Source organism: Perca fluviatilis, chromosome 11 (assembly GCF_010015445.1).
Source record: "Perca fluviatilis chromosome 11, GENO_Pfluv_1.0, whole genome shotgun sequence".
NCBI lineage: Eukaryota > Metazoa > Chordata > Actinopteri > Perciformes > Percidae > Perca > Perca fluviatilis.
In genome coordinates, this window is record NC_053122.1 from 13332526 (window position 1) to 13567786 (window position 235261).

The window sequence follows — 235261 nt, forward strand, 5'->3', positions numbered from 1 at the left end:
TACATTGGTGACGCTCATTAGATATTCTATTAAGATAATAAGATTTAAATTAGGTAAATGATTAAACAAGTTGAACCAACTAATATAATTATACTTTCATTTACAAAGTAAACCCCCCTTACCGCCCCAATACTTTTTATATGGCCCTTAAATCAGTCAGTTAATGTTCTCCAGTCACTGCTGTGTAATCTCTTACTTACCTAGCTCCCAGCTGAGGTATCTTCCAGTATTTGTGCCTCTTAGATCAAACTTTTCCAGTAACTCTCAAGCTCTCAGGACAGAGAAAAGTTCTCAAATTGGAGGGATGCTGTTCCTGAAGTGATAGTCCAATCATCTCCAACAGCAATTTATCTCTCTGTCACTGATGTCAAAGTGAAAAAGCTCCAACTCTGTGCTCCAGTCCGCTCCTCTGGTAGTTCACTCTTCTCCAGTACTGGCTGCTGAGTCTCAGTGTACACAGTGTCAAGAGTCTGCTGAGTTGATCCCTTTCCTCCAACCCCTCCTCTTCTTATGGAGAGGAGTGGGTGGAGGAAGACAAAGGAAGGCAGGCAGGATGTTCATAAGTTATTGTGTTCATCAAAGTGCCCTCGTTTTAATGCAAGAAACAGGGTTAAATCATAAATCAGTTAATGAGGATTTATAGTGTGTGGTTGGTACTCAGTGTTGAGTATTTAGTGCCTTACAATATTTTTATGGTACATTTTTGGCATTAACTATTAATATTCTGACAGGGATTGATCATTGCTATTTCAGTTGTCATATTAAAGTGTTTCAGTTTTGCACTGCCATTGTTCTTTTTCGTAAGACCAAAAAAACAGTATTTGATATTTATTTATTTGCCATTTCATTTAATCTACATCCACAACAATCCTATCACTTGGGTTTTATCAGGCTGTCAATGTGCAGTCACATTGTAAATAACTGCACCATGTTCGCCAAGCTGTTTCTCATAGTAATGAGAAATTACATCAAGAAAGATGCAGAGGTGGCCGGGTTAGATCAGGACTGACATTGCCATCTCTAGACCTGCTAGCATGGCTAAAACCATACAAAGATATCTCCATGTGCCAGTGTTTATTGAATTTTTTTTTTTTACCACACAATATTAGATTTTTCTAAAGCAAGAAAACTTCAAACGTTTAGTACTCAGGGAGTTCCTTTATATTACATTTTTCGACATCAACAAAAAATGACTTTGGTTTAATTAACAAATGAGATGATCAAGCTTCTATTTCAAACCAGTGGTATTGATAGTACTTTTCCCATGAAAACCATTGATTCCTTATCAGAGGGGGTGTTTCTCCTCCCCGATCCCTCTCTTCACCCTGGTGTCACTCCATGTGCGTTTGTTTTTCTCTCTTTGACTTTTTTGACAAGGATAAACAAGTTGGAAGTGATTTTTTTTTGTCACCCATCGTAAAGCAATTTTCTGGCCAATAACACACTGTGAAATGCACTTAAAGTGCTCATATTATGCTTTTTGGCTTTTTCCCTTTCCTTTATTGTGTTATATATCTTTTTGTGCATGTTATAGGTTTACAAAGTGAAAAAGCCCAAAGTCCACCCCAAAGGGACTTACCTTAGAGTATTGATGTCTCTATGTTTATAGCTTTTGTTTTTAGGTTGTTGTGTGGTGATTGTTGGAGCTTGTATTGCAAGACAAATTTCCGTGTATACGGACAATAAAGTGCTATCTATCTATCTATCTATCTATCTAGAGAAAACACTGTTCACAAACTGCTCCAAACAGCTCTATTGTAGTCCAGCCTTTACTTCCGTGACGAATGTGCGTCACTTCGTAACACACGTTATAATGCTCGCCTAGCTGCTAGTGTGGCACACCCTCATACTCTGCAACTGACTAGCTACTAGCTAGTCAGTTGCAGAGTAGCTAGCTAGTAGCTAGCTGTGCTGACCTAGCTACTGTGCATGTGCGACTCACAACAAAGATGGAACAGAAGTGAGATGCCTCACTCTGTAGCTAAAACAGAGAGCTCAACACACAGGGTGAAAAGAGGAGCTGCAGCAATGTGCAGTACAACAAAATATGTAGTTTTTTGAAAATTAAACCACATAAACCTTTTCTGGTACAACCTCTAAAAACATTTATGAAACTGAAAATGAGCATAATATGAGCACTTTAACATTACAGTAATGCTAACAGTCTTTGGTTAGTCTCCTGTTTTCTTTATATTTAGACTGATATTATAAAATTAATGTGGTAATCATTTTTATTGTACATTAATGACCTGAGGTGTGTCTCTTGTACTGTCTAGACCAGAGGTTCTCTGGTTTTTCAGCCAAGGACGCTCGCAAGATAGAGAATATGATTTAGTATTATGAAGGACAAAAAAATTATTAGAATAACATATTTGTAAATTATAGATTTAATAAATTTGATACATTAAAAATAAATATAAATTTAAAAAAAAAAAAAAATATATATAATTCGTTGAACTACGAAGGCTTTCTGTATGATATCGTACGAAAAGTTATGCACAATTCTTCGTGCCTTATCCTAGGAATGTCCAGCAATGTGAGCAATCAGTGGGCCTGCGCAAGCCCCTGCAACGAAGAACCTGTTTTTGCAACAAAACGTTATGTTTAGTAAAAGATTGTGGTTTGGGTTAAAATAAGTAGTTTGTTATGTAAGTTAAGTACATAAGTAAGTAGGAATAAGTATGAACAGTGAATGAGAACAGCCTGCATAATTTAAATTAAAAACTTTGAGAATCTCTGGTCTAGACCACACCTGTATTGGCCCTGTGTTGATCCTCCCCATGAGGCTCAGATTTTCTGAGAAGAGTCTTACTCACAGGCCAGACGGCCATCAGTACCAGATGTGTTTCTCTGATGATAGATTACCATCTCAGCGGAGCCTTAAGAACTTCTATTAGATAGACTGTGTTATTCTACGTTTTGACTACTGCATGTGCACCTCAGCAACAGATTTCAAACAAAGAGATGCTTATCCTTGTAGTGTTCCACTTACTAGTCTGCTTTACTTTTTTCCACTCTTTAGCTGAAGTGGTCAATTTAGGCACTGTATGAAAATTATTAGGGGGTTAGAGGGGTCAGAAATAAGGAAGGGTATTGTAATATTGATTATATCAACTCACCAAAGTTCAGGGAAAGATGACTCATCTTAAAGTTTTATTTGCAAATCTTTACTTCATTCATACAGCTGAATTGTAAACCATAAAGATGTGTGGATGTGGATAATGACATTTTGTTAACCAATTTTCAGTAGATGACCTTTCTAGAAGCTGTCTTCACAATTCATAATGTAAAGTTACTCAGCATATACTGTACAGTATAAGCCTGTATAGATTGTATAATGCAGCCTTGCATGTGATGTGTACCAGTGGCAGAATGTAACTAAGTACATATACTAAAGTGCGTATATGATACCATTTTACCTTGTTCTTGTACTCTATTTTAATTCAGAGGGAAATGTTATACTTTGCTTTACTAGTTACTTTACAAATTAAGATTTTGCATACACACAACATATAATAATGTTATAAAATACTATGCATGTATTGAGTATAGTTACAGATTAAATTACCCAACTGTATATAAATTAGTCAAATTTAGCACCGCCTAGACCAACTGCAACATTAAAATACTACAGTACTTCCACATTAATGCATCAGTAAATTTTTACATAATATAGAATTTAACACTCACCGGGGCTGGGCTGTATGTCGTATACATTGCCTATAAACTGTGTGTGTGTGTGTGTGTGTGTGTGTGTGTGTGTGTGTGTGTAAAATTGTTGTTATCAGAAGGGCCTTCATCAGACACTGTTCATCACAATGACTGCTTGGCAAACTCCATACACTGATGAAGACCTGAGATGTGACTGAAAGCTCCAAAAAAGGTTAACTGAGTGGAACGTCTGCTAAATAAAAATTCTTTTGTCAAACTACTACTTCCAAGGTCAATATTGAACATTTGTTTAGGGATTAGGTTGGATGCCATAATATGAAACTTTTCCAGAGAGCTGAACTGAGTTCATCAAGGCTCTTCCTCCTCTAAAGAATTGAGTTCGGTAAAAGACAAATGATGATGACTGAGTTGTTTGCCTTATCACTTTGTCACTTGAGCATTGTTTGTGCCATGTAAGTATTATGTAAGTTACAGTTAAAAGTGCATCTTTCTAAAACAAATTGTAAAGTACTTTTAGCTGAGTGCAAATCCTTTTAACTCTATCAGGTATTAATTATATTATACGTTTATTTATCCCTCCAGTTTTTAAGATTTGTAGAATATCTGGATCCCACAGCTAATCACAAACTTTACCTCATATGTCCTTTTGCCCTTTAACAACATTATCACTTTTTGTTTGTTGCTTATTTTCCTGTTTGCCACTGCTTTCAGCTATGTTTGAAAATGTGAAAAAAAATTCTACATGCCACGTGATGGCAAAGCTATCCCAATATCAGGGCAAGGATGTGAGGAGCAGTAGGCGAACCTTGTGAGTAGAGAGACACTCCTCTGGCTCAGGTTCAAGTCCCAGTGGCAACAATCATCGAACACTGAAACCCTACATGACTCCGTAACTTTGGTCTGTAGACGGAAGTGTTCTCGCTTGGGGATCATTGACATTTGATTCAAAAGGAGAAAACAAATTTTCACATAAAAGGAATATTGACTTTGAGTGAGAGGGGTTTAATAAAGTTTGGGCAAACTTAACAGTAAAATGGGACCCAACGGGACAAAAAAAAAAATGATGTTGATCACAACTTTTAATATATTTTGCTAATAATAATGTATCCCATATATAAAGACAGCACAAAACAATCTTCTCGAGCCTTTTTAAATATTTGGTATCTTTTGGCATCAAGAAGTTAGTTTACGTCCTCAGGAGCAGTGTTGGGCGGTATGCATTACTTTGTAATGTGTTACAGTAATTTGATTTTTTTTCTTTAGTAATGAATAATGTAAGGGGATTACAATTTGAAATTCAGTAATTACATTACAGTTACTAATCCCAGTGATGCTCTGTCACTTCGACAATTTGTGGGTTAACTTGTTTTCTGTCTTACTGTTAGTTTATGGAGGGTAGATATCAGTTTGGTCCCAGTGCGTTCAGTGGCCAGAAGACAGACTTATTTGGTAGATATCTGCTAGCTTGGTACACTACGGGGACTGGAAGTGTGGAAAACCACTAAAAGAACAGAAATGCACTTCCTGGTAACACCAAAGTTGCCTTACTTACGTGTTTTCTCTTAGCTGGCTTGCTAACATTACGCACGGATAACGCAACATTTTGGAATCACCTGGTTCACTTCACAATTGAAGGGTGAGGGATGGGACTTCATGCAGTCACTGGGTTGGTCTGACAGTGACTGATGTCCCAATGAACAGATTTACAATTAAAAGCAAAGCAGTTTTTCTTTTCAACATTGTCTATGTTTTTCATGCGCCCCCCAGCCGCCCCCACCCCAGCAGAAAATCATCTTCCGATATACCAGATCCAACAAGGACAAAGGGCTAACTTGTTTTGAACAAGCAGTGATTCATTGCCCTCAGTATCAACAAGAGGGAACCTTACCTAACACACAATACGCCCTCTGAGCTTACTCTGTTAGAAGCAGGACATACTCATTTTACAGCTGAATTATACCTGCCGGTGTGTATGCATAAATCTTGTGTGTGTAAATCCTGTGTGTCCTTGTCCCCAAGAGGCAGAACAGGCTGGCCTTTGCCTTGTGATCTGGTTGGTGGGTTAATAGGGTAATTAGCTCTAGCTGCTGTTTTATTAGACCTATAAAAGAAGAATTTCCTAGTTGAGTCCTATCTTAACTCTATCAGTCCTTTGTGCCATGTGCTTGGCTCTCGTCTCATCACCCCAGGTTTAGATCCCTTGGACTGGTTGCCAATTTATTTTAGAATCCATTTTAAGATCTTACTATTGATTTACAAGGCTCTACATGGCCAGGCGCCATAGTACATCAGTCAACTCTTAACCCCTAACTGTCCAAAAAGACCTCTCAGATCTGCAGGGTTAGGCCCGCTAGCTGTTCCGGAGTCCAGGTTAAGGTCAAAGGGTGATCAAGTGTTTCCTGAACTGGCACCTCAGTCTTCCAGTTAGTATTCAATCAGCTGGCACTGTTTCTACTTTTAAATCCTGTCTTAAGACACAATTTTACACACTTGCCTTTTCGCCTGACAACTAGTCAATTTCTTTACATTACTGATTTTAAGCTAATTTTAATAGTCTGACTGGTTCTACCTTTGGAGGATTTATTTGTAAATTATTATTAACAAGGTGTTTTGACTGTGTGCTTTTATTTTTCTGTTCTTGAGGTTTTTTACTCTCTGTATTTGGGACAGTTTTTTATGTTGTCTATGGAAAGCACTTTGTGCTCTCAGCTTGAAAAATGCTATACAAAAAAATAAATTCTTATTATCAATTTGTAAATCAGGAGGTCCTGGAACAGAGAAAGGGGGCTGTTCCGGCAGGTCAGGGGAAGAGAAAACGTCACGGAACGCATCTAAAATCCACAGTGCCTGGAGCAAATTGGACAGGATAGGTGCTAGTCGTTAAAAACTAAACTAAATTGCAAACAAAACTGCATTATTCATTTACATTTCATAAATCAGAGTTTGCAGCCCTCTCTCTCTCTCTCTCTCTCTCTCTCTCTCTCTCTCTCTCTCTCGTCGTTGAGGGGGGGTTGGAGAGTCGCGAACACCAACCTGATTATTCTGGGGAGTCATACGGTAACTCGAAAAGGTTGAGAACCAACGCTCTAAATGACTAAAAGGCAAGCAGACATATTGTAATTACAAGGCTCTTCCACAATGAGAGGTGCTGTGGTAGTTGTCATTACAGAATAGCCTTGTTAGCCCCCAACCATTTCCAGAGTTTGACTTTCTCCTCTGTTGAGAGACGAAAAAAAGACGTTGTGCCCCTCACATCAACATAAGCCACCGATGAAATGACTAAACTGCAGCCCTGGGGCTACCCCTGCTCTCAGGCGGCAACACTGCATGTGCTTGTGTGCGTGTGTGTGTGTGTGTGTGTGTGCGTATGTCATTGTGCATGTTTATTCCCCCTTAGGCCATCTTCTTTTCTCTCTTTCCCTCTGTGTGGTTGTCCTACTGTGATAATAGCCCATTAACACTGAGCCCTTCTTGACATCAACACAATACACAATTATGTGTGTCTTCTATCTCATGTGCATGAGTAACAGAACACACAAAACCTGCTGATGTTCCAGAAACACCACACAGAGAGAATAAAAGACAAAGAGAAGTTTATCTGAAGAGAATGCTTGGACACGTGTATTTTTTAGGGCACCAAGCTTGAAATATTCCACATATTGCACATAAGGATGCAGTTGGTTGGCATCCGCGGCTGCTGTGAGTACACTTTGATAGAAAGCTATGATATGATGTTATCAGCTTTTACATGATGTGTGTTTTGCATGCATGTATACTGTATGTGCTTTGAGTAATACGTGTTAAATGTCCATGTCTAAACACAATCTGTCTGCAGTGATTCAAACTGTCTGCAGGGCTTTTTTTCCACAGTGCTTCTCCTTCTTCCCCTGTTAGATCACTCCTCCACACATTATCTCATGGACTTCATGCATTTCTTCAACCATCCTTTGAACTGTCTCACCATAAAGATATCACACCGCCGGCCTCCCTTCTTCGTTCATTATTTCTTTTTCACTCCCTCCCTTCTGAAAGGAAAGATTCATCTTTCCTGTCTCTGTTGCTCTCCTTCCTCCTCCCCCAATAGCTGCTGTGTTCATTTGACATGTGGACACACACACACACACACACACACACACACACACACACACACACACACACACACACACACACACACACACACACACACATTTAAATCCTTTTATTTGGATCTGAAAGGCATCGCAAGAAAAAAACAAGATCCAAATACTCTGGGAAGAGTCCTTGCTAGTCTTTTTGCCTCCTTTTTTTGCAGCCCCCCTAGCTGCATCCCCCTGACCACATTCTTATGGACATGGCCTAAACTTCCAAATACCAGAGTTATTAGTTTACAGTTGTATCCAAGTTGGTGAATGATATCTACCAGTGATTGATATTTCAATAGTTTGGAATAGTAGCAAGTGTCCATATACAGATCAAAACAGCAGCCTACCTCAATACAGATTTCATTGCCTTATTTACAATTACAATGTCAGGAGTGTTTGGAATGTTTCTGAAGTAGTCACTGTCAGATGTGTTATTATGGAACCAGTTGAATTTTACAGTGCTGTGCTTGTAAATCCTGTTATCATGTCCATAGTTTATCTTTCGCAAGTCCTTTGCAACCAGATCAACCAGACGGTCATGTCTGGCCACATAGTCAGTCCTTTATAATTGTAGCATCCGTTTAGTATGTGTGCAACTGTTTCATTTTCCTGTTGAGCTGGGTGTAATATGCAGTAGGGTTCGTACTTTGATGGGTACCATGTTGCCAGATTGTACCTGATTGGGAGACACTGTAATCTTGCTTTAATCATGAATATTAGGATGTCATCTGAGATTGAGGGGTTTGTCAGGACAGAATGAGATACAGAGTGGTCGGCAAATTGGAGTAATGCGAGTTTTCCTTGCAGTCTGAGGCCCATCCAGTGCTGTCTGTTTTGGGTCTAACGCACGCACGCACGCACTCACTCACTCACACAAATAACCAGCAGCAGCAGCAGCAGCAGCAGCAGCAGCAGCATCGTGTGAATCTTTCACCTTGGACATGTTTGGGATCACCACCGAAGCCGTGCTTATCTTTGCAAAAGACATAATGTAGTCTCACCCGGTGGGAGAAAACAGTGGAACAGCAATTTTGCTTCAGTGTCAATGTCTTTTGGACTTGAGACTGTGAGAGTTTATAAAGGATTCACTATGGGGGAATGTGACTTTTCCTAATTCAATTTCTCCCTCTACTGTATCTCCTTCTGTCTCTTGTCCTTTAGTAAAACCCTCACAGTAATTAAACCAGTTCAAAAAGAATTATTACTCTATTCATCCCCCAAGCAGTGAAACTTAACGCATAATAGTCTTCACATGGTGTAGAGCAGCTTACTGCATGTAATATGCCACAAAGGTGGCTCTCTTTCTCTCTGGTCTGTCACACTCTCTTTCTGTTTGTCACACATTGAGCACAGGCAGTCATCAGGCTATCACCTTCCGCAGAAAAAAACAGTTGGTGGTTTTTCACACAAACAGCACAGCTTTGTCTCTATCTCATGACAGACCCATTCTTCTTCTCTTTCAAATACTGTATATATGATGTTTTGAAAATGGTAAAAACAAACAAACACATTGTTAATCCAGTATTTGCTTTTATTCTCGAATTAAACCCACCTGAAGCAAAAACTGAGCACATTAATTTAATAAAGGATATGCTAGAAATGGATAACCAAAGTGTGTTATCTAACTAAAATGGAAGCAGTGCGTCTGTCTGTCTGTCTGTCTGTCTGTCTGTCTGTCTGTCTGTCTGTCAGACAACTGTTTTCTCGACAACCGTACATCTGATCGACTTTACGCTTGGCTTGTGTATTGCTGAAGACCCAAGGAAGTGCAGTGTCCAGTGCGTGCTCTTGAGATCTATGGGACATATTTATTAGTGGTGCTTTACAGTATGTAGGCCTACACACTGTGTAGTGTACTGAGAGGGGACATCTATTAACTGTTACACAGCCAAACGGCATGCTGGGTACAGCTCGCTCTCCAGAGCTCGCTAGATAGAACGATAAAATCCGAGCGATGGTTGCTGTTTAGGACGCTGGTTACCAGCGGCACAGGCACTGCCAGATGGTGGTCCTTTCAGGGGCCATGGTAGTTGAGTTTAGCCAAAAGGTTGAGCGTCATGCGGCGATGACAGTTAAGTTTAGGCACCAAAATGGCTAGTTCAGTTTGGGGAAAAGATCGTGGTTTGGATTAAAACACCCCCGAGGAGCAAACAAGCGTTTCCTGGGTGAAAGTATTTTGTTTTCATCACAAAATGAACTCCGCTCTCCGGCTTGAAAGCGCTTTATTTTATATTGACACCATGTTGTGCTATTTCATTCTGAGATTATTTTCCATTGAATATTGAAGTCAATAAATAAGTGTTTTGGCATGGCTGGCCGAGTGGCCCTATATCAATGGTATTTGGAAGGGTGATTTACGTCATTCTTGCGTGTTTTGTTTTGTTGTGCATGATCAAAAAACATTCCCCCCTCTGCTTTTTTCACAAATCGCACCCTGTGTATATATATATATATATATATATATATATATATATATATATATATACTGTCCTTGCACTGTTCTGGTTTGAACTTCAAGCCTGGGTGAAGAACAGAGATATTGAGAATAAGTTAAATCCACAGATGGTTATCACGTGGTAATTAAGAAATACAAACCAAATGTAAGTGCGCTTTCTGCATTCCTTTTGGTAGAGTTTATTATATTGAATGCAAAAAGTGTCAGTACTATCCTTCTGATACTGATTTGCTTGTGCAAAAGCATCTGCATCTCTTAAAAATCCTTCTTTGATCAGTGTGGTTTTCTTTTTCTGCATCTCCTCCTTGGGGATTGTTTTAATTGAAAGTGTAGAAATTAGTACAGTGTGTGTCCCTGATATTATCTCGTATGTTCAATGTCAACAACAACATTACAATTGGAAAAATTTGGGAATGTGGTGGGTATACTGAACAGGCTGAATATCCATGGAGATGACTACAAATGTAATATGAGAAGGCAATAAACAGAGTTTGTTTTGCCATCATGGCCAGAGTCTGCACATGTCAATCCAAGACAAACAGGTTCATTGAGCATCAAACTCACCAACCATTAAGTCCAAAAAAGGAGAAATCCTTATGCTAATTTCAATGAATACGATGAAAAGATAAATTGATCCCTGATGTGATAAACAATTCCCTAAGAGTAGGGAGTACATAGTTGCCATGAAGTTTTGGACATGCAATGTCCCCCTCAGGATGAATTGTAATAACTTTGGTGATACATTCAAATTTCATAGTGTCATTATTAGGTCGTAATGTCTGTTTGTTCAACGCTTAAACCAAATATCTGTAAAACTAATGAAATCTTAGCTCAACTTTGTATTTGGTGCTAATTAGCCAATGTTAGCATGCTAACAGGCAAGATGGTGAACATGGTCAACATTATACCTGCCAAACTTCAGCATTGGTCTTTGTGAGCATGTTAGCATGCCAATGTTAGCATTTAGCTAAAAGCACAGCTGTGCCTAACACCTGCTAGCATGGCTCTAGACTAGAGGATGGATACCCAAACCGAGCCCGTCGGAACCCGGCGGTACCCGACGGGCCGGTCCGGGTTTGGACAGATATTTAGAAATAATATTTGGGTTCGGGTCAGGCTCGGTCACATCAGCGCGATAAGGCATTGAACATTTTAAATTAAACAGCTTATTAACGTGCGCTTGTTGCCCCGTGTGCGGTGATGCGCTCATCTGTTGACATTTCCGAATGCCTTCCTACAGTTGCTTAATAAAAGTGGGCTTTCCACACAAACAAACGTACATGTGTCATTAGTATGAGAAAAAAAATGAGATTTTAACTGTGTCGGGCTCGGACATAAATATCTTAATGCCTTTCGGGCTTGGGTCGGGTTCGGTTACTGCTCTGTCGGACGCGGGCTGGGCTCGGACAGAAAAATGCAGCCCGATCCGCACTCTACTCTAGACTAGCACATCTAAATCATTTACTTTAATTTAATTATTCCATTCCCATAACGCTGCTTATGCTTAGCTGGCCCATTCTTTATCTGCTAATTTCTGACTATCTGTGCTTTTCTTAAATAAGAGACATGACTCTTAAGTCATTCTGATCGTGAATAATTATGTTGTACAGAATGCATCAACTTATCAAACAGAGACCACAGTGTGTGTGTCTCAACCATGAAAGAGTAACCTCTTTAAAAAATACACTGGCCCCTCTGTATGAGCAAATGTCAAAAAAGCTCAATAAGGACATAATTGTGTGACTTGTGTTGTAATGCATTGGTATGAGTTTCTGTGTGTCTGAATTGAGGATTTTAGAGCTGCACAGTTCTGAGGGTGGCGGCTTGTGGTCTTTTATGTTGCCAATTTTTATAGATCATCATTTTTGAAAGGCAAAAAAATATAACTTATTAATGCTCCCTATTGATCAGCGAAAATCTTTTCTTCTGTTGTCACATTATTAGTAGTTTTTTAGTTCACATGACTGCTGGTATTTACTCAGAAATGTTTACATAACACACAGTCTGAATGGAATAAGTTGGTTATCTATGGTGTGATCAGAAGACAGTTTGTTTATGATCACATTTCGGCATGTGAGCTTCCTGCCACACAGCCAATGATTGTGTCAGACTGCACCTGTGAAGTGGGGTGTGTCTTTTAAGAGAAAGAGAGATAGGAAGAGAGTTGTGATAGGCTTCTCACCTCTGACAGTCTGCAGCAACAGTAGTGCGATTGTTCCCTCAGCAGATTACTGCGTGATATGAAGCCTCATGCTTTCACAAGACATGTGACTCTTCTTTGGTTGAGATAGGAGAAGAGTTAAACTGTGTCTATCTCTCTTTCTCCTTCAGAGAGAGTGTGTGTGTGTGTGTGTGGTGTGTGTGTGTGTGTGTGTATTATTGATCTGTGAAACTCAACAGTGTCTGGCCTATTTGGCTAATTTGCCACGGTGAACTCATGGTCGAACCTATGAAGCCACTCAGTGTGAAAATGTCTTATTGACTGCAAGGAAATTGTTAAAGTGGCACAAATATACTCCTAATTTTAAATCTTTTTTGCGAATATATGCTTTCAACTCCCACATTATTTAAGGTCATATGACATGCTGCTTTTTGGATGCTTTTATATAGGCCTTAGTGGTCCCCCTAATACTATATCTGAAGTCTCTGTCAAAACACTGGACTTTCACGCAGGAGACCCGGGTTCGTGTCCCGCTTATAATGCTTGCTAGAGTCGCTTTTTAGAGTCGCCTTTTTCTTTCCTCCCGCGTGTCACGGAACCGTACGCCCACCCACGACCCTTTCCTAAACCCAACCGTCCCGTTCCTCCCAAAGGGACGGCAATAGTGCCGACCAAGCACGTTCACTTGTAGCGCTAAAGGAGACTTTTAGCGTCAATAAGAACGAGAAAGGCTCCTGACCAAACGTCCTTATTTTACGAGTTGGGTGTGAGAACCTGTTGGCCATTTCTGTGTCTGTAGCTTTAAATGCTATTGAGGAGGAGAGAGGGGGGGGAGCAAGGTGGAGGGTGGGGGTGTGGCCTTGACCAACTGCCACTTTGCTCGTTTGAAAGCCATGATGTCTCTCTTTCTCATGGGTGGGCCAAATTCTCTGAGCGGGCAAATCAGAGAAAGGGGAGGTAACCTTGCTCCTTATGACCTCATAGGAGCAAGATTCCAGATCGGCCCATCTGAGCTTTCATTTCTCAAAGGCAGAGCAGGATACCCAGGGCTCGGTTTACACCTATCCCCATTTCTAGCCACTGGGGGACCATAGGCAGGCTGAGGGAACTCATATTAATTAAAAAACCTCATAAAGTGAAATTTTCATGCCATGGGACCTTTAAGAGTGTTCAAGTGTTCGTTTCAATAGAATACATTTTGTAATGGTATCAGTTTTTGATCAATATATATTAAATAAATTATTTCAGTTGTGTGAAATTTCCACAGCAGCAACGTATCCACGTTTTTTACATTACCAGGGTAACGCACGGAGGATCTACGCTGGTGATGTTGCAAGTTGTTCCGAATGGAGGAATTTTGTCGAGGGAAGTTCCCTTAACTGACTTCTCAGTTGGAGTAGGGAGTGTCGGTACACGATCCGTGCTGCCTGCACGATCCGTTCTGCGCATGTGCAAGACGTTAAGCGCATGCGCAGATGAATGAATAGTGGACACTGCACGATTTGTTCCACGTTTCCGGTCATAATTGTAACGGTCTGCCGCTAGCCTCCACTGGGAAGCTAACGTTAGTTTATAGAGCTAACAGCTAATTCGGCTAACCGCTAGTGCAATGTCGTAAATCCTCGTAAAACAAGATTTTCATCTGCGCATGCGCTTAACGTCTTGCACATGCGCAGAGCGGATCGTGCAGGCAGCACGGATCGTGTACTGACAGGGAGTACTGTTTACACTGTGAAACAGAATGCAGCTTGTATAGATAGATTTGTCTCACCCTGATGATCGGTTCGGTGGGTAAATAGGACATACATAGAAATCAAATCCTATTGACACCCCTTTGCTATGAAAATCTCATATTTTGAAACTGCCACTGAAAACGGGCGAATCTCAACAAAGCTGGAAGTTGACGTCAACCTCCCAAGAACTGTACCTTTGTCAGCCCATGGGTGTATTAAGAGAACGGTCACGCCCCAACATTTGCATAGGCTACACAACTGACCTGAGATCAGGTAGTCTTCTGAATCTAGGTCACGTAGATCTTTGCTTTTCCATTACAAAATTCACTTCTGAAACCTTTTTATGCAAGAAATCAACAATGTAAAGCTAAAATATGGGCCGTTTTACGAAAATGGATGGCTAATTGCAAATTTTGTCCGACTGTGTGTCGGAGTTCAGCGGCCAGTGCTGCCTGGGTTGCTGCCTCGCCGCTTGGCCTGCTTTCCTTCACAGACCCCGGCCTGCTGTGAGCTTGATTGAGCTCCGTTACGGCTGGCAGCCCACAGCACTCCATACCCGCGCAAAGTCACAGTTTTTTGGGTTAATGGACTTCCAAACGCCGCTGCTCTGATAGAGCTCCAGGGCCTGCAACTCCTCTCTTCCTGTTAAATGTCAGGTGTACAGTATGTGAGTGAGAGCGCGGTCAGCGAGCTACTTACGCTAGCAATCTCTTACCACAGTTCCATTTAATGTGTGTAATTATAATGTGTTGAGTTATTTAAACATGATGATTGGGGAAATAAACGCTTGTCTGTGAGTCTCATTGATAGAGCCTGCGGCTGGATGTAGCTCTATCAATGAGAGCTAGCTAGCCTCCTCTTAGAATTCTTCTGAAATTCACAAAAATCCATTAACTTGAAATTGGACACCGTTAGCTTTATAACACCTTTAGGTAGATGTTGTATAAGTGGCGTGACGAAATTCAAACTGTAAATATACTCGAAATTATGCCGAAAATGAAGCTAACTATCCGTGATTTGTAGCTACACATAGCTAGGATTGAAGGGACAGCCGCAGCTAACGAAACCCCTAATCTTTTTTTTTAACTGTAAAAAAACTACTCTAGTTATACTGGCAGCTGGAAGCCAGCCAAGAGTAACTGGAACTGTGGTAAGAGATTGCTGGTGTAACAAGCTCGCTGACCGCGCTCTCACTCTCACACACGGGCCATTTAGCTAGCAGGAAGAGGGGAGTTGCAAGCCCTGGAGCTCTGTCAGGGCAGCGGCGTTTGGTAGTCCATTAGCCCAAAAAACGGTGACTTTGCGCGGGTATGGAGTGCTGTGGGCTTCCAGCCGTGATGGAGCTCTATCTGCCTCACAGCAGGCCGGGGTCTGTGAAGGAAGGCAGGCCGGGCGGCGAGGCAGCAACACAGGCAGCACCGGCCGCTAAACTCCGACACACAGTCTTACCAAATTTTCAATTAACCATCAATTTTCGTAAAACGGCCCATATTTGAGCTTTATATAGTTGATTTCTCGCTTTAAAAAGTCTCAGAAGGGAATTTAATAACGAAATAGCCCGACAAACAATGTATAACTTTGCAGTGTCTGAAATATGAGGCCTGCTGTCGAGTCTCCCATGTGTTTCTATGTAGTTTACTCAAACCAATCAGCGCGCAGCTCATTCTAAATATTCATGAGAATACCATATTTGGAAGAAAAGCTCTTGTTCCAAATAGAGCCATATTCACAGGGTAGTTAAGGGCCTAATAAAATAGCATTCTGGCAATTTTCAGCCCAACCAATGTTACATACCCTATTAGGAGACCTTAAGGAACAGTGTAAAATACCCTATATAATCATTCTATCACCCCTTTAACAGCCTCATGGCTAAGTAAACTGACCTTCATGAGTAAAATTAGTGGACATCCCCTTTCACTCTTTACCTTATTTTCTCTATACATTATCAACTTAATAACGCATAATAACGTATTGTTAGTTTCGAGCCTAATGCGTCATCATAAAAGCCAAACTCACCATCTTATTGTAGAAACATATTTGCATTCACTGTTAGGATCTGCTTGAGAGTCAGATTCTGGTTTTAGTTTGAGTGACTAATATATTGCATATTGCTAATATTGCACTAGCTAATATTTGCTGGCATCACAAAAAAACCTCTGTTCTCAAGTAAAGAAATGTCAGGTCCAATAACCCTTTGTCTTGCAGCCCATTTGTGTCGAGTCCTTGGCACAGTGGTTGACAACCACTGTCTTAAAGACTTCATATGGATGCTAATTTGAGCGCAGCAGAGAATTAGGACTCATGTGTTGCATCCCCTCCTCTCTCCTACCGATCCCTTCTCTTCTCGTCATCTTATATTCTTTTTCTTCAGGCACTCTTTCTCCCAGTTCCAATAAGGCAAGGCAAGTCAGCTTTATTTGTATAGCACATTTCAGCAACAGGGCAACTCAAAGTGCTTTACATAAAACATTAAAGAGCAGTTAAAAAAAAAACAGATAAAATACAAGAATAAAATGTACTTAAAGTGATGGTTCGGAGTAATTTCACCCTAGGGTCCTTTGCACCATGACCTCGAGCCAAACACTCACCCAGAAGCTTTTTTCAGCTGGGTCGAACATTGGGAGAGTTAGCGTAGAGTAGCGTTATCAGCTGAATAGCTTAGCGCAGGGGCTAATGGATCCGAAGTGTCTCTTAATATTACCCCACTAATAATGCCCAAAATGATACCAAACGTCTACAGTAGTACAAATAGGTTATGCACTCATAAAACGATGGATTGTAAAGTTTGTAAGTACACCAGAAGTTTATGAACACTTGCCTGCTGCCTGCTGGCTTCTGCTCTCTGCTGCTGCTGCTGTTACTACCGGGCAGTAAGAGTGCTTAGGGCCGTCTACAAATTACAACACCGAAAAGAGATGCAACAAAAATATTTATTAATTTAATGATTAAATAAGGTAATGTCTCCAAACTTACCTCAATTATAACTTGTGTCCTGCTAGTTATTCTACAGTACTTACTTTAAAAAATAAGTTAAATTAAAAAATATTTTTGTTGCATCTCTTTTCGGTGTTGTAATTTGTAGACGTCCCTAAGCACTCGTCTTAGAGCAGCAACAACAAAGCTTCTGGGGGGGTGTTTGGCTAGAGGTCATGGTGCAAAGGACCCTAGGGTGAAATTACTCCGAACCATCACTTTAAGAACAAGTTAACCAAGTCCAACTTGGGTCTCCCAGAGGTAACTACATAAGCCACCCTCTCTGGCTCATAACATTTTCTTTTCATTTTGATCACAACTGAAATAATTTACTTTGATCTAATTCAGTTGATTTTTATCCCCACCTCAGTCTTTCACCTCTCTCTCTCTTTTTTTTTTTTTTTTTTTTTTTTATAAAAGGTGAGAGCGAGAGATAAACAGAAGCAAAGAACAGCAGCTTTAGACTGTAGTGTGTATGTGGAAGGGCTCCGGTGTCAGTGAGCAATCCCACTAACGCCACCAACACACATTATAGGCCCCTGTGTGTGTGTGTGTGTGTGTGTGTGTGTGTGTGTGTGTGTGTGTGTGTGTGTTTGTGTGTTTGTATGGATTGTGCATGCTGTGCCTGAGGGCAGGGAATTTTAAATCAGGCGTCCAAGGAAACTGATACCACTGACTATTTGCATATTTATTCCTTATCAGAAGCTGGGATATTAATGAGGGTAGCTGTGACTGAGCGGGTTATGCAGAGAGAGACTGGTGGTTGGGGACAGGCAGATGGTGTGTTTACTCTTCTGTTTTCATGTTAAGCTGGAAGACAGCACATGAGCTCTGCCTAGTGTTTATCCTCTAGAATTACATAAGACTGAACACGTCTAACAAGGACATGGTGGTAGCAGTATTCCCTGCTCATCTGCAGTTATTTTTTTGGATGCAGAGGATAACCCAAGAACAAGAAGGGAAAACCTGCTCTACAACAATTTTTTCGAAAGAGCTATGAAAATAATGATGTGTTACAGAGATAAAAACTCCATAAAATACAGTGAAATTACTATAAAGTCACTGCCTTACCACCAGAGACATACCATGAATCCCTGTAGGTGTATAAGGATATTTTGGGAAAAACACCTATTCACTTTCTTGCAGAGTTAAATGAGAAGATTGGCACCACTCTCATGTCTGATAGTAGAAGTGTATTTTAGTTAAAGCAACATAATGTAACTATTTTACCTTAAAGGTCCAATATCGTAAAAAGTGAGATTTCCATGTCTTTTTTAAAAATTATAAAGCAGTTAGATACTGGGAGCACCGGTGTCATGCTGCCGCTACGGACATAATAGCAGAGGAAAAGAGACCAAAGAGGACGTTGACGGAAGAAACTAAGAAAAAAGTGGTCTGGAGAGAGTGACAAAGCAACAATAAATCTCTCACTGGCTTTTAGTCGTTAGCGGGAGCTTAACAAAATAAAAGGCTGCATGACAGATGGCGGGCTGGCCATCTTGCTGTTGGACTAGTAAGTAATATCAGCTAACTTGTGTTGTTGCACTTGCTTGATGTTTGGCTGTGTTAGCAAAGTTGTCAAGTATAGACCGAATCACCCTGACGTCGTGAACAAAAATCACTTCCAGGTTGACAAATGGCCGTGAATTTGAATTGTGAGATATTTGAAATTGGCACACTTGTTTATTTTCTGTTATTTTCAGCTGTAACTGTAACATTAAAGATATATTGTTAAACACGGGGGTCTGACCTGACATTTCTGCTGTGCTTATTTTCTTTACTGTGTTGCTTTGCTAGCGTCTTTGGTAAACCCAACAGGTAAATTAGCTAGGTCTCTTACCTAATGTTAGTGAAAGTGTAGAAATATGAAAGCATCAAACATGCATTTTAAGAGTTTGCTCAGCGCCGTTAGTTGTATGTACGGGATGCAGGAGTTTTCTACCCAGAAGTTATTGAAAACAAACCCAACAGTGTTGAACCATTTCTTAAAAAGAACCAAAAAGGTCACTTAAACCATACGGATGTCGCAATAACATCAAAGTGTCTTCATAAGTGATACAACGTAACTTTTGCTTAACTCTTGGAGTCACAGAGTCAAACAAGCCAACAGATTGAATAAATCTCACGTCCCTTTATCTCCTTTAACATTCACTCTGTTGGCCTGTTCCCGTCTTAATGGAACAATGCAGCAGCATTACCAGCGGCTCATCCTTGTGATCCTGTCTCCCTAGGGTCCTGGTCCCCTTCCAGTGGTGTAGTGTAAAATGTAGGTCGGCTGAGCTGTGATTTAGCGGGCCTGTTGTTTGTTTGGATCAGGAGTTTTAGTCGAGAAGAATCGTCGACTCAGGCATCTGTGCATGTTTATGGGTGTAACAGACGAGAACTGGAGGCACCTTTCTCAAATCTGTCTCTTATTAATGATGATAGACAGCCAGCTGACAAAATTCAGTGTAAAGATGCTACAGTGTAGTAGTGGAGACTCATTAGGCGCACTTCCATCTAACAGTTTTTATGCACATTTTTAGTTTGTAAACATCGGAAATTCGAAAACATAGCTGAAATATATATATATATATATATATATATATATATATATATATATATATATATATATATATATATATATATATATATATATATATAAAAACGTTTTTAGGCTTGTTCGAGTCGGAAAAGCTGGTGTATATCGTGTGTATCGTTCATCAACTTCACAAGGTCATAAAAAAAAGTCTGTTTCAATTGAGAGACCCCTATGAAGACCCTTAGCGACAGAAAATGGACGTTTCAGTCAACTTGTTTGCTCTATTCTTCTGCATGGTAGCATCAATGAACTCTAATGTTCACATAACAGTGGTGAATGAAAATGCTAATTAATTAGCATTTTCTTTTGCTGGTTTTCTAGAAAGCTTAAAGCAATTACTATAGAATTACATGTGATGTTTTCCAGGGAAAGATTTTTGCAGGATCTATTGCCACCCCTTGTTTGAAATCGTGACTTTGTCAGCTTGTTGTTCACAGACCAGACATAGCTGTAGCCTACAATTGATCACAATGTTCACTACAGCTTCCTAAGCAAGGTATTTTGATGTTATGCCAAATCTGTGTAAACAATGCATTTTCAGGAAGGGAAACCCATTCATTTTATTCAGGCTAAGCACCCAGACATTTTCTGAGCATCTTTCAAATGCTGAGAAAAAAAACTATTCTGTGTAATTTCAGCCCATATCTCAACTGCAATATTGAGCAAAAAGAAATAGCAATAGAGCTGTGATTTGTTTTTCTTTGTCAGCACTGTGCAGTCCAGAAGCAGCATGCTCCTTGTTACAGATGGATCAACGGACTACGATAGATTTGTCTCCTTGTCTACATTTCCATCCGCTCGCACATTTATCCATTCATTTATTTATCCATGTGTCGCAGCGAGTAGCGTTCTCATCTGAGAAATGTCTGAAAGGACAAAAAAAAAAAAAAAGAGGAAAAAAAGGGCAGGGTGTTTGGAGCAGAGCAGAGCCTTATTCCTCTGACACAAAAGCTCACTCTCTGATCCATGGAACACAACAGAGCCAGCCCCCTGCACCCTTGGGCCAGGCAGCAAATAATACCCATAATGCAGCATGTCTGTGACTGCCGGAATCCCCCGTGGCCATGCTTGTCCAGCTTGTAGAGGACTATGCCAAAGCCGTGATGCCAGGCAGCAGCCTATAATGCCAATTTATAGATGCCAAATCCTGGCACACACCGCACATTATTCTAATTCTCTCATTCAACTAGCCTTTTGGACAGTGAGGGGTGTTTTTGTGTCTTGATTCAACATAAATGTCAGCCGGTCTTGTGAAGCAAAGTGCCCTTAAGGTCCATAGTGTATGTACTGTACACAAGTGTTAAAACCTGCATATAGACCCTCGTCTCCTCCATCAGGCTCTGTGCATTGTTCAAAATTTAGTTATTTAACACAGCCATGCCTGTCACACCAACAATAACGTGGCAGTGCAACTCATGGTGGCTTAGATAAGGCAGATCCAACAATAACAGTTCTTACACAAGTAATAAGTCCCATGGTGATGCTCCCTAAATAAAAGAACAAGGCAGGCAGGCAGGCAGGCAGGCAGGCAGGCAGGCAGGCAGGCAGGCAGGCAGGGCAGGCAGGCAGGCACACAGACACACACACACACACACACACACACACACACACACACACACACACACACACACACACACACACACACACACACACACACACACACACACACACACTGCAATCCCCTGAGCTCACGTCTCATCAAAACAGCTCTGATGAAGGAAAACTGGGAATTTACCCACAGAAATAAGAACAATTACATCTTTGATTCCTCTGAATAATTCATAAGTCATTGTTTGTGGGATGTTGCGTGTACATGTGTGTTTGAAAGAAACTGGGCAATCCCTCAGAAACAACACAACTGCGCTAGATTTGTAGCCTCACAGTTGAGGGTTGGGAATTTAAGAAGACCCATAAACAGCTATTAGTTTCAACTGGGTCGGGTTGTGGTGGGCCAGTGTAAAGCTCCACAGTGCCACACTGTGGTGAAGAAAAGAAAAAAAGCATAACAACTGTTTTTTTTTCTTCTTTTATTTCAAATATACAGGCTGACAGCAGCCTTGTACACCAACATCAAAAGTACACTTTGGCAGCAATGGCACCTCACACACGACAGCCTATCCATTCTTTACAAAAAAGCTCACAGATAGGCGTGCAAATACATCATATGAAAATAGTTAACTGTGGAACATGTGCAGTTGTTTCAGTGCCTTCAAGCAATAAACATCGTCAAATGATGCACTTTGGATACCCTAATCTTTCTCAATGGTCTAACCTAAAGCGGTGAGGGAAATCGTATGCAGGCTTCAGCAACATATGATAACACGAACGTATGGAGTTGTCTGCAGTTGCTGGCATAAGGGACCACTAGGCTCGCCACATATTCTCATGTGTAGGCAGACTGTTTATATGACAATTATGTATTACAGTACACTGTGATGTATCTCACACACACACACACACACACACACACACACACACACACACACACACACACACACACACACACACACACACACACACACATTTTATGTCCTAACAGTCTGCTGCCGATTGTGTGTATGTATGCATGTGTGTCTGTAAAAAGGACGCTGACGCACCCAACTTCCCACTGTAAGCCAAATCTACCTTTGGGTATAAATAAAGTTACCTTGACTGCCAGCTGTTGTCCCACATTCTTGGACCTACTGCAGACTACCTGTATCACAAACTAAGGCACTCAATTTGGGGACCACTTTTAAGTGTAGAAGATTGAAACCCCTTGTGATATTAGAGCCATTTTAAGCAGTTTCTGGCTGAAAGAAAAAAAAAAAAAAAGGGTCATAAACAAGAGTCTTGGACGGTTATTCTTTCCAATTTACAGACCCATAAATTAGGTGACATGAACCTAAGGGGTCATTATCAGATTTAAATGACCAGTTAAGCTTCACATAGCGTGTGGATGAGCTAAAATAAGTGTCTTCCATACTTGCCACAGGCTTTAGGAGACATGTAGCCCAAACAGGAATTAGGCAAATTCTCACGCCACCCCTCATACAAGGGTCTACATCAACCCCCTTTCCCACGTTCAGTGGCTCCATCGCCATCCAGCCAGTCGCGATTTTGGTCCTCTTAGCTCGTCTCGGAGCGTGAGCACATACTCGTCTCTTCTTCCCCAGCTTGTTCTCCGAGTCACACATTGATCTTCTTCAGCTGTTCATATGTGAGGAAGAACTGGATACAGAGTAAAGGAACATATAGGCAAGAAAAGTGGATTTTTTTTTCTTCTGTTGAGCATGGGTGGCTCACAGGAATTGTGGCTCTTTCTGTACTGCAGCTCAAAGCCTTGTTACCATTTCCTGTTACCCCAGACTACTCAGCTGTAACAAGTCAATAATCTCATTACATTTTTCAGGCATGGTTGGACACACGATGACGACCTGACAGCACTTCTCTTCCCCCTGTAACCGTTTGGTCTGGAAAGACTTTCACAGAGTTCACTCTCCACTCCTTCCTTTTTTTCTCCTCACCTTTCCCTCTTTCCCTCCCAGGTCCTCTCTAACCAGGGGCAGTGGGGTACAGAGGCAGTATTTTCACAAAGTTACATAAGAGTGTTCGCTAGCATTAAGCTAATCTTTTCTAACTGAATGCATAACAGAATTTTCCAAGTTGTTCCCCTTGCTAATTTCTCCAGCTCAATTAATATTGCATCACAGAGGATATATGTAAACAGAGTGGTGCACTAAAAAGATGGTTAAAGGATACAATGATGTTCCATGGTCCCAGGCGGAGCCAGTTGGGAAAGAAACCCTTGTACAGGGCCATGAAGCCCTCTGAGCGCCACGTCTGAAAAATAAAACAAACATGTTAAAAACCCATTTTGTCTTATTGTCCTCTGATGATCGTTCTAAAGTCCTCTCTGTCCATTTTTCTTTTTTAAGTGGGTTTAGGAAATCAGTGACATTAAGGTCTGATCGTGATATTTAACATTACTACATTATATTAAATATTCATTCTGGAGGCCAAATTCAAAACGTACACTCAGAAGTACTTCTTCAAAGCAATTTGACACTGTTGGCTGCTTTTAATGGCAACATTCACAGATGAAAGTCGTGAAGACCAATACAAAAAGGAATAATCAAACTTGAAGCAGCAGAAGGTGAAATATCCTGATTTTTAGTTTTTTCAAAACACTGGATCCTACATCTCCCAGAATGCAACCAATAGTCTATTTTGTTAGTCCCCACCCTGCCTAGCGCACATCTTTTCGGGAGTTATTCTTTCAGACTTTAAAGGCTCCCTCCAAGACATTATACAACGAGCTGAACAATACTGCCCATGACGAGTAAACAGATCTTCATTTGTGAAATCTGTGGAGTGCTCCTTCTGAACAGAAACAATGGTAAGGTGACTGACCTGCAGTATACAGTCCAGGGTTCCCTGGTACAGAGCTACTCCTCTCTGGTTCATCATGCGTGTCCGGACTACGTCCACCGGGTTGGAGGCCAAAGCTCCCGCCAGACCACACGCAAAGCTGGACCTGGGGGACGGCAAGACACAGGTTCAAATGACAAATCTGTAGATTCCTTAATTTTGTCCCTTAATTAAATCTTTTGTGCTAAACAGGTCATTGCTGGTGTATGTGTGTGTGTGTTGCTGCCACAAATGTAACAGATGTTATTTCCTGCTAGGCTGAGGATTTAACCTGGTGCACACTGAGTGTGTAGTAGTGTCTATGGGTTGAATGACTATTTTGTTGCATCAATTGACAGAAATGCAAAAAACAAACAAGCACAGAACATGTATGGTTGCTTATTGCAAGTGCAAAGCCTTGTAATATCTCTGCTCAGTAGGCAATCTAATTACAATGGTCAACACATACATACTGAACAGGGCTGTGAATCATTTCTTATGCCAGGCACACTACACAAGAATCAAGCCGATTTGGGCCCGCTCCCTACTCCTGACAATGGTAAGCAAAGCCCTGATTTTTTGTTTTTTTTGATGGTTCTAAAGATTTTCTTGCCAGATCTTAAAAATGTTTTTTTACATCCCACCAATCTGCTCGAAAGTCTATACTGGCCACACAGATTTCAAATCACAAATATTAAACAAACAATCAATATCCCGACAAAGCCAGGTCGCCCTGGTGAGTTTGAGCTAACCTATGCTAAAGTGTTTGCTAGCTCCATTGGCTAACCCCCAACACTTTTAACCAGCAGGTAGCAAGCAGGACACGGTAACTCGGCTTGGGTCTTGAGGCGTTGTAGCAGTTTTTCTCACCGACAAATTAACTACACGCTCTGCACTGCTACGTTCACAGCTGTAACACACACACACACACACACACACACACACACACACACACACACACACACACACACACACACACACACACACACACACACACACACACACACACACACACACACACACACACACACACACACACACACACACACACACACACACACACACACACACACACACACACACACACACACACACACACACACACACACACACACACACACACACACACACACAAAAAAAAAAAAAAAAAAAAAAAAAAAAAAAAAAAAAAAAAAAAAAAAAAAAAAAAAAAAAAAATGCTAGTAGCTGGTTCCTGATTCCCCTCATACAAGCAGAAATGAAAATATGCTAAAACTGTATAAAGTCCAGCAACCGGTTTAGCTAACGACTCTGCTTCTGTCTGGAGGGGCCTCAGACAGATCACCAACTAGAGGCCTAAAGCTCCCCCCACTCCATCAATAACCTGCGCCTGGTAAACAACCTGAACGAGTTCTACTGTTGTTTTGAAAGACAGTGGGACAGTCCTCCACCAGCCACCCCTCAGCATGGGGCTGGGGCCTTTTCATTACAGTCTACCTCAGAGCCCCCCCTACCCCCCACAACAACGACCCTCTCCATCCACAAAAGGAGATGTTAACAGGCTGATTAAAAGTCAGAACCCCCGCAGCTGTCTCTGATGTTCACGGACATCTTTTCACACCTTACTGACCAACTCCTGGAGCCCCTGCAGTTCGCCTACTGAGCCAACAGGTATGTAGACGACGCAATCAACATCATTTCCAGAAAAACGTAGCACCCCCCTGCCCCAATCCCCCAGGCTGACTTCCCAGCCAACACTGGAGTCCTTTGCTTCCTGAGCTCCATCTCCCAGAACCTCAAGGCGGGTGCAATCAAGCATCTACTGTGAACTAGAGGTGTGAATCTTCACTGATCTCCCGATTCAATTACGATTATCATGTCAGCGATTCAATTCGATATCGATGCATCACGATGAATCAGATACATTTTTCTATTAAAGCCATGTAGGATATTTAATTCATAGCTTTTCAAGCTTCAAAAACAAAACATTCTGCAGTGCTCTAATGCTAAATAAATTGGAGCACTGAGCACATGGCACTTCCTGAATGTGCAAAACCTAACCGAATATGTAAACAGAAATGTTGGTAGGCCTACATTAAATTGTAATAATAGATTATGAGCCTGCCAATTATCGATGCAGCATCGCCCATGTCCACGATTCGACGCATCGATTATTTGATTAATTTCAACACCTCTACTGTGTACCCGGCATAAAATACTGAAACATTTAATATTTCCTCCCAGTGATAACATCACATAGGAGACATGAGAAGGATCTGCAAACTTACACGAAATGTGCGTACACGTTGTCCCCCATGTGACCCGACAGGATCAGATGCTTCTTGGTGATGTCGTAGACCGGTAGCTCGACCCCGACCACGATGGCCGCCCGCTGAGCCGTAAGAGAAACACCCTGAAGCCGAAAGAAAGGAAGTGTTACAAGATTGAAGATTTGAGTATTTAAGAGCAGAGTCTACCTGTAACACATGGAAACTGAAGCCCTGTTCAGACCTAGCATTAACATGCCTGGGCAGCTCTTAATACAGTTGTGAATGCACCCAAGTTGCATTGAGATCCAATCACTCAGACCACTTTTGAATATGTAGGATATGACTACAGACATTCCTGTATTCCTACGTCTGCTGTATAAGCCATATGTTAACTACACGTTTATTTTTAGCAGCAGGAAAGTGAGATTTGATCACAAGCTCTGAACAGGGCCTGAGGTCATTTAGCAATGCAAATGAAGCATTTTTTTTCCTGTACCTTCCACAGCCCTCTTGTTCCCTCCTGCTGGTAGATGTTAATGAAGTTACCCATCATACTGCCCTGGATCACATTTCCCTGAGCCTGCATGCGGATCTGGAAGAACAAACAGAGGTAATGTCTATAAACTTGAGACAATTAAAGTACACAAAACCAGTGTGGAATGCTGTGGGTTCACCAAGCCAATTACGGGGGTGTATTAATCTGGCCAGTACCAGAATGCAAAGGCAAAAAAGTTAGAGGGGATGTTTGGCAAGAACATTCCAAGAAATCTCCAGCCCCTGCTTAACTTGTTTTCATTTATATTGGCTGCTGTGTGCAGATCAGCTTTGGTTTGTCTGGCTCCATGAAGACTTGGCACACGCAACTAGAACACATCGTGATTAAAACGCAATGTTCCAAACCTCTAACAACTGCCATTTGTCTGTTAACCCCTAACAAACCATGTGGACGGGAAGCCTTACGCCTAACATGGCATGGTGAGGAGAAGCCATGCTAAAAATTAGGAGTACAGATAAGCACGTGCAGACACAAATTATATTCATGCATCCATATCGTTTACAGAACACTATTTAAGCCTCAGACACTTTGGTCTATAAATAATCCACAGGTGGGGGCTTGATAGCACTAAGATGCCCTCATACTTCCGTTTAAGGTGTATACATGCAGGAATACCCTGGTTACTGAAGGAGTTCTCCTGGTCTGTTAACCTAGTTATGAGAACTCCAATTTTAACCGGGGTAATGTGTTTGCATGACGTTTGAGAAAGTGGGGTATTGCCTTAACCCGAATATAATCGTTTTTTTAAACTGCATGTAAACGCACTGACTGACACATCTAGAAAGGGCATATTAATCTCTCAGTTCTTTGGGGAAAAAAAGGCTAAAGTACAGTCCTACCTAAGGCTGCATAAGTATTTACACTTGTAAATCATGTCTCAATGACGCACTGGAGTCATCCTTAACATAACCCTTCCCCTACTATATAAAAATAGTGGAAAGCAACACCGTTTCTTCCGGTGTTCAGTCTACACTATGCCATGTTCAGGTCATAAATAGGAGTTCACCTCATCAGCCCTCTGTAGCCTTGTGATGATTACATGTGGGATATGTAGGATTCTGTATTGACCTCATCGTTGGAAGCCCTTAAGTTTGAAAAGCCAATTCATTTTAAATTTAAAAACAGAAAATAAACATATGAATACTTTCAAGTTGGAGAAACATAGTGCTCATCTAACACAGCGGTCTTGTTTTGTGTTTTTATATGAAAACAACTCAAGTAATTCTTCAGTTGAAGAATTACTACATGCCTTATTGCTGCAGTTCTGAAAAACAAACCGGCTCTACTGCTTTGGGAAAAAAACTGACAAAAACAAGTACAAACTTGCACACATTAACACAATATTAATGTGTGCAAATAGCTACCTTCAGCACATCAGTGGGGTTAGCGATGGAGGAAGAGATGACTCCAGATAGAACACCACATATCATATTAGTCAGCAAGGTCTCATCTGAAAGAGGAGAAGAGTGGGAGGCAGACTGTAACTGTGAACAAGCAGCATTCGACACCATGCATTAGGTGGTCAGTTTGTCTTTACAGTGTTTTACAGAAGCACAAACAGTTACGCTTAGCTCCGAGTATGAAAAATGAGGAGACATATTTAAATAGGTCACACCCTGTGACCTTCAAGAGGAACGTGCATGTGTCGATGGGGGCAGGTAACCCCCTGCCAAAATGTGTGCGGAAGTGTGTATGCGTGTCAGAAAGGGAGAGAAACTGGGACTCACCCTCTGGTCTTTCAACCAGCAGTCGCTTAAAGCTCTGGTATGTGCCAATTTTTATGGTCCCATAGGAGGCCTGGCGCAGCATAGCAGGAGCTATTCTGTAACGGTAAAGTTTATTGTAATTACCCGGTACCACAATACATCTTTATACACAACTGTGGATCGTAACGCAGCAAAGGCAAACAAGAAAAAAAGTCTCAGCACATAAGAACAACAATAAAACACGTAGACAGGCAAAACTAAGCCAGCTTGGGTAGATGGGGGTGCAAAAGGGTCGAGGAAAAGGTAGGTGGCAGGACAATGGCTGTCACAAAAGTAGGAAGTGCACATAGGAGGAAGTGTAGGAAATACTACGTACAGTAGAAGTATAAGCAAATGAGAGGTCCAGTACTTATATAAAGACAAATACGTAGGGACTAGAAAACATAAATCCAGCATACTGACCCTGAATACAGTGCCCGGAGCCCCTCCTCTCTTCCTATCCTCACTAAAGCATGGAGCATGCCTCTGTACCGAATCTCTCGGTATTTAATGTCGCCTACTTGGCCTTGAACTTGAAGACGAGTCTTGGCTAGGTCGATTGGGAAGGTCCCTGCAACAAAAAACATGGGATACAACCTTATGAGACTGTAAATCACAACAGAGGTTTAAATAATGAATAGTAATCTACGCAGCTCGGCCTCCCCGCGGCTCCACTCATCACTCACCGCATTCCGCCGTCACGGAAGCTAGCCCGCCGAAAACAAAGGGCTTCCAGTTGACGTTCGACATTTTCTCCAACAGTGTAACGGTTCACAGTGAAAAATCAACCGGTAAACCGGCGAGCAGGAGGACTACTATCTGAGGAATGTCTGCAGCAGCTGCGCTTCAATCCCCGCCGGCGTTTGAGAAGTTCAGCCCCGTTTAACCTCTCCTACTACAAAGCTCCGCCCACTGCCCCTCTATTGGACGCAGTCTTCACTGTCCCCGCCCATTGCATGTTGCTAAGCAACCTCACCAGACAGTAGAAAGGAGCCACGAGATCATAAAATAGGAGACACGGTTGATTCCTTTCCTTTTGATTTATTTTGGTTACACACACACACACACACACACACACACACACACACACACACACACACACACACACACACACACACACACACACACAGAATTGTTTATTTTTTAAATTTGTTGACTTCTGCTGTCAGCTTGTGTCGGAATGTTTATGATCTCTTGATGACTGTGCTTTATGAACCTGTGATGTCACCATGGTCTGTTAATGTCTTTGTTGGCCTATCTATGGTCTTTACAGTTCATAGATATACAGTTCCAGTGTGCCACAGTTGGTTACCCTCTTAGCACAGATACCAGCCCAAACAAGACAATTTCGAGGCAACAGTGTTTATTTTTTGACTGCTCAAGTTCTGTTCTTGTAGGCTACACTTTTCAACATAACTTTATAACTTCCAACTGTGTGCCTATTTATAGCTACGCTGCCCCAATGGAGACGGAGTAGGCTACAAACTTATATATGTCAATGGCTACAAACCAGCAGTGGAGAACTTGCGAAAACAGCTACGAGAAAGAGGCAATCTCATTACTAGAGAAAAAGATGATCATACACAAATGGAAAAATCAATCAAGCGAAAAAAATTTGAGATTTCTGCATTACGGAATGCGGAGAAAGACAAACAAAATGTAATTGAAAAAATAAATCTGGAGATATCTAGGTTAATGAAGGACAATACACAATTAACACAGGATGGAGCTAAAGAAAAGTACAAAAACGCTGTTCTACTTGATAAATTAAATTAAACCATTTGAAAGATAGCGAGATGACGATGGAGCATCTTCTTGAAAATGCAATAAAGCGGCCACTACAGAAAGTAAAGTCGTGGTTGATTCAAAAAGTCCTGCGAAAAAAAAAAATTCGTAAATGCAAAGGAACCTCCTTCCCCTCCCCCAGGTGGCCTCTAAGATGACAATATCGTGTCACCTGTGCATTCCTGTGCAGATGACATGGTATCATCATCCACACATCTACATCAATACTTGGACGGTGTAATTCACGAGAGGCCGTATATATGCTGTGATTGTTCGCCAGCCTGGATAACCACATTGAATTTTGTGTGTGATGATAAGCCAGAGCACATGAACATATTATAATTTACAATTGTAATAATTTAACTGATTAATTAACAATAAATTAAAAATTAATGAATAAATGTGGTGACATGATTAGTTATTGTTCTTTTTTTGCTTGTTTATGTCCATTATTTCTTTCGGTAATGTACCGCACAGCCTTTCCCCATCTTGCATGTAATTCTGTCTCCTCCAGGTGTTTTTAACAAGCCACTCCTTGAAGCAGACTGAAAACAAAGAATTGTAGAGATAAACAAGTGTCAAATATGGTATAAAATATATCTGTCCACATGAGTTCTCTATTTAGGGAAGTTTGAAGAAACATTTAAAGCAACACACAGCCTTGTAATAGGCTGTAATATTATGCACTTGACACTGAAAACAGGAAGCTGTTCCTATTTAAATCTGCAAACATTTTGATGCTAAGGTTCTATTTTCTTTTACCAATGACTGCTGGTTTCTTTTCTTCTTTGTCTCTTTCTGCCCTTTCAGTTGACAGACTGGTCAGTGTTTAGTTATCCATGTACAAAATTAATTAACATCTAATTTAGACTTTTCTACAAGCTAACAGCATCAAAGAGTGTACATTTTAACTTACGCAGTTTGTTAAATATGGGTCCAAGTTTCTGCAGAATTTTTAACACTCAATATCAAATGACCAAAACATTCCTTGGAGTTCCACAAGGAGTATATGGCTACTGCTGTCAAAAATGCCATACCTTTCAATGTGTGGAATTTGTGGTCAAAGGCTGTCTGTTGGTTTTGGAGGCTCCTTCCCCCCAGTATTTTGGTGCCCCAAAAAGCCACCGCCAACTCTTTTACAAATAAAGAGTCCCTGGAATTCCTCTCGATCCTTGCTCAGGCCTCTCTCCATAGTCGGATTTCTCCAAATTGTATCTGCCAAAAATAAAAAAATAAAATAATCAAAGTATATCATACAGCATACAAAAGTCGGAAACACTTTACAGTTTTTTACGATTGCTATGTCAATTTTTTCAATACTTTTAACAACTTTCCTAAACTCTTAACACAGTTAGCACAACATCAGTATGTGTAGGCTATACAATTAACACCTTTATTGTTGCTTTGACACAAAATGCATTCAGTTCACAAATAACAGTACACAAATTTAAAATAAAATAATTTATTTTACACACAAGCTCAACCAAGACAAAAACAATGGATTTTACTGCCAAATTTACAAATGCTTTCACACTGTATGTCAGAACAAATAACAGCATGTTCTAAACATGGCCTAATGTATAGGCTAAAGTCAAAGTGAACAGCTGTTCATATTGTAAATTGTAACACAAATGTATCCCCTGCCTTTTATACATTATTAAGAAACAGCTGATTTAAGTTATGCAATAGATCAATCCCAACTGATTCCCATCTAGGAAACACACTCAGGTGTTACGTAAGGTCTTACGTAAGGTCCATCTCACTGCCAGACTCTGCAACTATAGCATCATGTATAGATACTCAACAGCTGCTTAACCTAAATTCACCCACTTTGATCAGGGTCTCTAAGAATTCTAAGAATTACACTGTATATAAGCCAATTTAGAAGTAAAACAGTTATTCTCTTAAAGTCTAGAACAAGAAACATCTATAAAGTGGCTTATTCCTATTCATAGCATACTATACAGTTAACCTTTAAGAGCAGTTCTCAAGTGATCACTTGATTAATGACAACTATGGTCAGATCAGGTGTAGGCCAGGTTGTATCTTACAAATAGTTAGGTGTCCACATAGACAATCTTCTCTGCTGGAAAACACACATTGACCATCTGTGTAATAGACTGCAGCAGAGATTATACTTTTTAAGGCGACTTAAAAGTATAGAGACTGTATGGAGTAAGTAGCCAGATCATGCTCATGTTCTACCGGGCGATTCTGGAGAGCATTATTAGATATGGAATCACAGCATGGTTTGGCAACTTAACAGTGCAGCTAAAAAGCAGGCTGGCCAGCACACACAAGGCAGCTATGAGGATAATAAGGAGGATAGTACAAGCCCATTCAGAGCCTGTATGAGCAAGCAGTCAGAAAACAAGCTGAAAGAATCACCGCAGACTCATTACACCCTCTCTTCCCTGAATATGAACTTCTGCCATCACGAAGATTTCGTGTGCCAAGATGTAAAACAAACAGACTAAAGTTATTGTTTATTCCAACTTCCGTCAAGCTGCTGAATTCCAATAGTAAATCTTAGCCCAGCAGAGCAGGGGTGCAGTAAATACACCAGCCCTTTTTACACTTTGCACTTTAATTATTAGAGTTAATTCTCAGGATGTTGTGTTGTCTGTGCTGTCATGTGTGTCCTTTGTGTCCTTGTGTCTTAGGACGCTCTGCTGATCTCACTTTTATGTTGATTTTATCTTACTGTATTTGTATTTTATTTTTAATTTGAGAATGTTTTTATGTTACATATTGTTTGTGTAGTGAAGCAACGGATGTGGCACTGTGTCCAAGACAAATTTCCCCTCGGGGATAATAAAGTGTATTCTATTCTATTCTATTCTAGGCCAGATCCAAGGATTTAACTTAAATTCATGACAGCTTTGTCCTTGTAAATTGCAGTGTTGATGAATTCTAGTTTGTTACACAGCTGCCTAGATATTTCCTTTTTTGTTGCACTTACTTTGTATGGTCTTTTTTATCCGGCCGACGCGCCTGCCGGATATTACATCATTTTGACGTCACGATGTCGCGCGCCACCTTGGATGCGTCTAGTGTAAAAACCCCTTAACTGTACCTGCTCGCTCAGCCCGGGTCTTGGCGTGGCCATAATAGGGAGCGCCCCCCCACCCCCGCTCCCTCTTCTACAGTATGTCAACATTCTATGATGGTATCTTATGAGATAGGGCACCTACTCGAGCCTGTTAGTCCTCTACAATGTTATATAACATTGAGGAAATGCAGAAATGATTTAGAAACGCACAAAGCAGCTACATATAGAAAATACCACCATTTTTTACCATTGCTATGGCGCCCCCATGGTGCTGCGCCCCTATGCGCCGCATATAGGCCTAGCGCATACCCACATTTTGTGCCACTGACTATATGGGGCAAAGTGAGCCAGATGATGTGGGGTAAATTGAACCAGAGCTACAGCCTTCAACAAAACTACAGCCGGGGGGGTTCTTTGACAATCTGACCAAAAGTGATGGACAGGTGACAGAATTAATATATTCCATAATATTAATAAAATGTAATGGCAACTATAGCAAGATACAAGAGTAAAGTACATTTACTGTAGCCTACAATAAATTGGCATGTGTTTACTTATCAGCCATAGTTACCAGGATATGTATTCAGGGCTGTTAAGTATGGTTTTAGCATTGCTTGAAAAGCTTAACGATTCAGATTTTTTTCATCATGGTCTTTGTTTTATAGGCTTAGACTTAGACTTCTCTTTATTGATCCTTTTGGGATGACTCCCGCAAGGAAATTAGATTTCCAGCAGCAGATTTTAGCATCTTACAAAACACTCTTTAAATAGAAAAAAGATAGAAAAAAATACAGTATAAGAATAACAATAAACTTTTAGCTAAATATTTTTACAAAAAATAAACAAACAGTTTTATTGTGTTATTATACAGTTAATAAATAAATGACATTTAGCATAAATTAGCAGTTAAGAGCAGTCCAGGTATGTATGTGAGTAGATTATTAATAATTTATTGCACAGTGTTCGGTTCTGTCCTCTTTACCCTATTTCCTCCTCCCCCTGAGTGAGGAGTTGTAGAGTATGATGGCATGAGGGACAAAGGAGTTCTTGAGTCTGTTGGTCCCACACTTGGGAAGGAGCAGCCTTCCACTGAACAGGCTCCTCTGGTTGATGATGACGGTGTGCAGGGCGTGGCTGGCATTGTCAGTATTGTCCAGCAGTTTGTCCAGTGTGCTCCTCTCTGCCACCGTCACCAGTGAGTCCAGCTTCATGCCGACCACAGAGCCGGCCCGCCTGATCAGTTACGCAGTCTGGAGGTGTCCTTTTTGGATATGCTGCCCCCCCCCAGCACACCACAGTGTAGAAGAGGACATAAAACATCAACAGCAGTTTGCTGCAGATGTTGAAAGACCGCAGTCTCCTCAGGAAGTACAACCTGCTTTGTGTTTTTCTGTACAGGTGGGTGGTGTGTGTTGTCCAGTCCAGTTTATTATCCATCCACAGCCTGAGGTATTTGTAGGATTGCACAGCCTCCACCTCAGCTCCCTCTAGCTGGATTGGTCGCAGTCTTGGTCTCGACCTCCCAAAGTCAATGACCAGCTCCTTCGTCTTAGAGGTGTTGAGCTGTAGGCAGTTAGTGTGACACCAGAGAGCAAAATCCCCCACCAGACTCTGATACTCCTCCTCTCTGTCACCCGTGATACACCCAACGATGGCTGTGTCATCGGCGTACTTCTGTATGTGACACAGCTCCAAGTTGTAACAGAAGTCTGAGGTGTACATGGTGAAGAGAAGAGGAGCCAGCACTGTGCCCTGGGGGGCTCCATTGCTGCTGACCACAGTGTCAGACGTGGTGTCCTTCAGCCTGACGTACTGTGGCCTGTCAGTGAGGTAATCCTTGATCCAGTTTACCAGATAGGGGTCCACTCCCATCCTGTTCAGTTTGTCCTGAAGTATAGGGGGCCGGATGGTATTGAAGGCACTGGAGAAGTCCAAGAAAAGGATCCTCACTGTGCTGCTTCCCTTATCCAGATGGGAGTGGACTCGGTGTAACATGTAGAGGATGGCATCCTCCACACCAACATTTGGCTGGTACGCAAACTGCAACCGGTCCTGGGCGTGTTGTACCTGAGGTCTGAGGAGGCTGAAGAAGAGTCGCTCCAAGGTCCTCATCAGGTGTGAAGTGAGCGCCACCGGTCGGAAGTCGTTCAACTCGCTGGGCCTGTTCTTCTTGGGAGGAGGGGGGGATTGTGGTGTCAGCAGGGAGGTGTGTAGAGGGAAGAAGGAGAGATGGCTGCGGTGAGGGTGGGGGTTGGGGGGACAAGGACGAGGGCTGGTTAAACCTGTTGAAGAAGTCATTCAGTTCATTCGCCCTCTCCATTGTCCCCCCCTGTAGCTCTGGTCTTTGTGTTGTGACCTGTGGTGGTCCTCACAGCTTCCCAGACCTCCCCAGTGGGGGGAGGGGAGTCGCTCTGTATGCATCCCTATAGGTTTAAATTCACTGAATGATGTGCTGAAGAAGCTTCCTAAACCTCAAAAGGTTGGAGGAACTGCAAGGAGGGAGCAACAACTCGTATTTCCCGGCAACCTTGATGGATGGAAGTTCAAAACTGTGAAACTGTTTAACAAAATTGGAAATTAGAACTGAACACACTGGAGGGACATTCTTTCTGCCTGTCTGTGTGTGTGTGTGTGTGTGTGTGTGTGTGTGTGTGTGTGTGTGTGTGTGTGTGTGTGTGTGTGTGTGTGTGTGTGTGTGTGTGTGTGTGTGTGTTTGTGTGTGTGTGATTGGACATGACTTGATTAACAGCATAAGAAATACAGCATATAACTTGATCTTGTTTCTATTTTTTATTTTTTTACCATTTTTATAATTTAATTTCCTTGTTTTCTCACAAAAAAACATGAAAAAATGTGATCTCACAGGGGTAAATGGCAAATATGAACCATAAATTATGTATATATCATTGATCATTGAGCTAAAGTAAACATCTGTTAAATTGTTATGGCTGTATTGATTTAAAAGCCTAATAATGTGGTGGTCCACCAGACCCAGGCACATTGGCTGTGTAACAAAAATATGAACACCACACAAGGGTTAAAGAGCATTAAAATGATAAAAACACATGGACTTTGTGACACCTTGAAACATAAATTGACACCTGAAAGAAACATTGATCAACACCAGCCAATCACCACCTTGGAAGACGGTTACTGTACCAGTATATACTGTATTTCAAAGGTCCATATTTACAAGAACAACACTTCCACTAACTATGTCCTAGGAAGGTCTGGCAATGCAAGACTAATACCTGCTCCGTCCACGTCACCACCAACAAATACTTGTGTCATGTTAAGACAACAAAGCATCATCTTGGAAATTTTAGTGAACAACACTAAATGAATCTCATTGTACCCCAAACCTGACAAAGAGCACCTCCGTGAAATTAAATTCTCAAACATCCAATCCTTTTGGTGTTTACATTCTTGAACCCTTGGTCACAAACTAATTACCAATCACAAAGTAAATACCAAGAAAACAGACGAATAAAGCACATAGGAGACACATACAACAAATCAAAGTGTGTAACACCAAAATGCAATACTAAAACACATGCCATAAAAAGTAAGAACACTCACAAATATGAGTCAAATATGTGATGAAGTCACCATTAAGACACCAATGAACGGTGGCAGTTCCAGAGCTACCACAGAACTAATAAGCATGTTTGAACATGAGGTGAGGTATGAACCTGTAATCAGATCTAAACACGTTTTTAAAAAACCTTGAAATTCTGAAATGTACAGGTCAACAGGGTATTGATTTTACATCAGATGAGACATCTAGTTCTACTGTGTTCTACTGTAGTTTTATCTTTCTGCCACTAGAGGTCGGAACAACATCATTTTAATATTTCTGCAATGCCAAGGCCTATTTCACAGATAACTGGCAGCACTAACTCACAGCTCAGTAAATTCTGATGGTGACATAAGCACTTATATATCAAATGTAGGCCAATCAATCCCTAGTAAATGAGTGGACACTATCTGTACAGCTAATTAGGAAACACAGATATATTTGAATGGCAATATGCATGTACAACTGATAGACAACATATAGGATTCAATTTTGTATGGATGACATGCTTGTCTGAGTGCAAGTGTGCTCTGCTTATCAAAACAGATTTCCACAGGAAGAATATTTTGCCTGTGTAAATACCTCAGCTTCATCTTATCTGTTTTCGATCGCATTTGTCCTTCTAGTCTCAGCTTCTGGGAAGCATTGGGTCTATTCTCCTGACTGTAAGACATTCATCTAGAGCATATTTATTATAATTATATGGTAGTTGTATTGTTTGATTAATGGGTTGGCTATGGGTCACGGACCACAGTATGGCCATCAGTACGTTATTAACGACCAAGGAGAGAGAGGAGTGTGTGTATAATTGTGCACATTTCTGTGTGAGTGAGTGGGTGTGTGTGGCATGTGCACAGACGAATAATACGCACAGCATCGACAAACGGAAATAGATGAATGGAAAAATATTGCAGTTTTATCTGAAACCAATAAGCAGAGGGAAGTGTGGTGCACCTAAAAATGGCCACATTTAATGTGGTGATTTGTCAAAAGGAGCCTCAGAACAGACCTGGGATAGAAGAGGAGGGGATATAACTGTGTTTGGTGGTGTTCAAAATAAGGAAGGAGAATACAGTTGTGTTATTTAGGAGAATGAAGTGAGACCACATACAGCCATGTGTTTGACCTGTACACACAGTCACTCTAGAGATGCATAGGCCAAGAAACACGTTCTTCAAACAAAATGTGTATGACTGCAGCCAAAATCAGCTCTTCACGGCATTACACACACACACACACACACACACACACACACACACACACACACACACCCATCAGCAGATCTCTCTGCAGAAAAACGTGTGTGTGTGTGTGTGTGTGTGTGTGTGTGTGCGTGTGCGCCCACGTGTGTGTATTACTGTAAGATGTGACAGTAAGTTAAAGTGACTTGTGGTCAAAAGACAACCCAGTACAATGTGTGACAGAGGATGTTCATGGATTAGAACGTGTGCTGTTAGATAACTCTGTGCTTAGTGTACAAAACACCCCTATAGCCAATACATGCCTACATGCAAAATTGGACCTGTATGAACTACGATAAATGAGTAGTTTGACAATATGGTAAAAAGGCTTATTCCCCTACTTGGCAAAAGATAGAAGAGAAGATTGATACCCCTCTCTCAAACGACAGTGGTATCAACCTTCTCATCTTACTTTCGTTATGAAGATTTATAAGCATATTTCCCCAAATTTCAAACTATTCCTTTACGCTCGTGACACGGGACTACATTGACAGCGTGATGCTGATGGAAGTCAAGGGGGGTGTTAAGGCACAAGCTGCCTTTTCATGCTGAAGGGTTTAAACACCCACACATGTCCTAGATAGAGGAATCCCCAATCCTTTTCCTCTTTTTCCTCCAGGAAATACATACACTTAGCTCCATCTTAGGGAGAATGACTCAAAGATGGTTGGAAATTCTATGCACCCACTAATTGTTGATATATTGTAAGGAGATTACATGACTAAACCGGTGTGCTTTCATATGCTTTACACCACTTTCCACACTGGTTACAGTTTTATCTCAGTTTATGTAGATGCATTTTTAATTTTGTGTAGAATTGAGTATGCCTTTTTTTTTTAAATACAGCATTAAATTGGTACCATCAACATTATAGTAACTGTTTCCTCAATTAAAATAATTATTTGAAGAGGATAATCAGTGCAAAGTGAGAGTAGGCTGCCTCACACACGCATGCACGCGCGCGCACACACACACACAACACACACACACACACACACACACACACACACACACACACTGATTGTCTTTTCTTTGTGGTGAAGTATTTTTACCCCATCCTCAGGGCAGCACTGAACTTAATGGGAAGCGAAGGCTTGTCCACTATGGTTAGTGTGTGTGTTTGTGTGTGTGTGTGTGTGTGTGTGTGTGTGTGTGTGTGTGTGTGCGTGAGTGTGTGTGAGTGTGTGTGTCTCTGTCCTAGTTGTTTACCATGCCCTGTCTCACTCTGCTCCTCACACCCTCCAGCTCTGACAGCGTGGAGTCCTCGCTACGACGATGAATGCGACATGCTGCTTTCTGATTGGCCAGAGGTGAGCTGTGACCTGCAAGCTCCTCCAATCTGCATCCAGACTGGATGTGAGAGAGGTGCGCGTCAGTTCTGCAAAACCCATAGTGACGCAAAAACAACAGTGTTTTTCCAGACCTATATTTACAGTCGTATTTATATGCATGAATCCATGCTTTGAATTTTTATTCTGACACCATATAAGGAATTCTTATAAGACGTCATCACAAATCCCCACGATTCAGTAAGACTTCTGTTAATCTTCCTCCTGCGAGTAGACTTGTATAATATATAACCCTTATTCATCATAACACCTGAGCATCGGCAGACGTTTGTGGGTGTGATTACCTTGGTTTGAGCTTCCTGGTTGTCCACTAGGCATCCAGCCTCTGCGGGGTTACTGCCCCGTCAGCAGGATTCTCTTATCAAGGCCTCCAAAGAGCTGAAGGTTGCTCCCTGATAGAACATTTTCTAGTGCTCAAATTGTTAAAAAGCTAGAAGGAAAGCTTAACTTTGCCAAGGCCCTTGATGTTGACCTTAACCCTCAGCTAATAACTAGTAAGAACAGCTGACACCTGACTGCACCTTGATCTGCCCTCAACATTGCCAAGAAGAAAGAGGGGCTTGAGACAGTGAGGTCAGCAGAATGATTCTGTAGACTGAATTTGAAGCGTGGAAAGAGATTAAAAACACTGCTGAGATGCACATGAGCAAGGCACTTGGAAAACCTTGGAAAGTTCAGAAATGTGAATAACAACATTTTCTGGATAAAAGAAACACACAGACGATTTATCCTTGTAATGTTATTACTGAGAAACAATCACTATAAGGTTCGTGCACACCAGAAAATCTTGACCCTGAAAAAACTCTGACTGACATAACTCTGATATCCAACAATTTAATTCAGTTGAATTTTAGATAGAGATCTGAGGAATGAAAAAGTGTGTAAATAGGCACGATTGACTAAAAGTGTGCAGAATAATCAGTGGGAAACAAGCAGAACAAGCTTCAACCTGACGAGAAGGACTAGCCCTAACATGCTGGACAGAGCATCAATTACAATTGTTAAATTTAAAGGGGACATATCATGAAAAACTCCCTTTTCCAGTGCTTGTGTACATACATTTGGGTATCTGGAGTGCCTACCAACCCACACACTTTGGAATAGGACAACCCAGTCAGTTTTTTTGTGGGCTGCCTAGATCAGAAAACTATTCAGATTTGGCTTCCCATTCCTATGCAGCTCATATAGAGTATAGCAGTATAGAATATACCACCCCCCATCTGAGAATCTCCACCCACGGCGTGAGAACTACCTTTGCAATGGTGCACCATATTTTTCTTGCAAGCAAATCAGAGCATGCTGGGCTCTTCGAGAGGCGGGGAGGCTTAGAGACACAGGCGCTAAAATGAAGTGTTTCAGACAGAGGGTAAACACACAGGTATATTCAGACAGACAGTATGAGAAAAATAATGTATTTTTTTAACATTAAATCAAATGTAAACATGTTCCAGCAAAAAACCCAAATACAAGTATGAATCCAAAAATGAGCATGATATGTCTCCTTTAAACCCCCTCCACTTTTTTTTTATTTTTTTAATTTTTTATTACTCACTTCACTATAATGTTTGACCTTCACTGTGCAGAATGAATTCTGGATGTAAAGATTTGTCCAAAAAGAGTCATACAGAAATCTATGGGCAATGTTATTTGGTTTCCACTTCAACACAACACAAGTTACTGTACACTTTTCTAGATTTGACTCCCACTGAGGCCTTTCACTTTTATGCTTTTTAAATTCACATTTTTATAGATCTTTTTATGTCCTATCATTTCCCTATCTCTATAAAAAGATTTTTTTGAAACATCTTAAGATTATAATTGACCTCAAAGAAAACATTTCATTTTCTAGAAGCTCCATGAACACAAAAGCCCAGAGGCACTTTCTATGGATTGACTCGGCTGTGCAAACACACAATAAACTCTCAATAAACCTCAAAAGAACAACAAAACCATAAGTAATAAAACTTATTTCTATATATTGATCTAGATAATTAATTACCTAATCAATAGTTTTTGTTGGCCCGAGATTAAACTATAAAACTATCTAACTTAAAAATGTGGGCATCTTTGCAGAAACAGTAAAATGCTATGATGGCAGGGTGAAGAAGAGAGAATCTGTGGCTTTAATACAGTTAACACAGAGACACACTTTAGCCTTTCTTAGTGTGTTCACCGAAAAGTCAAAGCCACTTGGGCTGCAATGTCTGCAGCGAGCAAGAATAACATTTGGCTCTATTTTGTCTAAACTAAAGATGATTCTCTCTTGACAGACTGTAAATAGAAAAGTGCCTTATTGATGCAATCAGCATGTTTTCAATTAAGTTGTGTGATAATTTATCATTAATGAATGTGTTAAGGTGTGTATGAATTGTCAGACATCGAAGTTTGCCATATATGGAAGACAGTTTAGAGTCCTCTCGAGTTCAGAAGGCCCATAATTCCTAGCGACACCCTTGGGTATATTTATAATAATCTCCAACACTCCTTTACCCCGTTTAGGTCTGTATTTAGCGCCATTAACCCAATGTGTGTCTCCTTTTCTCCCACACTTCCTTACTCTGCTCCCTAATAGCCTGGATTAGCCACTGCTTTAATAGACTCATCCATCTCCTCTGTTTATTCACTCGTTTTCCCACTCACATACGCACTTTCTCTCATTCTCTTTTTCCCTCCATCTCTCTCTCTCGGCTCATGGGCAATTACACAAACAAAATGCAGTTTGTTTTCCTCTCAGTCCGACTGGAAGGCAAATGAATGGATTTAGAAGGCAATTACATTTTTAGTTTAAGGTCAGTTGTTGTATTATATTATCGTTGAAAAAAGGTGAAGTCACAGTGTCACTCCTTCCATTTGCACAGTACATTAGCTATGTAGATTTATGTAAATTCCTGCCACAGAGTGTTGCTTCTGATTGGCTAGAGCTTTAAGCCCCCGCAAAGCAGCCTCAGAGCTTTCCAAATCACAAAAAAAATCCAACATTTGCATAGCTTGACAGGAAGCGAAAGGGGAGGCAGAGAGGAACGGCTTTTTGTCAGCTGACGTCGCCGGGTTGGCGGTCGTCAGACATACGTAAGAAACCCACGTATGATTCAGACAAAATCATGTAAGGGCAGCACGAACTTTGAGTCCCTTCCATGGCTTCTGAAGGGCAAGTCAAGGACATCCCCGGAGCTTCCTGAATTCTTTCTGAAATAATGTCTGAAATGTTAAATTCTAGATGTAAAGCCTTTAAAAAAAGTAACCCAAATACCTATTGGCAATGTTATTTTGGTTCTCACTTGATGACCAGTAGGATGCAGCAATGTGTGTGTGTGTGTGTGTGTGTGTGTGTGTGTGTGTGTGTGTGTGTGTGTGTGTGTGTGTGTGTGTGTGTGTGTGTGTGTGTGTCTGTGTGTCTATATATGCTGTTTATTGATTAGCTGCCATATCCCTAAACCAGCCTGTAAAGTAGAGGCACCCTTAAGTGGACATACACACACACACACACACACACAGGTTTTAAACTAAACAACATGTTTAAACTAGTGTTACTGTAATCGATGACAGGGACGCTTCAACTTTCCACCGTCACCCATCCACCAGCCCCCTCTTCCTCCCATGCGTGCCGACCTCCCACTCCACATCTTCCTCCTTTGTGTTTTCCGATTCCCTGAGGGGAGGAAGATTCCTCTTATCAGTCACAACCAGATGCAGCACTGTGTGTGTGTGTGTGTGTGTGTGTGTGTGTGTGTGTGTGTGTGTGTGTGTGTGTGTGTGTGTGTGTGTGTGTGTGTGTGTGTGTGTGTGTGTGTGTGTGTGTGTGTGTGTGTGTGTGTAAGAAAGAGGATAATCCCCTGCCTGGCTTTCATTGGCTCAGCACTAACCCGTTTTTTGGAGTAGCTGATGACTTGGGGTTTATTTTTGAAAGAGCTGTATTTCATTTAGCATTTTAAAGGTTGTGTCTTTTAAATGACACAACAGTAATTACAACGTGAAACATCTTAGAGTGGCATTTCCGAAAATTCATTATAAACCGTTGGTCAGCCAGTTTGTATTTGCATCCACTGACTTGATTAGAGGGTGTGTGTGTGTGTGTGTGTGTGTGTGTGTGTGTGTGTGTGTGTGTGTTTGTGTGTATGTTTCTACAGAGCAAAATCACGTCAGCCTTCACTTCATAATGGGATGATTTCACATGACCAATCTCCACTGTCGTTAACATCCATTGGCTGCAAATGCAGAGCTGCTTTTTGATTCCTTCCTCCATTCAGTGCCTCAGCCATGATCACATGATGCCTGTGTATGTGTGTGTGTGTGTGTGTGTGTGTGTGTGTGTGTGTGTGTGTGTGTGTGTGTGTGTGTGTGTGTGTGTGTGCAGCCCTGTTGCCAAAATTGAGAAAAACTCTCCCGGCTGTAGTTGCCATAGAAACCAGCGATTCGCCACATCTGGCAAATTATAGGGTTGTGTTGAAGGGTGAGAGTGTGTGTGTGTGTATACGTGAGAGTGTAAAGTGTTTGTGTGTGTGTGTGTGTGTGTGTGTGTGTGTGTGTGTTGTGTGTGTGTGTGTGTGTGTGTGTGTGTGTGTGTGATTGTAGGCTAGTGCGAACTTCTCCTGCATACCAAAGCTGATGTTAGGTGAAAATGAAAAGAAGAAATGGATGATTGATTACGATTTTTGCAGCCAATCAATGTCAGACAGACAGCACTCGCACACATACACCAGACAAAGAGACACACACAACCTGGATCATTAAAACCAGTTATCAGACTCTGAGTTGTGTTGAGACAATGTCCTCCCGGAGGGCAGCTCTCTGTACTGGTGTTTTATGACTTTGTTGGGGACGAATGAATGGAGACAGAAGAGAGGGAGATGTTGCCTCCAGTACCCTCGCAATATTGTCTCCATCGCTGATGAAGGGTGTACAGGTATGAAGTGAGAGAGAGAGAGAGCAGTGAGGTTCAGATAATACAATCCCCGTGTGGAGATGTTGGGGGTCACAGGGAATCTCCTCCTCACTCTTATATAAACCCTGTTAAAGAAGGTCAAGAGGAAAAATTGTTCTCTTCCAGTCTTTTAAGCAGCATGCAGCACTGAGTGATGGACTTAATCATAATTATAATACACCAGGGTACATGTACCAATACACACACACAGACACACACCCACACCCACACCCACACACACACACACACACACACACACACACACACGCACGCACGCACGCACGCACACTCACACACACACACACAGCACCAGCAGCCCATAAGGCACACCTGCCATAGAGATTATTATAAATATCCTCCATAACAAGAAGGAGTCTTGCATCCAAATTGTCACTTTAAGGCCCTACAGCGCTACAGTCCACCCTCACAGGTGTTTTCACTTACCGCCTAATTAGGCCTCTCCTCAGGACTGTGTGGGCGTACAGACACCTTCCTCACTCTCCTCTTCCACATGTCAGTTTACACCTTTATTTAGCACTACATTTCTAATGGCTACCTGTTTTATTTCTTTATCTCCCTAGTTGTTTTCTTATTTCATTGTGGTATAATATTTACTCTAGTCACCCATCTCTACTCATCATCATACCATCATATGCCTGCTTTTAGTAAATTGTAGCACTGAAGTGTTTTAAACTGGATTTTCCCGAGCACTTTGTAACTTTGTATCCTTAAAGGTGCTATTTAAATAAAGATTATTGTTATTATTATTATTATTATTTATGGTCACACAATTCTCTGTGTGAGTGTGTGGGGCGTTTAAATATCTGTAAGAAACCAAATCTAGCATCCATTCTGCACTCATTATGCAGACTGACACCTTTCAAGTATTTTATATTAATGTTTTAGCTGGTTATGGTATGTTATTTAATTAATTAATTTATATAAAGTGGGGTTGTTTAATCCATCACAATTAATTGCATTTATAAGATTAGTATATATCTGTGTAAAATGTAGACTAAAGTCAGACACATGTAGTGAAGTAAAAAGTACAATATTTTGCACTGAAAGCAGCATAATGAAATTATTCTATTTTTTTACCTAAAGTATCTTTTGCTGTGTCTGCTTTTCTGTTCACTTGTAGTGTCTGCCCTAATTGAACTATGTTTTAAAACAAACTTGAGATCACAGTTTTCTAAGTGGAAAGATTGCATCTTAAACTCTACAAAGTGGAAAACAATTGATGGCAATTTCCGTGGTATACCTGCAAACCTAAGATAATACGTATGCATGACATGAACATCACAACAAGCACTTTTCTTTACAAGGGATAAACAGGAGATCAGCCCTGCCTAGTGGATAAATCACAAGGGTAAATGGTCTGTTTAAGGTTTAACCACTCCCCATTAGAGAGTCATGTATGGCTGTCAGCGTGGTGGTTATTGGGAACATTAAGCTATTTATAAAAAAATAAAACACACTGCTGTTACAGTGTGAGTCTGTTTACCCTCCTCTGCACATGGCAGCATCTTGACTCCTGACCAATGGAAATATAATTTCTACCTTTGCACTGAAAAGACTTTGACATCTTTACGTTTTTACTTATATTCAATTAACTGAGTGAAAAGACTGAAAAGAGGAGGAAGAAAAGGGAAAATGGGGGAGAGAAATGAGAAGTAAAGGAAGATGTGAGATGGACAGCAGATAGAGGGAAGATGGAGAAAAACAGAGGAAGAAGAAGGTGAATGATGGATGGATGTGTGTCTGTGTGTCCGTGTGAGCAGGGAGAGAGGTATACAGAGAGAGAGAGAGGTGTGTGTGAGGGCGCCATTAAATCCTTGTACTATAAATCTCTGACAGTGCGTGTGTGTGTGGAGATAACAGAAGGATGTCTCTCTCCATTCTGGCTCTGTCAGAATGATGTATGCATCCCTTTCTTCCTCGCTGTGAAATATTACAGGGGGCCCTGTGTGTGTGATCTCAGCCAGCATGTGGCCAACATGTTTGGTAATTCCTCACCTCTTATCAGCGCTCACATGAGGTATTGTAGATGGGAGACTTGTGGTCGCATGGGAAAAGAGGCAAAATGACCCAGAAACACACTCACACACATACACATACACATACAGACGGCCAGAAAACAAACAAAAACGAAAGAAAGTCAGGGACAAGGGAGAAACAGGCAACAGATGACAGTGACAGCTTTCTTGATCAATGGCTACGAGCTTGACAGGTGTGATTGATCACATAATGGCGAGCACATTTCAGCGCTCTGCTCTTCATTTAGCTGACAGCATTTTCTTTATGGCACCTTGTGTTATGGTATCATAATCATGCCAGTAACGCTGGAGCGCCCGAGGAATAAATCTTTATAATCCCCCCCCCCCTCCCAAAAAGAGGTGCGGCTGAGCTGGATGCCGCTGCTTGGGCCTCTCTGTTGCCTTCAAGCTGTTTCAGCTGCATCATGGACAGAGAGAAAGACATGGAGGAGGAGGGAGAGAGAAAGGATGAAAAATGTCTTCCTCTTCAGGTGTCATCTTGCCATCTCACCTATAAGCAGGTGAGTGATGGTTTCAAATCTTAACAGACTCAAAGTGAATGCTAATGTTCCTCCGTATCTGCTGAATATGTAAATAGGCAAGTGTTTGCTAACACGATTAACAACCTTATGAGGTAATCATTTGTCAATGTTTTCAGCCTGTTCTTTTGCCCCCACGTGACATAACATATCACATCTCTACACTGGGTGTGGTGTCTCCCTGGCAACGTAAGCAAACAAGATTCTTATACAGTATTAAAGGTGCTCTAAGCGATGTTGGGTGACGGCACTTCTTGTTGACGTTCAAAGTATTTTCAAACAAAACGAGGCTAGCTCGTCCCTCCCTCCTCCTCATCCCGTCCCCTCTCCCTCCCTTCCGTGCTTTGGCGCAATAACCCCCCAACCCCCACCCCCAAATCCTTCTTGTCGGTTATTGGCTGGAACACTGGAAGACTGTTTGTTATGTTTGGTGGTGCAGGTTGGCCAGTTTGTTACAATTTTTTACAATGTGTTCAGGGGACAGGCACCTTGCAGATAGTGAGGAGATGTTTGTGGTATGTGACAAAAAACTTTTGTAGCCTAAAAAACGTGTGACATTGCTTAGAGCAGTGGTTCCCAACCTGGGGTCCGGGCACCCCTCAGGGGGGCGGCAAAGTCTTTATCTGGTTTGAGGTTGAGGTAAAAAAAAATATTTGCACATGTTAAACAAATTATGATAATACACTAGAATATATAATGTATACAAAAGTCAGTATAAAAACTATATATTTTTGTTCTTGCTTAAAATTGTAGGCAGGCTACTTAGTAGGCCAAACCTCCGGGACCTCTTAACCTGGGACCCTTGCTGTCATCAGGTCAGCTGCTAGCTGCTATCATCCTCGTCTTTCCTGCCGCCATGGCATCACTATTTTATGAATGAAACATGGCGGAGAAACGTAAAAGTGCTGATAACTGCCCTGAATCAAAAAAGAAAGTAAGGCTCTATCTCGAGAGTTACCTCAACTTTGGATTCGGGGGGGGGGCTCAGCTTTTCTTAGATACGAGTAGGGGGGGCGCCAAGGAAAAAAGGTTGGGAACCACTGGCTTAGAGCACCTTTAAAGGGTAAAGAAACCCCTCTGAAAATCTTATTTTTCACTGACCTCTAGTGGTTTAACTTCTCACCTTACTGCAGCAAGTGTACTCGCGGGTGTTGGGTGCACTGTTAGGCATGGTTACAGGTGCAACGGTGCAAAATGAAGCTCAAGGTGAATCTTGGCAGTTCCTGACGCCGCCTAAATCATAATGACTAAGATAATCCAAAAATGGGCAAAGAGGTGGAGCATGGATGGAGCTGAGGTGGGCCGAATGAAGCCTACAGTCTATGCTTGCCTCCTGTGACGGCAACCACCTGTCACTCAAAGCAGAACGCCCTAAATTATGCAGAACTTTAATCCTTATTATAATTTAAGAGGGTGAGTTATAAAAGAATTGATCCCTCATATAGTTGTCATTAAGGGAGAACTTAGCTATAGAGACTAAACCTGTTTTTTGTACCAGACTGTAAACATGATTAATTCTGCTGTAAAGGGCATTTTAACAAGAGGTCTACAGGGATTGACCCTTTGGAGTCAACATCAAGTGGTCACTCGATGAACTGCAGTTTTTGGCATTTCCGTGTTGGCTTCATTATTCAGCCCCGGTGGTTGATGCTTGGAAATAACCAGTTTTCTTTATATATATATATATATATATAAATATATATATATATATATATATATATATATATATATATATATATATATATATATAATATATAAAAATGTATCCATTAAACTGTGTTTTGTTTTTACAATAGCCTCTGCTAATTAAGCTAATGTTACCTCCATTAGTTGATTGAAAGTTTGTCTACTGCTGACTTTTTAAAGTTGTAAAGTAGAAACTAGGGAACAATTTTCATGCTAATGCCTTGAGGTCAAGGATGTGTAGGACTTCATCACTTTTAGTAAGAAGTTGATTCAGAAAAAAGGGTTTTTAAGGCCTTAAGGGTGTGTGGGAGAGAGAGAGACACACATAGAGGTACAGTGGAGGAGAACACATTTTCACTTTTTTTTTCTCAGAAATCTCTTTAAATGTATAAATCAGCCTTGTGGATCTCTGTTAGATCTGGTTTATGAAGCATACACCCTCTGGCTCTCTCGCACTTTCAGATAGTGCGAATATGTGTGTGTCTTTTTATAGTTAATAGCTTTTTACTATGATCATTTTTAATGCTGCTATACTGTGTAACTCTACAGTACAGAGCATCTTGGCCTCGACATCCGATTGCCTCTTGTTGCAGGAGTTTTCTGCTTTTTGCACAATCATCATTACATATTATTAGATTTTTTCCCCATCATCTGGTCACAAGACATAATTTTTTGGAGCCTGTGTAGGCTCTTTCATAGAAATATCTTCTTCTATGGATGGACAGCCAGCAGAAGCGACAGAGGCAGAAAATGAAGCGTGGAAAAAGGCCAGATACTGTGAAAAGTGGGAGGCAGATGGATGGAGCGGAAGGAAAGGGTGGAAAGCAAAACCCCCTGAAATGGGTGATGAGTGAGGGAGAGACAGAGATGAAGTGAGGTAAGAAAATGAAGAAATACAGACTTGATGAGTGAGGAAATGATGAACGGGCTGGAAGTGAGACAGATGGGTCAGCTCCATCAGTGAGCTGTGTGGCAGAGAAATGGAAAGACTATGATGATGACACACACACACACACACACAATGTGCCCAAAGGACGGAGTCATTAGATTTCACATGAAAAACAAAGCATGGGTAATAATATAAATATTAGCAGTAAAACCCCTTGGCTCATGTTACGAGGACACAAACAAGTGAGTGATTTAATAAAGCAAATACAATAAAGTGATGTGTCACTTTAGCATGTGTTTCTTCTAGTATGTGTGCACCATAGCAATGTAAAATGAATGAAGGGAAGAGGACATGATGTAAGACATTTGATTCGGCACAAAAACATTTTGAAAACAAAAAAAGCAATGGTACAGTACAAGACTCCATAAACGATCATAGACTTCAATGGTAGCAGCTCACCAGCCGTTATGATGAGATACGTACTGTTAATTAGTGAGATTTAGAGGTTCATTTGGACAGAGCTACGCTAGCTGTTTCCCCCTGCTTTCAGTCTTTATGCTACACTAAGCTAACCGTCTCTTGGGTTACCATTTACCGTACAGACATAATATCAATCTTCTCATCTAACTCTCTGGAAGAAAGCAAATACGTGAATTTCCCAAAATGTTGAACTATTGTTTTTGTGTTTTACTGTTGTAATACTTTCTAATAATAATAATAATAATAATAATAATAATAATAATAATAATAATAATAATAATCTCTAGCACCCATGGTGCTGAGGCGTGAGGTGGGGATGGTCAGAAGACCAGCTGAGGGAACGGGAGGGGTTTTATTCCTGGAGGAGGTCAGAGAGATAGGTGGGGGCTAGATGTGGCTATACAGGAAGTTGGGTTCATTTATGTCACATAAGAGGTAGTTAGTAATGTTATATTACTTACCTGTAAAGCATTTTATTCTTGGAACTATTTGTTGTTGTTTCTTTATTTGTTTCTTCTTTTTCTTCTTTCAGTTTGTCTGGTTTTATACATTGTGAGATGTTGTCATGTTAAATAAATGGCAATTTCGGTGTGTGTGTGTGTGTGTGTGTGTGTGTGTTTTGGTTTTTACACAAGGATGAATGAACCAGCCTCTGTTTTGATGAAGCTAATAAGAATCCTAGTAAATTAAATGAAAAATAAGGGAATGTCACTGAGAAAGACATATGACAGGCCTTATCTGTAAATGTCACTGAATTCACGCAATAGTCACACAGTTTTGTATTTCAAACACAGATTTTAAACAGTGGCGTTCCGAGCCTCTTGTAACCTAGATCTGTGTTATTTTGATCTGTGACGTGCAGTTACATCACACACTTTAATTAGCCTTACTTGGCCTTCGTACTGGGAAAGTTGAATTTTATCCAACAAATAAATCAATACTTGTAACACCTCACTTGTCCTGTTATGTAGTCTTTGTGACATCGGCACCTGGCATTTGGTAACCCTCTCTTTCTGTTATACAAGGTACACACACACACACACACGCACACACACGCGCGCACAACCATAATGGAGCAATTATCCTCTCCAGCTCCGATCTGCTCCTCTGATTGTAATTTGCATTTATTATTAGCTTTCAGCCTGCCAGAGGCTGTGAGGCGTGAGGATGGATCGTCATAGACCATATCACACTGATAGTCCTGCACAGATGCCTTACAAACACGTGTGCCCGAGGACACAGTAACATGAGCATCAATGTGCCACGCGCAAAGTTATGGTGAATGGGATCCACACACCCACATACATGCACCACAGATGAAGTCATTATGACAGCATGATGTTGCTTCGTTTTGATAATGCTGATCCCTGTTAATGATGGCAACAGTATGTTCAGTGGCGTTCCATCAAAGAAATACATGCTTCACATTCCACATTGTGGTGTCCTACAGGACTGTCGTGAGTCTTCCTGTCCCTTTTCCTCCTCTGTGTTCTCTTTTGCTGTCAAAACGACTACATTACATACAACCCGTCCACCAACTAATAGATGTGCATGCTGCTGCCAGTCTACGTCTGGTGCTCACAAACACGCACACAAACACACATGCACGAACACACACACACACACACACACAGGCTCACACATGCACACAAAGAGAATGTGCAGAGGATTACTGAAGTGTGAAATGATTCTGTTATCATGTCGTCTGTGTGGAATATATTTTCCCATCAACCGTCTATGGCAGGTGTGCCTTATGGGCTGCTGGTGCTGTGTGTGTGTGTGTGTGTGTGTGTATGTGTCTGTCTGTCTGTGTGCATTTTGTGGCTCTCTCCTTCTGTCTATTGTTGGGGAGAAGGACTTTGGGTGGGGTGGGGGGTCTCCATAAAAACAAGGTGACAGTGTCAGAACAGCTTTTGCAGCTCACGTTCCACCTTGGTGTTTGGCATTTGACATTTGCTAAATTGCTGTAAAATCTGATCTTACATGACTGGTTAAGTCAGGAAACAAGGTTCAGATGAAGGCATAAGTTAGCTCATCTACTCATTACATCAATTTTTGCATATTCAAAAACTCTAGACAGGCTCTTAAAAGCCTTGGGAAAAAAGCTTCTTACTGGGGTCCTACATGAAGACAGGAACAGTTTGGGTTATTTTACACAGACTTTTGGGGGGCTTATTTTGGAAAATGTGATGTTGCATACAGTATTTCCATGCACCAATCAGAGTTTAGCTAAATGTTTATCAATATATGATCATAGTTGTTAGTTGTTTTCTCATGTTGCCAGCTTTGTTGATCAAATCTGATTGAACCACACTGACACAGTCCTGATAAAGGACAATTTATGGGTATTTGACTGTGAAATTCTTAATAAATTTGCAACTTCCCCCCTAAAACTTTAACTCAACTAGTATGCAACTAATTGGTGTATTGTTGTAATACCACAATAACAAAAAATACATCTGTCCCCCTTTTTCCTCTTCCATAGCTTTCAGTTTGGAAAAATCATCTTGTTCCATATTGTCTGAGCTTTTTCCAACTTATCATTGAAGCTCAATGACATGTACATTGATTGAAATATTCAAATCCAAGTCTCCATATTTTCATGGCTGCAGCATTTGCATTCTAGACTTCTTGTGCATCAGATTTTATTAACACATTTCCTCCAACATAATTGGTGTCTTTAGAAACTGGGGTCTCCACTAGCATTTAAAATGATGTGGATTTAAATAAAAAATGTGTTGCTGCACAGCACGAGTTGTGGCTCAGTAAGACTTACAGGGTAAAAATGAACCATACCTCAGTCTGCGTTGAATGGAAACGATATCCTGCACAATATGTACTGTAGGTTCTTACCACATTTTGCAAGTATTAAAGCTCAAACTCTGTGTGCTTATTCCTGCTTACATGAAAGATGTCCTGCATATTTGTCTATATTTTATACCTCTTTATATTTTGCACCTGTGATGCTGCAAGAAAATTAATGGGCATTTAATTTGGCCGGGGAAAGCACAACAACTTTACATTAGCAACATTTATTGAATGCAACATGTTGACAACAAATTGCCCAACTTCAGGGGTCAATCCATGACATTCTTTGAGAAACTGACTTTAGTTGTGGCTAGTGGATGTGTTCTTGTCCATTTCTTCTTCAAGGCAACTCTGTACAGTATAAGACTGATTGCCTCCTCACCACTTTTTACACTCATGAAAACACACACAGTCTACACAGAAGCATGCACATGTACACACTCAATAAAACACACATGCACACGGTTCAGTGGCATGTCGCTGTGCATGAGAGGGATCCCTAGGGAGAGCTCAGTCCGAGCAACTTCACTGCACCGCTTAATTGGTGTGTGTGTGTGTGTGTGTGTGTGTGTGTGTGTGTGTGTGTGTGTGTGTGTGTGTGTGTGTGTGTGTGTGTGTGTGTGTGTGCAGGCATGCACATTTAACTCACTTGCATTTAACAGCACAAACTAATGTAGATTATTAGATTAGATAACATTATTATTATTATTATTATTATTAATAATATTATTATTATTATATGCTAAAAAGGTATAGGTGTGATACAGAAATAAATAGACCAAAATCTCCATAAGAGATTATGATTGATAGTGTTTTGTGCTCACTGCAACAGAGTTGCGCGCAGTCAGTCATAGAGGTGTTGGTTAAATTCCTGAACAAAGGAAACTCTAACGCACAGATGGTTTAGCTTAAGCTAAAGATAAGATAGTTAAGATATAAGATAGTTAAGGTCACAGTGGCCTCGAAAAAAAGTATATTGTGAAACAACAACAACAAGTAGAATCAGGAACAGAATGTACCGCTCGTGTGAGAAGAAGAAGCCACACAGCACAGTGGCCTCCACCCTGGTGTGGGTTGTGAGAAGATAACTGTCCCTGTCCTGGAGAAGAAGACAACGCTCCAGAGCGAGGAGGGGTATAAGAGTTTAGGGAAAGGATAGAACGGGGCTCACTTGGCAGAAGAGATGGGTGGACCGGCTCTGACTATTTGTCTGTTGCTAGGGAAACTTAGTCTCTGCTTTGTGATCCCACAGATCTGTGTCTGTAACTCTGATGCTTGACTAACTAAAACTTAATAGTAGAAATAGTAATATCGTCTCATTGATTATTGTGTAGGATCGGTGTAAAACCAATTTAAGAATACGCGGGAAGAACAATTGGAGTCAGGTTTTGGTAACCTTTTTAGGTACACACAGAGGATTTCCCTAACACTAACCTTACCTTTCTCTAAACAGTGCTTCAAATTCTGGCAGAAAACGAACAAACCTGTCAGTCATGTGCAGAGCTGTATAGTAACGAAGTAGAACTACTTCACTACTCTACTTAAGTACTAAAAGGCTGTATCTGTACTCTACTGGAGTATTATTTTTTTTCCTACTTCCACTTTTACTTGAGTACATATTTTCGATGAATGAAATACTTTTACTCCGATACATTTTTTTATGTGCTGCATAGTTACTCATTACTGTTGTGAATTCCTCACGCTACGGAGATAGGTTACAGATGTGTGTAGTTACAGCTACGTTAGCTAGTTACGTACGCTAATTACGAGATTGCATCGTGTTTCTTTTCATTACGGATGCCCGTTCAGAAGTCAGAGATAATGTAAGTTTGTACTCTTTCTATTTAACTGTTGTTGCAGCAGATTACGCTATTCCTGAGTTGTTTCAGTCTGCAATGAGTACTGAATGTTAACTGTTTGACCCTGTGATGTGGAGCTGCTAGTTTATCTGTATTTGCTAGCTTGCTAACTTTCCTGTTCATCACACGTTACTAGCTAATGTGTGATACGTTTTTTTGGGCTTTAATCTTTAAGGCCGTTATATACTAGACGCATCCAAGGTGGCGCGCGACATTGTGACGTCAAATTTACGTAATATCCTGCCGGCGCGTCCGATTTTTTTTTTTTTCAGCGGCACACGACAAAGCGGAAACGGAGGCCTGAATGAGTTTGCCGACAACCGGATGCCAGGACTCTCAGAGTGACTGCAAGTCTCTCATGTAAACTTACTGGGTTAAGATGAGCTCTTTTATGGTGAATGAAAGGCTTGATCCGACGAAGCAGCTCATTGAATCAAATCGAAGCATTGACGGCAATGCTGCTGCCAGTTCTGCCGTTGTTTACCTTTTTCTTCTTCTTCTAGTCTGTAGAAAGAGCAACGTCGGTAGCATTTGCTCATTAGCGCCACCGCTGTTCAGGAGAAGACTGAAACTAGTGTTGCGACCACCAGCGCAGGTATAAATAGTCATGGCGATCTCATGACGTCACATTTGTATGCGCCAGCTGCGCTGCGTCCAGTATAAAACACGCTTTACTGTGCTGGAGAGGCTGTTCATTTTACTTGCACAGTGTGATAATTTTATTAAACATTTTATTTCAGTATGTGTTAATATTTGTTATTTTTAATATAATATAATATATTTAATATTTGTTGATTCCTTTGGCTACAACCTTAGGCTAAACATTTGAAATAATATAAACAATATGATATTCAAACTTTTGACTGCTGTCTTTAATAACTAAATAACACAATACTTGTAATTTTACTTTCAGTACTTGAGTAGTAGATTTTAAAATAAACTACTTGCAATACTTAAGATCAAAAAATGTTTAATACTTTAGTTCTTCTAATTAAGTGTGGTGCTTAAAGACCACTTCAACTTCTACTCAAGTCACTTTTTTGATAGAGCACTTGTACTTTTACTCAAGTATGGGTCTACTCTCTAGTACTTTATACAGTACATGTCTGGTCATGTGCTAATTTGTGCTCTGTGGGAACTCTGAGTCTTCAGCCTGTCAGTCTAACAGTTTATATCTTCCTAAAAGTACAAGACAACCATGAAACAATACTGCCAAGTGCAGAGGGGACCTGACCCTATTAACCACACACACAATATCTCCATCCTCACATTCTCACACACACACACACACACACACACACACACACACACACACACACACACACACACACACACACACACACACACACACACACACACACACACACACACACACACACACACACACTCACATTCAAGACTGAGGGCAGCGCCTTTGATGTATGCACAGCTAATGTAGCAGTAACAGCTACTTATTGGATGAAATATGGCTGACATGGAGGGTGGACGGAAACAATAGGCTTATGTGTAAGAGGGGCATGGGAGAGAAGCCTTCAAAATATCATATTTCTGAGCTTAAATGTGACTTTTTGTGCATTCAATGCATTTTGGTGGCTTTTTCATTTCACAGATTTCACAGAGCAGCCAAAGCAACTTGCAGTTCTGTTGCAAACTGATGGAATTATAAAAAATATGTAGGCCTACAGTATGACAAAACTTTTTATAACACCTGTAGATTAATTCGAAGAACAACCCATACGATGAACAGAAACGCATGAGTCATATTTAAAATGAAAAGAAAACTACGTACAGTACTACATCACTGCTTCTCCATACTCCAAAATTCATGACACAAATTAATCAAATTCCAATCAATCGCAAAATGTCCGGCAGTACTTGAAGGCAGCATTGACTCGGAGTAGCTCGGTTACTATGTTTACTTCACTGTTGCGATGCAACGACAGTCTGTCCCACTGATAGAAAAGTAGCTAGTTAGCTTACCTTAAAACGAGAAAACCTAGGCATTACAGGAGAGTTTTAGAATAATTAGCTAGTACTTTAGCTAAGTTGCAGTCGCTTTATCTTCCTCAATGAGCAGGTGAGCAACTGGCGGCTTAACGTTACCAACATTAACTAGCAAGACTAATGTTAGTTCACAAAAACATAGTTAACGTTAATGAATGATTATAATGTATTATGCAACGTTAACTAGCTAACGTTATCTGCTAATTTAAGCTAGCACTTAACGACGTAGCTAGTAATTTATTTCAGTACTTCGAATGTTGCTTCAGCAGCTGTCATTATACAAAAAAGTATACCTAGCTAAACGCCTGAAAAATAACCAAAGCATAACGTTACTGTACAATATAAGGTCATTATATACGCTAGAGTGCCACATATAAAGCTTAAAGCTATGTAGAAACGTTAGGATTTTATAATCCATGCTATTTAATTCACAAACAATAACATGATTTCACTGCTGCAATTTGATGTCCAGTTTAGAGTGTTTGGGGAAATCCTCCACCAGTTCACAGAAACAGGTGAGCACTAAATGATAAAGTCAACTGTGTTCTGTTTTATTACAACACTGTAGGTTTCTATCTATCATATGCTTTTTTTATGGATTACATTGCTGATGTTGATTTTCATGCTTGTGCATTGCTACTCTGCATGCCCCAATAAACATTGTATGCATATTACAATCATTTTGACCTCTCTACTTGGATGTAGTTGACAGCAGAAGTCCCCTCTGCAAATGCTGAGACACACAAACCCAGTGGTAAGAAGTAATTCTCATTTCATATCAATGTACAAACATCACTTTCAGACTTATTTCCTTTTGTAAAGACTAAAATGAGACATAAGATTTCACGTGAGTTCCACTTGCGCTTATGCTGCTCATCAGCTTTTTATGGCAAGCTTATATTCTTATTATGTTCTAGACCAAGTTTGGGAAAAGACAGTCATCAGGGACATTAAACCTCGGTAAGAAAAGTCCCATCTTAGCAAGTATACATTTCTGTCATAACACACCATGGTCATCCAGTATTTTAATTTTTTTATTTACTTTCTGCATCCAGCAGGAGTCTTCCTGCCCGGACACCGCCTCGTTCTGTGAAGGTGGGTATTCTGAGATAGACTACACAAAGACTGGATTGACGGAAACGTGTTTTGCTTCACTACTGTAATTACATTTTTTTTTTTCTTTCTTAAGGTTTTTTGCCAGGAGACTCAAAAGTTTGGGTTTCCAAGTGGGGATTTGCTGGATGCAGACGGTATGTGGTGTTGGACTTTCTGAGATTGAGGGAAAATTCATCTCATCAGTACTTTTTCACATAATGTTTAACAATTATGCAAGGAGAAGTCTGTTCCTGAACATGCAGGGATAACAATTGCTCAATCGAAAAGACCAGACTGCAATGCAACTCCCAGATATGTTAACTAGAGCTTCATAATGAATGAAAAATGTGATTTGCTCTTTTTCATTGCAATTGCTGTTGATCACTCGGCACGAGCATATGGATAAATGTGTACGTGCATGCTTGTTAATTTTGTCAAAAGTCATTCTGGGAAATGTAGTAAGTCACAAATAAAGCCACTAACTGTGACAGAATAAGAAGAGACCGGCCGCGTACACCAAAAGTAAACTTTGCTGTCTGTGTCATTTTTCCTCATCATGTCTCCAGACCGTTACAATAAGTTTAATGTTTTGTTGACAACATAATATCAATGGATAGTTTCAGCTTGTTATGTTCACACGATTCACATTAAATACTACTATCTGTGCCCAAAACAATATTTAAAATCCATGCAGGGGTTTACTGTCTAATTTGAATGTATTGGATGTCTATGGTTCTCCTGTAGAGTGCTCACCAAAGGAATCCATCAGCATAACACCAAGGTCTGTACTCTGAATTCACATAATAAGTGATCAGACTAATGAAATGTCACCAACACACAGTTTTAAATCCTAAATGCGATTTTTAGGGTTGATAAACGCACACAGTTGACTGCAGTGCCTGATGAAGAGCTGAAAATGAAAGACCTGAGGAAGCCCCCAGACTCAATACTTATTGGTACGTTTATTGTAGAACAAAATGCAAAATAAGAAATGTAGCACGAAAGAAACTAATGATAGTGTTAATGGTTGTCAGGAGGAACAACACATTCTCCTCCACCAGCTGAGCCTCTCCCCACACATGGGCCAAATGGAGAGGAAGAACAGACAGAAGAAGAGGATGCTGGGGATGAGGAACGAAAGGCACCAGTGGAGCTGATAATGGAGGTGAAGTGACTGATCACCATCAATGATTCTACGCTTCATGCTCTGCTGAGAGGATGGGCTAAACTGGAGTAACTTTTTGTTTTATTTCAGATGCCCAAAATCATTTGAATCCTTGGTTTTAGTCAAAGATATATTTTTACTAAACTTGGATATACTTAGTTGAGAGAAAATGAAATTGAAACCCAGTTTAAAATGTGTGGTTTCAGTTCCTCAGAGCTGTGATGGACAGAGACTTCCAGCTGGCCAGCAAACTGTGTCAGATGAGTATGTATCCTGCATCCATCAAGTCTATGTCTGTCAGTCAATAAATCTGCCACCGGTGAAGCCAGCTAATGATGCCTCTTCTCTCCTCGGTCCAGTTCTCATCTATGAACCAGACAATCCTGAGGCCTCTGAGTTTCTCCCGCTGATCCAGAAGAAGCTGTTGGAGGGTGAGAGTTCCTCCATCTATACAAACACTTATGCTCCATATTCCAGAACACACCATGAGTTTGTGTCATGCCTTTTTCATTAGAGCAAGAGGCAGAGCAGAACACTGAGGAGGAGGAAGAAGAAGAAGAAGAAGAAGTAGATGGGGATAATGATGACTCCGATAACTCCGGGAGTGATGAGGAGTCATCTCAGAGCTCAAACTGTTCCTCTTCAGCTTGCTCCTCCTCGTCACCATCAGATGATGATTATGATGATGAAGAAAAGCAAGTAGACAGACACAAGCCGTGTCCTACTTCTCACATTTCTTGCTAAATCTATTGTACCAATACAACAGAAGCAATGTTAGACACTGTCACCAGATATCTCTGCTAATAGCGTCTTGGAACAGTCTATGTGCATTTTGTAGATGTTGTGACAATGATGCATTTTTTTCAAATTACACATGCAAATTAAATATGTATTGTGGACAAAGCTGATGCCCCTGTTTGCTGAAAAAGTAAACTTATAAACATGCCATTAATAACAGCTGTGTTCGATTGCAGTTTTCTAATTCAAAGCCCTCATCATTTATAACTACACCGGTGCTTTACCTGCTATAACCTATAAGTCAGAATGTCTGCTGCGAGACAGGTCATCTTCACTAAAACTGAAACGATTAGTTGATTAATAGATTAGTCGATCAACAGAAGAGAGAGCGAATCAATCTGTAACTAGTTTGATAAATGATTATTTGCTTAGGTCATTTTTCAAGCAAAGATGCCAAACATTGGTTAAAGCTTCTCTAATGTGAGGACTTGCTGCCTTTCTCTGTTTTTGTTGCATAAACAAAAGCATTTTCCACTGTTTTCTGACATTTCATGGATCAAACAATCGAGACAATATCCGTCAGATTAATTAATAATGAAAATAATCACTTGCAGCCCCTAATCTTGATTACAGTATCATACTGATGATAATGGAAAAGGCTTCCCTTTTCTTGGGCACCCATGTGAAATATTTGCAGTACATTTCTTTAGTAAACAAATAACAAACAAAAAGCACTTTGTAGAGATAAAGATTGTTTTACTAAAGTGTTAGTTAGTATATATAGTACGTACTGTATGTATAGGTCCTAAAAGCTCAACTTAACAAGGCGCCATTTTTTTTCCTGCTTAAAAACAGACCAAGCACCGGCCATAATTGCATGTGTCGCTCAGAGCCACGTCGTTTCGTGCTCATTGGTTCTAGGTCTATTTAACTGCGTCCAGAGTCATTTTGGTCTGTGCTGTTGAAAATTGCAAAAATTAACTGAAAGATAAATTTGCATTTGCGAATTAGTCTGGCTATACCAGGATAGGCCAGACACTTAACACCCCTGAAATCATGAAAATAATTTTGAAGATGCTGAATGAAAAGAAAATAATGTTTGTATCCCCCAAAGCTGGTTTCATCAAACCAGCAAAAATCTGTGCGTGTTCACGTGGGCAAGCGCTTCATACCCATACTGTTGTGATCAGAGCTGTAAATAAACACAATTATATTTATATTTATACTTAATTTATACTTTTTTTTATTGATCCCCAGTGGGGAAATTACAAAGTACAATTCATTTATTTGAATAAATCTTCATTTTTGAATATAGGCAGTTTCTATGGATGATGATGCTGACCATCAAGCATGTTTTTTCTGTGCTACTCTGCTCTGTGTGCACACTGAATCGTTACTTTAAAGGTTACACAGCGTCTCTCACACACTCAGCTATCAGCCAGTTATTATCACATGGCAGAGCTTATCTTTATGAGTCGTCTCTACGCGTGACTTGTGAAAAAGAGAAAGTATGAGTGCCATCTGATAAAGGCTGTGTGTAATTTGCAGTGACTGAATGAACATAATGGCTGCTCTCTGTCCATTCGGTGGACCAGGACACAGGTATGAGGATGACAATAAGTCAACGCCCTCCAGGCTGGATTCACTTTGATGTCTCAGTGTTATTGTCCATGTCAAGGTTATAAAAAGGGTGCAGGTCAAAAATGGTGATGGGTGCAGTGTAGTCATCTCATGAAGGTGAATATCTCAGCCAGCACTTTGTATGGATGGATGGATCATGGACTGTGCGTGCTGCTCTCTCCATCACTTGGTGCTTTTGTAAGAAGCCCCCACAGGTTCATTGAAACATTATGAATGTATATCTGTTGTTACTAAAAACCCATAAACCAACTTTGTCATCACAAGGTCAATTGCTATGTAACCCACTCAGAATACATTTCACATTCACGTCTCCATCCTGTGAAACACACACACACACACACACTGAGGGGTGGGTATACGTCACTGGTGCTTTTCCTTTTGCTTTTTAGGCTTCTTAAAGTGGATTGTGGCTGTCAGTAGCACTCAGGGAAGCTTCTTTAGTCGTCAGAGGGAGGCAAGGCTGTGACTCATGCTTGCGTGAAGAGACCAATGAGCAGCCAGAGCCTGAGATATAAATAACGAATAAAAAATATTCTTGAGGGAGAAAGGGTCACTTGCGCGCCGCTGGATGGGATTTTATTAGTGCGCTCTGTTGGTATTCCGCCATCACTGGACTGTTCCTTGTCGTGTCTTTGGGTTGCAATTGTAACATCTAGTTATAGTTTCTCTGGACTGGACAACCTGTGCGCCCGTGAGTCGGTAAGATGCCTCCTCCGTTCATTTCAGCGGCGCTCTTGATATATTGATATATAGGCTTCATATTTTTTCGTGGACACAGGTGATTGTAACGTCGGAGTTTGTTTTTTTTGGGGGGGGGAGGATAGACTAACAATTCTTTTTTATATTTCATTATATTATGTGTCGTTTGAAAGAAATGAGTCCCAGATGAGTGACAGGAGGAATTCCTTAGCTGTCCAGTCTGTCTGATGACATTGAGTTATGATGAGATGGGATGTGCTTGTTCGAAGCCCAACTTAATTGAAATGTCGATTGCTCAGTCAATATGTAACTGACGTAGGCTATTTATAGTTGCAGCTTATCAGTATTTGCTTAATAAATCAGTCTGTTTAAAAACAGGTGTGACTTTACCAATATTTCCTGTCATGTATTAATTTATATTTTTTTGAATAGCACATGTCCTCCAACTAAGGCAGGCTGAATGAATGTGTTTTTAATCTTGTTTTCATTCGTTAGAAATATCTCTCTAATATATAGCTATGAGTGCAGTGGATGATCACAAACATACAGCTCATACATTTTAATGGTCTCGTGTCGCTCTGCCAAAGACTGATATCTAAGGGAAATTATATTGTTGCTCCAACGAGCCATTAGAACGTATAATAACTATATTTCTTATATGTGGCGCTCCCTGATAACTGAATGTTATCTTTAACATGTATCCTGATGTGCGCATTGCTTGTGCGTCGTGCGCAATTCTCTCCAAATTGCGCGGCTTGGTTCATAGCGCAATATCCTTCGGGAATAACTCGTTCCTTGCGACGCACCGTGGATAACATGATTGCCTGATCAAATCCTGGTCTGCCAATTAAATGGATTGTAGTTATTCAAAATATATATTTCAAATGTGAGTTGTGTAAGATGACCTGGTCACTCCTAACCCTGGACCGTTTTGTTTGCAGTTGAATTATTTCCCAGCTGGAGATCAGATTACAGAGGACTGATGGCCACGTCTGAACCGAGAGCCACTGGCGGGGACCAGGACCCCAACTCCGACAATTTAAGACCTCCGTCCACAAGTACGTCCTCCTCACACTCCTCTCCCTGTTAATAATATCGTAATCCAGTATCGATCCCCGAGGGTAAATTCTCGTTAAGGCTGTCCCTCTCCGGAGCGTTCAGACTGTGCTTACAGAAACAGCCCACTGGAGCTGACCGGGACTCGGTGCCTTGCTCAAAGACACTTATGCATCCAGTGCGATCTATTGCCAACACGAAGGCTTAACCCTCTCTCTCTCTCTCTCTGCCTCTGTCTGCCTCCCCGTCCCTCTCTCCCCTCCTCCTCTGTCTGATAAAAGCGAGTCTCGCCCGGGCCATTTGCTGTGTGGTCTCCGTCGTTAATCATTCCGGTTAAAAACAGAGCCATCACAGCTGCCTGTCGCTGTCTGGCGGATCAGCGGTGCGCACCGAGCAGTGGACCTGGCGCAAAAATAATGCACCGTTAAAGCATTGGTATTTTTAATGATCCAATATTTTTGAATAAAAATGCATGTTCATATCGAATATATTCCTGGTTTGAATATTTTCCCTATATTTTCTTACATTAACGCCTTCGTTGTCTGGGGTTTAATCGTGCGTTTTGAAAACGTTTTCGACAAATTTTCCACACAAAAAAATTACATTGTTTTATTACTTAGGCCTATTATTTATTTTTGACGTTATTCATTGTATCTCGTTTATGTAGGCCCTCGGGGCTATAAGCTGCATTAGTTGCGCATGGAGATATAGGCTATTTTGCGTTTTTTTATTTTTTATTATTAATAGCTGAACACATTTATGTAGGCCTACACATTAACCTATGGGTTAATTAGGCTAATTGTTTTAAGCCTTTGTCGCATGCCCAAATCGACTCTATAATAGTGCACTTGAGCAGCCATCTGCAGTGCAACGCGGGGAAAGGATGGCCGCTTTTTGTCTTTGGCCAAAATGTAAAAGGAAATAGGCTGCAGTTCCTGAGGGCCGGTGTACAATTCAATTTCATATTTTCTCTTTTTTTTTTCTCTCTTTATCGAATGCAATATTTTTGTTGAATCTTTTATTTGTGGCCTTTGGGTGTCAATAAACATGTCTACAAAAATGTAAGACTTATTTTAAATGTGAATTTGTCCCGAGAAAAGCTCTTTAAAAAAGATGTTTGTTTTGTGAAGAAAGGTTTGTTTTGTCTGACTTGCTCGCACACTGCTGCTGGATGTTGCCATTATCTCTCTTCCACGCTCCATCTCACGCCTGGCGGCATGTAGTGTCTGTGCGTGCGCGTGTGCGCGCGCGCGCGTGTCTGCTGTGTGTATGCCTTGGCCTCAGCACCTCGAGCGGCTCTCTAGTTTCTCTCAGAATGAAATTGCTTCAGTGAATTTAAATACTTGTTTTTTGTTATGAAAGTTTTCCATCAGGTGTATTCGCCGCCTCGCTGTATAGCTCTGCTGCCGCGCGCTCTGCATTTTATTCCCTCTGGCTTCTGCTCCATCTCTGCTCACGCATGTCCACGCTCGGGTTTAAGTGTGTAGCTGTGAGTGTGTATGCATGAGACGCACTATAGCCTACTATAAGTTTCTGCATCAAGCCGGCTATAGACTTTCCGGCCACAGACATAACCAGCTCGCTCCAGTCACATACTGTGTTTCACTCAATTAATCCCTGCCCTCCTCCGTGAGCTCATTTCACGGGCGTTAATTCCAGTCCGCCCCTTGGCTGGGTGTGTGAGCCGGCGTGGATGTGCCGTGCGGGCCACTGGCGGTGCCTATTGATTGAACCTAAATCGGAAATGTTATAAGACTCATCCCCCGATGATCAGTGGGTGCTGTGGTAAATAACAAGGTGGATAAATCATCGGCCCAACAAAGACCACTTTGAGCCAAATGACTACGAAACAAATAGTTTGAGGCTTTAAAACCCCGCATGAAAATACCAAAACACCCGGAGTGTTCAGAGTCACACACCCGGCCAAGAGCCGTGCGCATCACGCAGCTTCCACTGTGCTCACTGTGCTCCACCAGCTTTATATCCATAATCCGCCCATCCACGTTGTCTCCGCGGCCTGCACACCAGAAACTCAAACGTTCATTCTGTTTTAGCCTACGAATATGCGTGGATGCACGGATGTACACGGAAACTGGGGATGAAGATTTGTGGTAAGTTTTTTGGGCACATAAACCGTTCCACGTTAACTCCTTTCATATGTTATTCACATTTTTGACATCTTAGAAAAATGCAATTTTGGAAGGACCAGATTTCTTTGGCATATGAATGTATGATAATATGTCTCCATAATATTCCATTAGAATGCATAAGTGTCAGCATAGGGTGGCTGTTATTCTTAAAAGAAATTCCGTTTGCAGGCCTAAAATAGGCCATGATAAAGGCTGTTAGAGCAGGGCCATCCACGACTGTCACCGTGTGTTTCCATCTTCTAAAGGTCAGTGGACATTAGCCTGTAGGTCTTATGATGAGAGCCCCAGATCACCCACCCACCGCCCCTGACCCCCGCAATGTCTTTTCCATTTCACCAACAAGACAAAAAATCCCCGAGACAGGCCTGGAAATATAGCATGTTATAAAGCCCAGAAAGACCCTCAGAATAACCTGTAAATAAAGAAGTAATTTCATTTTCCGTTCATATCTTTCCTTGCAACAAATAATAGTTTTCTTTAAAAGCCTACTGACAATCACACTGATGGCCTATACAGTGGAGAACGTGACGTCAAGGGACTGTCTGTTTATTTCTCCATCATTTGAAGGAATTTGTTTCTAAAAAAAAAATATATGGATATGTTTTTCTTGCAGCTTTACAAAGAGGGAATGAATATCATGTAGATATGGAACAGGAAACAGGATATAATTGGCCTTTGTGTTATGGCAGAAATCAATTAAAACCAAAGGATCGAATAAGCTACGTATGGGATCGCCAACGTTTGGTATTTCTGAGAATGAGAAAACGACCAATATATTTTGATTGGTCTAAATTACATTTTAATGGACTGAAATGGAAATTGAATGGGGATATTTCTATGTGGAGGCTTAAGCAGTTAGACCGTCTCAAATATTGATTTCGGAAATGTCATATAGGATTTAATGAGCAAGGTGTTATTGAGTTGGCATTGAAAAATATTAATTTTATAGGCTTACAGATAACAACGGTGTGTGACTTCCATGTGTTTTGTGCACAATTAGTCCCACCCGTGACCACATTATCCTGCCGATATAAAGGCCCAAATGCAGAAAAAGGATCAATCATAGAGGTCAAAACATGCTTAGGGGTCTGTGCATCCTTCATTAACCCCTCATTATGGGATGTGCGTTTATTGGCTGTATGGGTCCTCACCGCGGGCTGTCCCGTCCTGGCCTGCCCTCGAGCCGATCAGTCTGTGGACTGGGTGTTTCCTCACCGAGGTATGGTTGTGATGTCACAGGGTGGGGCGGGCACCCCACACACACACACACACAGACACGGGTGGTTCCTCTTCCTGTGTGTGTCCATATATGGCCTATATAGGTTTGGCCTCCACCAGAAAATCCTCAAATTTCTCAGGGCATTTAGGAGCTGACTTTAGACAACACAGATTTTTTTTTTCAAAAGCTGCCTTACCACGTATATATTTATAGACTAAATAACGCGGAATATTTGGACATTCATTATTCGTCTTTCTTGCATTTAAAAAATAATCATTTCTTTGTGTGGGATGGAGGTGTTTGGTGATAACTCCTGTCCTCCGCCGTGTAACACCCTAGGGTTCCTGCAGAAGAACAACAGCCTGGACGAGAAGGGGAGGCTCGCGGGCCAGAAGAACTTGCTCTCGTGCGATAACAGTGACAGGGACGCGCGCTTCCGCCTCTCCGAGACCGACTTCTCCAATCTGTTCGCCAGAGGTGAGAACTACATAAGCGCTATTTCGGCTTGACGTATCTAAACAAATAAGCTATTACTCAATTTTGTGTGCTTCATTGGCGCTGTACGCTATGGTCACATGTCATAGGCCCATTACTTCAAACTAAAGTGACTGTTGGCGACTTTGTCGAGGCGGCCTACAACCAGACAAGCACATCTTTGCATCTTTGTTGTTAAAATTAGTTGTTCTCTTTTTGCTACAATATTGTCTTCTTTTACCCAGTGAAAGTCAACTTTCTAGAGGACGACGACTGAAGTTAGAGGCATATTAATAATTAAATAATTAAAATATCTAGAAAAAGAACCAGAGGCTGGTGGTTGGCTTTAATGTCAAGTTACTCAAAATTATAACAGTAACACATAGGCTAAACCACTTTTTGAGAAAAATATATCCTAATGTTATTTTTGTAAAGTGTTGTCACCACAGCAAGTATAGTCTACCTGTTGAGATCTGGAATCAATGCACTTCTCATCTTAAATCCCACTAGAGAAAATGTACGACCATACATGGAGTAGTTACTAATGATATTAGCCTGTTAACCTATAGCCTATTATAAATAGCCTATTACATTATTCGACACAGATCACTAACAGAGAAATTGTAAGAAATACACAATCAAATTTGGACTTAAAATAATAACTATGTGCCCAAAGCTTTCTAAAGGCTACTCAATTAAATGTCTGTGGTAAACATGCTCAGTCTAAAAGGGACAAAAGTATAAAGCTACCAGGCTAAATTCCCATCACCTTTCTCCTCACCTCTTAGACTTGCTGCCAGCCAAAAATGGAGAAGAGCCTACTATTCAGTTTTTGTTGGAGATTGTGGACATCCTCACCAACTATGTCAAGAAGACTTTCGACCGCTCCACTAAGGTGCTGGACTTCCACCACCCCCACCAGCTCCTGGAGGGTATGGAGGGCTTCAACCTGGAGCTGTCTGACCAGCCCGAATCCCTGGAGCAGATCCTGGTGGACTGCAGGGACACGCTCAAATATGGCGTCCGGACAGGTAGGCTAGGACACCTTCAAGGTTGAGCTATAGAGCTGTATCTGAGGGGAAAAGGGGGGGGGGGGTTGAATTATTCATATGCTGGTATAGGTTATTTAGCAAAAGGACACTGAATGTGTGAATATAAAAAGCAATTAACTTCTACTCTGTCAATTCAAAAATGGTGTTTTCATCTGCAGAGCAACGTATAGTCATATACGTCATTATACAAAGCAAAATATAATACTAGAATTTTACAGTAATTTTATGATATATTTAAAAAAAAAACACTTGTCCATTTTATAACTTGGTGAATCAACACAAACCATTAGAGAAGAAGCTGTTTGCCAGATAGTGTATGGCCTATTACAGTGACTGCGTTATTTATTGTCCCCCTGGTAATTCACTTGACATCCTCCTTTTCTTTCCCCTCGACTTATTAAAGCAAGTGTCGCCTGAGGGGATCCTAACACGGGCTGTTTCAAGCTGTTAAAAAACGACAAGGCTCAAACTGTCCCTTGGGTTTTATATATCGAGCAGGGTCTACTGTGCCTACAACTCAACACCACGTTTCAATTGCAGACATGGTGGGGGTTTTTGTGCTCAATTTTGTGAAGTCGGACTGGAGGAGCTGTCCGTGGTGCTGAAATATAAAGCAGCTCTTTCCTCTCGCTGTTAAGCAGCACTGCCATTGATTTGGGATTTATTTTCCCTATTTAGGATTTTTATTAATAAGTAAGTTAATGTGACTCACATATTGATAAGGCTATATGAGCCATACAGCGCCACCACCACCACAAGGTGCTTATATCCATGACTGCATTTAGGCTCCAGGCCTATTGACGGGGACTGTGTGCGCAAGCACCTTATAGTCTAAATGGCTGTCATATAGCCTTGTTAACAATGTAATTATATACACTGAACAGTGCTATGTCAGATCCCTTAGGTTTCATGGCTTACCAGGGGAATACAAAATGATAACTGACCAACGACTGTGAACATTGAAATTAAGAATTGTTTCATGTGTCTTTCATTTTTATTTATTTATTTTCACAATCAGATGTAGGCGGTCAGCTTTAGCCTGCAGGATATTGAAGTCATATGTCTTCATAAAGCTAATGTACTCAGGACAAGGAAGATTAGCGGCTGTCTTATTGCTTTCTCTTTATATAAAGCATGATTCCCTCATAAAGGCAGTGAAGCGCAGTTAATAGGCAAGTCATTAAAACAGTTATATTAAGATAGTTATATTTTTATGTTTAGGTCACCCACGATTCTTCAACCAGCTGTCCTCTGGTCTGGACATCATCGGTCTGGCCGGAGAGTGGCTCACCTCCACCGCCAACACCAACATGTAAGTCATACAGTATGCTGCTCTCTTTGCTTGCATGCTTGTGCATGACCAAGTTATTATCTAATCAGGGAACTACCTCAATATACTGTATCATAACAGGACAACCGAGTTTTCCAGTTTGTAGGCCACTGGAAATAGCCCCCAGTCATTATCATATAGCCATGGTGGAAGTGCTTATTTTGTCCCCCTCAGCTCACTCTACAATTGGTCAGAACATCCTCTGAGGGCAGTTATATAAAGTGTTTGGTTTGTCCTGTTGAGACTGTGTATTGACAGACGGTAGGCTGCCACTGTGTTGTATTGTATATCGGAGGCAGCCCAGCCCCAGGGGTGGTTAGATTGCATATTGATCTCAGGTCACAGTTACATGGTGGCCCAGTCTGATAGAGGGCATGAACCACATCAACATCACACACTCTCGACACATACACACACGCACAAACTCTCACACACACACGTGCTGTAAATAAGCTATAACTCTGTGTTATGATCACTGGCATAGAACATCACATGAATACTACTGTACAATATCAGATTATTGAATACAGACACATGCACACACAGAGCTACACACATAGACAAGCACATTTTGGCAATTCATTTTCAGTGGAGGGATTGATTTATTCATGAGAGTAGATATGAATTCCTCCAAAATAAGAAATCACAGCCCTATACACTTCTATTCTACGAAATATATTTTGTTTCCTATTCACGGCCATATTTACAGTATTAAGACTGACGTTAAGAGCTAACCAGAGAAGAAAATGTACAGCACTCTTATGTATGGCTGAAACTAACGATTATTTTCCTTATCATTTAATCTTTAAAAAAAATTAAATATTTAAAAAAAATTGTGAAAACTGACCATCATTCTTGACTGAAAAGCCTATGATGACATCATAAAATGTCTTGTTTTGTCTGACCAGCTGTCCAAAACCGACAAATCCTCAACTTACTTTTACATAAAACAAAGGAAAGCAGCAAATCCTCAGAAGCTGCAACTAAAAATCTAACAAGGAATCCATCGATCAACTAATTGTTTCATGTCTACTCTTCTCTATGAGAGAGACAAATCAGGGTTTGGCATGAAAACAACAACAGTAAGCATGACAATTAAAGCAAGACAACTGCCTAAAAATTCTAAAAGCATTTAAAAACAGTTTTTCAAAGCAGAACCAGTCACTTAAATATCTATGTACAACAAATCTGCAAGAGATTTCCTTGGTGTAGTTTCATCGTACACACACTGACATATCGCTGCAGAGACAGCAGCACCTGCACTGTGCATTAAAACCACACGAGATAAATAGTGGGCAGAGGACAATATAGTACACCACTCATACACACAAACTGAGCATTCAGTATCCTCTAACTATTGTGGCCTCTATCCTTCCTCCTAGAATGGCTGCTAAAGAAACGATCAATCTAAGGATAATAAACCAACCGCTAAAGGAAAATTGAGACACTTAATTTATCCCATTTCTCAAAACATTAGCTTAGGAAACCACCCACTCTTAGGAAAAACTTTCCCATCTCATCTCCTGCTTGGAAGAATGCCCCAAGAGACAGGGCCAATGAATTCACACTCTGGCGCACACTTTCATAATGACACACACAAACACACACACACCAGCTATGGCTGTCCCAGATACAGCAGCTAGGGTTTCCAGTCCATTGACTGCAGGCTCATTGTGAGCTGGTCTTAGCAGATAGGCCAGCTGGGCCCCACACTGACACACAATGTCCTCCGGCTGCACAGAAAACCCTGTCACACTGGGGAAACTGGCTGCTGCAGCTCCCTGTGGAGTGCTCATTCCGGCTCTATTGTCCCTGTGGGTACAGACTGACTCAGTTCTCCTTTGAGGGTCTGAGAGGAGAGTGTGGTTGGGGGTCAGAGGGTTAGTCACATAGAGACACACACACACACACACACACACACATTCAAACACAGACTCATACACATTGAGTGCCCTTGATGACGATAATAAGGGCATTTAGGGGCTGTCCCTGGAGACAGGCAGGTGACTCAGGGGTAATTTTCACCCTGAAAAGACCAATGATTGGCTCTGATTGTGATAATGATCACCATTATTGTCATTACAGCGTGAAATGACTCACAGAGAGAAGGAGAATTTTAAAAAGGTGCACTGGTTTTGTCCCTTTTCTGCTGTGAATACATTGTAAGAAGAAATGAAAGTGGTACATCCAGGATATTAGGTGTTTTGTGTTCCTTATATGAACCCATCATTTCAATATATCAAAGAACACCATATTTTCTTAAAAGTAGGCCAGTGACAGGCTGCAAAATGTGACATTTTGTCTTTGTGATTTTATCCATTGCTGTCGCTGTTCATAGTCGAAGCCCAGCAGTCACGATCTGATCTGGTGTATTGACCAGAAGCTAATGTTCCAATCAACTCCATCCCGTGGGTGAGCCCTCACCAGGGATAATTAACAAGAAACATGTCTTTTTCTTCTCTATTTCTTTATTATTTTACAGTAATTCGATTTCCAACTATCTTCGATCATAGCATTTACTCTCTTTTCTTTTCTCCCTTATTCTCTGCCACTTCTTTCCGCCTTGTTTGTTCTGTACACTTTCCTTTCCATGCCTCCATATCATCCCCTCCTCTTCCTTTGTTGTCCTCACAGTTTGCATCAGTGCATTGTTTCACCTACAGCTCCCTCTGCTCACAGCCTTCATCTCTCCTCTCTAACCATGCTACGAAATTGCTTCAGTCCTCGTTTAGATATATACGTGTGAACAAAACAGAGAGGAATCGAAGACTAGAGAAGATTATTATTAGATTGATTATTGTTGTTTTAGATAGTAATGGTGGTGGTGTCTGATGGGGGTGTAGGAGTGTTGTGTAACTGGCCTTATTAAAAGCAGGGTAGACAGGGATCAGTCCTAAGGGTGCGTGTGGGAGGCGGTGAGATGGCCTGTCAGTTAGCAACGAGAGCAAAAGCTCAGGCCTCACTGTAAGAGTTGACACACATTTAAGGTACTTTAGCTTCTTCAGGAGTGTTGCTCTTTTGTTGTCCATGGAGCTATGAGTCATTTTATCTTTTGTTAGCTGACAGAGAGGTCCGAAACACGTCTGCCATTTTTTAAAAGCTGCCTTTCCGTCTCTCACCTCTCTAACAATTGTGAATATTATTATTATTTTTTTTTATCTTTTCTTTTTCTTTATTTTAATGAAAGAATGAAATTAACAATTATAGTGTCTTCCTCAATTTCTGAATTTTAGGGTCAACAGAGGCTGTTATCTGTTTAAAACACTCTCCCTGCCAGTCTTTCTTTCTTTCTTCCTCTCTCTCTCTCTCTCTCACACACACACACACACACACACACACACACACATTCACGTCCTCTCAGCCATCAAATCAGCCCCATTCAGAGTCGCCGCTGAGATTGGCAGGATTGACAGATAGCCATCAGAGCTTTGTGGGCTTTAATTAAACTACTGAGTGATTTCAGAAAGCCTTTGAATTTGAATGTTTGCTGCCTGACTCCTATCAGACACTTTTTAATTAGCCCAGTCAGCACAAGCTCCAGTTTGTGCTCTGTGGATGGAATTATGTTAGGCTAATGAAAAACCAATGAGTTTGAGTGTGTGTGTGTGTGTGTGTGTTGGCGTGTCTGTATTTAGGCTTTCTTATCTGCAAGTGTGTGCATGCATAAGACTCTTCTTTGATTCTATATTTATAAATCTTGTGATGTGATTGACAGGTTCACCTATGAGATCGCTCCAGTGTTTGTGTTGATGGAACAGCTGACTCTGAAGAAAATGAGAGAGATGATTGGTTGGGCCGGTGGAGAGGGAGATGGACTCTTTTCACCAGGTTGGTCTATATATAACATATTGAGTGTGTGTTATTGTGTGTTGAATCAGTATAATGAGTATAGTTACCATGCTGCTGTTCAAGGTGCTGATGTGTCCATCTCTCTTCAACAGGGGGCGCTATCTCCAACATGTACAGTGTGATGATGGCACGTTACAAGTATTTCCCCGAGGTCAAGACCAAGGGCATGTCTGCGGCTCCTCGCCTTGTCCTCTTCACATCCGAACACGTACGTGACACACACACACACACACACACACACACACACACACACACACACACACACACACACACACACACACACCATTTTAGGTATTCCAATAAAGCAGGCGCTATGCTTCACTGGCTGTAGATTGAGGCCATTGAAGAAGTCTGGTAATAATCAGTATGTCTATTTGAATCAAGGCAATGGCTAGTTTTATGGATTCTTTTTGCTTTTATTGCATTTACGTTTGTCTATAAAGAATTGCTGACAACATGACAGAAAGCAAACCAAACCTTCCAACAATTACCTCACAAAATCTCCACTTCATTGTTTCACACTATTATTTAAATGAAAGATGAATTGTATACTTAATGTGTGTCTCTACAGAGCCACTACTCCATAAAGAAGGCTGGAGCTGCTCTGGGTTTTGGCACTGATAATGTGATCCTGTTGAGCACAGATGAGAGGTGGGAAACTCGTCTTAGAAATTAAAAGCCACAATTAATGCAATACATGTGTAAAATACTGTATTGTGAACAATGTGATGACAAGAGGAGACTACTCCATGGTTCTTGTATAACTTATTGTATGTAATGATAATATGATGCTCAACACTTTTTCAGGGGGAGAGTCATTCCTGCAGATCTGGAGGCCAAGATCATTGATGCTAAACAGAAGGTCAGTGTCACTGTTGCTTTTTCTTTGTTTCTCTCTTTAATTGTTCCTGCTCTTTAACCAACATTTTTGTGTGTTGATTCTGCAGGGATATGTGCCATTGTTTGTGAATGCCACAGCTGGTTCGACAGTGTACGGTGCATTTGACCCCATCAATGAGATCGCTGACATCTGTGAGAAGTACAACTTGTGGCTCCATGTTGATGTGAGTAGTTGACACTGGAACAGTTGCTGTAGTATTTTGATAGCAGTAGTTGTAATATACTGTATGTCCTTGCCCGCATACCCTCCTGTAAAAGTGCTCTTCTTTCCTCAGGGTGCGTGGGGTGGTGGACTACTGATGTCCAGGAAGCATCGCCATAAGCTTGCCGGAGTTGAGAGGTAAGTACGTGGGAACAGATGGGTTGCTCAGTATTGTTATTTAAAGAACATTTCCAGTGAAACTACCTCAGTACATTAAGACATATATTAAACTTTGCAGGGCCAACTCTGTCACGTGGAACCCTCACAAGATGATGGGCGTGCCTCTCCAGTGCTCTGCAATCCTGGTCAGAGAGAAGGTACAGCAAACACACACACACACACACACACATATACACACACACACACACACACACACACACACACACATACATAGTGCTCACATGCCATGGGCATAAGAGGATAAAAGGTTAATAGTGTATGTACTGTACTTTATGTGTGTCTGTAGGGAATTCTGGCAGGCTGTAACTCCATGTGTGCTGGCTACCTGTTCCAACCAGACAAACAGTACGACGTCAACTACGACACAGGGGACAAAGCAATCCAGTGTGGCCGACACGTCGACATCTTTAAGTTCTGGCTCATGTGGAAGGCCAAGGTGCTTAAGAATGTCTTTAAGCCAAATTGTCATGGTCTTATCATAGCAGATGCTGAAGTTTTATAATCCATGTTTTCTGTTATAATTAGTGCCTGACAGACATTTTTTTTTAACCCTGCAGGGCACCATAGGGTTTGAGCAGCACATTGACAAGTGTTTGGAATTGTCTCAGTACCTGTACAACAAGATCAAGAACAGGGAGGGATATCAGATGGTGTTTGATGGAGTGGTAAGCTTCCCTAAGGTTTTATTCTATCAAGGTTATTTATCACTTAGGAAAATTCAATATTGTATCCTTTTAGGATAATAAGCTATACTGACATGAGACCATAAACAACAAAAAAACTCAAAATCATATATTGATTTTACAAAACGTTAATTAACATGTTAAAACTTTGTTTATAACTCTTCTCTGTCACATTATTTAGCTTGCTCTTTTTCCTCTACCTCCATCTTTCTTCATTTTCTTTTTGTTCGTGTGTGTGTGTGTGTGTGTGTGTGAGAGAGAGTGCGAGTATATTAACTGTGTTTATTTCTGTCTGCAGCCCCAGCACACCAATGTTTGCTTCTGGTACATCCCACCCAGCCTGAGAAGCATGCCTGATGGCGAGGAGCGGCGAGAAAAACTCCACAGGGTAAGACCCTCGTCAATGTATTTACTTTTAATTTCATCAACCTGTGCATTACTGGTGGTCTGCGCCCATGGACTACAGATGGAAATTAGCTACTGCTACATCTGGTTCAATAAATGTATTGTACACAAAAAAAATTTAAAAAGTAAAAACATTCATTTCAAATACTTTCATCTATCAGCTTACATGTTTAGCCTACCTTTTTATTCATACAACCAATGAATGATGCCTTCATGAACGCTATTTATTGCAGACTCCCATTAGGAATGCAATTTGTCTCTAAGTTTTCTCTTTTCCTAACAGGTAGCGCCAAAGATCAAGGCCATGATGATGGAGTCAGGGACCACCATGGTGGGCTACCAGCCTCAGGGCAAAAATGTCAACTTCTTCCGCATGGTCGTCTCCAACCTCGCGGTCACCCAGTCTGACATCGACTTCCTCATCGATGAGATTGAGAGGCTCGGTCAAGATCTGTAGTCCTTCTCAGCCGTCGCTGCTCTAGTGGCCAGAGGGCGATCATGCAGTCGTCTATCTGTTGTATTTCCAAGGCAAATGCCAATGGGGGGAAACATTTACAGTGCTGCGGACAGAATAATGATAGGACATGTTTTAGGTTCTTTCTATCCAGTCTGTCTTTGTCTGAAGCATTCTGACTGTTTCTCCAACCGAAGGGAAGCTAGAAATGAGAGAGACTTTGAGTGTGTTACTTGCTCGCCCACATGGTTCCTCCTCTATAAATATATAAGTATCTGAAGGCTCCACGTCCAACCAACATGCTCTAATGTATGTGTGCGCTGTGGATTCTTGTAATGTGTGCGTGTATGTGATCCAGTTTCTCGTTTAATGTAGTTTGTGTTTTAACGTCTGTGTGTGTGTGTGTGTGTGTGTGTGTGTGTGTCTATGTGTGTGCCTGAGTGTGTGTGCGTGTGGTCAAACACTTAAAGGGAGAAAAGCACAGATGCAAATTAACAAACTGTCATAAAATTATTCTGCTGTATCATACATTTGCTACGCAAAATTGAATCATTGGTGCTTTCCGCTGTACATATTATTCTCAGTGCACTGACTTATTTGTCCTAAACCAGTGTCCGTGCAGTGTGTGTGTGTGTGTGTGTGTGTGTGTGGTGTGTGTGTGCGTGTGCAGGTGTGTATCCTGTCATGTATTTTAAGCTAGCACTGTGTTATAAATAAGCTTTTCATAACCTTATGTGCACACCCTACCAAGCGTGTTAAACTGAGGCATTTTGATCACCTCCAGCAACTGATCTACAGTCTGCAATATTTTCCCTCATAGAACTTTAAGATTAAGATTTAAAATGTCCACAGCTGTCCCAAGTCTGTGACAACTTGTAAAACGCTGGCTCGTTGTTTTCATGCAATCATGTGATAATCATGTGTTTATAACATTGTTAAAATATTAAATATTAAGATTATATAAGAACTCATATTTATTGCATTTCCACTGTTTGCAGATTCAGGTATTTCATTGTAAATGTATCTTTATTTGTATTACATTGTAATACATTTCTAAATGTAATCACAGAGACTAGAGTAAAGTTTATTTATAGTGCTTTTGTCAGCCAAAGAAAGCGAATCGGGAACAGAGCAATCCATTGTCCTTCATATAGAACTTGTTATAGATTATAGGTGTTTGTAAAATGTTACCTATTGACCCTTGACTGCGATGCAATTTCTATGGTGTGTTTCTTTCTGTGATTGTGAGTCTTTTGGACCGAATGTTTTGAGATGACTGACTGGCCTTCTGATGAGATTAAGAATGAAGTTTATATAATCCTCGTCTTTTATTTTAGAGAATAGCACAAGGATGTGAGAATGTACTCTTTTGAGACTGGGAAGAAAGTATTGTTGTATCTGTCTGAATCCTAATGCATTTACTGTAATATAGTATATATTAATTGTAATACATATTACCTGTATTCTCAGTGTTATGGGAACTCAATGTGTGTCTTTGCACAATGTTAACCTTTCTTTCTTCCATTGTAAATGGATGTGTACTATGGCAGTATTATATAAGACTTAAGTTAACAAAGTATTTATGGCATCTAGGGACCATATGTAAATGGCACAAGTGCATAAATAATTTTTAAGGTAATCTGTGTGCTGTATGTGACCAATCTTTTAGTTTTTTGTTGTTGTTGACAAAGCCAGCTGTAAGGGAACGTTTCCCAGGAGGCACTTTAACAGAACCATACCATCTTGAAAAAAATTAATAAAGTCTACTAAAGGAAAACATGAGTCTGACTTATTGAAACACACACACACACAAATCTCTGTCTTTTAGATAAATGTTTTTTTCTCTGCGGCTCCACAAACAGCACTCTACAAAAATGTCATATCACACACACACACACACACACACACACACACACACACACACACACACACATACACACCACATTATTGCCTCTCTGCCTAATCATCCTCGAGGAGGCTTTGTTTGGCCCCCAGCTGAGTATTGGATTGGCTGTTCTTCAGCGTAAAACCCTCCTCTCCTATCAGCTTTTTCTCTCATTTATTCTTTCCTTTCTTCCCCATCTCTTTCCTCTCTTCTCCTCTACATATTTACTTTTTTTCCCCTCGCATTTGCTACTCCCTTAATTCTCTCTTTTTTCTTAATTGCCCCCATACCTCCTCTCCTCTTGCCTTTATTCACCTACGAGTAAGATGTGATTAAACCTTACTAGGCCAAAATGTCATAGATAAACAAAGGCACTTGTTACCTTTACATGGAGGGCATACAAATATCAAAGAGGAGGGTGGTTGTGGAGTGAGGCTTGAGATCTACAGTGAGATCAGCAATGAGTATGTGACGTATTGCCACCGCCCTCTGGTGGTGGTGGTCTGTCTGCACAATCAAATGTGCAAAATGAGGGGTTTTAAAACTTTCAAATAAAACCATATTAATAATATAAAAAATCAGCTGTATTTTTCAAAAGCTTTGCCCTCTGCCCCATGTAGGCCAGGAAATGAAAAGTATATATTATTCACTGCTATTCAATACAATGATAATGTAGCTGCAGGAATATCTTTTATGTATGCACTGTACATATAGGGTATGCAGGTGTGTGTGTGTGTGTGTGTGTGTGTGTGTGTGTGTGTGTGTGTGTGTGTGTGTGTGTGTGTGTGTGTGTGTGTGTGTGAGAGAGTAAATTGACTTCAACAATCTAGTACATCATGAATTATAACAAGAGTAAGCTTGGTTTTTCAACTATCCAGTTAGCAGGTTTATGTGTGTGAGTGTAAGAAAAATGTAGGCCTATGTGCATATACACATGCTATAAATGGAGTCCTACTGCTTTTGCAACTGAAGGGGTTTTAAGTGAAAGAAAGGGCACAGGTTTTGTCACTAAGGCCAGTTTGTCAAACGCGGTTCCCAGGCCCCTCGGGCTTGGACCCCTAATGCCCAAAATGTTACAGTGAACAGTTTGCATGTTTGTTCTAATGTGGCATAACATTAGTTTATATTTCAACTTATCAATTGCATAAATGATAGCACTTGGTTTAAGTGGGGTGAATGGTTATAGGAGAACTGGAGTGTGTTCAAAAATAATTCTGTCAAGATTTCTACATTATATGTTAAATATTCAAAACATGTCCGAAATAAATAGTAAATAGCTACCTCTGTGTTCGTTTCAAAGCTTTGTGTCGACTCTACACTTAATATAAATGAGCTCTTTGAATGAATTGCAAATTTCAAAAAGGCGTTATTTCCTGCCACGTAACGGCGCATGCGCATCGCTCAGCTAACCCTTTGGCTACGTGTACCCGGTGTGTGGAAGTGTTCAGGTATCGCATCTCTGCTGGGTAACAAGCTGCCATTAACATCTAAAACGCCTTAAAAGAGCGGAATCATGGGAGGTGCGCAGAGTATGGAGATACCGGGAGGAGGCTCTGAGGGCTACCACGTCCTCCGGGTGAGTTTTTAGCTGCTACAGCTTGCTGTTAGTTGTTAGCTTAGCATCGGGTCAGAGGCGGAGGATTCCCTGCTCTGTGTTGACGAGAGGCCGGGGATGACTGCTGGGGGGGCCTCCGTCTGAAAAAAACATGTAAAAAAAAATGTTGTGTGCGTTTGAGTTGTGTCAGAGTCACAGATCGTGTCTCGTTGTGCTTTCTGTTTATGCCTGCCTCTTAACTAGTTAAATATGCTACCTAGATGCTAACCACCACTGTCTGAGCTAGCCGAAGCTACAAAGCTGCACTGAATGACAGCTGCCAAGCTGGTTTTTGTCAATGCATCCGTTATCGAACACGCCCCTGTGCCTAGTGCTTCTTCTCCCTTGTTTTGCAAAATTGTGACTAAGACGGCTCTAGTAGCAAGCTAACACTGGCGAGTTAATGTCATCCTATTCCAAGCATCCCAACTTGATTTATCAGTAACGTTAGTAACGTTAGCTAGATGCTCAACTGGACAACAGCACAGTTGAAGACCACAGGGTCACCGGTCCCATCCTGCCGGGACAAAACCTCTAATTCTAACCGATTTGGCTGCATGTCCGGTAATGGACATGGAGGTTACTACAATGGTAAGTTAGTTGTATGAATCTTAAATCAAACCATGTTTGTTTTCCCTAAAGTTGCTTACTTGGAAGCCACTGAAGACCCAGCTCCCTTGTATGTTGGTTAGCTCAGGTACAACCTGTTTCTGCTGTATGGAGTATCTCGGATATTTTTATTTACAAGAAATTGATTTAAATGCAGAAAGTGACAGCGTGCAGTCCAGCAGCAGCAGCAGCAGCAGCTCAGGTTTTCTCTCGTTTCTGTGCAGGTTCAAGAGAACTCGCCAGGACACCGCGCAGGACTGGAGCCTTTCTTTGACTTTATTGTCTCCATCAACAACACCAGACTGGTAAGGAAAGCCAGCAGCTGTATCTGGTAGGATCAAATCCAAGTCCCAAGGGACTGCGTGTTTCATGGTTGCCCCTCTGCTCCTCATCCTCTACTTTTCTACAGAACAAGGACAATGACACATTGAAGGACTTGCTGAAAGCCAGTGTGGAGAAACCGGTTAAGATGCTAGTTTACTCCTCGAAGACCCTGGAGCTGAGGGAGTCTACGGTCACCCCTAGCAACCTGTGGGGGGGCCAGGGCTTGCTTGGCGTCTCCATTCGTTTCTGCAGCTTTGAGGGAGCCAATGAGAATGTTTGGCACGTGCTGGTAAGTAACCCCAAAGTATAGTCAGTATTTTATTCTTTTAAGTGGTGCGATGGTCGTTTACTTATTCTCCCCCCTCTATTTTTTTTAAACAGGAAGTGGAGCCTAATTCCCCAGCAGCCCTCGCTGGCTTGCGGCCGCACACTGACTACATCATTGGAGCCGACACTGTTATGAATGAGGTAGTTTATCAGCACTTTGGGTCCTTGCAACCGTCACTCCTGCACATTCTCCACCTGATAATGGTAACGATGGTGATTGTGTGTCTCCTAATTTTATCCACCTTGTCCGCCTCTCTGTGACTTCATGCAGTCAGAGGACCTGTTCTCTCTGATAGAGAGCCATGAGGGGAAAGGCCTGAAGCTCTATGTGTACAACACAGACACCGATAACTGCAGGGAAGTGATCATCACACCCAACAGTGCCTGGGGAGGAGAGGGCAGGTAAATCAGACTTTTTGTTTCAAGTTATCAGTAGTATGCGACGTATCCATCTAGCTACCATTCAAATCAAGATATGCAGCAATCCACCAGCAAAGACAGTGAAGAAGAAGACTGCAAGTAAAGATGGATGTAAACAATGATGCTTTTAAAAAATCAGCTTTACAGATGTTTTATGAGGAAAGAAATGCGTTCAACACATTTGTTAGAGCTTAATGTGTTTTTATTTTTATTTTTTTTTTGTAAACTGAATGTAAACATACATTTTGTTTTGTTAACAAGACAACTCCACAGGGCACCTTTTTAAAAGGTGATGTCAATCTTGTGTTCCAAATGTGTTTTCACTGCCCCCAAGCGGTCATAAAGGTTATTATTGCAGGTTTAACAGTGATTTTTGTAAGTCAACTTAGAACAACCTGCAGTTATGTCCATTTTGTCTATGCTCGTTGCCATTTTTGTGTCCATTGTCTGTCACTATTCTTCATGCATGTAGTTATTTAAGTTATTTTTTTGCATCTGGCACAAGAACATGACATCCCCATTTCAATCCCGCCCACGGAGTTCTGATTTCCCAACACACCAGGGGGAAATGGCCGTCAATATGTACACTACCAGGTGTATTTAAATCGCTGAAAAACTCCGACATATGGGCAGTGATTCAGTGCTCTGAAACCAGGCTAATCTCAAATGTTTGAATGAAAATCTTTAGGTTTGTCAGAGTGATTTGTGAACTTTTTTTCCTCTCCCTTTTCCAGCCTTGGATGTGGGATTGGCTATGGATACCTCCACAGGATTCCCACTAGGCCTTTTGAGGAGGGGAAGAAGATCAGCTTCCCTGGACACTCTCCCAGTGAGCCCGTCAGTCCGCTGAAGGATGGCTTCACTGAGGTCAGGACACACACACACAAACACACACTTAAATGCTTTTATTTGGATCTGAAAGGCATCGCAAGAAAAAAACAAGATCCAAATACTCTGGGAAGAGTCATTGACAAGGTGACAGGTCTACATGGCTCACATACTTTTACAGGTCTTTCCATTTATAATACTCAACACGGTTAAGGATAAACAAAACATCTCCGTCTCCATATTTGCCTAATCATCCCCAAGTGGCTTTGTTTGGCCCCCCAGCTGAGTGTTGGAGTGTTCAAACTCTCTAAATGCAAGGGCAGAGAGCAATGCTGCTCGTTACAGTCAATTGCACGTTTGGATGAATGTGACCTTATCTGTTTGACAGCCGTATCTTTTTCTCCCTCTTTCTTTTTAACACCTTCAGGTCCAGCTTTCAGCAGTGTCCCCCACTGCACCTGCTGTCCCCACTGGCCTGGAAGAAACACTGTCAGGCTTGTCGATCAGCACAGCTCCGCCCTCCATGCCCAGGGAGCTGCAGACAGGTATTTCTGTTCTTACTCCCTTTCTTTCACACACATTCATTTACTCCAACAACAACACATACATTATGTTTATTATATGACAGGGCTATATATAAAAAAATAAATAAAAAAAAACTGTGTCACAGTCATTGTATCTTTACTCCCTAGGTTTTTAATGTGTTACTTGTGTCTTCCTCCCCTTCCAGGTTTGCCCACAGTTCCTCTGCTCTCCTCCTCCACCAGCCTCAGCCCCGCCCTCAGCCCACTCACTCCACTGAATCCTGCCACCACAGGCTTCAACCCCGCCACCACGCTACCAGGTGGGTGATTTCGCAAACGTATTCATTCAAAACACACGTCATCAGTCTGCTGAGTCAGTGAGCTTTTCAACGCCAAACCTTTGGAAGATCCAGTGGGTGGCAGAGGCTTTACAGCTCTTTCTCTACAGTTTTATATGGGTGTGTACACACCCTAACCCCTATTTTCCAAAACAAAACCGTGGCGCAGCACAGACGCGCCCAGTGGAAAATCGGGGTTACACAGAAAAAAAAGAGACTGGTCTGCCTGAACTGCATCAGCCAATATCAAGTCTTATTGTGTATACACTTTGTTGTTAAAAGGACAAGCCCCAACTTATCAGTTAACCGTATTTATTGTTCAATTTAAGCAGCTTCGACTCCCTGAACATAGCCAGGGTGTGAGTTCCTATCAAACTACTATCATAACAACACCAACACCTTTCCATGTGTTTATTCTGGTTATTGTTTTATGTTGCCATAAACTGCCAGCTGTCTGAATTCCCACCTCTTCTTCATTGGATCTCGTTCACATAAAATGTCCCAAGTCACGTGTCACTCCTTAAAGGCTCACACCAACCCGACCGTCGGCAGAAAAGGCAGTCGGACTGATCAGTCGGCTCCCCGAGGTCCAAAAAGTACCTCGGAACACACCGAAGTGACGTCGACCTGAGACTTAGTACGTCTCCATAACAGCAGGCGGCGCTAATCTGTACGGTCGCCCTGAAAAATGAAAACCAGCAGCTGATTGGACGAACGCGTCACGTGGGTCTGGCTTCTCCCAAATTTCAAAGCCAGACCATAATGGTGGCTCTTTCGGAATACGATGTCATATTTTTGAGATTTTACTATTTTGATAATCGGTTTGAGTCCATGGCTGTGTCTCATTCGGCACACTTCCGTCAGTACACTGCTAATGTGCACTGACCACTTACTGCTGTAGTGCCCACTTTCGATGGTTAGCATTGTCTCAAAAGTAACACTTATGTTAAAACACTTACCGGAAACGACGAGCGCTTGGCTCGGCTCGCCGCCTCTCAAAATCTGACAAATGTATTAAACTGACCTTTGTCGATCCAAAAATCAGACCGATTCAGCAACTGTATGGCACGTTTCGGTGAACTATTTTCGTAAAATACGCGATCGTATTCTGAATGAGCCGCCATTATGCTCTGTTGTGAAATCCAGACCCACGTGACGCGTTCGTCCAATCAGCTGCCGGTCGACGTCCCTGGTCCCTCCCCTTTCCGCTTTGTAGTCAAGATGGCGCCCGTTTAGTGCGCGTGGTGTCCATCGTTCCACACTGAACTTTTTGACCGTTTTTTAGGGGGTCATCCTGGGAACTTTCAGTGCACTGACTTTTTGCGTTCTCTACACTACATACTTCAAACTAAGTGTTTGCAGTGTGGAAGTAGGCGGTTTGAGACACAGCCCATTTGTATGGGAGGAAAAAGTACAAATGTTCTGACTCCAGCTTCTTTAATGTGAATATTTTCTAGTTCCTTCACTCCAGTAAACTCAATATGTTTGAGTTGAGACATTTGAGTCATCTTTGCTTTGAAAAACAATGGACATGTTTTCATTTTCTGACTTTTCTTGGTCTATTAACCAAGAAAATAAGCAACCGATAATGGACAATGAAAATAATCGTTTGCATTTGCATCCTTCCTTTTTACAAATGAGTGAATAATAATAGCGCACCCTCCTATGGCATTGTGTGTGTGGTTGTAGGTCTGATGTCCCTCCCAGGTGGCTTACCTCCGCTCCCCAACTTGCCTAACCTCAACCTGCCACTCCCAGACCTCAGTGCCGTGTCACTAGCAGGCACCTTACCAGTAGGAACTACAGGTAAATAAAGCACAGAAAACAAACAAACAAACATTTTCACTGGCATTTGTGAAGTTTTTGGAATTTGACTCTATTGTCCTGGAACTGTATACAGTGTCTGTCTCTGAAGTAGCTGTATCAGACAAACTGGGTAACATGGTACATCCACCTCCAGTATAAAGTTTCAGGGTTTCCGCTGGGTCTTTTAAAAAGTCTAAAATTTCAAAATCTAAATTTTAGGCCTTGAAAAGTCTTAAATTCGCTGAAGTATGGTATTCTAGGTCTTAAATAATTTTAAACAGGTCTTCATTTTCCTACGTCCATGCAACGCTACCTCATTATGCTCATTTTTTAAATTCTGTGGAGTTGTAGTTTCTTTTGCTAATCCAAATATAATTTTGCTGTATTATGAGACCAACATGCAACTTACATTGCAGCCAATCAGCTTTCGTGTTATTGGCGCGAGTCTCTTTCGTATTGTAGCACAGACATAAAACGCATTTTATTCTTCAGCTATGGGGAAGTCCAAATTTAGCGTTACATGGCTTGGAAAAACTGAATTTAGGGCTTAGTTAATGTTGTGGTAGATGTCTTAAATTTAATTCATCATAATAATAAAAGTCTTATATTTGACTCTGTGAAACCTGCAGAAACCCTGAGTTTGTACTTATTATTATAAATATATGTTCTGGGATTCAGAGCATATATGTTTACACAAACTATGAGTATATGGTCTCATACTTTATTCACAATCCTTATACTCTGAATATAGTAATACGTCTGCATTCAGATTCTATGCTATATGACTGAATAAATTGTGTTCGATTCCAGGTCAGTTGGAGATTATAGTTCTGTTGCCATACATGGCCAGGACATCAGGTCACATCTTACAAATATACTTCTAAGTATATGCTTATGAATTCTGTGAGGAGGTACAGGGTCCTTTTGTGTAAGCACGATCGTTACAAACATTAGTTTGTCCCTGTGTCAGTTAAACTGATTAATGGGCCTTCTCCGACCGGCTGTTTGCTTGTAATTTATGTACTTAGTTTGTTTGTTTTTGAGATGTATGCCTTTTTGTATTTTAATTTTAATTTATTCTTTACAGAGTGGATAGCTTTGTGACTAATTTGCTTGTTTGTTTTTATCTCAGGCTGATGTTTGCATTTGTGTTCTTATTTTACGTGTTTTATTGTGATGATTTAGACGGGGTAAACCCAGCCCCATCTGCCGGCGATTTTATTTCGCCCTGCAGCTCGGGCTGGAAACCTGTACGTTTATCTATCCTGCTTCCGTTACAATTTTGCGGGGACCAATCACAAACTTATCCACCTGGTGCGCTATTGGCGGTTTTAACACGATGACGATAGAGAAGCGACCAAGCAGCTTCTTGTTTACGTTCAACATAGCGGCGACCGAAGCGCATCAAGGCAGCAACCCGTCGGTGCCGCTGTCGCTGCTACGTCACCCGGATCGTTGGTGTGATTGGTTGAAGGACTGTCCAATTGCGTTACAGAGTCATTTGAACTACGCCCGTTGATCACGCCTCTTGTGCGGCAGAAAATACAGAGCAGACTCCCCAGACTAATGTTCAATCTTAAAAGATTGAGCTTGGTCTGGTGATAGCCAGACTAATGAGGATTGGTTTTGATGCAGCAATTCTCTTAAAGGAATACTTCACCCTCGAAATGATCATTTGTACATCAACTCAGCCTGTGTTACCTTGGGGTTTTAAAGAAATTTTTTTGTTTTTCTCGTATATATCCACGGTGAACGAAGAATCCCCCAAAAAATCGTTTTTCACCGTGGAGGCATGCGAGGAAAAACACATTTTTCTTTGATGTGGATTTTTTTTTTTTTTTTACCTACCTAGTCAAGGAAACACGGGTTGAGTAATTGATATCCATACAGTATGATCTCTTTGAGGGTGAAGTATTCCTTTGATCCAAGACAATGTTTTTTCTATGAGACCACAAAGTAACCTTTCTCTCAGTGAGAAAGCAAATAAGCGTATATCCCAAAATCGCTGTAAGTACAAGTGTGCAGTGAGGTTAATTTTAAATATAAATTCTAGCAAAAAAAAAAAAATACCCGGCATCAACACATCTCTCTTGTTTTTCGTTCCTTTTTCTTCAGTGCCCCCTCTGGCCGCTCTCCCACACCTCAACCTCCCAGGTCTGGCCCCCTTACCCCCACTACCCACTCTGCCCATGCTTCCGTCCCAGCTGCCTCCTCTCCTCCCTCAGGGAATGGTCCCCCTGCTGCCCACCTCCACCCCCGCTCCCACAGCCTCGGTCACGGTCACAGCAGCGCCTGAGGCCGAGCCCGCCGCCAACCCCACAGTCGCCACGGAAGCGGCCTCCAGTAACGCCACGGAATCCCCGGCCCCCACGGAAACAACACTAACGTCATAACATGGGAAAGAAGATCCCGCTTGCCATTAAACCAAAACACACATCTGGTTTCTCTTCCACCCCCCCCCCTTCCGTCTGTCTTTCTTTCTGTGTTTTTCTATTTATTTGGCCAAGAGGGACTGGCAGACCGCTGCACCGGTTCAGACACCGAGGTCGGCATGCTCCAGGTATGGGTGAGGGAGCTTGTGAGGAGCGATGGAGAATGAATAGATATGAAGAATGGAGGATATTTGGAGGTCTTTATTACCAGATTGTCATAGAGCTTGTCAAAGCCACTGTATGAGGAGGACGAGGTGTACTGTTCGGTTTGTAATTTGCTTCGCTCTTCTGCTGTTACAACAAGGCAAAGAACTAGCTTAGGACTTTTCCCTTTCTGATCTGGCGAGCCTCTCTGTTTTACACTTGTGTTTTTATACACACACACACACACACACACACACACACACACACACACACACACACACACACACAGTGTATGTTAATGGGGCTGAATGATAAATCAAATTTAGTGAATTCCTTATGTTATAAATGACTACGAATAGAACAACTAATGACACCTAACTGGAAGCTGAGCTCACAGTCCAGTCCAGAGGTCATTAAACTGGTCGTACTGGAATAAACCAGGACAAAGATATCAGAAGTGGGCCTACAGGAGAAAAACATCCTTCACTGCTGCTTAAAACATAGGTTAAAGATAAAGGTAAATATGAATTTATGTTATAGATTGGTCTCATCGTTCAGCCCGTATATGTAACCCTTTATCATGAGTTAATGTAACCCCTGACCAATAGATTAATTTGATTGACATGTATACATTTTTGTTGAAATTGCTGTAGGAGTGTCTCCACCCAATGAATGAATCTGCATTGTTTTGCACCACCCTTGTGTTTTGAAATGATTACTCTGTCCCTTTTTGTACGTCTCCATTTATATCCAGAACAGTATCCGTCTCTACTACACAGGGATGGTAAGAGCCTGAAGGCCATGCCAGAGAGGTTTGCAGTTACAAGAAATACGGAGAAGGGTGTATGTGCTTGCTGCTGGGTGATCAGTAGGTAGGGTGAAACATGGGTGCAGGGATATTAATTACACAGCGCGTCTCCTGGCATGGCCAAAGCAAATTGGTAGGCAGTGATGCAGTACAACCACAAGGTGTCACTGTAACTGACACTGTAAACAGAACTTGATGAAAACATCGACACTGTGCACAGTGTGAGCAATAAAGCCAAATTAATTTTACACAATGCCTCTGTGTCTTTAAACCGTGTTTGTTGCTAGTCTTTTCCAGTCTCAGTCCCCAAAAACAAAACGCGTGTAACATGATGTCGAGGAAGTTGGAAATAGTAAAGTAAAGTGAATGAATAAATCTGATAAAATACAGGAAAAAGAAAAGTTAGGAAATGCCTGTATAATTTGTAATGGTTAATGATGTTTCAAGTATGAGATTAACCGTGGCCTGGGAGCAAATAATAGCTGTAATAATTTGAATTATATAAGCAGTTAATTGTGAGATTCAATCACTACTGAATATTGAAATTTAAATGCCACTGAATTTATTACAAACACCATCTATCTGAACCGGGATCCCTGGTATCCTTGATGCTCACGATTGAATATATCATGAATCTTTGACAGTTCAAGGTATAATGTTTCACCAAATCCAGCACTGTAATACCTCGCAGTACTGTGACAAACTGTGTCTGGGAATTTGTGTATATTCTCACACATACTGTAGATAATCACCTTCCTGTGCTCCATCTTATATTAAACACTTCCACGATGCATAATCCGCCACAGAAAATATGGGTCACACTGCAGGAATTAAGACTTGTAAGGCAATTTTTATTGCATATGAGTGACATGGCCTAGCGTCGCAACCCCATCGCTAATGTAATCTGACACGCAGCTCGCCAACGTCTTTACTTGCATCTGTCTACACACGGCTCTCATTAATCACGTGGTATTTGCAGTTGATGCTAGCACCCATTTTCTACTGTTCTTTTGTCAAGTAGAAGCAAATACAAAATTTAGACAGAAGGGGAGAAGTTTGTTTTATGCCTTACTGCACTCAAGTAGGTACAATTACAATTTATCAAACTGGACACTTTACCTGTTCCATTGCACTTCATCACTTGCTCTCATATGGGAGCAGTAAACCGTGAGCAGGTACTTCCTGCATGTTACTGAAAGTACATCACTGTTTGGGTTTTTTGTTCACCTAACGGCTTGCACATAAAAAAAAATTATAAGACTTAATGCAGGCAAGAGTGCAGCGAGAAGATAAGACACCACAACTTGCTGTGAACTGCCCCCACTTGTCTTTTTATCTGACGTCTAGTCGCGGGCGAGTTCAGGTTAGCTTGTATGTGAGAGGGTTTTTATAATGCCACAACAACGTACAGGTTGGTGTTTTATTTACAGGACAACAACATTTGGATATATCCATTTGCTTTCTAGCTGCAGTGAATCATGCTGCAACACAGCCAAACTGGAGCGTGCCCAGTTTTACTGGCATGAACAGGTGTGGTCAACTCTCACTACACAGCATACTGGGACTTCGCTCAATATAATGTCTGTTGAACTTGTACATGAAAGTAAACAAAAACCCCATGTGAACAACATTTGTGTGTGTGTGTGTGTGTGTGTGTGTGTGGTTCCTCTCAACACAGTTCAAGTATGCACATATGCGAGGTGAAAACCATTCGCACGTTACAAACTAAAAGCAACATTTATAGCAGCAAACTGAGAACAGCTTTCAGGAGGAAACACAAAGAAACGGAGCAAAGTGAGACACTGGGAAGCAAGGATAAGCCTCATTATTATGTATTTGCTAGTGAATAATGTCTCCTGCACATGAAATGTACACTAAATTCTGTGTCCCAACAGCTGATCAAGTCCCTCAGTTCAATCCAACTCTCTTCTGGCAGGTTGAGCACATCAATGACAACATGTTACTGTAATACTCTGCCGTTTGAAACATTTCGACTCTCATCTGAACAACGAAAATGGATTTAAGACTGATTCACAGATCCACTTCCTGCAAACCCAGTAGTAGATCTGAATTGCTTTGCAACTGAAGGAGAATGTGAACTGAGGATTGGGCTAGTGATAAGTTCAGAACAAGCCCACGCTGTAGTACTTCATGCCAAATTTATAAAACCAGATTAGCATTATCTGGACCGGAAGTGCAAATCAACCCCAGAAATTTAATCTGGAACTATTTTTTTTTGTTTTAGTCGCTTCCCATCAAAGTTACATCACATTTAAGTGAACCCCCATCATGTGCAGAGGGACTTCAAGGGTAAATTCAATGACACCATCGCTCTGTACCTCATAACAACGGATTGCAGAGTATACATGAGCAGGTGGCCCATATTTAATACACAGACACTCATACCGTCTCTGCAAAACACACACCTGTTCACCCCTGTCTTCTGATCTCCAGCTGGTCAACGCCACCCTCACATCAGCAACAAGAGAACATCTAGAACGGTGGCTTCATGCTGAAGAAATTCTAAGCCATCTTGTGAAGTGTATTATGATGGGCTAAACGAGGTGGACAGGGCATCTAGGCGCTCCTACAGCTGTTGAAATGTCACCTAAGGGGTTTATTTAATTAAGTCCACAAAGAAATCTTCTAGATTCAACGTTTTCTTTTCTGGCTCCAAACAATGCCGAGTCTGTCTTTCTATTCTTGCCCCTCTCTCTTTCCTTTCCATTTTCCAGTTATGTTCTTTCCCCCCATCTCACGCTGTTGAGTTCAGGGGCACAACTCTGTACAACATATGCAAAGGGGAGTATCCCACTTGTACTTCTTAACTCTTTTCCATCTCATGCTCTACATTTAATTCCACTCTGTTGCTTATTCGACCATTTGGGAACAGCTCAGGTAAAAAAAAAAAAAGATCCACTAGATCCATTATCCTCAGATTCCAACAATCCTGCCTTGAGACTGGCCAGAGGGTCCTGTCAGTTACGTTGAGAGAGCCAGTCAGTAGGTAGAGAGAGATGAGGCGGAGGGCTGCAGGGAGCCGGAGGAGTTTGAACGTCTCATGTGAGGGAGGAGGTAGGAGTCCGAGCACAGTTGGTGAACATCGAACCGGTCCTCCTTGCGGTAGGCCAGACAGCGCCGGATAAACGCCTGCAGAGCAAAACATATTATAAAATGAGCTGCAGGCTGGGTGTGTTGTGTGTGTGTGTGTGTGTGTGTGTGTGTGTGTGTGTGTGTGTGTGGACTCATATTTACTTAGAGATACTGTACCTTATGTTGAATTAGTGGCAAACACTGTGCTTTAAACTGTTCTTTTTATAGCGACACATTAGGGATGATTCAGATGTTCCAGCATGTGCCAACGTGTCATTGGATAGCCCAAATAGTTTGAAAGCTCTGGAGGACATTAATACTTAAATTAAAGTAAAATTGCAACACACCAATGTCTTAATTCAGTTATGCTTACACCTACGAGGGTCTGGTGGAACCACAGACTGGATATAAAGATGGACGACACATCTCCACTTCCTCCCACTGAACAAAAGTGAAGCCAAAATATCCCGGATACGGGCGTTGCCAGCTTGTAATTTTGGAGCCAGAGACTGCGCAGTAGTCATCGGGTGGTGGAGCCGCGGTATCAGAGTCCCGCCCATTCACCCGCCCGACCAAATGCGAGTCGATCACAGCTGTCAATCATGACGTTTCACCCCATTTTTGATATTTCAGGTATTTAAATTAACTGGACCCAAAAACAGACATTCCCATGTGACAAGTTAAGCTATAAATGTGTCTTTATAGTTGAAAATTAGAGAAACTGACCATATCAGGATATATAGAAAGTTAAGAAAGATGTTATCCATAGTGTCCACTCCTTAATCCTTTTATGCCAATAGTTGGTTTAAGGTAATGAGAAAATGATATTTACATGGTAACTTGTAAGTCAAAATATCAACTTGATTGGATTAATTCTGGAATATTGCATTCAATATAAACTTAGCCATCGTGCAGTCTGAGAAAACTAGCAATGACAGCAGTCACTTGAGTGGAAATAACTGGAGGTGCCAAGCATTTCTAAGCAGAATGTGTACAGTTAAACCAGCATACTGGTCCTTGTCTCAATACACATACATTACACACTGATGTGTGTTACCTTGGCCTCTGTGCTAGCCTGTGGTTTGGCAGGGAACTGGACCTCTGTGGCTTTGAGGATGGTGTTTTCCTGGAGAATATCCTGTTGTGACTGGTTGTGACCAAACGGCTGGGGGAAAAAAACACATAAAATCACCAACAATCCAATGTCTTTTACGTCGCTTCAACTACTGCGACTGGAACCTGAACAACTAATTCACTAAGAAGAAAATGTACAAAATCTTCTTTTTTTCCTGCCACAACTCAAAGCACTGCCTCTGAGACCGGACCTGAGTGGCCCAACATAGTCATTGTATCCATGTTGAACAAGCTACTGAAGGTGTATAAGGTCTGGTATGAGTTCATTAGCCTTCTCCAAAGTGTAGCAGGTGAGGTTTAGTGTTGTACCTTGCGTCCGTAGAGGCACTGGAAGAAGATCACTCCCACAGACCAGACGTCAACCTTGTTGGAGATTTTAGGTGGCTCCTTCCCCACTACAAAACACTCTGGAGGAAGGTACCTGAAACACACAGAATGCAATCAGTGTCATACAATGTCATATAGAGTTCATACACATTTTTGCAAATCAGACTCCTAGACTTTCCTATGATTATTTCATACCATACAAGTCATGGTAGGCATTTAAACCATATGCAATATGTCTGCCGTTAGGGGTCTCTCTCGATTGAAACACAGACTTTTTGATGTTGACGGTTATAGGACGCCATTGACAGGCGACAAAACGACACACTTCTGGCCATAGATTAAAATTACAGATTGCTCTGGTTTGAAGATTGTTGGAAACATTTGGGATAATGTAAGTACACAACTACAAAAAATGTATAACAGGTATAATCGTTTTTAGACATTTTAATGGAGATATATTACATGCGATATATATTTCAGGTAATTCCTTGAATATTACTTGCACAATCCACTGCCCATAGTAATGATCAAACAGTACGAGATTCTGCGATTTGCAATATGCTACAAGAAAATGGTCAAGAATACAATAATGTGCGTTGAACCTTAAAGACTGACCATAAAAAGGGCTTTAACTAGGGTTGGGTACCAAAACCCGGTGCTAATACGGCACCGGTGCCTAAACGACCGGTATCTAACGGACCGAATTGCAACGCAGATTTCAGCGCCTCATTTCAGTACCAATTAAATGCCTTTTGCACTGCTCTCTGATGCTCTGAAATAGACATTAGAGGCAACAGGAGTATTGCTGCACGTGGTGCTAACACTAACACTAATACACTTGGCAGCAGGTAACGTTAGCCTACCGTTAGCTAGCAGCTGGATTAAACACGGTTAAAATGCTGACAGCTAAACGGTGTAAAGGGTGTCTGTATTTCACTGTAGAGGATTCAACAGCGGGACGTTAAGCAGTCTGGAGCTGCTGTTGTCGGAAAAACAACAGACAGTGCGTTCACTTGAAACTAGTAAACCCCGTGGTGCATTCCAAGTTATTATAAAATACCATATTCCCCTATTTTTTTAAGTATCGGTTCAGGTACCGGCACCGTTTTAAAAGTATCGTTTTAGCACCGGTATCGGAAAAAAGAAAAACGATACCCAAGCCTAGCTTTAACCCACATTACGGTGTCCTTCTGCGAGGGGTATTGGTGTGTGCGTGCGTCTTACCAGTAGGTGCCTGCTCCCTGTGATGTGAGGTCCATCCCGTCCACACCATAGTTATCATCATCCATAATCTTTGACAGGCCAAAGTCTGTGATTTTGATTTCTCCGCACGCAGTACCATCGACCAATAAGATGTTACCTGCGCACCACACAAGACGGTGAGACTCAGTACAGTGTGTGTGTGTGTGTGTGTGTGTGTGTGTGAGTGAGAGAGAGAGAGAGAGAGAGAGAGAGAGAGAGAGAGAGACAGAGTGATTGACGCAAGATCAGGTTTAAATTCAGGGAAGGATTAGTTTGAACTACAGCAGCATCACCAACTGTACTGCATTGTAAACAAAGCAGTATTACGGTTTTCATCAGATTCCAGTTGTATACATTTAATGCCATGTAGGTTTTATCCAAAAACCTTTGAAGCGCGTAACCCACCCGGTTTGAGGTCGTAGTGGATGATGGGGGGTTTGATTTCATTGAGGTAGCGCAGGGCGCTGACAATCTGCATGACAATGGAGCGTGCCTCCTTCTCCGACATCAGCTTGTTTTGCTTCAGGTAGAAGTCCAGGTCGTTGCCTTCGCAGAACTCCAGAACTGTACAGAACCTGGGAGAGCAGAGGACGAGACGGACACACGGTTACATACAGGAGGAAAACATCTAAATTCAACAACTGAATGTGAACAAATCAAGGTCAATGTATTGATCCCAAAGCAGAGATCAACTGCTTATCCAGTTTCTTTTAAGAGCTGGAAGGACTAAAGGCTAAGAGGAGACATTTGCCTTCCCCCTCCTCCACATAGGAGGTCAGGGGTCAGAGTCAGGACTTTCTGCTACCGAGTGAGCCAGACTTAAGTTTCCAGTCATGAGTGTGAGCTACTCAGTTCCCCAAGGAAAGCTTTACCAACATGGTACAATATGAGTTGGCCCTACGCTCAACCTTTGTACTCAACATAGAGATGGGTTCATCTGCTATCTGGACAAATATCGGACGGGTGACTGAAGTTCACATGCTTAGTTAAAGGGAAACGTCCGTTTTTTTCAACCTGTTTTGTGTCTAAGTGACTGATAGGAACAACAATCTTTGACATTGGTCCAGTATTAAGCAAGATCGCTGCAGTCGGCAGCGGTGAAACAAGCTAACGTTTCTGGTTAAACAGAGAGGTCTTAAAAAGGTCTATCTCTGAAGGGATCCTTTTTACAATGTTGTCACACACTTAGAATATTAATCTGAGCCTGTCAGTGGCAAAACGAGCACTTTTGTGAAGGTAAATGCAAGCTGGACAATTGCCCTATTAACTTACATTGCAATCTTGCTTATTACTGGACCAATGTCAAAGATTGTTGTTCCCATCAGTCACTTAGACACAAAAACATAGGAAAATAGGGTCCAGGCTGAAAAAAAAAGTAGTTACCCTTTAACAAAGAAACCTTAAAAAAGAACTCCCATTGTACGGGCATGTTGATGCTGAATCATGCATTTTTCTGTGAACTGCTTTTACTATTTCCCAATCTGATAACACCTGTATGATGTATGCTGTTACTTGTAGCAACCACTGACGTAGAGCCTTCAGGCAGAATTCAAACATTATTGGAATATTTACTGGGTAGGGCCTTTTCTCAAGGTTTGAATCTTACTGATTCAAAACCGCTGTAAAAATGTTTTTTAATCTCGTGCTGGGGGATCAACAACCTCAGGATATGTCAACCCAGCTGGGCTGCAGCTGGCAGAGGTCAAAGGTGACTCACGTGTCAGTATCCAGGGAGAAATAGTCATAAAGTTTGACTATTCTGGGATGGTCCAGCTGCTTGTGTATCCGGTACTCCCTGCATGCATGCCTGGAAGGAAATAAATGTCAATGTAGTGGGCTTGTAGTTTGGGAAACATTTTGTCTTTGTGTATCTTAAGTTGGGTTTGTGTATGAGACCTACTTGTGGTAGTTCTCCTTTTTCTCCTCTCTCCAGTTCTTGTTGAGTTGGTGGATTTTAACAGCTGCGTATCGCTGCTCAAACAGGTCAAAAGCCTGAATGGGACAAGAAAATGCACACGTATGTCTCCAATATTTTGCAGAATAGGGAAAAAAAAAAAATAATGATATTCCAACTACACAGACATTACCTTATAGACTTCACTGAAGCCGCCCCTGCCCAGCAAGTGCAGCAGCAGGTACCTCTCATTCAGGGTAGGATGGTCTTTAAAACTGTGTGAGGAGGCACAATATGGTTTGTTTTATGGTGGTTGCTTGTATCCGACTCTTGTCACCTTTTAAACAAGCACTTTGCAAAGATGATTTTTATTGCACTTCCATATTCTTACATCTAGGTCTTTCAACTATAGAAGACTATTCTGTTACTTAAATGTTTTGTATTGACAAAGTAAACTAAATGTCTTGAGAATGGAAAAAGATTATAATTTACATCTATTAGGCGGGTTTTTAGTCCCAGTCTTAACCATTATGCTATTTGGCATGTTATGGTACTGTAATTAGAACGGACTTACGCCGAGCTGTCCTCGTTGTTTATCCTCTTCAGCTCTCTGATATGGAGGTTCCTCACCCGCTCCAACCGCTCCAGCTCCGCCTGGATCTCAGCTTCCTCCTGCATAAATACATCATATGAGAATCTGTTCCTGTGTAAGGATTCATGCACCTAATACACATGTATACAATCAAACAATTTAGGACTCCAGCGGCCATTTAAAACTGAATGCATAACCATCTATGCATTGTTTTGATTAGAGTTTCAGTGTTGTAATGCACATTTTGGCCATTTCACTAGATAACAATGCTTTATGGTCACACTGCTACTGACCTTCTTCAGATGTCCAAGGCGAAGCTTGAAGATCTCTTCCTGCTCGTGGTACTCAGCGAGGGTCAGTCTGCCAAAATACGGACAACTCAAAATCTCCGGGCGAAAAAGAAATCTCAAAAAACCCACTTGATTGGGGACATTCATTTTGGGCTACAGGAGTGATGATTAGTCATCTTGCAAGGATTGATTTAAGCCTCCGATTGAAGAGGAATTGGGAAGAAAAGTGTATCTAAAATATTGCTCCTAACTGTACGTACACACCGCCGCCGACTTGAGCTGCAAAGAAGCTCTGGCCGCCCTGTCAAGGACGCTTGTCAAGAAGTACGGGGAAGCTGTTTGACGCTTTGGCCGCTTTGACGTGGCAGCATTCTTCGATCATGTTCAACACATGATTGAAGACAAAGCACAAGCAGCCACTGCACGGCCAATACACTGACACTAGAAACCTTTTATAAATTACATATATAAGGACAGAATTTGTATTGTTTGTTGGTCGCAGCGGTGTCTGTTAGCAGTTAGCTCGCTCATTAGCCGCTGAACCGCAGCAGAATGCAGGCAGAGCAAGCAGCCGCCAGCTGTTGATCCGTGCAGGACTTCACCGTGAGCGGACTGTTTACAGACCATGTGACGGCAGGTAACGATAACTGGTCCCTATACGCAAACAACGTCTTATCATAAATGATAGGGGAACCCAGCAACGGCGATTATGAGCTTTTCCTCCATTTTCACGGAACTAATGTTTTGGTAGGAACAAAAGTTTACATCGTATGTTTCTCTGGGATCAGCCAGCGCGAAGGACGTCTATATTCCGATTGGTTGCTGGTGTTTGCCGCTGCTTGCCGCTGAACCGCGTCATAGCTCGTTACCATAAAGTTGACCAAAGTTCAACTTTCTGATTGACGCTCTGGACGCTCAAAACGCGACACCAACAGATTTGACGCTCCTTGCAGCTGAGAGAAGCCAGCTTCCATTGAAAATGAATGACTTCCGGTATCTTTAGAAGCTCAAGTCGGCGGCGGTGTGTACGTACAGTAAGAGTTCTACAGTCAAAAATATAGAAATGGGAAAATCATCCCTCTCATTCTTTATGGTCCAGCATCCTTCAGTTTTACATTGACAGTATGTAGCCATTTCAGTGTACTTACAGTTGGGGCAAGGAGGGCTTGAGGAAGGGGTCAGAGTCGTTGCCGTTGACCACCTTAGTTTTGCGCTGCTTGGGTTCAGAGGTGGAGGCCACCGAGAGGGAGGGAGATGCAGGGTTTGGAGGCTTCCTCTTGGCCAGCAGCTTCCTCTGTCGCTCTATCTCCTCCCTCTGCTGGTTGATGCCCTCCTGTTGCCTGCACAGAGAAGAGGACACGGAGGCGTTGGGAATGGGTCTTACGGGTAGTGCTGTAGCAGACAATAAACAGCCTTTCATATGTTTTATACTTGGCTGTGAAGTGACGCATGCACAGAATATCTACTCAAAAGCCACTTTATTTCTGAACCTGCAACACAGTGTAGAGCGCAACGCTCAATGCAAAATCTAAAAAGTAATATGCTGAAATTCATGTCATTGGATGGAACACTATGCATGAGTTTGCCTTCTCTCACTTGATCAGGTTCTGGAATGCGTATCCGTCCGTCCACTGCTCCGTGTAGGACGCTCCGTGTCTGACAGTGGTGAAGTGACCGAGACGGAGACGGTCCTGCATGCTCTTCTCACGACACGACTGCTTCTCCTGGGTGCTCTGCTCACAAAAAAAGGCAGACATTGGAAAAAAAAAATGTGAAAAGTGACAAGCCCTCACCTATAACCTCTCTCAACACAGACTGAATGTGTGCTACATTTTTTTAAGTTAAATACATATTAAAGCCCCATTCAGGAATATTTCAATAGCACTGGATCACTTGACTGTACTTGATCACTCTTGGTGCATCTCTACGCTCCAGCCCAAAATGGTGGAGACCTAGGGAAAACTGGCAAATATCTACCAACGCGCAGACCGAATTTTCCCCTAAGGAGTTGTCCAAAGCAGAGCTAAAACACCAGAGAATATATTGCTCCGTATCTGTTGCGTAATGTGTAAAGTACGCACGTTTCTAATCTTTTATGTCGCCAACACATTAGATGTACAAACACGACGATAGGGCGGGGCGATATGACAATATACAGTATATTGTCAAAACAATATAAAAATGTCTATGAGATACATTTTTCTACATTGTTTTTTATAACGACGGCGAAAATCAGCGGCCAAACTGCGTTATGTCATTTGGACGATGCTTTACATTCGGATGCTTGCACGTGGGACCAAAGCTGGAGCGAACCATAGAGGTGCCGTGTTACTATCATGGAGTATGGAGAATACAAAAAGAGGCTTTACCATATGGTCATTTCATATAGACTATTTACATATTGAATTACCAGAAAACAATGCCGCTGTTTTTTTCTTTAACCAAATGTACAGTGAACACACAAAAGGGTGCATGCATGCAAAGACAGATACCTTCTCTACAAGCAGTTTCTTGCTCATAGTGATGCACTTATTGAGCCTCTCCTTGTATTTCTCCAGCAGTTTTTGCTGTTCATCTATCTGTCTCCGCAGGTCACAGTTAGCCTGTAAAGGAAAGACAGCAGGGATTGTATTACGTTTGGTTGTGTAGGTATAAACATAATACAAACCTGACCTGATAACCAGTTGTACATTAGACAGTTGTCCTCTTATGCACTCTCCATCAAAACTCAGTTTATGGATGCTGGACTCACCCTGAGCAGGTCATCTATTCGCCCTTCTTTTTTTTCCAGGTCCAGACTCTTATTGCTCTCCAGAGCAGCAAGTTTCAGGCCTGTTAACTCCGTCTAAAAGATTCAGACAGAGAGGTACCAGTCAGAGGTATATCAATAAATGTACAATGAAGTCTGTCATGTGAGTGTTTCATGTACAGTATGCATCACATTACCTGGACACACTTGCTGGAGGAAGCTTTAGGATTGTGCTCCCCAAAACACAGACTTGTAGGAGAGGAGCTATTCTGCCGGACCTACAGGCCAAGTGGTATTTTTTACATCTTGTAATAACACACAGAGACTCACATCCTAATAGCCCATCAATAATACTTGTGTAAAGCATTCTACGGTTTGTGAAATACTCACGATTGAGCCTGGGGCAGAGTGCGAGTTCTGTGGAGAGCGACGAGTCGATGGGAGGCCTCTGACTGGACTGGAACCATTTCCACCCTGGAACTTTGCAGAGAACATGGGCAAACTTAAAAATCGGGTTCCAAAATAATAACGATCATACCATTTTGGGATTGACGGGAGTTGCTGTAATACTCACGTCAAAGTAGTCGCTGATCTTGGGCCCACGTGTGGAAGTCTTACCTGCATAGAAAATTTGAACAAAGATTGAATGCAGAAATGCATAGATGCCTACATCACACTGATTTCTTGCAGGTGTCAGTCATACCTTGACTACTCTCTGAATAGGTTTCAGCTTTCCTTTTCCTCCCTCTGGACGATTCAGAGTGCTTCTTCTCCGGGGTCTGTGAATCCATACGAAATAAGAGAGAAAAAAGAGGCATAAATCCCTTGTGTTTTACCTAAAAAAGCTGGTTTGAGTGGTGGTGTTCAGCAGGAAGAAAGAGTACATACTGAGTAGGCAGGGGAGCTCCCTCTTTTCAAATCAGAGTTCTTGGGAAAAAAAAGAGAAGGAGAGGTGGAGGTAGTGGGAGAGAGAAAGACAAGTAGGCAGTAGGCTTGCCGCGGTAGTAGATGTTTCCAGTGGTACACGGTGGTCGAGCATACACCAATTACATTATTCGCCCACCACCCCCACCGTTGTTTTGTTTTTATAGAACTAAAACCCATGTAGCTGATTTTCGCGTCAGCGCCCACGTTCATCAAAAAAAAAAATAATAATAATAATTGTAAATCCTAAGCTTGTTGTCAATATTACTGCTCCGTATAGTGGCAGCAGCAGAGTCGCAGCACAGAGTATGTCATGCAGAGAGTAAGGCCGGTTACACACTGGATGCGTCGCATGAGCGTGTCAGCTGCGTGGCGTGTCCGTTTATATTTCGGGCTCCCATGGTAACAGGTTACAGCTTACACACTGGCTGCGTGACGCGCAGAAAACGCGTGCCTACTAGAAATAGAACAAACGCCTATTTTTCACGCGACACGCAAGCGTGTTGGAAGCGTTTCCAGGCAAAATAGAATAGGAAAAGATGTTTATATGTCATTTAGACACAAATACATATTAATAAATGACATTTTGATGTTTGAAAGTCTCTAGGTTTTGATATAAATGTAATTTAAACAAAAAAAATCGATTTTCTAATATTGCACCTGTCAATACAGAACTAAATATTCTGTAGCCTATTTTGCCGTCAATACTGCCGACGTTGTCTTTGCTGTAATCAAATCAGTATATATTTATGTTTAACATGGTATTTCATTTTAACATTGGGAAACATACATGTGTCCAGACAAGGCTAGCAGCAGCACCGCGTCAGACACGTTTCTGGTGTGTATAAAGACATAGAAAATTCCACGCAGCCGCCACGCAGCTGACACGCAACAGAAACGCCAACCTCATGCCACGCAGGCAGTGTGTAACCGGCTTAAGGAGAGTTTACCAACAAGACAATGAAGGAGGATTTTTTTTTTTTGTCAAAACCAAAACCACCTATTCGGCAATATTTTGGATTTAAATCCATTGCTAATGGGGAGCCTGATAACGTTAACGAGGCAATCTGTAAACTGTAAACTCCGGCGGCCACCTCGCAGACAGAATGCGGCACAGAACAACGGCTTCGCAGCGGAAGAGAGTTTATTCACCGATGGGAAAATGACCTCACCATGGCATCCCTATTGGGTAGACCAAGGATGTACTGAGAACATGCAACTTTGTCTAACCAGGCTTTATTTTTGATATCTGTGTAATAAAGTAAGTAATATTTCATTTCAATTGAATTTGTTCGGTCTTCTCAAAATAAATTAACAGTCACCCATGCCCATTGCAAAAATGACTATGTCTGTGTGTGTCTTACCTCGGACTCCTTGTCGCTAGATGAGCCCAGACTGCCATAGCTGTGGTTAGAGGACTCATTGGCCAGACCCTGCACAGAGTGAGAATTCAAACAAATAAGTGAACACATACAATATGAAAATAGTCTCCACAGGTGTGTGGTGCTATCAAAGTTTTGCAACCAGATGAAAAGTAAACAACAGTGAACGAAGCCTGGGTGCAGTCTGACACGTCTGATAGGAATCCAGATCTTCAGTTGTTAGGTGTGTCACTTGGCTCTTTTCCACCACATGCCCGTTTCCAGGAACACTGCATCCTTTTTAAGGAAAATAGGAACTTTCACCTGCTTTTCCACCATGAGAACCTGGGTGTGGTTTTTATTTCCTGCCTCCAAAAATTCCCCACTGCTGAAGCAGTACTTTCTGAGGGCCTAGGAACTATCATGGTGGAGTTAGTCACTAAAGTTAGTCACTGACAAACACGAGCCTCAAGACTGCTACAACTTGTGTACGGTATTCTTTCTACTGTAGTAGTAGTCTCAAAAAAAGTGTTGTCTTGTGAGCAAACATTGTGACCGACTGTGTTTGTGTGTGGTGTGCAACGTATCTCAAAAACAAGGCTTCAGTTTTTCTGTATTGCGGTTACCTTAGCACCTCCACTGGTGCTCCCAGTGCTGCCTCCTGTGTTGCCAGTGACAGCTCCTGTGAACCTGGCCTCCAGCAGCTCCTGTCTCCTGGGGTCCAGGCTGTGCAGCTCCTCCATGGGGCCTGGCACAAGGGGATCAACACAGTAAGGTTAGACGCTTTCATTATTGTCATTACAAGCAAAACGGCAGTGACATGTACAAGGAATCAGAGCTATTAAGCCCTGAACATTTTCTCTGTGACCAAATTACGAAAAAGGAATAAAAATGGCCAAAGAGAAGGAACAGAGGACAGTATCTGGGGGAGGATTAGTGAAAATTAGAGTGATTACAGGATAAAAATAGAAACATTAATTTGATTCAGTCAGCTGGGCAGTAGAGGTAGCTCTTTAAAAGATGCACTTTCATGCTACAATGGAAGATACTGCAGATGAGTGACACTGCATTTCTAACTTAAGCAGGAAGGTCATTCTCCCACTGGGAAGTCAGGAGGGAGAAGAGTCGAGGCCGACCTGAGCGAGTCTCCCAGTTTGTCAGCACAAAAATCTTCAACCGGTCGAGCCCTTCTATTTTCTCTCAAGTTAGACCGTCACAACGGCCTCATTGCACAGTGCTAAACTAGTCTGTGATATTTAGGGATCCCAATTCCTCAGAAGCCTTGCAGATAGAGCACAACACCAGCTTTCCAGTTTTCTTTCAAAGTCACGTCTTTCTACAAAGCTGCACAGGCAATGAAGAATACATTTGGGCCTTTTAGCTGTAATGTAGCTAATTCAAAAGCTACACGTGTGCAACAATGTTACTAATGCTGTTGAGACAAGACACAGCTTTTGTTTAACAGGCCAAACTGCCTTTTGCCTAGTGTTACATTTACATTTCCTCACGATATAACCAGATTTGCAGATGTCAGAGTGGTAGACCAAGCCATAAATCTGAACCACAATATTCATATTCATGAAATGATTCTCACAAAAGCAGTTGCCTAAACATATATGCTGCCTGACTAGGCCTTGTTCTATGACAACTGGTTTCCAGGGAGAGACACACTGGTCCTCCGCTCCTCGCTGACTACTGCTGAAAGTGTTTGTTTCCTTATTGGACATTTCCTGGCTGTCATCTTTACATAGCTTCTGGCACAGGAGCAAGCCCTAAAAGGCATAATAGCCATTATGAAGCCCCTGAGCAGTTAAACAGAAAGCAGAGCACACAACAAGGCCTGTGTGAGGTTATCTAAGGACAGGGGAGAGCTTAATTAATCCATATAGCTAGAGCTTCATATTACAGCATTATTTTGTATGTTAGTAAATAGTAAGTTGAAACAGTATTTCACGTTAGACGTCTATAGTTGAAAATGAATTATTAAACGATTACCTCTGTACAGTAATTATAACGCATTTATGGTCGTTCTTACTAACTTATTCACATCATCGCTGTCTAAATAGTTTAAGAACAGATCATGTCCTGTAATTATTACACTTAGCTGGAAGAGTATAACTAATTGCTCCCACTTGTGATCACTGTTTTGTTACATCACAACCATGCAATATCGAGTGAATAAAGTCGTAAACACATGTCGAAAAACAGATGCATCCAAACTGGCCAAAAGGGTAAAATCCAGGGCCTGCTCTCAAGTTTATAGCAGTGGGAGCATGCATTGCAATGCATTAATTGGATGCATGCATAGCTACGTTGTTTAATATCCTACTAGATGCTGTTGATAGGGGGGCATTTGCAAACTGCTACAAAAACACTGCTACCGCATCAACAGCTACGAGTAACAAGAAATCATGTAAGCTTACATACAAAACAAGCTAGCGCTTCCTTTGTGCAAACATGATAGCTTGCTGCTACTTAGACTGGCCATCAACTGATCTGACAGCTGACGTTTGGCTTCCAATTCACGGCATCAGTGAACTTGACATCCATTTTTACTTCAACAAACGTTAGCTCGACACGGCCAAAATAATCCACTTCTCCTGGAAAGGACACACTTTAAGGAGAATACGAGTCAGTCGTACACTTGGCGAGCTAATATACCTTCCTTGCTCTTTGCGGTCGCCGTTATATGTTGTTGAGAAATCGTTGGGGACGAGGAGAGCTGCGACCAAGATGGCGTCGCCTCCAAACTTCCACCACCACTTCCACTGTTACTTTGGACACTCATGAAGCCACTTTACCGCCGAGTGGAGCCAGCGTACACACTGCCGTTCGTGGAAATCCCAAACTTGCGTCCATCGATGACACCTGCTGTAGCCAAACAGGCCAGGAAACGTTGAGTCCTATCGTTTTTGTGTTGCTAGACGTCTCGCATTTTGTGACCCGTGCGGGTCCTGCGGAGGAGCGGCTTCTTTAGAGACTCGCTGAAACGGATCCAATGTAACCTTTGCATGATGACCGCCCCGCGCGCCTGTCAGCATCCAGTTCGCGAACGGAGCTTTGATTCTAGTAGGCGAGGCTATCGCGAGGCTGGCGCGCACCTAGCAGCGCGATGGGGGATGGCATGACACAGAAACAGACACTGATCTGGGATCATTTGAGCCTCCTTCAAACTAGCCATAGGTTGACTCTTAGGCACATCTCAGCGTCGACCTGAGAACAGCCTCTTGTTTTGGTGAAAACAACAAACACCCCGAAAAAAATGGCCGAAAGTTCTTGTCTGCTTGAGGAGAACGACAGAAAACAGGAAAACATGCGCGCGCTAACGCGCGCGCGCACACACACACACACACACACACACACACACACACACACACACACACACACACACACACACACACTGTATGTATATCTATATATAGATATAGATATATATCTATATATAGAGATAGAAAATATATATAGATTATAATATATAATGTAAATGTATATGTAATGCATAGATACACGTGTGTATGAGTGAGTAGATGTGCAAGTTTGGGGGGGGGGGAGGTGGGGTGCAGGTGGGAGGATAGTGATGTGGTCTGGGCTATAAGGTCTTTTGTTCCAAATTTGGTGCAGTGCATCAAAATGCCTTTGCCTTCTTGTAGGGTAGCATACAAAAAGCGTGCACACACACAGACTCTTTAACTCTTTGGCCTACATCTTATTACACTCCTGTCTAATTTATTTTGAAAACAATAAATTTCTTTAGCATGAAAATAAATTTACTGTAACCCAGACTGTGAGATGAGAGTTGGCAAATGTGTGTCTTCCCTGATGCAAACAAAATTACACAACATTTTTTTAATCTATAATAGCCTATTTGAAAAGTAAATTCTAAGGTAATTTCATTGGTTCAGATGAGGTATTTAAATGATAGTAAATGCACTGCAAGTACCTGCTCCACTTACAGTCACATTGCATCATGAAATAGACTGAGGCACAAACCATAATACTGCACTTCATATGCACCTGCCCATGGTAACCTGAATTTTTGGTCACATGGTTGCCATGGTAACAGAGCAATAGTCTTGACAGGCAATGAGGAGGGTTGTATAAGCAGTCTACTACATTACACTACTACGTGATACACAACACACACACACACACACATATACACACATATACAGAGTAATGTCATTTCAGGAATGAAATTGGAGTTATGTTATGAGGAAAAGGGGGACGGGTGACTGATATTCAAGCAGTAGTCAGGACATTCCTGGAGTTTCAAATTTCTAATGGAAAACTGTGAGTGTTGGCTGACATTTTGAAAACTGCCTCCAGCTTGTTTATAAGACATACAACTGGCCTACAACAATGATAGCCCTTCAAATAATACTAAAAGTTTGAAAATACAAAGTAAAGTGAAAAAGAAGTAGTTGTACATTTACACAAGGTATGGTATTTCATAACTGTCTAAACACAGCTTTTTGTAATAATAAGCATTAAATCAGCATTCAGTTAAGAATACTCTAACTCTTCACAAATGAAATACTAAAACAAAAACTGAAACCATGTTTTCTGTATTTCACAGGTGTCAGAAAATAATCTTGCCATTTTTGCACATGGTGCACTAAAGTCAGCAGTTCTGACATTTTTAAACATTTATGCATGCTGTATACATTTTTTATAATAGCTATGTTTTCCTCTTATTGTGATGGGTGGTATGAATTATTGAGGTAATTACAATTTGGTGAATTTAGATCATAATCAAACAATTGAAAAGTATGATAAAGCATTAAGACCTTTTTTTTACCGACCTCAGCTAACACAGTTCAGATGATATCAACAAGTTCTCTTTAGTGATGTGTATAACGGCTCTCTCTTGAGGTCTTCTTCAAAAGGGCAAAAAAGGATATCTGATAAATTTTAACTCTCACAATGTGCCTCAGGAAACATTACCTACTGTATATGTTTCATACAAAAAATGCTCAATATTATTCAGTATTTGTACTACTTTGATACCCCCTGTAAACTTCCATAATAGGCCTTCTTCACAGCAAGTAATTTGACCCGTCATAGCAATCAAAGTCCAGTTGGAACAAATCACATTAATTACTTCTTCATTTCATTTAGTTGTCCAAGTAAGCCCTGCAAGTATGCCCAGAACCAGAGCCTTTGAACCTGGAAGGGGCACATCAAAATTGAATGCAGCCATAATTGTTGTCAATTACACCTTGTGTAACATGGTAAAGGTCAGCTGTGCTCCATTTTCCTGAACAAAATAGCTGGAGAGGAAAACACTCCATTAAAATAGGCACAACATTTAGTTTGGCACAAACCATATTGCTGGGACGGTAAGAAACTCTCCATTCAATGGCACAGTACACACACATATCCCATTCCAGTTACCTAACATTCATGGCCCAACAGCACAGATTAGAGAAACAACCTGTGTTAAAGAACAAGCCAATTGGTTAATCACATTGTTAACAATGTTAACTGTCATCACAATGTGTGCTCATTGTATTTTAGTAAATAATATATTGTGCAGACACCAAATACACAGCACAGACCCCATTATTTTTGTTTAACAAATGTATGAAAATATGTACATTATTTTAAAATGTTCTTTTGAGGACCATAAGATAAACACAATAGACATTAATAGCCATTTTCACACTGCATTCTCTTAGTCCAGGGTTAACCTAAGCTGAGCTATACGATTCGCTCTGTGCACAGAGCCCATTCACACTGCACTTCTACCAGCCCTCGGTCAAGTGTCAGTTGGACACGTAACTAATGTTAAAATTCTAGAACGATGTTGCTGCTTGCTGCAATGTACGTTCTGTTAGCCCCCGTTTCACACTGGCAACTTTTAATCCCCAGGCTTCTTCAATCAGTTTGAGTGTTTTTTTCAACACAAATTACATATAATTATCTAATATATTTTAGGTTACATGTGTACAGTGTGCAGAAAACTGTATGTCCATAAAATAACAAAGTGTAATGGTCTGTTAACAAGAATTTCATGTCTCTTAATAAAATCATAAATGAGGGGCATCATTGTAACGAAAAAAAGAGGAACACATGGGACTAAAGGATGAAAAAAATGAAAGAGTGATGAAACTTTAAATGTGTAATACAAACCAGTATTTGTGAAAATAGAGATCATTCTGGACAATAAAAGATATGAAAACATCAAATTTACTTAATCTACTGCAGCTAAACAAAGTAGGAACAAGAACATGTATTTGCTCCTCTGTAACTGCAATAGTTATTGATAAATCACTGTTAAATATCTTAAGATAAATGACTCAATGATGGAAATTTATAACACGTTAGGAATTGCAGTCAAGACAAAAGAAAATGACAATATGACATACATGACTTACATTTTAATATCTCTATCTTGTTTAGTAGAAGCAATATCTATTGGGCACAAATGTGCCATTTAAAGTACACAAATACATATATTGATCAAGAGTGCATATAAATCACAGCGGCTCAGTCTATTCTTTTGCCCTTAAAGCTTCAGGAAAACATGGTATTCCTTGTTCGAAAGGCCTCTGTCTGCCTCTCGTACATAGTGACATAGGATCTAAGAAGGTCCTCCATTGTGTTGGCCTGAAAAGGTAAGAAATGGAAGTCTTTGTCAGAAAGTGTTTGATTTTCAAAATCACTTCTCATGGACAGACTAAATTATAGAATAACGTGTCCTGGCATGTTCTGCAAGAAAACTTGGACATTATGAAATTTAATTTAAAAAAAACAGCCGCTCACCTGAGGGGTTTCACAGACAAAGATGTTGCCCCTCACCAGGGTGCCAATGGTCATCTCAAAGTAGCCGCCTTCGCTTTGGTACTCTGTGATGCGGCTGAACGGGTGCATAACCAGCAGCTCCTTAAAGGATTACAGTAAGATTAAGATACATTAAGATGTGATGGGTTGTTACCAACAAAGACAAACCCACCTAGGTTAGCACAAAAATATCACAAACTGCGAAATACAGTGAAATAAAATACTATCACACAAAATGACAAGCTGGAACATCTATTTAAACTATTAAGGAAGAGGAAACATATCAATAAACAACATTTAAGATTTACCTTTGTATTTGGGTCTGATAAGCTGACACCTTGCTTGCTGATGGCGATCAAAACTGTATTTGGGTAGCTAGATTCACACGTTTGCTGCAAAGTCAAATGCAAATTAAATCATAATGTGACAAAACAGTTTCCTCAAATTGTAGTCTGCCAACTTTGCTGTCACTTAATTCTGGCAACTCACTTTAACTTCAAAGAAGGCACAGCCAAAGGTTGGCCAGACCGAAATGCCTTTCAAGAAGGCAACTTTGGCCTCTTGCAAAGTCATGCCACTCTGCTTGTTGTAGGCAGAGATGATGTGCTGCAAGTAGAACAAAAAGCAAAGAGAGAACTACTCAGTGGACATCCCTCACCCTGGACGCACTCATATACTGTAAGCTAGCTCTCTCCTGGTAAGATCCTTTTTTTTTTAGATGAGGAATTAAAATGTCATACATGTCTGCCCTGCCTCTGTCCATTCCTTCCTTTACCTTCTTCCATTCTTCAGGGGACATGATTTTTAACTGGTCAGCAGGAACCAAATCCTTCAACATTCTGGGGATCATGACAAACTGCGACCTGTCTGAATCTACTTTGGCTCTGAAGAGTAGCCCACCCAGGTTAATCATCTCCTCTTTGGTGCAATTGTGGTATCCACGCAGGTACCTAGGCAGCTCCTATATGGAGGCAAAAAAAAGGGCATGTGTCATGACAATTCTGCGTGTTGAGAAAGAGTAAAAGCCAGCAGAATGAAGAGTGTGTTTCAATTGAATACCTGTGGGAAATGGAAAGTGAGGTCTGCAACCAGGTCTTTCCCCGGGCTCACGTTGAACCAGAGCTTCCTCTTAAAGATCACCAGGTAGGGCACGTTGGCCTGGTTGCCTGGGAAACAAAAGCCCAATTATAAATATGGAGCATCACTGACTATCAAACCTGAAGTCATCAGTATGCGGCATTACCTTCCTTCGCTTTTTTTCCTTTCTTAGGAATCTCTGAAGTCTGCCTTAAACTGTCAAAAAAATACTTCTGCTCCTGCAAGCTTGTGACCTATAATTAAATCAGAATAACATCAGTATGTTGAACAGGGTAAAAGTACGACCTTGGTTAATCCAGTCAAAATTTGTAAAATAAATAAAAATAATTATGACCTCATTGTCTCAATGTTTTTACATCAAAATTAGTTGTATTATCAATGTAAACCAAACCACACACATAAGCCCCCTAAGATATATAGGAATCAATATATCTAATTAAATCTTCATCTTTTCTGTCCCATTACAATGTAATAAATGGCTATGGAATATTACCAAACCCCACCTTGTTTGCAGTTTTTAGGTATAGGCCATATCCGTCAGCTGAGCTCAGTTTGAGCTTAGAGGCAATACTGTAGCACAGGTCTTTGATTGTGGTCGTCGATTTCACCTCCAATATCTGCACAAAAGCCATAACAGTAAGTATAGAAACTTTCACTGATATCTGAATTAATTTGGAAGTTGTTTTAGAACCTCAGGTTAAAACTATATGTAGGGTAAAAGTTCTTTGCTTGTGTGTTTCCTTATGAAGGATGGATACTAATAATACTAGAATAACCAAGAACTGACAGAAATAGAGGTGAGTTCCAACTCCCTTTCATTAGTGAACAGAAAGAAGCAATGACAGTTAATATCAATGGGCCTCATTCACCAATATCTTCCTAAGATTTCTCTTAAATATGTTCTTAAGAAAGTTTCTAAGAGAAGTCTACGTCGGATTCATGACGTGTTCTTAAACAGCAGAATTGTTCGCACCTGTGTTCTTAGGATTGATGATGAATCCCACGTCTTCGTAACTGAAAGCGCGTGTCAGTTGTTCCTAATTGGCATAAGATAACGCCCCGCAAATTCCCATATAAGGACATGACACTTCCTGTGCACCTCCTGGGAGACTGCGCGTAGCCTATTAGAGATTGTCGGAGCGGCGGTGGAGGATGTACTGAATCTCAGTACAAAAGTACAAATAACCAGAGACATATTTACTTTAGTAAAAGTAGAAGATGTCCACTACCACAAACAAGGCCTGGCTTTTAAAAAGAAGTTCCTATCCTAACCAGCATAAAACGGAAATGTGTTGTTAGAATCGGAATGCGGTTGGTTTTATTCATGGATGTATTTTAAGACGGTTTTATTTTCTTTAACCATGCAAGTAAGCAAATAAAGTCTGTGAAGCAGTGCAAATGGGGAGATGTGAAGAGGTCCAGCCAAATAAATAAGATATGAACGCGTCTTACGCAGCCTGGCGGAGTAAACGACGCTGTGGAGAGAAATAGATGGCAACTATGATTTAAAAACGGGAATAATAAAAAAAAAAAAACATTTTCATTTTCACTTTTACCGGAGGCTGTATTACCGAGGGTCAGCGGCGCTGTGCCCGGGCTCTGGAGCACCGGAGCCGGCTTGGATCAGCGGTGCCCCATGTATACAGTATCTACGGCAACCAAACTTTACTGGTGAGACAAACGTGTGACGGTCAGGAAGACTTTTGGCAGGGGGGAAACTGATCAGAAAATGTAACGGAACATTGTAGAAATGTAGTGGAGTAGAAAGTATAGATAATTGCTGCAAAATGTAACAAAGTAAAAGTCAAAAGTAGGCTATGCACTATTGAATCTACTTAAGTAAAGTACAGATACGTGAAAAATGTACTTAAGTACAGTTACGAAGAATGTGTACTTGGTTACATTCTACCACTGCATTTTGGCCCTATACATAGGCGCGGGAAGTAGGGGTGCTGGGGGTGCGGCAGCACCCCTTGTTGGTGGCAGCACCCCTTGTTGTCAAACTGCGATCAAGCCCGTATTACACAATGGGCATTAATCATTATGGTGATAATTATCCAATCAGAATAAAGTAAAAGTTGTTTAATGTAATGATTGGGAGAAGGCCGCATGCACTGTGTAGATTGGCTAAAGATAAAGGTGGGTGGGCATAGAGCAGGCTGTTTACATCGCACTGATCCAAGATCAGCTTTCTAAGAACGAGTTGAGATTGAAAGAGTGGAATTAATTTGTAACTGATCCCCGGTCAGATTGGGTTGTATCAGCGAGTGAAAGTGTGGAAAAGGGAGAGAAAGATGCGGCTGCTATAAAAAATGTCCCGCGAATAAATAGCTTTTTAAAAAGAGCTGGGAATGACGAAGAGGAGGATGTCGAGGAGCTAGCTAATGTTAGCTTGGAAGAATCGCTGCCTTCTACCAGCTACACTCAGCCACAGCTAACGGTGGCTAACGTTAACTTTAGCGAAGTTGTTGTGGAAAAAGACAGAGATGAGGCCGGTCATCAGCATTACAGAACAAGGTAATGGCACCTCAGGTACCATCATCTCTGAAGAGCCTGAACTACGGGGACCGATTACAGAGACCGTCCGGGAGGAAGTTATACCCAGAGGGATATTAGCCTTTCAGAATCGGCGGCTAAATATCCAGCATCTCGGAGGGGGGACGAGGCTGGCGGCAGAAAGACCCGCTCTCTCACTAACGAGGCACAGACCCGACACCTTCACCACGGTGAAACGGTACCACGGGAGTGGATTCTATATTCACTGTCCACCGGAGACATTTGTTGCGTTGCCTGTAAAGTTCTACCAACACACAGCAGCGCATCTGTAGTAGGGTTTAGCGAGCTGGACTTAGAGGATTTGATCTGCGACTTTGCAAAGAAAAAGACAAGAAATTAGAACTTCTAAAGGTAAGAGCTATTATGCTATCTGTAAATTGAGTAGGTTAATATAATCTGTTGTGACCGTGTGACCAGATAATGTACATATTTTGTTTAGTTTATTGAAATGCCATGCATATCAGACGTATTGCATAATAATTTTGTGATGCTGCTATAGGCCTGTGTGAGACTAAGTTGTCAAGTGCAGTAGCCTATATGTTGGCTTTTGCAGTTTGTGAAGTTGCAGCTGACAAAGTGACTGTTATTTAACAACCTGCACTCAGCTGTGTTGTGTGATGGCATTGTTGTATCTTCAGTCAATCACGTTTCAGAATTACTATTGTGCTTTCTGCTTGGGTGATTTTTAGTGAGTACTATATTGCCATAGTCTTGAGCCATACAACGCTTTGGTATGATTTAATTAATTGTAACACTGTCTTGTGATGTGTGAGTCAGATGGCAGTACTTGGTTTATTGAACTGGAAAGGCATACTTGACGCCTGCTCAGCTGGACTAGTCATTCATCTTTTTATTATTTTTTATTCGATAGTGACAGTGGATAGACAGGAACGGGGGAGAGAGAAGGAATGACACGCAGCAAAGGGCCGCGAGTCGGATTTAAACCTGGCCGCTGCAAAGGAATCTTTTGACCAGTAGTGATTGGCATGTGATTTAGTGCCTATATAGTTCGCTGTGCAGTACATAGCAGTATGTAGCCTACTTCATGGGGTGGGGGAGGCAGAGGGAGAGTTGTTCTGCGCACCCCACCCGCCCCCGCACCCCTGCTGGAAATTACTTCCCGCGCCTCTGGCCCTATAAATAGCGATCAATCACCAAATAACGCAGGATTTAATCAGTTTAATTGCTGATGTAAATTGCAGTGTTAGTGTTTTTTTTGCATAATAGGATTTCGTTTTCAACAAATGATCAGAAATACATTACAGTACAATACTATCATTGTAAACGACTGTAGAATTAAATAAAATGCAGTAACCAATCATTTGGAGCAAATTGTCATCACTCAAATGTGCGTAAGAGTGCTTTTCAGTGTTCGTAGATTTTGTTCTTAGCTAAGAACAAATCCAAGTTAAGAAAACATTAATGAATGCCAGAATCTTCGTAAAAAGTTCGTAAGAAGGGTTTAAGAACACATTTCTTCGTAAGAACGGTTGGTGAATGAGGCCCAATGTCCTGATCAATTGATAAAGTGCACACTAATGGACAGCTCATCTCAGTGTTTGGAGTGTTGTGTCTTACATCACTTGTGTCATTTGGGAAGTGGACTTTATGGAAGATCTGGGTGCTGTTCTGTTGGATGGCGTCCACTTCTGCCGAATGAGAGGGAAGCGTCCTGGGCTCCTTACTGCAGGTACAAAGCACTCAGATAAATGTATTGAACACACACACAAACATATTTAAAATGAACCATGCAACAATAACATAGCTGAGTCATAGTTTCCATTTTGTTGGTGAATGTGCTTGTGATTTGCTTATGTGGACTGATGATTCATATTACTTATTATGACGAATGAACTGAGTAAATAAATGGTGAAGACAACACATTTCTATCTGCACACTCCCTTCTCAGTAAATCTATTTGACCCCTTAACAACCACTATTACTACTACTTCTATGGAAGAAAACAATTGCCATAATGATTAAAATCATAACAGTACTGGTGCAAAATTGCTCTAATTACTGCGCTTTGCGAGAATATTTCAACTTAAAGGGGCACTCCACCAATTGTACACATAAAGTGTAGTTTACTCGTCATAAGAAGTACAACTCAACTTGTGAAAACAGCTGTATAATATCTTGTGGTTTTAAAAGATAACCCTGAAAGACACAGCCAAGTTGTATTATGGTAATTGTAGGATCCAGCACTTTTGCAGCTTGACGCACACTAGGGAGTAAAAGTAAGAATATCTCGGCATCTGCTTAATCAATTTCTACTATTCTTTTTTAACCTGTCACTCCTTTACCTCTTTAAAATAATATAAACTCAACAATGACTAAAATATAAATTTGATAACAATTAACTGTTGGTTTAAAAGCATAATTATTACCTAATTAGGACAACCAGTTTTTCAAAACAGTCATGATTTAGAGAATTCTGCATTCTTGACCTAACTACCAGTAACCAACCCTTTGTACAGGACGTTGTTCTCATCTCGTTACATGTGATTTATTATTTCTCATTTCTGTTTCAAACTCCAGTCTGACCTGCGCATCGCATGCAGCCTCTGCAGGCAGTCAGGAGCCAGCTGGTCTCTGCGCCGTGACTCCAAGAAGCTCTGAGTGTGTCTCATTAAATCCGGACTGGGCGGGAACAAGCCTGTACACAGCCACATGAGCTGCCACCCACGCTCCACACTCAACCTGAGAGTAAGGGAGAGCAAGAGCAAGAAAAGGGCAAAAAATCATAGAGGATTGGATGTGTTGGCTCTCGATTATGTGGGAATGCTTTAACATTATACAGAAGTAAACACCGAAGGAGCACCTGTTGTTGTTGTTGGTCATCTGTCTCATAATTTGGCAGTAGATCTCGTCCTGCAGAGCTTCATGCTGGGTGGCCGGACCGAAGATCTGGTCAGTCAGCTCTAAAGGACTGCGAGCGTGTTTGATGGGGTAGTCGCCCATGTACTTCAGGATAGGTAGCAGCCAAGGTTAAGGATTTACATGGACACAAATTAAACTAGACTAGGGTCTGTATCACATACAAAAAATATTATTATCTGATGTTTTTTTTATTTAAAGCCCAATTTCTCCACATTCAACTGGTAAAACTCCCTACAGAAAGCAACAGAATACAATTTGTAAAATCCCCTCAACCAGGTTTAAAATCTCGAGGTTTTAACGCAGTAAAGTATTTCAACATTCTCTAATGTTACAGCTGTTCCTGAAACAGGGATGTGAGTGGAACGGAGTCCAAACCTTCCCTCATCAGCAACAGGGCAGCATTAGTTTCAAGGATATCAGTGAAAGCGTTGCAGGCCAGGTTGCTGAGGTCAGAGTTGCGGACCAGGCTCCTCATCAGTGGCTGTTTGAGAGGTTCTCTTGAACTAGCCCACAGCTTCTCCCTGCTGACCCCTTTGGACGCACCATGTCGACCGACAGGGCCTGCAGGCCTGCGACAGGGAGGAAACAGTGTGTGCACATCACTGCAATAGTCCTGTTTGCTGAGTTTTTTTGGTCTTTGCAATACTTAAAAAAAGTTGTTATGATGTCTGACTTATTGTTAGATGAATATTTGAAAAGTGCCACATTATAAAGGGACTTATATGATATCAATACCTGAAGTTCTCAAGTGCAAACTCTTTTAAAGAGACAGGAGCCACTGTTTCGTAAATAGGTAGGGTGTTTTGTGCTACTGAAAGTTTCCTTTGGCCTGGGCTGATCAGTTCCTGATGGATCAGAAGCAGTTCATTAGTTACACCACAAGGAGGCGCTCATATGACCCATCATACTCATGGAAGCATTGCTGCATACATACACCTGAAAGCTCACTATGCAAGATTTTCATGTCTGTACATACAGTGCATGTAGACTTGAATAAAGTAAATTACTGCTTATGCACACAGTGTCTATTGTTGTAAATTTGCACATTTGCCTCTTTAGCTTTTGACACATTGTTATATTATGTAAATAGGCTACTAACAACAATTGTATTTATAGATTCAAAGGTTTCTACAGAGGGAATTTTGAATATATCATTTTATCACTCCATAAATAAAAAAAAATACTGTCAACAGCAAACAAAACAAACAAATCTATTTTAAATGTTTAAGGTTTAACATGTAAAAATCCGGCTATGGACAACCATAAGAATATAGATAGGAATGAAACTGGAAAGGTGTATGTAAGTGCTGCTAAAGTGGAGATTTCTGGCTCAGAGTATGAGAAAAACTCATTTTGAGAAAACGGCCTTTGAAGATATGCATTTTAAAATTCCATACAATTTATTGGAAACCACTATTTATAGACACAGTATCTAATTAAATCCCTTGGCAAATAGGCAAAGTGTAGCAAAATAAACACCTAGCGGTACATGTGTATTTTGGTTGTTTTCTTACCACTAGTCTGAAAGAAGACATGTTATGGAAGCAAAATAGCCACAAATCTCAAAATTGACCACTGCATGAATAAACCGTGTTTTTGCCTACCGTGTCTGGCCTTAAAATTATTTATATTTACTTATATTCTAATGTCCTTTTTGTATAGAGTTTATGTTTAATCATGCTGAAATATATTCATGCTGCAATAAAAAATAACTAAAAAGTATGACATGTAAAGGTAACTTTACCAGCAAATCGCTAGTGGGCTTCTCTAGAGTCGGCAGAAACTGCACTGTATCCTTGTAGACCACACCGGTGGCGCTGGTCCGATTGTTGGTTGCTTTGATCAAGTTCTTATCAGAAGAACTTTCTTCATCTTTCTCTACCAACAGCAGGTCCCCTCGTTTACAAACCAGGAATGTGGGGTCATCTGTAGAAGAGAGGCATACGTCTTTTGTGCATGTGTGGGATTAAATAGTCTTTGCAATTGTGTTTGAGCACTACTATAATACCGTACACGCTGGAGACTCTTACCTGGTTTACTGGCATCATGCCGAGCCACTGCATACACTGAGCGCTGTCTCAGCCCTTTCAGGTTTTTCTCTATAACTGCAACCATGTCCACAGCTTCCCCAGACTTCAGCACAAACTCTCCTTTGACTGTGGCCAAACTTACTGACTGAGCACTGACATGGCTGTCACTAGACAGGTTATAAAGATCAGTTTTATTTGTTTGATGCTTTTTGAAACTCAGTTAAAATGTTTTGCAATGGAGTAAATTAAAACAAATGATCATATTGGAAGAAATACAATTTTTTTATCCTTACCTGATCATGTGTATGTCCTTTACCTCTAGGTAGGAAAGCTCAAGGAGTCTCTTGTCTCTTCCATCCATGAAGAAGATGCTATTCCAGTTTACAGCCACAACAAACCTGCTTTTAGGCAAAGGAGGTCCTGTGGGCAGATATGTTAAAGCAAATGTTCCAGAAGCAGGAATGTAAGTCATCTGCCATTTGTCAAATTGCAACTGGTAATTAAAGTTCAGTGGAGATGCTCAGCAATATGGGGGAATATTATGAATGAGTAATTTACAGGAATATAGCAAAGTGTGTGACATCATTCATATTTCTCACATTAATTACATTAAATGGTGACTGTCATCTGCAATAAGCCCATTTGCAGTAGGAATATGTTCTTCCCCCCTTATGCTGATTTTTTTAATAAACCATAAATCCAAAGGCACAAAGACATATGGAATTATATCATGACCTCCCTGGGTGTTGTTATATTGCATGTTAAATAATATGTGCAATATAAGCTGTATGTTGACTGACCTGACATCATTGTAGCTTCATAAAACTTAGAGAAGTGCAGAGGCCATATGTGTTGGGCGCTGTTGACCAGTTCTCCTTTTACACTGTCTGTTTTCTGCCTTCCGTTGACATAGGGACCCTGTAGGATCAGGATGTAAGAATTATCCTGAGGTGACTCACCTTTATTGTGCCCATATGATAAGGAAATAAAACTCAAAATGAATAAAACTGGGGGAATCATCTAGAACACTGCACATAGCATACACAAATTTGTTTCAGGCTCCACTACAGAATCTTCTTTTGTCCTTTTGTTTGACTGCACTTTACCTGTAAGTGTGCTTCGCTTATGAGTTGGATCCACTTTGTCATAGATTTGTTCTCAATAAGTGTGGTTTCGATGCACTCCTCAACCACCTTTTGGACGTTGTCTTTGTTGTATGCAGAGCCAAACTGGATGTAATAGTGCTTTGCTGCCAGCTGGACGTAATCATCCTCCTGAGAAATGCAATAAATTTTTATTGGATACAGTTTACACAAGTGGTTATTTTTATGTTGTTGCTTATTTTGTATTGCACATTGATATCATTTAACATGCTGCAGCAATAGGAAAGGTGTTGACTAAAATATCAATATCTACTATAAGAAAGTTGTAAAGGATCTCAACTCTGGTCTCTTTAAGATTCTAAGTACCATTGGTATTTATTGTTGCTGTATGTTGACATTGGCAACAGGGGGAATGTAACAAATTATAAAAGTTATAACAAGTAACAACCCTAACCCAGAACAAGACTCAGATCCTTTTCACTTCTTTTTGAGCAAAGCAAAAGGACAACCTTTTCTATACTTTCTTTTATTTTATTTTATTAAACCTAAAAAAAATTCTTTTTACCATTGGTGGCAGCGGAAATATCCCGCAAACACACCACTCACATATCATCACCATGTTAGCAAATGTTAGCCCGTTGCTTATGTACACATTTAGCAGATAGGTCTAGTATTCACTTTTCCTTCTAGCTCTAGTTCTAGTTTTGGTCCCCACCAACTCCTGAGGGAAATATTTGGTTATTTAGCTGGTAAATGCTCTACTATGTTCACCAGCTAGTTGCTAACTCTGTCTGCCGTTTGGTGCTGGGAAGGTAGCGTACAGAGGACCCCCTGTTACTGCTGAAAACAAAGCTGTGAGAGTGAACCAAAACAGTATGGTTGCAGGATGTAAAACCAAAATAATGATCTGAAAGATGCTAAAACAACAATTGAATATAGCAGCTTTAAATTTCAGCCGCTATTCAGATTAGCAGACAGTTTTGCTGGCCTTAACCAACCTGGTCAACAAGAGCCAAGAACATATCTAGAGGGATGCCAACCTCAATACCGTTATTTGCTTCTAGTGTGACATCACATCAAGGGGTAGTTGTAATAAGCCTGTTAAAGTACTGCGACTTCACCATATAAAAAGAGGTTGGAGTGAGGGGGACTAAGGAGAACAACTTTTGTCCTTTTCAATATAAAATTAACATCTATGACAAAAAAATCCACCCGCGACTTGTCTTAGTTTCACATTAGGAATGAATTAATAATGATTATGTAAAAGTAAACAAAGTCCTCTCACTCGTGAGCCTCACCTTGTCACTGATGTACTCTCCAGACTTGATTCCCTTGATGACCTGTCTGTAGATTAGATCTGTGCTGATTGGGTCAACTGAGCAGTCATGCCAGGGTGTGAACAGTTCCTTTCGGATGGAGAGCTGCCAGGGGGCGTCCTTCTCATCTTTGCTCTGCCTCCTCATTTCCTGCTCGCACTGAGACACTGCGTCAAACACATGCTTCCCACAGCTGCCCAGAGACCACATCTGGAGACAAAAGACCAACAAGGATTGAGTGAGTATGGTTCCTATACAATCTTTGTACTGGAATTTATCACTGATTAAACATTCAGAAACTGGATTGACAGTATATGGTCGGTAAGGTCTGAATGAACATGACAAGACAAGAGACAAGGAAGTAAAGCACACCTTTTCATAAAGACTGATGTACAGGGAGAATCCATATATGTCTCGAAGATCAATCTTGTCAGCCACAGCTTGACAGACTTCAGCAGAGGTGGAAGCCGAGTCCAGCTGTACACTGATATTGCGGCCGTCCAGTAGATTCACAGACACATCTATGGGCTCCTTAGATTTGGCAGCCTGTCAGTAGTTAAATGAGGTTGGATTGAAATTAAAAAAAATAATCCAATAATTTGGAAATTCAGAAAGAAAGGTAACCACAACAACACAACAAAAACGTGATTCAGTGTTTCTACCTGTTGCTCGAGCCAACAGGGCAACTCTTTTCTTTCTCCGTTGGCTATTATACGACGCAGGCGCCCAGTACAGTATTCTCCATAACCACTTGGCTCCCTGTGGACAAAATTCTCCAAATACTGTCGAACAGAGTAGATTAGAACAGGGTGAATGAAAATTAGCAAAGTAAACTATCTGAGCAGACCCAGCAAATTTGACTGTTGCATTAAACATACAGAAATTTCGGGCTGCAGAGGATGATAAGGATATACAGTGAATAAAGCTGTCCACTTTTTCGGTGCACCATCAAGAGTATCACTTTATCTTAATATAATTTACTTAAGAAACAGTTTACACCTCTGTATATATATATATATATATATATATATAGTTCTCATTATGCATATATTCATTACTACATTCCTTTTTAGATTCAGTCTTAATCATTTGCAATCCTGACTACCTAAAATGACTATATCATTAGATTTTTTCATTTTAGTCTTAGATTCAGATTTTGCTTAACTCCATACTGCCTGAGGCCTAAAATTGTCATTGCCAACCACTACTTCTGTTATTGTGGTGTACATTGACCAATAAATAACCTTGAACCATTATTGCAATACTCAACTTTAACTTTTACAGCGTTTTTATTCAATCATTTGAGGATGGTAGTGATTTAACTCTTTATCTACATTTTACGATGTCTATCCAGTGCTTTTGATCTTATCTTATCTTACTACTCTGATTGTGTCAACACAGTGTGCAGGCGTGAACTTCTAGGACAGTGGTTCCCAACCTTTTTTCCTTGCCGCCCCCCCTACTCATGTCTAAGAAAAGCTGAGCCCCCCCCCCGAAACCAAAGTTGAGGTAACTCTCGAGATAGAGCCTTACTTTCTTTTTTCATACAGGGCAGTTATCAGCACTTTTACATTTCTCCGCCATGTTTCATTCATAAAATAGTGATGCCATGGCGGCAGGAAAGACGAGGATGATAGCAGCTACCAGCTGACCTGATGACAGCAAGGGTCCCAGGTTAAGAGGTCCCGGAGGTTTGGCCTACTAAGTAGCCTGCCTACAATTTTAAGCGAGAACAAAAATATATAGTTTTCATACAGATTTTTGTATACATTATATATTCTAGTGTATTATCATAATTTGTTTAACATGTGCAAATATTTTTATTTTTACCTCAACCTCAAACCAGATAAAGACTTGTGCCCCCCTGTGATCTTTGCCGCCCCCCTGAGGGGTGCCCGGACCCCAGGTTGGGAACCACTGTTCTAGGAGATGTAACTGTGTGTATTATCCGACTAGAGAATGGATACCCTTTAAAAGAGTTTTATTTATATATATATATTCTTCTTTAAAATGATACATGCAATAAACTGGAAAAGGTAAACAGAAAAAAGTATTTTGATTACAAGCTGCTGCATTACAGAATGACTTGCTGCAGACTGACCTTCATGAAGAGGTCTGTTGGGGGAAAGATCCCGAGACAGATGGAAAGAAGGGTCCAGCCTTGCATACGGCTCCTCTTGTTCCTATTGTTCACCAGCTGCTTACAGATCTGGCAGTAAATCTCATCCCTGCACAGGCAGAGAAACATGAAAAAAAAAGTGATAAACAAGGCAGATAAGAATCAAACAATTAGTGCAACAAGATTCAAGAGAACCTGTAGGAGTTCACAAGGTGGTTAAAATGTAAGTAAAGAAAAGAAACAGACTGGAATAACATAATTCTGATGTTATAAGGCTGCTCATTGTATCTCCATTGTATATTATATCTATGTATCTATATTTCTTTTTAATGTGAAAAGTTATACCATCTTTACCTTATGTCTCGTCTCGATAGAGCGTATCCGATGATAATGTGTAGTTTTTCCACGGATGTAAGTGGCCGATCCAGTGTCGGACCCTCTCCAACCAAAATGTCCTCGTCCTCTGTAATGTTGTCTGGCTGTTAACGATGACGACAAAAAGAACAATTTAGCACTCAGCGAACATAATGAGCCAACGCAGAAATAATAATTGAGTTGAGTGAGTGATGAATATCATAGCAAGATTAGTGCTGACCTCCTCAATAATTACAGAAGCTTTTCTGTTTCCAACTCCGATCTTTTTCTTGTGCTTCCTCAGTATTTTCTATTCAAAAAGCACATCATAATTAGAGGTTAAACTGATGACTGATGTTTGACGTTGAAGTTGATTTTATATACAGCAGCAGAAATATGTTACCTGATCCAGTCCCACCAGGCTGCTCAGCCTCCTGCCCTGCCTTTGAGGCAGATTACGCGAGATGGTGCTGGATGCTTGAGACATCGCGTCCATAGATTTTGGTTCCGGCAGGTCCTCCATGAAACGCAGTATAATCCACCATACAGTCAGACATGCCTGGAGGACAAATGAGAGGAGAAATTGGGATTGAGCTTTGGCAAAAGATGAATACATTTGCAGTTCGCAGTAAGAGAGCTGCCTCTCTTTCCTCTCTGTCCACTCACCAGTATGTCGCCCTCGTCATCGTGGGGCAAAAGAGGCTGCCTGATTCTCTGGTTGATGTGCGTGTGGCTGTGGTTGCTCTGGAAGTTAAGGATGCTGAATTTGTAGAACGAAAACTCATCACTGCCGTCATCAAACTCGTCGTCTTCGTCCTCTTCCAGCGATGGGGTGGGGGTTGTTGAAATTGAGGCTGCAGCGATGATTTCCAGCTCTGAGATCTCATCAGAGATTTCCTTCACCGGCTCTGGCACGTTCCTCCTCTGCTTAACAGTCAAAATACAAACAATATCAAACAGTCAGTAATCAATTAATTAATTGATGAATTGTGATAAAATGCATAAGGTATTAATGTATTAATGTCCCATTACTAGATTACACAACTGAAATATCTGCTAACCTGATAATTATCGGATTCAGGTGCTTTCAGTTCTACCACTTCCACAGGAGGCGTGAGATCATACGTGCTCTCCTCTGAATCGTGTTCAACGATTGGCTCAGGCTCCTCATTAGCTGGTTGTGACAAGGCGATAACCTTCAGACGCTGCTCAAGCTCCAAAGCTATCTTCTCTTGTTTTGCTTTCTCCAGGTGTAAAAGGGAGGCCTGTGAAGGGGGGGGGGGGGTGGGGGGGAGAGATGATACAGTAAGATGGGGTGAAAAGGTGTCCGAATACAACACGCCTATTTCTTGACATTCATTATGTTATTTCTAGTTACAAGGCTTTCAGCTCTTACATCACCCCTCATCTTTTGAGCTCTTCTTCTGGCCAGGAGTCCTCTGCTGTAAGCCTGCAGCAGTATGACTGCCTCTCTCTTCTGCTTCCAGCCCTTCCTGGCCTGGTAGCCACGAACCTACAGTTTATCAGAAGTTATTTATTATCATATTAAATAACTATTTCAAATACGTATTAATGCTCTAAGGTTCATTCATGTTTTTGTGTTGCAAATGGACCTCACAAGGAATAATTTTAGCTGCTATATTAAGAACAGGACTGAAATTAAAAAAATACATTTAACAACAAAATAGTAGTAAAATCAATTTGCAACAAAATGCATTAAATCTAAAATGCATGGAATGCATTTTATTAAATTCCAAATAATTGTATTTAAATATTTAACCTTAAATATATAAATATATTGGGCGCCCGGATAGCTCGGTTTGGTAGAGCGGGCGCACATATATAGAGGTTTACTCCTCAACGTAGCGGGCCCGGGTTCGACTCCGACCTGCGGCCCTTTGCTGCATGTCATTATCCCCTCTCTCTCCCCTTTCATTTATTCAGCTGTCCTGTCAATAAAAGCCTAAAAATGCCCCAAAAAATTATCTTAAAAAAAAATAAAAAATAAAAAAAATATATATATATATATATATATATATATACACACACACACACACACACAGTACATGCCTGGCTTTGTATGGTGAGGGCTGCTGCTCGCTGTCTTAGGTACTGTAACCGTAGCTTCCGACTGCGGATCTTTGATGCCAGCCGCTCAAAGCCGTGCCGGAGCTGTGTGGAGCAAGAGTGGAAACAAAGGACAAGGTCACTGGACTTGAGATAAGTTGTAAGTAATGACGTTGGCTGCAAGCTCTGAGTTCTATTAAAGCGTTTTAAGCATCAGACCTTTCTTCGCAGTTGCTCCTGTCTGTAAGCTCTCCAGTGCTTCTGCAACACCACAGCTGCCCTCCGCTTCTTCAGGAAAGACTTTCTGCAAAAAGAGGAAAAGTAAATAATAAAACAAAGAAACACACTCCTCATCCCCCACTGTCACACAAATCTCTTTATGTCTTTTTCTATAACACCCTATTTGATCTAGTAGCACATAGAACAATAACAAAACACTGTAACAATCTATAGCTACAGTATAGTAATACACCTGTTGAGATAAACAAAGGTAATGTATTAAACATGTGATTCATTCAATTTTCTAAATTCATAATCTCTATGTCATTTCCCCTTTTACTTTTCTTAGAAGCTGCACCTGTCTTTGTGTCCCAGCATGACCCTCTGGATCACCAGAGCTATCCTGCTGAGTTTTTGTTCCCTTAGTCGTTCCAGTACGGCGTCATGGGCATCCTGAAGTAAAGTAAAAAAAAGACACATTTCTACTTTCTGATTTGTCCAGAAAATCCTTGCAATCAGATGCCATAACGTTTATGGCATCCAGATCTTATGAAAAAGCAACTAAATCGGATCAAAGGCAGCATGCAGTAATGACAGAACAGTGTACAAATCACCTAGGAGAGATATAGACAGATGCTACTTTGCAATACTGATACTACTTTACCAGTTAATATTGTTATTGTTTATCTGCACGATGTTCTGCTGTGTCGAAACAATTAAGAAAAGCTGTGGTACTACATGGTTTGAATTAGAAGTTTTCTTCACCCTCAGGAAGATCTACGTCTGCTTTTTGCCATTGGTAAAATAACGGCTGTAGACGATGCGCTGCGAACGGCCAGCAACAATAAAGATGCTGAAGAGACACTAATGACAGCCCAAATTCCTTCGGGGGGAAAAATGATAAAGTAAACCTTCTTTGTGGCCATCATAATGACATGTACAGTGTTGTACTGAGTGACATTTAGCAATGATAACACATATGACTGTGATTTTACGTATAATTGTCAACAGAACCACATCAGGACTAACAGTTTTGGGGTCACAGACGGTCGTCGTCAGGAGCACCCTGTAGCGCTTCAGGAATTCCGCAAAGGTGTGGCGAATTGGGTATCCCAGCTTCCGGATGCGGATGGTGTCCATCATGCCGGAGTATCTCAGCTGACGCATACACAGCTCTCTGTCAAAAGTCTAGAGGAGAGCACATTAAAGTGGTTGTGAATATTCTATTTATGTGGGCCCGAGTAGCATTTTTTGGCTTTTTCCTTTACAGCAACAGCTAAATTAAAGTCAATCAAGTCCACTGTTTTGTTAGCACAAATATGATTATTGTTATATTATTTTCAGGCAAGAGAAAATTACATAGATATACATAGGTCCTACACACAATGCCAATTCTAACATGCTGATGTTTAGCAGGTGTAATGTTTACCATGTTCACATCTTAGTTTAGCGTGATAGCATGACAACATTTGGTAATTAGCACTAAATAAAAAGTACAGCGGAGGCTGGAAATGTCATTAGTTTAGCAGGTATTTGGTAATAAAAGCAAACAACTGAACAAATAGAAAAACAACCCCAACACTTTAAATTATCTGTACATATTTTCCAGGAAATTTGCTCAATTGCTTTATGGCACAAAACAGGAAGAGGTCGTTGTTTATCCAGTGCAAGGGCAGATGGTAGCGGGGCTGAAAGGCAGATTGGAAAATTCATTATATCCTCTTCAGTTAAGCCAAAGCAAAAAATAAATAAAAAATGATGACGGGGGAGGTAGACACACACAGCAACAGCTTCATTATTTTAGCAAACAACAGGATTCAGGGGAAATGTCGCAATTTTGGTAAGCACTAACACCACTGCCGTTTTTCTCAACCCTCATCTCATTTGTTTATCTAACAGAATTGCTCAATGGAACGGTTATGTTTAAAAAGGCAACCATTGATTGTGTGTTACTGTGGCCATCTTTACTGCAGTAGCTGCTCTGGTGTCATTCACCTTAGACTGCTTTTCATTGTTGGGTTTGAAGCAGCGGATGAAGAAAGGCTGGCAGGCAGACAGAGCCTTCATGAGGGAGTCCAGAGACTGACGGAACTGACCGCTCAGCGTCGCCACTTGTTTACGTTTGTCACTCTGGGCCTGTACGGATGAAAGAGAGGACATTAATATGATGATTTAGTCAGTGATACAGTGGCAACTATCACTATCAGTGCATGCCCACTGTATCCCAGTGTACACCACAAATAAATGTCCATCAAAACAAGGGAATTATATATGTAGCAGTATATATGTACCCGTAGAGAGCTCTTAGGTGTAATGATGACCTTCTTGTTGTTAGTGATCTTCAATCCATTGGTTGAAAGCTCACTCTCAAATATCTGATGAAGCAGCTTATTGGTGGTCATTTCAACCATCTTGATTATGTCAAAACTGACAGCATCTCTGTTCTTTTCCAGGAACCCTTAATGGAAAAAAAGAGCATTACTGAGCACCTCACAGCAGGCCCTTAGTCTTTAATTGGACTTTTTGTGCAGTTTGCTTCCGTACCTTTGGAGTCGTAGTTAACCACGCCTGCAAAGTGGCGAATCCCAAAGTCTGTGTCATGTTCACTTTTGGAGGCAATGTAAGTCTTGTTCCCACGGTGTTGTACATTCATCTTGATCAGCATAGTGTAGTCTGAGCCCTGTGACACACCGAACAATACTTTGAATTAAAAACTAGCACAAATATTTTGCTGAACTGGCAGATTTTTACAGTAAAAGCTTGAATAACGTTTGGTGTGGGAATCGATTAAAAAGCAACACGGCGTAGCACCAGCACCTTTGGAAAATGGGTTTCTTCATCGATCAGAGCCAGCAGGTTACAGGGTTTCACAGCCAGAATGTCCAGGACGTTCTGATTGTCACTAAATTTGATGTTATTCCACACAATGTCCTCTTTCAGGTACTCCTTCTGCTCCAGCTTGAAGATGTGGCCCACAAAGAACTGCTGCAGCTTCTCATTGGCAAAATTAATGCACAGCTGCTCGAAGCTGTGAAAAGACAGAATGATATTAAGTTGTGAGTAACCGTAGAGTTGTGCTAGACTCAGCCTGAAAGGTGTGTGTAAAGAAATGTCCCGACCTGTTTGTTTTGAAGTTCTCAAAGCCAAAGATATCGAGCAGGCCGATGGACAGGAAGGATTTGGGGTTTTTGGTCAACTTCTTATAGATGACACTGTTGATTTTCTCAACGATCCATATGAACAGCTTATTGTAGATCGCCTGAGAGATCGGCCACAAATTACAAATTACAAATTAGTTAAATTTGATCTTCTGAGCATGAATAAGCTGTCCAACTAAACTGAGGAATATTAAGCACTGAAGTGTATTTGTGACTGGATGGTTGTTTGTTAAAATCCCTAGATCCCCCCTCTCCCAACAACTGTTGTATCTGAAAGCTCTGCTTGCACCCTCCTCTTTTAAAATGTATGAACGTTGCTGAAAAAAAAGTAAAGTGCTTAAGTCTCTCTGCAATCAAAGGTTACAATCATGCTGCATAGTTAGGATATTTCCTTATAGAATCCAGTAAGTAACATTTATAGAGGAATTTTCCATATTCCATAATCCAATAAGGAAGTAGGAGACATACTGATTTACCGTCACTGGGTCACAGCTTAGTTACCTTGACAAAGGCGTCTCTACAGTCAGACGCCTGTTCAGAGCTGAGGGGTTTGGTCACTCTCTCTCTGTTGGTCATAAAGGAACGATGGGTCAAACTCGTCGCCAGGGAAGACTTTTTTACCTGAAGAAAACAGACAAGAACATCACTATTTAATGCTGAAGAATGATGACCCATTAATGGTGGTTCATGTGTTGTGTCAAAGGTCACTAAAAATGACTGTAGACATGAAAGAGTTCACCTCCAGTATTGATGCTGCTATGCTGAAGTGTTCTGACTTGCTGATGTCACTGGTTTCCAAGTTATTTTGTGTGTTGGCTGGTGGAAACACAAAATGAAATGTAACAACAACAACAACAACACCAAAAATTGTAGGTCATTGTCTCGCAAAGGCAGACAAAGTCACATCTAGTGGTGGAATGTAACTTAAAGGGAAAGTTTGGATATTTTGAAGTGGGGTTGTATGAGGTACTTACTCCTGCCTGCTTCTCTAAACTGAAGGCGTGCCATCCGCCAATTTACTGCTGTGGACAGGAAAGCAGCTAAACGTATTTTACCCACCAAAAAAAAAGGCCCACCTAAAAGTTTGTTTGTGTTATTGTATGACTTTGGTGAATCCAAACTAACCCTTTAACCAAAATTTAGGCGACGTTTTTTGTCAAAGGAGGCTGGTGGCGTTGAAGAGAGCATAAATGGATATAACAGCTTTAGTTCGTAGTTCGTACTTTAGTTAGTAGAGGTGGTTTGGGCATTTAGCAAGGAGATGCCCCCCTATAAGGAGGTGTTCCAGGCACATCCAGCTGCAAGGAGGCCTTGGGGAAGACCTGGGACTAGGTGGAGAGATTATATCTCCACCCTGGCCTAGGAATACCTCGGGATCCCCCAGTCAGAGCTGGCTAATGTGGCTCGGGAAAGGGAAGTTTGGGCCCTCTGCTGGAGCTTTAGTTCCCTGACGGAAAGGGTGTCTGACGGCAAGGCAAAGTCATGAAAATATTTTAAATATAGTACACACTTAAACTGATAGAGTTTTTTTTTCTTTTAGGTGTCTAAAATATGTTTTGTTGTGTGGCACCTTCCACAGCAGAACATTGCTTAGCTTCCTTGTTGATACTCCTGCCTGCTTCTCCAAACTGACGGCGTGCGGACCGCCATCTACTGTAGTCATACACTGATAACGGATAAGTACCTCACACAACCCCACTTCAAAATATCCAAACTATCAATTTAAGTACAATTTATTAATTTTGGGGCATTTTTTTTGACAGATGACTGTGTGGAGGCAGACTGGAAATGGGTGGAGAGTGATAGTATGACATGCAACAAAGGTCCCGATACCGGAATCTAACTTGAGTACTTTCATTATATGCTACTTGAAACGTCTACTCCATCACATATCAGAGGGAGGTATCATACATTTTACTCCACTACATTTATTTAACAGTTGTTACTTTCCAGATGAACTTATTATATACAAAACCTGTGATGGGCTGTAAAAAATACAATGCATTGCTTTTTAATCTACCCAAAACTATAAATTAAAATTAGCTTCGCCTCAACCAGATAAAGAAAACAATGTTAACACATTAATGCAACACTAATACTGATTCAAAAACATAAGATGTAGATGATAATATAACACTGACAGTGGCCATTTTTTCACATGACAAATATTGTACTTTTGATACTTAAAAGTACATTTTATTGCAGGACTTTTAATGGAGTGTTTTCACATTGTGGTGCTGCTTCTTTGCTATTTGCATTGTGTACTAGCTCTTTACTGTGCGTTTATTTGCTTTCATTATTGAATCATAATGTATCATACATTAAAGTTAGGATTAGAGCAGAGTTATGTTGAATGTACTCTCCCTCTGTTTTATCGACATAGTTCCACCAAATTATAATATTATAATAATAAATAAAAGATCAAAACTAAACTACAATTATCTAAAATGTGAAACTATTCAGATTAAACTGCATACACTCACCTTGGAAGCAGACGTTTCCCAGGTGTAATATGGCTGCCAGCAGCTTGAGGATTTCCTGACACTGGCTTTCTGAGAAGGTCAGGATTTTCATCGCAGAACGAATACGCTTAAAGTCTTTAGCGTCATCTCTGCCTTCACAGATGGTGTGGCCGCCCTGCAGCACATTAGAGAGGAGGTTTGGATTATTCACTGTATGCACACAATGTGTCATTTGTTTTGGTTAAGGTGGAAAAATGAGCTGCAGGTAGCTATTGTAATACCTTAGAAAGGAATGCGTACTCCACAGCATCTCCAAGGCTCAAGGTTTTCTTCTCCTCTGCTGTGACTCCTGCCAGCATGCAGTAAAATACGTGGTAATTCCTCTCCTCTAGGGCCTGAGGTTGTGGAGCAAAAATGAACTATTATTGTTACAGAAGGATAAACTAAATGGGTTTTAAACGTTTCTGTCAAGTAGGTGTAAATAAACACAGAGAAATGAGATGGTAACGTTTGACATGGCTTCATGTAGTTTTACTATTTAGTACAGTGAGCGACAGAGATGACGGGCAACATGGAATGATCTATTCTCTACAGGTCACTGAGAGTTGGTTGCCCAAGACAACAGCATGTTTATGTAAACAGCCCTGCTTTTATCGGTCTATAAATCTGCCATCCGGGAAAAACTAGGTGACAAAGTTAACTCGCCTGACGGCAGACACGAGACTTCTCCAGAAGATACTGCTCCACGCGAGCACCTTCAATTGCTCCGTCCTTATTGAAGAAGATCTCCAAATATTTCCCAAAGCGACTGGAGTTGTCGTTGCGGACTGTTTTTGCATTTCCAAACGCTGTATGGGACAGAACACGGATGCTTGAGCTCTGATTCTTATATTTTTATGTCTCAACAGGCAGCTGTTGCTTGTCTGTTGAGTAGTGAATGTCAGTATAAGTGAAGTCCAGATGTGCTGATGTGGTACCTTCTAGTATTGGGTTAGACTCCAGGATCTGCTGTTCAATCTTCTGTTTAGAGAGCTCACCACTGACTGCTGCCAAGTACTGCAGGATCAGCTTAGTGCTCTCTGTCTTTCCTGCTCCTGATTCCCCGCTGAGGAAAAGACAAAGGAAAAGTAAAAAGTAATACCTCGCAACACGTATGCTATTCTCGACTGCCTATCGGCAACAGTTAACAGGTGATTGATTCATTCTTACCTGATGATGCAGCACTGGTTCCTGAGATGGCGCATCATGTTACAGTAGCAGGATTCAGCGATGGCGAAGATGTGCGGAGGGAGTTCCCCCAGCTTTCGACCATGGTACAACGCCACCTGAAGGACAACAGGATACACACATGAAACACGACTCTGTATACTTTGATAAAGAGATTCAAAGTTAAATGATAAAAGGAAAATAATCTGCAAATATAGTACGAATGTTAATACCAGCCTCACCTGGTCAACTGAATATAAAGGGAAATCCTGGTATGGGTTCACTGCCACCAGCACAGAGCCTGTGTAGGTCTGCAATCAGAAGAAATGGCTGTGTAAGACATTTAGGGTATAGGACAGTTCATTTTGTTTTCATTTACCAAGATTATGAGACACCAGCCTCTGAGGTTTTTGCAGCCACCCCAATACAATGGAGGTAAATGGAATTTTGTTTGAGATGCTAAAAAGTGTTGAAAAATGTCATATTTGACAGATTCATCAGCAATATGTCTTCCCAGAAAATGTCCCAGGATGATCCACAAGTGAGTACAGGATCTCTTGGGTGCACAAAGTGAACAAGTTCCAGAGTAAGGATTGTGCATTATTCAGAGGAAGTCCTCTTTTGTTTTTAGAATGACATATTACCATCTAGTTTTATAATTTTTATAGTCACTTTTTATATAAGCATATTTTGACCACAGATAAAATCCCATTCAATGATTGTACAGCTGGAGAAATCTCCTTGTGATAAATCCTTAGGGAAAGTGACCTAATCTGCATGGCTAAAGCTAGGCTACCACCAAGGGTAAGTTGGGAAAACAATAGTTTTTTGCAATTTCTGAGAACCATCCCTTTAATAAACAAATGTAGAACGTACTTCAATCTAGTGATTATTTCTACACTTTTCAGTAATCAAGCACTTTTGTCAAGACACATTTTAGGTGAAACTGCACTTTCAAAACGTCAAATTCATTCACCCCTCTAGCAGCTTGTACACTTTGAAAGGTAGACTACAGTTTGTATGTTACACATGGGCCTTACGTAGATGATGCCTTGTTTGTGTCGGAGCAGCAGGTTCCTGAGGAGGCCGGCCTCGGTCATGTCACCCAGTTTGATCATGTCATCCACACCCTCCACTGACGTAGGGTGCATGATCCTGAGAGAGGCTTCCTGTTCCTGGGACAGGCTCTGCTTCTGGAGAGCGGTCAAAGTAAGAAATGAAAGGTGGATCCCAGGCCGAAATTATTTTCATGATGTGAACAACACACTTCAACAACTTCATTCTGCTGATTATCTAAACCAGCAAAGGGTGAGTGTGTACCTTTCCATCATCGTCCACCAGTAACCGCTGACCAGATGGTGTTACGTTGACCCTCGCTCCGATGGGAACCCCGATGTCTGAGTCCATCCATACCCACTCCCCCTTAAAATACAGAGCACAATAAAAATATTAATAAATCTACTAACATATTTTTGTGTTTGAATGCCCTTGAGAACACTGACTTTACGATGGGACTATCTTTATCAGTTTACAGTATTTCTTTGAATGAATGACGGGGAATTGTGACACCACAACCAGGAACAACTGATATAGTGCTTTCTGGTAAGCAGTATTCATATCATTAAAATCCATACTCATAACTTACCTTTCTCAGCATCACCGATTCACAGCGTTCCTACTCACTACAAAAAGAAATCCATATGATGAGTTGCAGTTTCAAAGAAAAGGCAAAAGTGATTCCATCAAATTCTGTTCAGCTACACTTTAGACCTGTCAGCATTATAAACAAGTTAAACTGAAGGTTGGGTTGAACAGTATTTATTTCAAAGCCCACTGTTGTGCTCGATGTCACTTGGTTAAGGTGTACACAGATAACAGAAACCCAAAGCATGTAAAGTAACATACACAAAACAATTAAAAGGCCTACCTAACAGCCGTTTTAATCACTGATCTTCATTAATGTCCACTCTTTTAGCCTGCTGTAGAACTGCTGTTTGTCTCGACACCCTCTTGAATCTGTCTCAATATGAAGGAGGAAACGCAGATCTCCTTCGACTGACAGATTGACTTTATGGCACTTTGACTTTGAACAGGGCTGTGACCGAAAGGAAGAGGAAGAGAAACTCATCACTCACGCAGAGGCTCATATCTGTCCTGTCATCATCTGGCCGCAATGATCTCATTTATTAATTGATTTTCCGCTGGGGAAATTTGCAATACAATCGCCTGAAGCAGTTTGATCCGAACAATCAATGGCAGTCATGTTCTAATACAATTCTGATGCTATTTTAAAACAACAAAAGCACATTCATATATTGCTTTTAAACACTTATATAAATGGCCTTGATGTATATTGAACACAGTCATACAGTGAGTGTTGCAATGAATTTATGCGCAGCCTTTGGACCATGGGCTGTGCAAGTCAGTGGAGACACTGCTGGGCATCTCATGGACTGTCCCTGCAATAAAGATGTAAGTTTGAGATTACATTAACTATCTTTAGAATTGTAGGATGGCAAGCTTTATTTATCTCTGTGGTGGTCAACTGTCATGTTTTGCATGGTTGTGGATAAGTCACTGGAAATAATTAATTGTAAGGAACATCGAGAAACTGCCTATTTCACTGCCAGTTATCTTTTGTGTGAGGTTAGAAGTTGGACTTCAACACTTAAGGGAAACCCTCCCTCTAATAGACAAATGTGAGCTAACTACACTACTATACAATGAAGTCAGAGGTTGTGTTTAAAGCTATGGTTTAAAGTCCAAACAGTATATTTGGCTGGGATGGGAGTCACTGTGGGTTATTCACTGGCGTCAGTGTGATCAGCTCTGATAAGGAATGCTCTACATGGTATGGTAGTCAGAGAGAAAAATAAACCTTGTTTATGAGGTTTATTTTTCTCTGTGAGTACCACTCCCACTGACCACTGCAATTGCACGAGCTACTGTTCCAAAGGTGAGGCAGTTCAACTATGCTCGTGGTGAGTCAAAATGATCTTGTTACATGACTTTTTATGATACAGAGATTAGTTTCCTGTGTTAACTCGTTAGTCTGATATATGACTACTTTTTTTAATGATGGCATTGGAACCACATTTATGGGGTCTTAAGACGATAACAGCAGGCAGTTTATTTTAAAGTGATGCTAAGCATTTAAAAGAAACTAAAATAAAACGTTCTTTCTACAACTAAAAATGTGTTCCAAATAAAAAAGAACCTTTGCTTTAGCTTTAATCAATGCACCCAAAGTTTTTTTGTTTCAGCCTTAAAGGTGCTCTAAGCGATGTTGGGTGACGTTACTTCTTGTTGACTTTCAAAGTATTTTCAAACAAAACGAGGTTAGCTCCCCCCTCCCTCCTCCTCATCCCGTCCCCTCTCCCTCCCTTCCGTGCTTCCGCGCACTAATCCCCCAACCCCCACCCCCAAATCCTTCTTGTTGGTTATTGGCTGGAACGCTGGAACACTGTTTGTTATGTTTGGTGGTGCAAGTTGGCCAGTTTGTTTTTGTTGGCGTTTGTGGAGCCTGGGCTGTCTACAGAGACCGCGGTTTTTTTACAATGTGTTCAGGGGACAGGCAGCTCGCGGATAGCGAGGAGATGTTTGCTGTAGGCCTATGTGACAAAAAATGGTGTAGCCTAAAAAAACGCGTGACATCGCTTAGAGCACCTTTAAGTGGCCTGGTATAACTAGTGGCTCAGGGTGGCTAACGTTAGCAAACTTTAAGCATTTACTGTTATACGTTACACGTTAATTTGACTGTTATCATATTGAGTGACTGCTATTCAACAAAAGTTACAAAGGGTTGAAGTATGGAATTGTCCATGTCTGAAAAATAATCCTCAAGCCAAACCGAACATATCAAAACTATTTAAAACTAAAATAACAGTTTTTGGCCATTTGAGGCCAGCAAACAAGCTGTGAATGCAAAACTGACACATTAATGATGAGTTGATAATTTACACATCCAGGAGCACCATTAGCAGTAATATCAAGGTGTTTTTGAGTCTACCTGAAAAATGCAAGTCAAATATTCACTCTCATTTTATCTCCATCCTGCTGGAAAACCCTGGCTCTTCGGCAGCTAGCTAAATGCTCCATTTGTTGTTCACTAGCTAGTCACTAACTTTGTTTGCAGTTTGATCCTTGACATGTAGCGTACAGTGGGTTTATCAGAGCTTTTTCGTTGTAAACAGCAACAAAAACTAATCTACGAGTGTGCTAATCTCACATTGCCAGAGTGCGGTGATAGTGTACAAAAACAGTTGAGATGCGGGCCATATTACCAAAACAATGACTAAATTAAAGCTGCGAGCAGCGATGGACGGGCCCTCGCGCCTTTCCGCGCGTCGGGGTTACTGGCAGACGCCGCTCCTTGTGACCGTTCATTCGCTCGGCACTCAGACACCACAAATCGTCACCAATGAAAAGGGAACTCCTTGCCGAGTTCAATGATACCATGATACCTCACACAAGACTCTAAGTCATACGGTTCATCAGCTGTGAAAGGGGGCGTGGCTAAAGCATAGGGGGCGGGCCAAACCATTATCAATAAATAAGGAAGTCTGCTGAGTTCAATGATATCTCACACAAGGGTCTACATCAAACGGGTCATTAGTTATAAAAGGGGGCGTGGCTAAACCATAGGGGGCGGACCAAACCAATACCAATTAAAAAGGAACTCTCTGCTGAGTTCATTGATACCTCACACAAAGGTCAACCTTAAATGGTTCAAAGGTTATGAAAGGGGGCGTGGCTTAAGCGTAGGGGGCGGGTCAAACCATCACCGATGAAGAAGGAAGTCTGTGCTAAGTTCAATGACACCTCACACAAGGGTATATCTTAAACGGTTCAAATGTTATGAAAGGGGGCGTGGCCTGAGTAAGTGGGCGTGGTCATATTATAGAGGGCGGCTCAGTATCACATGTAGACCACACATTCTGAGTTTCATGCAAATCGGATGATGTTTTTCATATAAGGCGCATTTCATGTTGCCAGCAGGGGGCGCTATGACCAAAATGCAATTTTGGCCTGTAGGTGTCCTCAGGCCTGGACCCCCCTACGCACAAAATGGCCGCCCCGCCACGGCCACGCCCACGCCCTATGACGAAAAGTTTTTCTTTTGACAACTTTTCATCTTTAACATCTTAAGATGGCACAGACCGAGTTTGAAGTTGATCGGATGAAATCTCTAGGAGTTCGTTAAAGTACGACATGTGGAAATGGCTAAAATCGCACTAATTTCGAACTTTCAATTAAAAATGGCGGACTTCCTGTTTGGTTTAGGGTATGGCTCTAATGAAGTTTTTTGTACATCTTGACATGTTACATATGTGTACCAAGTTTCGTGAGTCTACGTTAAACGCACTGCAGGGGCTCAATTTTTTTAACTTTCTAGGGGGCGCTAGAGAGCCATTTCTGTGTAGCTATTCGCGAAACCCTTAAAATACATACATTTTCACCAGACTTGATGCGACTGCCAAATTTGTTGAGTTTTTGAATATGTTAAGCCCCTCAAAAAGGCAATTCATTTGATGGGAAAAAGAAAGAAAGAAAGAAACAATACTGTAATTCCTTCAGTTTCAATAGGGCCTACGCCGCTGTCGGCGCTCGGGCCCTAAAGATACTAGAAAGCTAGAGTTTAGGGATTGTTCTCAGGGTGTTCCTCACTACAAATGAAGACCTGAAATTGCATGACAGTGCAGTACACTCTTCCTCACCATCTTCTATATACTGGAGCTGTGGGTTTAGGGTGGATTCATTAAAACACTCCCTGGTAATAAAGAACACAGAGATTATCTTTATTTATTTGCATTATAAACTTAACAGACAAGGGCAGTGCCCGATTGTAGCAATAGGGGTAATTATGTCACTGGCAGCACAGATCACTACTTTGTGTTTGAGTAGAATTTGTTTCCTTTTCATCTTCAGTGACCACTAGTTAGGTTTAAAGTAGGATTCAGGAAAATAAAAAAAAAACAGTTTCAGTCATACATGTATGTATTTATTTCCCTAGAGACAAGGATAAACATCTATTACTCTTTATGGTGCTTAAGCAGAGTACAAAAGAATACTGACCAGAATCAAAGTTACATGTCACAATATAACTTTGCTGCATTCTGAGGTTGTCAAATGTGACGTGAGAAATTCTTCCTCTTTTAAATCCTGATCACAGAAACACATCCTACTAAGTGAGTACAGTTGTTTTGCACTAGTACTTACAGAAACTTGCTGGTTTAAAATACATTTAAAGCCCATGTTTCAAACATCTCAGTCCATGTAAAACAAAATAACTTAAAATCATTAGCTAATGGTCTTCCAAAAATCTGACAAGCCTAAAAGCAATCCGTCAAACAAAAGAGATTTATAAATAAAACAAAACACTGTGCAGACGTAGCAGCTCATTTGTATGACACTTCATGGCACTGAGAACTAAAGAGAGGCACATTGACTCAATTGAAGCAAAAGGGAGGCCCACAAACACTTAAAATGTGCAGCTTCACTAACATTTTATTTAATCTTTGCTTGATTAAATTAAGGCTGATATTCAGTCGATATTAAAGAGGTCCTTTTAAATGTGTCACAAATCAAGTCTGAGCACAAAAAGACCCTACAACAGTTGGAAGCACTTAAAGCACAATAGCTAACATAAAATCCATTAAGAACTCAAGGCCACCAATAACTTCAGCAGCAATTCTCATTCAAGTCATTCCAATGTTTTGTATTAAAAACAATGATTTGAGAAATAATTACACTTGGGCCTGTCTTGCACACAAAATACAGAAAATGTGCCTCAGTTTAGACTAAAACAATATGTTAGATCCTGAGACCCTGCTTTTAAGAATATAAATCAAATTAAAGGTTCTACGAGCTTTACTTCATGACTGTGACATAAAGGACCTGAGGAGGCCCTTCAGCCCTTTCATTCACACCCCAGAAAAATCTGGAAAATCTTCCAAATATAAAACACTATAAATACATTCGGCAATGTAAAAAGTCCAGGATGGCATGTGGTTGTGGATTTTCTTTTGTTTAGCTTTTGTTTCTATGCAGACGTGAATATAACCGTTCATTCAATCTGCTGTAGTCAAAGGTTTTACTTTGCTGAATTTTACAGTTTGGTCCAAATAGCTTCACTCTAGCCACAACAAGTTAAATTACAGCAACCATAGCCAGTCAAAGACAACCAAATAAGTAAAATTCAGTAGTGTATTGAATTCTATTGCTTTAAAAACTCAAAAATAAAGTCTCTCTCCTCAATCTTGAATCAGGCATTAATATTAAACTGAAAATCAGCTTTCAAACATTAGACTGTGTACAACAGTTATGTAACATGAAAACGGTCCTCATAAAGGTCAATTAATCAACAGCAAAATAAAACTAATTGCTGCCTTGGTTCTTTCACGGTCAGACCTGATTCACAGTTCAATTTGAAATCCATCCACTGAATTACATACAATAATGTGCCCATTAGTGAGATCATTAAGGCTTAAAATACAAAATGTTTCAAGTTTTTAACCACTCACTATGAATCATATGTCCAACGTCACACGGTCAACCATTTTCCAAAGCATACCATGTATGTATTTATGGGTTGGGTTTTTTTGTCAAAAAAAGATTTTATACTTTCAAGATGGTCATCTCTCTTCCAGAGAGGTTATGTTTTTGGTTTAGTTTCTGTTAGTACTTTCAGGGAAAAACTACTGGCCCGTGTAGCATGAGTCAAGGAAGAACCCTTTACATTTTGGAGCTAGACTAGTATTATTAGTATAGCAAATTTGGAGGGGAATGATAAAAAATTGACCCAGCTATCCCAAAATCTCCAACCCTGGATCCGCCCTTGCGTCTCGCTATCCTCTGTCGTTTGGCCCAACCAGAGATGCCCACAAAGATCTATTTGTTGTTTAATTATTTTTCTCTGCTTCTTTCTTTCTTCCTTCGACTAATATTGCCTCCCTCCCCACTATTTCTGAGGGCGACCACTAACTCACTCGTTAAAGCGTGGACTCCGTGTAGTCTTTGGCCGCGGCAGGGGTTCGAATCCAACCCAGTCATTCTCCAGCTGCTCTATAATAAAAAGGTAATTAAAGACCTAAAAAATTATCCTAAAACCGTGAACTTGCCTTTTGTGCCTTCTACCTGGGATGGGTCCTTGTTGCATGTCTATAGATGTGGACTTCCCTTGCATGTATTACGTAAATTAAAAGGAAACCAAAGAAAAGCTGGAAGCAAAGTTCCTTTCCCAACACATAATATACCTTGGAAAAGGGCAGCCGTCATGTACGTGCATGTGGGTTAATTGCAGTAAGTGGGCGAACATATAAAACACACTGGGATGGGCCTTTTGGTTAAGACTGAAACTTGTAGTGGGAATTTCCATTGAAATCTGACTCTGACCTGATCAGTGATTTTCCTGCTTACCACAGAAATTCTGCTTCTAAACTACTACTACTACCACCAAACAACAAAAGCATATGTGCAATTCAGTTTTAAGTGTTTATGATTCGTTCTCCTCAGGCCTCTTGAGCACCGCGCTGTATTTCATGGGTGCACCGTCCGCTTTCAGCAGCACCTCCACTAACGTGAAGATTGAAATAACCTGTAAGTGAAAACAAGAAATGATTATTGCAATTTACACGGTCAACTTGCTTGGTCAAAGACACCTTCTAACCATCCTAACCCCAACCCCCCAACTGTTCAGGAAACAAGTTAGTAGTCTTGTTTTCTCCTGTTTAAAGAAAAACTTAAAAATCTAAAAGTCCTTAATATCTGAGATGATGTACTACAATTATAAGTAGTTTGTGTGTCTCATAACTATCTTATTAGGGTCGTTTTGAAGTTCCTACAAAAATACACTCACACAGTAATGGTTTTAAAATCCACGAAACTCCATAAAACCTGAAATTAAATTCTCCCTCTCTGTTCATATTGAATAATTCTCTAATTCCTGACAATTATAGCATGACAAAATTTTCTCGGTTTACAATTTGTATGTTTCCAGGCGGCAACCGAGAGTGGAAACAAATTAAACTGTTTACGATGAAACGGTCCATTATTTTCCATGGATTTCAAACTTGACAGGTGTCTTGCTATAGGCACGAGTAAGTGCAGTACCAAGTTTGACGTTTGGATAACGCAAAAGATATGGTCGGTAAAAGAAGCCCACATTGGCTTTTGCTGCTCTAGCCGCTGGCCCCTCCCCCTCTCACACTGAGTGATCAGGACCAGAGACAAATAAAGAGCAGCAGAGCTTTGGCAGCTAAAATGTGACATACACCTCAGACCCACAAACATGTGCAAAGTAGCACTACATAAACGATCAAACAACATGAGACAATGTCTCTATCTCTCTCTCTGGTTGATGAACACAGATATGTGTTGATTAGCTCTCATAACGGGCAAGGTGGGTAACGCATTGCCATGAGTCCATGAGGCTAATGTCTGATTACTCCACAGCGTCATTGTGATATTTCTGTCAGGTAAATATAGTAGTACAATGTCTTCCTCTGATGTAGAAGTAACCTACACTGTAAGTCAGTAGTAGGCTATACAGGGGAGATGCATATGAAGTGGTTTGGGGTCCTTCTGTAAGTCATTTTGGGGTACAATTTGGTTTTGAAGAATTCTACAAGCAGCAATACCACAGGCCAAGCAATCGGCCCGTTCCAATCAGGCACATTTTCAACGGGCACTGCACTAGTTATAACTAATTCTATTTTTTCTATTTCTTATTCTTCATGTATTTTTTTTCCTCCTATGTCTACTTAATGTGTATTTGTATTCGGATGTGTGTAAAAAAAAAAAAAAAAAAAAAAAAATAAAAATCTTTTGAGCTGCTATAGCACATGAATTTCCCCAGTGTGGGATTAATGAAGTCAATCTTATCTTATCTAATCTAATGTTGGAATCTTGGACGGTTTGGTTTTGAACTGTCACACCATCACTCTCTGGACAGTCTCCTTTCTCTCTCCTGGAAGAGCTTTTTTTTTGGGTGCTGTGACAAGGCTGAACTGAAAGCCATCTACACAGTCAAAAGAATATCTCTAAAAATGGCAATTATGTCAACAATAAGACAACGAGACTAAAGAGGTATAAAGAATATAAAAAGGCAATATCTACAAACACTACCATTAGTAAAAATGTATGCACTGAAGTATAAAGAAAGCTGAAGCCGAAACGGCAGCTAAATGTTTGTATTAAGACTGAAACCTTTCCCTGTAAACGGAGTGTATCGGAGCTGACCTTGCAGTAGATGCGTTTCTGTACTCCGTATCGGAGAACCAGCACGTCAAAGGACTGATCCAGCACCCCCATCACCATGGCCTCAGAGTCCAGCGGGCCACAGTCCTGAGGAGCACAGGCCCAAAACAATACTTAATAATTTACAGTGGTACACATAAGTTTATGAACCCATGCTAAAGTTGACAAAAAAAGAAAAAGAAAAGAGGAATAAAAAAAGAATATATATGCCTGCCTCTATGGGCATTTAACATAGGGGTGTGTATAGTTATGACCCCTGTATTTTAAGGAAAAACATTTATTAATGTACGATACATTATTCATTCACAAAGAAAATTGGTGTCCTTAAAGGTTGGATTTTTCCTCATTTTTTTGAATTAAGGCATTAAGATCAATTTCCAGAAGATGATTTTTTGTATTCCTCTTTTTTAGTCAACTTTAGCATGGGTTCATAAACCTATGAGCACCACTGTATGTTCGGGTAGGGCTGGGTGATATGGAGAAAATCAAATATCTTGATATCTTTTACCAAATACCTCGATATCGATACTGCGACGATACTGTAGTGTTGACTATTGGGGCTTTTACAAAATATTTACACAATGAGATTTTTCATAACTAATCATCAATTATGGATATATAATAACTAAGTGGGTAAAGGCAAATAATATACCAGCTAGAACAGTCTGGTAAGTTCAAAAAAATAACATTTTTACTGTTAACTGTAATTTAATCTAAAACCAGGAAAAAAAAAACACCACATATGCCATATAACGATATTACAATAGCAAAAATCTAAGATGATATCTAGTCTTATAGTACGATATCGATAGAATATTGATATAATGCCCAGCCCTATGTTCGGGTTGATCAATTATTTAAAGTAAAACCTAACCGGTTTTGTTTTTTTGCCACTGCAGCAATGAGGACAAACATGTACAGCTTGAACAGAAAAAAAGTATGTTGTCCCACTTGACAGCATGTTGCAGTTTGGATACCCACCTTTACAAACACTCCAAAGAAGAGCTCAGAGCTGAGCTCCTGGACTCTCTTGGATAGAGTCTTCTTGTCATTACAGTGTGATGCCTGTTTTTGGACTTCTTCTGTAGACAGCCCCAAATTAGGCCCACAATCTGCATGCAAACATTCAGTGGAAAGACACAGACATAATGAGTATGAGAAAAAGAAAAGAAAAATAACACATATTAAACTGACATACACACACACAAGTAGGAGCAGACAGAAGCAGGACGGGCAGAAACAATGGCCAAAGGCAACAGCGCAAACAATGGGAGATCTGAGACTGCTTTGTTCTTTTCTGCATTTATCTTTCTACTTTATTAGACGGCACTGAAACAAACAGGACATTGTGTTATTTGTTGAAACGTGTGAGTTTGTTTTTGTGTGTCCGAAAGAGACTTTTGTAGAGAAGGTACGCACTCAGTGAGGAAGCCAGCAGCCTGTGGACAATGATGTCAGCGTAGCGTCGGATGGGAGATGTGAAGTGAGTGTAGAGAGGAACATTGAGGGCGTAGTGCTTAAATAACTGCTCCTCCTTGAGTACACCTGTACAGAAGTACAACGCCATCTGGAAATACCAATAACCAACATTAAATTACTGAAATACACACACATGCTAATGAAGACCTGGCAATACTGGCACCTCCCAGCTACCAGTCCTCACTCCTTAATTGGTCCGCAAGGGACTTGAACTGGCGACCCTCCGGTTCCCAAGCCAAGTTCTTATGGACCGAGCTACCGCCATCCCATATGTTAAGATGACATGTTTTTCTTTCATGAAAATTCAAACAACTATTACATGACAGCGGGCGTCTTTTAGCTTTACAAAAGCAAATATATACCACACAAGTTTGATAAATGGATGAAAGCTCAAATAGACAAAAAACAAATGGAGCAGTGGTCTAACCTGCATGGGTCTGGAGCACATGTGGGTGAGGACTTCTTTTCTGGCAGTGGTATACTCATCATCACCAAGAGTAGTATTGAGACTCTTCTGTATGTTGGAAAAGCAGAAAGTTTGAATCATTAATACAGTTCTTCTAAATCAAATATTTTGTCAATCACTTATTGAGCGTCAGATCCCCTGTGATATAGGGAAATACTAACATACAACACACACAAAAAAAAAAATCATGAAATGGACAAGAAATGTAATATTTGTAATGCAGGACAAAACATTTTTTCCTAGTAGTTTCTGAGATATTAGAAACTGGGCTACATCTGCTGCGAGTATATCATATCATATCATATCACTGCGAGTACTGACATGCAACGCTCCTGCAGAGGAGAGATCTATGTCGATTCCCAACTGGTCACAGAGCTCCTGCAGCTCATCCACCATTTTGGCCTTCGGTGGAGGGTGGCGTCTGAGCAGGGCCAGCTCAGGGAATCTGGAGTGGATGTGGTGGGCTGTGGCAATGTTAGCCAGCAACATGAACTCCTCCACCAACCTAGAGAACAGAGTTATGGATGATGGTTAAATGGCCAAAGCGGTGGAAAAAAGAAAAGGCAAACAAGGACTATTATTATTATTATTATTTACTATGACTATTATTTAAGCACTCCTGACTGATTCAGAGACACATTTCAACAAAGGTTATACATTTGTCTCATCAAAAAAAATTTTACTCACTTATTACTGTCTCTGTACTGGTAAACGTAGCAGCCTTGAGGCATCATGGTCTCTTTGTCCAGGGTAAAAGACAGTTTTAACTAAAAAAAAACAAGAAAACACACTTAGTCATTATATCCACATTATTCATGATTATTTATCAAAAATCTCATTGTGCAAATATTTTGTGAAAGCACCAATAGTCAAAATTACAATATCGTTGCAGTATCAATAGAGGTATTTGGTCAAAAATATCGTGATATTTGATTTTCTCCATATCGCCCAGCCCTAGTTACATAGTGTTAGCCAGCTCAAATAACCTTGATAAATATCTTCCAGCAAACTCTCAAACTATCTTTGATGAACTCTTATTTTGAAATACACAGCTATACAGTCTCTACCATGCCCTACTTCTTAACTACTGTATGAAAGGAAACCCTACCATAGAGGTCAGAGTCACACACAAGGCAATGAGTACTAACCTGGTCGAGTCGGAGGGCTCCGCCGGAGAAGCGCTGAGCCCGGAGGTTCTTGGCAACGGAGTGCAGGTTGAGCACAGCCTGATGGATCTCATCGATGGGGTGCTCAGGGTCCGCAGGTGGCAGCTCCTCAGCAGAGAACATCTTTTCAGGGGCCTCGATCATGCTCTGAGCATGGTCGTAACTCAGCTTCACGCAGGAGCGGATGACTGTGCGGCCAAACCACTCACTCAGGATCTGGGCAGGTGAAGTGGAACCAATGACATGAATCACAAAACAGGAAAAAACAAAACACACACCCCAAGCAAATGGCAGCACAATTTCAGCTTAATCAATCAGCCATCAGACGCTACCTGATGAACTTTAACCTTCTATTGTTTGAGTGCAACTCTAACCGGTCCATGAATTTGATATGGTCATACCTTCCCCTCCGGTGTGATTTTCCAAATGACAGAGAAAGTGAGTCTGTCGGTGAGAGGATTCAGACTGCACAGCTCCTCACACAGCAGCCTGGGCAACATGGGGATCACCTGTACAATGACAAAAGACATGCACACAGCGAGTTCTGAATAAGTTATTCACAAGTTAAGCTAATTATAAAAATAAAATAAAACGGGTCAAGCAACACTCACCTTTTGAACCATATACACACTAGTTGCTCTCTGGCTGGCAATGGCATCCAGAGCATTGTCCTCCCCCACAAAATAACTCACATCAGCAATGTGGACTCCCACCTCAAAGTTACCTGTGTTGAAAAGACAGTCTATGACACAACTTCCCATCCCACTGGAAAAATATTATCTAGATCAGACTTCACGTTCATCATTATCATCACTTTGCTCCTCAGTTAAGTTAGATTACCATCAGGGAGTTGTTTACAGGACAGAGCGTCGTCCAGGTCTCTGGCGGTAGAGGGGTCAATGGTGAAGATACACTCCTTCCTACATAAAAAACAATGCTTTGTGAATTATATAAATACATATCCTAAATTAAGAGGAGGAGCTGCAAAGATGAATCAATGAATCGATTAGTTGTCAACTATTATATTAATGGCCAACTATTTTGATAAATCGATTTATCAGTTAGAGTAATTTTTTTAATGAAAAACTAAAAAGAAATCTGATTCCAGCTTCTTAAATGAGAATATTTTTTTGTTTCGTTTCTTCACCTCTTTATGAGAGTAAACGGAACATAACTGAGTTGTGGCCAAAACGGCAGTAAGTGGTTTGTGCACATTAGAAGTGTATTGACGAACCGCGCTACGCACACACGTTCCGAACCGAGACAAGCGAACCGTACGGTTCGGTTCGGATGTTTTTTCATGAACCGTACCACCCCTAGGAGCAACTAAACGATTAATTGAGAAAATAATCAACAGATTAATCGACAATGAAAATAATGGTTAGTTGCAGCCCTAATTGGATGGCAAAGCTTGGAATTCTCAGTAGCCCAATTATAAGCAATCATGTGTTAGCAGTCTGGGTCTATACAGCTCACATCTTTCCTTTTGTGCCAAGCTGGATCTGGCTCAGGTAGCATGTTCCCACTCAGAGAACATATTCATAAAAAAAGGATAAGAATGTAGAGCTACATAAGCATGTATGGGCTTCACAGTCCTACCTCAGGTCTCTCCTTTTTCTCATCTCCTCAGGTGGGATGGTCCAGGGCAAGTTCTTGGGAAGGCAGTCTAATACCTCATCGGAGAACTCTGAAAAATCAACATCGTACTCTACCAGGATGCCCTCCGTCTCTGGCTCAATTTCTCCAGCCTGACCCAGTGTCTTAGCAAGTTGACTGGAGGAAACATTAGGAGAGAGTCCGGTTGGTTGTTATACTGTAAAAGTGGTTTCCTGCATCAAACTTTGAACAGAACACTCACCCTTCTGCAAAGTTGCTGTCGGCTGCCCAGCTGGTGATCCGACATATGAACAAGGTGTTGCTGTAGTCCCCCGGGCGGGAACTAAAGTCTTCGGGACAGTCAGCAAGGAACACGTTAATTCGTGGCACCCGGTGGTCCACGGGGGAGAACATGGCAAAAGGTTTATCTGGTAGGAATTTCAGGAAGCCCGTCACAGCTCTCGAGTGTTTCTTTTCAACAATGTACACCACCTGCCAGACAAATGGTAAGTGTCTATTTAATATCCTGAGCCAAATGACAAATTGCTGCTAAGGAACAAGTGAAAGACCAAGCAGAACTTTTCTGATCTTAGGTTATCGTTAGTGCAAACAAAATTTCTTTTAGTTTCTTTTCATAGTAAAAGCTTTTCAGTGACAAGAAATGTGTAGCCTTTATTGTGAAGTAGCCAAATGAATTGTGAAGTTGTTGTGGCAACTTAGCATTACTCGTGGTGCCGTTATAGCCCTGCCATTATTTCATGTTAAGCACTACTACTACTACTACTACTACTACTACTACTATCATCATTGTGGTTAGTTTTATCTGGAAAATGCTTGGTAAAAAAGGAATCTAAGAAATACAGCACAGCTGATAGGTGGGACGCTCACTTTAGCAGTCTTTTGGAGTATTTCCCCATTGGGCCGTGGTGTTGAGGGGTCTTCCAGAGGTTCCACTATTTACATCAGATGAAAAGGAAAAATTGATATGCATAAGCAGAACTATTGCTTTTATTTGTTGTTTTTTTTGGTTCTGTGCATTGATACTCTTCTTAGACCAGTAAAGAAAATATTCAAAACACAGATACCACAAGTTCCTATATTGATTGTGATAGGCAACAGCTGCTATAATCACAACTCCTTTACAGTACCTGTGTCAGTGAGGGTGGTATTCTGCACTTTGCGGATGAGTTCATCCTGGTCGCTACACTGGTCTTCCACAGTAACATCAGGCCTGGGGGTGCGTGCTGTCTTTTTCTGCACAATGTTTTCTTTCAGGCTCTCTGACTCACTGGTGCCATCACAGTCAGTATCTGACTTCACAACCTAAACAGATAGCATTTATCGTCAGGCTAAAATGGAGTCTATTATATATATTTTATTAATAATAACAACAACAACAACACTTGAAAAGCTGATGCCAAAAGTTAAAGACATGGGGCTTATAAACAAAAACTATACTGTACACAGCTAGGTATGTATAGTTTACCTTCCACTGCTCCCGAGGGAGAATTTGCACCACCACTATGTCTCCATTCAATGCTCTGTTACGAGCCACAATCCCATCCAGAAATATATCCCGTGTGTCATCCTGCGAAAATCAAAAAGGGATAGCTATTTTTTTAGAACCCATTAAACAAGTTGTTGAAGCAGCAAAGCATTACATTTGACACATTCTGTCAAATCCATTCTGTGTTGAACGTACAGGAGATGGGACGAAAGCTTCGTGGTATTTCTTTGGGTTGATTCTTATCTGTCCCTGCAGAGAAAGTATGTTGAATTAGTAAATAATTCCACCAGTTTATTGTGTTACCCATACTCAATATATATTTGGATACAGTTTCAGGAACAGTAACCCTGGGTTTTTACCTGAATGAGTTCTCCTCTTTTAAGGCCATGGGAAACCTCCTCAAATGCCATGTAGGATTCAAACACTTGTTTCTTTGATCCTCTGCCTCCTTTGTTCTTACTCTTGTCAGCAGGAGAATTGGCACTTGAAGCTAAAAAAAAATTAAAAAAAAGATTTAACTCATTAATTGAATCCATCACATGTATACAACTAATTCATTATACCAATTAAAATGTGTGTACCTGCTGAGAATAAAGATCTCAAAAACTAACCTACAATTTACCTCGGGATTGCTGCAGTGTTTTGTCTTTACCATAAGGGGACGTCTGAGTGTCAAACCCAGACTTTGATGTCCCTTCTCTGCTTTTCTCCTCTTCCGGGTGCTTTGGCAGGTTTTTTTTCTTTGACTTTTTCATCTTCTCCTGCTCCTGTCCACTTGTACTGGCTTTCTTTGGGGACTGGGGCTGTCCAACAAATTTGTCAATCTCTTTTGAGTCGACCTCTCTGTTAGAGTCCTTGCTTTTCTTCTGCTGCTTCTGGTGTTTCTTCGAGTCATTGGGTTTTAAAGTGCTGAGCTCCTCACCAGACTCAACGTCTCCATCGTGGCTGGTGGCAGTGTCCCTTCTCTGTCCCCATCGCTGTCTGTCAGACACACCCTGCTTCCTTTCACAGTCCTGCTGAGCACTGCGGGTGCTTAGTTTCTCCATGTATAAAGACAGGGAGCTCTCCTCTCCTTTACTTTTCATGGAAGAGGGTGAGAAGTCACTTGAATCAGAGAAATCATTCGGCACTTGGTCCCTTTTTCGCTGTGGTATGTTCTGCCTGTCACTCTGGGCTTTGAGCAGTGTGCTTGGCCCATTTCCTTCCCTTTGAAATGCTGTGTCCTTTGCATATTGATCTAGATACAGACTGAACTTGCTGCTGCAGTGCTGGCTGAGAAGTCTGGCATATGCGTCTTTCTGAGGAGGAGTGCTCGACTGATTCTGGCTGCGCTTTGGCTCTCGATTCCGGTTCTTCGATTGCCGAGGAGAATCCATATGGCAATACTTACAGAAACGATCTCTGAAAAGGCAAAAAGCACACTGTGAGTGCTGCCATTCAAGCTGTAGTCAGTACACATAACTTTCAGACAAGGTAGCTTTATTAGGCAACAATGTTTACAATTCAGTGCACTCAAAATGTTACAATAGGAGATCGTTATCTAAAATTAATTTGAAGTAATCCATTCCTCTTACGTCATATACATTAGTTAGCTAGCTAGTCATAATTACAAACGTAAACATGACTGGAAGTTAACCAAGTAGCTAAACACTACATCGGGATGATGATTATACGAGACAACAAACTCTGTATCATCCCATTGTCTTCGGTATTAACGTCTTTAAGAGCTCAGAATGACTTCTGAACATATGTAGCTATCCTATAGCTACCAGCTAACTAACGTTAGCTAGCGCTTATTAGCAATGCCTGACTAGCATCAGCTATGCTAACTGCAACGGCAGGTGTTGGTTTAACGTTAACTAGCTAGCTAACTAACGGTACTTGTAGCTATGTCAGACAGACCACGACCCTGACCACGATAAACGACTCGAAAATGGACGGAACGATTGTCACACTTAAAATCTTAAACATTACCTTATTCACTGCGTGTAAAGGTATGTAACTTAGCTGTTATTCAGAGCAAAGTGCTAGCTGATGCATTCACTTCCTCCGTCGTCGTGAATTGAATGGTTACAGTCACGCTACCTTTGAGTGCTATCGGAAATATCAGAATTAGCCGAACGTACGAAAACGCCACAATAGGGGAAAGTCAAGATACAATACAAATATGGCCTTTTTTGACCTGTCCTCTTATATATTAGTCAGGGCAATCCTGTTACTACATAGATTTTGGACATTTGACTTATCAAGCCCTAAATTAATGAATTAATCAGGTGGTACATTTTGGAAAAAGTCTATTGACACTTTGGTGAGTGACTCTGTGTGCTCATATATTTTTTTGTGAAACAAACATTACACCCAAATGAATCAGTACCCGAGGTAATTGCCATGAGTGTTGTCATTCATTCCAGCATTCACTGAGCAGCTCCATGACCACACATAAGAGAGACACAAGCAACCTATAGAGGGCAGCAAATACTAAATATTTAATTGATTCTGACTATACAGCGACTTATTGCTGTGTGTGTCAGTTGGGCGAACAACTCAACCTGTCTGATGACAACGATAGGGAGAAAGTACACTTAACATTCAGTCAGACAGAAATGTCTGTGTCTGAGTGTGTGAAGACATATGTTGTTCTACAGGATGAATATAGTTCTTAGCTATCACCTACAGTATATTTGCTATGCTCGCTCCTGACAACCTGATTTCACACCTGTCTGTTCATGCTTGCATAGTACAAGACAACTCATAAAGCCTCCTTCGAGCACACACACAGACTCACACAGACTCACACAGACACACACACACACACACACACACCGCTTCCTCAATATAATTCCCAGGGCATTACATGGGGGTGATTTTTGGCTAGGTGTATGTGTGCAGTCAGATGGTGCCTTCATACATCTGATCTGAGGATATACTGTAGATGAGGGTGTCATGTCTCACCCAGAAACTTGCAAGACACTGATGCATACAGGTCACATGTCTTGTCTTCAGTAGTTGTGATTAAGTTATGTAGGCCTACAGTAAGAACTTTGCATGATTGAGGAGAAATCAGCTTGGGTGAAAGCACCTAAAACGGAACCCACACATACCCACCTCCCCAATCTCCCCCAACAAACTTATCCCGTACAAAAACATAACTCCTTCCTCAGTACATCCTCCCGGACCAACCAACCAGATGACATCTCTTTCCTGTCGTTTCCAGTACATCCTCCCGGATCAACCAACCAGATGACATGTCTTTCCTGTCGTTTCCAGTACATCCTCCAGGACCAACCAACCAGACTACATCTCTTCTCAATCTCACCCACCATCCAAATCTATTGCTATGTTCTTAACATTCATTATAAGCAAGCATTCATTAAATCTTTAAATTACATATTGTTGTGACGTGGTCCTTGCTAGTGAATTGTGATGTAATTAAGTCTCAGTTGCTGCTGCACTATTAGACGTAGACTGTATTTGTGCATATTTGATTTAAACAGTAGCCTAGCTGGGTGTTATCAATTTAACAGTTGTTGGAAACAGTATCGAACTAATGCTGAACTAAACTAATGTGACCAAGGGATATCATACTGGTACTGGATCAATATACTTGTACTGAGGCCAGGAAAGGTACAGAGGGACCCCTGACTTAGAGGCAGGAGAAGGGACATAATCACCAATGACAACACTGGACCTGTTTCTTTGATAAATTTGAGGATATAGGTGCTACTTACTCTCTTCCCTGTCCAACAGTAAGAGACAGCACCAACTACTATGCAGGCTGAACTGGCCGCTTTTCATATTTGCAGGTGTGTTCTGACTCCAAATTCAACAGCACAAATCAATATTTCTTCTATATGTTCCCAGATGGTATGACTGATTTGTCCTTTCTCTTCAGAGACACAGTGTCTTAGTGATTATACTGTAGCTGTACAGTAAATAGGACCAGTGTTGGGTCCTTTCTATACTTTAGTTTCCCTCCCAGCAGTTAAAGAACATAATGACATGGTTTCACTAAAGTTGTCCATTGGAGTACATTTCAGTACTATAGACTTGCAAACTATCTAGCGTTTACACAGGCTCTTGCCAATTGTGTGCTGGGATAGGCTTCAATTTATGTTACCATCACTGTAACAAGGGGAACACGTGTCTATAGATAAAGAACAACAGGCCAACATTTGATAAGATTTTGTAACAATACACACCCAGACCATTCAACTTTTTTTTTTCACCAGCATTAGTTGATTGAACTGTCCTTCCTTTGGCAGACTGTACCTAGGGAAATGGACATAGTAACAGTTTTCAGCAGCCTTTTTCATCTTCATCAGGCAACTGTGGGTGATCTGGCAGTCAGAGCATTGGCATTTAACAGAATCCTTATTTTGAACCTTTTACTATTTCCCTAATTTGATGGCCTGATTCTGTTTCATATCTCCACAAAACTAGTTGATTTCACTCAGAATTCTGATGAGTGACAGAGTTTCAGCTACTGAGCTTGAGCTACTGAACATTAAATATAATATGGAGCTTAAAAAAGTGATGTCTTTGTTATTTTCATAATTTCTCCTTCATTATTCTTCATCATCACTCTCTGTAACTTTCCTGATACCCTGTTTGCTAGTCTAAGGTGCACTGTAAAACCAACAGTCTTGCTATAATTCCAGAAGCTTCACAACTACCAAAGTATAAAAATATTTCCCACGTTAAAGTTGTTGACAGCTTATTAGCTTAGCACAGATAAAGAGCTGTGAGTAAGACTGGAGCTTTTAACATCAGAAGATGACTCTATAGAATTTGTTAAGCCTCTGATAGAAATACACAACCATAAACCTTTTAAGGAATGGTTATTTAATGTCCTTTAGAGTTTCATTACAACCCACTATTAAAAGCGTGACATTGTAAACTTTTCTATTAGGCCCTGACAGCAACTTGACCTGTTTAAGTTCAAATACAGCTCCCAGCAGTAGCAAAGCAGACAAAAAAAGCATCAGAGTAAATGCACTTCTGCTCATGAGCCTGTTTTCCTTCTCTTGCTCTTTTCTGAAGAAATCTAAAGGAACCTCTGGGAGAACACTGAGCGTGGGTGAACGAACGCCTGGTACATCAGCCTCTCTACCACTGTTGCGGTTGTACGGACTCAAATTGTAAAGCATGCAGATGAAGCAGCAAATGCCTATCAAATATTCATCAGACCAGGGGAGGCAGTGCAGCATGTAAAAGAAGATGAAATAGAGGGGGCAGGAACAGTTGCTTCGTACAGTCTCCCTGCCTCTGATGCTCTCTCACTGCTTGGCACTGTCACCTTTATTTTGATGTGGCCCAGAGGCTGCTTAGTCATTTAAGCCAATGCACAACATGAATGAAAGAGTGATTTATGGGATTAGCAAGTATTTTTGTGTCAGTATGATCTGCTCTATCACCATTTACCCATCTGCCAATGCATATCTGTCCTTATCATGTCCAAATATAAGACTGATTTTGGCACAGATTGATCAGTATGTGAGTGTGAATGTGTGTGAGAGGGGTATGTGCTGCAGGGCCAGATAGGTTACACCTCCTCATCACTGGCTGCAGCGGGAAGCATGGGGAGATCTCTACAGTCATCACCTTCCACTGCCATGGCAACGGCCTGCGAGTCACCTCGGGCGGGCTGCAGACTGCAACGCCCATTTACAGTCCTGATGGACCACTGCCCCTGGGAATCTCAGAGCAGACCGAGACAGATACTATAGTAATAAGCCCATTGAGGCCGTGGTTTACAATGATTTCAGAACAGCCAAGTGACGACGCGGAGCATGAACACAAACACTCCCTCACACAACAACAACAGCAATGCTTTCATGTTTTTTTTATTAAGATCTACAACAGATGGACTCATGAAATATCTTAACACAGACAGGCTGCACAGATTGGGATGTCCAACCTTGCTTATCTGTGTAAATGAGTAAGAGAAGTAGGCTCTGACTTCCCTTGTTCACATGCACCTGAATTTATATTTGTTTGTCTCATGTCTGTTTAACTGTGTCTATGTATATAACATATACACTGTAAGGCCAAAAGTAAGTGGACACCTCCGTCCCCATACTTTTGTGTAGGCCCATATAGGTCCAAGAGATGCTTAATGCTACAAAATGATGTTTTAGTTTTGGGAAGGCCTGAACTGTAGCGCTTGTGATCCCTGCAGTGTTTGAAGTCAAAGTTTTATACAAATAATGTTGGTTTGTCGTATACAGTTTTATGAACTGTGCATTATAAATCTTCACTGTGAGCATTTATACATTATTCTCCTGTGATATGCTACAAATATGTCTTGATATTGTCTAAAAGTCTTGTCATGTAGTCTACATGAGCCAAACAACAAAAACAACAACAAGTTTCTGATCATGGACGCCTTTTAAGAACTCCTCCACTTCCTGCCACTGTCATTTCCGCACTAAGCTGAAATTGACTATACTTTGGTTTCTGACAGTCTAAACATCGCTGCATTTACAGTATCACCCATTGCTGTGTTTACACAAGCTTCTCCATCAGATCACCAGTAATGAAGGACAAGGCAATACAATGTATCCTCTGTATTGCTGACTGAATGAGCAGTATTCTCATTAGCAGATGCAGCAACGTAGGCTTCAGTGTAGGTCAACTATGCCAACTATGGAAGGTGTGAGAGACACAAAGAGGATGTTTTCTACTTTATCTTCCATTAGTATTTTGAACATCTTGAAGTTTCAAAACACAAATGTGGCTGACTCCGAATTTGAATCATAGACCCTCGATTACTCCCCCAAAGAACCCTTAACTGGGGATACATAGCAGAATTCCAGTATTAACGATCATGACGACAGAAGTATAGATATATTAAAACCATTGCTTTATTTTGGTGGACAACGTGACGTCGAAGTAAATTATTTTAGTTTTAGGACTTAGTTGGTAACTTTGGGCTTATTTCTGGAAATGTGAGGAAAAACTGTGAGACCCATGAAATATTTATCAGTCATATACTGTATTGGTGTAATGTCTAGCTGTCCACATAAACTGTAGACAGAAAAAGTATATTGTATATTCAGTAGTACAACATATATACATGTGTATATGTTTGTCTCTGGTGGTCTCTCCCTCATTCACACTATTCTATTCTACTTTTAGATTCAATCTAATTGACAGGCTGCTCCTCCATCGTCACTGACAAGCCTTCACCACCTCCACCAACAACACCCACCACCCTCGCTTTTCTTCCTACGGGCGCTACTTTCAGCACCGGACAGCTCCAGTCTTTCCCACGCTCCGCCCACCTCCGGCAGACTGGCAGTTAGAAACAATCACACACACCGGTGGGCGACACTTTAGATGGCCTATTAGGGTTTTATTGGGAGGGACGGAACTTCAAGAACAATTTGCTCCGTTCCTTGTCATCGTACTCCTCTGTCTCACATGGATTTCTCCGAGGAGTAAAGAAAAGAAAGATCGTGAGCGCTCGGTTAGAACGTCTCTTCATATGGATTGCGGACTGATGAGGAGTCAGTGTTGTTTTTTCGTTAGTTAGAAGGCTGGAGGCTGTTTGGATGAGATAGAAAACGGAGAAAGAAGAAGAAGAAGAAGAAGAAGAAGAAGAAGAAGCAGAAGAAGAGAGGGAAAGTCTGTGTTTTCGCTGACAGAAGATGCACAGGATGAGAAGTGGAAAGGCTCTGTCGTTTTCAGCTTGATCATGGGTATGAAATTCAGCACATTCTCTGGTGTGTGCTTCTCAAAGTGTTTCTAATCCCGCGAAGAAGCAGAAGAAAGAGAGTGGGCTTCGGTTATGCTCGCCACACTTTGCCAACTGCCCCCGGATTCTTCTCTGTGCCTGTAAAACAGAAAGACATGGCTCTCCTGGTCGTCCCGCTGCTTCTGCAAACAGGACTGGTTTTGGGATCAAACTACGGTTATGTGGAGTGGTCGGATAATGAGAAAGACGAGAAGAACCCACCGGTCTTCAGCACCCAAAACATCAACAGGGAGCCGCCCCACCACCCGACCTTCTACTCGGTACCGGCCACGGAGCGCGCGGTGGTGGCGCACAAAATTGAGGAGGACCTGCCGAGGGTGGTGACCGCGTTCCTGCACACCGGGGATTCCTCAGCGCTGAGGCATGTCAACTGCTCGCGGAGGTACGAGCTGAGGAGCCTGCGAGGCGGCCTGCACGTCGCCTCCCACTACTCCCTGCACAGCATCCTGGACACTGTAGCGCACGCCACAAACTTCCTGAACATGATCCTGCAGGCCAACAGGTCCCGGGAGCAGAGCCCGCGGATGGACATCCACTGGTACCACGCGCTGGTCCAGAGTATCCTCGAGGGGGACCCCAAAATCTACAGGGCGGTGGTGACCTTCCACGCGGACACACCGACACCGGGCCCACAGGTTTTCCTCCAGGCGACCAGAACCGAGAAGGAGGTGGTGCTGCAGGACTTGTCCGGCTCTGCGCACCGTCACCTGAGCAGCAAGAGCCCGGAGTCCGACTGGTTTACTGAGTTTAGGGACGGGAGGAGACCACACATGCACAGAAGAGTCCAGGAGGCGTCGGGCACCAGGAGTGGAGGTTACCTTCTGGACAAAAACCAGATCAAGTGGTCGGCGCCGTACCTGGAGTGTGAACACGGGGCGTTTGTGCCATATTGGCTGCTCACCTTGTCTGCTGGCTTTTATGGACTGAAGAGGAACTCTGCACCAGAGTTCAGGTGAGAGGAGGTGTTAGCGGTGTTAGGAATAACATATTTTTCAAGGAGAGCTGCATCGTGTTTTTGTGTGTGTGTGTGTGTGTGTGTGTGTGTGTGTGTGTGTGTGTGTGTGTGTGTGTGTGTGTGTGTGTGTGTGTGTGTGTGTGTGTGTGAAAGAGACAAAGAAAGAACATGCAGTTTGTGTTTGGTAAGTTTTGTGATAGCATCTTTTGTCCTCAAAATGTATTCATAACTTCATGTATACTACACATTCATTCCACAAATATACAGAATACTAATCATTAACAGTAAACCAAAATTAAGTATCCCACATTTGATTGACAGTAATGCTCTGTGAGACTGAATGTAAATATGGATTCTGATGATTTGCAGCCTTGATGTAAGAAACAGATGGTGTAAAAGAGGCTTCACAGACACAGGTAGACCCTTCTCATTTAATATGCTTGCCTGTCAAAGCACAGCTGTGCATCTCTACTTGCTGCAGCTTACCATCTTACAAACACTGCGAGCTTTACACAGTGTGTTTGTCGGTGAAGGGATCTACACATGTAAGCTGGCATTTGTGTGCTTATGTTAGGTACATAAAATCACCCAAGGATCTCATATTTCGAGGCTCCGGTCCAAAAGTGTCCAGAAAAGATCAATTAAATCATGAATACATTTTAGGTGCACTAAACTCATCCATCTAATAAGATGTCCAGTTCTACTGTCATAACCCATGTAGTGCATGTTCAGGAAAACTTGTTAACAAAAACTTTCTCAATTTTTGGATCCAAAATTCTATCACACACACACACACACTCACACTCACACACACACACACACACACACACGCACACACACACACAATCTACTTGCGTCTCCAGCAAAATGCTGAGTAAAATTTACCTTAACTGCGACTGATGATGAATAAATGAAGGTGACATTTTATGTGGGGAAGACCCATAAATGTTGCTTTGTGGCTCAGCAGTGTGTCGTGCTAGTGATTTGGGCCTCAGGTTGGCAGGCACCACCCTGCTGACGTGTCCCTGAGCAAAGTGCTGCATCACTACCTGCTCCAGGGACAGTCACTCTTGGGTTATGGAGCTCGTGATCGGGCCAGGAGCTGCTCTGGACAATTTTGGGAGTTGTACTGCTGTTATGGTGGTAACTGTGGAGTTACCATAGAATCAGTATGATCAGAATCATCATATAAGCTATGTACTGTATGAGTGAGACACTTTCATTTTGAGTTGAGAGTCTTCAGTTTGCTTTAACAGCTAACATATTTCTGGCTTTGATGCCCCGTTTGTCTCCAAAAATGACTTATTGCCTGAAACATGCAGCGATAAGGATGTTTAACTGGTGAGAGAAATGGAAGATCTGCTTGTGTCAGCTGACATGTCTGTTAATTTAAGTTTCAATAAATTCATAATTAGTCTATAACTATTAAAACTTAGCAAGTGTGAGTGTTAAAATGATTGTGACATTTTACAAGTATTGTTCGACAGAAGAAGAAAAGTCGGTTACTCGTGCATCAAATCCCACTTGTGAAGTTGTATAGGAATATAGAAAAGAAAATCCTGAATACGGCTTTTGCAATATTAAACTATATTTTGGTTGGCTGATGTTGAAATGAGATGCGGAAATGGTGTGCATTCTAAAAAAAACATGTTTTTCTCATTCTTCAAATCCCTAAGACTAAAAGGTAAAACAATGTCAAGTTTTCTGATTTCCTCTTTTCACAAAGGATGTGTTGTATATTGATATTGATGCAAAGTAATGTAGTTTGACCCTAGTAGCTTTTTCCAGGGCTCTCAGTCAAACTGCATGGTCTTCATCAGTGGTAAGAGTTTGCTCAATTGTCATGGAGATGGATCAGTTGACATGCGAACGCAGCTGCTTGATTTCATCCTAAGCACTTTTATCCAGCGTTGGCTTAAGCTGTAAACACATGATAAGCGATTTGCTCTCTGTGCACCGCTAGGTAGGGCGCAGATCAAAGTGCAGAGAGCAAAGCAAAGCGCAGGTATTCGTCATCAAGGGTGGCAAGGAAGCTATTTCCCATTGCTAGGTAATGACAGCTGTTATCTCATTGGTTGCACTTTCAAAAGGTCAGCAGAAACTGGGTCAAAGTTGAAATAATTTGAACTTTGAGCGCAGCGCAAAGCGGCAAACCCAAGCTGTGAGCGACGCCAGAGGTAGCGCAGCGCCTAATTGGGCGGCACCGCTCTCCCCATAGGAAATCAATGGAACGGCCAGCGCAAAGTGATTTTGACGCCTATCATGTGTATGTGGCTTTAAAGTTAGGATTGAAAATTCATTCTTGACCGTGGATATACTAGTTTGACACTGTTTAAACTCAAGGGTCCACTTACTAACTTTTTTACCCAGAGCATTCATGCCTAACACGGTGGAAGTCCTAAAATGCTATGAATGATATCACAACAGCTACTGAGCTTGTTTTTCACTTTGTCAACAACAGATATGATATAAGCAGTTGGAGCCAACTTAGAAGGGAACACAATAAAGTGGTTGTTAAAGACCAGAGCGTGTCTTTTACAAAGATAGCCTCATTAACTGAGTATAATGATCGGCTGCAACTACACAACTCAATCCATACTCTACTTCTTGTCATGTGAGTGTGGTCTGCAACTTCTCTGCGACTTCTTTCACTCACCTCAGTCCTGTGATGACATTTCTAAAAATAGAAAGCTTGTTGGCTCTGAAGAGAAAAGCATGAGCTAGTGTAGATGATGGAGTTAGTTACACCATGTCTTGCTACTTTCTACCTAAAAGCAACCTCTTTCTCATCTTTTTTTAACTTTTTCACTTTCCTTCCAGGGCGAAATTGAAAGCTCTGTGACCAGTGCAGATAGCTCTGGTGGTAGCTTTCCCACTACAGAACAGAGGCCATTAGTTTTACTAAGACTTATATCATATTTGCTGAAACTGACACTATGTTCCAGTAGAACTACATGAAACAGGTAATTAAAAAAATAAATAAAATCCTGCTCCTCTGGCACTACTTACAGCCTGTAGTGTAATTTGCAAAAATCCACAGCTCCCTGTTCAGATGCACCAATCATGGCCAGGGGGGGGTCTAACTGCTTGTCAATCACTGCTCATGCACACGCATTCATTCTCCCTTGTGGGGGGAGGGGCTTAGGAGACCGGACTGAGAAATTGTTGATGTTCAAATTTTTGGGCTAAGTCCGGGATCTTCGCAATCCTACCTACAGCACCTTTAAAGGTGCAACAAGTACAATTTTGGCATCTGTAAATCAGAACCACACAAATGTTGAGACACTGCAATGGATACAACAACCAAATCCACCTAACCACAGCAGAGAGTGAGAGATGTCGAGAGAGTGAATGTGAATGTTCAGCTTGTACAATGGTGGAGGAAATGGGTCGAAGATGAAGCATGCTTTATGTGTGTGTGTGTGTGTGTGTGTGTGTGTGTGTGTGTGTGTGTGTGTGTGTGTGTGTGTGTGTGTGTGTGTGTGTGTGTGTGTGTGAGACAGTAAGATATGGCTATATAAAGTAGGCTATATGGCAACAGCTGAATGAAGCTTCACTGGTTTAAGTCCTAGGTAGTTTTCCTCTAAAGCTATATTGCAGTCACATCCCTGAACAGTATTTAAACTCATTCACTTCACAGTGTGCATCTGTAATAGCTCACTGCTGCATAGGCCAGCAGTCTCCATGTATTGAACTGCACCAACATCCTGCAGAGATGTTTGGGGCTACAAGCAGATATAATGAATCTTTCTCACCTTTGATGGGAAAACATCACATGTCTGCATTGTTGCTGAACGAGGCAGAGTGCACACTGCATGTGTAATAAGTGTCTTTAAAGGTTTATACTGAAACACAAACCAAGGAAAGATACTTCCAGAACTATCTGCACCGGCCACATATACAAAGCCTTTAAGGATATGTCTGGTGATATACCTCTTATTATTAGCAAATTAAAAAAACACAAACCAACAATGAATGGATCCTTCCAATAAGTATTGCCTGTGTTTCCAAAGCTTGATAAATCGTATTCGGTTGCGCGATGGAGCTCCATTGTTTCCCATAAACTATTAAAAACACATTAATGAGCCACATTGTTGCACTGTGTAACATGTTCCTTCATTATTATGAATAATGAGGGAACACCCGGCTGAAAATAGTCCCCAATAAATGCACTGTTTACTTTATGTTTGCTATAAACCACAGTGCCCTGCTGTTTTAGGAAATTGCACTCAGTTCCCCATGTATTAGGTCGATGATTAGGTACCCCTAGTGAAAACTTGAATGCAGTCTAATATAACAGCCATACAATAAATACTACCTTAATGAAGGTTATAATGTTAGTATAGTGTTGATTCTACTTCATTAATCATGCTGTTGAATTGTATTGTGTTATGTGACAGGTGTTTTTATTATTTTGTCCAACCCATCTACAGTATATCAATGACTATCAAGGAGTAAACTATCTGGCTCTTTAGCTGATATATGGTAGTCTAATACCTTTCAATAAAAACAGCTCGGCCTTTCAAAGAGATTTCAGAGAGATTTCAGCCAGCTGGCACAAATATCGGAATAGCTCCAGAGTCATCTCTTTGGGCAACAATAACACGGTAACACATGCCCATCTCACGACACATCCATAACCTAACACCATTAACAGCATCCAAATACTGTCTAGTGAGGAGTTGATAAATCATCTTCTAAATTAGTACTGATGTCCAGCATTTATAGTATTAAAGGAGGAAAACCAGGTTTAAGAATGAGGGGAGTAAGCTTTTGTTTTATTAAAAAAGACGGAAGCTCGAGACACCTTGATATTAGTGTGTCCTTTGTTGACCAAAACAATACAATCTTTATACATCTCTCAGTGCATATCTTGTGGCTGGCAAGAAGTAGGAATAACCTTATTGTGCAAGTATTTCAACCTTGCTTCTGTTTGTTTTATATTTTTTTTTATTTTGATCTCCCACTCTTTTGTTTCAGTTCTATCACTTATCTTATCTTATCTTAATGTCTTTCCCACTTTCAATCTATTTCATTCATTCCTGTCTATTACCACACTCCCTTTCCCCGCTTCGTCCACCATTGACCTTACTTCCCCCGAGCATTGCTCTTTCTGTTCTTTTAAATTTCTTCTTTTTTATTCTGGCCTTCTCTGCCTACACTTCTTCCTCCGCCCTCCTCTCCCTCACACCAATTTGCTTAACTTTGTACAATTTTGTCACCTTTCTCCTATGTCTCATTTCTACATGTCTCCATTTTATTATTTCTCACCTTCCTTCCCCTTCTATTTTCACTTTTTCACTCTTATATTCTCTACTCAATTTTCTTCTTCTACTCTTCTTTGTTATCATTTATCTCAATCTACTAATTCTGCATCTTCCAATTCAATTTTTTGACGCCCCCCCCCAATTTAATTTTGACTCCTTATCATTTCCACCCTTTTATCTCTTCCCTCTCGCTAAACCTTCGCTGTCATTCCGCTCTGTCTTTGTACCATCTTCTCTCGTGATTTCCCTCTCACTTTTTCCTCTAACTCATCATCACTTCCTATTCTCCTCATTTACTTCCTCTTTCCTCCCTTTTTTCTCTTTGGCAGGGGTGTGGTTCGTGTGGATGTGAACCTGCAGGATGTGGACATTGACCAGTGCTCCAACAGTGGCTGGTTCGCTGGGACCCACCGCTGTAATGTCACCAGCATGGAAGTGAGTCTGCTTTACATTATAGTTGTCTTTCAATCAGCAATAACAGAAAATGCTCTCATATCACTTTGCTTGTCTATTTTGTCAATCTGCTGTGAAGTGAATGTACTTCATCGTTACATTAAACCATTTGTTCACCCATACACCCTTCAGTCTGATAATTATGTGCTTAAAAATGCAACACACACACTGTGACAAAGGCTATCAAATGTGCATCATGTGAAACAAAAACAACAACAGCGGCTTAACATCTGAGAGCAATGCTTGTTATTAAAGTGTCCAGTCTGCTTACTTACTGTCAGGCTCTCTGGTTAAGAGCTATCAGCTAACTGACCAAAACTGAACGAGTAAAGCTGTCAGTTCACTCAGCCACAGTGTATGGAATGTAATATCTATAGAAAGTTCAAATGATAGTTCGATAGCTATACACTGTAGAAGTTTTAACAAGAATCTACAGCCATAGCGGCTCTGTGAGGCTGTACTTAGACACAGCCGTGCTTTCAGCTAATGCGTTCCAGTTGAACTGGGAAGTCAAAATTTCCCAGTCGAAAATTTCCAATGGCACCCCTTAAAGCCCACTCTGAAAGTTGGGAGAACCCCACCAACCCCGACATCACAATCCAACATGGCTTCTCTGAGCACCAACAGTAGTGAAAGCTGTATGATTATGAATATACAGTTTTTTTATCACTTCTTATCTGTGTCTCATTAAATATATATTTTTAATTGATCTGACGGCGCTAGATGAAAAGTTTAAAGTTAAACTTAATATTACATTTCATCCTGAGGCTAACATGAATGTCTGAATCAAATTTCATGGCAACATTTTCCTATTGTCAACATCATGGTGTCACTAGAGGAAAAGTCAGGTGATCATTATCAAGTTATTAGGATTCATCATCCAATAGTTGTTGAGACATTTCAATAAAAAATAATAATGAAAAAATGTCAACCTCATGGTTGTGCAAGAGGAAAAGGCTCATCAGTATCTGGATTATTTATCCTCTGGGGACAGTGCATGCCCGTACAGAATTTCATGGCAAGCCATTCAATAGTTGAAGAAATATTTCAATCTGGAGCAAAGTGGTGGACACAGTCACAGAGATTGTCTCCATCATTGCATGGTAAATTGGCTGAAAAGCCAAAACCCCAGACAGTAGTCCAGTGTCTGCAGACATCAGCAACCACGTGAGCGTGCTTGTCTGTGATGATGAGGGTTGGTGATGGTGTTATGTGTGTGTATGTGTCTTCTCCATGATATACTGCTTTTACCTGTGTGACCGCTGTAATGGAACTGGCAGCAGCCATACATCATGTTTGTATCTATAAGAGCTTCTGTGTGCTGTTTGCATGTGAGTCCTTTTCAGTGTGTGGGTGGGCTCAGCTGTGTGTTCGCTGCCTAGCTCATGTCAGTGCCAGTGCGTTAGTTTTATCTGATGTATTGCAGGAAGCTTCTCTCCCTCCAGCTGGGGAGAGTGGCTGCTCAGGCTTGCGTGGCATGTCCCTGGCCATATGATGTATAATAAATGCAGTGTAATGGATTGCAGCAAGATGTGGTCAATAATTGACCATGCTCTTTGTCTGTGTGCCTCCCCCCCCCATGGGGGGAAACTACAGAGGAAACGTGTTCATCTCCAATTTCGTCTTTATCTGTTGTGCTGTTTCCTCTGCATTGTTCCATTTTTATAAGCAACTCTCTCATGGCTGCTGTCAGGTATAATCTGGATGGTGCTGATTAAAGTACTGTAGTTCTTCTCTTCAGATACGTGTGTGGACAGATGGTGTGTGTGGTGTCTTTTTATTATCATCACAGTGGTGGCAGAGAAAGCCTTTTAGTTTCCAAGGCCATTTGAGCCTGTCTATAGAAAACCACATTCATGGAAATGCTTTGAATTATCCAAGGTGTCTCCTGTGTGTGTGTGTGTGTGTGTGTGTGTGTGCTTATGTTCTGTAAATAAAATTAAACCTGAACATGAAGCACTATGAGAGGAGATTTTCAGAGGATCATTACAGAGCTTACCACTCATTACTGTCCTCCTCTGATGATTCTTCTTCACACACCATATTTGGCCAAGCTGCTGTCAATGATTAAGTGCTGTCTTGAATCAGCAGTGTTATTTGTCTCTGTTTCAAATGTAGGAATATTGGAAGCAGGAATTAAGAAAACAGCAAAGAACTGAAACGATAAATTATATTTGTTGGAGGGGACAAGTATTGACCAGGGAAATCTATCTGTTTGTGACAATGTCATCAATGTTGTCCTTCTATGGATAATTTAATTTAGTAATGAAATCAACAATAGGCTTTCCTTGCAGGATGTATATTACAGCTGTCCACTGTTTGTGTAAGGTCAGCCTCTATAGGATTTTAAACAGAGGGCGGTTCAAAAGAGGTTACAAATATGTATTTGAGCCTTTGCATAATAAAGCTATAAAACTGCTTGCAGCTGTGCTTGGTGAAATGGTAACATCAGCATGCTTACATGCTCACAATACCAATGCTAACAGCAGTTGTTTGGCATGAAATTCTGTGGCAATCCTTTCAGTAGTTGTCCAGACACTTCACTCAAAACCAAAAATGTCAATCTCATTGTGGCTAGATGTGAAAAGTCATTTTGATTCATCCTCTGGAGATTATGAACGCCTGTACCACAGTTAATGACAATCCATCCAATAGTTGTCAAGAAACTTCAATCTGAACCAAAGTGGTGGGCTAAAAACCAACCCAAGTCCTCAAACCCATATGACTACATTGGTTGTTTTTCCAACCCTCTAATACGACCTGCAGGAGCGTTACTGAATTAGCGCCCCTACCGTTGGCAGCAGATCAACACATCGTCATACCTAAACATAGCAGTCCCACGTGTTGTGAAACGGTTGTAGTTTTATTAGGTTTAGGCCACAAAAATACTTGGTTAGGTTTAGGAAAAGATCAAGTTTTGGGTTAAAATATTTACGTAACTTTAGTTAAAAGGTAATTTATGTATGTAAGTTAAAATACTGTAAGTCCACCTTGACTTTTGGTTTCACACAGGACATACAGCGGTCACTTGGGTGAAAGTCCTGTGTTTGTTTGACCCATCCATTCAACCAACCACTCTGACCTCCTCCATACCTGGACATGGTCGCATTGTATACTGTACTATATCACCTGACTTACTCTTTTGCTCCTATCATGATTACTACGGCCAGTAGAGTTGCCACCACAATAAACGTAAATATGGGTCGTAATAAGCTGCTTATACAAATGACCTATGGGGTCATATTTGGTGGGGAGGACAGTCTCCTAAAAACACATTAAAGAAGCAAAACATACTTTCAGTGAGGTGAAAATGCTTCCATCATTAGAGTTGACAGTTCACTGATGGTGTTTGAGCTTTTGTAATATCTCCAGACCGTCACTTAAATCACTGTTATAGAGAAGTGAGAATTGTGGCACAGTTATAGAAGGGGAAGTGATAAAGAGTTATAATAATCTTGAAAAAGTAAGTGAATCTATAGTAAATGTAATTAAACAACAAGCTATATGGCTTGAGCAGTTGGTAATATAAGCAGTTTCACTTAAGATCGCAGTGTATACATATACAGTATATATATACAAATTAGATTTTGTTTTAAATTTAGGATGTGAAATGTTCGATGTCTTGTTTCTTTCATCCCCCTGTCATTTTTCTTTTTGTGCTACTTCCTTCTCAACCATTCAGTCTTTTCATTTATTTTCCCAGTTACTTGCTGTAATCAATTTTGCTTGGTATCACAGACCAACTAGAAAAGAATTGCCTTTTGTCCAAAAGTCCCAATTAAAAAACAGTTCATTTCTAAATCTCGCTAAATACATTTTTTTGGGAAATGGGCTGTGGAAAGTCAGTGTAAGGCTCATTTCGTTCCCCATTGAGAACAAACACCCTGAGGCTCTGTCTCAGAGAAAGATAATAACGAGACGGACTCTAGTAATGTGACAGAGCACAGTATTACCACTCGCTTCTCATTGTTATTATGTAATGGCTCAGTTTGTATAACTGCAGTTTTTTAACTTCTGTTTGTTCTGCGTCATGGAGAATAGCCTATTTTTTGTCCTCTTTGTTTTATGCTTTGTTGTAAAGGCAGTTTAGTGAAACTTGAGGAGGTTTGATATTGTCTAGCAATGCATAATTTTAAACTGTATGTCTCACTTCCTTTTTTATTCTAAGTTGCTTATGAGACATAAGCTTATGAGAATATGTATATGAATATTTCATTATTTGCCCACTCGGACACCAACACAACAAGCTGTAAACTAAATAATTGGTGAAAAGAACTACAGAAGTGTCAATGAACCTGGACAAAATGGCTTTAAAGCCACCTTCACTTGTAGTTGCGTCTAAAATCCATTATTAATGCTAATGCAATTGATTCAGCTAATTTAAAGGGAACTATACATCATTTGTATCTTGTTTCACTTGTTAAACCCCCCCCTCCCCCCACTACAAATATGTTACTTCACCAAAACAGCTAATTTATCTTGGAATATCAGTCAGAATAACAAGAGGTTTTCCCATTCTTAAGCTATGTTCACACTATAAGCGTGAGCTACAAAACGACCATGCGTAGCCAGCTACATTGTTAACTGTCGAAGTGTTGCTGTTTCGTTTCCCTTTTCGTCACCCTATTGCAAAAGGTTGGGAGCAGCCCAACTTTGATTTGTAGCGTGTCATGCCTGTCACACAGCGACAAGTGTCGGGCATCAGTTTGCAGCTTCCTGACGCCGACTTCCATTGAAAATGACTTCTAGCTTGTTGCGTTGTGGTTCGTAGTGTGAACACAGCATTGCAGTTCTGCCGATATTGCATGCATGTAGCATAGAAAATAATGCTCTACAGAGCTGAGGGGACATGCATTACATTTTTATATTACATTTGATTTAGCTAATGCTTTTATCCAAAGCGACTTCCAATTAAGTGCTTTCAACCTTAAAGGTACAAACTCGGGACAGCAAGAATCAAGTGCAAGCACATTAGCTTCAAATCAGCCAAACTACAAAGAGCCACATGAAAGTACAACTGTAAGTGCATTTTTTTGTGTGTAGGCTTTCAGCTGTCCTGATGTCAATGGGGAGGTCATTCCACCATTTAGGAGCCAGCAGCCAGCAGCCAGTTCTATTTTAAGTTTGGGTGTAAAATCTTCACTAAATGATACGTTGAAAGTAGTTAGTGTGATACTATATGTTTGGTTGCACCATGGAGACGTAAGTTTCATCATAGTTACACTCCCGTTAAGTCCACACTAACCATAATTTTGTCGCAGAAAATTACATTTTCACTTCCCGTGGCCAATCAGTGAAAAGCACTATTCTTGATGCAGTGTTTTATTAATAATATTATATTATTATTACCGTGTTATCTCTCTTGCCAGTTGTCTTTGAACACTTACTGTTAGCTCCACAATAGCAAAGAAGCTAAAAGCTAAAAATAGCTAATAGTTGTAGCGTTAATCACCAAACAGCAACAGAAAGGTACATAAACCAGGACAAAGCGTTATGATTTGGTGATAACTATACAACCTTAACCTACAGCTAACGTTCACAAAGTGCAAAATAACAACAGTGACGTTGATTGGTGAAACGTCAACTACAACATGGGGTAGCCCATAACGTTATGGGCAGATTAAATTGTGACATTATAATAATAAACACATAATGATAGCCTAAAATGGGAAACTGTTATGATTAACGTTAATAGCTGTTAATTAAGGTTATCGGTAAACCTCTGTATCTCCGCTCGTGGAAAACAAAAGCGTGGGTATCTATCTATCCCGGAGAACGCATTGAGAAGTTATCCCACCTTTCAAAACGATGTGCCATACTAACCGATCTTACGGAGGACTTTACACCTACTAAGTGCTAGGTGTAAGATTTAAGACTTATGCCTACCTCAGAACTATTTCAGCTGGTGCAGCCCTCAAAATGTTATTAGCGCGTAAACTCCGACCTAAGTCACAACTTACGTTCAAACTAGTCTACGTTTGAACTTACACATAGCTGATGCGACCCAGTGCATGACAGCAAATACTCTGTATTGCCAGCAAGCAGGTTGGCCGATGCAGAGCGGAGTGGACGGGATGGGGTGTAAGGTTTGACCGTGTCCTGGATGTAAGCTGGGCCTGATCCGTTCGTGGCCATGTACGCAAGTACTAGCGTCTTGAAGCGGATGTGGGCAGCAAGTGGTAACCAGTGAAGGGAGATGAGGGGTGGTGTAGTGTGAGAGAACTTGGGGAGGTTGAAGACCAGACGAGCTGCTGCATTCTAAATGACCTGCAGGGGCCGGACGACACTTACTGGCAGGGCAGCCAGGAGGGAGTTGCATGCATAGTTGGGTGATAATTCTCTTTGGTTCCCCTTTCACAGTGCACATTGTCATTAATGTTAATATACACAATATTTACTTTAAGTTCTTAAGTGAAGTTAGGGTACCCAAAAAAAAAAAGATCTTGGCATTAAAACCATGTGATGATGACGGATAATGAGGAATGCTCACAAAACACCAGTGTATACATTAATGTCAACTATGAGTTGTGGTTTAAATTAGCTGTATATGGATGAGCATCCATTCTTTTCAGCTACATGAGCTTCTTCTTCTGCTTCTTCTTCTTGGCCTTTTTTTCCTGGTCTGCCCAGATACAGCGAGGCGGTGGAGGAAGGTAGGATGTGTCACCATGAACCAAATACAAGACTTCATGCATTATGAATAGTCAGTCGTAGGGGTAGCATCTTACATAAGGAGCCACTGCTTATGTAATTAGACGAGGACTTGAGAATCATTAGTGTGGGTGATTTGTAACCAGATGCATCTGAGTATGTATTATATTTTTTTTCTTTGTGCATGCTTTTTAAATGTAAGTTAGCATCAAAGTGTGCAGTGTGTTTGCATATGCATATCTGTCTGTCTGTCTCTCTGTGTGTTGTGTGTGTTTTCTCTCCTCCCGTCCTGTGAAACGTGCTGCTGGAGATAAAGGGCTTCAAAGGCAGAGCTCTGCTAATTAGTGTAAACTGCTAGAGGGAGGGTTACCCCCTCTGTCTTTCCTCTTGCTTTCTCTCCTCAATCAGCTACACTTCCTCTTCCTGTTCTTTTCCACACTCTCTGTGTCCATGGCTATTCACACTCTCCCAAATCCAACTCTATCTTTGGCTGTCTCCTCCTCATCTCTCTTTTACTCTCTGGTTTTCCATTTTGCCTTTTCCATCACCCTTACTCCTGTCTCTGTGTCTACGTTTTCTTGAAACCAATTAACTCCTCTGAGGAGGGCAGAAAGATACGCCAGAAATTATCCCTCCATCTGTCTACATGTCCTGCTTTGCTTTTGCCAGCCTTACACATTAAATTGTTACTTGAATTGAGAAATACTCTTCACTTACTTCTGCTGCTTTAAAAGCAAAAACATTGGTGACCTCGGCTGTTATCATTGCAGCGCACACTTAAAAACACAAAACCTCCTAGTTTGTGGATTTACCTTTATACAGACACGGAAAACACAGTCTGACAAAGAAAAAGCAGCAACACTATTATTTGTAGCTGCAGCTCAGCTACTGTTGATAGTGATGTGTGAGTCCCTCTATTCTGTAAATCTAATTACTGTGCCCCTCACTGCCCGCTGCAAGAAACCATGCACTAGATTCTCGGACTGTATGGGGTTAAAAAAAGGGACATAAATGAAATATTTGTGCCTGCCTTACTGTGTGTCTTTTCACAATCCTTATCGTCTCTGGCACATTGTGGAGAAAGAAGGATTTAAGCTTCAGAAGTCTCAAAATCAGTATAAATACTTCATGTAAGGAACGGGATATCCAACTGAACAAGACAGTGCAAAAGCCTGTGTAGAATGTTAGCAGTAATGGATGCTTAGGATAAAGTAAAATGATGGATTTGGTTGTTTTTTTTAAGATATGTCATTCTGTATTTGTCGGGATAAGCAAGACCTGTTTTTTTACTTGCCTTATCTCTAGCAGGAAAAAAACGGAGGTGACTTGAGGAGCAGAGGAGATAGAAAATAACCTGTTCTGCTCTGTCTTTTCCTGTTTCACTCTCCTCTTACTATTTTTTCCTGCCAGAGGCTCTCCGTCTCTCCTCGGGGAGTTTGAAGCTCTACAGCTAAAGATGAGTTGAAGGGTTTCGAGACTTAACTGCATCTGTACACCTAATGGCAATGCATGTGTGTGTTTAAGTATGTTTTTCATCATTAAAGAGACCATTTGTGTTTATATTCGAAGCTGCATTTAAAAAAAGGTCAAACAAATGTAAAGAAAACTCTCAAATTAATGAAGCAAGCTTTACTATACAGCTTTAAAAATGTAGATATTCAAAAAGGCTTTTCTCCTCTGGGGGCTGCAAGGACCACACATAACATAGCACAAATTGTGAATGAACATAAAGTACCATATTCTTTAAAGCCTATTGCCATCTGGAGTGATCCTATACACTGCCATGACTGTGACACTAAGGGCTTGCTTTCAAAATGGGCCCACTCATGCAAAACATGCATGCCACTTATAGACTGTATATATGAAACTATGCCACTGCAAGGAATTCAGTATGAAATCATCCAAAAGCTATTTGTTTTTGTACTGTACACATACAAGAAAAAAAAAAAAAAAAAAAAAAAAAAAAAAAAAAAAAACGCAAAAAAATACACTAAACCAAAAAAAAACGAACACCACTTTTAAAAGCCGGCCTTATATGAAAACCACATAAATAATACAAGAACTTAGCTTTATGATAGTTAGTTTTTCTCAATACTTGTGCATTGACCGTAAACACTTTTTATTAAAAAGGGAATATTGCAATATCTTTCAATTCTTTAATAAAACACTTACACATACTTCAGGCAAATATCTCAGCTTTTTTTTTACTTTGACATAAGTTCACTAAACTTTGACAATGACAGCAATATTTTCAGTTATAAAATGATTTAAAGTATTTATTAATTGTATTATTACTCTGAAAAGACAACAAAGGTATTGATCTGAATTTAAATGTGACATTGCTAGGCTGCCACGTGAATAACAATTAGACTGGAAAACAACCTGTTGTAGGGATTGAGCTGGATATATACAATTATTTTGTATAATTTTTGACATCTGAAAGTCAAATTAAGAAAAATCTTAGAGGGAATTTAACCAATTTAGCACATCAAAATCTGTTAACTAGTCATGGGCAGAACTACACAGTGTGACAGTAAACACAGTTGTGAAATGTCCTGTGTGTCTCCGAAAGGGCTTTTCAGTGTCCAATGACATTCCCAGGGTTAGCTCCACTTAGACTAGGAACCTCATATTTTCCACTGAAAACCCGGGTTACAAACTGGAGGCATGACTTTTGAAAGAGATGGCAGGGGGGTTCCGCAGCTCCACACCTATAGCCTTCAGAACCGTACAACAGGATAGGCTTGACGTTGCTGTGAAACAGCATAGATGGACCGATGTTTTTAGGCTGTATTGCTTGGACGTCCAGATGTTTCAGAGTTGGGAAAACACACTCCTCGCTGAAAAGGCGTCCTATATAAGTGACGTTCTCTCTCTCTCTTACATAAATGTAATTAGCTCTTACCGGTGTATCACAGTGTGTATTTTGTCCGTAGCAAATCCCCGCCAACCGGTCCCAAAACGTCCCAGTTAGACAATAAATGCTGTAAACATATTCTTTATAAATCTTTAAAGTAATTTCCAGAAAGAACCAGGCAGGCCTGCATTGTTGCAGGAGCTAGAGTGTCCCTTTAATGTCTGATTTCTGGAAAATGCATAACTCTAACAATATACCAATATACAACTCGATATAGAATATACAATATCTAAAATGGTTTAACAAGTGCATATGATTTGCAGTATTTTCTGGCAAATCTGGCATACCTTTGATCTTTAATTAGGCTGATGACGCATGCATAGCAAGAAGTGAGGAAAAAGAGCAGAGAGACAAGGATGCATATAGGATGGGGAGCAAGACGAGACAGGGAGGGAGGGATGAGGGATGAGGAGTGACAGCAGAGAGGGACAGTCGTCGGGGAGGATTCATCCTCCGCAGAGAAACACCATTCACTCTCTAATCTGTTGCCTGCAGCTCAGCGGCTGCCACGGCCAAATGTAAGAGCCCGTCGAGTCGGCGGCAGCAGTTGGATCTTAATTGAGAGAGGTCTCCCAGTCGAGTCCATGTAGGCAGCTGGGGACCACCCACCCAGATGTCTGTGTGGGGAAACTGAGGGTTCATCTCATAAGTCTTCAAATGCCAAGTGAGACTTGCATTTCACTGCTGATATATTTCCAAAGGCTGCACAGCTAATCAGTGGAATATTTTGTCCTCTTTAACTAACTTAAATACAAATCACAGCCCTGTAATCCCTCAGCTAATGTCATTTAAGGATGCAGGGAGACCAACAGCAGCACTCAGCCGGGCACTCATGGTGACTCTATCTTTAGTCACAGCACTGTTACCACTGCAAGCCACAAATCAATAAGCAGCTATATATCGCAGGCAGTTTTTGCCTCTTAACTTGATGGAGAAATTCCAGACAGGCTTAAGTCCAAGGTCTCCTCTCCTCAGACATCCACTCTTTCAGTGGTTAGTAGTCTTGTGAAACAGCAGCAGGCAAAGTCCACACCCAGGGGACAGAGTGATTGTAATGCTTTTAGGGTTTAATGCTTTCAGAGTATTTATAGATCTCTGAGGGACGCAGAGTGCTCTCTATTTCTATCTCCCTGTATTTCTCTCTTGCCAACTCCCATCTTGGTGTCGTGTTCACAGTTTTTTTTATCAAATTGTTGAGAAATTTGAACAGGTATTACAGGCTGCAGTCCAAAACATTAGGGGCCTCAATGTGGAAGTTACAGATAATTTATTTTTTGGTTTTAACGTGAAGTATGTTTTACGCTTTGTGTGATAGTGTCAAGTGATATTGTTATGTGTTGTTGTGCTAGGGGCTCTGCCAAAACCTGTCGTTTTGTACTTGTTAGACTGCTTAGCAGGTGCTCACTGGGTTTTATAGGGCTGTTATGCTGTTTTAATATTTCAGTATTTGTATAGTTTAAGTTTGAAGAAGATTAATTCCCAAACTTTTTTAAGGGGAAAGTCACCCTAAAAGACTATATTTAAAACAGCTGGGTCTAATTTGTTGTATGCATTAATCCTGTAGAAAGTGGAGATATTTCCAGCTACGCCACAATGGGCTTAAGTTGCAGAACAATTGAAACATGTACAGTATAATTTAGGCATAAGTCTGTCCTTTAAAATTAAAGGGCAGCAGCTTCTTTCCAGACTCTTCTTCTATTATACCATGAAAGGTTCCCACTAGAAAAGAGAGAGAATTGACAGCAGCCTCATGAAACCATAATGCAATGCAGAAACTGGACAGTGGAAATAAAATTTTCACCTGGCTTGTTTCCACACCTTTGAATTACTTTTCACCATACCAATGTGTTCAGCGATTCAAAACGTTGGTAGGCAGCCTTAACAATGGGGGTGTCATCTTCGTATCCAGTATACAAGCTAGCTCTGTATCTAGGTGACAGACTATGGCGATAAAAATGGCGACAACCGTGGATGAGATTGCCATAGTTGTACAGGTTGTTTCTAAGTCAACTTTGAAAAAAAAATCTCATCTCAAATCAGCATATTTCTTGGATCACCATGAAAACGTTAACTGCTCTTAACAACCTCTACTGCACTGTTACACGCTACCAATGGGTAAGCACAAAACAACACAGCCTCCTCATACAAACGGAAATTGGCTAACAAACGCAAAGTCAGGCTAAATGAATGTAAGAAAACAAAATAGCAATTTGTCTGGTTTTCAATGAGCATTTTTTCTTTCTTTTTGTGTGTGCTTGTGCCCAGTTTTAGGAAAATAGGGCGCCTGTGTTTTGCCACTGACCACTGGTATAATGCATAAACCCTCACAGGGGTTTACATTTACAACCACGTTATTAATTAATTAGTTATTAAAGTATGCCAGGGTAAATTGACATTTCAATGATCAAGTGCTATTGATAAACTACAGTGTCTGAGAAAATGCAAGGATCAGGCTGGTAATAAAACATCCTCTCCTCAGGCTGCCTTTCTTAAAATATAAGTCTTTTGCACTTTCTGTGATTGACAATGCAACCTTGAACCCTGTCAGCCAAGAGTTAGAAAAAAGAGGAATTAGAAGCCCTCACTGCATCCAAAGTAAGGTGCAATTATAAAATACTTTCACTCAGTTTCAGCCTGCGGTCTGATGAAGGTGATCCATCAAACTGAGACACGTCAAATGACCGTTTCATAGCCCTTCCAAGGTGGCTGAGAAAAAGGGAAGCTGGCCTTGGCGTCGCTAAACACCTTGCCTTTAGATCGGTGTTCGATGTGTGTGTTTATGTATGTATGTGTGTGTGTGTGTGTGTGTGTCTGTGTGTGTGTGTGTGTCTTGCTGCGTGAGTGTGTATAATTTTGCTGGAGAAAGCAGCACTGGTGATAGACGACATATGGAGCGGTGTGCTAGTGAGGCAGTTCAGGGGTATTGGGTGTCATTAATCTAGTTTTAATGGTCCTTGTCAATCTCCTGTATGACATGCATGTTTCCTGTATTGTACTCATGGGATCTGTACTTGAACTAGTTCTGAGAGATGTATAGTATGGGTTCAAGTAATATAGGTAGGTTGGAAACAACAATGTTACTTCTCTCGCACAAGGTCGAAATTAGCGACACGTGCACTTATTTATTTTATACTCTTACTTGCAGCGCTTGAAAATGCACTTGGGAACCACAAACTGCTTCTGCGGTGAAAGTGCAAACAGGTTTAATAAATGCAGCGATTTGGATGCACAGAGCCCAATAACGGTCTAAAATAAGCATCATATTTCATCCTTGCCCACCTCAGCGTCCCTGGGTATCTCTTATCTTAATGAGTATCCACTGCCTTTGGAGTAAGCAGAAAATAGTGGTGTTGTATGTTTATGTCTGCAGTTACTAACTAACTGTACATGACTTAATCACAACTACTGAAGACAAGACATGTGATCTGTATGCATCAGTGTCTTGCAAGTTTCCAAGAAAATTCTGGGTGAGACATGACACCCTCATCTACAATGTATCCTCAGATGTATGAAGGCACCATCTGACTGCACACATACACCTAGCCAAAAATCACCCCCATGTAATCCCCTGGGAATTATACTGAGGAAGCGGTGTGTGTGTGTGTGTGTGTGTGTGTGTGTGTGTGTGGTCGGGCAGTTTCTCAATTTGCCATACATTATTTGTGCATCTATCTATCTATCTATCTATCTATCTATCTATCTATCTATCTATCTATCTATCTATCTATCTATCTATCTATCTAGCAGATGTTGAAAGTTTCAAAGTTGGACCCCAACTGTGTTTAGGCCCTCGGGGAGGCTGCCACCTGTTCCTCCACTCAGAGAGGTAGAAACATCCTGGCCAAGACCCAGATTGATTCTCGTTTGGAGGAATAAAAAAAACTATCAGGCTGTGTAGCTCAAATCAGTGCCCCCTTCTTGTATTTTGTATACTTTACTGTAATTTCACATGTATGCTTATCTCCTGAGAGAGAATACAAACAAATACACACACATGCCCAGATCTGCTTCAGCAGTAGTCTCCAGTTCATGTTTTGTATGTACATTGTGATTTGACAAATGAGAGAGCTTGCATGGAAATTACATATTTTGCTGTAGCAGCATCACATAAATACTGTAATTGTTGTTTTTGGGCATTTGAACTTAGAAAATCTAAAAGCATGAAACGTGAGTCATGTGCCCACAGGACAGTAGCATTTATCAACCTGGCTATGAGAAGCAAAACACTTACAGTTGTATGTGTGCCCAGCAGTCTTCGTACTATGCACTCACTACTCTTTTTGTTGCAGTTGGAATTTTTGCTGTTTAATATCTATTCTTCATGACTACTGTGGAGAGAGAAGTCATCATACACAATATGAGAATCTACTTTATTTGCATAAATATAGTGAATCTTTTTTGTCTCTCTGAGGGAGAATGAGATGCTCTTATCTATTGCAGACCTATTTTTAGCCACAGTAGTGGTGTGGGTAAAAATGTCTGTTGGTCCGCCACTTTGGTCCAGACTGTACTATTTCAACAACTACCGGGCGACTTGCCATTCATGGTCCTCAGAGGATGTATCCTACTGACTTTGGTGATACCTTGATTTTTCCTCTACCGCCACCATGAGATGCTGTACTTTGTGTTTAGTGCTAAAAGAGGTGAACATGGTAAATATGACCTGCTTAACATCAGCATGTTACTGTAACATTGTCACTGTGATGTTGTAATGTTAGCATTTAGTTCAAAGCATCACTGTGCATCAGGTGTGGCTATATACTCTTCTGTTTCATTATGGCTCATAAGATTGGTTTATTTGACATTCAAACTTAACTAACAACAACAACAAACAATTAACAAAAATGCTGAATCACAGTAAATAGTAATAGAAAGAATTAACTGTCCTCCAGGAAGCCTACAATGTTGTATTGGTTCGTGTTGGATGCTTTTACAGTCATGGAAATTTGACAAATATTTCCTCTCACATATCTACTCTTGCTATGTAGTTGATTATAGTGCGAAGAATCAGTTTCTTATAAGTAGACATACTGTACAGTAGTAACAGCACAATGACTGTATGTTAATGTAAGGACACTGATTAGCTGCTGAAGGTGGTGACAATAAAGAGGCAGAAAAGTTAAAGTAGGATTTTTAACTCATATTTTTCACAAAATAGCTTAAAGGATCCCCATAAGACACAGTTCATACTTCACATAGCCTACTGTAAAACAAGAGGTGAAGTCTCCAAGATGTAGCTCACATTCTTTTTTCCAAAAAGTGGAAACATGCATCATAATTCCCAGGCCTGCTTGTATTCATTGGTGCACCAGTGGAGCAATGATTTACCTTATCTGTTTATTCTGTCAACCACTTGCACTTCAGTTCAGACATTTATACCCTCAGCTCATCCCTCATGCTGCTGCTTCCCAGTTCAAAGATTTGGGGCTGTTTGTCAGCTTTGAAAAACAACTGATATGTGCAGAAGTTCAGCAGTAAGATGAACTCTTCCACTGGAGAAAAATAAAGACATAAAAATAAATGTTATCTAAAATGACATGGAGTTAAAGAAGAGTACCACTAAAATTCCATGATGAAGCAAATAAAGTGCATTTCCCAAAACTATTCTCAAACTATTCCTTAAACATCGGCTCCGCTTTGGAGATCAGAAAAATCCAAAAAGACTATCAGCAACTGTCACTGATTTATGAAGTATAAATATAGTCCTGCTACTCTCCACAGCATCCGTCCCATAGAAGATATAATGTTTTTACTTTAAGCATGCAATGTAATGCACTATTTATGAACATTCATGTCATATTTATTGCAGCTTTATTTTAGTACAGGGATATGTGCATTCACATGAGTGTACAGAATCCACACTGGTGCCTGTGTGTGAGTGTCACCGAGTGTGTTTTCGCTCCAGATGGTGTGTAAGCCCATGTAGCTCCCAACGTTATCAATGCAAGCTGGAATTATGCAGACGCGCTTAAATTCTGCAAACAACCCTTAATTCTTAATTTAGATATTAATTAGTTTCCCTGTTGCTTGGCAAAGCCCTGTGATTTCCCCTGACACCTCACATGTTTATATAAATGGGGCGTCTTCAGGCTGCAGAAGAGCATGTAGACGATGTAGGAGACCTGATAACATAATCAAAACAAGTTCATTAACTGAGACCACCGCAGTGTGCCTGACGAGGAGCGCAATCACAAACACATAGGCACTGTACTTTATTAAGTTTGTGATGTCTGTTTTAACTACTGAGACCCTGCATATCATTCACATTATTTGGTTCCAGTGAAGGATGAAGACTGTAAAACACTGTAGGCCTATCCTTTGTTTATTCTTTTACATTATAAATGTTACATCATTCTCTATTCCTAAACTGTTCTAATCTCACTGTTGGGTCCCATGAATCATTCAGGTCTGGACAATAATTTCTTGCAAATGCAAATCATATTTACTCAAGAGGCATTTTTAATGCAAATATTAATCAATGTGTGAAGAGAACAATCAACACAATCACTGTTATGTCTTGGCAGCAACTATAATTTCTACTAAAAACTACTCATTTTTGGATGATATAATTGGCTGTCTTTATTATTGTAGGGCTGCAAATAACAATTAGTTTTGATTAATGTAGAGTTTTTCTTGTATTTGGCCTGCAGTATTTCAGAAAATAATTAACCATCTAAGGTGACTTCCTCAGATATTCAGTTTACTATGATAAACCACATTTTGTAATATATAATATTACAGACTATTTTGTTGTTGCTGTGTCCTATAATATTTCATTTTGCTTCTGAAATCCTAAATACCAGAAAGAATTTCATAATTTTACTCCCACTTGCTTTTGGATTCAAGAAGCAAAACAAAGCTGTGTTGGCTGAGTCACCCGATCATCCCCCTTCCTCTTGTTGTTTCACATTCACACAATTTCCTCTCAGCTTTTGCCTCCATGTAACTAACTCCTGTGATATTCTTGTTGATAACAACCAAAATAGGTAAACACTGATTCTTTTATCAATGTCCACCTGTTTTGCATTGTCTTTCTCAGTGCACTCCCATCGCCGGCCATGGATTTGTGTTGGACAAGTACAAGTGCCAGTGCAGGAGAGGATTCTTCCACCCAAGCCGAGTGGCGCTCAATGGCTTTAAAAGTAGGTTACAAACCCCTCTATGATATAAAAATACATATTGCAGCGAGCTGTCAGATCAAAAGTTAGAATTTTTCAAAAGGAAACTTTTGGGATTCATGAAAACAACTAAAAACATCATTTGTTTTCAGCTGACAGCCACACATTTTGTTTGAAAGTCTTCTTATGTCTTTGAATGGGTATCCTGGGCCTGTGAGGTTATGAAACCTGAAGCTTCAGTCAAAGGATTTCGACTTCGTTCTTATTGTGAAAAGGTTTACTATTTTGTTTTTATTCTGAGCTCTCGTGGCAGCCACAAGTGGCTTCTGAATCCCAGACCTGTTGGATAATAGGGTGGCTGTGTAGACAGAGAATATGCGTTGGCGGAATAAACTTGAATAGAGAATTAGTCACACTTTAGTTCACTAAGCCCCGCAACCCTAAGTTACTGTTGCTATGCCTGTCAAACTTTTCGTTCTCACACGGCACTTAATGATTTCCCATTTGAAATTCTTAGTAATTTAGCAGCGTAAGCTAATGCTAATGCTAATGCTATAGCTCCAGCTGAACTCTGTAGACTTGGAAATGCAGCAGCATTGGTCATTTATCACAGGGTAAAGCTATTTATTCCGTGTATTATAGTACAATGTTATGAATAAAAATGTAATTGGGGATGACACGCAGCAAAGGGCCACACGTTGGATTCAAACCCGAGCCACTGCAAAGGACTCAGCCTTACTGCTCTTACTGGATGAGCTAGAGGTCGCCCCAAGTTACGCTTTAATTTTAACAGTATGCTTCACTTGTACTAAAGAAAAGGATTTGATGATGAGAAACAACCAGTAACACTAAGCAGGTTTGGTCAGAGTTACTACAGTAATGTAATGTAAACCTCCCCAAACCAAATAAAGAGCAGGACAAGCCTGATAACGTTAAATTACTCTAATCTCTGGTATTTTGGAGGTTGGATGCCCCAGTCCTGAAGGTATTATTCTAACGAAACACTCTACACTCCACAAAATTATGTTGTTAGCTATACACATGCCCTTTGCCTTTGGAAGTAACACTTGGTTATACTGTAAGCTAGTTAGCTGGACATGCTAATATTACTTTTGAGCAGACACACTGTTTAATCCATTCCTTACACTTTCCCTTTTGTATTTTTGGTTTTGTAAAGGCCAACTACAAAAAAACTCATACTAATGTCACTCTTATTTCTGTAAAGCCCCATGCACACCTTTGTGTGTGTGAAGAAATTCAAAGCTTACGGTTGCTAAACTATCATTGGACAATCGCATTTCGAGAGAGGGTTTTAGTGAATAGTCATTGAGATTGTCCGTCCTAAAGATTTGGCTATCACTCTCATATTTCCTATAGTCCTTATTTTTGATACAGGTGTGACAGACACAATGAATATCCATATTGAACACTTACAAATCTGAACATGTACACACAATTTAGCTTTAGACCTTTTCTCCACAGATGGTTCTTCTTTCACCCTTGGATTTTCAAGTATATCCATAACTTTACCTCCCTGCTCGTGCTTTGGATTTGAAAGCCAGTATTCTGACACCTTGACTGAAAGCGCTGCATCCTCGGGCAGAAAGCTTGGCCCTGATGAGCGCGATAATCAAGCAACTGCGGTGGTTTTCATCACTGGCTCCAACAATACAGCACCCCAAGGGGGATGATATGCTAAACTGGAGGTTTATTGTAATGCAGCGTGATGAGGCCTGCAGTCAAATGGCTCAGTCTGTGAAGAGCCTCATCTTCCAAACCCCATGCAGACCCCGTCATTAAAAATCACTGTGGCTCAGATTGGGTCGCAGTAGCTGGCGACCCTAATTTCCCCTCCTGGAACCTAACTGTTATTCCTCGTGCATCCCAGAAAACAGACCAGACTGGAAACAGATTTTGTATTGTTCCCTAGCAACAGGCCAAAATGACAGATGTCAAAGAAGAAAAAGGATGGAGGGAGAAAAACACATCCTGCAATAACAAATAAATTATTCTGTAAATGTGCAGTAGAACCTCATGAAACATGACATTGGATTTGAATGTCACAATCACACTTTTTGCTGGTGATTGACATTTTGTCTAGATAGATAGATAGATATAGATAGATAGATAGATAGATAGATAGATAGATAGATAGATAGATAGATAGATAGATAGATAGATAGATAGATAGATAGATAGATCGCTGGGGCTATAGCTAATTCTGCACTCTAAGCTATCTTCATGAGGTATTGTTGATGTCAGTGTTTCACTTCTACTTTTGTGATTCATGCAGTTTAATGTACAAAAATAACTTTCCATGTTGATCTCCTAGTCTCAGTTATTTTGGTTTGTTTTCATTTCACTTATTTATTTATTTATTTTTTTTATTTAACCTTTATTTATCCAGGTAAGTCAATTGAGAACAACTTCTCATTTGCAACGACGACCTGTCACATTCACACAGTTCCACATTCATACCTGGAAGCTGCCCAGTACAACCACAGTCTGATCTGCTGGCCACTGAGCAGCTCCACTATGATGTTGCTCAGAAACCTGTCAGGTAGAGAGGTATACTGTTGACCTTTAGATTACTTACTAATACGTTATTTTTGTCCAAAATCTTTTCCCGATCTCTTGTGGGTTAGGGTTATGTGTTAGGGTTCTCGAGCGTGTAGCCCACAGAGTATACATGAAAAGACAAAAAACAAGCAACACAAGTTTACATTTTTCATTTCAAATTGAGAAGATTGTGGAACTACAGTTACAAACAAAAAAGCATCAGAACAGAAGCACAATTTAGCAGCTTGAACAACAAGCAATCACTGAAAACAAATCCCTCCTGATAGATAATCTGATGAAGATGCTGCCTGCACATGACAACTGACCCCAAACAGAGAGGTGTGACATCACTGAACATCTGGCCCCACACTAAATGTGTGAAACTGAGTCAAGAAATTACAATTTAATAGGGTTTCTCTTTCGGTAATTTCCCTCTATCCTCTTTCAATTGACAATGATTTGTCCCTCAAAAGTCAAATAAAAGAACAGACTGTGTGCCCAGAGGTTTGAAAGCAGAGCAGTTTTGCCCCTCTAATAATCACATCGATGTGGATGTAAACCAATACGAATACGTTATTAAGATATGCACGGATCTGAACAGATACTAAAACAATCAAATATATTATGTGGCTTAAACATGGTACTCAATATTCATACATTTGAGATTTGTTTATCTCAAAAGTGCATGCAAAATGGACCAAGGGAGCTTTTCAGATTTTTCTCAAGAGCTTTGAAATGTAATGCATTTCTCACTTGTTTTATTCTGCTAACCTCCCGCTCTCTCTCCACTGTTGAGTTCCACCCAGTACCACAGCTTTTTATCAAGACTTAGTTTAGACTTTTTGCATTCTGTTTTGAAGATGGGATCCCGATAAAAAAATCATGTTTCATTATTTGATTAATTCAGGTACACGGTTAAAATGTTATGTTGTTTTGCTAATTTTGCTATATTTTGCAGCTAAACTTGTAGATACATGTATGAGAAGTATAAATGGCGGCAGAAAACTATTTATTGCAGAAAATGAAGTAGACTAACTTCTAAGCTTCCACTATGAACCACATCTGTTCTAAATCATAATATGGATACGAATACAATACAGATGTTTTTCGTAAGATAAACAAATACAGATAGTAGCTTTGTGCTAACAACATCCTTGCACCAATTCACATTGTGAATTTCAGTGAAGGCATGAATACCAGAGAAGATAAACAGCTTAACTGGGATTTACAGCAAAAAAGGCAAAAGACAGTGAGAGGGTGGATCACGAGTCATTTTGTTTTCACAGTCACCTCCTTCCCTTCTTTTCTAAACCCTTACGTAAACACAGTAAGGCCAAATGGAAAAACAAAACCACTTTGTATGATTTCTTAGTCTCAATGTCTGCATCATTGCTTGATAAATTGTCTTCAAGGTCTGTTATTATGTCAATAAATGTACCAGTTGATTCATGCCTAACTTGTTTGATCATTACCGGAGGACTTTCTGCACATTCTCTTGCATTCGAGCTCTACTGAAGCGCTGTACAACTTTAGCACAATGTTTGCATACTGTATGAGCTCTGGGACTTACAAAGGAATTACATGCTTATCAAGCATCATTTTCAAGAAGAGCTGCATCATGTGCGCATGTGCATGCTTGTGCGTGCATACGTGCTTGTGTGTGTGTGTGTGTGTGTGTGTGTGTGTGTGTGTGTGTGTGCGTGCATGCGTGCGTGTGTGCGTGCGTGTGTGGTGAAAATGGAGGATTTGGACTAAAGATTTACTCCAAATACTGCAACAGCAGATATGTCGCCGAATGAAGATTATATTTTTGGCATCGCCTGTCCTTTCTTTATATGTTATTGATCAAATTTCGGGTCCAAAGAAGCTTTAACAGAACACATCCAGTCATGCGAATGTGACCAATCTCAAACGAGATGGTCGAAAAAATTATCTAGGGACAGATAAATGATACAGATTTGATAAACCACATCCAAGTGTGCCACATGCTGGTATAACAACAATGATGCAGACCGGAGTGATGAAGGAGAGCGGTGTCACAGTATTTTATCCTCCTCCCCTTCATTAATCCCTCATCTGCCTAATTAAAGGCTGTATTCTTGTAATTATCACCCCCAAGGCTTTGTGATTGATTGGATTGATGTTTTTTACTCCTTTAAATTGATTAACTGAGCATTTAATGAGAAGTCGGTGTGTGACAGCTAAACCAAATTAATTGCATCGATAATCCTTGAAAACACTATATCAGAGCCATGTTCTGAGTCGTGACGAGACACATTTTTAAAAAGGCTGTCTTTCATCTGTTAGAAGAGTACAAATATTTGAGCTCTGCAGTAACATACAGTATGCAAATACACACCCAACATTTAGAGCTCTGATTGTCAACCGAAGTGCTCTCACGTCCTCAGGTAAGGAGCATGGCACCAACAGAGACGAGACCTCTGACGTGTCCAGTAAGTGCCTGCCGTGCCACGATGGCTGCCCCTACTGCCGGGACGACACGCCCTGCCTGGCGCAGGAGGATGGTGCTCTGCGGCTTGCTGTGGCCTCCTTCCATGCTCTGTGCATGGTGCTGGACCTGGCCAGCATGGTGGTGGTCTACCACTTCAGGAGGAAGAAGGTGAGTGGACACAGAGGCCACTGTGGCGGAGTGTTGGATGCAAAGCAAATACACATCAGGATCTTAAAGCTACAGTTTTTCATAAAAAATAACTTTTTGTCATATTTTGCTAAAACTGTTACTATATCGTGACAGTATGAGACAGATAATCTGTGAAAAAAAGTCATGTTCCTCTGCCTCCTCCTGGTGGTGCTCCTAATGGCATGAGGAAAACAACCAATCAGAGCCGAGGAGTCTCTTACGCAGTGTCAACGACTGCTCGTGAACTGCGGTCAAACTGTAAAACTAGGCAGCACTGATCAAATATGAATCAAGATTCTGTTACTGCATTGCCTATTTCAATTATGAAATTCAGTTATGTCAGCATATAGTGACAGTTTCAGCAAATTTGACAAAAACTAATTTTATAAAAGTTACTTACTTCAGCTTTAAGGTTTACTAATCAGGACTGGTACTACTGAGCCTGTATAAATGGTTATATAATGTCCTCTGTGGCTTTGGAGGGAGTTTTAAGTCTAGAGATGTCATCAAGGCTTATTTTAGATTGGAGATTTGCAGTTTTGTAACAGAAAGTCTGTGTTTGAAACTTGGGGGTGTAGAGTTTGAAAGACCAGGTTAAGAGGGTCTAAAAGGACTGTCACATTATACAGACAGATTTAAGTGTGCGGTTCCTGTTTTGGAGCGATCTCTGGCTGGCTCTGGTGGACATCTTTGTTCAACATTGACCATGCCAAGGTGCACAGTCTGCCAATAAAAACATTTATGTGTTTGGAAATATGAAGGTCATCATTCCCTTCCATTAGTACAATATTACATCAACAGACTACAGTTTGTGATCGCTGTGCTCTATTTTTATTTATTAACCACATTATAACCTTGACATCATTTTTTTGGGGGGGAGGGCGGACAATGCGGCACTTTCATTCATGCAACTTTTTGGAGCTTGACCCATACTAAGGACCAAAAGTCAGAAAATTTTATCTTGTGCTGCTTGGATTTTTGGAGGAAGATGTTAGGTCAGCTGAGACAGTGCTTGATAAGTGCCAAAAGCTATTCCCGACAATCCAACATCCAGCATATTGTACCAGATGTATATACAAATGAAAGGCAAACAATCCCTCCATGCAATAGCTCACACAGTAAATGGTTGTAAAATTAGACAAGTTTCAGCAGTTTTATTTCACACAGGGTTCCCCTCTAACAAAGTGCTCCATGGATTTATACGCTGCCACTGGATTTCAGTAAGTTAGAGGAGCAAGTCTGATAAGTAAATGTTAATTTGCTATTTATCTGTGTTTGAAAAGATATGTAATTTCATACCACATGCATTTTACAGGGCCAAATTAAAAGACAATCCATTTCATGCTTTATTGTTTTTTCTTGATGAACATTGAGCTAATTAACACTCGCCTCAATTTGAATCGACATAGATTTGCAGCAAAGTTGATGCATAATATCCCCTCTGATAATAGAATAAAGTGAAATAAATATTGAGATCCTGACGGTGTCAGTTAATTACAACGCTCCTCGGGCAAAGTTGAGTTGAATCTTTCCCGGTGTGCTATTTATAGACATTTGTGTTGTTGCATCAAAATCTCATACATTTCTTCAGTTCACAAGAAATGTCCCTGGAGCCCTTTGAATTTACATTAAAAACATAAAAAAAAAAATGAAATCCAACCCAGAAAAGGTGCTGTTGTCACTTACATTCTTGTTTCAGGGGAAGGAAAATGCTAGAAAACATATATTTAACTCCTCTTTGTGTTTGTTTGCTTTGAAAGAGGCAATGATTTATTATTTGCATTTGCCTGTAATATGCAAAGAAGCTGGAGCTACAAATCCTCACAACACTCTGTGTTTTGATGCAATACTTTTGACATGTTGGCCATGTTGTTGCATTGCACAACATAGTGCCAATTAATTCTGAGATGATCAAACACCTTGAATTGATAACTTTAGACAGATAATATTTTTCAACCCCTCTTAACACACCAAGCCATGTATACATCACGTTTTTCCTGTCAGTGATTGATTGATTGATGTTTTTTGTTGTTTTTTCTCTTTCCCCATTAACAGAGCATCCGCACATCAGGTCTCATTCTGCTGGAAGCCATCTTGGTTGGGGCTTTACTGCTCTACTTCCCAGTAAGTCAGCATTCTGATCTTAAATGGCACCCACAATTTACTCAGGCAGTCTGTCACTCCTTCGGTTTTTGCTTTGCTCATATTAAATGTAATAATAATGCTTAAGATGTCCTAATTTACAGTAGCAACACCAGTGGTTACTGGTGGTAACATTGAGTGTGCTTTAATACTGCAGCTCCCAGAATTCCAAAAGTGAACGTTTGCTGTCAGCGTTAACCACGGCGACAAAAACAATACGTTTCCTCTGGTGGCTTCACAATAAAAGCCGCCCGTGTTTCAACAGTTCAGTGGTGTAAAAATGAGGCGCCCACAGAAGGACATGCTGGCTTTGCATTAATAGTAACTTAATACAGCTCTGTTTCGGCCGTAGGAAAGATGTAACTACAGTAAAGCTGGATTACATATGTACTGTTTCCAGTCCCTTCTGAATGTGAAGGCAATTTGAATCCAGTGTGGTAACAGCGGAATCCGCCGCTAACAATGACAACTACTATAGAGAGGTAATTACAGAATATGAATACATTGAGTAGCTATTTCAGGAAAAATGGTATACATAAATAGTAATGGGGTTTGAGTTCATGAAAATCTTAATGATTGTAACTTTCAAATGAGGGAGAGGTCACGGTGTACAATTTAAAATCTACCATTTTACCAAGAAAATGAAGCCATTGCTTGTTGTTAAAAAGGATTCATGTTCATAATAGAATGCATTACTATGTAAATAAGGCAGTTAATACTGCCTCCTACTTCTTCAGCTGCAGCTAGATGCTGTTTTAGTACTTCTGATCATTGTCTGGACAAAAACAAAGAGTTGGACATCAGTTAGTGTGCATGTACAGTATGAGTGTTGAGCGTGTTCTTGAGCGTGTTGAACTTATTGAGCGTGTTCCTTTGCCAGCCTTTCTGTTGCCTGTATGTGTGAGCTGGTCTAGGTGGGTAAGTGCCAGCGTGCATTGTATACAGTAGGTGTGTATTTGCATTTGTGCACATAGCCCACAGTGCACCTGGAGTGCTGCATCAGAAGCCCATCTTTAGCAGGGAAACAGATGGAAGAAACCTGAGCGCCATGTAACAGGGAGATCAGATGGAACCGGGGAAATCGCTCCCTTCAAATACTTGCACAGACTGCCAACAGTGAGCCACTGCTCTCTTCAAACACAAGGCCTGATGGCTGGATGTTGGCCATTTTTAAGAAGGAAAAAAATCTGCTGAGAAAAAAAGCTTCAGAGCGCTCGGCTGACTCTTGGGATAAAAGTTTTTGTTCTCATTCTAAAGTTACTGGAGTGTTACCATAGGACATATATTTGCATTCGAATAGAAAGCCTGGGAGTGTTGTTGCAGCAGATAAGGACAGCGAGTATTTGAGATTTGTCCTTATGTGACCACACTTTGCGTATAATTCTGCTGTGAAGCTCAAAATGGATTTGATTTTGCATCCCTCCATCTGCCCTCTCCCCCCCATTCACCCCAAGGATAACTCAAGTACCAAAAATAGCGCCTCAGAAATATCCTGCCACTCTCTTATGTTCACACAAACTTGGATACACTCAATGGTCTCTTCCTCCCTTGGCTCTGCTGTATCTCCATCTTTTTTCTGCATTTCTTGGCACCTTGCCTGCCTGTCTCTACCTTTTCCCTGCACCCCCTTCCCCCATCTTTTTCTTTCATTACCCCTCTGCATGCTCACTCGCTGTCTCACCTTTGTGTCCGTCTCCTTTCCTGCAGTCTTAACGTTTGTTGCTGCTGCTGTTTCTTTTTGTGCTCCCACCACAAGCCTCCTTAGCTAAGCTTGGCGCAGCTGCTCCGCTCTGGTGCTTGATGCATTTTTAAACAGTCCATCAAGTTCTAGCACAACTTGTTTTAAAAATACATCTGCTGATTAATTGATGGAGGAGGCATGGGAGGTTGGATACAAACCAGGAGAGCCACCTTCTCTTCTGGGCAATATAAAAATGTGGCTTTTTATTGTGCAGTCTCCTGTGACTTTGTGTGTGTGTGTGTGTGTGTGTGTGTGTGTATAGGCAGGGTGGAGTGGCTTCAAATCTTCCCATTTTCCTGTGATTCTGTGCATGTGCATTTGTGCATGGATTTGCATTGGTGCATTTCTGTAGGCCCACAGTATGTGGGTGTAAGAAACAGTGTGGCCTACTTTTACCTGGTATTTATGGAAGTGATTTATTGTTTTGGTCCATCATGTAGACCAGAGAACTGGAAGGCTGGATGTTTGCTCAGGAGGCAAAGAGATTAAGGTGCCAGGGAGGATGCTAATCCTAACCACAGTTAGCATGAGAGTGAGACATGGAGAGGTAGAAGGAAAAGAGGAAGAGAAGACGCTGAAAGTATGCAAGTGTCTGGTGAATTGTTGCACTCCTAAGGGTTGGCAACATTTGGTCTGTTCTTTAAACTTTTATTTCTTTGTGTTTTTGTCTACTCTAATATTTGATTTAGCAGTAATGGCTGCTGTTACCTCATTCAACCTCTATGTTGCTTCACAGAAGCAGAGGAAGAATGTTACAAATGCTTATTGTTCAATTATGAAATCAGTTGTCATTTTCATTTCTAAGTTCAACTTGAAAAAAGACAATGTTTAAAGCTGCCTTAGTCAATATTTGTATATTAACACAGGATCCAATCATATTTAATATAACAAACCTACCAAGACATAGTGGAGCATTTAGCAACTAAAGAGACAGATATTTCCCTCAGTAGTTGGTGGAGACCAAAACTAAGCTTCAAGAAAAGCGAATATTATGGATAGGTATGGAACTGGAACAGCAACCTGGTTAGCCTAGCTTAGCATCAAATCTGTAAACAGAGGGGAACTGTGAGCCTGGCTCAGTCCAATTAAATAAATTTGCCTTCCAATACCTCTAAAGCTGCCACAGCACAACACTCGGACATGTAAAAATGCAAATATTTACTAACTCCCCATAAAACCACAATTTTTTTTTTTTTTATATCTCTGTTTGTGTATGAATTAAACACACTATTAATAACATGTTAATTAATTAGCTTTAAAGGTGCTGGTAGGGAGATTTTTAAACTGTGGACAGAGCCAGCTAGATGTTTCACACTAGTTCCAATCTTTATGCTAATCTAATTTCTTCCTGGTTCTAGCTCCATACTTAATGCACAGACATTAATTAATATCATATGATTAGGAAAGAAAGCCAGTAACCATATTTCCCCAAAATGTTTATCCATTCCTATAAAAAAATTATTTATAATACATTTTTTTTCCAGGAAAGCACATTATTGGTATTAAAGCTATGAGTCATGTCAAGGCTGTCTTCCACATAATCACTATCATTTAGAAATATTGTCTGAAATATGGAGGGATTCATTTTTGGTAGCAATTTTCATTTAAAAATGGACATGTACAATTAAACTCTTTCTTTTAATATCACAACTAATTTATCAGATCCTGAGCTGTAACAGTGACTCACAGTCGACAGTGGAGCATTAAAAAGGAACAGCTATAATTCCTGTTCTTGGGTATAAAATGGACTTGGCTCCCCCACTATCTCATGACCAGCATACCAATGACCGACTTTGGCACTGGAAGGTTTTGATGAGGAGTGTGGATGGAGGGAACCTGTTGATTCAACTCTGCGAGACACATTCTCAATCAGGAGGTGAGAGAAATGTCTGTATACCAGAGGTGAACTGAGAGTGTAGTGGACACACTGACAGCTGAAAATAGGGATGTTATGTTTAATTGCACACTGAGCCATATTTTGGTCGAATGGGTGAAACTGATCTTGTCATTTTTGTATTCAATTACACAAACAAATGGCAGACGGCAAAATTATGATGATAGAAAAAAAACGCTCATGGTCCTCATGCGCTCATTACTCCAATACATCTTCACGTGTCATCTCGAAAATCTATTTTAATTGTAACTTCCTGAATAGCAGATTTTATATTGTTGTAATTTCATCATTCTGTCTTTGTAGCATACTATTACCTCTGTCTGAGGCCACATTGAGTATACACTATTATCCATATTTCCAATTAAACATTAGTTTCCCCTTTCTTTAACACATCTTGCAGCCAGACTGTTACAGCCTCAGGGTTGGCTGTTTTTTGAGTTTGCTGCAGATGTTCTTCTTCTTTTCTGAGGAAAAAAGGTTACAGGTGCTGTTGTTGCTTAAGCTTAATTACTCTGGATAGCTGCTGTCTCTTAAATTGCCAAGGCATCCTAAGAGCTGGGAGGAATTACTGGCTGCACTCCTCTGGGAATGGTTTATACTGCATCTATAATGATATACAATATTCTGTCCGAGGCCATGTGGTTAACTGTAACCTCCAGTGGATGGATTTATGTAAAGCATACATCCACCAATATAAATAACATCCCACGATGCTGGAGTTTAACATAGCTCACAGTAGGTGAGAAGCGGGGAACACAGACTATAACAGGGCTAAACACATTTAGACAGTCGTCTTGGGTGGATGATCTACTCAAACAACAGGGTGAAGAACAAAGTGTAGGTGAAGTTATAAAATAAATAATATTAAGCCCATTTGTGTGGGCAGATTCAGGTTTATTTCCAAGTAGGTTTTCACATACAAGGAATTTGCCTTTGTGTTTTGGTGCATTTTTAATAAAAATAAAAGCAAGTAATGCAAAAGTCATGAAACGTAAATATAAAATTAAAAATGACAATAAAAATATCATAAATGCTATAATATATGTACCATTTATCTGTTTTTAAAATGAAAGAGCTGTACAGTTCATAGGTGCAAAATACTGACCAGGGAATGTGCAAAAGTTCACAGTATGAATAATAGAGACTATGTGCAACGTACAGCAGCAAGGTAAATAGAATAACATCACATATGATGCAGCATTGCAGCGTCTCTCTTTGAACCTGGAACTGGATGGAACAAGCAGTTTCAGCACTTCAAGAGCTGAATAATGGATTCTCAGACACTCTGATCAGGTCATCTCCATATATTTTGTACATGGAGCATACATACAGAAAAGCCTTTTTTTTGGTACCTCAACTTCTGTTTAAAATAAATTCAAATTGAAATCTGTAAGCATACAATATTTGCTCGTGGTAGGGTGCACCTTGCTTGCTCTCTGGCTTTAGTATCTTTAAGTATTTTTTGTCATTTTACAAAAACTGTAGCTGAAGTTTTCCTCCATACTATGTCTTTGGTGTGAGGTCGCCTACCAGTTAAACACGTGATTATGCTGTCCACTCTAAACCGCTGGTTTAGAGTACTTAGCTAAAGCACATCTCAATACTATGACATTTTTACCTTTTGGGAGCCAGTATAAAGATGCTCATCATAAAGTAAATTAAATGTGAATGCATTACAGATTTGTCTCATCAGTCGGCAGTCTGTAAAATTCTGTAAAATTTTAGTTCCTACTTATGTTTTGTGTGGAATTGATACAGAGCACATTTAAACAGCAAAACCAATGTAGGCTGACTCAGGAAAGAGTCATGCTTTAACATCCTGGAGGATTTTTATCCACCAGGTGAGTGAGGAAGGTTTTCTTTGCTTCAGTGGAAATAAGCGCCGAGTCACTACACCGGATCCTCAGCTTCACACGGGTCAGTGGAGATTTGACATGTGGCGTCCCGTTGAGGTACACGCTAATGAAATGAAACACAGCTGTAATAGAAGTGCAACTGGAAGCTCTGATCTTTACAGCAGGGCACGGGAGTATTCAGCCTCTGTCACAGCCTCGTCTTTAGGTGCGAATAAACCTCACACCAAGCAAGAAATAAAAGACTGACATTTTATGAGCCACTGGTGGATTCTCTGTTTTATTTCAAATCACACAGGGACCAAAGATGACAACCTGGGCTGCACATGTGCACACACTGAAACATGTGAACGTCCATGCACTATAAATACAAATTAACAAATAAACACGCTCAGATGCAGTCGCCTGTTAAATACCACCAGTGAGATAAGGACTTTCATATTGAATGTGTTCTGGCAGCTGACATATGCACAACATACAGTTAAAAGATGTTAGCGGGAGCTCTGGAGACGTAGGATAAATCTGCCTCCAGCTCTGCTTCTCACATGCTGGAGACTGATTTTCATTTCTGATTCCTTCTGTGTGAATATGAGAGGAGTGTGACAGGAGTGGAAGTGCAATTCACTGCTTGCAAAAAGAGAATATATATATCTATATAACCTCTGTCTATCAGTGTGAACACTAACACTGCTGTACCACTCTACAGGTGATGATCCTGTACTTCCAACCCAGTGTGTTTCGCTGTGTCCTCCTGAGGTGGGTTCGCCTCCTGGGTTTCGCCGTCATGTACGGCACCGTCATCCTCAAGCTGTACAGGTACTGTCAACTAAAACTGAAAACATTTGAATCAAAAGAGTGGTAATCATGGCATTTGCTATATGTTGTATCCCCTTCCTATGAATTATTCCTATAATAAAGCAAAAACCTTGTCTTCCCACCTCTTCCTTCCTCCTATCTCGTGTCCTGTCTTCCTACTTCTTCTTCTTGTCTCCTCATCTTATCTCATTCTGTCTCTGCTCCTCTCCTCTCCTCTCTTCCTATCCTCATCTCTCATCTCCTTGTCGTCTTACCTCTACATGTCTTCTTTCCTCCTCTCCTGCTCTCCTCTCATTGTTTCTTCTTCTCTCCTTGTCTCCTCACCTCTTCCCCTTGCCTAACTCCTCTCCCTTCTTCCTATTTCCTCTTCTTGTCTCCTCATCTCATTTTGTCTCTGCTCCTCTTCTCTCTTCCTATCTCCTCCCCTTATCTCCTTTTCTGCTAGCCTCTTCTTTTTTCTCCTCTCCCAGTCTACTCTCTTCATATATCATCTCTTCTTCAGAGAAACAATTCTGTGTTTGGATAGATGATGGTTTGGTCCCCTCTTCTCATATTCTCTCCCCTCCCCTCTTCCTATCTCCTTTCCTTTGCTCACCTCCTCTCTTGGTATTATAACTTGCCCCATGAGTTAGACTTCCTTAGTTTCAATAAATTAGCTCCCTCTCAGTCTGCACTCACACACATGCATGCAGTCAATAAGCACATTTAAATTTCACATCAGGTCCGGTCTATCTGCGGCTGCCTGCTTACAGTATTTCTGAATTGCTAAAAACACATTTTTTTAATGTTTCTCTCGCTTTCTCAAACCTTAAACACAAATCACCAAACTTAAGCTACACTGTCAAAACCTTTGACTTGTCTTGCTATATCAAACAATTGCTTCAGAACTATGTTATCTTTACCCAAAACCAAACACTGTTTTCAGATAACACACACATCCAGCTAATGCATAAACACTACACAGCAGTCATTACACATTACAGAGATAAATGCAAAACACTGCACTCAGGGCAGAGCAGGGGAAAAATTATATTTATTATGAAGTACTTGCACAATCCTGTACACATATAAATGTAGTCACAAACAAAATATGCAGCAGATCAATAGCAAGCAATGTCTTGGAATCATTCTGCCTCAGCATCATGCCTCTGGGCATGGTCAGGCCGCAGGACCTCACCAACGTCACAGGCAATCCTGTCCCTTGCTAAACAACAGGGAAAGAATCCTTTAGCATGCCGAATCCAACCTTGAATCGCTTCCACTCCAGTGTTGTCACATGCTGCATCCATTGACTGAATGAGATTTTCCTGTGCATAAGGATTTCTGTCATAGATCTTCCACCTCCATGCAGAAAAAAAATATTCAATGGGATTAAGGAAGGGCGAGTATTTTGGGAGGCACACATTTATAAAACGTGGGTTATTTTCAAACCACTCACGAATGCTAAAAGTTCATTGTCCCAGATTACCACATACATGGGATACTCTTCCTGCTCATCACCTCTTTGTTCACGTCTCAGTAGTACTTCCTGTAGAGCATACAGAAACGTTATAAGATGGGCAGTGTTGTAAGGCCCTACAGTCACATGGCGGTGAATAACCCCGTAGCTGCTGATGGCAACACATATGGTCACGTTGCCACCACGCTGCCCTGGCAACTCTACAATGGCACGTTCACCAATAATGTTGCGGCCTCTCCTTCTCCTCTTGGTGCGATTGAAGCCAGCTTCATCCAAGAAGATGCACTCATGAGGCCTCTCCATGGAATCCAGTTGAAACATTCTCAATAGAAATGAACAAAAATTTATTTTTTAAGTAACGTAAATGACATAGCATTCCAGGCTTCATGCCTCTGTATACATGTGCTGCATTACATTCAACACAGTAAAGATATACAGTAACTCAATAGTGCTGTATAATCTCTGGACATGATTACTTACTTGTACATATTGATATACAGTTTTTTCCAACTGCTTACACACAAAATCTTTTCATGTCACACGATTTTTGAAACCTCTCACTCAAAGTGCAAAACTACACAGCAAATCTCCAAAACCATAAGCTATTTCTCAGCCTTTCACTCAGTTTTCAATTGCATAAAACACTTTTTTCAAAACATTAAACACAATTCTCTACCTAAGACACAAAAATCTAACAAGAAGTGACTTGCTATCCATTTCTAAACACAACCAATCAAAATGCTACACTTATTTACCAGGGCACACACACACACTCCTCACATGTGCAAACACATTATGTCATAACTGAACACTAACCAATCATTGCTTTAGTATAGGCCTATACAGAGGCCAAAGGTCAGATTACCTGTTTGGAACAATGGATGCCAACAATAGACAGAGAGCAAGAGGAGGAGGAGGGAGAGACAGGGGATAACAACGAGGAGGAGGAGGAAGGAAGAAGAGTAAGAAGGAGAGCCATTTCTGATGAGATCAGGGAGAGAAGCCCATCTTGAGTAGCTTTACAGTGGCGTCCATACTGCATGCAACTATCTAATGACTATTTCAGCATTACAAATCAATCAGACTTTGTTGTGCACAAAGTGCATACAATTCTGTCCCCCCCCCGCCCACACACAAGCACGCACAAACACTCACAACACACACACACACACACACACACACACACACACACACACACACACACACACACACACACACACATATTCTTTATTCTAAAAATGATACCTTTGGTTTACATATGTTTATACTTTTTTTTTCTTGTTTCATGCTACTGTATAATAATAATAATAATAATAATAATAAATTGAATTTATATAGCGCTTTTCATGGACTCAAAGTCACTTTACAGGGCAGGGTAGATTATAAAAACATAACAAAACAAAACGAGCAAACAAAACAAGTAGAACAAAACAAGATACAGATGAAAAAGGGAGGGGGGCAGGTGGACTATGGGTAGGCTGAGGTGAAGAGATGGGTCTTGAGGCGGGACTGGAAGATGGTGAGGGACTCAGAGGTGCGGATCTCTTGGGGGAGGGAGTTCCAGAGCCTGGGAGCTGCTCTGGAGAAGGCTCTGTCCCCAAAACAGCGCAGGTTGGACTTTTGGATGGAGAGGAGACCGGCTGAGGTGGATCTGAGGGACCGTGAGGGTTGGTAAGGGGAGAGGAGGTCAGTGAGGTATGAGGGGGCCAGATGGTGGAGGGCTTTATAGGTGAGGACCAGGATTTTGTAGGTGATCCGGTGGGAAATGGGAAGCCAGTGGAGTTGTTTTAGGACTGGAGTGATGTGGTGCCAGGATTTGGAGCAGGTAATGAGGCGGGCGGCTGAGTTCTGGACCAGTTGGAGTCGGTTGATGTTGGTAGAGCTGATGCCGAGGAGAAGTGAGTTGCAGTAGTCCAGTCGGGAGGAGATGAAGGCGTGAACACTGGGCTACTCTTACAGACGTAATGTTTTGCAGACGTAATGTTTTGCCCAATACTTATAATATTTTCTGTTTTACTGTAACATTACATTGTTTTTTACAGTGCACTTTTCAACCACTTTCAGCAGACTACTTTCTCTCTAGAACATTGTAGATATAAGCCTATGAAAGACAAAAGAGCTTTAGATTTAGAACAACAGTGTGTACATGGTATATCCAAAAATGTACTATTATGAAAAAAGTGTTTGCCATTTGATGCAAATGCTTCATTTTGAGATGTGTTTATGGTATTTTGAATGCAATGTTTCATTTTGAAGGAGATGTGAGGCATTTTGCATTTTGTGTGTGCAGTTTTGGGAATTGTGTGTAGAGTTTTGAAAAAAAGAGACATAGTTTTGAAAACGTGTGTAAGCAGTTGGAAAAAACTGTAATAGCTCTTTTACCCTTTCAGAATTTCTCTCAAATGGTACTCTGTAGGATTGTTTGAGACTTATCAGGTTGTATTTCAGGACACGCTCAACTGTGGAGAGACTCACCATTTGGATTTGACATGGTTTTATATCCTGATTACTGATTATGTGCAACACATTACTGATTTGAAACAGTTGTGTTCAATTTTGAGTGCTTGTGTGTTACCGATGACAACAGTGTGTTGCTTGTGTTTCACTTTTGGGGGCTGTGTTGTGCCATTTTGAATTGAAGTGCACCACAATGCTACATGTGTTTTGTGAATGACAATGTGTTTACAGTTTTGCACAAAGAGTGATTCCGATTTGCTAGTTGTGTCTAACCACATGAGAAGTGTTTAAAGTTCTGCAAACTGTGTGATTCAATCAATAAAGTGGTTTGAACACTTGCAACTTTGGTTTTGCAAATGGATTTTAGTGTTTTAGCAATTCAGAAATACTGTAAGTATCTACTCAGGCGTACACTCACTTTCTGCTCTTCAGCTCCGAGCAAGTGTTGCCGAGATGGTAGAAGGGGGTCAAAGCCGGCCACAGCATTCCCTTGGCAAAATTACCAATGAGATTTTTTTCCGAGCTCGCTGGGTGTGAAATGTGCCCCAAGGCCAAACTCTTACAGCCCGGTCCCACTGAATATATCAGATAAGATAGATTTCACAGTCTGGTCGGAAGAAGGCAGATGAGCACAGTGCCGAGACAATAGTAAACAGAGAAGTGACTGTTTGTATGTCTGGATGGTGATATTCATATAACTACGTACATGCTATTTTTGTCTTTATATACATGTAGCTCCCCTTATCCAGCATCAACTGGCTGATGTGTTGCATTTTTAATTCCCTTCACAGAGGCGTATTGTCTTGTGTGAAGATACTGTGAAACTTATAAATAAACTGCCTCTGCATGCATTCAGTCTAATGTGTTAGTTCCAATTGCATGCATTTGTTGACCCATCTCCAACCAGAAAAGTTAAAAACTGACACCCATAAGAATATTCCAAGTTGTTAGATTTGGAATAAACAACAGCATGAATTACAAATTAAAGTGAATGAATTAAAATAACAGTGCCCTTTTCTCCCTGATCCTTTTACAGTTTTTTCCAACTGCTTACACACGTTTTCAAAACTATGTCTCCTTTTTTCAAAACTCTACACACAATTCCCAAAACTGCACACACAAAATGCAAAATGCCTCACATCTCCTTCAAAATGAAACACTGCATTCAAAATACCATAAACACATCTCAAAATGAAGCATTTGCATCAAATGGCAAACACTTTTTTCATAATAGTACATTTTTGGATATACCATGTACACACTGTTGTTCTAAATCTAAAGCTCTTTTGTCTTTCATAGGCTATATCTACAATGTTCTAGAGAGAAAGTAGTCTGCTGAAAGTGGTTGAAAAGTGCACTGTAAAAAACAATGTAATGTTACAGTAAAACAGAAAATATTTATTGGGCAAAACATTACGTCTGTAAGAGTAGCCCAGTGTTGTTTACAGTAGCATGAAACAAGAAAAAAAAAGTATAAACATATGTAAACCAAAGGTATCATTTTTAGAATAAAGTGTGTGTGTGTGTGTGTGTTGTGTTTGTGAGTGTTTGTGCGCGTGCTTGTGTGTGGGGGGGCGGTGTATGCACTTTGTGCACAACAAAGTCTGATTGATTTGTAATGCTGAAATAGTCATTAGATAGTTGCATGCAGTATGGACGCCACTGTAAAGCTACTCAAGATGGGCTTCTCTCTCCCTGATCTCATCAGAAATGCTTGCCTCTCCTCTTCTTCTCCTCCTCCCTCCTCCTCCTCCTCGCTTGTTGTTTTCCCCTGTCTCTTCCTCCTCCACTTCTACTTACTCTCTGTCTATTGTTGGCATCCATTGTTCCAAACAGGTAATCTGACCTTTGGCCTCTGTATAGGCCTATACTAAATCAATGATTGGTTAGTGTTCAGTTATGACATAATGTGTTTGCACATGTGAGGAGTGTGTGTGTGTGCCCTGGTAAATAAGTGTAGCATTTTGATTGGTTGTGTTTAGAAATGGATAGCAAGTCACTTCTTGTTAGATTTTTGTGTCTTAGGTAGAGAATTGTGTTTAATGTTTTGAAAAAAGTGTTTTATGCAATTGAAAACTGAGTGAAAGGCTGAGAAATAGCTTATGGTTTTGGAGATTTGCTGTGTAGTTTTGCACTTTGAGTGAGAGGTTTCAAAAATCGTGTGACATGAAAAGATTTTGTGTGTAAGCAGTTGGAAAAAACTGTAATTCAAGTTTGCATGTTAGTAAGAGCAACAGCCGGGGGTGTGAGTTGTCAATTGCAGCAAGATCATTTCTTACTCACCTACACTGCTCAGTCTCAAGTATTCAGACTTAACTCTTTTCCTCTTCTTCTTCCTCTCTCGCTCTCCTTCTCTCAGGGTGTTAAAGGTGTTCCTGTCCCGCACGGCTCAGAGGACGCCTTACATGACCAGCTGGCGGGTCCTGCGGCTGCTAGTGGTGATCCTGCTGGTGGTGCTGTGGTTCCTGGTGGCATGGACCTCCGCTGTGTGCCAGAACCCTGAGCTGAGTCGGGCTCTGATTGCCGCAGGCCTCACCCCAGAGGGGCTGCAGTTCAGCATGTGTCTGCTGGATCGATGGGACTACATGATGGCTGTCGGTAAGTGTGATTTCTGTATTTCTGTAGTTATATGTACTCGATGTGTAGTGAGGACACAAAACGAGTGAGAAAATTTCAGTCCTTCTTACCACTTAAGTAAAAACATTTTGGTATCTTTTTTCCTCATTTTTGTTCCGACTTTTTTGTGGCTTTCTCAGACATTTGTCACCATTTTGTAAATTTGTTGCTTTTTCCAACATTTTTGTACACTTTTTGTCACATTTTTGTTGACATGAAGCCCTACAAAAGTCATCAAAAGAGTTCCTTAGCCATCATAGAATTTAGCAAATCAAGCAAAACAATGCTAAATTTTTTTTAAAGCAACACTATGTAACTTTTCCCGCTTTGGTCCCCCTACAGATTGTCTCATTGGAACTACAGTTTGCGCTAAAAGTTACATAGTGTTGCTTTAACAACAATCTGTTTCACAGCCTGAATATGAAAACTCTCTGCTTCTGGGGGAATTTCTAAGTCTCACAGTCGGCAAATCTGCCATATTCTGCTTTGAATGTCAGCTAATTGCAGTTTAAAAAACACTTTCCTGTGTTTTTGGTTTGGCGCACAACTAGGCGGGCCAAAATTTATTGTGAATCCAAACTGATATACAGGCCGGATCTAAATGTGCAACGGGCCGGATTTGGCCCATGGGACTTGAGTTTGACACAGTTTGTGCTCTAGGGTGTCTTTGAATGTTTAGGTTGTGCATTCGAAAAAATCTATTTTCCAACGCAGTTTTTCTAAACTTTTGTTTGACTTAAATATATTCTGTACTGTATATACACATTCTTAAAAAAACACTTGAAAGCCTACTTAAATGTATTTTGTGAGTGAGTCTTTTCTTGAAGAGTAACTTAAAAGGCACCCTGGGGAGTTTTTGACAATGTTTTTATCAGTGGGTTTAAAAGTCTTGAAATTCCAATGCCAGCGTGGTAAAAAGGTATACAGAGACTCATGTATACAGGAAGGCAAAGACACTCTCCGACTTCACAGAACTGGGTTTTCAATAGCTGCACCATGTCTGACTCATTTATTTTGGACAGTGCAGTCATCTCCTTTGCTTTATAAAAGCTGGTGGTGCTGACAGCCAATGAATTGCACACAAATAGAGGGGACTGTTTGAAGTCGTTAAGCGAGGCATAAAATGCTCCCAAACATGTCCCCCGCCCGCTTGCCAGAACACATTATTGTGCTGTAATAGGCCCCTTTATTCAGCACTCAGCCCTCAAAGCAACATTTTGAAAAACCTCTGCTCTGAACTCGAGGTTAAATGGATGCAGTTGTGAATTTTGATGATAGTGTCCATTGTTTGATTCAGTTTACCTGAGGGGTTTGCTCACAAAAAGTATAATGGATGGTCCTGTTTATTCAGTTAATAATGGGTTGCCCTGATAAACAAGATGGAGTACCCCTTTCTCAGTGTCTTGGGCTGCCACCAGCATTAAAGCAGAACCCTCCAGAGGGCAGGAGGAGCCGCCGAGTGTCTTATTTATTTTGTACAGCCCACAAGCTTGTCTCTAAGGACTTTCCAGAGGACAAACCTATCTAGTTTTAACTGGACAATAATCAATGACAGAATAAAATGCTGTAATGAATAATGGAACATTATAACATAAAACATATGAACGCAAATCTAAGCACAATAGCAGAGTACTCACCACAAAGGATGTGAATTTGTATCTGTTATATTGCTGCTGCTGCTGCTGCTGCAACTTCACCTTGACTGTCCATACTCTGTTCTGCTCTTTTATCTTTCATCCCAGCCTTTTATAGTATGCTTTGAGTTTCCTTTTCTTTTGATTCACATTTATCCATAGATCATATATACCTAAGCCGCACAAAAATGGAGTGAACCAGAACCTAGGATTGTTTTTTTGGTGACTCCGCCTTTAAGTTACCAGTAGTTACTAGACTTGTAATAGCAGCCCCTTAGGGACTGTACAAATGTATTTGGTAAGCCTTATTTTTGACTTGAAAAACAACCCATTTGCTTTGGACCCTCCACTTGACTTTGAAATAAATTGCAACACTCTCCCCTGATATTTCCACTTAGCCCAAATTTCAAGCTAAAAATAAATGAAATTGTACATTAGCATTACATCAGCAATTTGCTAATTATGGAAAACATAACAAATGGTGTGTTGTGTTTACTGAGCATTCAAGCTGCTTGATATTTGAACTAAGAGCTACTAAATAAACAGTTATCACCATTGTCACTGAATAAGTAAAGAGGGCACGGACAATAATGTTCAAATTCCTTCTAACAATAACGCTATACTTCTATTTTATTTCTTTTTTTAAGCTGACATCATTGTACCAGCCACTAGTTCAATGTGAATTGGAAAATAAAGCCCAGATACAGAGACATGATTGTTGTTCTCTACATATGGTAATATTCAAGATTTTATGGTACATGACAAAATGCATTTTTGGACGTACGCTTTTTGATGTAGAGTAACTTTCCCCCCCTAGTAAATCTTGCAAGAAAATGATATAAAATATAAATATAGGGCAAGAAAAAATGAAAGACCCCAATCTGCCCTTCCAAAACAATCAGACCTTCAGCAAAAAAGAAAAAAATACATAATGCTCCCCCTTTTCTCACCCCATCTCCCAGACTAATAATTTTTGTACAGTCCCTAAAATGACCAGAGTCTATAACACTGTCAAGCTAATAAGCGATTGTATTGGTGAAAAGTTGCAGGTTCTATCCCTCATGTATCCGGTGACTCAGAGGGCCTTGTGTGTGCGTTACAGTAGCTTCCTAATGACAGACTCTTGAAGCAGGAGGCAGTGATGGGCACATCATTGAAGCCAGTCTGACAGCAAGGGGAGACTAATCCTGTTAGGAAAGAGCCAAAGGACAGATCCCTGAGAGAAGCTTGGTCTGCCTCTGAAAACTGATAGACAGGCAGACCCAGAGAGAAAAAGAGAGAGACGGAAGTGGCAGGGAAAGAGGAGAGTGGAGCCTGTGAAGTATGAAGCTTAGAGGGATGTAGGAAACGATGCAGAGAGAGTTTTCCACCAGCTGGGGAGTGGAGGGGGAAACTTGAGCGGAAAAGAAGAAGAAGAGGGAGCTGGTGAAGGGAGGACAGCTAAGGACACTCTGGAGATGCAACAGAGGAGCGTAGCATCTTCAGAGGAAATGACGCTGTGTTTGGGCCGTGACAGCTTCCCACAAACGCAGCACTTTTAATGGAATGAAACACATAGATCACAACAATCCCTCTGTGTGGGTTTTTACATCTGTGTGTGTCAGTGTGTATTTGTGTGTGAATTCAAGACAAGACAGGAAGGTGTCCCCGCTGTTCGCTGTGACAGCCACACTGGTGTGCTGAGGCTACACTGAAGGACAGGAAGCACCCTGCAAAGCTGCTTTGGAGGACTTTAACAATGCATGTCATACTTGTAAAAATTAATCCTAATTGTGTTTTTGCTTGTTTTGTTATAATGCTGACAAGAGGAATGAATGTCTGTCTAGAAATTAATAAATCATCCTATTTTGTCTGCAAATGCGGAGCAAAATGCAGCTGAAGCAAAACAGAGTATTCATGATGTCAACAATAAGCAATTCATTTGAATCCACAATTAATCTACATTAGTTGGAATTGTTCCCTCTTGCAAGCAGCTCTCCATGCATCCTGATTCAGAGGCTAAGTACCAAGTAATTAGTGATGATTTATACACAAGGTCTCTTCATGAATATTAATGGACTGTAATCACTGTAAAGACGTTATGGACTCATACGCCAACACAGTCCTTGGCACAGTTATTGGTGCTCTTAGCTGCCTGCAAACAAAACAACAAGCTCATATAGCTTGCATCAGAGAAACCTCTGACTTGGTGATGCTCATTTGGAATTTTTATATGTAGCATAGAAAATTTGAATTTAATATTGTATTATTATAAAAAAAACATTTGAAAAAAAATGTTTTGCATTTTCTTTTGTACTACACCAGAGACAGCAATATTTATCAAATTGCTTCAATACGTAATTTTATACCCCCAAAATGCAGCAACCCTAAAGGAATCCTTTTGATCGCATTCCAAATAATTAATATTGATTTTTGCAGTTCTTTGAAATTTCCGTTGACGTACAAGACGATAATAAGCTATCTATATACAGCAGAGTTCATATGCTAGCTTTTTAAATTCATCTTCCCTGTAAATTACAGGCGGGCTGTGTGACCTAGGTGAGATTAGACGATAGCAGGAAGGTGTCAACACACTGTTGAGGAAGCAGCTGCCTCACTTGGGGGGACACTGCAAACACGGGGAACTGTTGCTAAATTAGAAACTGCATTATCGCTGTGAACGTTATCAGCTCTGCAAGTATCAAAGCAGAGTCGAGAATCAACTTCTTCATCGTCTTCTTTGTTTCAGACAGTGTGGTGAATAACAATATCGCTGTGTACTGTCGCTGTGACTCTGCATCTACTGTACATGTAGCAGGTTTAACAAACTGAGTCAGAGTGACAGTGCTGCTTTCATTGAACATGCAAATCAAAGAAAGACTATGCTGACTCTCAAAGGAATAGTTCAACATTTAAGAGATATACATTTTGGAAAACTTTTTTCTGAGAGTGAGATGAGAGAAGATCGATACCACTTTAAAGACATGAGAGTGGAATCGATCTTCTTATCTCACCCTCAGAAAAAAAGCAAATTAGTGTGTTTCCCAAAAAGTTCAACTACTGTATTACTTTAAAGCTTTAGAGTTGAGTTTGGTGCTTTGAAAAGAGTTTCCAGCCTCAAGGGAGGCATTTTATACTTAAAAAAGTCAAACTTTCTGGATTTTAGAGTTTTTTTCCCAGCTTAAGAGGTATACAAAAATGTAATTAATTAACTAACTAATTAGAAAAATAAGACAATAAAGACTTTAAATCAGTCCTCTAACCCTCCTTGTAACCTTTTTGTTGTTTGTTTCTTTTGTTTCCAAGCGGAGTTCCTGTTCCTGCTGTGGGGGGTGTACCTCTGCTTCGCAGTCCGCACTGTACCTTCCGCTTTCCACGAGCCACGTTACATGGCTGTGGCCATCTACAATGAGCTCCTCATATCAGCCATCTTCCACATCATCAGGTGGGTGAGCAAAGTAGGGTAGAACAGGTGCGAGTGGGCGTGAACAAAGAGATGTGTGGTCAGAGGTGAATGTCTAAATCACGTCCTCTGAAAAGGAAAAGGGGAAGAACAATTCTCTTATACCTTTCATGAACATGTCTGTGACAGTAAGGAGCAAATAGTGTGAACAATGGCAAGGGGCTTAGACGGCTTTACCTCTTCTTACACCTGTTGTTAATCATAATCACACAGATATTTGCGTGGTAGAGCAGGGCATTAATTTGCAAGTGCTGAACACTTCAGATGAAAGGCAGAGAGTTCACCCACCCCCTTCATCAAGGAAATGAACAGTGTCAGCAGAGCGCTTAGGTAAGCCAGTTGAAAGAGGTGAATATAAAATGTCTTCCCCAGGCAGAGACACAGCAGCCATAGATCTACTGTGACAGAGCCCATAATTCTGTGCCCAGTAACTGTCTTTCTGTCACAGGTGGCAAATGACATAATATACTCCGACAACTTTTATTTAAAATGTCTTTTAATTGGAGTAATTGTCATATATATTTGCTTGAAAATATCTTAAAGAAGCTAAATGTTAACCAAACTTTGAGTGGTAATGGGTCATTAAATTATTTCTTGATTTCCACAGTAATTGTTTTGGAAGAATATATTGTCGTAATACTGCGTTTGAAGCGGCACTAATAAAAAAATTCAAATTATCATATCAAATACTGTAAATGTGTAATGTGAAATGGGTCTCTCTGAGGTGAACTCACAGAGAACTATCACCCACAGCTCTATGGAGCCTTTTACAGCTTTAGTTCATTGTTTTGGTTTTATGACCCAACATTTTTGATTCACTCTCACCGTTCTCATCAGTGTCATCAGCTGCAGCCCGTGGCTGTTTTTACCAACAAAGCTCTGAAAAAAAAACAGTACGCTGACCTGCCCTGCACCTAACAGCAGACTAAGTTTGCGACTAGCAGCTAAAGAGCTGGATATTTAGCTCAGGAGTTGGTGGAGACCAAAACAGAGCTAAAAGGACAAAACATGACTCCAAATAAATGCTAATGTTGCTACATGTCTGCTGGATGTGTATTAAGGAAACTGTTAGTGAACACATTAGCCAAAACAACTTTATAAGAAGATAATATGCCAATGTTGTGTTTTCATCTCGTTTTAGCTGCCCCCAAGTGGCCGAAAATTATTAGAATCATCTGTTAAATTGTCATCTTTTTAAAACTCCTTCTGTGTCATTTTTTTACACAAAACAATGTGACAGTTTAGGCTACAAAGTTTTAGAAGCCTATTGCCTCAAGACTAAGCTAAACGTCTCAATATTTTCTGCTTTTGATGCACTCATTTTAATCACACATTTGAAGACAAACTATGTCGAATGCTTTGCAAGGCAGACTGGAGGCTGGTTTGGTGAATGTGATTTTCTTCCCTTTAGGCAGCCTTTTCATGTTTATGTAGCATAAAAATCAGCTTGCAGAGACTTGAAACTTGATTGAAATGCATAATACAACTTTTCATCCATCTTGCTTTTCCTCTGAGAGAAACTATGAGCAGGGGCTCTTGGATACTTATAAATCACTGGACTATACATTTTTTGTAGACATAGTAGGCTATTGTCATATTTGAACATTTTTCTGCGTGACCGAGGCCTACCAATAGCTCAAGCCTGTCCTAAAGTGACTGTAGCTAAAGCTAATTAGCAGCAAGATGCCACCCTTCTCCATAGAGGACTACTACAAGCTCCTGCAGAAGATTGCAGTTCTGGAAACCAAAATTTACCGGTTAGAAGTAAACCTGGAAGTGAACAGATCATGTGGAAATGACACCACTTTACCAGTGACCCAAAACAATGGACAAAAGCATGCTAACACACGGCTAACTAGCACCAGCAAGACCACAAAGAAACAAGAGGGCTGTGGAACGGATAATAAATCAACAAGTGGCAGTCCTCCCTGGAACTCTTTTGGTGCAAAGCCTAAGAGTAAATCATTTTCCTGGGAAAAGGGAGGACGACTAACGGGCAGAGCACAGCGCCCTGAGATTTGTGATATGACCGGCTGGCCTGCATTACCACCCAGGCAGAGTGCCTCTTCAACCCCTATACTTAGTAGGACACAGCCGTGGACAACTGCAAAAGGGAAAATCAGCAACAAAATGCCTCCCCAACAACTGAGTGTGCAGGTGAAGAACAGATTTGCTCCTCTGCTGCAGGACACTGGACATAACCTGGATTACGTCTCATCGTCACACAGCAGGGTAAGGACTGAGAGCAATTCTAAAAGTAAAAAGCTACAGGGAAAGCTAACGACTGGGCCCCAAACTCTGATTGTGGGTGACTCTGCTGTGAAAGATATAAAAAGCAGTAAAAACACCAAAATACTCTGTTTTCCCAAAGACATGGTGTCTGATTTGGCCCAAAGAATCCAGGATATCATAGCAGCACACCCAACTGTGAAGAACATTATACTGCATATAGGGTCAAATGATGTTGTAAAGCAAGAGTCTGAAGTGCTGAATCGTGACTTTATGAATCTGCTGAACGCAGTCAACTCCCTAAACGCAAAGGTGTTTATCAGTGGCCCTATACCGCCAGTCAGAGGAGGAGCTGAGAGATTCGGCAGACTGTTGGCACTGAACAGATGGCTTTCAAATGCATGTACCAACCATTCTCTGCAGTTCATTGACAATTTTAACATTTTCTGGGGCTGCAGACATCTTTTTAAAGCAGATGGACTATTCCTTAACAAGCCAGGAGTAAAGCTGTTCACCTCTAGCCTACTTTACTTTCTGCGCCACACATCTGCTCCCTTGGCCAAGGGCACGAGACAAGATGAACCAAAACAAGAGGAAGACACAACAACAAAGTGCGGCAGTGAGCCACCACAGCCCCCACCTGAGCAAAGATTTGACCATGGGAGACCAAAGACCGGAGATGAGAAATCTCAACACCCCTTCTCACCCGTGCAACACTCCTCAAGCCCTTGTGACAACCACGACAGCTATGAGGACGTCTTTAAGGATATGTCACTCTCCCCTCTTTCCCCCATCCCCATGTTGGAGTTCACTGACCAGATGAAGCAGCTAGTAAATGCTGGAACCAAGTATACCCCCCTCCTTCTCCCATCGTAAAACGCCAGGCACCTCTGCCCCCTCAAGGACGGCAGCTAACTCCTCCCCAAACTGATAAGGATGCTTGTGTGCAAAATGCAGTAAGCATTAACTGATATGGGCCGGGTCCAGGCTGCATGCATAGTAGCACTCATGACTCTTTCCAAGACAAGCCTGGGCCCTGCGTATTAGGTTCTTCCACAATTTATGTTGTGATAGGTAATAGAAAAAGAATGGCGAATAAGCACGTAACTGCAAACTTTGCAAATTTAGCATCCATTCCTCGTCAGCCACAGTCTGTCCCAAAAACTGAAAACGCACTAACACTAGCCCTACTAAACGTTAGATCTTTGGCAGGAAAATCATTTTTAATCAATGATTTCATTATCAAGAACAATCTTGATTTTATGTTTTTAACTGAAACCTGGTTGGACCATAATAACAGTGCTGCTGTTCTCATTGAGTCAGCCCCCCCTAACTTTAGTTTTATGAGTGAGAATAGAGTGAATAAGAAAGGAGGTGGAGTCGCCATTTTGTTTAATGACTTATTCCAATGTACGCAAATATCTTACGGAAATTTTGCTTCTTTTGAATATGTGGCTCTTCAGCTAAGATCCTCCCCTCAAGCTCTACTTCTAAATATCTACAGGCCACCTAAATACTGTGCATCCTTCTTTGACGATTTTAATGAACTGCTGTCTATAATCTGTATTAACTTTGACCGTGTAATTACAGTGCCTTGCGAAAGTATTCGGCCCCCTTGAACTTTTCGACCTTTTGCCACATTTCAGGCCTCAAACATAAAGATATAAAACTGTAATTTTTTGTGAAGAATCAACAACAAGTGGGACACAATCATGAAGCGGAACGAAATTTATTGGATATTTCAAACCTTTTAAACAAATAAAAAACTGAAATATTGGGCGTGCAAAATTATTCAGCCCCCTTAAGTTAATACTTTGGTAGCGCCACCTTTTGCTGCGATTACAGCTTGTACGTCGCTTGGGGTATGTCTCTATCAGTTTTGCACATCGAGACTGACATTTTTGCCCATTCCTCCTTGCAAAACAGCTCGAGCTCAGTGAGGTTGGATGGAGAGCGTTTGTGAACAGCAGTTTTCAGTTCTTTCCACAGATTCTCGATTGGATTCAGGTCTGGACTTTGACTTGGCCATTCTAACACCTGGATATGTTTATTTGTGAACCATTCCATTGTAGATTTTGCTTTATGTTTTGGATCATTGTCTTGTTGGAAGACAAATCTCCGTCCCAGTCTCAGGTCTTTTGCAGACTCCATCAGGTTTTCTTCCAGAATGGTCCTGTATTTGGCTCCATCCATCTTCCCATCAATTTTAACCATCTTCCCTGTCCCTGCTGAAGAAAAGCAGGCCCAAACCATGATGCTGCCACCACCATGTTTGACAGTGGGGATGGTGTGTTCAGGGTGATGAGCTGTGTTGCTTTTACGCCAAACATAACGTTTTGCATTGTTGCAAAAAAGTTCGATTTTGGTTTCATCTGACCACAGCACCTTCTTCCACATGTTTGGTGTGTCTCCCAGGTGGCTTTTGGCAAACTTTAAACGACACTTTTTATGGATATCTTTAAGAAATGGCTTTCTTCTTGCCACTCTTCCATAAAGGCCAGATTTGTGCAGTATACGACTGATTGTTGTCCTATGGACAGAGTCTCCCACCTCAGCTGTAGATCTCTGCAGTTCATCCAGAGTGATCATGGGCCTCTTGTCTGCATCTCTGATCAGTCTTCTCATTGTATGAGCTGAAAGTTTAGAGGGACGGCCGGGTCTTCGTAGATTTGTAGTGGTCTGATACTCCTTCCATTTCAATATTATCGCTTGCACAGTGCTCCTTGGGATGTTTAAAGCTTGGGAAATCTTTTTGTATCCAATTCCGGCTTTAAACTTCTCCACAACAGTATCTCGGACCTGCCTGGTGTGTTCCTTGTTCTTCATGATGCTCTCTGCGCTTTACACGGACCTCTGAGACTATCACAGAGCAGGTGCATTTATACGGAGACTTGATTACACACAGCTGGATTCTATTTATCATCATTAGTCATTTAGGTCAACATTGGATCATTCAGAGATCCTCACTGAACTTCTGGAGAGAGTTTGCTGCACTGAAAGTAAAGGGGCTGAATAATTTTGCACGCCCACTTTTTCAGTTTTTTATTTGTTAAAAAAGTTTGAAATAGCCAATGAATTTCATTCCACTTCATAATTGGGACCCACTTGTTGTTGATTCTTCACAAAAAATTACAGTTTTATATCTTTATGTTTGAGGCCTAAATGTGGCAAAAGGTCGAAACGTTCAAGGGGGCCGAATACTTTCGGAAGGCACTGTATTGCTGGTGATTTTAACATTCATGTTGACAACCCCCAGGACCGAGGGACCAAAGAACTGTGTTGTGTTTTTGAGAGCTATGGACTGACTCAGCATGTGACACAGCCCACGCACAATAAGGGGCACACTCTGGACTTGATTATCTCCAAGGGTCTGAACATTCCCAAGGTTGTGGTGACTGACGTTGCTCTCTCTGATCATTCCTGTGTTTTCTTTAACAGCACTATCTCTGTGCCCAAAAGTGCTCAAACAAAGTTAATCAGAAAACGGTATATCACTGAAAACACCAGTGAATCATTCATTCAGCTTTTCTCCGCTACACCAACCCTCACTGGGGCCTCAGTCACTGAGCTGGTAGATAATTTCAACTGTAAAATTACGAATGTTATTGATGCTATTGCTCCCACTAAGGTCAAAACTGTCTCTGGTAAGAAAAGATCTCCATGCAGAAATTTTATAGGTGTGACAACAGAAAAAAGAGAGTGTCGAAAAGCTGAACGCAGTTGGCGAAAATCTAATCTCCAGGTCCATTATAACACTTATAAAGAGAGACTCTCGCATTTATAATCTGGAACTAAGAAATGCAAGATGGTCCTTTTTCTCTGACATTATCGCCAGAAACAATAATAAAATTTCGCGCTTTGTTTGCTACTGTTGATAGATTAACAAACCCTCCAGTACCGGTAGCATCTGAACTGTTGTCTACCAAGGCTTGCAACGACTTTGCCTCCTTCTTCACAGACAAAATTCAGAAAATTAGACAAACAGTCAGTGCCTCCATATCAAGTACAGGATATGTGTTGTCACAGTATGCACGCAAAACAAATTCCAACATGACACAATTTCATACGATCAACCTTAAAAACCTGGATGCAACATCTGAAAACCTCCTCCTGTTGCCTTGATATTCTACCAACGGGTGTTTTCAAAAATGTTTCGAAGGGTTTGGCTTCTGATCTTCTACAGATTGTAAACACATCTCTGCTCTCAGGTATCTTTCCACAGGCCCTGAAAACTGCAGTCATCAAGCCACTCCTAAAAAAGAACAATATAGACACGACACTAAAGAGCAACTATAGGCCAATATCAAACCTTCCATTTTTAAGTAAAATCATAGAAAAAGTGGTTTTTCAACAACTCAATCTTTTCTTATTGCTAAACAACAGTTTTGATGCCTTCCAGTCAGGTTTTCGACCACACCACAGCACTGAGACGGCTCTTGTTAAAGTCTTTAATGACATCCACTTAAACACAGATAGTGGCAAAATTTCAGTCTTAGTATTACTTGATCTTAGTGCTGCATTTGATACAGTAGACCATGACATATTGCTTGACCGATTGGAAAACTGGGTTGGTCTTTCTGGCTCAGTACTAAAGTGGTTTGAATCCTATTTAAAGAATAGGGACTACTTTGTGTCTATAGGTAATTATACATCTGAGCATACAAACATGACGTGCGGAGTTCCCCAAGGCTCAGTTCTGGGGCCTCTTCTGTTCAACATCTACATGCTTCCACTGGCTCAGATTATGGAAAACAACAAAATAACTTACCATAGTTATGCAGATGACACACACATTTACATAACCTTATTGCCAGGGAACTATAGCCCAATACAACAATTAAATATGTGCATTGAACAAATTAATGATTGGATGTGCCAGAACTTTCTTAAATTAAATGAAGAAAAAACGGAGGTGGTTGTTTTTGGAGCAAAAGAGGAACGATTGAAAGTCAGCGCTCAGCTTCAAATGACAATGTTAAAAACAACAGACAAAGCCAGAAATCTTGGTGTAGTCATGGACTCAGACCTAAATTTTAACAGCCACATTAACATAATTAAAAAATCAGCATATTATCACCTTAAAAATATATCAAGGGTTAGAGGACTTATGTCTCAGCAAGATCTGGAAAAACTTGTCCATGCTTTTATCTTCAGTAGACTTGACTACTGTAACGGTGTCTTTACAGGTCTCCCTAAAAATCAATCAGACAGCTGCAGCTGATTCAGAACGCTGCTGCTCGAGTCCTCACTAAAACCAGGAAAGTGGATCACATCACTCCAGTACTGAAGTCTTTACACTGGCTTCCAGTGCCTCAAAGAATTGATTTCAAAATACTTTTACTGGTTTATAAATCACTAAACGGTTTAGGGCCAAAATACATTTCTGATCTGCTACTACACTATGACCCACCCAGAACTTCTCAGGTCATCTGGGACAGGTCTACTTGTTGTCCCCAGAGTCAGAACTAAACAGGGGGAAGCAGCGTGCCAGTTTTTATGCTCCACATATCTGGAACAAACTCCCAGAAACCTGCAGGTCCGCTGCAACTCTCAGTTCTTTTAAATCTAAGCTAAAGACCTATCTTTTTGATGTTGCTTTTCTTTAAATAATCTATTTTATTAACTTTAATTTCTTATACTGCACTGTAACTTTTATTCTTATACTGCACTATCAATTTTATTCTTGTTTTAATTTGTTTATTAATGTTTTAAAATTGTTTTAAATTGTTTTCTAACTGCTCTTTAATGTTTTATGTAAAGCACTTTGAATTGCCCTGTTGCTGAAATGTGCTATACAAATAAAGCTGCCTTGCCTTGCCTTACAATACAAGTACATCTCACAATTTGTGGGGTAGTAACACGGTTAAAGGTAGGGACTTGCAAGGTCCAAAGGTAGTTTGGAAAATAAAAAACTTGTCTTTGGGGTTTGGAAAAATGCATTACTACCCCACTTGTGAATGATTGAATCATCATTTAACCTGCAAAATCCGATTTGACTTGGTGAATTCTGGCTGACTTATAACTATGCCTGCCTTTGTGCCTCTTAGGAGCTTATTTACAGACAAGCTGTTTTCTATGTGTCTGAAAATGGGTTTTGACTATCTAAGTTGAAAAAACAGAACTGTTCAAAGAACGGTGGAGTAGTAATAGGCTACATTCAAAGAAGCAAAGAATACTTTGTCAGTCCTAGTTTTTTATTGCGCGCCTGCAGGAGCCTGGGGCAAAAAATTCCATTTGTCACTTTTTTTTTCTCGATAAAACTGTAGGGGATTGAATATTCTTTCATTTAGGCAGTGGCCTATTGTGCTCAGTTGAACAAAAAGGAAAAGATCACATACTTTTAATCTGTTGAGAAACTGAAAAGTCCAATGGGTACACCTTCATCATTGGTGTAAAGCTGTTATAAATCAAGTTGTTCTCGCTTGCTGGGAAATAAAACAAACAAACGTGCTGCTGTGACCCAGAGATAAGGCTGTAGGAAGTGTGTGTGTGTGTGTGTGTGTGTGTGTGTGTGTGTGTGTGTGTGTGTGTGTGTTTTTTTTTTTTGGGGGTAGGGTTGATAAACACACACACACACACACAATGCGTTTGGATATCTAATGTGAATTATGATGATTGTTGGGAGTAAGTCCCCTTGGTCGATTTCTGACAAACAACAAGAAAACCACACAACCACAAACACACACACACACGTTGGCATAGAGGAATCTTTTCACAGACTTTGGACAACATAAACAATACTCAGCTTGATAATGCCTATTCATTCCATTAATTTATCTGTCATAGTGTCTGGATTTAATTGGTTGTGGAAAATTGTTGCCAAAATGCAGCCTCTTGTTAGAGCCCATTTAGGCTTTTGTGTACTTTTCACATTCTCCAGCGATACTGTAATTGGAGCAATAAGCTGTGCTGGTGCTTGTGAATACTATACAAACTATTATTCAATACTGCTACAATAATGGGAATGATGACATAAAGTGTTTAAAGGTCCCATGACATGGTGCTCTTTGGATGATTTTATATAGACCTTAGTGGTCCCCTAATACTGTATCTGAAGTCTCTTTCCCGAAATTCAGCCTTGGTGCAGAATTACAGCCACTAGAGCCAGTCACACAATTAACTTTCCTTAGGATGTGCCATTTCTGTGTCTGTAGCTATTGCCACTTTGCAAGCCATGATGTCTCTCTCTCATGGGTGGGCCAAATTCTCTGGGGGGGCAAAGCAGAGAAAGGGGAGGTAACCTTGCTCCTTATGACCTCATAAGGAGCTAGTTTCCAGGCAGAGCAGGATACCCAGGGCTCGGTTTATACCTATCGCCATTTCTAGCCACTGGGGGACCATAGGCAGGCTGGGGGAACGCATATTAATGTTAAAAAAACTCATAAAGTGAAATTTTCATGCCATGGGACCTTTAAAATAAACGACCATCTATTGAAGTTGCTGCTGTGAGTTTTGACTTTGATTCCGCATGTCTGAGTCAGTGAAGGGCAGCAAGGATGTACAAAATCACATAACTCTACTTTCTACATAATGTCTGCATTTTTAGGCAATTATCTAGGATACCATTTGAAGTACAATCAAGGCTAGCTTTGTTAGGTTACTATCATGGTTGCTATCCATATAATGCCTATGCATTGTAGACTAGACAGAAGACAAGAGCAGGTGTTGTGGACTTAGGGATACAATTGACATGCTACCAACTCAGATAGTATCATTTCATATGTTGAGACCAGCTGTGGATCATGGCAAAGATCCTTAACCCGTCTCTGATCACGGTTAATCTATGGGAAAATGTTACAGCCTCTGTTGCACATAAAACAGTGTATATCAACTGTCTGCTGTGTGTCTACATTGTAGATTATAGTGGCTTTGCTTTAGGAAGTCTTCACTAAGTCAAGAATGGCTGCACTACACTCAAAACCAAGAATAAATCGTTCATAACATTTACAGATAGCCTCTCAAGAGGAGGCAACTGGTGTGTTCTCTCACAGACAAGTGCTCTGTTCAAAGTTCTGGTGAATGAACAAAATTTCTTCTGTTCATGTTTTTTCTGCAGGTTCTCTCTCATGCCAGGGCTGCACCCTGACTGGATGCTCATGTTGTTCTGTGCTCACACTCATCTGACTGTGACTGTGACTCTGGGCCTGCTGCTCCTCCCAAAGGTAACACTCCATCAACCATGTCGGTTACTAGTTTACTACTGGGCTGTCAGTCAGTGGTTGAAAGATTTAGTCAAAAATGTTTTCTGAAGGTACTTGTACTTTACTACTATACTATATCTATTTTATATTACTTTATACTTCAATGCCTTCACATTTCAGAGGGTGAGATTGTACTTTTTAGGTCACTATATTTATTTGACAGATACATTTACTATATATATATATATATATATATATATATATATATATATATATATATATATATATATATATATATATATATATATATATATATATATATATATATATATATATATATATATATATATATATATATATATATATATATATTTTTTTTTTAAGTTTATCAAATACACCTTGTTAAATGGGAATTTTGGTATTCAACCTGGACCCTATTTTTTGCTCTGTGAGCAAACAAGACTGTCCATGGGCTTCAATGTGCACACAGGGAACATAGAGCCCCATCAGTACAACTGAGTGAAATAATAGTTCATAATAGTAAACACGGAAATAAATATATTGACCACAATTTAGATTTTAGTTTGCTCAAATTAAATTACTATTTGCATGATCGTTTCTCTACAAAATATAATTTATGTGCTTGCAAAATGTATTTTTTTCTCTGCACAAAACATGTCATTGCTTGCTCAGAATAGTTCCACCAAGTTCAGGTATTTACACTGCTTGATTGGGAAACTAATCTGTAGAGGAGAAGCAGCTCCAATTTGATCAGTGATCTTTCTTATAAGTTTTTTTAAAATCCTGCAAATGTAATGGAGGTTACACTGAGTACGGAGATATTTCCATAATGGCTTGGATACTGCTGTACTGCAGCTTGTGTGTACAACAGTCCCTTAATCATCTTAAGTTCCATTTGATATTTGCTATCCCGAACACACAGACACAGATGCACATAGGCACATGTGCTACCATTACCTTAAACTCATTCAAACTGTGTTAGTGGTTACTTTAATTTAGCTTAGCACTCTCGTGGGTGTCTTTATGTGCAATCTCTCAAGTCTGATGGAAAACATTTAATTCTCCTGCTGTGTAACAAATGCAGTACACCATCAGCGCTCTCTGTTCTTTCATTCTTTCTTAATTAGGCACCTCAGAAGTGCAAGTCGGTTGAGTACACTGGAATAATTAAGCACAATGGGAGGATGTTAATCTCACAGAGCGTCTGTTGCTGAATCTGGACTAAATGTTTGTTTCTCTGTGTTCCCAGATTTGTTATTTAAGCAAAGATGAATAATTTGGCCATGAAAAGTCAAAATCAAACAGATCATTACAGATCATTTTCTCTTCTCAATTTAATGTGTTATTGTAATATTGCAACCTCATCTCACCCTTTGTTCCTCTACTTAGGAATCCAAGTGCGTGAACTGAGCTGCATACATTCGAATTTGTTATACACAATTTGCATATAGTTGCATTGGATTAAATAATTTTAAAAAATAACTGCAAGAAACATATTAAGTAAACAGATATTATAATACATAAACATATTTTAATGTATTTGCCCCTTTAACTGTAATTTCAAAAGCTTTAAAGAAAAAATTAAACCTGTCGATATTGCTGTCAACAGGAGATCGACTTAAATTTAGAAATCATGTAATTGGAGTTAAACATGTTTTTAATTATTGAATACAGAAATCAATACTATATTAAGTCAGTAATATAGAAAAAAAATCTCCTAAATAGTGTGCATTTTTCCACATTCTGACATTTTTTAAAGTTTAACTAACCTATCGCAGTAACTTTTTGAGAGAGATCTTAATGAGTATTTTGCTGCAGGAAAATGTTTTTCACCTCTAGTCCACCTCCAATGCTCCCTTTATCCAAGATGTTTATTCTGCCATACAATAAATCTAATCAGAGGCGCCCTATAGGCCACAGTAATAGGGTGTGACAAACTACATTTTCCAATTTTGCATCTTTTTCTCACCCTTCCAGCAGGCTCAGTGATGCCATTCTTTAATCTTGCTCTCCATCTGTCTTAGTTCCTGTCCAAAGGGACTCAGGCCAGGGATGATATTGCCACCGAGGCCTATGAGGAGGAGCTGGACATGGGAAGGTCTGGCTCTTACCTCAACAACAGCATTACCTCGGCCTGGAGTGAGCACAGCTTGGACCCTGAGGATATACGGGTAAAGTAGCATTTTCAGAATCAAGGCAAGATGATTCTAAATGTGTGTTATTTATACCAAGAAAGTTAATCGAGAAAATATGAATCAAACACTGGCAAAGTAATTATTCGAAAGCTGCCCAACATTTACAGTCTAATTCCTTTTTTAGGATGAGTTGAAGAAGCTGTATGCCCAGCTGGAAGTCTACAAATGTAAGAAGATGCTCGCTAACAACCCTCACCTCCAAAAGAAGCGCAACTCCAAGAAAGGTCTGGGTCGCTCCCTGATAAAACGGATAACAGAGATCCCAGAGACGATGCACTTACACCGGCAGTGCAGTCGTGAGGACGGCAGCGAACACGGCAGCAACCGCAGCACCTTGAGGAGAAACCCATTTGAACCGAGTCACCACGGTAGGATCCTGGCTCCTCCTGTTTAATGTGGACCCTGAAACTGAAGCAGCTGAAGGGAATTCAGCCATCATTGATTTTATAATTTACACCTGTGCCTACTTACTGTGACACGTCAAAATATCTTCTGTGTAAAAGGTCTATTAGCATTGTAACCACAAACAGAACAGGAAGAACGGAAAACACAGCGTGCTGCCTCGTAATATCTTACGTCAGCTCCACATGGAGAATGAAATGGAAACTGGCAGTGACCCAGTGTGCCATCATACAACAACAAGCAAAAAACTGTCTACAGCCATGCTAGCAGCTCTCTGAGGCCGTACTCGGGCACAACTGTGCTATGCTGTGCTTAAAATGATAATGCTAACTTTCTGATGTTGACCTGCTAACACTTGCTAACTAGCACTTAACACAAAGTACAGCTGTGGATGGGAATGGTTTTGCAGGTAAAATTCTGACATGTCTGTACAAAATTTCAAGGCAATCCATCCAATAATATTTCCATTTGGACCAAAGTGGCAAAATGACCAAAAGGCTAACATTGCCATCCCTAGAGCCACACTGCCAACTTAAATAAACTTTTAAAGTATAGGCCTATGTCATTTCAAAATTCGTGGAAATAAGTCATATCAGTAAATGTATCCTTATGTTTTAATCTTCCCTCAGCCAAACCTCGGGATGACTCCCTGAAAAATAAAGTCATAGGCTTGAAGAAGTCACTCAGCTATGACCACGTATGTGACCAGAATGAGGAAACTGGAAGCCAAACTGGCTCGACTGCAGGAGACAAAACGACTCCTGTCGGAGGTGGTGGGGAAGGATCTCTTCTGGGTTCCCTGATTGGTCGGAAGAATACTAAGAAGCAGCTGGAACCAGCTGCGACCCCACCGAGACTGGAACCAGCTGAGTCCACAGAGTCTGTTCCACTGTTCTGGAAATCAGCCAGCGCTCACAACTTAACGCACGAGAAGAAACCTGTCCACCTGCGGACCTCCATCATGCAGAAGTCGCTGAGTGTGATTGCAAGTGCCAAGGAAAAGATGCCAGGGCTTACCAACAAGACGCAAAGCGTGGAGGACGCCAGTAAGAAGGGTCTGAAGGGACAGGATGAGAGGATGCTGTCTGAAGTGGATGAGACCCCTGAGCATTACCCCAAGATGATCATCAGCCAGTCAGTGGAGTACTCCAAGACACCCATGAAGATGGGCATCATGAAACAACAGGTACTTTTTACATATTTACATTCCAAATCCAAATTGGTTGATGCATTAATGTGTTATTTAGTTGTAGTGCGGAAATGTTTAGTATAGTAGTCAATTAGTCCATCAACGGAAAATGTCATCTCAAATGATGGAGAGTGTCATACACAGAGTAGAACATCTTATTAGTGCGGAGGAGGATGGAGAGGTTAAGGTGGGGCTTGTTTGTTGTATTTGTTTCTCTCGCCAACTAAGACAAGGAGTAGATAATGAGACAACTGGCCAGACATAAGACCAGGTTTAGACCAAGCTGAAAACACAGCATTTACAAATTATCACTTTTTGAGTTGATTTGGCGAAGGCATTTTTGTTAGTAAATAGATCTTTATTTGCAGAATTCATTGGGTTAAGTCCAATATTCACTCTCCTTTTTAGCTCTGTTTTGGTCTCCACAAACACCTGCAGGAAATATTATAGTATGTAGTTAATCTACAGTCAGTTCATCAGACATGTTTTACTTAAAACAGCTGCCTGCTGCTGCTGGAAACAACACTGATGAGATAGACTGAATTAAAACACTAAGGTTGCGGGCCCTAAAACCACTGAGGTAAAAGAAGCTACAGTAAAACACTCTTTTGAAATGAGGGGAACTGTTGAGCGTCAGGCGGTATAAATCTGTGAGTTTGCCTCTATGGGTGACCCCTTGCACATAGTAATTTACTATAGCTGATTTAAGTTACAAGAAGTCAGCACTTACTCCAAACACCCAAGGATCTCTGCTGGTACACCCTATAGGCAGGACCAGTGGTGTATGGCATCACATGCAGCAGCTGTAGTCAACACTAACTGTTCTCAGCTGACAAATTTCCATACTTCGGTCATGTGAATACAATTATCTCCTTGACAACTGCAAAGTTAGCAAATGGACCTTGTGTTAAGTTTTTTTTGTCCTAATAACTTTTGGGTTTTGCCCATTGGTCAGACACAATAGGCGATTTGAAGACATCAGCTTGACCTTTTGGACATTTCTTTCATTTTTGGACATTTTATAGATGAAGCGATTGATACAAAAATATTTGATCATGAAAATAATTGATAGTTCCAGCCATTCTTAGCTCTTTAATAATTTGATGAATACATCAGTTGACTTACTGGGTGGATATGTTATTGCTTGATTTTAACAGGTGAGTGGCAGCCAGCCATCCATTTGCTCCGAGACCGGTAGGAACCTCTACGATGTGTCTGAGGTTTGTCCCTGGGAGTTGGAAGAACCTCAGACTCCCTCTGAAGCAAAGACTCAGAAACATGTTTCCATTGCTCCTGAAGAAACCACCACAGGCCGGAGAGGCAGCAGCAGTAGCTCTGGAATCAGCAAAGGCAGCCGGTCCCAGCAGAGGCAGAAAGCCGGGCAGTCCCCTTCCAACAGACGGCGCTCTAAAGATAAAGGAGGAGAACGGGAGGAAGGCAGAGAGACACAGAAATCTCGACCACCCAGGTCACCTCTCCCTCTCAAGCCAGACGTCTGTCCCTGGGAATTCGAGGAGCAGCCCATGTTGGGAGGAGACTCAGATTCCATCTCCCCAGACAGGATCAGGCGCAAGAAAAGTGTCACACCCACTGATGGGAAACCCAAGGGGCTCCACTCAGACCACTCCAAGTCCACGGGAAGCCTTTTGCAGCCTCCCTCCCTGATGGTAGAGATCTGCCCGTGGGATTACACCAGCCCACCTTCCCCTAAGCAGGAAAAGTCCTGCAACAGCCCCACCACACACAAGAAGAAACGGAAAGGCTCCTGCTCGTCCAACCACAAAGCCGAGAAGGAGAAAGCTAGGGAGAAAAGCAGAGAAAGGCGGAGCTCCTCCAGCAAGCCGCCGTCGGAGAGGAGACGCATTAGCCAGTCGTCGGAGTGCAGCGGGCAGGTTTCTGAGCGGCGGAGGAGCTCTACCAGAGACCCAGAGGTGATGGAGATCAGGAGGGGGGATGTTTTCTCCCGGGAGATGGAGCCCGCACTCACCAGCTTTGCTCAGACTAAAAAATCGCCAGAGAAGAAGAAAGAGAGCTCTTTGAGTATGAGTTACAAACCTGCTGTCATCAGCGGGGCAAAGGTGGTTGATGTATGCCCCTGGGACTTTCAGGATCAAGACTCTGCAGAGAGGGCATGATGACTGGTGTGATGATTGTATTCTTTTGTATTCACAGACTGACAGCACAGAGGACAAAGCAACCGAACAATAAAGATGTAACATTGTATTTGATAAGAGAGTTTTTCTCGAGGTGATTTTGAGAAAGAAACCATTTCTTCTGTTGATGCCACCAAACATTAACTATTTGATAAATAGCAAACACCTCATTGTTACGTTGCAGTGAATGCAACCTTCAAGTGACTTTAGAGGAATTTTTAGTCTGCACTTTTGCTCGCACATTTGTCAAACTTACATTGTATGTATGTTTTATCACTTCGAGTACATCAAGGCAATTTGAAAATGAAATCATACCTGTATTTGACCAGCAGGTTGGACAATCATTTGTCACAAACAGTCAATGCTTCACCTAATGAGCTTATTGAATATTGCTGTACATTTCCCCTGTTACGCTGATGATATTCTACATTACGCAGTAAGGCAGTGGAGAATTACTGCATCAGATGCTTATGATGAAAACAAGCAGGTGGCAGTGGGAAAAAAAAACCCAATGGAAAAAAAGGCCCAGACACAGCTGTTATGCTTTAGCTTTAGGTCAAATACATATTTCATGGCTGGAAAATGATCTGTATGATTAGTGAAACATGGGAATAACAAAGGATTATAGTGCAGCTTCATGTTAAAATCAGAAAAACTGTATCTTTCAGTAAAAGTACTCGATATACAGTGTGTATTTTTCACACACAAAAAAACTATTGCATGTGGCAAGCTATCAAGCATCCAATAACTAAATGTTCATTTATTGTACTCAATTATGACAGTGGAACTTTTGATGTTGTTGCTTCTCCCTATGTACTACATGATGCTTTTGAAATGATGTGCATTGCTATCAATAATGTACATACATATTTCAAATGGCTTGCAGTTACAGTTGCGCAGTACTAAAATATCCATGAGGCTCTCCCTTAGATATTTATTTACTGTTTATTCATGCCCTGGATGTACCTCTTCTCAAAAGAGGCTGTAGTATTTCCACATGTCTAAAATAATGCAATGTCTTTCAAGGACCAAAACCAAGCCTGATGAGGGTGGATGATGTGAATAATGCATTTTTTTCCTATCACTTAGTTGCCCATTTTACATCTGCTTGAATGCACCTTTCTTCAAATCCTTGCACATATTCAATCGCTAAACTATGCATGAACAAGCTTATTTTTTGCCACTTTCTGGCTAACAGAATATGGGAAATTTACCATTTCAACATCATCTCTAACAACAACAGTCAGCCTTTCTGTCCTGTGATCAGCCACCCGCCAGTGACACCTAATAAAATGCAGTCGCACACGGTAGTCAGTTCAACTTCATTACGGCTGTGTGTGCATGACAGTGAAAATACAGGAGTACACTCAATTTCACGAGAAGGCATAAAAAAAAAATCATTGCATAATGCATATATTATGAAATACTCAAAAAGGACTTAGGAGCACATGGGATTTTCAAATATAGATGTCAGATGTTGTCGCGTATTTATCAAGAAACCCCTGTGAAAGATATTTTGCTCATCAAGCATTCATAAAGTAAAAGGCCTGATTAATAAACATGACCCACCACTCTTAACTTTCACAAGGTTTTTTCCTATCAGAGGGTTTTTAGGCTCTATGAAATGGAATGTTGTAACTTGCCCACTAAATGTACGTTATGCTTGTTATACTGTATAGTGTTGCTCCAAAAAAGTTACAAAACGTTGTAGCATCCACATGGAGCATTTATATTGTACATTCATATTGTGTTGCATGTAAATACAGTAAATAACCTGTTCTCAATTCTGGATTAAATCTTTCTATAAAACCCCAGTTTGCTTTTTTATTGTTTTACAAAATACCATTTTAACTCTTAGAAACTCTTGGAACTCTTGATAATATTCCAATAATAACACATTATGTATTCTTCCAACCCTAAAACACCTGCAATTCAATGAATTCTAGCTCTCTGTACATTTTATTGTAGCAGGTATTGCAGCCTGTGCAACACTGCCACCATGTGGAAAATGAGATCCTATCTAGATCAGACAGTGGTGGAAAATAATATTTACTCAAGTACTGTAAGTGACGTACTCATTTTATGTTACTTTATACTTCTACTGCATTACATTCCAGAGGGAAATATTGTACTTTTTACTCTACTTCATTGATTTTTCAGCTGTTATTACAAGTTAGGCTACCTTTTAGATTATGATTTTTCAAACAAAACGTAAGATCATTTTATAAAATGCAATACATTGTTACAGATTTAACTACCCATCAAATGTTGTTAAAGTTTTTAAAGTTTGCTCTACTTTGACCAGCTACAACATTAAAATGTTTCTTAAATGTTTACGCATCATTAATATTAACTCTATAAGATAACATGTTTTATTCTGCTGCATAATTAAGTAAAATTTGGAATGCAGGACTTCCTTAGGTTTCTGTTGTAAAATGTAATCGATAACAAAGCATCATATTTTATAATATGCTAATTTTGTATGCAAACTTTAGATTTTTAGACAATAGGCTATCTGAAAAAAATAGTAGTGTAGTGGAATTGATCAAGTATAGTAAGAATACCTAGTTAAGTACAGTACTCGAGTAAAGGTTGCATGAGTACAAGAAACAAGAAATAATTCATTAGAACAAGTCTAACAACTAGTTGATGTTAACCTTATGATGTTATTGTTTTTTCTACCATCACCCCCACTCAACTCCACCCTACTAAATTAATAAGCGGCAGTGACGTCATCCCTGCAGCACCGGACAGGGCTGCGTCCTTTTAGGAACAACCGACCCGACTTGACACGCATCACATCAACTACAGAGCAGCACAACGCAGCACAGCACAACGTCACAACACAGCACAGCATCACAACACGCAGATTTGATTTGTTACTATCTAACTGGAAAAAGCGGTCTGGAATAACATGGGCAACGTCCAGGTAAGAAAACTAGATTTGCTATAGGCCTATACTGTATCATAACTTACAGAAGCTCTTAATCACAGCAGTAGAATCGGTGAATTCACTGATCAGAGACTTTTTTACAGCGCTGAAAGGTCGAGTTTTCAGGGATGCAATACGATTTCATGTCAAAAAATAAAAGCCATAATTATAAATCAGGAACAAGTTCACTAAATTGGCACTGGGTAGCACAGGCAGCGTTCAGAAAAATACAATAGGTTTATAATGTTCTAAGACTTTTTGTCTGTAAACAGTCAGTGGTGAGAAGCAGAACTTGCGTATAAGATGAGCAAATGGAGTACACTGCCAGGCCGAGGACGCAGCAGCAGAGACGAGGAATTTCTCAGAAACGCTGATCAATAAGGCCGCATTGTATTAAACGGGGGGTGGGCGAGGAGAGGAGAGGCGAGTGCTGCTGCTGCTGCCCCATGACTCAGCAATCACACACAGGCTGCACCCTTTTCCTGCTTGGATGTACTGTAATATAATATATCATTCACAACCTCACTCTGTCATATGTTTGGGTGGAGACCATTAGCTTCATAGGCTACTAGAAGTTTTTAATAAATATAATTATAAATGTTACATCAGTTTTATTCTGTATTACTGTCTACGATTTTGCATGCTGCTGAATGTACATTATATCAGTAATATGACATGACCCTAAAAGTATGTGTTGAGATGATAATTTTATAGTTTTTACATATTTAGTTACATTTTATCAATTGAATGTATATGTTTTAAATTATTCCGCCACCTTTTAATTCTAGCCCACCATAGTCCCATGTGAGGACTTTGATGTCACAGCTGATATAAAGGCTATCAGAAAAGCATGTAAAGGTTTAGGTAAGTGAACAGTATGATGTTGTAATGTGTTGTTTTTCATCCCTCTTATTTAATCATTTAGATTCTCTATTTGTGTGTGATTTAGGCATCCATTATCACCAAATTATATGGAATCAATTATATCTATATCTTTCCTAAATCAGAAAATGAACAAATAAAACATATTTTTTAAGTTAATTGAGGATACAACTGTGCAGACTGATACCAGACACCATGCAGAACATGTTCAGGCAATCTTAATGCCTTAATGGCACCTGTTCAGATTCTAAATACCAGTAGTTTTGTGTTATCAGTATATATGAGCAATAGTTCCTCCTTATTTGATCTGTTCGGTTTATTCACAATTGCCATTGCAGCTATAAGACTGAATATTCAAAGGAACATCAAATTACAGTAAATAAAATGTCACAATTAGCATGATTATGACATAATTTATTTGTTTCAAATGAGCTCAACATGAGTCAGTTATGCACTATGATATTACATGAGGGTAATGTATTGTGAATATAAAATTTAAAGTAACTTAAATAAAAACTGATATTTTGCCCAATTCTTAACAGAAACATGTCCGCCTGGCAGCCATTTTAATAAAAGGCATGTCCAGGTTGAGTGACAAGACTCCAAAACTGCGTTCAATCATAAAACTGCTTTTAGGAGTCTAGTAATAATGAAATATTGCTCTGATGATGAATCACTATTACTGTATTTGAAGGATCCTGATGTCCACCCTTGTGTGTAAACTGCTGTATATTCTCCAGGCACAGATGAAGAGGCCATTATTCAGATCCTGGCCAACCGCTCTGCAGCTCAGCGTGTAGAGATCAAGCAGGCCTACTTTGAGAAGTATGATGATGTAAGTACCTGCCTAAACTGACCCTCTCTTTCTTGCATATACTCACACACTTACAGTATGTGCAGTTAATAACTCTGTTTTATCAGGAGTTAGAGGAGGTCCTAAAAAAGGAGCTGACAGGTAGTTTTGAGAAGGCCACCATTGCCATGTTGGAGCCTCCACATGTTTACTTCGCCAAGGAGCTGAGGAAGGCCATGAAGGGGGCAGGCACGGACGAAGCCGTGCTGGTAGAGATCCTGTGCACAGCCACCAATGAGGTCTGTCAATATGTGATGCTATTCTTTGATACTATATGTTTCTATTTTCACTCTTTTATTAACTGCAGGTTAACTATAATAAACTTAGTAGGATTGTCGGTTCCATCCTTTATTTACTGTGGAGTCCGGCCTCACTGCCAGTTGATTTGTTGATTGATGAACAAACTGCTCATGACATGGGCTCCATTTTGCCTACAACATTCTAATAAGGAATTCTTTATAAGAAGTTTATAGTAGGTTCTACCAAATGGCTTTATTATCGTTATTAACTCATTTATTAATGTTAACAAGTTGTTCAAAAATGGATTTTAGTCCTGATGCTCTGCAGCAAGTGGTCAACAACCAGCGACCCCCAGCGTCTGATACCGACAAACAGGGCACCCTTTAGTTCACCCCCTTTTTTCATCAATTTTCACAAATCTAGAGTTACCATCTCGACACGACCAGTTTCGCCCGGGTAGACGTGTCTAGATGGTAACCAATCAATGGTTATGGTTAGGATAGGTCGCCGGACAGTTTTCACAATTCTACTGTTACCATCTAGACACAACTATAAATGTAATACATCCATGGACACAACCCTTTCAACTGCTTGACCGCGGCACTGTGAGATGATTAAGTATGAAGACTATGGAGGAAGTGGGGTGGATGGATAGTGTCAACAACAAACAAACAAACAAACAAACAAACACTGGACTTTCACCCGGGAGGCTGCTGTGTGTGTCCTGCGTGAAACCAAAAGTCAACATTGACTTATTTTAACTTACACTACATACTTAACTACTTAACAACACATAAGTAAGTTACGTAACAAGCATACTTATTTTAACCCAAACCAGTATCTTTTCCTAAACCTAACCAAGTGGTTCTGTTGCCTTATCTAACCATATCCTGCGCGTTGTAAAATGATGCCAAAGGGGTACCCAGAACGTTAAAACGTGACGAGTTGAGAGTGAGAATGTGTTGCAATAAAGCAACAAAGCAAGTTGTGTTACGCTTGTATCAGATATAAGCCACACCAACGTGGTTACCCAAAAGGAAAAGCAGTGAAGATGTCTGTCATGGCAATTTTGTAATCCCACTCTGTCAATGAGGAATGAGACAAACATCTCTTACAGTATTGTCACACTTTTAATGCTCAGAGCATGGTACACAAGACAAAGGTTAGTTTGTAATATGTACACTGATGGGAAGCTGCTCTCTCTCTCTCTCTCTCTCTCTCTCTCTCTCTCTCTCTCTCTCTCTCTCTCTCTCTCTCTCTCTCTATACCTTGGCTTGGTCCTCCCTCTCTGATTGACGTTGCTTCTTTCAGTTATTTTATTGTTTTGATTTTTTTTTTTTAAAAAAAAAAAGGATTTTTTTTTTTTTTTTTTTTTTTTTTTTTTTTTTTTTTTTTTTTTTGGGGTTTTTTTTTTTTTTTTTTTTTTTTTTTTGGGTGTTTTTTTTTTTTTTTTTTTTTTTTTTTTTTTTTTATTCTGTGTGGATGTTGTGTGTCTTATACCTGCTGCTGTAACAGTCATTTCCCAGTTGGGATTAATAAAGTCTATCTATCTATCTATCTATCTATCTATCTATCTATCTATCTATCTATCTATCTATCTATCTATCTATCTATCTATCTATCTATCTATCTATCTATATCTATCTATCTATCTATCTATCTATCTATCTATCAGTGGTGGAAGAAGTATTCAGATCCTTTACTTCAGTAAAAGCACTAATACCACACTGTAAAAAATGTACTTTTTCTGTTGACAGATGATAAACCTGCTTTAATTTGGTCGAAAAATTATGAAAGTGAGGGTGAATAAAAACAATACTCTTGTGGGCTAATGTCGCTAAAACATTCCACAGAGCTGAACTGTAGAGTTTTGGGGAGGATTCCCTGTGGGTTTGTCACTTTGAGCGACCCCTTTCATTTTACACATAGCTACTTGATCCATTTAAAATATAATCTATGGATAAGAGCAGCTTTAATGTAAGCTGACTGAATCTCATCTTTCTTTAACTTCCAACAGGACATCTTGAGCTACAAGCAGACTTATGCCCAGGGTGAGTTTTCTTCTATGCTGAGTCATGCATAAACAGCTACCAATCTGGTGTTCCTCTCATTCAGGAAAGTGTGATCATTTAACCAGCACGTGGAACAGATACATAGCAAGTTTTATATTTGTCAAAATGCCATGGGTGTTTCAGTTTTTAGGAGTGAATCATGGTGTAATGAGCCATGTTTTCCTCCCTCGCTGGCCTCAAATACAGTCTGATTTTATGCTTGTCACTTATTGGAAAATATTTTATTGCATTGTCCTGTTAGGATTTGAATACAGATATTGTATATGTTTTATATTTATATTTGTGGGAATTCACAGGATTATGGGATATTTGTGGAAATTCACAACTAAGTTGTGAAACCTTATATTTAAAGTTTCACACTAACACTGTACAAATATAAATGTGTGCAGACAGTAATGTGGCAAAGTCTGCCAGAATATCAGCAGGTTCTTCACATACAACTTCTGCTGATATTCTCGCATATAAAAATGACCCTGAGTCAGTTCTTTTAGCCACTCTACTGTAGCATCGGTTGGTCCACCACTTTTGTCCAGACTGACCAATTTCAGCAACTACTGGATGGATTGCCATGAAATTCGGTCCTGGCATTCATGGTCCCCAGAGGATGAATCCTACTGACTTTGGTGACCCGGTGGCTTTTCATCTAGTGCCATTATCACGTCAAAATGTAATTTGTTTTCCACTTTGGTTTATGACCAAATACCTGCTTAACTAATGACATTCCCATCATCAGCTGCACCTAACTTGTAGTGCCAATTAGCTAATGTTAGCATGCTAACATGTTAAGATGGTGACCATGGTAAACATTATAAATGCTAAGCAACAGCATGTTAGCATTTTCATTGTGAGCATGTTAGCATGCTGATGTTAGCATTTAGCTACAGGAAAGTGTGATCATTTAACCAGCATGTGAAACAGATACATAGCAAGTTTTATATTTGTCATAATGCCATGGGTGTTTCAGTTTTTAGGAGTGAATCATGGTGTAATGAGCCATGTTTTCCTCCCTCGCTGGCCTCAAATACAGTCTGATTTTATGCTTGTCACTTTTTGGAAAATATTTTATTGCACTGTCCTGTTAGGATTTGAATACAGATATTGTATATGTATTGATGTTGTAAAGAATATCTAATTGGTGACTATTTTTGCCTCTTTCCTTACAGTGCATGAGCGTGAATTAGAGGCAGACATTGAGGATGACACCAGTGGAGACGTGAGGAACCTGCTGATGTCACTGCTGCAGGTAAAGTCTCATTATTTTAGCTTTATTCAACAATGAACAATGCTTCTACACTGTTGAGCTGAATTAGTTGACTTTACTAGAAATTTGTGTGGAAACCCGCCTTAAACCATTTACGTTTTTACAAAAGGTGAAACTTAACAGGTCAAGTTGTATAAACACTGACTGGTAAGTTGATGCAGTAAAAAATCAAGTTTACATTAGTAGTCATTACTAAAAATCATTAGAAAACATAATTTACTTTTGTTGAAATATAATAAATACCAAACATTAGGCCATACTTATTAAAACTATAGAAAGAAAGCTCTTTTTTCTTCATAGCAGTATAATTCTAAGAACAATGTATTCCAATCATTAGTTCCAGTAAAACAGAAAGGATGACAATACATAGATTGTAATCTCCAATGTGCTCTGCATGGATCTGAGTGACCATACTTTGCCTCACTGCCCAGACCCCATCAGTCCCACCCGGGTCTCGTTCATGGTGCAACAATAAATGTAGATAAACATGAACACTAAATCAACCATACAAAACTAAAACACAGATAACATAAATTCACACCCAAAACATTAACAGAACATTATTAAAACAAATTTTAACTAGGACAGAATCCGTTCAGAACATAATTTTTTTCCCATGAGCCTTTGCATCACTTCAGCGCAGAACAGTTCCAAAGACCTCGCCTCTCCCATACAGAAACATAAAGGTCCAATGTGTAGGAATTTCTCCCATCTAGCGTTGAGATCATACATCGCAATCAACTCTCTCGCACCACGCAGTTCAAAGTACGTATTACAGCTATGGTAGCCTTCACGCTTCAAAAAGCAGGTCTCTTGCTCTTTTCAAGATCCTTTTTCTTTTTCTGGGCGAAGAAGAAGACTCCTGTTCCTGATTCCTTCTTCAAACTTGCTGGGGCCGGGAAGCTACGATACCCATTAGCAGCATTAGCAGCACCTGTGAGTTTATCATGTGACAGCGAAAACACGAAAGGCGGAGCAGTATGTCCTGTATGTCCCTTACTGGCTAACGTTTTTTAAGATGGCGCATGAATATGGAGCGTCTACCCCTGGTCTACCCCAGTTCATGCGAATGCAAATGTAAAATTGGAAGTTGGAATTGATGGTGGTGGTAAATATTCATGAAAAAGGACAAGTTTGTGAACGGGCAACACAGATTTTGATAATGAACAACTAAACACGTTACACAATGGACCTTTAACATCCTTAGTTATCCCTGCTTAATATGATCTGTGCACTGCATACGTAAGCTAAGTATTACAAACAACTGATGTGATTTAGTAATGAATATGGTTTTTAACAAAACATGAAAGAATAACTAGTGACCACTAAAAAGTTTATTTACAACTAAATCTGGGTTTATAACATTGATAGTTTCAAGGGGAGTTACAGTACACAAAGAAGAACGAGTCAAAGTCTTGTATCTGGATGGAAGCCATAAAGCAAAGGAGAATAGTACTTTTCTTCCTTTGATAATGGCTCGCAGAATGATTCTCCACTCTGTAATTCGCCCACTGAGACATTTGTCACTCATCACATCATTGGCATGCTTTGGCATCTATGCCAGCTTTTTCAACACTCCCACCTATTTCTGCTTCCCCTCTCTCTTCCTTCCCCCAGAAAGAAAAGACAAACACAGTGTGACTCATGTTCTACAGTGACATCTATCTATCTATCTATCTATCTATCTATCTATCTATCTATCTATCTATCTATCTATCTATCTATCTATCTATCTATGTATCTATCTATCTATCTATCTATCTATCTATCTATCTATCTATCTATCTATCTATCTATCTATCATCTGATGTGTAGCAAATGATTGTTATACCATTAAATGCCAGAGATTATTTTCATAATTCATCTTGTTGACCTTTCCTCCACTCACAAAATATTTTCCCTCATTCTCTCTACATGCATTGCCTCCCTTATCCATCCTCATAAACCTATCTTCCCCTTTTCTTCCCTCCGTATCTCTGTATCCCCCCCTCTTCTCCAAAATCCCTCTTTCTCGCCAGGCGAGCAGAGACGAGGGCTATGAAGTGGATGAAGGTTTAGCCGAACAGGATGCCATATCTTTGTTTGAGGTACGTTCCCAGATGTCGCATAATTCTTTCAAATTAAAGACCTTATTCATAGTTTGCTCTTTAAATATCACCAGTGTTTGCAAAGTAATGTGATCCTAGATTTAGATGTTAAAGCATGTGAGCCCGGGGTGACTGGCAAATCTCACAAGTGCAGATTTTATTAGATCAAAGCTTGATTTTTTTGTGGTAATGCTCCACTGTGGCTTGTATTACAGTACAGGATTATGGGATCTTTGTGGAAATTCGCAACTAAGCTGTGAAACCTTATATTTAAAGTTTCACACTAACACTGTACAAATATAAATGTGTGCAGACAGTAATGTGGCAAAGTCTGCCAGAATATCAGCAGGTTCTTCACATACAACTTCTGCTGATATTCTCGCAAATAAAAATGACCCTGAGTCAGTTCTTTTAGCCACTCCTGTAGCATCGGTTGGTCCACCACTTTTGTTCAAACTGATCAATTTCAGCAACTACTGGATGGATTGCCATGAAATTCGGTCCTGGCATTCATGGTCCCCAGAGGATGAATCCTACTGACTTTGGTGACCCGGTGGCTTTTCATCTAGCGCCATTATCACGTCAAAATGTAATTTGTTTTCTACTTTGGTTTATGACCAAATACCTGCTTAACTAATGACATTCCCATCATCAGCTGCAACTAACTTGTAGTGCCAATTAGCTAATGTTAGCATGTTAACATCTGAAGATGGTGACCATGGTAAACATTATACATGCTAAGCAACAGCACGTTAGCATTTTCATTGTGAGCATGTTAGCATGTTGATGTTAGCATTTAGCTACAGCCTCATAGAGCTGCTAGCACAACTATCTTGAAAAAATAAGACACAGGTTGTAATAAAACAGAACATATTCTTAATACTCACTACTGCTGGGGTATTATTTCCTCTTTTTTTTGCCTGTCAGGCAGGAGAAGGCAGATTTGGCACCGATGAGTCCACCTTCAACTTCATCCTGACACACAGAAACTACCTGCAGCTTCAGGCCACCTTTAAGATCTATGAGTCGGTAAGGACGGCATTCAGCCCTTCAAAAAAAAGAAGATGATTTCCTACTGGCTTCTAATCATTGTTGATATTCTAAGTTCTCATGTTAACTCATTGTCTTGCAGCTTTCAGGAACAGACATTTTGGACACCATTGACTCTGAAGCAACAGGAACTCTGAAGGACTGCTACATTACTCTGGGTAGGCAATCGGATTGTTCACAAGCCATGAAATATCAAATCAAATATCCGTTCTTATAATAACACTTGCTGCCTTTGTGTATGTGTGTGTGTGTGTGTGTGTGTGTGTGTGTGTGTGTGTGTGTGTGTGTGTGTGTGTGTGTGTGTGTGTGTGTGTGTGTGTGTGTTTGTGTTTATAGTCAGGTGTGCAAAGAACCCGCAGCTGTATTTTGCCCGACGCCTTAATGCCGCCATGAAGGGAGTGGGCACTGATGAAGACACGCTCATTCGCATCATTGTAGGCCGCTCTGAGGCAAGTCTGCGTGTGTAACTGCACAGTAGTCATGATGTTTAATGAATTTATTTCCAGATTCCAAATGACCAAAACCTAGCCTTAAAATGTTTTCAAAAAGTAATGTAAGACAATGAACATGTTCAATTCAAAGACAACACTAACCAATGAAAAGGGATTTTGTGGTGACAGCAGTGTTATGTTGTTAACCCCACAGTTTGACCTGGAGACAGTGAAGGACATGTACCTGGAGAAATACGACGTTACCCTGAAAGACGCTCTGGATTCAGAGTGTGGTGGAGACTTCAAACGCCTCCTCATCGAGATCCTGCACTAAAACATCTCCTTCTTCCTACAGGCCTTATTTAACCAACTTGACAGTCTCTGTATCCACTCATCCTTCCTCCTTCCTCCTCTTCTTTATACACCTTTTTACCAGTTTCACTCATTCACTTTGTGGACGTCTCTCTGACAGTCAGTTATCATTGCAGCATGGACCAAAAACCAAGTAATTATTATATAATACATTGTTTTACACATGGCAAACTTACATTCACAGTCTTTAAATACACAGTTTTGCCAAGAACATTACACTCTCATACAATAGAGGTGCATTGGATGTTTGTTGTCCCTTTGACAATATAATGACAGCATTGTGGAACTTATATGGAACTTGTGCAGCTGAGCATCATTTATCTAAATAAATAGTGTTAGTCTATCACAATCAGCAGTCTTTTTGAATTTCGGCTGTAGTTCACCATTTCAAGTGTAACCCAAAGCTGTAAACATTGCGAGGCTGCTGCTGCTCAACATAAACTATCTCTTATATTTGTCATCATACTCTTATCATCATCCGTTAACTTCACAACTATTTGCCTCAAAGATGCCTTTCATAAGATGATATGTCATTTCACTTTTGCTGCAACACTTAAGTGCCGAATTATCACATTTAATATTTGATAACTGAATACACTAGATGATTAATTATACATAAATATATCATTACCCTGATACCAAAAGCCTAAACTCTTTAAGTATGCAGTATTGGGTTTTTCTAGTCACATCCCAAAATGTTATGGGGAATTTTGAACTCAAGACAGTTTGTAGTCTTATTTTTAGTCACAGCTAACATGCTGCCATTTACACACTTTATTAGACAGTCTCATTCAAATTTACTACATTTAATTAAATTTAATACAAGTTATAGTCCTACGTAATAAGTGTGTACAACTTTGAGATGATTGTGCATTTAAAATCATTTGATGATGATAATAGTGTTAAAAAAGGCAAATGTTTGCTCTGTAACCACTGTAGTACAATCGCTGATAATTGACACTCCGTCTGCATCCATGTATGGAATTATATCTTAACTAATTTTATTTAAACCCAACAATAATGTCATGTTTATGACCAAGTTGTATTGTCATATAGCAAAATAATAAACTAAAGTATATGAAAGAAGTCATTGTTAGCTTGTTGTACATATGCAGTCATAATACATTTTCACTCCACCAGAAAAGTTCTATTCTCTTTGTATCCTGTAGGGGACAGTATTGTACCACAAGGAATATTGTATATTCTGCATTTCAGGAAGAAATGACATGACAGTTGAAGAAAATCACATTGAAATCAATGATATCATATTCTGTATAATTGTGTAACATATTGTTTGCTTTGGCATACTGTTTAATGAACATTACAAATAACCATTTGCCCTGATGTTGGTTATGAGGATTTAAATTGTTGCTGACCATTTCATGTTTGTGATGGTGGCCTATGATCCAAAGCCATATAAAACTTGGTTTTTACAAATCTAGCCCAAAACATTATAACTTGCTTCAGAGCACAGCATTAATGGGATGCCTGTGGGCGACTTAAAAAGCGGAAAAGAAAGGTTCAAAACAAGTGAGAACTGCTTCCAGATGCACTGACACAGCTGATTTCTCACTTTATTTCCCATGGCTTTCTCCTTGTCTTTCTCCCACTCCTCCCTCTGTATCTTTCTTCTTCATATTCCTTGATGTAATGGTTGTTTCTGTATCAAGGGCAAAGTTTGGAGTACACTTGCACATTCTTGCTACTTGTATATCCACAGTCTGTGCACCATATGTAGCCCAGTAGCCCCACTGTCCACCTCATGCTTGCCTCTAGCAGCCTGTTGATCTCTCTGGCTGTGACGGCTGTGTGCCTGTTAAAGGTGGGGAGTGTAGATTCCAGGCAGTGTATGGACACAAGTATTATGTGTCAGAGTAGAGGAGGTTTTAGAGGGAAATCAATCCTATGACAACATTGTCCTGATTAATTTCACAATAGAAACAGATAAGGGATTGTAGGAAAAGTATTGGAGTGGGGAGAGGGGTTGAATGTTGTATTTCATTTGTTTTCCAACGCAATACCCTCCTTAACTTGCACGGCAGCTGGATTCTCAGTATATCACAGGATCACAGAATCACATGTAAAAGCCATCTTGTCAGGCTTCTTGGGTCCGAGCCACCATGTCGCGAACCAATCAGAATATTGTGATGACACAGAGAGGTGGTTGTTCAAAACAACAATGGCGGCTCCTATAGAAGTTAGCATAGATGCTACCGTAGCATCAGTTATATCAGAACTGGAGAGTATTTCTTCATTGAAAGAAGAGCAAAGAACAAGTTTGATAGACAGATGGTTTATTCAATCACCTGCCAAGTATTTTTTTGGAAGTGCCTGCCCTTTTCCAAACAGTTTACAATGTAGGCTTCTCAGATGGTTCTGTGTAACAAACCATCAGGTACAGACCCTCCACGGGATTATTAATATCTGATAGCTAATATTAACATTTAATCTAAATGGGAAGCTTAAAATGAAAAATGAATCCAGACACTTTAAAAGTCACTTTCCTGCTCTCTCAAAAAAGTATGACTACACTCCCTTCGGCAAAAAAACAAATACTATGTTCATCCTTTTCTGACTTTCCTTATTCCGTAATCATTTTCGTACAGTTCCCAAAATAACATCATGCAAGACTTCATCGATTAGTGGATAAATTGTCATTCTTCTTTTAAAATATATAACATTAGATTTTTAGAATTTAGTTTTATGGCATTAAATTACATTTATTTTGTATTTTGGAGGCTGTGAAAATTGACTGAGAAT

General features: G+C 40.7%; 10 protein-coding genes and 1 long non-coding RNA gene across 16 annotated transcripts in view; 5 read left to right on the forward strand and 6 right to left on the reverse strand.

The window, feature by feature from the left end:
• The window catches only part of ednrba (endothelin receptor Ba), a 6165-nt gene extending 5685 nt beyond the window's left edge, over positions 1-480 (reverse strand). For both annotated transcript variants that reach the window (XM_039815497.1, XM_039815496.1), the window contains exon 1: positions 201-480. The gene's annotated coding sequence lies outside the window, so the exon portion shown is untranslated. The remainder of the gene's footprint in view (positions 1-200) is intronic.
• A 21223-nt stretch (positions 481-21703) lies between these two features.
• On the reverse strand, positions 21704-29517 carry LOC120568167 (kidney mitochondrial carrier protein 1). Its single transcript, XM_039815498.1, has 9 exons — positions 29322-29517; positions 29059-29206; positions 28618-28712; positions 28255-28340; positions 26831-26926; positions 26353-26477; positions 24089-24212; positions 23438-23518; positions 21704-22906 (listed from the first exon to the last, which is right to left on the reverse strand). Exons 1-9 carry the CDS (start codon positions 29383-29385, stop codon positions 22865-22867), a joined length of 861 nt encoding a protein of 286 aa, XP_039671432.1. The 5' UTR covers positions 29386-29517; the 3' UTR covers positions 21704-22864.
• Positions 29518-56695: 27178 nt separating this feature from the next.
• LOC120567765 (glutamic acid-rich protein-like) lies at positions 56696-60078 on the forward strand. 2 transcript variants are annotated; one of them, XM_039814776.1, is made up of 12 exons: positions 56696-56934; positions 57334-57376; positions 57567-57615; positions 57779-57821; positions 57920-57956; positions 58051-58111; positions 58701-58737; positions 58824-58912; positions 58991-59121; positions 59328-59385; positions 59481-59552; positions 59636-60078. In XM_039814776.1, the coding sequence occupies exons 1-12, from the start codon at positions 56927-56929 to the stop codon at positions 59863-59865; spliced, it is 858 nt and encodes a 285-aa protein (XP_039670710.1). In that variant the 5' UTR covers positions 56696-56926; the 3' UTR covers positions 59866-60078. The 2 variants fall into 2 exon arrangements, with proteins under 2 accessions (XP_039670710.1, XP_039670709.1); XM_039814775.1 differs by having other exon boundaries at positions 56703-56934; positions 57917-57956.
• A 1884-nt stretch (positions 60079-61962) lies between these two features.
• On the forward strand, positions 61963-77930 carry LOC120568628 (glutamate decarboxylase 1-like). 2 transcript variants are annotated; one of them, XM_039816255.1, is made up of 17 exons: positions 61963-62199; positions 63141-63257; positions 65310-65366; positions 66964-67101; positions 67887-68129; positions 69372-69462; positions 73196-73308; positions 73422-73537; positions 73901-73980; positions 74137-74191; positions 74277-74393; positions 74505-74569; positions 74670-74748; positions 74898-75047; positions 75169-75276; positions 75593-75682; positions 75983-77930. In XM_039816255.1, the coding sequence occupies exons 2-17, from the start codon at positions 63182-63184 to the stop codon at positions 76154-76156; spliced, it is 1752 nt and encodes a 583-aa protein (XP_039672189.1). In that variant the 5' UTR covers positions 61963-62199; positions 63141-63181; the 3' UTR covers positions 76157-77930. The 2 variants fall into 2 exon arrangements, with proteins under 2 accessions (XP_039672189.1, XP_039672190.1); XM_039816256.1 differs by lacking the exon at positions 65310-65366 and having other exon boundaries at positions 61966-62199.
• Positions 77931-79427: 1497 nt separating this feature from the next.
• Positions 79428-88440, forward strand: LOC120568788 (Golgi reassembly-stacking protein 2-like). Its single transcript, XM_039816492.1, has 10 exons — positions 79428-79614; positions 80466-80546; positions 80651-80854; positions 80947-81033; positions 81164-81294; positions 82047-82179; positions 82568-82685; positions 82871-82984; positions 84692-84808; positions 86924-88440. Exons 1-10 carry the CDS (start codon positions 79552-79554, stop codon positions 87199-87201), a joined length of 1326 nt encoding a protein of 441 aa, XP_039672426.1. The 5' UTR covers positions 79428-79551; the 3' UTR covers positions 87202-88440.
• Positions 88441-89022: 582 nt separating this feature from the next.
• LOC120568786 (serine/threonine-protein kinase tousled-like 1-B) lies at positions 89023-104924 on the reverse strand. Of its 3 annotated transcripts, none has more exons than XM_039816490.1 (22): positions 104460-104923; positions 102425-102546; positions 101802-101870; positions 100402-100440; positions 100217-100292; positions 100088-100131; positions 99904-99987; positions 99711-99791; positions 99517-99609; positions 99257-99367; positions 98361-98497; positions 97913-98104; positions 96768-96834; positions 96457-96554; positions 96076-96157; positions 95889-95980; positions 95706-95795; positions 94394-94563; positions 93971-94106; positions 92729-92840; positions 92343-92450; positions 89023-91342 (listed from the first exon to the last, which is right to left on the reverse strand). In XM_039816490.1, exons 1-22 carry the CDS (start codon positions 104584-104586, stop codon positions 91193-91195), a joined length of 2280 nt encoding a protein of 759 aa, XP_039672424.1. In that variant the 5' UTR covers positions 104587-104923; the 3' UTR covers positions 89023-91192. The 3 variants fall into 3 exon arrangements, with proteins under 3 accessions (XP_039672424.1, XP_039672423.1, XP_039672425.1); XM_039816489.1 differs by having other exon boundaries at positions 99904-99993; positions 104460-104922; XM_039816491.1 differs by lacking the exon at positions 100402-100440 and having other exon boundaries at positions 99904-99993; positions 104460-104924.
• Positions 104925-108163: 3239 nt separating this feature from the next.
• On the reverse strand, positions 108164-133185 carry LOC120568580 (unconventional myosin-VIIb-like). Its single transcript, XM_039816179.1, has 50 exons — positions 133077-133185; positions 132795-132831; positions 132470-132571; positions 132190-132342; positions 131392-131460; positions 131153-131268; positions 130921-131048; positions 130649-130791; positions 130225-130338; positions 129965-130118; positions 128221-128297; positions 127983-128102; positions 127443-127582; positions 127141-127351; positions 126868-127003; positions 126615-126781; positions 126319-126459; positions 125338-125511; positions 125089-125100; positions 124682-124776; positions 124324-124408; positions 124108-124209; positions 123434-123550; positions 123099-123302; positions 122704-122964; positions 122441-122596; positions 122279-122347; positions 122038-122162; positions 121666-121792; positions 120227-120346; positions 119937-120110; positions 119547-119774; positions 118252-118419; positions 117946-118063; positions 117439-117565; positions 117146-117312; positions 116860-117041; positions 115851-115960; positions 115533-115684; positions 115057-115210; positions 114780-114935; positions 113814-113919; positions 110183-110296; positions 109825-109912; positions 109641-109747; positions 109357-109542; positions 109071-109187; positions 108890-108973; positions 108564-108683; positions 108164-108407 (listed from the first exon to the last, which is right to left on the reverse strand). The coding sequence occupies exons 2-50, from the start codon at positions 132804-132806 to the stop codon at positions 108315-108317; spliced, it is 6381 nt and encodes a 2126-aa protein (XP_039672113.1). The 5' UTR covers positions 132807-132831; positions 133077-133185; the 3' UTR covers positions 108164-108314.
• Positions 133186-137128: 3943 nt separating this feature from the next.
• Positions 137129-149700, reverse strand: dis3l2 (DIS3 like 3'-5' exoribonuclease 2). Its single transcript, XM_039816180.1, has 20 exons — positions 149595-149700; positions 148243-149021; positions 147980-148110; positions 147816-147869; positions 147600-147701; positions 147262-147436; positions 147002-147066; positions 146376-146605; positions 146117-146290; positions 145358-145437; positions 145129-145241; positions 144919-145026; positions 144500-144733; positions 144039-144118; positions 143673-143856; positions 143313-143399; positions 142826-142973; positions 142388-142518; positions 141389-141493; positions 137129-139772 (listed from the first exon to the last, which is right to left on the reverse strand). Exons 2-20 carry the CDS (start codon positions 148994-148996, stop codon positions 139644-139646), a joined length of 3084 nt encoding a protein of 1027 aa, XP_039672114.1. The 5' UTR covers positions 148997-149021; positions 149595-149700; the 3' UTR covers positions 137129-139643.
• A 5235-nt stretch (positions 149701-154935) lies between these two features.
• LOC120568709 (probable G-protein coupled receptor 158) lies at positions 154936-222135 on the forward strand. The gene is made up of 13 exons (XM_039816387.1): positions 154936-156328; positions 161928-162033; positions 178659-178761; positions 183705-183916; positions 185993-186061; positions 192274-192383; positions 198659-198897; positions 203835-203973; positions 214277-214382; positions 216407-216553; positions 216702-216945; positions 217609-218165; positions 219326-222135. The coding sequence occupies exons 1-13, from the start codon at positions 155472-155474 to the stop codon at positions 220301-220303; spliced, it is 3867 nt and encodes a 1288-aa protein (XP_039672321.1). The 5' UTR covers positions 154936-155471; the 3' UTR covers positions 220304-222135.
• On the reverse strand, positions 203949-216917 carry LOC120568710. The gene is made up of 3 exons (XR_005640752.1): positions 216774-216917; positions 216352-216539; positions 203949-204060 (listed from the first exon to the last, which is right to left on the reverse strand). It is a non-coding gene; the product is annotated as an uncharacterized LOC120568710 (long non-coding RNA).
• A 924-nt stretch (positions 222136-223059) lies between the features above and the next one.
• Positions 223060-233942, forward strand: anxa13l (annexin A13, like). Its single transcript, XM_039815732.1, has 11 exons — positions 223060-223250; positions 224042-224117; positions 224876-224970; positions 225057-225227; positions 227246-227279; positions 228464-228543; positions 230580-230648; positions 231576-231677; positions 231781-231856; positions 232035-232147; positions 232344-233942. The coding sequence occupies exons 1-11, from the start codon at positions 223236-223238 to the stop codon at positions 232461-232463; spliced, it is 951 nt and encodes a 316-aa protein (XP_039671666.1). The 5' UTR covers positions 223060-223235; the 3' UTR covers positions 232464-233942.
• The last annotated feature ends 1319 nt before the right edge of the window (positions 233943-235261 follow it).

Coding starts and splice junctions, on each gene's coding strand:
- LOC120568167 (XM_039815498.1), bottom strand. CDS start 29,385: ATGTCGAACGTCAACTGGAAGCCCTTTGTTTTCGGCGGGCTAGCTTCC. Junction 26,927..28,254: donor ACCCCACTGATGTGCTGAAG/GTAGCTATTTGC, acceptor TTGTTCTTCCAG/ATCCGCATGCAGGCTCAGGG. Junction 22,907..23,437: donor TGGGACCATGGAACATCATT/GTATCCTTTAAC, acceptor CTCTGTATCCAG/TTCTTCCTCACATATGAACA.
- LOC120567765 (XM_039814775.1), top strand. Junction 57,822..57,916: donor ATCAGGGACATTAAACCTCG/GTAAGAAAAGTC, acceptor TTCTGCATCCAG/CAGGAGTCTTCCTGCCCGGA. Junction 58,112..58,700: donor GGATTTGCTGGATGCAGACG/GTATGTGGTGTT, acceptor GTTCTCCTGTAG/AGTGCTCACCAAAGGAATCC.
- LOC120568628 (XM_039816255.1), top strand. CDS start 63,182: ATGGCCACGTCTGAACCGAGAGCCACTGGCGGGGACCAGGACCCCAAC. Junction 65,367..66,963: donor ACTGGGGATGAAGATTTGTG/GTAAGTTTTTTG, acceptor GTAACACCCTAG/GGTTCCTGCAGAAGAACAAC. Junction 75,277..75,592: donor AGATGGTGTTTGATGGAGTG/GTAAGCTTCCCT, acceptor TTCTGTCTGCAG/CCCCAGCACACCAATGTTTG.
- LOC120568788 (XM_039816492.1), top strand. CDS start 79,552: ATGGGAGGTGCGCAGAGTATGGAGATACCGGGAGGAGGCTCTGAGGGC. Junction 81,034..81,163: donor CCGACACTGTTATGAATGAG/GTAGTTTATCAG, acceptor GACTTCATGCAG/TCAGAGGACCTGTTCTCTCT. Junction 81,295..82,046: donor GCCTGGGGAGGAGAGGGCAG/GTAAATCAGACT, acceptor TCCCTTTTCCAG/CCTTGGATGTGGGATTGGCT.
- LOC120568786 (XM_039816489.1), bottom strand. CDS start 104,586: ATGAGTGTCCAAAGTAACAGTGGAAGTGGTGGTGGAAGTTTGGAGGCG. Junction 98,105..98,360: donor GCATTCCAGAACCTGATCAA/GTGAGAGAAGGC, acceptor TTCTCTGTGCAG/GCAACAGGAGGGCATCAACC. Junction 92,841..93,970: donor CAGGGAGCAGGCACCTACTG/GTAAGACGCACG, acceptor TGTGTGTTTCAG/GTACCTTCCTCCAGAGTGTT.
- LOC120568580 (XM_039816179.1), bottom strand. Junction 127,004..127,140: donor AAGAAACCCATTTTCCAAAG/GTGCTGGTGCTA, acceptor GGTGTGTCACAG/GGCTCAGACTACACTATGCT. Junction 109,188..109,356: donor CCCCTGAAGAATGGAAGAAG/GTAAAGGAAGGA, acceptor TTCTACTTGCAG/CACATCATCTCTGCCTACAA.
- dis3l2 (XM_039816180.1), bottom strand. CDS start 148,996: ATGGATTCTCCTCGGCAATCGAAGAACCGGAATCGAGAGCCAAAGCGC. Junction 147,870..147,979: donor AAAGAGGAGAACTCATTCAG/GTAAAAACCCAG, acceptor CTTTCTCTGCAG/GGACAGATAAGAATCAACCC. Junction 147,067..147,261: donor TACCACCCTCACTGACACAG/GTACTGTAAAGG, acceptor TGATGTAAATAG/TGGAACCTCTGGAAGACCCC.
- LOC120568709 (XM_039816387.1), top strand. CDS start 155,472: ATGGCTCTCCTGGTCGTCCCGCTGCTTCTGCAAACAGGACTGGTTTTG. Junction 186,062..192,273: donor CTTTACTGCTCTACTTCCCA/GTAAGTCAGCAT, acceptor ACCACTCTACAG/GTGATGATCCTGTACTTCCA. Junction 192,384..198,658: donor GTCATCCTCAAGCTGTACAG/GTACTGTCAACT, acceptor TCCTTCTCTCAG/GGTGTTAAAGGTGTTCCTGT.
- anxa13l (XM_039815732.1), top strand. Junction 224,971..225,056: donor ACTTTGAGAAGTATGATGAT/GTAAGTACCTGC, acceptor CTGTTTTATCAG/GAGTTAGAGGAGGTCCTAAA. Junction 231,678..231,780: donor CCTTTAAGATCTATGAGTCG/GTAAGGACGGCA, acceptor ATTGTCTTGCAG/CTTTCAGGAACAGACATTTT.